The 287892-nt window shown below is 38.5% G+C and overlaps 5 protein-coding genes and 1 long non-coding RNA gene across 11 annotated transcripts; 2 read left to right on the top strand and 4 right to left on the bottom strand.

Annotated features, from left to right (window-relative positions):
- Positions 1 to 64788: 64788 nt before the first annotated feature.
- Positions 64789 to 90232, bottom strand: SMIM43 (small integral membrane protein 43). 2 transcript variants are annotated; one of them, XR_010345386.1, is made up of 4 exons: positions 90143 to 90232; positions 66942 to 67052; positions 65901 to 65972; positions 64789 to 64877 (listed from the first exon to the last, which is right to left on the bottom strand). XR_010345386.1 is itself a non-coding variant. In XM_021666318.2 (4 exons), the coding sequence occupies exon 1, from the start codon at positions 68266 to 68268 to the stop codon at positions 68077 to 68079; it is 192 nt and encodes a 63-aa protein (XP_021521993.2). In that variant the 3' UTR covers positions 64789 to 64877; positions 65901 to 65972; positions 66942 to 67052; positions 67980 to 68076. The 2 variants fall into 2 exon arrangements, 1 of the variants encoding a protein (XP_021521993.2); XM_021666318.2 differs by lacking the exon at positions 90143 to 90232 and adding an exon at positions 67980 to 68268.
- An 18724-nt stretch (positions 90233 to 108956) lies between these two features.
- EXOSC9 (exosome component 9) lies at positions 108957 to 124382 on the top strand. The gene is made up of 12 exons (XM_012473038.3): positions 108957 to 109120; positions 109452 to 109546; positions 110301 to 110420; positions 110554 to 110656; positions 112257 to 112394; positions 114889 to 114971; positions 117272 to 117404; positions 118838 to 118926; positions 120457 to 120603; positions 121398 to 121582; positions 123852 to 123930; positions 124248 to 124382. Exons 1-12 carry the CDS (start codon positions 109055 to 109057, stop codon positions 124330 to 124332), a joined length of 1323 nt encoding a protein of 440 aa, XP_012328461.2. The 5' UTR covers positions 108957 to 109054; the 3' UTR covers positions 124333 to 124382.
- On the bottom strand, positions 122222 to 131715 carry CCNA2 (cyclin A2). Its single transcript, XM_012473039.3, has 8 exons — positions 130800 to 131715; positions 129792 to 130035; positions 128392 to 128504; positions 127968 to 128191; positions 126779 to 126986; positions 126235 to 126348; positions 125477 to 125610; positions 122222 to 125118 (listed from the first exon to the last, which is right to left on the bottom strand). Exons 1-8 carry the CDS (start codon positions 131010 to 131012, stop codon positions 125070 to 125072), a joined length of 1299 nt encoding a protein of 432 aa, XP_012328462.2. The 5' UTR covers positions 131013 to 131715; the 3' UTR covers positions 122222 to 125069.
- Positions 131716 to 131813: 98 nt separating this feature from the next.
- BBS7 (Bardet-Biedl syndrome 7) lies at positions 131814 to 181951 on the bottom strand. The gene is made up of 19 exons (XM_012473064.2): positions 181744 to 181951; positions 179513 to 179578; positions 173007 to 173069; positions 170246 to 170421; positions 167670 to 167856; positions 164271 to 164343; positions 163487 to 163603; positions 161775 to 161905; positions 157959 to 158043; positions 156508 to 156610; positions 154713 to 154905; positions 152888 to 152962; positions 146059 to 146124; positions 141168 to 141307; positions 139248 to 139412; positions 136101 to 136210; positions 135887 to 135990; positions 135630 to 135753; positions 131814 to 133658 (listed from the first exon to the last, which is right to left on the bottom strand). Exons 1-19 carry the CDS (start codon positions 181777 to 181779, stop codon positions 133525 to 133527), a joined length of 2148 nt encoding a protein of 715 aa, XP_012328487.1. The 5' UTR covers positions 181780 to 181951; the 3' UTR covers positions 131814 to 133524.
- Positions 181952 to 182107: 156 nt separating this feature from the next.
- LOC135277794 (uncharacterized) lies at positions 182108 to 227120 on the top strand. The gene is made up of 4 exons (XR_010345385.1): positions 182108 to 182325; positions 200218 to 200353; positions 225644 to 225771; positions 227025 to 227120. It is a non-coding gene; the product is annotated as an uncharacterized LOC135277794 (long non-coding RNA).
- TRPC3 (transient receptor potential cation channel subfamily C member 3) lies at positions 189359 to 262730 on the bottom strand. 5 transcript variants are annotated; one of them, XM_012473068.2, is made up of 13 exons: positions 262676 to 262730; positions 244035 to 244806; positions 236497 to 236685; positions 226923 to 227087; positions 223745 to 223961; positions 221743 to 221976; positions 218912 to 219176; positions 215934 to 216129; positions 214466 to 214675; positions 213152 to 213199; positions 211211 to 211294; positions 193953 to 194028; positions 189359 to 191146 (listed from the first exon to the last, which is right to left on the bottom strand). In XM_012473068.2, the coding sequence occupies exons 2-13, from the start codon at positions 244800 to 244802 to the stop codon at positions 191004 to 191006; spliced, it is 2595 nt and encodes an 864-aa protein (XP_012328491.2). In that variant the 5' UTR covers positions 244803 to 244806; positions 262676 to 262730; the 3' UTR covers positions 189359 to 191003. The 5 variants fall into 5 exon arrangements, with proteins under 5 accessions (XP_012328491.2, XP_064239979.1, XP_012328492.2 ...); XM_012473071.2 differs by lacking the exon at positions 189359 to 191146 and having other exon boundaries at positions 193991 to 194028; positions 211211 to 211247; XM_064383909.1 differs by lacking the exons at positions 211211 to 211294; positions 213152 to 213199.
- Positions 262731 to 287892: the final 25162 nt, after the last annotated feature.

Genomic DNA, 287892 nt, shown 5'->3' with positions numbered 1-287892 from the left:
TTTCTGTTTTCAGAACTAGCCTAGAACTTTAATGACTTAAATTTGAGCCATGCCTCATATTGGTTCAACATAAAATATGAGTATTATGAGAGACAGGGGAGAGGAAGGGAGAATCTACAGCGTATTGTACTAGCATGCTGCTGTGTTCTGTGAAAGGGTCTTATATGCAAAGCAGCCCCCAAATGCGAAGGAACCAAGACACCAAAGAACAAGACAGACAAATCCAGTCTGTGTAGATATTGGAGAATATTGTAGACAGAAGCGTGGCCTTGGGCGGCAGCAAGCAGATAGATTTCTCCGCTGTTACTCCCCAGACCCTGGCCTTGTGCTGTAAGGAAAGAGTATACTGCTCTGTGCAAGACAATTAAAGGCTGCCCTCCAGGACGGGTGAGAATGCTGTATGTGTCATAGCCTATAATGTGTGCAATGCCATCAAGGTTGACATGTTCTTATGCTAAGGACAGTTTTTTAAAAATCCTAGGAATCAGGCGGTATTCATGAGACTGAGGTTCATCAAATGTCGACGTGGCAGATTCACATCCAGGATATAATCACTTTTGTCTCTACATGCTGAGAAAGAAAAAGTAGAAGACACAGTGAACTTCTCAGACTTACTGGTATGGGGAGGGAAGGTGCCAGGGCAGAAGAGGCAAGAGGACAAGTTTCTGACACTAGATGCAGTGTTCTAGACATACGCTAGAATGAGAAGTGCAGAGTGCTTCTCAACATGGAGGTTAAGGGTAAGAGATAAGGAGCTAGTCTTCTTGGAGAATGAGGAAGAATTAAAAAGGACAGCAAGTGTGGTTCTTTGTAAAGAAGTTCACATTTGCTTTCACATGTGAACCACATGCTTATTCCAGCCCTGACAAAGTCACAACAGAGTGGTTGTTCTCTGGAGAAGGAGGCAAAATTGCAAAGTATGTGGAGCTTGGCAACCCCATCACCCCCACTCCACTGGCAGGTTGCCTTTCCCCTGGGAGCCTCCTCTCCACCAGCTCAGCTGTCTACTCAGCCTCAGGCTCTCCCCAAGTCAGCACCTCCCCGGGCTTTCTTTACAGACATTAACATCTGTGAAGGCAGCCCTTTTCTGAGCATCTGTCTCTGTTGCTCCTGCTTTTCTACTTTCTCTCTTCCCGGCACCAAAAAGCGGGTCCTTTAATCTTCCCTAGAGCATTCTTCTTTCCCACCCACATCCACTTGAACTCCGTTTGCTTTGCTTTTCTCACTTTCTACTCTTTTTTTTTTTTTGAAACAGAGTTTCGCTCTTGTTACCCAGGCTGGAGTGCAATGGCGCGATCTCGGCTCACTGCAACCTCCGCCTCCTGGGTTCAGGCAATTCTCCTGCGTCAGCCTCCTGAGTAGCTGGGATTACAGGCATGCGCCACCATGCCCAGCTAATTTTTTGTATTTTTACTAGAGACGGGGTTTCACCATGTTGACCAGGATGGTCTCGATCTCTTGACCTCGTGATCCACCCGCCTCGGCCTCCCAAAGTGTTGGGATTACAGGCCTGAGCCACCGCGCCCGGCCCTCTACTCTTACATTAATGGAATTAAACAGAACCTCAGAGATCCTATACGTAACGATCATTGATTTTATAGGGACATGAGACTCATCATGGGTTAATGACTTGCTCTATGTCCTGCAGCCAAATACTGACAGAATCCATGAGTTATTGGACCCAGAGTCTTGATGTACCCCAGTTAGCCTTTCTTTCACTCCCATTAATATCAGTTTATTCAACTCCTACTCTGGACCAGGCACAGGTTTAGGCGCTGGGGATAACACAGTAAGTGAAACAAAGGCCCTGCCCTCATAGGTCATACATTCTGGTGGAGGAAGCAAACAATAAACAAATATCTAATATGTCCTGCGTGATGTGTGCTATAAAGAAATAAAGTGCTAGGGAATGGAAATAAAGGGAACACTATTTTGCAAAAATGATATGAAACCATTTCTGAGAAGCCTTGAACATAAACTTAAATTGATACAATTTAATTGTACTTGACAGCTATACACTGAGCACCTGTGGAAAAGCCATACCAAGAGTTTGCACGTTAATAGTATAGATAAAGCATGTATACAGACACTACAATGAGAGACAGACTATAAATTGTGAAAGAAATGCGTAGAATACAATCTAAATGTGATTAGTTTCAGAGGAAAGTTTTGTCAAATGTTTGACACGGCATTTGAATTAGGCTTTTGAGAGAGGATATTTTATCAGACTATGAAAGAAAGAAAGGGTGGTATGGTTAAGCGAACTGCAAAACTAAAAGAAGGAAAGGATCTCTTTGTGTCTGTGTGATTTGAACGGTCTAAAATGGCTGGAGTGGAAGGTACATAAAGAGGGATTGCCACATAAAGATTCTGCTTTGAATCATGTATCTAACTGATGGATTTGGAACAACCGATGTTCCTAACTACTGAGTGTTATAGATGACACGCACTCAGGAAATCTCTTTCACTACCTCTTGTCAGCCTAATAACAAACAGAGAGGGAGACTTTCTAAAAGGAAAATGAGATTTATTTGGGAATGGGCATTGCAGTAGGAATATGCATGCCATATTAAACTATTTTGTGTATTCAGGGAGGTAAAGGAAGACAAAGATTTTTCAAGGAAGAAGGAGGAGGATTACATCACTGTTTTAAGATAATTGTCTTTGGCAATAGTAATCAATAACAAGAGTGGCACCAGTCCAACGTTGTACATGCAGTTGCTGGGCAGATGTCTCTGCAGAAGTTCTGTGTGTGTGGGTGTGGGTGCAATGGCCTTTGTCCAAAGTTGTGGTTTTTCAGTATTTTTCGACAGTTCTTGTTATCAGGCATTTATGTATTAGAACTCTCCCTTCATGGCCTTCCCCAGCCATTTGTCAGGAATTTGTCTTGTGTTTTAACACAAGTGACTCCATTTTAATACTGACAGCTTTTACATCTTGAAATCAAGTGTCTGTCATTCATCCCCCAATGTCCTTTATCAGTGTCCCAATGTCCTTTATCAGTGTCCACATGTCATCTTTAGAATCGCTGCCAGATTCTCCAGTTGACTCTGATCTCCTAATTAAACTTTCTCTTCCTAGACATTTAAAATTCAAGTTCTTTCTCAGTGTATTGTCTTTGTGTTGTGTTCATTATAAGTACTACAAAATAATTTTTGCTAGTTTGTTATACTGTTCTTGGATGTAAATAGTGAGTTTCAGCTGTTTTCTATGAGACACTCAGGTCACATTGGTTTTCTTTTTATTAGAGACATATACCAAATGCAGAGTACTAATTTACAAACACGCTTTTGAAACTCAGTTTATTAGTTAAATCAGGATTTTCCCTATTTCTCTCAATTACTTGGATCATTCGGGAACTAGACAATTTATTCTAAATAAGTCACTGAACTTCTTTGTGTTTTAGTTTCTGCATCTCTCAACTCTAATATTTTAATCATATATTCATGGCCCTACTGTTTCCCTTGATTATACTGACACATAAAAAGGAGAAAATGAGTTACAGGCTTTTTATAAATAAGTACAAAATAACTTTAATTTAATTTTAAAAGAGTTGGAATCCTGTTTTTTAGAAAATTATAAAATTTTCAACTAGTCTACTTTAAAAATTGTTTTTGTTTAATAAATACAATTGTTGCAAATTATGGCAAGTTAAGAAGAAACGATGGCAGGAGAATGAATTGCATGAAGCAGAAAAAACAAGAGAGAGTGGCTGAAGAGGAAGGTAAGGGCTAGATACAAAGAGAAAGGAGGAACATCACGTCTTCCAGACAAGATCTGGAAAGACCACACCCTCTGAAGACAGTTGAGTTCAAATCCCTACTCAGCCTGCATACCAGGGATGTGACTTGGACAAGCTATGTGATTTCTCTGATCCTTGGCTTCCTTATCTAGAGTGGAAGTTAGTTTCAAAGAAGCTAATTTGTGAAACTGCCAAACAAATTGTGAAAAAGGGTTGGTTCCATTCCCCCATGGCTCTTCTTTGAGAATCCCTCATCATCATTCTCAGCTCCTGTTCTGATGATTAAGGACCTACCTTCATATTAAAAGCAAAAATAACCTCCTCTGGACCCACTGCTCCACTGCAGCAGGACCTATCCTATTGCCAGCCAGTCTCTCAGAGATAGCAGGCCCAACTGTTAGAGGCCAACCTGATGTTTCTTGGTGCCATTCCCTTTCTGCCCGCCTAGCCTTCCTCATCCAGAGTCTACCATCAATGGCTTCTATCAACATACAGCAACATACAGCTAGCCTAGACCCCCGCCCTCTACTCTTCTTTCCACATGCAGGCCATCTGATGCCCATTTGCTGGTGCCAAGAACTGTAAAAACATCACCTGGAATTTAATTCAAGCCACCTATCTGGCCTCAACTCATTCATATCTTAAAGTCCCAGGGTGAGAACAGACATGGGGCTGCCGTCATCAGTGCACTCTGCGAAGCCTTTTTCCACCATCACCTCTGCATCCCAGCAGTGATACTGGAATGTAGCTTTATTCTAGTGGCTCCCCATTCTTGCCCTTTAGATTTAAAGTGGTTGTAGTGTCCCTGGAGAAAACAGGTCTCTTAGTCTGTCCAGGCTGCCACAACAAAATTGCATGAAGTAAGTAGCTTATAAACAACAGAAATGTATTTATTATACTCTGAAGGCTGGAAAGTCCAAGATCTAAGTTCTACAGATTTGGGGTCAGGTGAGGGGCTTACTTTCTCATAGAGAGTCATCTTTACTATAGCCTCACATGGGAGAAGAGACTAGCCAGGTCTCTGGGGTCTTCTTTTAAATGGCATTCTTAGTCTATTTTCCACTGCAATAACAGAATACCACAGACTGGGTAATTTATAAAGAACAGAAGTTTATTTGGCTCACAGTTCTGGAGATTGGGAAGTCTAAGAGCATGGCACCAGCATTCGGTGAGGGCCTTCATGTGATATCATCCTGTGGAGGAAGGCGGAAAGTGGAAGGGCAAGCACTTGAGACCAAGAGAAAGGGGGCCAAATTCATCCTTTTTATCAGAAACCCACTCCCGAGATAACTAACCCACTCCCATTCATGAGAGCAGAACCTTCATAACCTAGTCACCTCTTAAAGGCCCCACATCTCAACACTGTTGCATTGAGGATTAAGTTTCTGACACATGGTCTTTGGAGGGCACCTTCAAACCATAGCAGGAACTAATCTTAACCATGACGTGGAGTTCCCATGACCTAATCATCTCCCAAAGGCCCTACCCCTAATGCTATAACCTTAGAGGTTAGGATTTCAACATATGAAATTGAGAGGGACACATTCAGACCATAGCAACAGGTGCAGGTATACGTTCAGAAACTCATCCTGAGCTAACAGTACTAACTATCACCTTATTGAGATCCATTTTCTTACCAAGAAATTAAAAGCAGACATTCCTCGGGAGATTTTCAGTTTTAGATGTGTTTCCATTGTTTTTATTCAAAACATTTGTATTTACAGTAACATGTAAATCAACTTTCCTAGCAGGACACTGGAATGTAAGTCTTGGGTAAATAATTAGAATATCTCATAAGAATCTTTCATGCAGAATTTTTAGGTGTGATTGAGATTCTCAGCACTATTAATAAAAGAAGCAGTAAAGGCTGGGCACGGTGGCTCACATCTGTAATCCCAGAACTTTGGGAGGTTGAGTGGGTGGGTCACTTGAGCTCAGTAATTAGAGACCAGCCTGGGCAACATGGCAAAACCCCACCTTTACAAAAAATTCAAAAATTAGGGGGTGTGGAGGCATGTGCCTGTAGTCCCAGCTACCTACTTGGGAGGCTGAGGTAGGAGGATCGCTTGAGCGCAGGAGGTCAGGACTCCAGTGAGCTGAGATCGTGCCACTGCATTCAAGCATAAGAGACAGAGTGAGACGTTTCAAAAAAAGAAAAAGAAAAGAGAGAGCAGAAGCAATAAAAATACTAATCATGCTTATAAAAGGGCAAGTATCCTGTGTCTCTTGCTTATTGCTGAATCCCCAACACCTAGCACAGTGCACATAATAATACATTAACTCATCCATTCAAAACAGTTTATGAGCACTAGGCCAGGCATGGTGGCTCACATCTGTAATCCCAGCAGTTTGGGAGGTTGAGGTGAGCGGATCACCTGAGGTCAGGAGTTCAAAACCAGCCTGACCAACATGATAAAACCCTGTCTCTACTAAAAATATAAAAATTAGCCAGGTGTGGTGGTACATGCCTGTAATCCCAGGTACTTGGGGGGCTGAGGCAGGAGAATTACTTGAACCCAGGAGGCAGAGGTTGTAGTGAGCTGAGATCATGCCAATGCACTCCAGCCTGGGCTATAAGATCGAGAATCTGTCTCCAAAAAAAAAAAGATACCCTCATGAGCACTAAGTAACTGCTTATAAAATGTTTTGAATGGATGAGTGAATGTATATATGAAGGCATTATATAGGGTTATTGGGTTTTTTTAAATGAAGCTTGCTATTAACTGCAAACTACTTATATTAAGAAGGATATGAAAGGAGATATGAAAAAGAGTTAAAAGGAAATTTTGTAAGAGAGAACTTTGCCAGGGGAATAAATGTATTCTCAGAGAGCATTCTGAATTCCAAAAAGAACTCATTCCTGGTTAGGTAAAGTTTCATTTTATGCTCTTACTAGTGTATGACCTTGGACAATGATTTGATTTTTCCTTATTTGGTATGGTGGTTAAGATTAAATGTGCTGACTTGTTTAATGCCTAAAAATAACAAGAAGATGAGTTTAAATTTCTCACCCCTCTTTCTTCTTCCAAAAGCTCTCACCACTGAATCCCACCTTCATTTTCCATGCTGATGATTCAGTCCCCACCCATCCCACTCAAAATCTAAAATTAGCCAGGATCAGTGGCTTGTGCCTGTAATCCTACAAACTCAGGAGGCTAAGGCAAGGAGGGTCACTTGAGCCCAAGAGGTTGAGGCCAGCCTGCACAACATAGTGAGTCCTTGTTCATAAAAAATAAAATAATAAGTTTAAAAATCAGGCAGGCATGGTGGTGGGTGCCTGTAGCCCTAGCTACCTGGAGGCTGAGACAGGAGGATTGCCTGAGCCCAGGATTTCAAGGCTGCAGTGAGCTATGATTGCCACTGCACTTCAGCCTAGGTGATAGAACAAGACCCCATTTAAAAAAAAAAAAATTATAGGCAAGGCGAAGTGGCTGATACCTATAATCCCAGCACTTTGGGTGGCCAAGGAGGGTGGATCACTTAAAGCCAGGAGTTCAAGACCAGCCTGGCCAACATGGAGAAACCTCATCTCGACTAAAAAATACAAAAATTAGCTGGGCATGGTGTCACACGCCTGTAATCCCAGATACTTGGAATTCGTGGGAGGTGGAGTTTGCAGTGAGCTGAGGTCAGCCACTGCACTCTAGCCTGGATGACAGAGCTAGACTCTCTCTCAAAAAAAAAAAAAGAAGGCTGGGCAAGGTGGCTCATGCCTATAATCCCAGCACTTGCACTTTGGGAGGCCAACGTGGGCAGATCATGAAGTCAGGAGTTCAAGACTAGCCTGGCCAATATGGTAAAACCCCATCTCTACTAAAAATACAAAAATTAGCCGGGTCTGATAGTGCGTGCCTGTAATCCGAGAGCCTCGGGAGGCTGAGGCAGAAGAATCGCTTCAACCCAGGAGGTGCAGGTTGCAGTGAGCCAAGATCACGCTACTGCACTCCAACCTGAGTGACAGAGACTCCATCTCAAAAAAGAAAAAAAAATTAAGTCCCTCTAAATCGACTGCTATACTATTGTAGGCCCTACCTATCACCAGCCAATTTCTCAGCACCCACACATACCCCCAGTTCACTGCAACTCCTAGGGCCAGTTTGATGGTCCTCTCAACAGTGGTATCTTTATGTGGGATTTTTGTTCATTCATTTAACAAATTTATTGTGCATCAAGCCCTGTCATTGACACCGAGAATACAGCAATTCAAATATATATATATACAGAATATATATAATATATATATAAATATATACAGTTATGTATATATTTATATGTATATATAGAGAGAACACTCAGTCTAACATGTTAAGGGAGAGACACAGCAGAATTCTGTTAACATAAGAAGTATGAGACAAAGTAGCAGGTGTAAGAAGCCATGTTAGCTCATTTCTGCTTGCCAGCATAATTTTACAAAGCCCCTGCCTCTGTGACAATGCACAGCTCTCCAGAAGGTGCTTTGAAGACAAAACAGGATACAGCATATGGCTCCCACATCTCTTGCCTGAGTCACTGTATTCCTTAAAAGATAAACGACCTCAGTCCTTGCCCTTTCCTATACATAAGATAACATCTGATAGGGAAGATAACATCTGATGGGGTTAGGGATGATGCTTCTGTAATCTATAACCTGGTGCACTTTTACACACAAACCTTGATGTGGTTCTGCTTTAACGTAACTTATGAGAAAGTTTGACCTGACTTTGCAGGTACTGAACCCCCACCACCTGTATATAAGCAGTGGGCTGAAATACGGTGCGGGAGCAGCCTGACAGATCTGATCTCCAGCTGTAGGCCTCAGTCTATCTCTCCAGAGCCACTTCTGAATAAAACTAACTTTAATTCTTCAAAAGCTTGATGTTTTTTCTTTTAGGCAACAGAAGAAAGAGAATAGGAAGTGAATTTCAGGAGGTTCCTGATTGTGATGGTTAATTCTGTATGTCAACTTCACTGGCTCCCCGTACCCCCACCCCCATGCCCAGATATCTGGCTAAAAGTTATTTCCAGGCATACCTGTGAGGGTGTTTCTGAAAGAGAATAGCATTTGAATTTTGAATTGGCAAACTAAGTAAATCAGGTAGCTCTCTCCAAAATCACTGGGCATCATCCACTCGGTTGAGGGCCTGAATAGAACAAAAAAGGCAGAGAAAGGTTGAATTTGATCTCTGCCTGATTACTGAGCTGGGACATCAGTCTTCTCCTACCCTCAGCACTCCTGTTTCTCAGGCCTTCAGGCTTGAACTGGGATCCACACATCCACAGCTCTCAGGCTCTCAGACTCAGGCCTCAGAACTTTACCATCAGCTCACTGGGTCTCCAGCTCACAGATGGTAGATATGGGAATTCTTAGCCTCTGTAATTACGAGAGCAATTCCTTACAATATATCTTATTATGTATATATCTCCATATCCTATTGCTTTGGTTATTCTGGAGAATCCCGACTTTAGCATTCTAAAGAAAGAAAAAAGCTTTTCTACTCATGCAACACTTCTGATACCAAACGTGTGGAGTTTATCCTCACATTTAGCAATTCTCCAACTCTCCAGACACAAACTGGATGTCCTACAGTTCAGCTATGACACTAACTACCTGGAGCTAATGCATACCCAACAAGACTGCTGCCCCACCTTCAGATGCCTGTCACAAGTACCAAGCTGTCACCTGTAGTATAAATTGGGACTTCCCACAAACTACTCTTCAGGTTTGATAATTCGCTATAATGGCTCACAAGACTTTGGAGAGCATTTATTTACTTTTACAGTTTATTATAAAGGATATTGCCAAGGATGCAGATGAACAGTCAGATGAAAATGTACAAAGGGCAAGGCATGGGGGTGAAGCACAGGGCTTCCAGGCCCTCTCCAGGCATGGCACCCTTCCAGCAACTCCATTTGTTCAGCAACCCAGGTCTTCACAGCCTGTTGTTTATGATTGTTGTGGAGGCTTATTATGTAGACATGATTGATTGAATCATTGGCAATTGGTGATTGAGCTCGATCTCTAGCCCCTCTTTCCTCCTCATAGGAGGTGTGAGGGGCTCAAAGTTCCAACCCTTTAATCACGTGGTTGGTTCCTATGACAACCATCCCCCATCCTCTTAGAGCTACCTCTTTGGCATAAACTCAGATATGGTTGGAAGGGGCTTACGAATAACAAAAGATGCTCCTCTCACCCCTACCTACCACCCAGAAAATCCCAAAGGTTTTAGGAGGCCTATGCCAGGAACCAGGAACAAAAACCAAATATACATTTCTTATTCTATCACAATATCACAGACATGCTGATGTAGATGTCAGAAGCTGCAAACACAAGTATCCGAGAAAGGCCTGCACAGATGGGTACATATGTGTGGGGTGTGTGACTGTCCATCCTAGAAGTCGGCCTAACAGGCATCAATGCATGTGATGGAAAGAACTTAGTCTTGAGAGTCAGGAAGTCTGCATTCTAGTCTTGGAACGGCCAAGAATTTGCATGGTGAGCTTGGATACAGCATTTCAACCTCTCCTGACCTGTTTATTCATAACTGAAGAGGTTCAACTATGACCCCAAGATTTTTTCAACGCTAAAGTGTCAGAGATTCTAGGATAGCCTAGGATCACCATTCACATGTATTTTCTGTGCATTAACCACAGTGCTAATTTTTCCCCTTTATGCAAACTTATTATTTGAGTGAGGTGAAATGAGGGCTCAGGGAAGAGGAAAACAGAGAGGAGGCATGTTGTCTGAGGAAGGAGATGAAGACTCCCCTTCTAAAGGTTGGGGATGGGAATTGGGTAATAGTCACTCTCTCACACCCTGGACACTGCCGTTCCCACTTCGATTCCTCCTGTCCTTCATGTTTTCTCACTATCCATCCATATTGGCAGTAATTAATCCTTGACTTCATCCAAACCACCAGCCCCTCTTTTTCCACCCAGCCTACCACTCTTTCTCCTGCTTTCAGTTTCTTCTCTACCCAACCTATGGCCTCAAAACTGAATCCTTTAATTTGCCATCTTGTCACTGTCCTCACCCTCCTCACTCCAGTCAGTTCTCTTCACACCCAGCTGATTCATACTCCACTGTCACCTGCCCAGAAGTGCCAGCTACTGAGTGCCACTGGACACAGCCACATCATACCACAGATTGGCCTTATGACAGATTTGAGGTCACGATCAAGAAAACCAGGGCCAAGCAGAAGTTAAAGTGATGAAAACAAATTTTATTCAGGACTGTTGCAATAGGGAAAGCAGGACCTCAGTATAGAACTGAGCTCCATTCTGAATGCACCAGGGATAAGTGGGAATGTATACAGTCAAGGAGCAGGGCATTGGTGGATAGAAAATTGCTATGAGGAGACATCAAGGCTGGGGGAATTCTGGCTGAACCAATCTAAGAGGATTCCTGCTGAAGGCAGGCCAAGGTGATTAGAGAACAAGAATGGTGAGGGAAGAGTTTTGATTATATATCAAGGATGAGCAGATATCGAGGATGGGGGATTCTTACTAAACTGCCTTGGTGGTGTTGCTTACTAAAACTGGATTTTACCAAGAAGTGCACACGTGGGCCTAGGAGAACGTTCAGAAGCCTAACTAAAGTTTGGCCAAGCAAAGAATCTTTGTCAGTCATCAGCATTTCTTATCCACTCTTTATTCAATATATTTTAACCCTTCGCTGTTCTCCTTCAGATCTCAGCCCTCACCTTTCCCCCAGCAGGTGGTCTTAACTTTAACTCTGACTTAACTAGCATACTTGCCCTTATTTTTCATCTTACACCTACAAATTCATCTTTGTCCACATTCATTCTTACCTCCTTCTTTCTCACTCAAAGGATGAGAGGCCCCTCTTCCTGCCTAAGGTTTAAGGTTTATCCTCCAGGATTATGATTTATTTATTTATCTATCTATTTATTTATTTTTGAGACAGGCTAAGTGCAGTGATTGGAGTGCAGTGGTACCATTTCGGCTCACTGCAACCACAGCCTCCCAGGTTCAAGTGGGCCTCCCTTCTCAGCCTCCCAAGCAGCTGGGACTACCATGTATCACCACACCTGGCTGATATATTTGTATTTTTTGTAGGAACAGGGTTTTTGTCACATTGCCCAGGCTGGTCTCGAACTTCTGAACTGAAGCAATCGGCCTCCCAAAGTGCTCGGATTACAGGTGTGAGCCACCATGCCCGGCCCAGGATTATGATCTTGATCTCACATGTATTTTAAACTTTTCCCTCCAGGAGCTTCTTCCTTTCAGCCCAAATTAGCAAACCTGTTTAAGCCAGGACCCTCTTAGCCACAAGTGTTCTTTCAAATCAAGCTAGCTTAGGTATAAAGTGTGTCTAGCAAGATCCTTAAGTATAAACAGCAGAACCCATTCTAACTATTTCAGCAAAAATTATTAAAGGACTATAGGTAGCTCATACAATTTCTGAAAGGATCAGAAACTCTGGCTTGGTGGCCATGTGGGCTGGACAATGCCCAAATCACACTGCCAACCTCTCCAGTGAAGAAGCCACCACTACTGGCACCACTGATAGGACATTCCCACATTAAGTTCACAGAAATTTTAAAAACCAAAAACAACAGAAATAAAGAAAAATTGTGAAGGGAATTGTGATGACTTGCTCAGAGCTCTCTGTCTCATCTTCCTTTCTCATAGACCAGTGGCCAGCTCTCTCCCTGTGGCAAGAATACAGCCAAAGGGTTAGCTCAGTCTTGCCTTCCTCCAGCTCCACAAAAGCCATCTTTCCAAAGCTCAACTTCAAAAAATCAAATTGAAGCAACAAGATCACAGACTTCAGTGGCAGCCCCCACCCACATGATCTAGTGCAACATTTCCTGGAAGAAAGAAACTGCCTCTGTAAATTAGGGTTTCTCAACCACGGCACTATTGACGTATTAAGCTGGATAATTATTTGTTGGGGAATAGGGAGTAGGGCAAGGGTACCTGTCCTGCCCTTTGTAGGATGTCTAGCAGCATCTTCAGCCTCTACTCACTATTCACCATTAGCACCCTCCCTCTCCAGTTGTGACGAACAAAAGCGTCTCCCACATTGCTCAATGTACTCTGCTAAGCAAAATCACCTGCATCTAAGAAGCATGTTACCCAGCCTGCAATGGCCTGATCATAGCAAACCACATTTCCAAACTCCCATCTCTAGCTCAGATGTCTCTTCTGAGCTCTAGGCTGATATATCTACTTGCCTGCTACTCATATCTCAACTAAGATATCCCATAACTAACTCAAACATGCCCAAACCTAACTCATCATTTTTCCTCCAAGACTAGCCTTTTCCCCACAGTCTCTGTCCTGATTAAAGACAGCACTTTTGATCCATACCAGAATCTTGGCAGTATTTCTGGATCCTTCACCCTCACCACTCCCTCTCCCATCACCACATCTAAAGAAGTAGATTCCAACAACGCCTTTCTTAGCTTGTATTGGCCTCCTTCTACTCATTTGTTTCGCAGGTTTTCCTGCTGGGCTCTTCATTTTTCCTCTCCCTAATTTACTATCCAAAATGCTTTAATATTTACTTTCTTCTAAATGCAAATATGATCATGTCATTTCATACTTAAAACTGACAGATTTTTATAGCAGATCCAGATTGCTTGTCAAAAATAGTCAAGATTCTTTAGCAAGGTGTACAATGACCTTCCTGAACTTTTCCATGTCCCTCTCTCCAATCTTACCTTCTTTGCAACCTCTGCTTTCTTGCTAAGAAATTAACATAAAAATTCCTGGTTTTGCATTTGCTACCTCCCCTGCCTGCTTGAACCCCTTCTCCTACATTCTCAACTTAGTTCACCTGGTAAACTCACTCCTCCTTCAAAACCCACTGCAAGCATCTTCTTTTAATTTTTTTTCTCTTAAGTCTCCTCCTTGACCAAGTGTCTCAGTATCTTAACTGCAAGCTCATGAGAAACCCAGACCACAGCCACCCTGATAGTTTGCTCCTGCGTTCCTGTCCCACAGAAATTATGAGATTAAAAAAAAAAGTTTGCAATTTCAAGCCACCAAATTTGAGATGATTTGTTACAGAACAATAGATGACTAATCCAAAGTTTACTTACAGAGGTCAACATGACTGACATTCTAGACCCAAGTTTCAAGTTTAGGTGCTCAGTCTTCCTAACTCAGGCTTCACCTGGATTTTGAATGTTACCCATGACCATCTTTTATTTCTCCAGTTTCATTTTGAAACACAGTAAAAATTATTACAGTAAGGAATATTTTGAGTGGATTATCTAATCACTATTCACAAAGTAATATGCAAAAGAAGAGTTCTGAAGAAACTATCATTACTTATTATTTAGATACTTAGGATGGGGATTGAAAAAGCACCCTCAAATTTCTATCTTTCCAAAACTCAGAGTCTATGGGATATAAACAGACAATCTAACTCCAATTTTTTAGATAAGCTAAGAATGTAATTTTGATTTCAGAAAGAAAACTCTCCACTATAAAGAAAAGTTCTAAACCTTTCTATACAGTTTACTCATTTTAAAAATTTGTGTGTTGAAACAACTGAAATGTCCATCGAAGGAGAATAAATACATTGTGGTTTATTTATATAATGGAATATGGTGTCCAGCAACAACAACAAAGACCACGACAGTATGGACTAATCTCAAAAACGTGTTCAGCAAAAGAAGCAGGACAGAAGAAAAATCTTTCTGTCTGATTCCATTTACATGAAGTTCAGGAACAGGAAAACTAAGCTATGATAATAGAAATCAGAGTTAGCTGTTTTGGGCGAATGGAAGGCTTTGGAGGGTTTTGAGGGTAAGGTTGACTAAAAGCGGGAGAGAGAGAACTTTCTGAGATAATGGGAAGGTTTTATATCTTGATTTGGATGATGGTTACATGAGTGTATGTATTTGTCAAATTTCATCAATTATAATTGATTATGTTTAAGTAATTTACATTTATTAATTAAATTAAACATATGAATTTATGTTTATTAATTAAAACAAACCTATTGGTTAAAGTATGTTTATTAATTTATTTTCATTAATTATTTGTGGTTTATCAACAATGAATGTATTTATGTTTAATATAAATAAATTTATGTATGTATAATATAAATAAAATATATTATTTCAATAAATATTTATTTATATTATACATAAATACTTATGTTCATTTTACTGCATAGAAATCTTACCTTAATCTAAAAAAGACAACATGAATAAATAGTATGTAATATTAAAATCAAATCACATCTCCCTGTTGAAAGGGCAATCACTCTTTTTGAGAAGACACAAACAGGGCATTCAGAACATCAAATAGAAAGAGCTTCCAACATCACACAAGTGAAACAAAATTAGCGTTTCCAAATATTTTTCAGAAACCGTCTTTGGGAATAGTAAACCTCAGCTGTTGGAGCCATGATAAATACCCTCTGATTCTGAGCACAAGCCCTGTGCTCTCTCCAGCTGGACTTGGTAGGAAAATTATCATCCAGCTCGCCTTGCTCCTGAGCCTTCGCTCTGAAGGGAGCGCACTCACAGGGCGCGGGCTGGGCCTCCCCGCTGCGGGGCGGCCTGCAGGGCGTAGCCCAGGAGATGAGTAAGCGGCAGTGGGCGGGAGTCACAGCGGTCCGCGGGTGACTCAGCGTCCAGGAATCCCAGGGAGCCAGAAAGAAGGTTTTGGCAAAGAAAGGAGGCCAGAGGGGGGAAAAAAAGAAAGAAAGGAAAAAGAAAGAAAGAGAGAGAGAGAGAAAGAAAGAAAGAGAAAGAAAGAAAGAGAAAAGAAAGAAAGAAAGAAAGAAGAAAGAAAGAAAGAAAGAAAGAAAGAAAGAAAGAAAGAAAGAAAGAAAGAAAGAAAGAAAGAAAGAAAGAAAGAAAGAAAGAGAAAGAAAGAAAGAGAAAGAAAGAAAGAAAAACATTGATAAGGCCTCACAGCTGCCGGCGGGACAGATGTGAGCTGCTGCCAGGACAGAAGGGGAGCGATTGGCACCCGTAGCCAAGACTGGGGAAGGCCAGGGGCCTCTGCATGACTACACTGAACCGCAACTGGGAAGGAAGGAATCGCAATCCCGGCCGACGTGGGGAGAATAGAAAAAGCGGGTTTAACTGAGGCAGAAGGCATCAAGCGGGGAGAAAATAATTTTGTAAAGAATTTGAGCATCTACCAATGAAATACAGACACCAGATTCCTCACCTGGTCTCCAGGATCGCTCTTGCCCTGCAGCTCGACATCCCTTATGACTCACCATCTCCTCAGGATGAAGTCCATCATCGCGATCACGGTTCATGGGTCCTTCATCGTTCCACCTACGTCGCAGATAGACACCCTTCAGAGATACTGAGTTTGTTTGGGAATGCGCAGGGGATTTGCAAATCTGGGATATGCGAGCTGTGGGGCCCATAGGTATATCCAAAGAGATTGAGAGAAAGCTTATAAAAGCAAAAGAGAAAAGTACATGTAATTTGTTTTGAGGCAAAGAGAACATTGCTTACAGGTGCTTATGACAGGAGTTGATGCCAGTTCATTAGTGGAGACAGTATCCAGCAAGTGTTCTTGTGCATCTGGCTAGCTAGTTTGAGAAGTCCTTGGCAAATAAAAAAGAATGAGATCGTGTCCTTTTCAGGAACACGGGTGGAGCTGGAGTCCATTATCCTTAGCAAACTAATGCAGGAACAGAAAACCAAATACTGCATGTTCTCACTTAAAAGTGTCAGAGATAAATGATGAGAACTCAGATACAAAGGAGGGAACAATTGACACCGGAGCCTACTTGAGAATAAAGGGCGGGAGGAGGGAGAGGAGCAGAAAAAATAATTATTGGGTACTAGGCTTACTACACGGGTGATGAGAGAATCTGTGCGGCAAACCCCCATGAATGAGTTTACCTATGTAACAAACCTTCACATGCACCCCTGAACTTAAAAAAAAAGTTTAAAAAAAAGTCCTTCACAAAGTTCCTGTTACAGGGATACATGAATGAGAGCCCTTCAGGAAGTCTTTGTCATCATTCTTATCATAGGCATGTGTGCCTGAGAACCTTCCCTTCTCAGACTGTGGCTGTATTTGTTAGAGTTTGGCACAAGTGACTCCATTTTGATTCTGACAACTTTCACACATCAGCTCCCCTTACCTTCTTAGAGAATTACATCTTCACTACACCCTGGCCCACCCCCAGTCCCCATATGCTTCTCTCAGGTTGTAGCTTAAGTTCATTGCCTTGTTCAGAAGCCTTTCCTTACCAGTCCCCCTAATTTGGATTAGGTACTTTTCTATGGATTATCTAGCACCAAGTACCTTCCTCTATGGTACCTTCATCTAAGCTTTGCCATACGGTATTATGGTTGCCTATTAATTTTTTTAACTATGTAATATTTAAAACTATAGAAATATAAAGGTATTTTGCTACCAATTCAACCTTGTTACAATTAAATACCTTGTTAATTAAACCAATTTTAAAATAGAGGAATAAAATATTAAAGACATAGAATGTTAACATTGTTATTCCTGTATATATATTATTTATGTATCTAACCATATACAATATATAGTATTGCTTCATATATTTCAAATTTAATACCATTAAGCATGGCACATGCTCTTTAACTGTTTTTTTCACTCTACATTGTGTTGTGACATACTAATGAAGAAATTTAGACCACAAAGAACAAATCATAAAAGAAAAACTATTAAATCTGACTACATTAAAATGTAAAACTCTGAATGGCAATATGTTACATAAATGAAGTTAAGAGTTGTAAAATGTAATTATTTATCTCAAAAATATATTATTCTATTAAAGATATTCATTTCATAATTTTAAAAATGTACCATGTTAGCAACTAAAAAAAAAAAAAAATCTCTTTTCTTACTCCCACTAACTTCCATTCTCCAGAAGCAAAAATTTTTTAACTCTCTTAACCACTTTTTCTGGAATTGACCTCCACGTTTTTAAATGACATGATTATGTTAAGTTTTCAGGATAGTTATCTATTGACTCCATATCATTGAAGATAATGATTTAGCTTTCCTCAAATGTCTGTCTCTTTCTCTCTCTCCATCATTTCAATAGTTGTAATTTCTGGTTGGAGCAATATTCAGTGCTTACATTACCATGATTACATAAATATAATTCACAGAAGATCCATGTTAATGTCCTCTGCTTTCACTCTCTTTCATCTATAACTTTTTTCCTTATCGTTTCCACTACTCATTGGTTTCATGTCCCAGATGCCTACAACTTATTTGCCTCCAAACACTCCCTTAAAAGAAGTTCTTTAACACATTCGAGCTCAACAGGCGATACACACACATACGTGCATACACACATACACACACACAGAGGTATGTGTATGCATTTTCCTCTAGAGACATCCCTTCTAAAGCACTCTCTGGCCTGGTGCAGTGTCTCACACCTGTTATCCCAGCACTTTGGGAAGCAGAGTGGGGAGAATTGCTTGAGTCCAGGAGTTTGAGACCAGCCTTGGCAACATAGCAAGACCCCAGTCTCTACCAAAAAAAATTTTTTTTTAATTAGCTGGGTATGGTGCCATGCTCTGATAGTCACAGCTACTCGAGAGGCTGATGTGGGAAAATCACTTGAACCTGGTAGGTTAAGGCTGCAGTGAGCCATGATCATGGCACTTCTGCCTGGGCAAAAAAGCAAGATCCTATCTCTAAAAATTAAAAAAAAAAAAAAAAAAATCACTCTCTTAACCTTTCTGGTCAAATTGTATTTTCGACCACCTGCTCTCCAATTGGGACTTCCCATCATTGTTATTGTGGACATAGGATGACAAAGCTATTCCCATTTGCCAGAGACTGTCCCCATTTCATAACATAAAGTCCCATACCTGGCAACCCCCCAGGCTTAGGCAAACTAGAACATTCCATCAATCTATCTGGAGGGTTCCCTGTTTCCTAGATCCTATGTTGTGGATTCTTCCTGGTTTATTTCCTCAGTTTGTGGAATCCATTCTCTAGTAGTTTCCTGAAAAAGAATAAAAAGGAGATGATTTTTTTTTAATAAAAAAAGTGCATGTGAGAAATATTTTCAATATGTCTTCATACTTGTTAGAAAATTTGTCAAGGATTAAGAATCAAAATTTGAAGTAATCTTCCATCTGAATTTTAAAGATATGACTGCACTGGCTTCTAGCTTTTCCATGTAGCAGGTGAAAAGTCTGGTGTCTTTCTGCTTCCAGGTCTTTCGAATCTCTGGGAACTTGTAGGCTCTTTTCTTTATCTCCAAGGTTCTGCAGTTTCACATGGCATGCCTTCTTGTTTCTTTGTTTCTAATGCATTATGCAGGGCACAAAGTGAGCTCGCCAGTCTATAAACTCATGACTTTTGTTCAGGAAAAATGTTTTTGCTTATTTCTGTGAAAATATCCTACCCTTTATTTTTATAATCTCTCTAGAACTCCTGCTTATTAGGGTGCTGAGCTTCTTGAACTCTACAATTTTCCTGTTCTCTTCTATTTTTCATTTCTTTATTTTTGATTGACTTTCTGGAAGATTTTCCCAATTTCCTTTCCAAGCTTTCTTTGGAAATTTTGGTTCATTTGTTCATTAGTTTGCTTTTATGTTTTCTTCTGCTCCATACATAGCTGTTATTTTCCTGAAGAGTTTGTCTGAATTTAGTTCTGTCATGATATAGGCTCTCCTTAAGTGTCTGGTGATCCTTGACTATCTGCTTATATTTAAAACAAGGCAATAAAAAAGTGACTGGAACATATTGACACTTATTCCTGTAAGGTGATCTGGCATGGTTGTTTTATTGTTTATTTGTTTTCTTTTTTTTTTTTTTTTTTTCAGTTAGCTTCCCTTACAGAACTCAACCACAATTCCCACCTGAGAAGTAAGTTTGGCTGCCAATTCATTTCTTTTACTGACTTGCAACTAATCTTCCCATTTTCAGGACTACCTGTACCCCCTACTCTAATATTTCTAAGTATTTCTGAAATTCTGTAAGAGTTCAAAGCATCCTTCACATCAGCTTTCTCTGGTTTGTTGAGGGAGTTTCACCACTACTCCATCTGCTTTCTAGTTTCTAAAATTCCACTGCTTCTATCTCATCTACATAGAAGTATTTTTGTAAGTATTTCAGTTTTGTCTTTATAGCCTTGTGTACTTCATTGTCCCTTTTCCATAATTTGGGGAAGGAGGGTCAGTGAACACGGTCTCACTCAGACATGTTTAGCCAGAAGTTGTGAAATCGCCTCTTGTCTTGTCTGTATGTATTTCTTGTTAAATTTGAAATTAACTGAGGTGAGATGAAGACCATAACTAGGTCATAAGTAGCCTAGCATCTAGTATAATGCCTGGCATATATTAGGACCTCAATAAGTAAGGATTTTTTGAAAGAATACACATATAGCACAATGGTATTTTTTAAATGTTAACCAGTATTTGTCTTTGTTTTTCTATCCAGTATTTTATTTTATCCTTTTCAACTCATCTATTATCATTGTTTCAGGGAAGACATAGAACAATAAAATGCAAATTATTCTTGTATTCTGAGTTTCAAAAGCTTAGGTTTTTAGGAAAACTGAAAGGACTCATGGCATAGAGGGAATACTGAAGCAAAGCACTCTGATAACACTGTGAAGCATACCTGTGCCATTCCTCTAGGACTAGAAGATTGACCTGAAATAGAATCAGAGCTTAGCTCCAGGGAGGCAGCAAAGTCCTGCTGAAAAAAAATGGCTAGCATGCCTAGGCAATTGGGACCAGTTTCTCCCTCTAGAATGGCACAGAAGCAGCAGCAGAAAGTTTCCTTTGAATTTCAGAATAAAAACAAGGTAAACAGAGAAAGCCAGAGGATCTAAAGGAGCTTTGTAGATAAGAATTAATGTCAAGAAATGCCAGAATGGACTGCTCAATGAGGAAATATTGCATTGCCCATGTCAATGGATGCAGCACTGTCTTAGTCCATTTAGGGCTACTTCAACAGGATACCTGAGACTGGGTAATTCATAAGGAACAGAAACTTATTTATTGGCTCATAATTCAGAAGGCTGGGAAGTTCAGGATTAAGGAGCAACATCTGGCGAGGGCCTTCTTGCTGCAGAAGGCACCATGGTGGTAACAGAGAAATCGAGAGAGGGCCAAGTTCACTTTTATAACTAACCCACTACTGCAATAATGACACTAATCCATGCATGAGGGCAGAGCCCTCATGACCTAATCACTTTTTAATGGTCCCATCTCTCACTACTATTGCATTGGGGATTAAGTTTCCAGCATATAAACTTCAGGGGATACATTTAAACTATAGCAAATGTGAACAGGTGACACTGAGCATTAGATCCTTCCCCAGTCCTGATGCCTTGGCACTATGTAAGCCCCTTGGTTCTTTTTCTTTTCTTTTTTTTTTTTTTTTTTTTTTTTGAGACAAAGTCTTGCTCTCTCGCCAGGCTCCAGGTTGGAGTACAGTGGTGCAATCTGGGCTCACTGCAACCTCTGCCTCCCAGGTTCAGGCAATTCTCCTGCCTCAGCCTCCTGAGTAGCTGGGACTACAGATGCATGCCACCACGCCCAGCTAATTTTTGTATCTTTTTAGTAGAGACGGGTTTCATCATGTTGATCAGGATGGTCTCAATCTCTTGACCTCGTGATCCACCTGCCTCGGCCTCCCAAAGTGCTGGCATTACAGGCGTCAGCCACGGTGCCCAGCCAGCCCCTTGGTTCTTAAATGAAATCCTTGGGAAATCCCAAAATTGACTGAGATTAAGTTTCTGTCACCCAAGTTAAGTTAGAGCTCAATACTGAAATTAAATTTCGTTACTAAAATATAAATATAAAATTATATTTCCCCAACATTTCTATTGGTTAGCTGAATTTCATATACACTATACAATATGGTAATTCTGACTACCAGATACTTATTTTAAAATTCATCTCAAAAACTTATAAAACAAGTATTTACACAAGAAATGACCAAATGTTTTTTATGCAGCAACGTGCCATATTAAAGTAGAGATTTATACTTGTAAATGACATATCAAAAAACACCAAAGACGTGGTTAGTAGAACAGGTGGATTTGGAGAATTTTTAAAATAATATTTGTAATCTTACAAAATAAATAAGGAAATACAGAAACATCTGTCAGGAATGTATGTTGGAACCTCCCCTTTCAGCTGAGATGAAGGCCATTGCTCTCACTGAGACAACTAAAAAAGCTGGAGAAAATGCACAAAATAGCATCTGTTTGAAGGCATTGAAGAAACAATGAAGAAACTCGGACTTAGGTAACACGTTCTGGAGAATGAGAAAACTTAGAGAAGAATTTTGACACTTTACAACTGATTTTTTTCCCTTGGGGCATTTGCTAGTTCAGAGTACTTGGCAAGAGGAAAAGAATCCAGACAACTGACTTGAGTAGAATACCACTAACAGGCAGTAAAGACAGCAGAATTTTTGGCAGTTTGGGGGACTGGAAAAATCCAAATCTCATGAGAATGGAAACCCAATGAGAAGGGTTAATGGAAAACTGAGTCTGACACTTGACCTGTTTTCCTATCAAAACATTTGCCAAATTCTGAGCCTGCATGGAACAGAATATTAAGAAACTAAGCAGAAAATGTCTAAATACAGTAGAAGTTTTGCAGTCTCAGAAGGCTCACCAAGAGGAAAGGGCCTCAGTGAACACCCCAGGTTCTCAAGGGGAACTCTAGGAGAGCTACTCTCTAGGAACAGAGATAAACCTGAGATGGAAAAGAGACTCACCAAAACATTAATGTGCAATATGACATTCTGGACAAGGCAGAACTATGGAGACAGTGAAAAGATCAGTAGTTGCCAGTGGATTGGGGTAGGGAGGGTTGAATAGGTGGAACGTGGATAATTTTTAGGGCAGTGAAAATACTCTTTATGATACTATAATGGTGGATACATATCTTCATTTGTCAAAACCTATAAAATGTACAGTACCAAGAATGAACCCTACAGTAAAGTATGGACTTCAGGTAATGATATGTTGATGTAGATTCATCAGTTGTAACAAATACACTTCTTTGGGGTGGGATATTCATAGTAAGGGAGGTTGTGGAGGGTTAAGAGGGAATATATGGGAACTCTACAAGTTCTGCCCAATTTTGCTGTGAATCTAAATCTATAATGCAGTGTGGAATTGGTTCTGTCTCTCACTGGGTTCAGGTGATCAGCTCCCTAGCAGAGGAAAGGGTAGGGCATCTTTGAAGGAATATATTACCCCAAAGATTTCATAATTTAAAAAATACAACGTCTGGCATTGGATCAAAATTTAGTAGGCATTCCAGGAGCTAGAAACAATTTCTAAAAACTAAGAGGAAATATCTAAAAACCAAGGGCATGATCTGATCCAGATATTTCAGTTTTCAAAAACCTTTAAACAAGTATGATTAATATATTCAGAAAAATAGAAAAAATGAATGTATATCATTACTTAAAACTAAATATAGGCATGAACCGTGGAGCATGATATATATCAAAAAGGTAATAATAACAGTATTTCACATTTATTGAATGCTCATTTTGTGCCAGGCATTGCTCTAAGTGACTCTGATTTCTCACAACAGTCCTGTAAAATAAACAGTATTGCGCTGGCCACTTTACAAATGAGGAAACTGAGGTACATGGTGGTTAAATAAATGTTTATAGTTAAATAACTAATGGATGGCAGAGCTAGAATTTGAACTCAGACAGTCTAATCCCAGAGTTCTCATTTTTAATCATGATACTATATAGTACATATATCTTATACAACTACAAGAGCCAGGACACAAACAGATGGAGAAACATTCCATGCTCATGGTTAGGAAGAATCAATATTGTGAAAATGGCCATACTGCCCAAAGTAATTTATAGATTCAATACTATCCCCATCAAGCTACCTATGACCCTCTTCACAGAACTGGAAATAACCACCTTAAACTTCATATGAAGCCAAAAGAGAGCCCACATAGCCAAGTCGATTCTAAGCAAAAAGAACAAAGCTGGAGGCATCGCACCACCTGACTTCAAACTGTACTACAAGGCTACAGTAATCAAAAGCATGGTACTGGTACCAAAACAGAGATATAGACCAATGGAACAGAATAGAGTCCTTGGAGGCAATGCCGCACATCTACAACTATCTGATCTTTGACAAACCTGACAAAAACAAGCAATGGGGAAAGGATTCCCTGTTTAATAAATGGTGTTGGGAAAACTGGCTAGCCATGTGCAGAAAGCAGAAACTGGACCCCTTCCTGACACCTTACACTAAAATTAACTCCAGATGGATTAAAGACTTAAACATAAGACCTAACACCATAAAAACCCTAGAAGAAAACCTAGGCAATACCATTCAGGACATAGGCATAGACAACGACTTCATGATTAAAACACCAAAAGCATTGGCAACAAAAGCCAAAATAGACAAATGGGATCTAATTAAACTTCAGAGCTTCTGCACTACATAAGAAATAATCATTAGAGTTAACTGGCAACCAACAGAATGGGAAAAAATTTTTTGCAATCTGCCCATCTGATAAAGGGCTAATCTCCAGAATCTACAAAGAACTAAAACAGATTTACAAGAAAAAACAAACAAACCCATTCAAAAGTGGTCAAAGGATATGAACAGACACTTTTCAAAAGAAGACATATATGAGGCCAACAAACATATGAAAAAATACCCATCATCACTGGTCATTAGAGAAATGCAAATCAAAACCACATTGAGATACCATCTCATGCCAGTTAGAATGGCGATCATTAAAAAATCCGAAGACAACAGGTGCTGGAGAGGATGTGGAGAAATAGGAATGCTTTTACACTGTTGGTGGGAGTGTAAACTAGTTCAACCATTGTGAAAGACAGTGTGGCGATTCCTCAAGGACCTAGAAATAGAAATTCCATTTGATGCAGCAATTCCATTACTGGGTATATATCCAAAGAGTTATAAATTGTTCTATTATAAAGACACATGCACACATATGTTCATTGCAGCCCTGTGTACAATAGCAAAGACCTGGAACCAACCCAAATGCCCATCAATGATAGACTGGACAGGGAAAATGTGGCACATATACACCATAGAATACTTTGCAGTCATAAAAAATAATGAGTTTGTGTCCTTTGTAGGGACATGGATGAATCTGGAAACCATCATTCTCAGCAAACTGACACAAGAACGGAAAATCAAACACTGCATGTTCTCACTCATAGGCAGGTGTTGAACAATGAGAACACATAGATGCAGGGAGGGGAGCATCACACACTGGGGTCTGTTGAGGGGGACTAGGGGAGGGACAGCAGGGGGTAGGGAGTTGGGGAGGGATGACATGGGGAGAAACGCCAGATATCGGTGATGGGGATGGAGGCAGCAAACCACATTGCCATGTATGCACCTATGCAACAATCCTGCATGTTCTGCACATGTACCTCAGAACCTAAAGTGCAATAAAATAAATATTCAAAAAAAAAAAAAAGAATCAAAGACTGTCAAAAAAAACACTACAAATGCCATAGATTCATAATGTTTTGATTAAAGAGATGTAAAAAGTCTGACAGTTAAAATTTTATTATTATTATTATTATTATTATTATTGGGACAGGGTCTTACTTGTTGCCCAGGCTGGAGTGCAGTGGCATGATCACGGCTCACAGCAGCCTTAACTTCCCTGGTTCAGGTGATCTTCCCGCCTGGGGCCTCCTGAGTAGCTGGGAATACAGTTGCACACCACCATGCCTGGCTCATTTTTCTACTTTTTTGTAGAGACAGGGTATCACTATGTTGCCTTGGCTAGTAAAACTCTTGGGCTCAAGTGATCCTCCTGCTTTGGCCTCCAAAATGCGAGATTACAGGCATGAACCACTGTGCCCAGCCTTAAAATTACTTTGGTCACTAAAATTTTTTCTGTTTTTCTCAGGGCCCCAAACTATGTGAATGTGAAATATTTCCAATTTAGCCAAAATTGTGTAGAAATATGTTTTTATGCAATTTAGGCTATTACTTGCCCAATAATGTTTGTGAGTATGAAAGATTGAAAAGACAGTGTGGCTATTCCTCAAGGACCTAGAAATAGAAATTCCAAAATAGAATACCTAATTTTGAGTAGACTAAAAATAGAAAATAAAAACATGTATGTAAAATTCAACCAAAAACAGTGTTCAATATTAACCACCACCTAAGTTACTTATATAAACTTCTGCCTGGACACTCTCTAATTATTATAATTGCCACCTATGGATTTTTAGCTGCAGAAATACACAGTTAATTTATTTATCCCACCTGTGGGTAGAGAACTTTGACAGAGAATTCCACCCCACAGTAGATCTCTACTCTTCCCAGCAGGGCTCCCTAAATAGTCTTCCTTGTCTGATACACATGGTTCTTGTTGACAGACATGCATACCTCGTTCACCATTTTACTAGGTAAACATTTAAGAAATGAATTTGAAATGACAGTGGACTCAAAGCCAGCAATCGCCTTCCTGCCCCCATTCCCTTCCCCAACATCTTTTTGCTGCTAGAAAAATCTACCATTAGGTTTAATTTCCCAGCGTCTCTTCTATAGAGACATATCAAGCATTTGTCTCCCTAATTAACCTTAGTATGAATTAATGATTGACTCAATCTCATAGGCAGCTAGCTGTGGTCAGGGACATGAGGAAGTTTGAGTTTGGGATGCGGTAAGCACAGTCATGAATTTTTGAACATAAACTACTTAGTTGTGATGTTATGAAGATAAGAATGTATATATTATAAAGACAATCCTCCCTCTCAGGATTGTTGTGAGGATTGCATGAGAATAATGAGCATAAAAATGCTTAAGATAGTGTTAGGGACACAGTAGGTGCTCAATAAAGTATAACATTTTTTTAAATAGGGTCTGGCTCTGTCATCCAGGCTGGAGGACAATGGTACAATCATGGCTCACTGCAGTCTCAACCTCCTGAGCTCAAGCAATCCTCCCACCTCAGCCTCCCAAGTAGTTGGGACTACAAGTGCACTCCACCACACTCAGCTAATTTTTGGATGTTTTAGTAGAAACGGGATTTCACCACATTGTTCAGGCTGGTCTCAAACTCCTAGCCTCAAATGATCCACCCACCTTGGCCTCCCAAAGTGCTGGGATTACAGGAATGAGCCACCTCAGCTGGCCAATGATAACTTTCATAATAAATTATAATGACTTTGAAAATGATTTTTAAAAATTTAAGGAACTAAATAGACTTTAAAAGAACTGGCAAGATGATTGTGATAGTAGTTCTGAATAAAATTTAATGAAAGAAAAAATTAATCCAACTCACAGGGTTAGTTTTTGTTATGGAACATCACTGTTTGCTGCTTTAAATCATGTGTAAAAGACTTAGAAACATCTTGTGATCAATATTTAGCATACATATCTTGTGGAATCAGAATATCAAGTTCGTAGTTAAGATTGTCTCTCCATTTGTTAAATTATCCATAATCTCTTCATATCTCTGTTTATTAGTAAACAAAGTAATCTTATCGCTATGGTTTGAATGTCTGTTCATTCCAGAATTCATGTTGAAATTTAATCCCCAATGCAACAGTATTAAGGGGTGGGGCCTTTAGGAGGTGATTAAATCATGAGTGCAGAGCCTCACAAATGGGATTAGCAATCTTATAAAAGGGCTGTAGGGAGAGAGTGAAGCCGATTTCGCTCTTCTGTCATGTGAGGACACAGCATTTGTCCCTTCTGGAAGACAGAGCGATGAGGCACCATCTTGGAAGAAGAGAGGAGGCCTCAACTAGACACTGTACCCAACAACACGTTGATCTTGGTCTTTCCAGCCTTCAGAACTGTGAAAAATAAATGTCTGTTGTCTATAAATTATCCAGTCTCAGGTATTTTGTTAGAGCAGCGGGAACACACTAAGATAGTTATCATCACCTAACATGATGCCCACCTACACAGGGTTAGGTGCATTACTGCTTTTCTGATGTGAAAATTATCTTGTTGACTCAGTATCAGCAGGATATCTACACTGAGCTATTTTTCCAATAACAACATGGGGCATATATATAACTAGCATTTTCTCACTGAGTTCCTTTTGTGACTTTTGCCAGCTTGTTGAAAGGTTTTATAGCTGCAGTTTGGCTAAAAATAAAAAATAAGCTAATTGTCTCATGGGATGCAAGAACTTAGGAGTTTGCCTCATTAGCACTGTGTTCCAGCCAACCTAGCTTCTCAGAATGATTCCCCTGGGCTAGTTTTCTGCTTAGCCTTGTGTATGATATCAACTTTTACTGTTACCTGAGAAGTATATTTATCTATGGATTAGTGTGCTTAGAGACAGAGAGCTGAAAAGGCAGAAGCCTGTTGGAACCAGGATGTCACGTGGGGTGGAGGACTGGCTGGAGTCCTCTATGAGCTGCTGATTGCTGGTTAGTGGCCCTGTCACTTACCAGCAGTGTGACTTTGAGGAAGTCATTCACTAGCATCTCAGCTTTTCTCACAGGATAAACAATATTGTTAAAGTGAGGGGTCTCTAAATTCCCCCTCTCACCCTAATATTATATTACTCTTACCTCTGAAAGAGGAAAATTAATTTGAAGATCTTTTGTTTGTTATTAAGAGGTGCTACCTTCAAAGGCTAAGATGATAGCTACGTATCTAGAGGGAAAAGTATTTTAATAAATTTAGATTACACAGACTAGTGGAAACAAAATTAAAATCAACTAATTTCTCAAGAGTCACACTGAAGCGTATCTTTAAGATGAAATAAACAGGCCAGGCATGGTGGCTCAGGCCTGTAATCACACCATTTTGAGAGGCTGAGGTGAGTGGATTACTTGAGGTCAGGAGGTCAAGACCAGCCTGGCCAACAGGTGAAACCCCGTCTCTACTAAAAATACAAAAAGCTGTGTGTGGTGGCATGCACCTGTAATTATAGCTACTTGGGAGGCTGACACAGGAGAATCACTTGAATCCAGGAGGTGAAAGTTGCACTCAGACAAGATTGCCCCACTGCACTCCAGCCTGGGTGACAGAGCAAGACTCCATCTCAAAAATAAAAATTTAAAAAATGAAATGAACTGATCCTACAAATACAGTCAACTGATTTTTGACAGAAGCAAAAGTACAGGAGCAATTCAATGGAGAAAGGATATTCTTCCCAACAAATAGTGCTACAACAATTGTCACGTGCAGAAAGAAATGAAACGACATAAACTGTATTCATTTCACAAAAATTAATTGAAAATGGATCATAGGAGGTGAAACAGAACTTTCCACTCCTTAAGTGTGGGCTCCACATAGTGACTTCTTTCCAAATAAAAAGGCAGGAAAAATGGGTCACCTTATGGTAGAGAAACCCGACAGGTACTAATTCAGCCAGGTAATCAAGAGCACCACCAACAGTGATGTCATGTTGATATCATATACTCTTGACACGATTTGATAAAGATTGCCCTTTATCTCTGTGCTCTTTTTTAGAACCCCAAAATCTAGTCTAATCAGGAGAAAAAAAAATTAAACAAGTCCCAATTGAGACACATTCTACAAAATGCCTGACCAATATTTTTCAAAATTTTCAAGGTTATCAAACACAAAGAAAGCCTAAGAAACTGTCTTAACCAAAAGGAACCTAAGGAGACATGATGACAACATAAAATATTATATCCTGGATAAAATCCTGGAAAGAAAAAGTACATTTGATAAAAACTAAGGAAATGTGAACAAAAAAGGACTTTGGTTAATATAATGTGTCAATATTAGTTCATTAATTCTGTTATATATACCATAGTAATGTGAAATGTTAAGGATGGGGGAACTGGGTGTAGGGTACACAGAACCCTCTGTACCATCTTTGCAATGTTTCTGTAAAGCTAAAATTCTTCTAAACATTAAATTTTATTTTTAAAATATCAGAATTTTTATGTATTTCCAGGCAAAATGTTCTCACAATACCATTGTTTTCAATTTTTTTCTGTCCTTTATTTACAGTCAATGATATAGCTGCTGCCATGTAATACAGTCCCACCCTTTATTTGGTTCTCCAAGGATCCTTTGATTTTGGAAATAAGTTGCCTCAATAAAATTACATATTTGAAGGTAAAATACCACCAACCAACACTAAGGAACAAAGCAGCTCACTTTTTATGTGTGAGCATTTCCATCAAAAAAACAGTAACACGTCAGGCACAGTGGCTCATGCCTGTAATCCCAGCACTTTGAGTGGCTGAGGTAGGCGGATCACTTGATGTCAGGAGTTTGAGACCAGCCTGGCCAACATGATGAAACCCTGAATCTACTGAAAATACAAAAAAATATTAGCCGGGTGTGGTGGCAGGCACCTGTAATCCCAGCAACTGGGGAGGCTGAGGCAGGAGAATTGCTTGAATCAGAGAGGCAGAGGTTATAGTGAGCTGAGATGGCACCACTGTGCTCTAGTCTGGGTGGCAGAACGAAACTCTGTCTCAAAAAGCAAAAACAAACAAACCAAACAACAGCAGCAAAAGCAACAACAACAACAAACCACCATCTTAATAATAAGAAACAGACGTACTTAGAAGCACCCCTGGTTTGGAGACTATCTTACCGCATAAAATTAAATTATATAAAGTGTGTTGAAATAGACAAAAGGGCCCAGCAGGCTGGACTCTTTTGTACTGTTAGTTTCTGGTAGGTTACACTTGAACTTACCGCGTATTGAAATTCTCACTGGGAATGTGGCCTGGCACATGCCCTGCTCAATGCTGTGTTCAGAAACTTGCACTCTGGTCCTAACTGACCCACCAACAAATATTAACAAATATGTAATATTAAAGCTCCACTCTTTTCTGTGAGCAAATATGGAATTGGATTGAACAGATTTCTAAGGCTTCTTCCTATTTTGTGATTGCAGACATGAGGGTAACATTACCACTGGCTGATATAATAGGCGTTTGTTTTTCAGATTAGCTGGTCTCACCTAGCACAGAGTGGAGTCCTGAGGTGAGACAGTATAGGATTGGTAAGAAGAGAACAGCTGAAGTTTAATCTAGAAAAGAGAAGCCTTAAAAGAGGCTTGACTCCAAATATTTGGAGTCAGGTCATATGGAAAAAGATAACAGACATGTTCTGGGACATTCCAGAGAACAAGCTTAGGGCTAACCCATATGTAGGAAGGCCTACATCTGAATCAGCATAACTAATCTTTCAGGGACAGTGGCCTCAGTCAGAGACACCCTACAAGAGAGTGGTTCACTGGATTGTGGTGACTCTTCATAGCAGGGAAAGCAGATTCCCACTCACTGTTTTTTTCTGTTTTTAAAATGCGTAAGTTCTTCCTTCTCTTTCCTTCAGCTCTTCCCTTCTTCCAGTAATCCCCATTCACTCCGAGTTTCTGATACCCACTCCTGCAGATGTTTTTAGTACAAATATTTTGTGTCTCTCAGGTGTTTGGGGCAGAAGGAAAAAAGATAAGAAGCACTGATCTAGATCACTTAAAAGCCCTGTGCAATGCTAAGAATGAGTACAATAGAAAGCGTGAGCTCTATGTAACCCCATCCTTCACAATTCTCATGTCCCCTGACAGCCCCTCTCATCTTCACATCCCTATGTGATATCTCCTTTCAGAACACGAGATACAGAGCTGGGTATGGTGGATCATGCCTGTAATCCCAGCTGCTCAGGAAGCTTATGCAGGAGGATTGCTTGAACCCAGGAGTTCGAAATGGGTCTGGACAACATAGCAAGACCCCATCTCAAAAACAACAATAACAGCAACAACAAAAAACAAACAAGACATTGCTTCATAACAAAGGTAATTTCACCAGGCTTGGAGTAAGCCCTTCTTGGTTTCTGGAACAACTCTTTTAAATGCTTCAATCTCCTTCTACACATTTTAACCCAGGTACCTAGGTGATCTATGTAAGACGTCTCCTTTAAATCCACAACCTTTTTTTTGGTGGAGGAAGGCATGCTTTGCCACAGTGCAGTATTGGAATCTAGAGGAGCTCATTTCTTCCTTCAGAGGGAAGCCACAGGCACTAAGTAGATACACCAGTGTTCCATCCCTTAAGTGAGGACTTGGTTGAAAGCCACAGTGCATTACAGATGGACATCCTGGAACAATGGCTTTTTCTCTGAGACCACAGTTCTCTTCCAGACCATCAGAGAATGCGAAAAGAGCACAGACACATGACTGGTGAGCAGGCTGCTGCGAAGACAAGCCATTTCACATTTTCCCTAACAACTCAGAAAATAAGCTGTCAGCCGGGTGCGGTACCTCACGCCTGTAATCCCAGAACTTTGGGAAGCCAAGGCAGGCAGATCACTTGAGGTCAGGAGTTTGTGACCAGCCTGACCAACATGGAAATCCTATCTTCACTAAAAAAATTAGCTGGGTGTGGTGGTGGGCACGTGTAATCCCAGCTACTCAGGAGGCTGAGGCAGGAGAATCACGTGAACCCAGGAGGCAGGGGTTGCAGTGAGCCAAGATTGCACCCACTGCACTCTAGCCTGGGCAACAGAGCGAGATCCCGTCTCAAAAAAAAAAAAAGTCAACATAAAAACAGTCAACATAGAAAGTGGCTTCAAGTGGCTTCAAGGAGGGAGGAAATATCCAGAGCTTTTTTTTTCTTATTTTCCCCTGCTAAGAACAAACCTTGAGATCACCATCTTGAAGTCTTATGCTGATGAAAACACAGTCTTACAGAACATAAACGTCAAACCATGGCACTTTTTTATTTTTGTAGAACAAGTTCAGTATCTGTTTCATATAGTTCATCAGTTTTATTGATAATGAAAACACATAGAGCAACTGCCTAGCTTCTGATTCACATAGTATTTTATTATCTTTCTTTTCTCAAAGAAGGTAACTCAAGTAGTAAAATATTGGGCTGAATGACAAACTAAAGGATCTCTAAGTAGGTTTCACACTAGGTTGATCAGCAGTTACCTGCCTCTGATCAGCCAGAGCAGCTGCTGGGTACTCGTTTCTGTAGCAGGGCCATTCACCGGTTCACCATTCATTCAAGTGGCCCCTTTCTCTCTCCGGAGGAAATTAGCCATAGAATCAAGTCCTGCCGCGCTGGCGCTTCCACTGTACCTAATACTGACCTCTGCTGTTGTTCTAACCACATTACATGGAAGCCATTTATTTACCTGTCTGTCTTTACTAGGTTGTGAACTCTGAGAATTGAAAGTGTGTCTTATTCATCCAGAGAGTTTCAATGATTGGTGTAAAATAACTGCTCGATATGCATTTATTGGGTGAGTAAACAAACAAATAAGCAGCCATCAGACAGTGCGGCCTCATGGTTAAGAAGATGTGCTCTGATGGCAAACATCTGTGTTTTTAAATTCTGATTTCCCGCTTTCCAACTGCGTGCATGACACTGAACAATTACGTCATCCGTTTGCACCTCAGTTAACCTGTTAAGGGGGATTAATAATAGACCTTTTTCATAGTGTTGTTGAGTTAGTATATATGAAGCATGTAAAAAAATGCAAGCACAATAATGTTTAGTATATGTTCACTGCGGTTGCTATTGTTATTAATATGATCATTACTACTAGGCAAAAATAATACCCCAATTAAGAATACTAGAAGAATTTATACATGAGTTCATGGTTCTTTGCATCAGAGCCTCTGATAGTGAAGAGGCAAGCCAGACACATACCACACGGTGGAGAAAGAGCAGAAAGATGTTTAAAATGTGCTTTGTCCTGGCTGAGTGTAGTGGCTTATGCCGGTAATCCCAGCACTTAGGTGGCTGAGGCAGGTGGATCACTTGGGGCACCAAGAGTTCAAAACTAGCCTGGCCAACATGGTGAAACCCCATCTCTACTAAAAATACAAAGAAGTAGCTGAGTGTGGTGGTGGGCTCCTGTAATCCCAGCTACTTGGGAGGCTGAAGCACAAGAAAGCTTAAACCAGCCAAGATCGCACCACTGCACTCCAGCCTGGGTGACAGAGTAAGACTCTGTCTAAAATAAACAAAGAAAAGTGCTTTGTCCTCCATGAATAAAATGCAGCTAATACTGGGCAAGTATTCACTATGGGCCTGGCGTTTGTTAGACCTTTTATACATGTGACCTTATTTCAGTTTCAAAGCAAATACAAGTTATTTTTCTCTTTTTGAATTTTGCTCTGCTGCCCAGGCTGGAGTGCAGTGATGCAGTCTCAGCTTACTGAAGCCTCTACCCATTGAGTTCAAGTGATTCTCCTGCTTCAAACTCTTGAGTAGCTGGGACTACAAGTGCAGGCATGGTCTATCTAATTTCTGTATTTTTAGTAAAGAAGGGGTTTTGCCATGTTGTCCAGGCTGGTCTCAAACTCTTGACTTCAGGTGATCCATCTGCCTCGGTCCCTAAGACACTGAGATTACAGGTGTGAGCCACTGTGCCTGGCCATTTTTCTCATTTTTTAAAAGATGAGGAGGCCGGGTGTGGTGTCTCATGCCTGTAATCCCAGCACTTTGGGAGGCCGAGGAAGGTGGATCACGAAGTCAGGAGTTTGAGACCAGCCTGGCCAAGATGGTGAACCCCATCTCTACTAAAAATACAAAAATTAGCTGGGCATAGTGGTGGGCACCTGTAATCCCAGCTACTCGGGAGGCTGAGGCAGGAGAATCTCTTGAACCCTGTAGGTGGAGATTGCAGTGAGCCAAGATTGTACCACTGCACCCTAGCCTGGGCAACAGAGCAAGACTCCATCTCAAAAAAAAAAAAAAAAAAAAGATGAGGAAAATGAGGCTCAGAAATGTTAAATAGTTTGCTGAACGTGATACACAGGTAGGTGAATCATCTGGCCCGAGAGTCCATGATCTTTCTGTTTCAAGTTGCCTCCAATGCAACAGACAGAGAACAGAAGAATCATGGGAATGTTGTGAAATGTTCCCTGTGGTAGTGCCCAATGAATGAGGACGAAGCCAGTAGCACCAGGCCTCCTCACCCTTCGGTCCCAAGAACAGTAATCCCCAAATAATGGTGGTTCTGAAGGCTCCCTCCAGTCCTGAATAAAGTCCCCTGGATACGTTTCTGGGAATTGACAATTTGTTTAAAAAATATTTTAAGGCAATTAGTTACTAAATATTACAGTCATAATTAAATAATTCATAATACCTCAAATTTCCCCCTGGGAGACTTCTGTCAAAACTATGCTATGCCCAGCTACAAAACTCTAACGATAAATTGTATATATTCGAGTCTAGCTCATTTCCCAAAGAGGCATTAATATCACTGCGGGGTTTTAAATCACGGCACTGCTGTCTAGTTATAAGCATTATCATCTTCATTTTATGGGCAAAGAAACTGAATTTTTGAGGAGTTAAACGACTTGACTAAGGTCATACAGTTAATGAGGAGCAGAGGACTGAAACCCAGATGTTCAGCTTCTACGTTGCCACTGTGGCAATCAAGCCCTGAGCCATTTACTGTGGAAAAGCTTTGTGACAAGCACTGCGCTAAGGGCCAGAAGTGGAAAAGTGAGTAAGACATAGTTCCCAAACTTCTAGGGGAATAAATTCATAACTAATCACAACAAAATATAAACATGGTGATAGACCATATCTGTAAAATGCCACTGGGGCACATGGAATTCTTTAAAAGGGATGTGACAATCGAGCTGCGTGTTGGAGAGTAAGAGTTTGCCCAGGAGGGGAAGTACAGTCTAAGCAGAAGGAGATGCTTGTGCATGGAGTGTGCAGGAAACATGGGGGAGTGGCCCTTTGATTCCTGTGCATTTGGGAAGGTGAGACCTTTTAATTGTCTTATTCATGGTACAACAATAATAAACCAGATAAGAGCACTTTTTTTTTTTAACTTTAAGTACTGGGATACATGTGCAGAACATACAGGTTTGTTACATAGGTATGCATGTGCCATGGTGGTTTGTTGCACCTATCAACCCATCATCTAGGTTTTAATCCCCACATGCATTAGGCATTTGTCCTAATGCTCTCCCTCCCTTTACCCTCCACTCCCCGACAGGCCCTGGTGTGTGTTGTTCCTCTCCCTGTGTCCATGTGTTCTCATTATTCAACTTCCACTTATGAGTGAGAATATGCGGGTGTTTGGCTTTCAGTTCCTGTGTTAGTTTGCTGAGGATGATGGTTTCCAGCTCCATCCAGTTTCCTGCAAAGGACACGATCTTATTCCTTTTTAATGGCTGTATCATATTCCATGCTGTATATGTGCCACATTTTCATTATCCAGTCTATCATTGATGGGCATTTACATTGGTTCCATGTCTTTGCTATTATAAATAGTGCTGTAATAAACATGCGTGTGCACGTGTCTTTATAGTTGAATAGTTTATATTCCTTTGGGTATATACCCAGTAATGGAATTGCTGGGTCAAATGGTACTCCTGGTTCTAGATTCTTGAGGAATTGCCACACTGTCTTCCACAATGGTTGAACAAATTTACATTCCTACCAACAGTGTAAAAACGTTCCTATTTCTGCACAGCCTTGCCAGCATCTATTGTTTCTTGTCTTTTTAATAATCACCATTTTGACTGGCATGAGATAATATCTCATTGCGGTTTTGATTTGCATTTCTCTAATGATCAGTGATGTTGAGCTTTTTTCCATGTTTTTTGGCCACGTAAATGTCTTCTTTTGAGAAGTGTCTGTTCATATTCTTTGCCCAGTTTACAAGAAAAAATCAACCGCATCACTTTTTGATGGGGTTCTTTGTTTTTTTCTTGTAAATTTGTTTAAGTTCCTTGCAGATTCTGGATATTAGACCTTTGTCAGATGAATAGTTTGCAAAAATTTTCTCCCATTCTATAGGCTGCCTGTTCACTCTGATGATAATTTCTTTTGCTGTGCAGAAACTCTTTAGTTTAATTAGATCCCATTTGTCAATTTTGGCTTTGTTGCAATTGCTTTTGGAGTTTTTGTCATAAAATCTTTGCCCATGCCTATGTCCTGAATGGTATTACCTAGGTTTTCTTCTAGGGTTTTTATGGTTTTGGGTTTTACACTTAAGTCTTTAATCCATCTTGAGTTACTTTTTGTATAAGATGTAAGGAAGGGGTCCAGTTTCAGTTTTCTGCATGTGGCTAGCCAGTTTTCTCAGCACCATTTATTAGATAGGGAATCCTCTTTCCCCATTGCTTGTTTTTGTCAGGTTTGTTAAAGATCAGATGGTTGTAGAGGCATGGTGTTATTTTTGAGGTCTCTGTTCTGTTCCATTGGTCTATATGGCAAGAGTACCCTTTAAACTTTATAAGTTTAACATATAATGTGTGTATGTCAACAATACATGTGCATGGAATGTGCAGGAAACACGGAGGAGTGACCCCTTGATTCTTGTTATATGCATATGTATGGATACACATAGTATTTATCTGTATATATTAGTATATGCACAGTAACTATATGAATATATGTATATACACACGTAGTGTATATATATATATATATATATGGCATTTCATTGAAATGTCTTAAAATTGACATATTTTGGGACTATTATCTTGGCTCTTCTCTTTAATCTGTCCCAGTGTTTCTTGATTAGGGACCATTTGTCAATGTCTCTGAACAATTTCGGTTGTCATAACTGGGGATGGGGTGGGAAAAATGTGCTACCGGCATCCTACAATGCACAGAACAGTTCCCGCAACAAAAAAAATTACCCAGTGGGGTGGGGAGTCGGGGAGAGATAGCATGGGGGGAAATGCCACATATAGGTGAAGGGGAGGAAGGCAGCAAATCACACTGCCACGTATGCACCTATGCAACAATCTTGCATGTTTTTCACATGTACCCCAAAACCTAAAATGCAATAAAAAAAAAGAAAGAAAAAGGAAAAAAGAAAAAGAAAAAGAAAAAAAGAAAGAAAAAAAAGAAAAAGAAAAAGAAAAAAATGGAAAAAAAAATTACCCAGTCCAAATAATCATGCTGAGGCTGAGAAACCCCGCTTCTCTGCTTAGAAAGCCAGGCTTCTCCATCAGACTACCACCAAAGCCCAGAGAAAGAGTGCCAGAACCAAACCAGAGGCATAGGCATTTCAATTTCAGAAAAATCAGCAGAGGCTGATGACCTTGTTCTTGCTTCACAACCTGACAAAAGCCTGCTCCGTGTTATGTGGGTAAAGAGACACCATAGAGATTACATAAAAAGCAGGTGGGTCAGGGGCCTAAGACCAGATGGTATCCATTAAAAATCAGTTCACTAGTGGTTTACCTAATAAGCAGAACCACCAGGCTAAGTGTTAAAAGGCCCTGCCTGCTTCTGCAGAGTGAAACAAGGGCAAACAGTTCGTGTATTTTTCTGTGTGCTTCTGTCTGTATTCTGTTTACTTAATAGCAATAACAGCAACCATTGCCATTGCTGAGCACTCACTAGATATCGAGCACCATGCTAAGTGCTCTCTGTGGATTATCTCATGGAATCTTCCCCATTATGATATTATTTCCAGGGCATATATTTTTTCCTGCTGGAGACTCATCCTTATTATGAGAGAAAACACTGAAGCGGTTCCACAAAAGAGGCAGTTACACCACTTATGAAACTACGCAAGGTTATCAAAACCAGAGAAAACTCAGCCATCAGACAAGCAGAGTTCAATAAGCACCAAGGCCTCCATCTGTCAGGTTTGGTGCTATTTTCTAAGAAGGTTCTTACCCTCAAGGAGAATAATAATGTTATTATTTTATAATAATAAAATAAAAAGGCTGGGCTCAGTGGTTCACGCCTGTAATCCCAGAACTTTGGGAGGATGACGCGGGTGGATCATGAGTTCAGGAGTTCGAGACCAGCCTGGCCAACGTGGTAAAACCCCGTCTGCATTAAAAATACAAAAATTAGCTGGATGTGGTGGCAAGCACCTATAATCCCAGCTACTTGGGAGGCTGAAGCAGGAGAGTCACTTGAACCCTGGAGGTGGAGGTTGCAGTGAACCAAGATCACTCCTTTGCACTCCAGCCTGGACAACAGAGTGAGACTCCATCTCAAAATAATAATAATAATAATAAAACAAAAAATAAAACTTAGCTTCTATTTTTCACAAACATTTACCTTTAGATACCTATATGCTTTAGATCCCCTTTAGATCCCCTATCTCCCTTACTGATTGTATATTATATTCCAGACAAGAAAAGTATTATCCTTTAAACAAAGCCACTATGTTTCAGAACTTGGCTTAACCTGGGCTCAGTGCCAGGGGTTCAGGCCAATTAACTGGTGGGACAGGTGGGAGTTTACTTGTGGGAGTTGCCTTGTTTGAAAGATTTGGATGGAAAGAAACCAGAGTGGGAAGAACCGCTGAGGATTAATGGTGCCTGTTCCCAAGCTCCACTTTGCAGTGATTTTCCAGTGCTCTTGTCCTTTCCTCCAGTAAGACTTATTTTTCTTGCCCCCAGGAAAAGTTTCACAAAACACTGCACTTTCTCTGTGTGACACACTGGTATTTTCTGTTCTGATTCTATTTCATTCCATTTCATTTTCTCTAATGCTAGTGTTGAATTAGTTGGTGATCATATGTACTGGTTTGCCTAGTTGATGCCTTTATCCCCTATAATTATTAATGACTCTCCCTTTCAGCCGTTAAATTGATTTCATAATGCATTGCTCAGGTTTGGAAAAATCCTGCTGTGGAAAAAGAAGCTTCAAGCAGCAAGTGAAGTAACTGTTTTCACAAGGAGGGAAGAGGCCCAGGCCCCTGCAGAGCTGCCTCAGGGCCAAAGAAACAGCACTGCAAGGGATTCACGATTTCTTTTTTCTTTTTTCTTTTTTTTTTTTTTTTGAGACGGAGTTTCACTCTTGTTACCCAGGCTGGAGTGCAATGGCGCGATCCCGGCTCACCGCAACCTCCACCTCCTGGGTTCAGGCAATTCTCCTGCCTCAGCCTCCTGAGTAGCTGGGATTACAGGCACGCGCCACCATGCCCAGCTAATTTTTTGTATTTTTAGTAGAGACGGGCTTTCACCATGTTGATCAGGATGGTCTCGAACTCTTGACCTCGTGATCCACCCTCCTCGGCCTCCCAAAGTGCTGGGATTACAGGCGTGAGCCACCACGCCCGGCGGGATTCACGACTTCTGAACCAAGGTCTGTGCCTTGGCAGGGTACACAGGCAGCCGTGAGATGTCCCCCCACAGTGGTTTCTCAGTGGGTTATGGAGCAGGGTCCCTATTCTCCCAGAGACCACAGACCTGAAAGAGGAGGATCTTTGGTTCAATCCAGAGACTCACTGAGACATGTGCAGCTTGTTAAAGAATTTGGGATTCCTATACTGCAATATGCAGGTTAGAGCAATAATCCAGGAAGATCAAATTATTTCTGATAATGTTTAAACTCAACGGTTTAAAGAAATTAATTACAATTGATTTTCATAAACATCTGTGTGACCAGGCAGGGTGCAGTGGCTCACGCCTGTAATCCCAGCACTTTGGTGGACTGATCACTTGAGGTCAGGAGTTCAAGACCAGTCTGGCCAACATGATAAAACCCTGACTTTACTAAAAAAACAAAAATTAGCTGGGCATGGTAGCAACATGCCTGTGGTTGCAGCTACTCAGGAGGCTGAAGCAGGAGGATCACTTGAACCCGGGAGCTGGAGATTGCAGTGAGCCAGGATTGCACCACTGCACTCCAGACTGGGTGACAGAACGAGATTCTGTCCCTAAATAAATAAATAAATCTGTGTAACCAAAATATGCTAGAAATAAATGATAGTTACTTAACAATATTGCTTATTCATAAGTTTTTCAAAAGTAAAAAAAAAAAACAAAAATTTTTGTTTTCCTTAAAAAGAAATTTGTTCAGAGGTACCAAATTTTCAGTAGCTTTTCTGTGAATAACATTTAAATTTGAAGCGAACAGATTAAACATTTTAAAAACTTTTTTTCTATAGAAAAGGAAAATTTTAATTACTTTAAACTGCTTTGGATATTCATTTATTTAAATCTTTCTCCCTCTTTCCCCTATCTTAAAATATGTTTGAGATGAGTAAAATCACATAGAATTTGTTAAAGACACTTCAATTTAGGAGGAAGTATTTGAAAAAAGGACTGACCCATATTCTCTTCAAATATTTTATTCTTACTTAAAAAAAAAGAAGGGTAGTTTTTTGCTACATTTAACAAAAAATAATTGCTATGGTTTGAATGTCCCCTCCAAAACTCATATTGAAACTTAATCCCCAAAGTGGCAATATTGAAAGTTGGGGCCATTAAGAGGTGATTGAATCATAAGGTCTCTGCCCTCATGAATGAATTATTAATCCATTGATAGATTAATGGATTATCAAGGATGGGGGAACTAGTGGCTTTATAAGAAGGGGAAAGACCTGAGTTAGCATGTCAGCATGCTCAGCCCCCTCATCACGTGATGCCCTGTGCTGCCTCAGAACTCTGCAGACAGTCCCCACCAGCAAGAAGGCCCTTACCGGATGCAGCCCCTCAGCCTGGGACTTCTCAGCCTCCAGAACTTCAAGAAATAAATTTTCTTCCTTATAAATTACCCAGCTTCAAGTATTCTAAGCAGCAGAAAACAGACTAACGCAATGATTTTCACATTTCTACTTGAAGTGACTAATAGCAAAATATTTCAATCTTCTCGTCTTTCAAAATTAATTATGTTTTATAATTCCTAGTGACACTTCTCTCTCTACAAGTCTCATTTAAGAAAACTGAAAAGTATTTGGGTTCTCAAAGTCAATTGGTAATAAAAGGAATTTGCAGGGTTTTTTTCTTTGCTGCTGCTTCTGAGCATGGCTTTAGCAGTGCCACATCATGAATCCAGCAATGTATAGCAATGTATATTCACACATTCTTCTCATGTGCTGTGCTAGGCTGTGGGGCTTAAGGCAACAGACAGCGTCTCGCTTTTTTTAGCTTTCCAGGCAAGAGCCCAAAACAACTCGTTAAAATAGGTGTTTTAAGAAAGATAGAAATGGAAGAACGATAGCCATGACAGAATGCTTTGAAATGTCTTCTATCCCAGTAGTCCCTCCTCTAGAATACCAGACTGTCCTTGCGAATGATAAGCTGGATCTTTATTGTCCACGTTCAGGAGGCTACAAGGATGGGTGTTCTTTAATACTCCACTGGCGTCAGCTTAAATGTTGATGAATGTGGATCAGATTCAAACAGCCCAAGAAAGCAACTCTTGTAAAAATTTCTAAGACCTCATGCCAGGCTACTTCATTCCTTCTGCATCTCTTCTTTAAGCATTTCTTTCACTTGGCTTCCAGCACAGCTCTCTGGCCTGCCTTTTTCCCACCTCTCCAGTCTCCTGCCTCATCTCTTTTTCTGGGTCCTTTCCATTTGCTCACCTCTGAACATTGCAGTGCATTAGGATTGGCATCTTTTTTCCCCTTCCCATACTCACTTTTTAGGTGATCTCATTTATTCTCACCACCTTCACTTGCTAAGCAGTCTCATTCATTCTCATGGCTTCGAATGCCATCTGTATGTTAATGACTCCCAAATGTAGAATTCTGAATTCAAGCTTAATGCATCTACAACTGAGTTTCTATTATTGCTTCCACCCCCAGCGGGCTCCTTTTATTGTCTTCTCCATCTCTATTGACGGCAACCTCAACTTGCTAGTTGCTCAGGCCAAAAACCTTGGAGTCATCTTTGACATCTCTCTTCCTTCACATTCTGCATCAGCAAAGGTGGTTGTCTCTGCCTCAAAACGTGCCCGGGGGTCGGGTATAGTGGCTCACGCCTGTAATACCAGCACTTTGGGAGGCTGAGGAGGGCGGATCACTTGAAGTCAGGAGTTTGAGACAGGCTGGCCAACATTGTGAAACTCCATCTCTTCTAAAAATACAAAAATAAGCCTGGCATGGAGGTGGGCACTTGTGGTTTCAGCTACTCACAAGACTAAGGCCGGAGAGTCACTTGAACCCAGAAGGCAGAAGTTGCAGTGAGCTGAGATAGTGCAGTGCACTCCAGGCTGAGTGACAGAGCAAGACTCTATATTAAAAGAAAAAATATGTAACTAGAATTTGACTTACCCAGTACTGCCACATTTTTCAATTCCAAGAAGCTCGTCTAACGTTAAACATATAGTTACTGGTGCCTCTGGAAGCTCTTGATCTGTGAGTCTTACCACCTCCACTACTACCGTCGTGGTTCAACCAACATCATCTTTTGCCTCATTTTGCAACAGCCTTATACTTCCTTCTTCCCCATTCAGTGTATTGTCAATATAATACCACTGAGATTCTGTTAAACCACACGTCTTATCATATCACTTCTCTCCTCGAAATTTTCCAGTGGATTCTAAATTCAGAGTAAAAGCAAACACTTTACAGTGACCTCAAAGAGCTTACCTGATACGGTTGCCTGTCCCCAACCTGATCTCATTTTCTACAAGCACTCTGCCCTTCCCTTACTCCATCCTTGGCATACTGAACATTTTGCTATTCACCAAACATGCCAGGAACCACAGGGCCTTTGCATTTTCTGCTCACCTTGCCTGGAATGATCTTACCCCAGATTTCTTTCATTTTTTAGTCGTCTTCTGAATGAAGCCTTCCCTGGCCACCCTATCTAAAATTTTAATCATTCTGCCCAGTACTCCCCATGCCTTTCCCTGCTTTGTATGTTCCCATTAGCACATTTCACTACCTAAAGCTGTGGGAAGATACGGCATCATCCTCCAGAATGCAATAAGCACTCTCCACCTAATGACTTTGCTATGGTGCTGTGTCCCCAGTAGGCAGAATACACGGGTCCAGGAATCAAGGAGTGGAAGCAAAAATGACCCTGTTTATGATCATTCCTAGTGATCCACTTGTGAAATTTGTGGATATACCCATGATACTGTGATGTCATTAAATAGCTAAGATGTGCTTTTACAAAAGAAGTTTAGCTTTGATTTTGAGAAGCATTTTCACCCATGAAAAGCACAAGTGACCTGTATGGAGGTGGATTTGTTCATAATCACATTGGAAATTTTCTCTGGATAGTTCTTTTCAATCCCAATACTCCCACCTGGTGGTCATAAAAGCTTAGATGCTGAATAAAGAGTTTACATCAGGCCGATAGTGTGTTCCCCAAATTCAGGCTGAGTCCTCTGGTCACAAGTCCTTAGACTTGGACTCAAGGGTCCAAGGCTAGGGGCTAATTAGGAACACCATGTGCTGTGGGTTCAAAGTGTGAAAAGAAAGGGAGTGTAGGGAAAATGATGCCGGCATAATAACACCTTCCTCAGGGCTGTGGTCAGGATTCCGTGAGCTAACCTCACATCAGCATAGGGCCTGCTATGTAGTAGACACCTAATAGATTATACACTTTTATTATCATTAATCCAAGATGAAGACATGTGGTGGGCGTGTCAGTAGACATAATCAAAAGATTACCCAATAACCCATTTTTAAGAACTGTGATTTTTGAATGCAGATCTGAAAGGTGAGATCAATTTCCAAAGATTGATTCCCTCTTCCAGGACAGACGTTTCACGTAAGAAAATAAACATTGAGGCTATGAAGTTAATGCAATTTAACGAATATGGAGAGAAGCTCAAATACTGCTATAAATCATAAAATTTTTACAGGGGAAAGGATCCAGTTTAGATTAGAGGTACAAAAAAATGTATCATAATTCAGAGACTCTCTTCCAGAAGAAAATGTGTAAGTATAATGAATGTGAAAAACACTTCAATTCCAGCTCCCCCTTTACTGTCCATAAGAGAACACATGCTGGAGAGGGCAGATGTGCAGTGACCCCAGGAGCATCCTCACTGCAGCTCTGCTTTGCCTCATGTCAGCAGCCTTGCTGGGCAGAAACCTCACACACATAATGAATGTGGGACCCTCCAGGCCCCACAAACATCAGAGGGCTCGCGCTGGAAATATTTAGATCCCAGCATTGCTTCTCTCTCCTCCCGACTACTCAGATGCTCATTATCTCTGTGTTCATAGATCTTTAGCTCTTGATTATGTTTTAGTTAGGTCAAAAAGTCTGCTGACATTGATCAAATCCTGTTACTACTACTAACTTTTAATGGCTCATCTGAACCTATTGAATATAGTCAGAACTCTCCAAAATGTCTCTGTGTGCATTCTGAAGTTCTGAGCAGGAGGCTGAAGGACCTCAGGGCACAGGATGTGTTTTCATCTTTCCTTCCAGGAGAAGTCTGTGACTTTGCAAGAGTAAAGAGGATGTGAGAAATGACCAATGGCTTTCTTTATGGATAGGGGTGAATATGGATTTCTGGAACAGTGGACTCCTGTGGAGGCTTGACTATTTTTGCATAAGCTAGAAAGAATCCATTCAGCAGAAAAGTGCCAACCTGACATTTGCAAGGGAGAAAAAATGCCCAGATACAACTGTACACATATGAAGAATACCAGCAATCGCATGGGAAGAACAATAGCATCGGAGCAGACTAACAAGTCTGGGCAGAAAACAAGGAAGTAGATTAGGAACAATATCATGACTTCAGATATCTATATAAATTATCTAAGTATTGGGTAATTCATAATAAATCTAGTGAATTTAAAATTTTAGCAAAAGGAGAGGAATACTGTGTCAAACAAAAGAAGATATTGTGAAATGGGACAAAAAAGTAAGAACGCAGCGATGGAAGACTAAACTTTGCCTGGCAGAAACATTAGGCAACATTTATTGCTCAGTAACTATACATCACATATGTTCACATATGTTCAAGGTGCTTCACAAGTATTATTATCTGCATTTTCAGATGTGGAAACTGAGGCACAGAGAGGCAGTCAGGTGATCAATCTAGCATTTAAATGCAACAGCCTGGCTCCAGTGTCTAAGCATACTGCCTCTCTAATAGAGTAGAGCTAGCCAACGGAGAGCGAGAGAAATATGCTGGAGAATGGAATCAGTCATTGTGAGATCATTTCAGTTGCAAATAAAATGAGAGGAAAAAAATGAAATTCATATAAGACAGGCATCCTGGGCAGGCATTAGATAGAATAATGCAGTTTAACTCAGAGAAATAGTTGGCACAGAGACAAAATGTAGTACTGATTGATTATTTCAGCTGTTAGAAAATCTGTTGTCCAAATGTCCTCCCTCCCTCTGTGTGGGTTCTGAGAAGCCACAGCTGGTAGAGGCAGTTGCGCATCAAAGCTGCAAGGAATGAGGAGAAATTGTGGAGAACAGGGTGAGAACCGCAAGTTTAGGAGCTGGCAAATGGTCCTCTCTTCAAAAAGCAGACAGAGTGGGCTAGGGTGAGGAGAGGAGTCTGGAAATTATGAAAGAACAAGTTTAATGTCAATCCATATCAAAATTCTATGTTTAAAAATACAGTCTGTGAGCATCTAGATGTGAAGCCATCTGAAAACCACTAAGCCGTACTTCATATTTTGTAGAAATGAAGATCAAATTCCAAATGTAGGCTGATCATTTACAGTTCCTTCACAGTAGATAAGACTGGCTAAAATCTACTGTGCCCACCAAGTTAGAAGGTACACCAGCTATCTCAGCATGCCTGGTTGTCTTGGCAATAGGGAATCTGGAATCAGTGACCTGCTGTCACTGATCAAACATCCAGTGAGTCCAGAGAAAATTCTGATTTACAGGCTATTTCTACTCATAGCCATGTTGGCCTAGACAGTATGACAAGGCTTCTAAGTCAGATTTTTGCCTAGTTCTCTAATTCCAGTTTGTCCTAGAGGCTTATCCTTTGCTCTAATCCACTAGGTCCAGCTTCCTTTAGCTCCAGCCACTGACCCAATGTAAACGGACTGATTATCCAGATGTACAATGCTACCCATTCCCTGGATACCTATGATCAGGCTTCACCACATAAGTCTGCCTAAAATATATACTAATTCAACACCTGTCTTTGAACACTGCATATGGTGGAGGCAGACCATAACCAACTCAGACTTCCAGGACCTCATCTTAATAAGGATCTAGCTTTCTCTCTCTCCCTGCAAGGCATCATTCATTGTCTTCCTGCATCATAAACTGATTTTCTTGAGCCATAGAAAGAAATGCCATAAGTGGACAGTAAAATAGTTTCCCCTGGTATCTGACAAAACCTCATGATTTTCTATTGACAAGATGGGGAGATGTGGTGTGGTAGATAGAACAGTTAGGTGAATTGATAGCTAGCTGAAAGCTAAACTCAAAGTGTCTTGAGAAATGAATCCATGTCATTCAGTCTAGAGGGAGGTATGGGCATCTTCTAAGCCTATAACTGACCCAAACTTGAACCTAATGATCTCGCCAAAAGCCAGATAAAGACATAAAGGCAAAAAAGTTAGCCAAGTTTCCTGTGACATCAGCCTAGGAGAATTAATCTGTTGGATAACTGTATGAAGAAACTTTTATCATTTCCTTGTCAATTATATGTCATAAAGAAAAAACATAAGCTTAGAAATATGAGATTTTATCATCTCTTCACAAGTTGGAAAGTTGGGGTTTAACTAAAAACAACCAACCAACAACAAAAATAAAAACAACCTGACTATAAAAAAAATAAGGAAAAAGGAAAATACAAGCTAGGACCAGAGCATCTTGTAAGGAAGTAAAAAGTACTCAAAAAAAGAAAGAACGGAATATATCAAAGGAATACAGGAGCCAACCCCAAAGAGCTCACCTCCTGCATCCAAACAACCATCCTCTTTCACCTGGATTGTGTCTGGGGCCTCCTAAACCGGTTTCCCTGTCTCCATGCCTACCCTTTCAAGTCTTCTCAACATAGCAGAGTGATCTAACCCATCAGTCCTCCACTTGAAACTGTCCAATGGCTCCCCATCACACTTAGAATAAAATCCAACGTCTCTAACATGGTCCACAAGGCGCTCCACCTGTGGCTACTTTCTCCTTCAGCACCCCTTCAGGTGCCAGCCCCTGCTGGCTCCCTCCACACTGGCCTGCCCGCTGCAGCTCCAGGAATCAGGCAAGCTCCTGCCTTAGAGCCTCCACGCTCCCTATTCCCTCTGCCTGGAAACGCTTCCCCCGGATGCCCACAGTGCAGCTCCCACACCTCCTTCAATCCCTCGCTCAACTCTCATTTCACTGAGGCCTACTCTGACCACCCATTTGACTACAGCTTTCCAAGGGCCCCTTACGCTGCTTGACTTTCTCCTTTTTCATAGCAGTGTTTCCTTCTAAAGGCACAAGATAATTTATTAATTATGTTTTGTTTCTTTTTTGTCTCCCTGCTCTAGACTGCAAGTTCCTAAAGGCAGAAATCATCTATTTTTTCACCCACGTACTTGATAACCCAGAACAGTACCTGATACATTGTAGGTACTCAATGTACCTACAATATTTGCTGAATAAATTAATGGTTTAGCTGTTAATTAGCCATTAATGAACTAAACAGACGTCCCTTTAGGTTGCTTCTATTCCTTTGCTTTTAACAGTGACATCCTTATACATGTCTCTAGTGTGTATGTTTCTCTATAAAGATGGGAAAAAGTGGAATTACTGCTTTTGTGCAGTTTAAATGTCAACAGATATTGCCAAATTGCCCTTCAATGTATCCTGAATGATTCACATTCCTTCCACAGCGTATGAGGACTTGTTTACCCACACCCGAGCCAACAGCATCACTTTTTAAGTGGAATATAATCTAACTGGAGGGCTTCCAGAGGAGAGAAAACAGAATGGTAAAGTCTGGCACCCTCTAAAAGAAACTTCATCTGTTTAACCTAGAGAAGAGAAAATTCTGAAGCACTCTCGTGAAAAAAGAATTCCAATTATTCTTTGACATCCCTAGTGCTTTTAAAATCCTGCCTTCCCAGACCTACCTACAGGCCAACTTAGGCCAACTTGACGCATACTTGCTTCTGAATTCCATGATGTTCCCTGTTTCTAACGATGCTAATAATTCAAATTATTTGTTTAATGACCAAGGGGCAAAATACCAAATAAATTCTCTATCTTTATTTTATATCATGTTTGCTAAGGAGCTGACTTCATATCATAAAGTAGTTGTAACAATGTAACAATTTCTTCTCTTTTTTTTTTTGTTTGGATCCCAATATTAAGATGACATGTACTAGATAAAAATTTTCTAATTGCCAATTAGCTTGTTCAATCTCACCAGTAACTTTAAACTATAAGAAAAAAATTTTTTTCATCTATTAGATTGGAAAAGATTTAAAAAATCATGTACTGTTATGTAGAGTATAAATGATTATAACCTTTCTGGAATTCAATCTAACAATGACAGAAACATAAAATGTGCACATGCTTTAAGTCAAAAATTCTATCTTTAGGAGTTCTCCTAGAGAAAGAATTATGGACGTGCACAAGGACTTAGCTAATAAGGACTTTCAAGGTCATTCATTTATACTAATGAAAAAATGGAGGCTATCTAAATATCCATCTATACAAGGTTATGCAAATTATGTTACTAAGTTTAATGGAATAAATGCAGCCATTAAAATTTTGAAGTAGCCAAGCACGGTGGCTCACACCTGTAATCCTAGCACTTTGGGAGGCCGAGGCAGGTGGATCACAAGGTCAGGAGATGGAGACCATCCTGGTCAACATGGTGAAACCCTGTCTCTACTAAAAACACAAAAATTAGCTGAGCGTGGTGGCACATGCCTGTAATCTCAGCTACTCAGGAGGCTGAGGCAGGAGAATTGCTTGAACAAGGGAGTCAGACGTTGCAGTGAGCCGATGTCGTGCCATTGCACTCCAGCCTAGCAACAGAGCAAGACTCCGTCTCAAAAAAAAAAAACAAAAATAAAAAAAATTTTTTTTGAAGTAGATCTTTGCACTGGGTATTTCCCCACTGACCCTCCAGATGTCTTTTACCCTTCTCCACCCCGCCTTGTGTTCCAGGTGGGGCATCAATGGGCTCCCTCATCCTCTGGCGTTGTCTGGGTCTGACCACTGGGAAGCACTGGTAGAAAATGAATCCTTGGAAAGAATGAGGGGTCTGAGTATTCATTCCCTTTCTTCCCTCCCTGCTGAGTCACCGAGCGTTGGCTGTGGTTTTCAAAGCCTTGGCTCCTGTCAAGAGGATCTCTCCCACCACTAGTCTCCCGGGTCCTGGCAACTGCCCCTCCTTTCACCTCTCTAGACCCAGAGCTGGTAATGGCTCCAGCTACCCACTGTGGCTGTCCCTAAGGTGCTTGCCCAGTCTTTGCTGGTTCCTTAAACCCTGCCTACATTCTTGTAATGCAGCTTTAATTTCTGCCATCCAGTATTGAAAGTTCAAAGGCAAAGGAGTAAACAATTGGAGAGAAGAGACATACCGCATTTTTGGTTCTGCATTTTCATCCTATTTTGATGTACAAAATTGCACATCAAAACATAGATTGTGTAAGGGACCCAAAAAAATTTGTTATATGCAACATTTAAAATGCACAAAAAGTTGAAGTTTTCTGTATTAGCTATTATATCTTGCTTTGAGAATGTTATTTAAAAAGAAATAAGATCAAGCTAAGAAGCAAAGAATAAAGAGTAATCCATTACAAAACACCATTATGACCAAATGGGAAAGTGTCGTGAAGCGTTAGGGTGAAGAGTAAAGACCCACAGACAACCATGGACTTATATGAAGCAGTAAAAATCCCATTGAGAAGAGAGATACCAGCTATCTAATCAATTACATCGTTACTTTCTCTAATAGACTTAAAAAATAAAATATGTAAGGTAATGAGCCCTAATTTTAAAACCTCAGGAAGACTTTTAAATAATAGGAATAGCATTTTTCTCAATGTTAACACATTTGTTATACATTATCTTACGTTTTCATATAAATTTTCTAAATATGATAAAATATATTGTCAAGATTAACTTTTAAACATTAATTATTTAGATTATAGATGGGATAGGCGCAATCTGCAAGTAGCATTGGGTTTTATTTTCACAGGTAATAGGAGTTTCCTCCAGCTACAAGGCATAAGTTAACTTCCAAATCTGTTTTATAATATGCAAATCAAGGCCATGAGTGGGTCCTGAAATCAATTCATGAATAGAGTGAGAGGGGCAAGTAGTATTTTTTAATGACATAAAATGACTAGAATAGAATTAGAATAAAACAGAAAGAATTAAGAGTGTCTTTCACTTAAGTGTACCATATAATGAAATTTGTATTTCATTTATTTTCATGTATATGTATGTGCACTGGGTCACAAGGCAAAATGCATTTCTTACTGAGTCTTGGTCAAAACCTTTTGAAAGCCTCTGTTCTACTCTGTGCTAACCTCTAACAATTTCACTGCTTTCAGCCAAGGTTACAGTACAACTAATAAAAGCAGCAGGCAGAAGTAAAGGTGAAGATCAAAGCAGAACAAATTTACAGCAATTGTGTTAGGGTAGAGAACATTTTAATGTTATTATTATAAAAGGAATCTTTACACTGATAAAAGCTATGGTATTTAACTGTCATAGCTATAATGGCATTAGTTATAACTTTTGAATCTCAGTGGGAATGGTAGGGGAATAGCTGTGTTGCACAACTAGTCCTTACTTTTTCTGATATTTCTCCAAGAGAGACTGTTCATTCAATTACTTTTAATAAATATCTGGTGTGATTGCAAATAACATGCTTCAAATTAAAAAGTAATGTAAATTAAAACTGTCACACATTATTGAAAAAGGCAATTACAAAAAACAATATATATAATAGTTTCCAACTTACGACTCAAAAAGTAATAAAAATGTGTTATATAAATGAAAAATAGGAAAATCAATTAAGGGCATAGGATTATGAACTATGTCTTTAATAAGTGTCTGAATATTTATACTGAGTACATATTACTTTTACATTTGGAAAAAGAAATAAGGATATATTGGAATATTCTTCAAAAAAGCAAGTGAAAAGTCACATGGAAGGCTCTCCATCTCAAGGATTCCTGGGACCCGGGTTTTCCAGAATCAGGCAAATCCTGCCTTTGAACACTACAGCTGGACCAGGGTGGTGAGGCCTCTTCCCCTGAAGGCATGTCAGATATGCAGATATTAGGTTCAAAAACAATTTTATAGGCCAGGCCTGGTATCTCATGCCTGTAATTCCAGCACTTTGCAGGGCCAAGACGGGCAGATTACTAGAGATCAGGAGTTTGAGACCAGCCTGGCTAACATGGTGAAACCCTGTCTCTACAAAAAATACGTCTGATGTGGTGGCGCATGCCTATACTCCCAGCTACTTGGGAGTCTGACGCAGGAGAATTGCTTGAACCCAGGAGGTGGAGGTTGGAGCGAGCCGAGATCCTGACACTGCACTCCAGCCTGGATGACAAAGTGAGACTCAGGAATTCAAAAAAAAGAAAAGAAAAAAAAATTCACAAGTGGTTTTCTTAAATTTTAATAAATTTACCTTTCCATTATAAAAGCAGTAAAGCAATATATTTAAAGTCTGGAAAACAGATGCAGGGATTCCAAATTACTACTTAACACAGCTATTCTCATTTTATATATTCTCTTACAGCATTTTTCTATGTGTATTTTGCATGGTTACCACCATGGTAAGTATAATATAAAATTTTATGGTCAGACCTTTTTTCACATATTAGTATGCTGTTCTTTTTGATACATAGACTTCATATGTTTTTTTTTAATGACTGTATATTATTGCATTAAGTAAACATGCATTATTTAGTTCATCATTCATCAATTACTGGAATGAATTTCTTAAATATTTATGGAATATTTCTACAGTGCCTACAACCTAGATATAGATTATATCTCTATCTACACTTACATAGATAAGTACAGAGAGGGCATAAAGACTTTATAAAGACTGTCTCCTTTAATTTTTTAAATGAAAATGTCTTTAAAACATATTTTCAGCACTGGACTAGATATTTTCACATATTTTATTTCACCTTATCCTTAAACTAGCACTTCAGTATCAGGCTAACAATCCCTATTATAAGAATAAAAGAAATACCATAAGGAAGACAGAGGAAGTGTACAGGTAACATTTAAGTAGCTAAATCTCAACCCAAATCTGACATCTAACTCTCAGGACAAGCTATCTTTCTAAAATGTACTTTTCAAATTCCTTTTTTATTAGAACTAAAGGATAACTTGACCCTGTACTACTAAGACATTTTAGAGTCTAAGCATAAAAACTTGGATGTTCTGTTTGGCCATTATGGTATTTTATAAGTTTGGGAACAAGAGCATCTAACAGTAAAGCACATATCATGCAGCTCACCACAGTCCTTACCTGTCACCTCATGCACATGTGTGCATGTACACACACACATGTACAAACACAAATACAACCACAGCCACACACAACCACATATGCACAGTCAAACACACACATATAGACACTCAACCACATACGCACACAGACCCAAACATACATACAAATGCACATGGTGTTCTAGGACCTTTAGGTTATCTACCTGGCCTTTGAAGGCATCTGAGTTCGTGTCCCCCTTGTTAGAATTTTGACCAAACAGAGGGGACATCTGTTAAGAAACTGGTAAGCAGCTGCAGTAAATCTATAATCCACACAAAACTAATAAATTTGGGAGATAATGCTGTTCATAGCAGTAGGTAGCTGATTACTGGGATTATTAAATTAACCAAATATATTTACATTTGGGGCATGCAAAATTCCTATTTTTTTGTTCTGCTTTGAAGATTATGCCTGTTATGATATTGCCTCAGACAAAAAACTGGCAGGATAACAATATGGTCATGAAATCAATAACTCACATTTGTCAAGACAATTTTAACTTTTTAAGTATTTTTATATCTGTAGTACAAGGCTCAGAAACAAAAATAAGAGCAATTAAAATGATGTAAAAGAACAACTAAAACTGAAATGGCCACATAACCAAACCATATAGTTTTTAAGAGCTCATACTGAAACATCAAAGAAAAAACATTTTTAAAAGAAGATTTTTATTATATTGCCTAACTTGCATTCTTAGAAACCTCTTCCAGTTACTGTGTAATACTAAAGAATTTCATTGACTGTTTAATTCTTTGTTTCCCTGGTTGATGTCAAAGGGTTTCCTCCCTTGAGGAACTGATACATTTCCCAGAAACTTAGGGACCTGGAGATGCCCCCAAGTTGCCTCACGTTCTAATTATGTTTACCTTGCAATATTTGGAACTCAGTAAATATTCTAGGAAAATCATTTTAGGGCCGGGCGCGGTGGCTCAAGCCTGTAATCCCAGCACTTAGGGAGGCTGAGGAGGGTGGATCACGAGGTCAAGAGATCGAGACCATCCTGGTCAACATGGTGAAAACCCGTCTCTACTAAAAATACAAAAAATTAGCTGGGCATAGTGGCGCATGCCTGTAATCCCAGCTACTCAGGAGGATGAGGCAGGAGAATTGCCTGAACCCAGGAGGCAGAGGTTGCAGTGAGCCAGGATCGCGCCATTGCACTCCAGCCTGGGTAACAAGAGCAAAACTCCGTCTCAAAAAAAAAAAAAAGAAAGAAAATCATTTTAGGACATTGTAATCTGATTTTAGAACATTGTAATCTGATTTTAGACAATTCTTACCATTTTTTATGACTTTTGTAATTATAGATAATTATGAGAGAGCCATTTTTTTAAACCCTATATTTACTTTATGCACTATCTAAAAATTAGCACTGTGATAATCTGATATTAGCAAAAATTCATATCTAATAGCATCCATATTGATTGGATTATAAATTCATCTTTTTTCAAATCTTGAATTAGTAGCACTTAGAAACATCAATTCATAATAGCATGCAGGAGAAATAACTATATTGAGTAATTTGGGCATTTGTCACCTGAGAAATTAGAAGTGATACATAGGTGGACACGAGAAGCATTCTTCTTATATTCATCTTACATGTGCTCTGTACGCACATGCCTCCAGATGCTGGTCCTGGATAACAAAAATCCTGCTTTCTGCTTACTCTAAAGCAATCTTCTGCATGTCAGAATAACTAACCAATTGAGTCTAGGAAGTGATTGGATTCTGTATTAGTTTGCTTGGGCTGGAAAAACAAAGTACTAAAGACTGAGTGGCTTAAAGAACAGAAGTTTATTTCCTCACAGTTCTGGAAGCTGGAAGTCTGAGATCAAAGTGCCAGCAGGGTTAATTTCTTCTGAAGTCTCTCTCCTTGGCTTGCAGATGGCCATTGTGATGGTTAATATTATGTGTCAACTTGACTGGGTGACAGAATGCCCAGATAACCATTATTTCTGTGTGTGTCTGAGTATTTTCAGAAAAGATTAGCACTTGAATTGGTGGACTGAGTAATGCAGATGCGCCTCCTGATGTGGCTGGGTCCCATCTCATCCACTGAGGGCCTGAATAGAACAAAAGGGAGAGGAAGGAGGAATTCGCCCCATTTGTTTCTGAACTGGGATATTTCATCTCATCTTCTGATCTGGAACTACGATTTGTACTATCTGTCCCCTGGTTTTCAAGCCTTTGGACTTGAACTGAATTACACTCCTGGCTTCCATGTGTCTCCAGCTTGTAGACAGCACATCATGGGACTTAGCCTCCATAATCATGTGAAACAATTCCTCATAATAAATCTCCTTCATATATATTTATATACATATAAAAAATATGTGGAAGCCTCAGCACAGGCTTCCATCATCACGGTGGACTAATGTCCAAGGGGCCTGCTGGAGCTGGAATCATCGAGACCATGCTATTTCAGGCAGCAGGAAGGAGGAAGGCAGAAATGGCAATAGGGGATGCCCTACACATCTGCCTCTTCAGGAGTCTTCTTGTGTGAATATGTATGTTATGTATTATAATATACATATGTATATATTTATATGTATATATACATTCATACAGTACCTATACACATCTCTATATATGTATATATACACACTCATAGTTGTTTTCTTTGGAGAACGCTAAAACAGTAATCTTCTTCCTCTATCTTTACACATCATGTCTGTGTTTTAATCGCCTCTTTTTTGGGATATAAGTCATATAGAATTAGGACCCACCCTAACGACTTCATTTAACCTTAATTACCTCTTTAAAGGACCTAGAAGTTACTGCTTCAGGACTTCAGGCTGGGCACAATGGTTCATGCCTGCAAACCTAGCACTTTGCAAGGCTGAGGCAGGAGGATCACTTGAGCTCAGGAGTTCGAGACCTGCCTGAGCAAATAAGGACTTTACCTGTCTCGTTTCCTCTGTGTCCTTAGTATCTAAAACTGTCTGGAGGAAAGTATATGCATAATAAATATGGTTGGATGTTAAATATCTGAAACCCCATTACTACAAAAAATACAAAAATTATCAAGGCATGGTGGCACATGCCTGTAGTCCCAGCTACTCAGTAGGCTAGGGTAGGAGGATGGCTTAAGCCTGGGAGGTGGAGGTTGCTGCGAGCTGAGATAATGCTACTGCACTCCAGCCTGGGCAATAGAGCAGACCTTGTCTCAAACAACAAGAAAAAGAATAAATTAGGACTTCAACATGTGAATTTTGGAGAAATACAGTTTAGCCCATAAAAGGCTTATTTCAATATTTTATAACAGTGAAATAAGTAACTATTACCTTTGCAGAGTTAGGTTGCATCATTTAAAAAAAAGGAAGAAAAAGAAAAATGAAATTAGAAGACATCTAGCTTTTTAAACCATATTCTCCACCAACTCAGCCAGACAAAGGCAGTTTGGTCCATAAAGAGGTGCTTTCCATCTTAAGTAGCAGTGGAAATACCCCTTTGCCAGCCAGTCTGGTCCCCTCTTGCAAAGCTGTATGCACATGCTGGGTGGATAATAAGAACAAAGAAAAACAGAAACAAAAACAGGGTAACTGAATGACTCTCCTCTTCCATTCATGAGCATGTGTATTGTCACCACTGGTCCCCAAAATCCAAAATTATAGACATTAGGATGGTGGTGCTCAAACAACGAGGACAAGTCCACATCAAACTATCTAGGAAACATTTTTTATATGTTCTCAACCTCAAACATATCGGAATATGCGAGTGAAGAGATGAAGCAGATAGGATTAAATTCATCTGTATGCAACATAAAAGTGAAAATAAGGGTGACTTTACACAGAAGTTCAGAGAAAAGTGGTCTAGAGTAGGTATGGTTGCTCCGTGGTCATCAGAGATCCAGCTCTTTCCATCTATCTGGCTGCCATTCTTAGCACAGGCTTCCATCATCACAGTGGACTAATGTCCAAGGTGGCTGCTGGAGCCGGGGCCATCGAGACCAAGCTATTTCGGGCAGCAGGAAGGAGGAAGGCAGAAATGGCAATAGGGGATGCCCTAGCACATCTGCCTCCTCAGGAGTCTTCCTAGAGATCCTGTCTGGTAGCTTCATCTTTTAATTCATCAGCAAGGGAGTCTAGGAAAAGTAATGTCTCAGATGCACCATTCTGAATAAAATCAGTTTGGTTCCATAATGGCTGAGGGATAATGTGTGTTGTAAGTGCTTGCTGAGGGACTCTAATAATTAACACATCTTAACTCCTTGAGAACCACTGTTAAACAGTTTCTTGGAGAATTTTCTTCAGTTTGCCATCCCAAAGAAATTAATTGAAGGACACTTTTTTCATTTGACTCCCTGCATCCATTCTGCCTGTTCTCAACAATAGCCCAGATTTTCATTTGAGCATTGAGCCCTTCCCACTCTTAGTCTATATGGTCCAGGTGCAGGCCCATCTTTAGCCCTAGGGATCAGGCAAATGACCCCAGCCTAAACCTCATCAGCATGCATCCCATTGGCCAAGCAATTGGTTCAAGGGTAAGCATATGACCTAAGCCAATCAAATCAGAGTGTGTCTCAAGACTTTTGCTAGAATGTAAACTCAGTAAAAATGAGGATCTTACCTGTCTCGTTTCCACTACTTCCTCAGCATCTAAAAATGACTGGAACAAAGTGTATGCTTAATAAATATGATTGGATGTTAAATATCTGAAAATGGAACTCAGAGATTAGAGAAAAACTAGATTTTGATTACATGGTTTGAATCTCTGTCACTATGTACCTCAACTAAATCTACCTTTGGTTCATTCAGTTACTAAGTCCATGAATTTTATTTATTTGCTTACAGCAGCTTGAGTTGGAATTTCTCTTACTTGCACCCAAATGGTAATAGGGAAGTAGGCAGGACCAGTTAACTAAGCCAGTAAAGGCTTAACATTTTATTAGGCTCAGAATATATTAATCATTTCTATTGAGCAAAAGAGCTAAAAACATACAGGATGATTTACTAAGTAGGATTTTGAAATATGAAGAGATGAGGAGTCGCCCTCTGATGCACATCTTATTTTGTTTTTAACAGTCAGTGAGTCACCCCACAGAAATACAAACTACCATCAGAGAATACTATAAACACCTCTTCACAAACAAACTGAGATCTAGAAGAAATGGATAAATTCCTAGAAACGAACACCCTCCCAAGACTAAACCCAGAAGAAGTCGAATCCCTACACAGATCAATGACAAGTTCTGAAATTGAGGCAGTAATTAATAGCCTACCAATCTAAAAAACCTCAAGACCAGACAGATTCACAGCTGAATTCTACCGGAGGTACAAACAGGAGCTGATACCATTCCTTCTGAAACTATTCCAAACAATTCAAAAAAAGGGACTCCCCCTTAACTCATTTTATGAGGCCAGCATCATCCTGATACCAAAATCTGGCAAAGACACCACAAAAGAAGAAAACTTCAGGCCAATACCCCTGATGAACACTGATGTGAAAATCCTCAATAAAATATGGGCAGACCAAATCCAGCAGCACATCAAAAAGCTTATCCACCACGATCAAGTCAGCTTCATCCCTGGGATGCAAGGCTGATTCAACTACGCAAATCAGTAACTGTAATCCATCACATAAACAGAACCAATGACAAAAACCACATGATTATCTCAATAGATTTGGAAAAGGCCTTTGATAAAATTCAACATCTCTTCATGTTAAAAACTCTCAATAAACAAGGTATTAATGGAACATATCTCAAAATAATGAGAGCTATTTATGACAAACCCACAGCCAATATCATACTGAACGGGCAAAAGCTGGAAGCATTCCCTTTAAAAACGAGCACAAGACAAGGATGCCTTCTCTTGCCACTCCTATTCAACACAGTATTGGAAGTTCTGGCCAGGACAATCAGACAAGAGAAAGAAATAAAGGGTATTCAAATAGGAAGAAAGGAAGTCAAATTGTCTCTGTTTGCAGATGACATGATTCTATATTTACAAAACCCTATTGTCTCAGCCCAAAAGCTCCTTAAGCTGATAAGCAAGTTCAGCATAGTCTCAGCATACAAAATCCATGAGCAAAAATCACAAACATTCCTAATATACCAACAAATAGACGAGCAGATAGCCAAATCATGAATGAACTCCCATTCACAATTGCTGCAAAGAGAATAAAATACTTAGAAATACAGCTAACAAGGGATGCAAATTACCTCTTCCAGGAGAACTACAAATTACTGCTCAAGGAAATAAGAAAGGACACAAACAAATAGAAAAACATTCCATCTTAATGAAGAATCAATACTGTGAAAATGGCCATACTGTCCAAAGTAATTTATAGATTCATTGCTATTCCCATCAAACTACCATTAACATTCTTCACAGAATTAGAAAAAACTACTCTAAATTTCCTATGGAACCAAAAATGAGCCCACATAGCCAAGACAATCCTAAGCAAAAAGAATAAAGCTGTAGGCATCACACTACCTGACTTCAAACTATACTACAAGGCTACAGCATGGTAGTGGTACCAAAACATCATGGTACTGGTACCAAAACAGACATATAGACCGCTGAAACAGAAGAGAGGCCTCAGAAATAACACCACACATCTACAACCATCTGATCTTTGGCAAACCTGACAAAAACAAGCAATGGGATTCGCTATGTAATAAATGGTGCTGAGAAAACTGGCTAGCCATATGCAGAAAACTGAAACTAGACCACTTTCTTACACCTTATACAAAAATTAACTCAAGATGGATTAAAGACTTACGTGTAAAACCCAAAACCATAAAAACTCTAGAAGAAAACCTAGGCAATATCATTCGGGACATAGGCATGAGCAAAGACTTCATGACAAAAATGCCAAAAGCAATTGCAACAAAAGCCAAAATTGACAAATTGAATCTAATTAAACTAAAGAGCTTCTACACAGCAAAAGAAACTATCATCAGAGTGAACAGGCAACCTACATAACAGGAAAAAAAGTTTGCAATCTACCCATCTGACAAAGGTCTAATATCCAGAATCTGCAAGGAACTTAAACAAATTTACAAGAAAAAAAAATAACCCCATCAAAAAGTAGGCAAAGTATATGAACAGACACCTCTTAAAAGAAGACATTTATGCAGCAAAAAAACATGAAAGAAAACTCAACATCACTGATCATTAGAGAAATGAGAAACAAAACCACAATGAGATACCATCTCATGCCAGTCAAAATGGTGTTAATTAAAAAGTCAAGAAACAATAGAGGCTGGCGAGGCTGTGCAGAAAAAGGAACGTTTTTACACTGTTGGTGGGAAGGTAAATTAGTTCAACCATTGTGGAAGACAGTGTGGTGATTCCTCAAGGATCTAGAACCAGAAGTACCATTTGGCCCAATAATCCCATTAGTGGGTATATATCCAAAGGAATACAAATCATTCTACTATAAAGACAGATGCAAGCATATGTTTATTGCAGCAGTATTTACAATAGCAAAGACATGGTACCGATCCAAATACCCATCAATGATAGACTGGATGAAGACAATGTGGTACATATACACTGTGGAATTCTATGCAACCATAAAAAGGAATGAAATCATGTCCTTCGTGGGAGCATGGATGAAGTTGGAAGCCATCATCCTCAGCAAACTAACACAGCAACCAAAAACCAAACACCGCATATTCTCACTCATAAGTGGGAGTTGAACAATGAGAACACATGGACACAGGGAGAGGAACAACACACACTGGAGCCAGTCGGGGAGTGGAGGATGAGGGGAGGGAGAGCATAAGGATAAAGAGCTAATGTATGTGGGTCTTAAAACCTAGGTGACAGGTTGATAGGTGCAGCAAACCACCATGGTACATTATACCTATGTAACAAACCTATACATTCTGTACTAGTATCCTGGAAATTAAAGTAAAATTTTAAAAAAGAAAAGAAAATCAGTGAGTCTTTTCAACAAATGGTACTGGAAAAACTGGACATCTACATGCAAAGAAACAAATCTGGACAAGATTTACACTTTACACAAAAATTAATTTAAAACAGGCCACAGGCCTAAATGTATAATGCACAAGTATACAACCCCTGAAAAATACCTTAGGAAAAAAATCAAGGTGACCTTGGGTTTAGTGATGACTTTTAGCTATAACATCAAAAGCATGATCCATGAGAGAACAAATTGTTAAGTTGAACTTCATTAAAATTAAAAACGTCTTCTCTGCAAAAGGCACTGTTAAGAGAATAAAAAGACAAACCACAGACAGAGATAGTATTTGCAAAATACCTATCTGACAAAGAACTGATATCCAAGTTATACAAAGAACTCTTAAAACTCACAATAAAAAAAAAAAATAACAACCCAATTATACAATGGGCAAAGGTCTAAAGAGACACCTCAGCAAAAAAGATACACAGATGACAAATAAGCATATGAAATAAGCATATGTTCAGCATCATACATCATTAGAGAAATGCAAATTAAAACAAGAAACCACTAGACACGTATTAGAATGGCTAAAATACAAAACACTGATAATATCAAATGCTGACAAGGATGTAGAGCAACCAGAACTCATTCATTGCTAGTGGAAATGCAAAATGGTAAGCCACTTTTGAAGACAGTGTGGCAGTTTCTTACAAACTGAGCATTGTCTTACCACACAATCCAGCAATCCTATTCCTTGGTATTTACTCAAATGAGTTGAAAACGTCCACACAAAAACCTGCATGAGAAAGTTTATAGTAACTTTATTTGTAATTGCCAAAACCTGAAAACAACCAAGATATCCTTTAATACACATCTGTGCAATGGACTATTACTTAGTGATAAAAAGAAATGAGCTATCAAGCCACAAAAACACATGGAGGAAACTTAAATGCATATCGCTAATTGAGAGAAGCCAATCTGAATGGCTACCTTACTGTATGATTCCAATTTTATGACATTCTAGAAAAGGCAAAACTATAGAGACAGTAAAAAGATCAGTGGTTGGCTGCCAGGGACTCAGAGGCAGGGAGGGACAAATAGGTAGAGCACAGGTGATTTTTAGGGCAGTGAAACAATTCTATGTGATACAGTAATGGTGGATGCATGTCATGGTACATTTGCTAAAACCTACAGAACATACATCAAGAGGGAACATTAATGTAAACTCTGTAAACTTTAGTTTATAACGTATTAATATTCAAGCGATTCTTTTGCCTCCCAAGTAGCTAGAATTACAGGTATACCCCATCACGCCCAGCTACTTTTTTGTATTTTTAGTCGAGACAGGGTTTCACCATGTTGGCCAGAATGGTCTCAATGTCTTGACCTCCTGATCCACCCGCCTCAGGCTCCCAAAGAGCTGAGATTACAGGCGTGAGCCACAGCGCCTGGCAAAATAAATATTTTTATCTATGAATCTCATTCTAATTAACCGTTAACAAAGTTTGGTAATAATAACTCACCAATAAAAAGCCACATTAAAAACTGTGTTAACATATAGTTTATTTTTATTTCATAGCATTTTAAAAAATATAAGCCACCTAATATTTTGAAAAACATACACAGAATAATCATTTAGCTGCCACAATATTACAAAAATAAAATGACACAGAATAAATTGCACAAGAGAACAAAATAATCTCTGCTGAGTCACTCTGACTAGGAGCACATAATAGTCACTAGGAAGGTGAAGTGGAGGAGTATGGCCATTTCTTCATGACCATTTATCACTAAAATCAATCACAGAACCTATTCCCAGGAGACCATTCCATTCACTATACAAGAATATGTGCAATATATAGATGTTAAGTTAACATCTTGAATTTAATTCCAAATACCATTCTTTCTTTTCCTCTGGGAGACAAGTTCAATGTCAAGGTAGAACAGTGGAGACCACGGGACATCAAGCCCATGACTGGCCCACACGTCTCCCAGCTGGTTCTACAACACAAGAAAGAGAATCAAGTGTACTGTGCTATCTAATATCATAGTCAGTAGCCCCATTTGGCTTTTTGAATTTAAATTAATTACAATTAAACAAAATTTAAATTTTACTTCCTCAGTCACAATAGCCGCATTTCAAGTGTTCACTCGCCACACGTGGCTAGTGGTTACCATATTGGACGCTGCAGATATAGAACATTTCTGTCATCACAGAAAGTTCTTTTAGGCAGCCCTGGATGTGGGAAGTGTTTCTTCTTTGCTTAGCTAGGATGTAGGCTGCTTATGGAAGCAGTTTTGAGAGGCAATTCTTCTCCCAGGATATTCCTAGATTGGTGGTGGAGTCACAGAAGGGAGTAAGGTAGACACTCTTTGCAAAGATTTCCCTCCTCCATGCATGAAAGTGATGGTCTTTTTATACAACTACACAAACCCAGACTCCACCAAAATATAACTGACAGGAAAATTAGGGAGGAGAGAAATGATGCAGATGAGGGAGCAGCACAGTAGAACATTATTTATCTTTTACTAACTCTCCATTAAGAGGTTATGGTCACCAAGGAAGTGTGCAGGTACCCAGAGCCCTCTAGAAAATCCTGATGTGTGACAAGGTTATTGACTGAGAGAGAATGTCAGTCCCGTCAAGTGTTTTGTGAGAAAACCAGATATGCCTTCACTCTGCTCACTCTTTCAGAGGGAAGCAGTGCTGCTTGGAGCTTTGCCAGTTGTGAAGGAACTACATTTTGATATTTTTCAACTTTATGCTCCTCTGCAATTGTATTTTGTAACCAGGGCATAAACTGTTAGTTGTCTTCCCAAGATCCACCACCATCTTCTTCCTTATCAAGAGAAACTGGATTTTTGTGAAAGGCAGTTATATATCCAGCAACAAAACCTACATTTCTCAGACAATCTTGCAGACAGCAGTAGCCAATGGGATGAAGGCAAAAGTTACTGGGGTGCTGAGGAAGCTCTTTAAAAGGAAGTGGATTTGAACTGGCATGGCTTGTTTTCTCTGTGGGCTCCCTCCTTCTTGTGGGGAGCTGCAGGGACCATCTTGGAACCTGGAGGAAGAAGCCAAGGGAACCTCAGCAGCCACCTTAATTAAGCCTGACACCCGTGAGCTGCTGAATCCAACACCAGCAGCTGCCTGCCTCTAACCTCCTTGTTCTGTGAGAAAAGAACAAAACCTCTAGTTTATTTAAGCCACTGTTCAGTCCAAAACTTCCTATTCGATTATCAAGATAACAATTCATCTTGATTCCCAATAGGAAAGTGTGATTTTCATCTGAAAGGAAAAGACATCTTGCTTGTAGAATCTGTACCTATTCAATAAATTCAAGTAACTTCAGAGTCACATTAATAAAACAAGAGACACATACAAAGGTTTTAACTCGAACCCACCCACGTCTTCAGGATCTGTCTATACAGACCAAGAATGGCAGAAATGTTCAGGCTCATTATATAAAGTGGCTACTATTAAGGAAAATAAGGCAGATTTTTTAACCTTAATCCATCAGAAAGCTTTTCTGCATGCCTATTAGGTTCTGATTACTGGGTTTAAATGCCCTTCTGATAATCCAGCTTCCTATATGGGAAGATGCTTGTGACTCAGACACTTAATCAGATCATTATTAACCCATAACATTATTTATTTTGTGTAGATAAAATAAAAAATGGAGGACTGAGAAATTTATTTCACTGATTCAAACAAGAAAAGAACTACATCAAAGATTTACAACTCAATTCTTAACCTTCCATTGTATGTGACACAGACACCTGACAGTGACATTCTAGTGATCCTAAAGTTTTAATTGTGGATTTAGCTTAAATATGCACAAATACCTCAGAGTAGCTGTCAAAATTAAAAGCAAACTACAGCACGGTGTAGATACCTTATGTATTACATTAATATCTTCAGTATTCTCAAAGTCTCTAGATTAGTAAGTGTGACTTACAAAAAAACAAATATTTCCCACTATTCTAAATGGTTTAACCATTTACAATCTTCAACATTTTGGCCATTTAAAATTTAACTCTATTGCACTAATTTTGAAACTATAGACAAATTGGAAATATGGAATGTCAAACTAAAAATAGAGTATTTCATATTTTGTACTCACCTAGTTCCAAGCTTCCACCCCTGCAAGTGAACCAAAAACAAATCCTGGCACCTTGCCATTCCCAGAAAAGCCAGTGCATGGCACACTCTGGGTAAATTTTCTCTCTTATTCTGTAGAATCACACCAGATGGCATCAGTTCTGCATCTACAGCTGTGCCCTAAAATTGAAGTTCAGACATAGGAATCTACTTTATTAGACATTTTAGATTTTGCAGGTGTGAATGTGATGTCATTCTCATTCAACTTAAAATGGTTGTCTTGCCAAGTAGAACTGTAGATCCATTGCACTTATAAGTTTGGAAATTAGTGCAACAACCAAGATTGTCCCGATAAGATCTGAAGTCATTTTGAACAGCTGAAATTTAGAAACGATGAAATAATAACATTTGAAATAGAATACAAATATTACATAACAGAATTATGGCTCATTTCCTTATAATGTAAGAAATTCAGGTCAGTTTCTAACATTGCTGAAGAATCACTAAAAACCTTTTTATTGAAAATAAAACATAGGAATCTTCTATAATCAAGTTGCACTTATATAATAAGCAGTTACTTTAAATGTTCTTGACTTTTCAAGTGCTTTAATGTCTAGCTCATAGTTAAACAGTCTTTAAAAACAGACATGGTACATAGCGATTGTCAGAACAGGGGGTAGTCAGGGGATGGAGTAGCCAACATGTAGAAGCCTGGAACCTAGACCATTGTGGGTGTCAGAGTACTTGACCTAAGCCAAGAAGGCATAAAGGTAGCCAAAAATGTGAGTTTGAAAGTAGTTCTAATTTGGGAGATTGGTCTATGTCAGATCTTGGGGAAATGATGATTGAATAAGTAAATAGCAAAAGATAGCTCATCTACAGGTGTCAAAGTTTCAAAAGCAGAGTCTCCAACAAAGCAAGGGCAGGACAGGAGATCAACAGCAGCAAGATCTAAGAGCAAATGTGAGTTACCTTAATTCCCAGAGCTTAGAGTCAGTTCCAAGCAGAGGTTGAGTAATAGGAATAAATATTCATTGTGGGCTAGATAAATGGGAACTTAGTCATTAATGAATTTGATTACAAGGAGGTTATAAAATGGCGTTGGACACAAGTTAGAAAGGCACCCCTCCTTTCTTAGAAACCTAAGTCAGTAGAACCAGCTGAGAGACTGGATTAATACTGAGATGGCAGCAAACTACTCACCCTGACTTCTCGATAGTCTCCTGTCTAGGAAGAATCATGGGCAGGTTAAACTTCTGGATACCAGTGGTGCTGCTAGGAAGATTAAAGGATTACAAACTCAAGAAGCCAAGCATGTAGTTAAAATAATTTGCATTCTGGTTATTCTGAAGTGTGAAATGATTGTTTTCAATCCTTACAAACAACTATAATTGCTAATTAATTACTCCCACGCTCATCTTCAATGTCCATATTAACCATACAACCCTTTAACTAAATGCCCCTGCAGAGATACCAACCAATTAGAGAACTATTGTTCAAAGCACAATACAGAATCACTGCAGTTGATTCGGGGAATTCAAACTGGGAATTCAAATCGAGTCTTGCCATAACTCTGAAAAAGAGGTGAGAGTTTGTTCATACTATAATAACTAAAGTAAACCACTTATTTCATTAAGAACAGGTCTATCTGGGGAAAGTGAAATAGAAAATGTAGGAAATTATTGATGTCTTGAGCCAAAATTATTCACCTGAGACTGTTTTTCCTTTGAAGCATTAAAATAATTGTCTTACACTTCACTTTAATATTACTAACTTAGGGAAAGTTTACTATTTCATGGTTTTTAGCCTCTCTATGGTCTGTCTTTGTGTCTAAAATTAGTATTTACAATACTACAGTTATGACTTAGCTTATCCCACACTAACATGACTAAACCCAAATCTTCCCTTACTGAAGACCATGTATATCTGCATCACATATTTCACCCCAAGAATCCTTGCACTGTCTTTCAAAAGAGCAGAATGATTATTAAAATTGCCAACACTCCTGACATGTCATTTAAATTTCTACAATCCTCTACTGAGACACTGATTCTTGCAATGAGTTAGGAGTCAGTTTGGTTTTGTGGTTCTGGTAGAAGCTCACCAGTTTTGAGTGGGAGAGAGTCCTTTCATTCCTTGTCCCCATTTCCCCCGTCCTGAACCTACACTTTTTTAGGCCCAGGATCTTTAGAAGTTTAGTCATAACTAAGGCCAACGTGAAGCCATGTGTCATTCCCAACTTACCATTTGCAGAAAGCTTCCCTCTCCTGCTGTTCCAGCCTTCTCTTGGCAGGCCCAAACTGTCATTGAAGCTGTGGTCCTCTATGCACCAGTCAAGGGCAGAGGCTCTAGGCTCTAGAAAGAGAGACAACATAAATCTAGGGAAAAGCTTCTGAAGGACGAAGTTATTATTTCCCAAACTAACATTACCAAGAGGGTACTTAGGGCATACTGGTACTCGAGTTTGCTCCTGCCCGCCCATCTTTTACAAAAGCTCTAGTAATTTAACCGGAAACCACAGACCCGCTTCCTCGTCCTTTTCCCTGTTTCCCTACACTATGCAAACAGTACCTCTCTTAGCCGGCCCTCCATGCCATCACCCAAAAGTTCACATACCGGCTAACCCTAAGGCATCTGCCAAATAACTCTCACTGTAGCGTTCATCCTCCGCTGTCCCAGATTCAAAACCCACCCTGCACAGCAATCCGCAGGCACTAACAGTGGTTGGTGGCTAGAATATGAGTAAGGATCACTAGGAGGAAGGGATTCCTCCCTCCAAATGGACCACTAAACCTTCTCTCCCCCGCCCCCAACCCCAGCACCACCAGATGAACTCCATTTACCATCTCCCAAAGAGCAAAAATATGTAAAGTAATATTTAAAATACTTCAAGGGCGCCCTGTTTCCTCATGCCAGCCGTCCCAAATCCCACACACTCTTTCTCAAAAATGTGGATATTCAGGTTAACCTTCAATTTTGTTCGAAAGTGGCTGAACTGAATTGTCTGAATAATTTAGTTTTCCACTCTTTGGGTATAACTAAAATGCAGTTGGATTGAGAAGAGCTTGCAGATGTCCAAACTCATTCAGGCTCCAAAGGGCGAATTCTCTTTTCGCCATTTCTCCCAGCCCTGGAACAGCTTGGGGTCCTTCCCGAAGAGCTCAGCCCAGAAATACATACATCCACCGCCCCTGCCACCCTAACGCCCTGGCAGCCCCGGGCCTCCCACAGGAGCGGAGACTCACGCCGGAACGGACCCTTCAGAGCCGCCGAGACCCGCACCTGGAAGCTGGGAGGCCGCGAGGACGGAGAATCCAGGCGGAGACCCAGCCCAGCGCCCGCGCAGCTCGGTGCCCTCCCGCCAGTGCCCGCACTCGGGTCACACCGCTTGCTCTCGAGAGAAGCCCCAAGGCTCGCGGTGCACCGAGAGGCGCCCGGGCTGGAGCGCTCCGGCCGTGTTGGCCACGGAGTTCTTCAGCTGCTTGATGACCACGAAGAGCAGGAGGAAAAGTAAGAAGAGCAGGAAGAAGAAGAGCGCCAGGTAGAGCAGCAAGTTGAGTTCCCACTCCATGCTGGAGACGCCGGCGCTCGCTGGCAGTGCGCGCTCCGCGCGGGCTGCAGCTGGAGGGCGAGCGCGCCGCCCGCACACCCACCTCCCCGCACTCCCGCCCCGAGCGAGGGCGCCCCGCTTTGGGCGCCGACTCCGGGGTCCGTGTTCGGCCTCCCCCGCCTCCGAGGAAACGCGCCAAGGAGCTGAGGAAATCCGGCGCCGACTCTCCCAGCTGGCACCAGAGCCTTCCGCTTCGCCGAGATCCTCTCCCCTGCTCTTGAGGACGCGAGCGACTTCCCCAGGAGCGAACTTCCGCGGGCAGGGACGCCGGGAGCAGAGGTAACAGCAGCTCAGTCTCCCGGAGGAGATCGGGACTGGTGTTTTGTAAATGATTTAAAAGTTCCACCACCAACATCCAGTAGGGTCCCTAGCCCAGTCCCTTCCCAAATAATTTATTTCGTTGTATCCCTCCGTTCCTGCTTTCCGAAACGGCAGGGGATGCCGTGGCCCAGAGACCCAAAAGATTGAAAGGTGACAGTGAAGATAGGGTCTGAAAGGCTATGAGATGATTTCGTGCTATGAAATGCCTGAGTGAATTCCACTACGAGCTGTCTTGCTCTTCAGAGTAACAGAAACATTCAGTGTTGAGTGTACTTTTCTATGGACAACAGGTCATTTGGAAAGGCATTAAGAATAAAATGTATTTCAGAAGTTATATAGTACAAAGCTTTCAAATATTGGCCTCAAATTCAATGTCGTTGGTGAAAAGGGGAAAACAAATTTACTCAAAGTGTTTCTTGAGTCCCTCATGCCTTATCTCTCTGGTTGACGTGACCCAAAACCCATATTGTACAGCTTTGAAAGCAATTCAGTGTATCTATTACTGCTTAACAAATTACCCCCAAATTTAGTGGCTTCAAACAACATAAACATTGATCATCTCTCACAGTTTCTGTGGGTCTGAAATGTGGGAGCACCGGCTGGGTGATTCACATGCAGCTCCGTTCAGGTGTCAGCCAGGTCTGCCCTCAGCTGAAGGCTTGCCTGGAGGTGGAAGATTCATTTCCAGAGAGGCTCACTCACTGGCTGCCAGGTAGGGCTGGTTGTTGGTGGAAGGCCTCAGTTCCCTTCCATGGGTGTTTCCAACACAGCTGCCAGCTTCCCCGAGAACAGGTGATAAAGGAAAACAAAGCAGAGGCTGCAGTGCTCTTTACCACTAGCTTCAGAAGTCACATGCCATCACTTCTGCTTTATCCTACTGGTCACACACGTCAGCCCTATTCAGTGTAGGAGTCCAAGGACATGAATATCAAGGAGTAAGAATCACTGGGGCCCATCTTGGAGTCGGCTATGACAGCTGCTAATACAGCCAGTTACCATTGCCCATTTGTGGGCCCAACTTAATTTTATTCTTTATTTATGAAGATACGGAACTGCCTCCTGGACTGAATTCTGGGGAGGAGGCCTTACAGCATCCTGTCATCCCTGGAGGATCCACTTATTACAACCCCTGTCATCCGCTTACAACCCCTGTCATCCATGGAGCATCCACTTATTACAATCTGTAATTACACTTATTACAATCAGCTCCTGTCATCCCTGGAGCAGCCACTTATTACAATTACAGATTGTAATAAGTGGCTGCTCCAGGGATGACAGGGGTTCAAAGAGACAGGGTGGTATGAAAACAGTCTGAACTGGAAGTCTCATGGACCTGATTCTAGTGTCAGCTCCACCTGTCAGGGGTCACTTTTGCTCGGTGATTCTCAGTCCCCTCATCTGTAACATGTCTTGCTTCTCTTTCCCTTGAATTTGTTTTGAGGCTCAAAAATGAGTAAATGTTAAATAAAACGTGTTTTGCTATATAAATGTCAGATACTGTTGTTACTTTATTACCAAGGGTCCCCAGTGTTACAAGCTACTGTACGAAATTTCCAGGGCCTGGGCCTCTCCATCCAAACATCTTCCTGCATAAGCATAAATAATCTTTCTTTCATTTTCTCTTTGTCTCTCTCTGTCAATAACATTATATTGATCCACTTCATAGGCAATGGTATGCTGGAGCTGGCTCGTAATGACTCACAGGAGCTGATTGTTAAATTTTGTAAACCAATTGTTAAATTCCAGCTATTATTAAAAATTAAATTATAGAAATTACATTTCTGTTAACAACAAAGGTAATTAATACCTTTTAAATTGACATTAAAAGCAAAAACCATGATTGCCTTTGCACCAACCTCAGTACTACATTTCACTATTGTCTGTGCACTTGAGGTTGTTTGCATCCGTTGTTAGCTGTGTGGTAAAGATGCTGCATAGTGGTATGTTACTGCATATCTCTTCCCAGCTGTGTTAAGTGCTGTCATGTTGGTAGCTTGAAATTAGCCATGATGAGTGGGTTCTCCCTGAGAAAATGGACAAATGCTACAAATCAGGACCAGGGAGGCAGTTGTTAGATTAACCAGCACAACACTGCTCGTGGGGCTATTGAGAGAAATTTGAAGTCACAAATTTAGCAAAGATTTGTGATTTTTTTTTTGACTGCCCAGAATCCACACACCTCCACTCTAAGCACCACATGTTCCTACGGATGGAATTCTCCATTTTATGTAATCTTGGCAAGAAGACAGATCCCAGTGCCTACTTTCCCTTGCCACCTCCTGTTATGGAAACCAAGGGGATCAGATATATCTTTTACCCACTCCTGATACAGTGTGGGGAGGAGGGCAGGAAGAGCTATGCCTGAAACTTAGCCAAATATCCTTGCCTCCAGGACTCTGAATCTTGGGAGCTGTCAGAACAGGAGGAATGTTTGGAAGTCAGATGCATCCCAGTTGCACAGGCACTCTGAGCGCCAGAACAGTCCCAAGAGTGACCTAGGCGTGCCTTCTGCTACCTGCTGCCACAGCATCCTCAACTCCCAGCCCAGACTGGGCACTCCTGCTTTCTTTCCATTCTGTAATCTTCCACTGGCTTTCCAGGAAATCTTATTGCTGCGAGGCAGAGTGGTTAGCGCCAGTTTGCAAGGGAGAATGCTGAAATCTTATTGCTGCAAAGCAGAGTGGTTAGCACCAGTTTGCAAGGGAGAATGCTGAAATCTTATTGCTGTGAGGCACAGTGGTTAGCGCCAGTTTGCAAGGGAGAATGCTGAAATCTTATTGCTGTGAGGCACAGTGGTTAGCGCCAGTTTGCAAGGGAGAATGCTGACTAATTAAGAAAGCATTGCTTAAGTATTTTGCACATGTTAAGCACTCTTAATTAACAAGTTGTTTGGTAGGAAAGGCATATGATTTGGCACATTACCATCCAGATATCCAAGCTATCAAAGGATGAAAATTGAAGCATGGAGAGGTTAAGTGACCTGCTGAAGACCACACAGCTGGCACTGGCAAGTGGCAGGAGAGGGATGTAAACCCAGGAAGTTTGGCTCCAGAGCGTGCACTCCCAACCCTCATGATTGTACTGCCTCACAGCGAAAAGTATTCTTACTTTTTTTTTTTTCTTTTGAGGCAGAGTCTCACTCTGTCACCCAGGCTAGAGGGCAGTGGTGCGATCTCAGTTCACTGCAGCCTCGACTTCTTGGGTTCAGGCAATTCTCCCACCTCAGCCTCCTGAGTAGAAGGGATTACAGGTGCATATCACCATGCCCGGCTAGTTTTTGTATTTTTAGTAGAGATGAGGTTTCACCTTGTTGGCCAGGCTGGTCTCAAACTCCTGATCTCGGGTGATCCACCCACCTCAGCCACCCAAAGTGCAGGGATTACAGGTGTGAGCCACTGCGCCCTGCTGGGGAAAATATACTTTCATGTGCATGACCATCAAATTAATCACCATATTTTTTTCTTTTGAGCGTCAGACTAAAAAGAAACACGTTTCAAGAGACATATGCCTTCTGCATCTCAGCTCCTACTTTTGAAATCTTGAAGGTCAGAACTTCAAATGAGCCAGTGTTTGTCTGCAGAATGCTGGGGAAAAGGCCAAGGGATGAAGGTTTTATTTTGCAAAGTTCAAACCCATGTCAGCCTTTCTAACCATAACTATTTAGATGATCCATTTATCTGAGCAGCTTAAATGGATTTACAAGTATTAATTAATAAACTCTTATATTCACTCTCCATATAATTTGTACTTAAAAAATATTGCTGCTATGAAAAATAGCATACTACATTTAGCAGATGCTCCCAATGGTTTTCAGCCTCTGGTCATATTTATGTACCTCACGAGGCTCTGGACTTCAGTTTATATTGTATAAATGACTCCATATGAATAAAGCAGAATCTTTCTCTTCCTAAAGATGCACATTACTGGAAATTCATAGAAAGAAAACCCAAGCATTTTAAAAAGCAGAAAGGATACTCATTATAGATAAGAGCATAGCTGCTTCCAGCAACTAAAAGATGCACAAATGGGTAGGTGGAAGGAGCTGTCACTACAATCACATACCACTGCCCACAGTGTGGACCCCACATACGCTCCCACGTACAGCATGCCTCGTCCCCCACTCAGAGTTAGACTTCATGCATGTTTCATCTTCTCGGTCTCCTTTCCGTGGGTCTCAAAACAACTAGATGTTATCCCAGGGCTGCCCAAGGTCTTAGTCTATGGACCTCTATGGCACGTGGCAAGATGAGGGTTCCCCTTCCCCATTTCCTGCCTTGTTCCTCTTCGCTCTTGCCACTTACAGGAAGCAGGTCTTTGATCATAACAAGCATCAGAGGTATTTATGAGAAACGATTAATACCAAGAACAGAAGGGTTTATGTGTCTTGTAAATGTGTTTCTCTAAATTGTCTAAACTCCTAAGAAGACACCCAGAAAGGGCTGTAAAAATCTACTGACACAATCCTACCTGGACTTGCCTGTTGTGGGCACCTGGAGGATGGAAGCAGCTTCCCCAGAAGGGTAGGAGAAGAGTGAGAGACAAGAGAAAAAGATTTCCAGACACCTTTCTAAGGTTGACTCAACTTGACCTGACATGAACCCCTCCAGAAAACAAAGAAATGTTTTGTAACATGTTCTGGACTTGAAACGTGTTGTTAACCTAACCAGTAAGTCAGGTTCTTAAGTAACAGCACACCTTCCCACGTGCTGCAGGCCATAAAAATTGAGTGATCCATAGATGATTTTTGCTTAGATGGGATCTCCTTAGAGCATATGCTGGAGATGACGTCCATACTCCAGGGAAACTTCCAGGCCCTAGGACACTGTCCTGGCTAGTTAGGACCTGAATCAGCCCCAGTGATCTTGGTGACTCCAATGGCCCAGAAATATCCAGCCACACCATCCATGCCTCTGTGACACTCCACCTCCCTTCCTTCTACCCCCATATGCAAAAATGCCACCATGTTCATTTCTGTGAAGGAGATAGATACAAACTGGGCCTCCCTGAAATTGCTCCTGTTTACACTCTTTATCACCCCTACAACCCTCTAGATCAGAATTAGAAAGGCTAAGAGAATGTTCACTGCTGTAGGAGAACAGAAAAGTGAATTGTTGTACCTGAGGGAGTGGTGTGAAGTGAATCAGCCTTTGCTGTAATACCCCATGATAGGATTTACTCTTTATACCTTCACCTCTTCCCAGATCCGATCCTCAAATGAATGACTTCAGTAGTTATACACTGCATATAAAATGAGATGCTCTTCAGGAAATAAGTAAAATTTATATGATAAGCTATTTAAATTTCACATAGCCATTTAGGAATTCCAGCGAGAAGGAAGTAAGGAAGTGTGGGAGGATGGGAGGGAGGGAGGAAAGACAAAGAGAAGAAATCTAATGAAGAAATTTATTTGAGGGGTATGTGAGAAATTGTCCTATGTGGGTATGCCTTGAAATCCAGAATTCACCACTAAGAATAGTTCTATGAAAAATACTCTGGATTCTGTCCTTGATTTAGAATGTCTTTAAACACAACAGGAGATACACTGAGTCTATTCAATATTGGAAAAGAAAAATATTAAGTGACAGATTATAATTGCAGCCAAATGTTCTACCTTCAATTTGAATTCTGCAGTAAATTATCAGGAACCTTGAAAACAGTCGATGTGACTGTGGCCGACCCTGGACTCGATCAATACTATGTTATGTAGCAAAATAAAGAATCTGAGAATTATCGAGCAATGTATCTTTTGTTCAGCATAACTTTGATGGCAGTGAAGAAACTGTTGCTGATGACGACAGGTCTGCAAGCTCCTGCATGAGTTGATGATGACCAGGAGCAATGAGTTTGCACACACACACAACACAAAAATTGGACAGTACCGAGGGGGAAAAGAATCAATCAAAGTAGATTTTGTCCGTAACTCCTACATCCTTAGCGAAACACCAGCTTGTGAGATTTAACCACCTTAACACCTAGGGCTTGCACTCCCAGACCTGGTGACCCAAGCTGCCTTCCAGACATGTGCAGGTAGACACTGTTTCACAGACTGGCAGCAAACACAGCCCTAGGTACTCTACCTTATACTACACCATATATTGTTGTGCTGCAAGTGGCAACAAGGTATTTTGAAACCTATGGACTTGGACATGTATTCTGACTTCATCTCTTGCTCTCTGAGTGACGTTGGATATCTTTGGTCACCTATCAAGTGCCTCATCCCTCTTTCTTCTTTATTAATAGAATCCTGACTTTATTTAGGTATCTACCTCTTCCCCATGCATCCCATGTGACTTAAAGGAAACTGTCCCAGGGAAGTGGGTCCAGATAGGATATCTACCTCTTCCCCATGCATCCCATGTGACTTAAAGGAAACTGTCCCAGGGAAGTGGGTCCAGAATGGTCTAAAATTCATTCAGGGAATATGAAAACTATTTTTTGTCCAGAAGGGCACACATGATGTAAATTGATCTAATCTAATTGAAGTATCTCAGTCAGTGTCCAACAAAGAAAACAAAACCACTGTAAGTATCTAAAGTAGGGGAATTTAATACTGGTTAAACTAGCAAAATTAGTTACAAGGCTGTTGAATGGTAAGAGGGGTAAAAAGGAGACAGTAAGTTTACCACAAGATTGTAGCTCTCCTGGACTAGAGGAGTAAAGAGGAAAATGGGATTACACAGAGTCCGTGAGCACTGTGTCAGGAAAGCCCCTGCAGTGTCCATGGCTGCCACTGCCAGTGGAGAAGTCAAATCTCCCAGCTAGATCCAAGGACTGGGCTCACCAGCTACCTCCCAAGACACCACCAGAAGCCAGGAAACAAAGAAATCTTCTCCCTTCCTCTCATCTTCCAACCTCCTGGCAGTGCCTCCCATTATGACGTTATCTAATAGGAAGCTGGGTAGCAAGATAGTCTAGGCTCTCAGCAAGATGGTCGAGAGGAGAGAAGGGTAAGAACGAAGCTGAAATACAGCAGGCACTACCCAGCACAGGAAGTACACGTGATCCACACACTGGGGAGAGGGTCCTCTCTCATGCATGTCAAAGATAAATAAATAAGAATGGCAGCCCAGTTTCTGGTGGCACCCACCTTATGTCCATGGGGAGAACCAGTCACAGGATGCAGCTGACTTGAGAAATGGCACAGCAGAGAGCACCTGCTTCCCTGATGGCACTAATGGGCCAGTAAATCCATCATCTTGAAGGCTTGCCTCCCTCTGGGCATTCTATTTTGTACAAAAACACATTTCATTTTTGTTTAGGCTGGCTTGAGTTTATTATGAACTGCTAGAGGTACCCTAAGATACATTCAAAAACCTCAGTTTCCTTATCTGTCAAATGGGGCTAATAGCATAATAATGACATTTGCTTGAATAACAGTGTTGTAACTGTTAAATGGAATAATGCATGTAAAGCACCTGGCATTTAGTAGGCACCTAACAAATGGTGGTTTGTATTATTATTATTGTTACTATCATTGTTAATGGAGTTAACAATATTTCTGTGTTGCCATGTAAATATAGCTTAATAATAAATGTGGTCAGCCACAGACTGCCAGCCCTCCATCCCTGCCACATACAGCTTGCCATGCTGAGGCCTACACACCACCATCCACCACGCAGCCTCCACCTCCCTTTGGTCTTCCTTGTAAGAACACTGGAGCCACCACCAAGACCTGGAGACTGGATCAGTCTGGAGTTCTTCACCTCCCACGGCTCTACTTTCCATACCTCGCTATGGAAGCGGTAGGATGATGTGGAATGGAACCATGCTGAGAAACTGGTAAAACAGTAGAACCAGTAAGGTGGCCTAATCTTCAGATCATCAGGAAACCAGACCATAAGAATTAGGAGAGTAAGCTGAGTACAAAGGAATACGTTTACATGTTTTAAAAAGTGTTGAGTCTTTACTGAAATTATCTAAATAGGCCACTGAAATTACCCAAATTACAACAACCCTGGGTTGTGTGACTTTCTTGAGAATCATTACCTGAATAAGCAGGTGTGAGCAGCTTGCACAAAGTGGTGGCCATGGAATCTGGCATGTGGAGCATCTCTTTGACAAGGCTTGAGTTGCCATCCTAGGCTTGAGGCTGGCAACTCATGTCCATGGGGTTGACTTTCTGTGGTCACCAATATACTACACACATCTTTGGGTTATCTTCACTCTTCCCATAGACCGTACCAAACCATCTACCTGTTTTTCCCTTCAATATTTGTATCATTCTTTTCAATAAAGTAAGTTGCTAGCAGAAAAATAAGGAAGGAATGAAACCCTAGCCCCAAACTCTTTGAGGGGATGGATTTGAAGTTTCCTCTTGTCTCCACCTTGGACCAGCCCAATGATTAAACCTCGTTTGACCAAGAGGGGTGGCTCATACCTGTAATCCCAGCACATAGGGAGGCTGAGGCAGGTGGATCCCTTGAGATCAGGAGTTCAAACCCAGCCTGGCCAACATGGTGAAACTTTGTCTCTACTAAAAATACAAAAAATTAGCCAGGCGCGGTGGCGCATGCCTGTAATCCCAGTTACTTGGAGGCTGAGGCACGTTAATCGCTTGAACCCGGGAGGCGGAGGCTGCAGTAAACTGAGATCACGTCACTACACTCCAGCCTGGGTGACAGAGCAAGACTTCGTTTCCAAAAAAAAAAAGGACAAAGGAAGGAAGTTAGTTCCCAAATGATTCTGATAATCAATCAATGTGGGAATCACTATTCTAGTTCAACTTCTTTACACTGCAGATAAAGACCTTGAAACCTAATGAGAATAAGTGACATACCCAAAGTAGACACAGAGGAAGTACAAAAGTGAAAACTGCAAGTCGGGTTGACTGTCGGGTAGTTTTGTTCTTTCCACCAGACTATATTGAGAATTTCTTTCTTCTCTCTTTTTTTTTTTTTTGAGATGGAGTCTTGCTGTGTTGCCCAGGCTGAAGTGGAGTACAGTAGTGCAATCTTGGCTCACTGCACCCTCTGCCTCCTGGGTTCAAGCAATTATCATGCCTCAGCCTCCCTAGTAGCTGAGATTACAGGCATGCACCACCACGCCCAGCTAACTTTTGTCTTTTCTTTTGCTTTTGCTTTCTTTTTAAAAGACTGAGTCTCACTCTTGTCCACCAGGCTGGAGTGCAATGGTGTGATCTTGGCTCACTGCAACCTCCGCCTCCCAGGTTCAAGTGATTCTCCTGCCTCAGACTCCCAAGTAGCTGGGATTACAGGTGCCTGCCACCACACTTGGCTAATTTTTAGTAGAGACGGGGTATCACCATGTTGGCCAGGCTGGTCTCAAACTTCTGACCTCAGGTGATCCGCCCGCCTTGGCCTCCCAAAGTGCTGGGATTACAGGCATGAGCCTCTGCACCAGGCCCTTTCTTCTCTTTTTAACTATGCAGCAGTTTTCCTAGAGTTAGATTTGTTTTCAAAATGGTAATTTTGTCTCTGGATTAGAATTAATTAAAACCCACATCGAACTTTTTAAAAATTATCAATTCACAATATAATAGACTACAATGTTTTATCTAAGAGAGCTCAAAGAAAAAATTCTTCAAAAAAGGCAATTATAATTTTTCAATAAAAAATAATACATATTTTTTTAATTTAATGTAAATAATGTGTCTTACCACAGTACCTGGAAGTTCTGCAAATGAATCACTCACTTGAAAGGTTTTGAATATGAAGATAACCTTCTCCTCTCTGTGTTAGATTCTCTCCATGTGCCTTTCTGGTACACCCTCCACCATGCTGTGTGTTCCATTAGCTCATATTGATCACCCCTTGCCCTGTACCTTCTGTTAGGCTTTCTCCAAGGGAGGCACCATTGGAAAATGGACAGAGAGAGAGATTGTGGTATTTATTCCCTGGCCCTCCCTGCTAAGCTGGAGGTTAATCATAGCTGACTCCCTCCACTAGAATCCTCAGTATCCAGTAGCTGCTGATCTCACCAGGTTTCAGGACCCACCTTCTCCCTTTGCCTCTTTGAGATTATGGATGGTAACAGTTTCCCACTGTTGCTGTCATCCCTTCATTACCAACTGCTGTGGACTAATTGTTTACTATAGTCTGAATGTGTCTCCTCCAAAATTCAAATATTGACAATGTGAGAGTATTAAGGGGTGAGGACTTTAAGAAGTGATTAGGTCATGAAGCCTCTTCCCCCATGAATGGAATTAAGGCTCTTACAAAAGAGGCTTCTTGCAGCATTCATTTGGCTAGCTTGCCCTTCCACCTTCCATCCTGTGAGGGTACCGCGTGCCTCCGCATAGTAGGATGCAGCCCTCACCAGGCAACCAAAGCTGCAGCACCTTGATCTTGGACTTTCCAGCCTCCAAGTGAGAAATAAATTTATCTTCTTTATAAATTATCAGTCTCAGATATGTTGTGCTAGCAGCACAAAACAAACTAAGATAATATTTGTGTCCCCCTGCCCCAGTTCATATGTTAAATCCTAATTCTGGAAGCGTAGGAGGTGGAACATTTGATAAGTGATTAGGTCATGAGGGCAGCACCCTCGTGAATGGGATGAGTGCTCTTAAAAAGAGACCAGAGAGAGCTCCCTCACTCCTTCTGACATGTGAGGACACAGTGAGAAGACTGCCATCTAGGAACCAGGAAGTGGGCTCTCGCCAGACATGTAATCTGAGGGCACCTTGACCTTGTACTCCCCAGCCTCCAGGACTGTGAGAAGTAAGTTCTTGTTTAAGCCACCCAGTCTATGCAACTTTTGGTACAGAAGCCCAAACAGAGTAAGACACCATCTCTTTGATCATCCCTTTAGAGGATGCCTGTCTCTTGGCAGGCCCCTGAGTGATACTCCACCCAGGTATTTCTCTTCTGCCTCTGCATCCCTTGAGGGATGGCATTCTAGATGGCTCCACTGTGGATTAGCTGTGTGTCTTCAGGAAAATTGTTTAACCTTTCTGACACTAAAGTTCATCAATAGTAAAAATAAAACATTGCAGGATTGTTTTAAGAATCAAATGAGATACTTATGTGAAAGCATTTTATAATGATAATCTACTACATTAGAGGTAAAACAAATGATTGATGTTTGTTTTTAATTTTATTAATTTTTACATATAGAAGTACATTGTTGAAACTCCCTATTTCAAAAAAAATCAATATATCAGGGGACTGAAAGAGAAGCTATTTTATGTACAAATGCCTGTGCAGTAAACTGACGAACTAATATGACTCCATCCCTACTGTCTGGTAAAACAACCTCACAGCTTTTTCTGTGGAAATTGTGAATCTGCTTGTGTGATGACCTTGATAGAGGGAGTGTTTACATCATCCAGGAACTCTGCTGAAATATTTGGAAACATTATAATCCTTTTGATTTGCATCTAGATAAATGTTTCTTGTAGATAGCATTTTTTTCTTTTCTTTTTCTTTCTGAACATGATAAAATACACTTAACATAAAATTTACCTTCCTACTTCCTTTTAAGTCTATAGACAGTGGTATTACATATAATCTCATTCTCATGCAACTGTCACCACCATCCATAGCCAGAATTTTTTCATCTTGCAAAACTGACTCAATACCCATTAAACAACTGCCCATTTCCTCCTTCCTCCAGCCCTGGCAACAGCCATTCTACTTTCTGTCTTTATGAATTTTACTACTCTAGGTACCTCATATAAGTGGAATCAGTCATTTTCTTTTCTGTGACTGGCTTATTTCACTTAGCATAATGTCCTCAAGGTTCATTCATGTTGTAGCATATGTCTGAATCTCTTTCCTTTTTAAGGCCGAATAATATTCTGTGATGGTTAATTTTATGTGTCAATTGGACTAGGCCATAGGGTGCCCAGACATTAAGTCAAACATTATTCCAGGTGTGTCAGTGAGAGTGTTTCAGGAGGACATTCACATTCTCCTATTGGTTCTGTTTCTCTGGAGAGCTCTGACTAATACATATTCCATTATATGCATATATCACTTCTGTAGATGTATTTTATTTTGATTAAAACTGTAGTTTCACCATAGGATCTAAAACATTAATCTGTTTTAGTCATAAGTTATAGGAAAGCATACACATATCCTCCTGGACTATTTCCTGTAGAGTTTAAGTATGCTTAACATAAAAAGCCACAATGCTGTTTTGCATATATGAATAATATTTCGACTTGGTTTTCTATATTTAGAGAGGCCAGTTCCACAGTGGCTAGAGTATAGGCTTGGTATGATTGCCTTTGTAATATGTCATATTAGAAGGCCCATTGTTAGGAATATCAATTGTAATTTACAGCAGAAATACTTGGTGAGAGATTCTAAGGCCTCTAGTTGAAAATATATCTGGAAATTCATTTTGTTATCCCCATAATAACCCAGCTGTCAAATGACTGCCTACCCAAGCCTCCCTCTGGCTTTTGTGTCAGCCATCTGGAAGCCACTGTGAATCTATCCAAGGAACCTTCTAACCCTCCCCTCTGAAATCATTCCCGACTAGAAGCTGCTGGCTTGGAGAGAGAGATCTTTTCATCACTTTATTCTTATATGCTGTGTTGTAGCTTAGTGGCTCTGAACACCTAAACACCAAGATGATCAGCATCATAGAGATGGCCAACTTGAAGGCATTTTTTTTCAAGAATTCAAAAGCTATGTTTATAAATTCAGCAACAGGAAATTGTCTTATCTTTTTTATATATATAACCTGTGAATTATTATAAAGAGTATGTTCTGGGTGTTTGTGAAACTCACGTTATTTGAACACTAATACTGTCTTGAGGCTTTCTTCTGCTCCATCACAGATAGTGTTGGTTGAACTAAGTGATGCTATTATAGTCATTACTCAACAATGAAAAAGAGGCCTTGTGACATCCAAAGAAAATACATATTCCTTGTCACTGATACACATCTGGCTCTTGTGTGTGGCCCCTCATAATCATGACCTCTTCAGGTTCTGTATGGCGGAGCTGGTGGGCTATGATTTTCACTATACATCACCAAGAATTACGTGTCTCCACCCACCCCAGCTGTGGTTGAACCGTTTCTCACCTACAAGAAGAAATGAACACACAACTCATTATAAAAGCTCAGCACCTGCTACTTACATATTTTCCACATTTAATGTTTTCATCTATCTGTGGATCTTGTCAGATGAAAAAGTCTTTTGCAAGAGGAAAACAGCTATATATCAGTTTCATCATTTTGCTGATGCCTTACTTATATTTACTGGTATGACTTTTCCTCCTACTCGAAATTTCTTCAGATTGTCTGGTTTGTGGAAAGAGTATCAGTTGAAAGCCTCAGAGGCCTGGATTCTCACCATCCCCTGCCAGCGTAAGCCATACAACATCGCACATCTCTTTAACTTCTCTGTGCTTCTGTTCTTCAAATTGGGGGATTAAACATAATTATCTCCATATCCCTTCTAGTTCCAAAATTTAAGTGGCTTATCATTTTTACTGCCAAAACCAGGGATGGTGGAAGAGAGAGATTATTGGAGTGAGCTGCTGCCAGCTGCCAGGATGACAGAGTAGGCGGGGAACCCAGAGTGCCTTCTTTCAGGGGAGTCATTGGCTCCAGGAAGGGCCTCTGACACATTTGCAGAAGACGTTCCTTCACCACTACGGCTCACTGCTCCTTCCAGCCACGACATTGTTCCTTTTATTAATACATTAAGTAAGTTGGGGATTCACGTGTCACCTACATATCAGCCACCTTTTCACTATGTGCAAACCACAAAGCAGGACTCAGCACATGTTGTTTCCCTCCGGGAGAAAAATCACTGCACAAAGCTCGACTGAACAATGTAGAGAGCACCTGGAATTGCCTCCTTTTAATAACCTTTCTTTCCCAGCAAATTGCCACGTCTCCCTCCTTTCCTTTCCTTGTTATGCAGGAAACCTGGGTGCCAACCTGAGCTAACTTCCACCTGTAGGTTTATCCAATTGCCTTCTCAATAAAATTGTCTCTGCTCCCGAGGAATTCTCCTACTAGCTGAGAAGAAGATATTTTTCCCCTGAGTATTAAATATACCTCTTCAACTTCTCTGATCCAGCCCAAACCATTTGCAAGTAGAAAAGGATGTGAAAGAAAGAAAGCTATGTTGATAAGACCTCCCAGTTATGCTTCTGAGGACAGGGCTTCATGCGCTGTGGCATGCAGTTTTCAGTCTCTTTCAGATTATTTATTATGATAAATAAAAATTCATTTGTACAGGCTGAAGAATGAAACTGTCACCATCTCTACCACCCTAAGAAAAAGGCTTCTCTTAGTCTTGATTTAATTTTGAACAAAAATTGGTCTTATCTTACAAATTCCTTATTAAATACTAAAGAGTATTAGGCCGGGCTCGGTGGCTCATGCCTGTAATCCCAGCACTTTGGGAAGCTGAGGTGGGCAGATCAGGAGGTCAGGAGTTTGAGACCAACCTGGCCAACATAGCGAAACCTTGTCTCTACTAAAAATACAAAACAATTAGTTGAGTGTGGTGGTGGGCGCCTGTAATTCCAGCTACTCAGGAGGCTGAGGCAGGAGAATCTCTTGAACCTGGGAGGTGGAGGTTGCAGTGAGCTGAGATCGCGCCATTGCACTCCAGCCCGGGTGGCAGTGCGAGACTCTGTCTCAAAAAATAAATAAATAAATACTAAGGCGTGCTAATAGAACTTTTGTTATCAAGCAGCTGACAATCCATTATTTTATATCTTCTTTAACATAATAATAATTATTTCACAACAGTCTTTTTTTTTTTCTCTTGAGACCAAGTTTCACTCTTGTTGCCCAGGCTGGAGTGCAGTGGCAAGATCTCGGCTCACTGCAACCTCCATCTCCTGGGTTTAAGTGAGTCTCCTGCCTCAGCTTCCCAAGTAGCTGGGATTATAGGCACCCGCCACCACACTAAGCTAATTTTTGTATTTTTGGTAGGGACGGGGTTTCACCATTTTGGCCAGGCTGGTCTCGAACTCCTGACCTCAGGTAATCCGCCCATCTTGGCCTCCCAAAGTGCTGGGGTTACAGGTATTAGCCATGGCCCCTGGCCTCACTACAGTCTTATAAAGCTATTATATTTGGTATGCTATTTGATATTTATGCATTTCTATAGAGATTTGCAGATTTACTCTGCCAATGTGACATTTGCTTCCAGCTTCAACACAAGCAGAAAGCTAATGTAAGGAATGACTATTTTGTCTACCATCCTTTGATAAACTATTGATGGTAAGAATTGCCAAATAATTCATACATAATAGTAATGTGTTTCTGTTCTATGAGCTGTGATTTTTTTAATACTATAAAATTAAATTGTGAAATAAGCTTTGTAGAGATGTCAAAATTATACTCTCTTAGTGAAATATATAAGGGATGAAATAATATTATGTCCTTTCACTGAACTGTTAAATAAAGACAGTCATCTTTTTCTAAAGGAAATATACAGATTGTTTAAATCTATTACTGCAGATTCAACTTTGTCAAAATTTAACAGTTATTAATCTGGTATGTCTAGCCTTTTTAAAAGGTGCATTGTGAAAAACATTGTTTCACAGTCAAGTGTGGTGACTTAGTCCCTGGGCTCTGGAGCGAGCTGCCTAAATTAATCAGTCTTGGCTTTCCTCCTAACTAGTATGTGAGTTCAACACTTGGTGACTCAGTTGCCTCATCTATAAAATAGAGGTAATAATATGAGAGCATCATTGGGTTGTTGTGAAGATTAAATAGTTTAATACATGTAAAATGCTTAGAACATTGTCAAGAACGTAATAAGCACTCAATAAAGGTTAACTATTATTCTTATTGTTAACATGTAACAAATCAGGATATTAACACACCAATGTCAGTGCCAATCTGTGAGCACTCTTGTGACGACAGAAACCAGCTGTATGCTTCATTGCCCTCCTCACTAATCACTTTCACCATTCTCCAGCTATTGCTTCTGCTGGTAGGTGGTATGCTTATAGGGTTTTTTTAGCTTTTTTTTTTTTTTTTTTTTTTTGAGACAAGAGTTTCACTCTTGTTGCCCAGGCTGGAGTGCAATGGCATGACCTTGGCTCACTGAAACCTCCACCTCCCAAGTTAAGGTGATTCATCTGCCTCAACTTCCTGAGTAGCCGGGATTACAGATGTCTAACACCACACTTGGCTAATTTTTGTATTTTTAGTAGAGACCGAGTTTCACCATGTTGGCCAGGCTGGTCTCAAACTCCTAAACCTCAGCCTCCCAAAGTGCTGGGATTACAGGCGTGAGCTACCACACCTGGCCTAAACTTTTATATATACATCTATCTATAGGGAAATATGGGCATATATTTTTAGAGACAGGGTCTCATTACATTGCCTAGGCTAGCCTCTAACTCCTGGGTTCAAGCGATTTTCCTGTCTCAGCCTCCTGAATAGCTGGGACTATAGGCATGCACCAGGGTCCCTGGTTATTTTTTATGTTTAAATTTTTGATGCATCCAGAATTTAATTTTTGATAAGGTGTAGAGATCCATCTTTTTTTTCCCATTTGACTACCCAGTTCTCCAATAATCACTTATTTGTGAATAATCCGTCTATTCTACCACATTTTCCTTGTTCATTCACTCTCTACAACCTTAGACCAAAAGTCTTCAAACTAGATTTCAGATATACCTGAGGGTATATGAAGACTTTCTAAAGGGCACATGAAGGTCGGACACAATGGCTCGTGCCTGTAATCCCAGCACTTTGGGAGGATAAGCTAGGAGGATTTCTTGAGCCCAGGAGTTCAAGAGCAGCTGGAGCAGTACAGTGAGACTCCTCTCTTCTGTACAAACAAATCAAAATAAATGAATAAATAAAAGCACATGAACATAGTTAATTTTATGACTGTGTCTAGATACTCAACTTCCACATACATACTTTTTGCTAAAATCATTTGTCTAAGAAGATATCTGTCACCAAGGATACCCCTGCCTCTCTTTTTTCCTCTCTCTCACCTTTATTTCTCAGAACAGTTTTAGGTATACAACAAAAATGAGCAGAAAGTACAGGGTTTTCTCATATACCGTCCCCTCTCTGCACACACAGCCTACCTGTCAACAGATCACTATCACTGTCCCCAACCAGAGCTGCACAATTGTCTCCACCAGTGAACCTGCATGGGTACGTCATCACCCAGAGTTCATAGTTCACATCAGGGTTCATTCCTGGTGTTGTATACTCTATGGGTTTGGACAAGTGTATAATAACAGGTATCCACCATTACAGGGTCACACAGAATAGTTTCACTGCTCTAAAAATCCTCTGTGCTCCACCTATTCATTCCTGCCTCTCTCCCAATGTCTGACAACCAGTGATCTTTTCACTGTTTCAATAGTTTTGCCTTTTCCAGGATGTCATATAATTGGAGTTATACAGTATGCAGTCTTTGTAGATTGGCTTCTTTCACTTAGCAATAGGTCAAGGATCTGTTTTCATAGTCTGCTTTCCAGATTTTTTTTTCCCACCTTAACAATCTCTTACTGACTCCTAACTTATCCTAACTACTATCACACATTGCCAAATCAAGAGGAAATCCAGCAATTCCTTTGATCAAGGCACCATAATACATCCTCTCCTATACCCCCATTAAGAGATAGGTTTCCAATAAATTTTACTTTTTAGATGACCAGAAACAAGCTCTTTCTCACTGCACAGCTTCAGTGGCTCTCTCCCTACTCCATCAGCTTCTAGTCAATGTCAGCCTCATTGAGCTCCAACTACTTTCTTTTTCTAAGACAGTCATCCCACCTCTAGGAAACCTCTAGGAAGGTGCTCCCTGTCTCCTCTCTGTGCCCCGGGCTTCCATAAGTAGGATCCTGAGCCTACATAGCCCTCTCGATGACAGTTCGAGCGATTCTGTGTGCTTTGCTGCTGTCTCTTTGATATAAGAATTCCCAATAAACCTTGCTTACTGCTCCCTCTGTGTATCATCCAGGGGGATTGTACCAACTAATAGTCATGTAAGAATGGTTTACCAAAATTTATAATGTATGCTGTTTTAATCAAATGTATGTTACTAGTATTTAGAATGACAAGTAAATCCAAAATAAATGGTTTTATACATAGGGTCACAGGACATATATTTTATATGAAGAATAGTAAAATTACCAATTGAAAATGTTCAATATAAATATATTACTTTAGGTTAAATGTCTACAAGAGATGTAGAATAGAAATGGAAGTTGAGAGAGAAAAAGGATGATGTGAAGTTTCTGACTGTTGGAGAGGAGCTTGTTTATTAATGTTTTAAATGGATGGCGGTGATGGGTTCCAAATTACTGTGGTATTTGTATTTCCACTGGAGAGTGATAGAAACGTTTCATTTTAAACTATAAATATTTGCAATGTGCCATAAACAACATCCTTTGCTACTGTTTAAATTTATGATGAAATATTTTCAATGTCAATTTTAAATATTTGAGAGGATATCCCATTTTTCAGGAAGCTTTTAGAAGGACTGATTTTTAAAGAATCCTAAAACATATCCTAGGCTGTATTGTTTCCTAGATTCCAATTCCAGTACTTTGAGAGGGCAAGGGAGGAGGATTGTTTGAGGTCAGGAGTTAGAGACCAACCTAGGCAATATAATGAGATCCCATTTCTATCGGAAAAAAAAACAACAAAAAACTTAGCCGAATGTGGTAATGTGCCTATAGTCTCAGCTACTCAGGAGGCTAAGATGAGAGGATCACTTAAGTCCAGGAGTTCGAGGCTGCATTTAGCTATGAGCATACCACTGCACTCTAAGCTGGGCAACAAAGTGAGATCCTGTTTCTAAAAATAAATAAATAATAATAATAACACTTATTTGTAGACCAATTAACAGGGCACTTTTACATACATTATCTAATTTGATCCCAACTACAATCTTCAATTCAGAACAAGGTGGTTTCTGCAAAGTACACAAATTCAATTCCAACTATGTGAAGAGACATGGGTAGAACTTCCTGAATTGTTTCCAAAGATGAGCATAGTCTAAGCCCAAAGAGTTATTTGGCATTATTTTCCAATTCAATAATGTCAGTATTCTTCATTCAAATATATTTGGTTCTTATGGTACAAAAGGTTTTTTTAAAATATAAGAGTGATAGGGGATTGGTTTTATTGTTACATCATTAAAAATTTAGATCTGGAAAGCATGTTAATAAAACTATGTCAAGAAAAGTCAAATCACTTGTCCAAGGTAGTGGCAGAACACAAGCTGGAAACTGGGAAACTCTGATTCTCTGTTAAAAAATCTATCATTTCAGAAAGAATTGGCTGGGCGAGTTGGCTCATGCCTATAATTCCAGCACTTTGGGAGGCCGAGTTGGGCAGATAACCTAAGGTCAGGAGTTTGAGACCAGCCTGACCAACATGGTGAAACCCCGTCTTTAAAAAATAAAAATAAGAAAGCATTTATTTTAACTTGGACACATGGATGGACACTTTCTCTTTTTAAAAACAGATTTATTGAAATATAATTTACATACACTTCTTCAATTATATATATTATTATATACTAATATATAATTTAAGTATGCACCTTTAAAGTATACAATTCAGTGGTTTTTGATATATTACAGACTTGTGCAACCATCATCATAATCTAATTTTAGAACATTTCATCATTCCCCAAAGAAACCTTGGAACCACTGTCAGCCACTTTCCATTTCCCTTTCTCCTTACCATCTCCTTCCTTCCTCAGTTCTATGATACCACTAATCTACTTTCCATCTCTAGATTCTTCTTTTTCGGATGTTTTATATCAATGAGAGCATACACTATGTGGTTTTTCTTGACTGGCTTCTTTCACTTAGCATAACGTTTCTGAGGTTCATCCATATTGTGGCATGTAACATGTATCAATAAAAAATTCCTCTTTATTGTTAAATAACATACCATTTAATGGTTATAGTACATTTTGTCTATTTTTTCTCTAGCTGATGGACATTTAGATCATTTCTACTTTTTGGCCATTGTGAATATTTCTTTGAACATTTGTGTACAAGTGTTTATGTAAGCATGTTTTCATTTCTCTTGGGTAGATATGTAGGAGCAGACTTGCTGGATCATACGTTTAACTCTGTTAATGCATGTAACTCTATGTTTAACATTATGAGGAACTGCCAAACTGTCTTCCAAAGTGGTTGTACCATTTCACCTTCCCACCAGCAATGAGCAGGGGTCCCAATTTCTCCACATCCTCACCAACAGTTTTTATGTCTGTCTTTGATATTATAGCCAACCTAGTGGGTTTGAAGAGTAGATTAACTTAATCCAGATTCACCAAATAGTTGTGGAACTCCCCACTTTATGTCACCTAATAGATTCAAAACAAAAACCACAAACTTTCATTAACATACAGAGTTACCTAGTAAATCAACAAAAGGTTTCTAAAATCTGATTGCAAGTGTACTGTGTTAGGCACTAAAGAAATAAAAAACACTTAACATTAACTCTGTATTGTTGACAGTTAACTCTATATTGTCCATATTAACTCTGTATTGTCCAGAGTTCACCCTTTATGCCTTAGATAGAATGCCAATTAATAAAAGATGAATCCTGTTATAGATTGAATATGTTCCCCCCAAAGCTCATATGTTAAAACCCTATACTCTAATGTGATGGCATTTGCAGGTGGGACCTTTGGGAAGGTAATTAGGTTTAGATAATGTCATGAGGGTGGGGACCCCATCTTTCTCTCTCTGCCATGTGAGGACACATCAAGAAGGCAGCCATCTGCAAGCAAGAAGTGAGCCCTCGCCAGAACTCGACCATGCCAGCACCCTGATCGCAGACTCCCAGCCTCCAGAACTGCGAGAAATAAACGTTCATCATCGAAGCCATTCAGTCTATGGTATTTTGTTATAGCAGCCCCAGCTAACTAATGCGTAATGCACATCGTCATCTTTAAGGAATCCTTAAGGAATTTTTATTTTCTGATTGGGAAGAGACTAAATGTAATAAAACAGAGCACAATATGGAAATTAGCTACAGAATTTGATATCATATGTATCAAAGTGATACAAATAAGCAGAAGGAGGTGAGATTTGTAGCAAGAGCTGAGATCAACATTTATTAGGTATTTTCCTAGCTAGGAAACTGTTTGGCTTTTGGGGGACCCATTGCTTGTTTTTAGGCTGCTAGAAAAGGATGATAAGTGGGTGGATGGGTAGAATAAAAGGGCAAAAGGAAGAAACAATGCCCACAAATATGGAGGCAATAGACCGAATATCAGTATTTCCTGTCTCCAGGAGGTCATTCATTCATATTTAGATTCTTATTTTCACAGGATCATGTCTGGTAAATTGGACTATTACTCTGCTTTGGCAAGCCTGGTGCATTCCAGGGATGCCACAAACATGCCTTCCTGATAGTCGTGGAGCGCTTTTCTGGTCCAGAAATCACAGGAGAGCCTTGTGGCTCTAGCAAGTCGTTTCCCTATTGTTCCAAGACTGTGCTGTTGCAGAGATGCTGGCAGCCCTGCATCCCTCTCTGACCCTGTGTAGAGTCATAGCAAGCCCACAAAGCCCATCATGGCATTTTAAGAACTGTGTCTCACACACAGCTCCTCAAGCAAGCCCTCAACTTACCTTATTTGTAGGTAGCTCACTTAATACAGATGGTGTCACCCCCAGAACAGCCACTGACACATCACATATCTTAGGGCATCTTCTTTGTTGCTTATTTCTCACCCCTCCTTGGAAATGGGCTTGCCTTGTTCCCTTTGCCTTTTTGTTCTACCCACCCACCCACAAGCATTCTCTCTTGCACAGCTTGAAAAGCCCTGGCACTCTCAATGTAACTACGGATGGCACTCTTTGCCAAGTGGGTTCTGACATCACGTTCTGCTGCCAACAGCTCTGCCTCACTCCAGCTGTTCTGCCTACTTCTTTCTGAGCAGTTTGACACCCACAGAGAAGGGTGGGGTAGAGCTCAACCTAAGGGAGCCTCTCTATTTCTGCCCCTGGGCTCTGCTGGAGGCTGTTAAATACTGGACACGCACAACCAAATATGTACATATGACTGTGCACTGGGCACAGGGCTTTTGCAGAGTGTGGGCTAATCAAATGATCAGTTTGCTTTGTAGCTTGGGACAGAATGAGATCTTGTTAACTGGTGTCACAACAAGCCAAAATAAACATCAAAACCTGAGGGGTGTGGCCACGGGGTGAAGCTACCTACTCTAGTCCACAGGGCTGCTTTTGCAGAGTTCACCTGGACATAAGCCAGATGCTTGAGCCTGCCCCTTGCACATGGTGCTAGGCAACCTTGTATTTCTTCCCAACTTTTGTCTATGAACATATAACATCTCCACAAAATTAAGGGGGAAAAATTCCACCACTCTAATATCTTCACTGGTTTAAATTTCATGTAATTACTTTGAGTTCTAACTGCTATGAATTTATTTTTACACAATGTTAATCAACAGCATGTATTTCCTTCAGGGCAAAGCTCAAAGTGTTGCCATCTAAAGCCACTCCATCAACAAATATGCACTGATCACCTTCTCTGTGAAAAGCAGAGTTTTAAATTGGCTTCCCAAAGCCTGATTACCAAAACATTGACTAATCTCCTAAAGAAAAATTGAGTGCACTGAGAAGCTTGTGAAATATATTTTGGATGGCTAGATATGTTGTGAGGTTTTTTTGGATCCTGTAAAATTTTCCAATTCTGAACAAATGTCTTTATGCATCTTAAATCACTAGCCTGGCTCTATCGTACTTGGTTCTTTGCCTCACCTCACCTGACTTTGGTGTCCTTCACATTATTGTAGATGATTGAAACACCATCTATCCTTCTCAAGGAGACTTTGAAACTATTTTAAAGGAAATAAGGCAGTTTTATTGAAATGTTTCACATTTCCATTATACAATATCAACTAAAGGTTCTGGAGAGTAATTAATTCTGTTTAACAGTTTTCTCTAGCCAGGTGCCATGGCTCACACCTGAGTAATCCCAGCCCTTGGTTGGCCAAGGCAGAAGGATCACTTGAGCTCAGGAGACCAGGCTGGACAACACAGGAACACTTTGTCTCTACAAAAAAATTTAAAAATTAGTGGGGCATGGTGATGCACCCCTGTAGTCCAAGCTACTCAGGAGGCTGAAGTGGGAAGATCACTGGAGCCCAGGAGGTCAAGGCTGCATGCAGTGAGTCGTGATTGCGCTACTGCACTCCAGCCTGGGTGACCGAGTGAGACTCCATCTGGAAAAAAAATTTGAAAACTATTTTCTCATATCAAAGATGTATGTTTATTTTAAATATATTTTTTTAAATAAAATATTTTCTAATGTAATGATTTAATGTATTTATTTGTTAGTTTCAGAGCATCTGAAGCCTCACACTGGAAGTCTGTTATAATCATGTTAGTCTTACCTATATGCAAAATATGACTAGTAGTCTATGTTGTTAGACCGTCCTGAACATGCACAGCTTCCCCACTAAAGAAGAGAAAGCATCAGACTAATAAATGTCTGACTTTGGCAAGGTACCTTATTTATCTAAGCATCAGAATCCTCATCTAGTCCAGGTTGTTGGGAGTTGCTTTGAACAGTGCCTGGAATATGGAAGGAATGCAAAGGTGGCTATGAAGATTACTTTTGCGAGGCAGTACCATTTAGGCTTGTGGCTCCAGGTAAACATGTTTCCATCTTCATCCTCTTCCCACTCTTATCTCATTAATTAATTCATTCATTCACTCATTCAGTATTTACTAAGCTCCTTCCATATTCCAGGCCCAGGCAGTGTGGACTGAAAAGTGAATACAGCAGAGCTTAAAGGGAAATACAGCCAGGCAAACATGCCACTTTAATCCACACCATAAATGTGAAGATGGAGGAAGTATCAAATCCTCAGGAGCACAGTGGGGGCTTAACCAGGTCTGGGGTTTCAGGAAAGGCTTTTTGCTGTCTCTGAGATGTAACCTCAAGAATGCTTAGGAGTTGGCCAAGCATAAAATGTGGGGGGAAGTCTTTCAGGCAGGTAACCCTAATGCAAATGGCTGAAGTTAAGAGAGAACTTGGTACCTCTGAGTAACTTAAAATAATTCCGTAAAGTTGAAGATTAGATAAATAGGAAAGTTTTTACAGATGGTTCTGAGGAAATAGAAACTAGATCATAAAAAGCATCGTAAGCCATGGCATAGAATTTGGAATGTATCATAAAACCAATGGGAAGCCATAGGAGGGCTATATATAAAGCAGCATTGTTAGATTCGTGTTTTGTTTTCTTTCGGGGGTATGAGGTCTCACTCTGTTGCCGAGGCTGGAGTGTAGTGGTGCAGTCATAGCTCACTACAGCCTTGGACTCTGTGCTCAAGTGATTCTCCCACCTGTCTCCTCAGTCTGTGGGACTACGGACACAAGCCACCATGCCTTGTGTTTTAGAAGCATCATACAAGATGTGGAAAATGAACTATTAGAAGGTAACACTGGAGACTAGGAGGTTAAGTTGGAGGCTGATAGAATAATTTAGGCAAAAGACGACAGTGACTTGAATTATGGTAGTGAGAATAAAATTGGATAAAACGCATAGGTTAAGTGTTTAGTAGGTGGCCTCAACTGGACTTAGTGATTTATAAGGAGTGGGTGTGGTGAGGGAGGAATCAAGAATGATACTGTGGTTTACTAGCTACTGGGGTGTTGCCATTCACTCAAGGGAACACAAGGAAGAACAAGTTTAGAAGAAAGATGAGTACAGTTGTGGACACAGTGAATTTGAAATGTCCCTGGAACATCTGGAGACATTCAGAGCCCAGAGAAAAGGTCTAGGCTGGTAAAATAGATTTGGATGTCATCAGTATATTGCTGGCAGTTGAAACCATGGAAGTGGAAAGCTAAAGAAAATATATAAAAGGAGACATTTTTCTAGGACAGAATCCCATGAAACACTGGCACTTATGAGATGAACTGGGGAAGAGGAATCCCCAAAAGGAACTGAAAAGGAATATCCAAAGAGGTAGAAAAAACAGAAGTATAACAAGTCACTAAAGTCAAGAGAAAAAGGTACTTTGAGAAGATCACTAAAGCCAACAGAAAAAAGTATTTCAAGAAGACAGATGATATTAAATGATACAGAAAATTAAGAGACTCAATATTTATCAGTTTTCACAAGGAGATATAAGTCTATCTAGATTCCACAAACATACACAGAGACACTTACATATGTAAGGCCGGCTGCCTCACCGGGAGTTAAATGGACACACTTATCTCTCCCCATGCTGGCCTCTCTATGCTGGCTCCCCACACCCACTCCTATCTGTTCTCTCTATGCAGGCTCCACACACCCACTCCTGCATTCCTCACTCGACCCCTTCAAAATTTAAAAAGCCCACCAAAGATTTGTCCAACGGCAGCTTAACATTGACCTCCCCAGCCGGTCAGCCCACCAGTAGTCCCGCCTGGCAACCAATGGCAGCTCACCCTATCAGCACCTTGACTTCCCCTCACCAATGAAACTCTCTGCTCTTTGTTTCCCTAGTAATCAATCAAACCCCCTCACCAATGAAACTCACCAATGAAACTGTCTTCTCTTTGTTTCCATAATAATCAATCAATCCTCCTCACCAATGAAACTGTCTGCTCTTTGTTTCCCTAAAGACCAATCAATTACCTCCACTCCCTATAAAACCCCACACCCTGAGAAGCCCAGTGCGACTTCTCTGGCCCCTTCCCGGACCACAGAACCTCGCCCAGGAGCTGAATAAATTTTCTCACACTGGCCTCAGTTTCCTCACTTTAACTCGGCAATATACCTTACAACATACACATACTCACAGACTTTAAACCCTCAGATAAGAGACTAAGTTCCCCTAAGAGCAAACAAGGGCTGCTCTCTCTTGTTTTTTTTCTCCTACCACCTCCATCTTTTGCAGTTGCTCTGTGACTCATCTGTAGCCCTCAGCATACGAAAAGCAAAAACAGAAAAGAAACATGGGGTAGGGTACAGCCTGAAAGTTCTGTGACTAAAACTGAATCCATATCAGTGGTACCCTGATACTAGCTGGGTTTTGGGAGTTTGTTTTTTTGTTTTTTTGTGTTTTTTTTTTTCAATCATGGCTTACTGCAACCTAACTTCTGGGCTCAAAGGATACCCCTGCCTCAGCCTCTCAAATAGATGGGACCACAGGTGCATGCCACACCTGGCTAGCCTTTTTTTTTTTTTTTTTTTGGGAGCAACAAGGTCTTACTATGTTGTCCAGGCTGGTTTCCAATTCCTTGGCTCAAACCATCCTCCCCCATGGACCTCCCACTGTGCTGAGATTACAGGCGTGAGCCACTGCATTTGGACAATTCTAGCTATTAAGCAGAAACTCCCCAACAGAAGCAAATTATCATTATTTTAAAAGTAAACTGCAGAGATAAAATTCTAACTTGACCACTGAAGTCATGAAGTTTAATTCTCATCTCCTAACAATGCAATTGACTCCTAGAAATTTTAAGAAGGGAGATCATGAACTATACATTTTAACATTTCAGAACTTCTACTACTAACTTTTGATTCAGGCAATACCATCTAGACAAAACAACAAAAACAACAAAAGTACATATAGCTCAATTTCTTTGCTATGTTTAAATAATCACAAATTATTTAATTAAAAAAATGCAGTGGGAAAAGCTTGCCACAAAGAAAATGACTGACTTATTCCCAAAATCCAATTATAACTCTGAGAAATTCCAATGTATGAAAGATATAATTGGTCAAGGGGTTAGATATATGAAAACTTTTACATTTTCATTTTTTAAACTCCTTTAAAACATATGGTTTAGTTAAATCGGATTTATTTACAGGGCAGAAGAATGTCATATTATATGACTCACATGCTACCTAAATTTTCCCGTTGGAGCTTTTCCTCTGACAGATGAGTAATCTCATTTTATGTTGGATCAGACCCACAATTTGATACAGAGTTATGGCCTGAAATAGGAGCCAGTTGCTAGCTGTACAATTCAAACACTCTTCAAGTACAATATAGTTATCTCATTGCTTTAATAAGAAATTAACATTATGTAGGAAATTTTTAATGGTCTTCATCACTAATGAAGTACACCCAATTTTCATCCTAAAGAGAATCAGAATTTCCTCTAAATTCCAAAAAATGCAAATACTGTACACTAAATACTGAATTCAGCGAAACAGCTGACACTAATCAGATTAAAGACCTGCACAGAGGAATGGAATCAGCATGAGAATACAGCTGCTTTATCTCCCTGTCCCAGGTTCCACCTGAACTCTTCAACCAATCAATGATCTCTGCACTTCGGCCCACTCTCAAACCCTTAAAAACCTTTGCCCAAAATCATTGAGGGGATAGATTTGAGGTTTCCTCCCGTCTCCTAGTTGGGCCGGCTTAATGATTAAACCTCTTTCTTTGCAAAGAAAAACAAAAACAAAAAATGGTCAAGTGAGGCTGTTAAAGAAAGAAAGAAAAAGAATGAAGAGCTTTATACTGATTGTTGACAAAATTCTAAAACAGGTGATTGGATAGTCTGTAATCATTTAGAAATGTAAGAGGTGCTGATTAGGCCTCAGCATGGGCTCAGCACAGTTGAATTTTACTAGATAATATAATGTCCTATCAAAAGAGGGTATCTTCTGGAAATATTTGCAAAGCTGCGATCGTACACATCAAAGAACCTAAAAAAAATGACAATTTGAATTATTTAGTCATAACAGAGTATACAAATATTCTATTTACTATGTTATAATTTACTATGACTTAGCAAAGTCACTCATTCAACAAATATTTATTGAGCACTTGCTTCATGTCTCACACTGTGCTGAGTGCTTATCTACAAGGTAGAAACTGTTATCATCGAGAGGCAGCAGTGTGTGACTTAAGCACACAGACTTGAACCAGATAACCCGCATTCAGATCCTGACCTTACCACTTAAATGTCCATGTGACCTTGAAAAGTAACTTAATCTCTGCCTCATTTTGCTCATCTGTAAAGTGGAGTGTAAAGGGATTGTGAAGATTAAACAAATTAGTAAATGAAAACATCTTAGAACAGTGTCTGGCATATAACAAATGCTCTGAGCATCAGCTGTGACAACTCCATTTTAGAGAAATGCTATTGACAATGTTTGTATTTCTCTCAAAATAATCCCCTAATAATCCCCAATGTGATGGTGTTTGGAGGTAGTGCTTTTAGGAGTAATTAGGTCAGAGGGGTACCCTTCTAAGAAGAGACACAAGAGCAAGCCTCTCTCTCCACCATCTGAGAATACAGCAAGAAGGTGGCCCACCGCAAACCAGTGCCTTGATCTTGGATTTTCCAGCTTCCACAACTGTGGGAAATAAATTTCTGTTGCTTAAGCCACCCATTTTGTGGTATTTTATTACATAGCAGCATGAGTTACCTAAGACAAGAGGTAAGATTCCATGTCGAAGACATCACAGTTTTCCCAGCCAAGATCTATGCCCAAGGCTGTCTGATGCCAAAGCCTATGCCCTGAACCACACCAGAAATGACATTTAAAAATGTGTGACATTTTTGGCTGATTTCAAAAAAAAAACCTTTGACATCCACTTCTGCATACTTTTACTTTAATAATGTATCCAGATGTGTAAAAGACCTAATGTGTCTGGGAAGCTATTTCTGGGTCTCTGGGCTGAAACTTTCCTAGAGGCCAGGAAAGTTACTTAGAACATTGGACTTGCAATTTTGAAGGCTATACCCTTCCTATTTTAAAAGGTACGTCATGGCTGGGCATGGTGGTTCTTGCCTGTAATCCCAGCACTTTGGGAGGCTGAGGCCGGTGGATCACCTGAGGTTGGGAGCTCAAGACTAGCCTGACCAAAATGAAGAAACCCTGTCTCTACTAAAAATACAAAATTAGTTGGGCTTGGTGGCACATGCCTGTAATCCCAGCTACTCGGGAGGCTGAGGCAGGAGAATCGCTGGAACCTGGTGGGTGGAGGTTGTGGTGAGCCAAGATCATGCTGTGGCACTCCAGCCTGGGCAACAAAGCAAAACCCCATCTCAAAAAAAAAAAAGGTGGCCGGGTGCAGTGGCTCACGCCTGTAATCCCAGCACTTTGGGAGGCCGAGGCGGGTGGATCACGAGGTCAAGAGATCGAGACCATCCTGATCAACATGGTGAAACCCCGTCTCTACTAAAAATACAAAAAATTAGCTGGGCACGGTGGCACGTGCCTGTAATCCCAGCTACTCAGGAGGTTGAGGCAGGAGAATTGCCTGAACCCAGGAGGCGGAGGTCGCGGTGAGCCGAGATCGCGCCATTGTACTCCAGCCTGGGGGGTAACAAGAGCGAAACTCCCTCTCAAAAAAAAAAAGGTACATGATTATACCTGTGGAGAGCAGCCTGTGTTGATGTCCTCTAATAAATAATAAATATTGGCATGGAGGAAACTCATTAACAATAGTAGTTAAATATTTGTTGTTGCTAAATATGGGACCAGGTCTGTTCTAAGTGCTTACTACACATTGACTCATTTAATCTTCAGGACCACTTTGTGACAGAAGGTATTATAATTAGCCCTGCTTTTTGTTTTTTGAAGAGGTTTACAACTTGCCCAAGGTCGCCCAGCTAGTAAGTCGCAGAATTGGAGTTTAAACCAGACAGGTTAGCTCTGAAGGCTGAACTCTTAATCCACTAAACTCCTTCCCATGAGACCACTTCTAGATATGCTAAAGACTCATCCAAGAACCTCAAAGAAGTCACTAACCTCATCAAAACTCAGTTGCCCTATGTTTCCAGGAAACTTTCTCACAGCCCTCTCATTTTAAATACTAAAGTCCACTTACTTTATTATTATTATTATTATTTTGAGACAGAGTCTCACTCTGCAGCCCAGAATGGAGTGCGGTGGCACAATCTCGGCTCACTACAACCTCCACCTTCCAGGTGCAAGCGATTCTCCTGCCTCAGCCTCCTGAGTAGCTGAGACTACAGGCGCTTGCCACCACACCTGGCTAATTTTTGTAGTTTTAGTAGATACAGGGTTTCACCATGTTGGCCAGGCTGGTCTTGAACTCCTGACCTCAGGTGATCTACCCACCTCGGCCTCCCAAAGTTCTGGGGTTACAGGTGTGAGCCACTGTGCCCGGGCCATTTACTTAATTATTGACTCCTCACGTTTTCAGGTTTCCTCAAATGCCCCCTCATCAAAGATGCCTCTCTCCTGATTACATTACTGCACAGTAACTTCTTGGCCGCCCTCTCTTACCCAGCTTTATTTTTCTTTGTATCACCTCTTATTACCAGGCATTATTGATTGTTTTTTGATTACTTTATTGTCTACCTGTCTCTATAATATAGGCTCCAAGTGACCTGTTCTATTTTGTTTACATTATCCCAGTGCCTAAGATAGAGCCTGGCACATAGTAGATTCGCAAATAATACTTATATAAATGACTGAATTCTTATAAATTTTTACTTGTTACAAATCTAATTTTTATTAGTAATACTAGAAACAAAAATTAAAGGAAATGCCCACTATCAAACTTTTTTTTTTTGAGACAGGGTCTCATGCTGTCACCCAGGCTGGAGTGTGGTAGCATGATCATGGCTCACTGCAGCCTCAACCTCCCCAGGCTCAGGTAATCCTCCTACCTCAGCCTCCCAAGTAGCTGGGACTATAGATGTGTGCCACCACACCTGGCCAATTTTGGTATTTTTGGTGGGGATGGGGTTTTGCCATGTTACCCAAGCTGGTCTTGAATTCCTGGGCTCAAGCAATTCTCTTGCCTCAGCCTCCTGAGTATCTGGGATTACAGGTGCACACCAACATACTTGGTGTTAGCAACATCTTGATAACCTCAAATATCGAAAAAATGGCAAGTAGGAATTTTATTTATACTATCATCAGGATGAGAATAGTCTAGTGAATTATGAGATTTATAAGTAATGCCCACCTGAGAAGAGTTTGTGCTCAAAGTTGCATTAGTCATGTTTTGCTTCTTAGTAGCTTAAAGCAGCACGTGCTTGTTATCTCATGGTTTCTGTGAGTCTGGAATCCAGGCACAGCTTAATGGGGTTTGCTTAAGGGTCTCGCTTAAAGCTACAATCAAGATGTCATGTCAGTGAGGGCTAAAGTCTCATCTAAAAGTTCAACATAGGAAACTCAACAAGCTCACTTCTGTGATTGTTGCCAGGCTTCAATTCCCTTTGAGGTGTATATTGAGGTCCTAAATATTTACCTGGCAACTGGCTGCAGAACACCCTCAGTTCCTTGCCATGTGGGCCCCCCACAACATAGAAACTTGCTTTATGAAATCCAACAAGAGAGGGAGTCTGCTAGTGTGATCAAAGTTATATTTTCTCATAATCCAATAACAGAAGTGCCATCCCCTTAATGTTGAGGTATTCTGTTCATTACAAGTAAGTCATTCAAGTGGAAGGGATTACATAAGGCCCTAAATACCAGGAGGTATGAATCATTGGGGGCCATCTTAGCGGTCTCTTACCACTGAAATACTATCTCAAAATAACATCATATTACTTGCTAGAGAACTGTACCCTTGAGCCAGGCACTGTGACTCACACCTGTAATCCCAGTGACTCAGGAGGCCAAGCTGAGATGATCACTTGAGGCCAGGGGTTTGAGACCAACCTGGATGACATAGTGAGATCCATCTCTAAAAAAATAAGATAAAGAAAAGAAACATACCTACCTAATGCCACCTTCCAGCCTAGGCTGTCTATGGTCACCTCACAGGAAAGTCAGCATTGTCTGGTGTTCTCCTACTTCTGCTGAAGCTGCTGCCCCTGAAACAGCCAAAGCCTTCCTTGTTAGACAACTTTAGGAAGAAGCAAGAGAGTGAGAACAAATATATAGAAAATAGAAACTTTTTCTCTTAAGTCATTTATTTGAGTAAAGAGTTGATCAGTGTATGGGTACAGCATCCCTGGGAGGTGGGCTAATGGAGAGTGGCTAAGGTTGTACAAATGGCATATTCTGTAAGAGCCTCTCCATTAAGAACCACGGCCACTTCTGCACGTATGACTCCTCTTATTGCTTGTGATAAAAGCTCAATATCAACTTCACTCTTGCCTGCATGCTAGCTTTGGAATTGTAGTCAGACTTCATATGTCTCTTTGCATTAATGAGCCCTACTTCATCATTATACTTCTAATTGTGTGTCAAGTTAAAGCATAAGAAATTGAGTTTGGATAATCTAATAATAGCAGCTTTATTCTCTACATAGATGTCAGATGGCAAAGTAATCAAATGAGGAAAGTTAAGATCCTCATAGAGAGGTAGGCAATAACCTGGTTCGGTGTTAAGAATGAAGAGAATACACTTGCCATAGAAATGGATTCCCACTTACAAGAAGCAGCACATTGTGGCAGAGTACAGTCTCTGGAGTCAGGTTGTGTGGGTATGAATCCTGGTTCTATGGCCTACTAGCTGTGCAGACTTGGACAATTTTTACTCAGTCTGTCCAAACCTTGTGACACGGGCATCTGTAAAAGAGATCCTGGTTCACTGTAACAAATGTACCACACTGGTGAGGGCTGTTGATGGTGGAGGAGATTGTGTAGGGGGGAAAGGAATATGGAGACTTTGTGTACTTTCTACTCAACTTTTCTCTTAACCTAAAATTGTTCTTAAAATTGTCTATGAGTTTGTAAAATCATGATGTTAAAATACGCCTCAAGATTGGATTGTCACTGAAAGCGCTCATTCTGCAAAATGAGTGAAGAGCAAGTTAGCAAACATTGTAGGGAAGTACATTCTATTGAACTTTGCTAGCACCAATCACACTGCATGTAGCAGGAATTCCACCTAACTCAGGAAATCTGTAAGCATGCAGTTAGCACTGTCCTATAGGAACAGGGAAGTGGAGGACACCTGCCAGCACATTTTACACAAAACAGACAGGGAATCCTAGAGCTGGATAAGATTGAATATCTCTCTTTTTCCTAGAAATTTAGATCAGGACTTCTCTAACTTTAATGTGTATACGAATCACCTGGAGGGGGCTGGGAGCAGTGGCTCACATCCGTAATCCCAACACTTTGGGAGGCTGTGGTGGGCGGATCATTTGAGTTGGAGACCAGCCTAACCAACATGACAAAATCCCAACTCTACCAAAAATACAATGAATTAGCTGGGCTTGGTGGCACATGCCTGTAGTCCCAGCTACTCAGGAGCCAGAAGCAGGAGAATCGCTTGAACCAGGAGATGGAGGTTGCAGTGAGCCTAGATAGTACCACTGCACTCCAGCCTGGGTGACAGAGTAAGATCCTGTCTTAAAAACAAAAAACAAAACAAAACAAAAAACCTGGAGGTGTTGCTGGAGGGGTTGTAAAACAGTTTCTGATTCAGATTCAGTTTGTTTGGGAAAGGACCTGGGAGCTTACATTTTAACTGGTTCTCTGGTGATGCTGATGCTGCTGGTCAGTGGGTCACATTTAAAAGTTGAAAGAGTTTGGATAAAGATGAATTCTACTAGGTAGATGTTCTGGAATTTATAAATAGGAAGAGTTTGAAATCAATAATCTGACCGAAAGGGACTAAAGAACTGAGAAGGCTGCATTTGCTTGGTAATCATACTGTGTGTACTCAGAATGAGTCTATTTGGATGGACTGAGGGTGATAGAGGTTATGAGGGAAGAACTAAACAGGGTAGCAAGCTCTGTTTTGTTTTTCTCTCAGAGTTTTAACAATATTTGAATCCTTTAGGTGGTGCATGTGTTATATGAGTCACCACAGTCTTCCCAACTTTCTAAGGTCCTATAACTGACCAGCTTCACTCACTTATAATCAGTCTGGACCCTGAAAACATTTGGCTTTGCAGACCCTCACTCCTTTCTTTCTCTCTTGCCTCTTATACTAGAAAATATTTCAGAGCCCATAAAGCTTTAAAATTAAGAGATGTTATCTACAGACTTTCCCTTTTGCATCAGAGAGCAAGTTCCTATAAGCACAGAAAAGAGCCATTGTCACCCACTATTTCCAATGACATATCCTTATGCTGCAATGAGGATTTCTCAGGTAAAAATCTCTTTATAAATACTCCCCAAAACAACATAATTTATGTTGAACACAAGCACCCTTTTAAAAGAAAACTTGACATATAAAACTGGAGTTCAAAATTAATACATAAATGAATATACAGGGTGCATTATAATAGTTTATGGTTGCCAGATTTGTTTTTTTTTAAAAAAGATGTCTAGTTACATTTGAATTTCAGATAAATAACAAATGACTTTTTACTATGTCTCATGCTTCTGAAGGCCAATTCAAGTAAAAAGAAGAAGAAAAACGTATGTCCCATGCAATATTTGGAACAAATTGGGCATACTTATACTAAAAAAGTATTGTTTATCTGAAATTCAATTTTAGCTGAGCATCTTGTATTCGATCTGGCAATCTATATTAGTTTTCTATTTTTTGCATATTATAGACTGAATATTTGTGTCTCCCAAAAATTCGTATGTTGAAATCCTAACTCCCAATATAATAGTATGAGGTGGGACCTTTGGGAGGCGATTAGGTCATGGGAACAGAGCCCTCATGAATGGGAATCTGAGGTTCCTTATTAACGAGACCTCAGAGAACTCCCTTTCCCCCCATCATGTGAGGGCACAGCAAGGAGATGGTCATCTGTGAACCAGGAAGTTGGTACTCACCAGATACTAAATCTGCTTGTGCATTGATCTTGCACTTCCCAGCTTGTAGGACTGTGAGAATAAGTGTTGTTTATAAACCACTCAATCTATGGTATTTTGTTACAGCAGTCCAGACCAAGGCATTGCTAAATTACTACAAATCTACTTGCTCTAAACAACATGAATTTATTATCTTATAGTTCTAGAGGTCAGAAGTCTAAAATGTGTCTATAAGGTGACATTCTTTTTGGAGGCTATAGGAGAAAATGCATTTCCTTGCCTTTTCCATCTTCTAGGGGCCCCCTAAATTCCTTGACTTGGGGCCACCTACCGCTACCTTCAAAGCTAGCAGTATAGCATCTTCTCTCTTTTTTTTCCCCCCCTTCTTTTAAATTAAGATGGAGTCTTGATCTGTTGCCCAGATTGGAGTGCAGTGGCATGATCTTGGCTCACTGCAACCTCCATCTCCCGAGGTCAAGCAATTCTCTGCCTCAGCCTCCCAAGTAGCTGGTATTACAGGTGCCCACCACTACATCCAGCTAATTTTTGTATTTTTAGTAGAGACGGGTTTTCACCATGTTGGCCAGGCTGGTCTCAAACTGCTGACCTCAGGTGATCTGCACGTCTCAGCCTCTCAAAGTGCTGGGATTACGGGCATGAGCCGCTGCAACTGGCCATCTTCTCTTTTTCGACCTCTGCTTCTGTCATCCTCACTTCTCTCTCTCTACTGCCTCCTTCTTGGGCTCATCCAGCTAATCCAAGATAACCTCCCTGTCTCAAAATCCATAATTTAATCACTGCTGCAAAATAACTTTTGCCACATAAGGCAACATATTCAGTTTCCAGAGATTGGAACAGGGACATCTTTAAAAGAGGTCATTATTTTGCCTACTAAACAACCCTGTAATAGTTGTTGTTTACATTACAATTAATTTAAGTCACAATAGCAAATTCTACTTATTTGTAGAAAACTAATTGACAAGTAACTTTTCCAGATCATATTTATGGCTTAGATATTTAACAACATAATTTCCTACAGATTTCTATCAATAAACATGAATCTTCTTTTAATAGATGAGAATAGATCCAATAGCATCAGTGATGTGTCCAAGACAGAGCGATATGCATAATCTGAGTAAAGTGAAATGAACATGTTCCTTTGCTGCCTTCCCCTCTAATTTGCTGTATTTTTGATAAGCTGAAAACTGATAATTTTTTATTCCTCTAAATACATTGGCAAGGCTTAAAATCATGATAATATGAGAGATCACATATAGCTTTCTGGATATAATAAATGATACAATAAGAGTGAAAGGAAAAGCTCTTTTCAATATCCAAGGAAGCTAGAAATGGAGTAGATAATTTAATGGACTCAAAAATCTATAATTCCAGTATAACATGTGTGAGGCAAATTTGCACTACATTTGACATATTAGTGTTCAGCTGTCAATACATAAAATCTTTTCAACATATTAACTGATAAGTAGTTTCCGGTTTGAACCTTGAAAAACAATAAAACAAATGTCTTTGTTAAAAGGTAGTTGAAAGTCAAAATTCCCTTAAATAAACAAATAGCCAAGTATGGCAGAACAATAAAAAAAGACATAATACTTTTTAACTTTTTCTGATAATAAAAGCTATTCACATGCTTTACAGAAGATTTAGAAAGTTCATAAAGAAAAAAATCAACATGAAAAAAACATCTTTTCCCAGAATCTTACCATTCAGAGATAACCATTCTTAACATTCCATATTATTTCTTTCCAGGATAATTTTTGGTACACCAAATTCTATACAGAAAAATTGTACAGCAGACTTATGGTAAATAAAATGGTAAGCTTTCATTTGTTCATTCATCCACTTATTTTTTATTTTTTTTGTTTTTGGGATGGAGTCTCACTCTGCCTCCCGAGTAGCTGGGATTACAGATGTGTGCACCATGCCCGGCTAATTTTTGTATTTTTAGTAAAGACAGGGTTTCACCACGTTGGTCAAGCTGGTCTCGAACTCCTGACCTCAAGTGATCTGCCTGCCTTGGCCTCCCAAAGTGTGCAGTGGTGCAATCTCAGTTCACTGCAACCTCCACCTTTTGGGTTCAAGCAATTCTCCTGCCTCAGCCTCCTGAAAATCTGGGACTACCAGCACACACCACCATGCCTGGCTAATTTTTGTATTTTTAGTGGAGATAGGGTTTCATCATGTTAGCCAGGCTGGTTTCAAACTCCTGACCTCAAGTGATCTGGCCACCTTGGCCTCCCAAAGTGCTGGGATTACACGCATGAGCCACCGCGACCAGCCTCCACCCATTAATTCTTTCACCAGATGTGCTGTAATAGGTCATTCATCCTCTTATTCACAAGGTTCACTACCAGTCTTAGTGGATGCCATAAAAGTTAAGAAGACATGGACTTAGACCGGGCAGCGGTCGTTCACGCCTGTAATCCCAGCACTTTGACAGGCTGAGGCGGGCGGATCAAGAGGTCCGGAGCTTGAGACCAGCCTGACCATTTGGTGAAACCCTATCTCTACTAAAAATACAAAAATTAGCCAGTCGTGGTGGCATGTGCCTGTAATCCCAGCTACTTGGGAGGCTGAGGCAGAAGAATTGCTTGAACCCGGGAAGTGGAGGTTGCAGTGAGCTGAGATTGTGCCACTGCACTCCAGCCTGGGCAACAGAGCGAGACTGTGTCTCAAAAAAAATAAAAATAAAAAAAAGAAGACATGGACTTTACACTCTAGTAGAAATGTATTAGAATTCCTTTGGACGCACTTTTACAAAGACCAACTCAAATGTATTGGCTCGCCTAACTGGGAATTCCAAGTGGAGCAAACTAATAATTTTAAATAAAGACTCCACTTCTCTCTCTTCTCAGTTCTGCTGCCCTGTCTCTCACTTTTTATCTTCAAATAAGTTCTCTCCATGTGGTGGTAAAATGGCTCCTGCCAGTTCCAGACTTGCATGGTCTTTAGAGTGTATAAACCAAGAGAAAGGAAGACCTTCTCCCTCCCAGGGTTCACATGTCAAGACTGAGAAACTCTGCTGGATCCTACCTGGGTGAACAGTTAATGGGGAGACCAGGATAGGGTTCCATAACTAGTAGAACCTGGTCATAGACATGTTGGCTATTAACACTAACACTAGAATCACATGGGGTCAGGCAAGGGCATTTCTCCAAGAAACAGAAGAATGCTGGTCAGACAAAGCAACTGCTGTTTAATAAAGAGAACACACACTCAAATAGTTTGTTGAGAACTAGGTTATTTTTAGACAGATCATTCAGATTAATATACTGATTCCAAATTACTCTTTTTTTATGAACAGAAGGTAAGGCCAGATGCTGTGGCTCACGCCTATAGTCCCAACATTTTGGGAGGCCAAAGTGGGCAGATCACCTGATGTCAGGAGTTCGAAACCAGCCTGGCCAACATGGTGAAACCCTGTCTCTACTAAAAATACAAAAATTAGCCAGGTATGGTGGTGCATGCCTATAGTCCCAGCTACTCGGGAGGTTGAGGCAGGAGAATTACTTGAACCCGGGAGGTTGAGGTTGCAGTGAGCCAAGATCACACCACTGCACTCCAGCCTGGGTGACAAAATGAGACTCCATCAAAAAAAAAAAAAAAAAGAACAGAATGTATTACATTATCTGAACCTCTTCTTAAACTTCCAAATCTATTTTTCATGAAACAAATTTTCCTTTGGCATTCAAAACTTTCTTATAAACACAAGGTTGTAAAGTAGATATGTTTTACAATGGTATGTAGATTAAGTAGAGGCAAGGTCATACATCTTTGGATTAACTCGAAAATAAAATGGCAAAAGCAAGAGTGTTAAAATTACAATATAAAAGTGAAAGTAGAAAAAGAACAGTGGAAATTCAACAAAAGTGGAAGGAAAGCAAAGTAATTAAGCAGCAATCTCAGAAAAGCAATCTGTCATGTTGAGTTTGGGCAGTTTCATGGGAACCTTTGCCAAACCAACAAGGAAAGAGGAAATTAACATCTGAATAGCTATCATGTCCAAAATGTTTCATTAGATGCTTTCACTCAGACCACTTAACACAAAATAATTATCTCCAACCTGAAGATACAGAACCCCCAAATCAGAAAGATTATTTAGCTCACTCCAAGTCCATTTGAGCTGAAGTTTATCTGAAGTTAAAGTCCATTCTCTTTCCACTACCAAGCTGCCTTGCAGGAAATAACAGACTATTTCAATAAAGTTCTATTTCATCACTGAAGGGAAAATTCATCAAACTGCCACTGAAAGAACCCAAGAATTTAAATGAAGAATTTATCAACCAGGAGTTTTGGTGTGAAACTGCACTATAAAAATGAACTTACGTTGTTAAAGAACTTAAGTGGTTTGTACCCTGTAATCTTGATGATTCTGAAAATTAATCATTTCTGTCTATTTCCTCCTTCTTTACAATTTCTATCTCCAGACCATGTGGAGCTCGCATCCCATCTCATTTTTGCATGTGTTACTCTTTCTGCTTGAAACACTTTTCCTCTCCTCCAGATGGCATCAAGACTGCTCCTGCTTAACATCAAGGATTTATTTTACTTAAATATCACCCCTACAAAGTCACCTGTTCCTGCAACTACTCCTATTAAGATAACATTCCTATTCTCAGATAGCACTTACCACTGTATGAAATTGTTCTATTTGGTTTAGGGTTTTTTGTCTCTTCCAAAAAGAATGTAAATTCCTTGACAGAAAGGATCTTGTCTACCCCATTTCTCCAGCACTTAAATTATTCTTGGACACAGTAGGCCCTCTTCAAGTATTTATTGAGTACATGGATTGCAAGTGATACAAAGTGAGACTAAAATGTATCACTGGTTAAAAAAAAAAAAAAAGTGTGAGAAGCTACCAAAGAAGCCTAAGAGTCTGTGTAGGAGTTACAGTGCCTACCACCCTCTAAAGCAAAAGGAAACAAAATAATAATACGCAAACACTTAAATAGTGCTTACTCTATGCCAGGCACTGTTCTAAGCATTATATGTATATATAGAAACTCATTTTTATCCCTCATAATACATAGGTTTCTCATTCGCATTCCCCCCGCTTTTTGTTTTTTTGCAGGTGAGTAATGTGAAGCACATAGGTCAACTTGCCCAGGGTTGTAGTAGTTAACAATAGACTTACAATTTGAACCCTGGCAGTGAACACTTTTTAAAACTATTATTTGATACTGCCTCTCCAAAAAAGCTGAGTGGTTGGCAGCATGGTCCCGCTAAGGTTTCTCTGTGACCGTAAAAATAAGTCTATCGACTTCAAATAGCTGGAGAGCGGATAATAAACGTATACTTAGTTTTGTCCACAGTAGCAGTAACGCCATGAGTTATTACGTGCCAACGTTCTCTATTCTCGTCAGCTTTTCAGATCCCACAAGATTTCACCTTTGGCCGCAATAACATCCCATATCACCATGTCAACTTTCTCCCCTATCCCGTATATCCCCTCATTCCAGTGTTTGTTCATTTAATCTGCTCCGAACCCTGCAACTGCGGCTCTCTAGGGGCCAACCTTAACTCATCTGTGAAATAGCAATAGTATCTGTCTAGTCTCTACCCCGAGAGAGGACTGAGCGAAGGGTGGAGTGTGAGAGCGGTCTACTGATATTAATTTCTATCACTCTGATGGTTATTGTAAGTATCCTTTTCTCCTCCGCACTTTATGAGAAAAGAAACGAAACTTCACGTTCAGAAACAGCCACCATAAGCCGCATTGGCTTGCCCTATTCACTCTTAGAGTCTGCGCAGTAGCGAAGGCTAGAGCCCTTGCTTTCTCATTTTCCGCCGCCGCGCTTCGATGACGTAAATTTCCTGCGCCGCGGGACTAGCAGCGGCGCTTCGGGAGTCAGGTTCCGTTTCCCCGCGGATTTTGGTGCCGGTGGGGCTCGTGACCCAACACCATGAAGGAAACGCCACTCTCAAACTGCGAGCGCCGCTTCCTACTCCGTGCCATCGAAGAGAAGAAGGTATGGTTTGGTCCTTGCGGAATTGCGCGCTGCTTGGGCGCTCGAGTCCTAAGGTGTGAACTCATAATCTGGCCCGCCTGGGCCGGGGGAGCAACTAGGGGAGCTATTGGCGCGTGCACCCCGTACCTCAGGCTTTATTATTATTTTTTCGACAGGTTCTTTTCAAGGCTTCAGTCACCCCAGCAGTTGTCTATGCTGTAGTTTCCGCTTTCCTATATGGGCGGGGTGGTTAGGATTCCACTTTCCTCCAAGTGCTTAGCCCAGGGCCCGAAAAAGTAGTTGCTTAAGAAATATTTGTTGAAGGAATAAATGAATGAATTTGTGCTTACAGCGGCTGGATGGCAGACAAACCTATGATTATAGGAACATCAGGATCTCATTTGGAACCGATTACGGATGTTGCATTGTGGAACTTGGAAAAACAAGGTAACAGGATTTAAATAAGATATACATTCAAAAGGGAAAAGTTTGAAAAAAGACCTATTGACTCGGTTGTTTATAAACCAGCTAAGAAGTCTAGACGGTATTCGTTGTTCAGCTGACAAAAATAAGTATTTTTTTATGCAAGATTTTTTGGTTTTGTGATCACTATTGAAATTTTTAATCATAAACATGTTTTCTGTCACGTATCACATAGTTATTTCTGACTTCTACAAATCGTATAGACAACCAGTAGTGGTCACACTGAATTTGTTTCTCATATTAGTATAGAGATCTTGAGCGTCTTGTCATTAAGTATACATCCTGCTTTCCTCTTTTTCCTGAGTGACATGAAAATTAGGTTTTCTGATATTCATTTTAAAGTTGTGGGACTATTTGGTCAGTTAATAGTGGTGAACCATGCCATGTGAAAACCCTTAAGAAATCTCAAGTTTTCATGCCATCTTGTATCAATAAATACTTGCTTTGGAGGTAAAGGTCATTGATTTTTAAAATAATCTGTGGAAGAGTAAACATTGTAATAAAATTTTTTTTCTCTTGTGTTTTTAGGTGTACCAATTTATGTTTTATTTCTGTGTATATTATACTTTATATATAATTTTTATCTCCTATGATATATTTGGCTGAGTATGATATTACTCAGAGTAAGATTGAAACCCGTTATCGGTTTCAGTTTTTTTTTTTTTTTTTTTGGAAGGAAGATCTATTTAGTTAATACTTTGTACCTTTATCTTTTCAGAGTTCTTGGACAGGTTTCCTGTGAACTTGTGGCTCCAAAACTTAATAGGGCAACAGAAGGTATTCTTTTTTTTAACCTTGAACTCTCTCAGATGGCCGCTCCCGCTTTTGAACCTGGCAGGTATTTAAATCTTTTTCTTAAGCTACTTTAGTCATAGGAGAACCTCACAGCAGTGAGCTTTTTTTTTTTTTTTTTTTTTAATACCTGGTGTTGTATTTGATGACATTAACTCATTCCTATTTTCCTGTTATAGGCAGTCTGATCTCTTGGTGAAGTTGAATCGACTCTTGGAAAGATGTCTAAGAAATTCGAAGTGTATAGACACTGAATCTCTCTGTGTTGTTGCTGGCGAAAAGGTGGGGAATATGCCCAAAGTTCTTTTTTTTTTTTTTTTTACCCCAAACCACATGGAATGGAGAATATGCCCCAAATTCTTAATCTTAGGATGAATATTATTGATTCATGGATCCCAGTATCTGTGCTTTTATTCTCAGAACTTTAGTTAAGTCAGTTTTGTACTGATTCACTTCACTTCAGATGTGATACCCTTAGAACTTTGTGCCATCTCTCTCTCTCTGAAGGGACAAAAAGCATTATCTTTAAAGGGTGAAAATAGTAACTTAGATTTATGTGTAAAATATTTTATTTAAAGAACTTGTGGCTTTTTCATATAATCTCTCATTTATTTTCTTATGTTACCTACATGAGTTCATAGAAGCAGGTAGTTTTCTTCTTTCATGCAGAACTCAAAAACAGATGAAATCCTTCATTTTGATAGGTTTATCGATTTACACAGGGCCACACCATGTCAGTAGCAGGGATAACTTTGGAAATCTTAATCCCAGTAAATTGTGCTGCATTAGGATATTAGAATTGTATTATTATTATTATTATTATTATTATTTTTGAGACAGAGTCTCCCTCTGTTGCCCAGGCTGGACTGCAGTGGTGCAATCTCAGCTCACTGCAACCTCTGCCTCCCCTGTTCAAGCCCTCCGAGCAGCTGGAACCACAGGCACCTGCCACCACGTTCAGCTAATTTTCGTATTTTTAGTGGAGACAGGGTTTCACCATGTTGGTCAGGCTGGTCTTGAACTCCAGACCTCAAGTGATCCACCTGCCTCAGCCTCCCAAAGTGCTGGGATTACAGGGGTGAGCCACTGTGCCTGGCCAGAATTTGATTCTTAAGGTATTTTGACAAGCTTTTGATTCCACAGAAATCATTTAGCTTTCCATATTCCATACCTAAGTATAATACTTGCTATTTGCATTACTTGTAAGCTTATTAAAAATATCACAAAACCTAAAAGTTTAACTTTTAAAAATTTTTAAAAATTTTTTATTTATTATTTTCTCTTAGGGATAGGGTGACACTCTTGTCCATGCAGGAGTGCAGTGGTGTCATCATAGCTCAATGTAACCTTTAAACTCCTGGGCTTAAGGGATCCTCTTGCCTTAGCCTCTCAAATAGCTAGGACTACAGGTGCATGCCATTCCACCTGGCTAATTAAAAAACATTTTTTTCTTTTTGTAGAAATAAGGTCTTGCTTTGTTTCCCAGGCAGGTCTCGAACTCCTAGGCTCAAGCAGTTCTCCCACCTTGGCCTCCTGAAGTGCTGGGATTATAGGTGTAAGCCACTGTGCCTGGCCTAGGGTTTGTGGTTTTTAAGTTAACAAACATGATAAAAGTATCATTAGATTTGAGGTTAGGAAAATCTTAGTATTAAATGTTAGAGTGGTTCTGTTTATTTAAAGTATGTATTTTACTGTTGTTAAATGACTCACACACTATTTTAGATGTTTGGCTTAAAATTTCTAAAATGTATTTTTTGTTGACAAACTAGAAGGAATAACTGCCTGTTTTAACAGCAAGAAAAAATTTGTACACGATGTTACTTTTCCTGATAAATAGCCACTGATTGTAATCAGGATTCATTTTTTTAAAATTCACTTTCAGGTTTGGCAAATACGTGTAGACCTACATTTATTAAATCATGATGGAAATATTATTGATGCTGCCAGCATTGCTGCAATCGTGGCCTTATGTCACTTCCGAAGACCTGATGTCTCTGTCCAAGGAGATGAAGTAACACTGGTAAGCTCTTATGTGACCAGGATCCTTGATATGAATGAATGAGGAGTGTCCTAAATGTGCAGACAACTTACTTTTAGTGAAGTTATGTTGCAGATGGCAACTTGGTTGGTTCTAAAATTTGTTCATAAGATTAAAACTGCACATGGTCAAAATTGCCCTCGAAATCTCTTACATTTCCTCTATTGAAACATCTGTCAGTAAGAACCTACCCTAGCCTGGTTTTCCAGAATAGAATTGATGACTCTTTTGGATTGAGCATTAGATGAAGTGGTTGACTTGTGTTTAGGGGCCATATGTGTGAAAAATACATGACTCTCAGCCCAGTGAGTTGCTTACCCTCCAAGAGGCATGCAGTAGCTAAAAAGGACTGAGGAATCAGCAGATTTATATTTGTCTCCAGGACTTTTGTTCATTAAGCAAAGAGATGACAAAAGCCCATCAGAAATACGTGGAAGGCTTGTTAAAACATACTGCCAGACTCTACTCCTAAAGTAAAACAGGGCTAGGACTTAAGAATTTGTGCTTCTAACGTTGAATTCTTAGGTAATACTGATGTTGCTGGTCCAGGGAGCACATTCTGAAAACCATTGACCTACGTTTTCTTTATCTTTTGTGCTGAGTATGTCAGTTTTGATTTATATAAATTACATGCTAGAGGCCAGGTGCAGTTGGCTCATGCCTGTAATCCTAGCACTTTGTGAGGCCGAGGCAGGCTGACTGCCTTAGCTCAGGAGTTTGAGACCAGCCTGGGCAACATGGTGAAACCCTCGTTCCTACTAAAATACAAAAAAAATTAGCTAGGTGTGGCAGTGTGCACCTGTAGTCCCAGCTACATGAGAGGCAGGAGAATTGCTTGAACCCTGGAGGCAGAGGTTGCAGTGAGCCGAGATCGCATCACTGCACTCCAGCCTGGGGGACAGAGCAACACTCCATCTCTAAAAAAAAAAAAAAATTACATGCTAGAGTAATGAAAGTACACAAGTGCACCGTAGTTATAGTTTGAGTCCTGAACTTGCAAAAGAAAACATCAGATGCCCAAATTTTTTAAGCAATGATTCATAATTTTGTTTTTGGGCAGTAGACTGGAGCAGAACCATTAAAAACTGAGAAGTAGGGACAAAGGTTTATTAACAGTAGTGGTAATATTCTTTTAGAGGAGGGAATTTATATAAGGAAGTAAAAAAAAAGTAGCGATTACTAGACTTGAAAAATCAAATAAAGAATACTGTGGTGTTTTTGCTAGTGGGAATGTAAAATGGTACAGCCATGTTGGAAAAGTTTGGCAGTTTTCTTAAGTTTTAAGTGTAGACGACATTCTATGTTCAGAAAAATAACAATAGAAGAAGAAAATACTCCCCTTTTTTTTTTTTTTTTTTTGAGACAGGGTCTCACTCTTGTCCAGGCTAGGGTGCAGTAATGTGATCTTAGCTCACTGTAACCTTTGCCTGTTAGACTTAAGCAGTCTTCTTGCCTCAGTCTCCTGAGTAGCAGGGACTACAGGCATGTGCCACCCACCTGGCTAATTTTTGTATTTTTTGTAGAGCTACAGTTTCACCAAATTGCCCAGGCTGGTCTTGAACTCCTGGGCTCAAGGGATTCTCCAACCTTGGCCTCTCAAAGTGTTGGAATTTCGAGCATGAGCCACCATGTCCAGCTGGAAATACACTTTCTTATATGTACATCTTTCAGCAGATTTGACCTTGTAATAGTAAAACAAATTGCAATGACTTAAAATTAGGGGAAAAAAATATTCCAGTAATTTCATTCCTAAGAATCTACAGGAGGAATAAGAGCTTATTATGTTCATTCAAAGACTTGAATGCAAATGTTTATAGCATCATTTATTAGCCAGAAACTAGAAACAATCCAAATGTCCAGCTGGTGAATAGACAAAATTCCAATAATGGAATACTGTTCAGTGATGAAAAGAACTGAACTACTGATAAATGCTCCAAGGTGCATGAAACATGCTAAGTTGAAAGAAGCCAGGCGTAAAACATCACAGTTTTTTTCCCCCATTTATATAGAATGCTCAGAAAGTCAGATTTATAGATACAGAAAGAAGATAAATCAGTGGTCGCTTAGGGCTAGGGTGGGAGTACACCAAACTCCTATGGACTACAGACAGATTCAGAGGAATTTTGGGGAGTAATGGAAATGTTAAAAAAACTAGATTGTGGCGATGGGTCTGTAAATGTATCCGTAAGTATGCATTTACTAAAAATTGAATCACATACTTAAAATGAGTGAATTTTATGGGATGTAAATTATATGTCAGTATATTTTTGAAAAAGCTTTTTGAAAAAGTTGCACAGTTTGAGGAACATGAGTGGCAAAATCAAACAGGTAATTATTAATATAAAAGTTATTTGGGTACTCAAAGGATTAAAGGAACTTCATGTTTTATTTTAGTATTTAATGTGCAAGGTGATTTTTTTTTTTTTGCATGTTCATAAATTAGTGACTATAATTTAAACATTTTCTTTTGAAACAGTATACACCTGAAGAGCGTGATCCTGTACCATTAAGTATCCACCACATGCCCATTTGTGTCAGTTTTGCCTTTTTCCAGCAAGGGTAAGCCTCACCTTGTCATGGGCCAAAATTACAAATGCAGCTAGGAATTTTATTGCTCTATTCAAATGTCCTGTTAATATTAATATTCTTTCTTTGTAAGCGCATTAGTTGGCAAAGAGCTTTCTCAATAGAAGTAACAAAACTCATACTATGATGAAGATACTTCCTAACATTTTTGTTTTCATGGTGTACTTAAAAACTTAGGCATTTACTATGGCATGGTAGTGTCTTATGTTTCCTAAGGATGTGCAGGGGTTACGAGAATTATATGCTAGGCTCTGACTTGGGAAAGTGGGGTAAGAATTACTCTGGGTTATTGGAAGATAGGGGCCTTTGGAGCATATTAGATGGAATAGTTCTAGAAGCGAGTTACAAGGGGGGATGATTCACAAACTGGCAGAAAAAAATCTAGTGTTCTTCAGTTTTCCAGCGGTTTCTTTACTTACTGCTAAATCCTCCTGTGGCAGAACACTTGGAGTTTTTCAGGTCCATTTAATCGTGCTTTCAAATGAAAACCTGAGCCTTAAATTTCTTTAGAAACAGGGGATATAAAAATAAGATGTTTCACACAGTGTTGTGCATAAGGACTAGAGAAAAACTTTCAAGTTTTAGTCATTGTAGTGTAGAGTTTCATCAGAGGAAAATAGGCCAGCATTGTCGAGTAGAAATAAAGTGTGAACCACATATGTAATTTTCTTTTTTCTTTTTCTTTTTTTTTTTGTTTTGAGATCAAGGTCTGGCTGTGTCACCCAGGCTGGAGCACAGCAGCATGATTTTTGCTCACTGCAGCCTCTGCTTTCTGGGCCCAAGCAATTCTTTAGCATCAGCCTTTGGAGTAGTTGGGACTACAGGCATGCACCACCATGCCCAGCTAATTTTTGTATTTTCTGTAAAAAAAAAAAAAGAGGTTTTGCCGCATTGCCCAAACTGGTCTGGAACTCCTGAGCTCAAAAGTTATCTGGCTCAAAAGTTATCAGCCTCCCAAAGTGCTGGGATTACAGGGATGAGCCACCATGCCTAGGTGTTTAAGACAGTCTCCCTCTGTCACCCCGGCTGAGTCCAGTGGCATGATCATGGCTCATTGCAGCCTCAACCTTCCAGGCTCAAGTGATTCTCCTGCCTCAGCCTCCTGAGTAGCTGGGACCACAGTTGCACACCATGCACATCTAATTTCTTTATTTTCTGTAGAGATGGGATCTCACCATATTGCCCAGGACGATCTCAAACTCCTGGGTTCAAATGACCAGCCCATCTCCACCTCCCAAAGTACTGGGATTATAGGCTTGAGCCACCATGCCCATGCCCCAGCCTTTGTTACTTTTTAAACAGTTTATTTTTTGTGACAAGGTTTCACTCTCACCCAGGCTGGAGTACAGTGATCTGATCATAGCTCACTGCAGCCTCCAACTTCTGAGCTCAACTGATCCTCCCACCTCAGCCTTCCAAGTAGCTGGGACTACAGGTGTGTGCCATACCTGGCTAATCAAAAAAATATTTTTTATAGAGATAGGGTCTCACTTTGTTTCCCCGGCTGGTCTTGAACTCCTGGGCTCAAGTGATCCTGCAGTCTTGGCCTCTCAAAGTGCTGGGATTACAAGTGTGAGCCACCATGCGTGGCCTCATATATGTAATTAAAAATTTTCCAGTAGTCACATTAAAAAGTTAATGTTTATATATTTTAATTAATATATACAAAATATTTTCATTTTAATGAAATAAATTAATAATCAGTATTTTAATAATTACTCATGAGACACTCTACATTCTTTTATTTCCACTAAGTCTCTGAAATCCAATATTTTACATACTCAGTTTGGGCTGGTTACATTTCAGGGGCTCAGTAAACACAGATGACTATTGGCTAATGTACTGGAAAGTGCAGAAATAGACTATTTTTTTTATGAGCCATTAGCAGAACACAGTAGAACTTTGGAGTACAGGACATTAGGGCAACTTTAAAGTTAAGCAAATTAATATTATCTTAGTTTTTATTAATAAGCCAGAAGTCATTTAATCAAAGAAATAGCATTAGGTTTAGATTATATATGATTTAAGTAAATCCAATCTGAACTTAATGTGATTTCATTGTAATAACAAGAGATATCTACTTAGCATTCATTTGTGTTCATAAACAGAATAATTTTCTTGTCTCTTTCCCCATTTCAGTGACCCAAATCCATAGGCTCAGACCTTTATTCTCTGTTGACTTTATTGATGCCATCTTTTAAAAAATTCGTTACCCAAGAAATGGTAAGCATTTGGTCTCAGATTTGTTCAGGTCCATTTAACATTCATTTCAGAACATATTTATTGGTGGATCCCAATGAACGAGAAGAACGTGTGATGGATGGCTTGCTGGTGATTGCCATGAACAAACATCGAGAGATTTGTACCATCCAATCCAGTGGTGGGATAATGCTACTAAAAGATCAAGTTAGTGCTTTGATTAATGTCCCATTAAGAATAGGTTGCTTCTCTTTAGATGCTTTATCTTGTCTTTTAACAAAAATCCAATGTGAATACTTCCAATGATTGATTCTAGGATATGTTAGAATCTGGTTTCAGTACTGCCACTGTTAAATACATTGTGTAGACTGGTGGCTATGAGGTATCCTCCTCTTTCCTCCCTTGCTGCTCCCATGTCTGTCCTGGTAGAGTCTGACCCTTCCAACTAGAAGCAGGGTCTAGGGAAGAATAAGATTTATATACCTATTAAAAAAAAAAAAAAAACGGCCGAGCATGGTGGCTCACGCCTGTAATCCCAGCAGTTTGGAAGGCCAAGCGGATGGATTACTTGAGTTCAGAAGTTCAAGACCACCTTGACCAACAATGGTAAAACCCCATCACTACTAAAAATACAAAATTAACTGGGGCAGGAGAATCACTTGAACCCAGGAGGTGGAGGTTGCAGTGAGTCAGGATTGCACCATTACACTCCAATCTGGGCAACAAGAGCGAAATTCTTTTTGAATAAAAAAAATTAGCCGAGCTTGATGGCGCATGTCTGTGATCCTGGCCACAAGGGGAGCTAAGGTCGGAGGATTGCTTGAGTCCAAAAGGTGGAGGTTGAGTGAGCTGAGATCATGCCACTGCATTCCAGCCCAGGCTATGGAATGAGATCTGTCTCAAAAATAAACATTTTTTAAAAATACATGCAGTAGTAGAAATTATGTAAAAAGACAGTTTTACTTTTAGAATTTGGGTATAATTGGCAGTAGTTCTCAAACCCAGCTACATATCAGATTCACATGGAAACTTTTAGAAAATAGAGCTCCATATAGCATATAGTATAGGTGATTAAAAGCTGCTTTAGTTTGAATTCTAGCTCTGCCCTCATACTAGCTGATCTTGGGCAAATGATTTTATATCTTTGAGTCTCAGTTTCTTTATCTGTAAAATAGGGAATGATGTCATTGTCAACACTTTGTTGTTATAAGGATATAAAGATATTGCAGTGTCTAGCATATATTGTGTGCAATTAATGTTAGTTTCTGTTATCATCATCATTTCTTTACCAGCATCACAACTACTACCCAGATTCCTATTTCTGTAGATTACCCAAAAAGAAAGTAAGTTATTGCATCCCTAAGCATATATGTATCTGTGGCCTCTTTCATGGTATCTTTTATACTGTTGTGTAAGAAAATTTTCATGTCTGTTCCCTTAATGTGATAGTCCTTTACATAACTTAAAACAACTTTCACATCTTGCCTTAATCTGTGTTTACACTGTATTATTTTCATGTTTAGAAAAGTCAGGTTTAAATTATAAAGGTAGAAAATTTAATTTCATAGTTTTAGTTTCTTTAGAGAAAACCATTTGGTTTATTGTCTTTAAATACAGAATTCACTTTTATAAATAAATAGGTTTTGAGATGCAGTAAAATTGCTGGTGTGAAAGTAGCAGAAATTACAGAACTAATACAGAAAGCTTTGGAAAATGACCAAAAAGTTAGGTAAGTAACTTTTCCAGAACTACATGGTCTTTTATTTTTAGTTTTAAAATTTTTATTTATTTATTTTTTTCTTAGTATAGGCAAGCTTTATTATACATGAACTTGAGTTAGAATGGCAATTTCACTTAAAATTAATTCATCAAAAAGTGTAAATACTACAGTATAGATATGTTATCCTAAACTCCAAAAGGTAGTGAAACTCGTAACAGATATTGCTACTCATCTTTGAACAGATACAATAAAAGTATTAATGAAACTGGTTCCCAGACAAGTATGTACCACTTGCTCCTGTGCCTTAGGAAGGAGAGGGTTTTATAACATAGGCATTATTGATTCAGTGACTTGTGGATAGTAGCTCCTTATTACACAGCTAAAATTAGGTACATGTTTTTTACTTTGTGTGGGAGCTGGTGACTCTTGTCCTTTTGTTTTTTGAGAGGTATCTTTCAAGGTGTTGGCATCAAACCCACTTATTGCAAAATGCATCACAGATGGAAATTTAAGCCTGAGTTGAGTACAGAATTCCAAAACAAAGAGGAAGGACCCTTCTAAGAGCACAGAGGTCTTCATTGCTCCAGACTCCCAAGACACAACACAGGGAACAGGAAATGGCCCTAAATGGTCTTTTAATATATTTTTTTGTCTTAAGGATCTTCCTTGAACAAGGGCAACCATATAAATTTCACACTTGATCTTTTCTTATTTGTTAATCTCAAGTATACTACTTGTTTTTTGAAAGTTGATTGGACTTGTTTATTACATTTTCTGCAATTTAAATATAACCTATATTGAAAAGTCACATAAGATTTTGTTTTTCTTTTGAGACAGAGTCTCACTCTTTTGCCTAGGCTATAGTGCAGTTGTGCAATCTTGGCTCACTGCAGCCTCCACCTCATGGCCTCAAGTGATTCTCTTGCCTCAGCCTCCTGAATAGCTCAGACTACAGATGCATACCACCATGCCTGGCTAATTTTGTGTTTTTAGTAGAGATGGGGTTTCACCATGTTGGCCAGGCTGGTCTCAAACTCTTGACCTCAGGTGATCCACCTGCCTGGGCCTCCCTCCCAAAGTACTAGGATGACAGGTGTGAGCCCCTTTGCCTGAAGACATAAGATTTTTCTTTAAAAGTTAACATTTTCTTAGGATAAAAGGAATCTAGTAACCCAAATTAATGGAAGGAAACAGATTCCCATGTCTACTTCTTATTGTGCTATCTTGAGCAAAATATATAACCCAGCATTTCAGTGTCCTCTTCTATAATATGGGATATTAACATTATCTGGTAGGGCTGATTTGATGGTTAGAGAATAGAGTATTTTAAGCACCTAGCACATGGTCTGGCACATGGTTTAATAAATGATTATAGTAACTATTTCTCTTGTTAGGCATAGTAAATTGGTGAGGTTAAGTTAGTCAGATAAACTCTCTTCCAGTATTTTTCACCAAATGATAAAATAATAGTCCCTTCCTGTCTTCTATCCAATCTTCCTCCTCCTTGCTTCCCACTAAACCCCCCCACCCCCCACACAGGAAAGAAGGTGGAAAGTTTGGTTTTGCAGAGTCTATAGCAAATCAAAGAATCACAGCATTTAAAATGGAAAAGGCCTCTATTGATACTTCGGATGTAGAAGAAAAAGCAGAAGAAATCATTGCTGAAGCAGAACCTCCTTCAGAAGTGTATCTTTATTTGGTGGTTTTTGCAGTAACAAGATTCATAACACTTGGCATTATAATATTAGGCTATATGAAGGGTGTGCATACTGAAATTAAGTTTTTGTAAACACTACTTTGTTAGAAAAACACTTAAAATACAAGATAGTGATGTGAGTAATATTATGTTGATGGTATAACATTCACCTTTTTTTCAGGTATCCTGCAAAAACCAGATTTTAAGGACAAATTTTAATTTAGTATTGTAACTAAAATGTTGAGAACCTGTCTCTTCACATTTCTTTTTTTGTTTTGTTTTGAGACAGAGTTTCGCTCTCGTTACCCAGGCTGGAGTGCAGTGGTGTGATCTCTGCTCACTGCAACCTCCACCTCCTGTGTTCAGGCAATTCTCCTGCCTCAGCCTTCTGAGTAGCTGGGATTACAGGCATGCACCACCATGCCCAGCTAATTTTTTTTGTATTTTTAGTAGAGACGGGGTTTCACCATGTTGACCAGGATGGTCTCGATCTCTTGACCTCGTGATCCACCCGCCTTGGCCTCCCAAAGCGCTGGGATTACAGGCGTGAGCCACCGCGCCCGGCCCCACATTTCTTACTATTAACTGCATCCATAAAATCTTGCCTGAGTTATTTTTTCTTCTTCATTGTTCAGCCATCCATAGTGTAGGCTCTAAGTTTTTTTTCCCCTAGGAACTTGAGGCACACTTGAATCAGTCTTACAGGAAGAAAACTTTCATTACCATCTTTTTCAACAGTCCATCAAACAGCAGTTTTGTTACTCAGTTTTCTTAACTTGTTAAGTGTTTCTAAACCTGTGCTATGGACTCCTGGAACTGCCCAAATTGGAGAAGGAGTAGAAAACTCCTGGGGTGATCTTGAAGAGTCTGAGAAGGAAGATGATGATGAAGGTGGCAGTGATGAAGCTATCATTCTTGATAGTATAAAGATGGACACTGGAATAGAAGTCTCTGATATTGGAAGCCAAGGTAGGTGACACTATGGCACACTTACTACTATTTATTATAGTTTATATAGAGTATTACCATATATAGTTATATATAATGCACAAAATAAGTGTGTATATATCACTATAGTATTAGCATATTAACTATATATAGAGATGTATACTAGATATATAACATAGGATACTATATGGAGAATACAGTTATATATAGGGATATAAGTATTGCTTTTTTAGAGGGGCTAAATATTGTGATTTAAATTTCAACTAAATTATTGTGGCTAAGTGCAATTCTAATGATACTAGTAGTGGTACACTTTGGCATAAAATGTTAGTGACATTTTTAATTTAAAAAAATGGCCGGGCGCGGTGGCTCAAGCCTGTAATCCCAGCACTTTGGGAGGCCGAGGCGGGTGGATCACGAGGTCAAGAGATCGAGACCATCTTGGTCAACATGGTGAAACCCCGTCTCTACTAATACAAAAAATTAGCTGGGCACGGTGGCGCGTGCCTGTAATCCCAGCTACTCAGGAGGCTGAGACAGGAGAATTGCCTGAACCCAGGAGGCGGAGATTGCGGTGAGCCGAGATCGCGCCATTGCGCTCCAGCCTGAGTATCAAGAGCGAAACTCCGTCTAAAAAAAAAAAAAAAAAAAAAAAAAAAAAAAAAAATTTTGTATATGTATTTGAGTCAATTTTAAGGGAATGAGTTTCTTGAAGATCTTATTCTTGCATGCTGCCTTTTTTTGTACATTCTAGACGAAATAAAAAGCCCACCCCATATTATAACATAATACTGTCTAAATAAAACTTTCTGTGATGATAGAAACATTAAGTATCTACACTGGTATTGCAGCCACTAGCCACACGTGGCTGTTGAATGCTTGAAATGTGGCTGGTGTTACTGAGAACCGAATTTTAAACTTTAGTTAATATAAAATTAAGCAGCCACATGTGGCTAGTGGCTACTATACCAGACATTGCAGTATTAGAACATAAATTGTACAAGTGACTAGAATACTGGTAGTCCTAGATGTTTCTTGCATTCTGAAAGCTATATCAAACTGAAGAACCTGTTTTTATGTATGGTTATATTTACTTTTTAAAAAAGCAAATTCTTGCCAGTATATGTAGTAAGAACAGAAATCCTCTAAGGAACTGTGAACTAGGCTGGCAGGGAAAACTGAAGGCAATATGCTTAGTAGGAATGTAATGCAAATACTTCTGTTCTCAAGGAGATAAATTATTGCTTATGAACATTACTAGAGCCTGAGCTTTTTGTTTAATTACTCAAGTAAATAGGTAAGGAAAGAAATTCCCATTGATTGGGACCCTCATTCAACTTTCCCAGTGGTTACTTCTATCTGGTATTATTCTTCCAGAACTTGTTCCAGATATTTATTTACTCTCTGTGCAGTGATGTAAGCTAATGCTGCATAGACTTGTATAGCACTGAATATAACAATTCCCTTATTGTTGAAGATGTAAGTTGTTTCCATTTTTTCACTGTTATATTTTCAACTGAAAATAATGAAGGTGGACCTAAGAATTGGAGAAATGGAGAAAAGAACAGGAGAAACCAATTGAAAACTAAAAATACAAAGAATTGATGTGGGTTAATTCACATATCATTACAATGATCAAGAGAAAAATGGGCAAAAGATGTGGAGCAGTTCTCAAAGAAAATACAAATGGCCAGTAATATTTTTCATGGTCAGTTTTGGTAGAAATACAAATAAAAAATTTTTTTTAATGACATGGCATTTTTTGTTACTATATTTTGGGCAATGTTAAAAAATACCAGCAATGCCAAAGGTATGTGGGAAATGGGTTCTTCTTTTATCTCTTGGAGTGTCAATTGGAACTATTTCTGGAGGAATAAAGTAGGGCAAACAATTCAGTTGGCTCCACAAAAGATGATATATAGATTTCCCCCTAACTTTCCTATGATGACATATACTAAATTGTCAAACCATTTAAGAAGCTATAGGAAGTAAGAGTTTAAAGGAACAAGTGTTACAGATGAGTTCTCGAGAGCCCTAAGAAGCTGATTTAAAGAGAAAAGAAAGCCTCCACCTAAAGAGTAGCATGGGCTGGCTCTCTATTATAGGCAAATAAGTTACTCCTGACCTCAGGTGATCCACCCGCCTCAGCCTCCCAAAGTGCTGGGATTACAAGTGTGAGCCACCCCATGCCCAGCCCTGGAAATAAATAAGTTTTAGAACATCTGACAGAAATAAACTCATGTGGAAATAAATTTTCCAAGATTAACTTTTTTTTTTTTTTTAAACAAAGATGCTCCCATAATACTCTCAGATAGTGAAGAAGAAGAAATGATAATTTTAGAACCAGACAAGAATCCAAAGAAAATAAGGTAACAAATTTCTGGTTTATTTCAAATGTATACATATACTGAAAACTTCTAGAGGTTTGCTCTCTGGTTTTACTCTCATCTTGCCACATGACTATAAACAAAAAGACTTCCCTTTTTCATCAGATATCCATCTGTTCTGTGAATTACCTTGTGACTTATAAAAATTAGGATCTAATTCTGAAAAACTCTTTGGATACCAGTTTTACTCATAGCTGACACATTTTATATCCTATTGGAAAAATAAGAAATGCCTCTTATTTCAATAATCCAAAACTTAACAAGCATACTCTTAGTAAATTCTTACTTTATATTCACAGAACACAGACCACCAGTGTAAAACAGGAGAAAGCACCAAATAAAAAGCCAGTGAAAAGAAGAAAAAAGAAGAGAGCTGCCAATTAAAGCTAACAGTTGTATATTTGTACATAACTATTAAAAGGATATTTATTCCATTCTAACAATCCTGGGTATTTTTTATTCACAAATCCATTATAAAATCTAGCAGGATTTTTAAAATAGTTTTTTGTTTTTAATGGTATGCTTCAATAAACCTTCTGGAGCATTTCTTGTCTGTTAAATTTGCACATAAGCTTCCCACCTCTCTCCTGCTCCCAGCCTCTGTTGAGTTTATTTTACAAAAAGCCAAAGTCTAGGGATCTCCACTCTACTGGTAAGTACAGATTTATTCCACATATGCTTAGATTATGCTCAAGTCAGCAAATTAATCCAGTTGCTTAGGAAAATGAATGTCAGAATTTGAGAGTCTGTTTTCCTAAAACTAATTTTAGAGGAAGGCTTTTCACTTTCCATTACAGTAAACCAAATTAACTTTTATAAGTGAAATCCTGAAGAAGTTAAATTTGGCTTGCAAAGTTTTCCAAATCAATTTATTGTTATAATCCTGAGAGCTGGCATCATTAATATTTTAAGAAAACCACTTAAAATTAGCCAAATATCTAAGAGAGATACATATACAAAAGATATACAAATTAAAACCATTTAAAAAGTAATGGATACCATAATTTGTACTTTGCCATAACTTCTGTATTCAGAAATGATTGTAAAAACCTAAGTTAAAAACTATACACCATATACTTTGAGTGATTTACATCTTAGAAAGCAAAGGCAGTCTTTCATTGTTAGAGATTTAGTGTCTCTGGTGGGTTGAGGAGAGAAACACCATGATACCTATAAGTAGGGGGAAAAAAACATTTTTAGTAAACATTCACTGGGTAAAGAAGATCATGGAATAATGTATGTGTTCATATGTTGGGAACTAAAAAATGCTATTTCTGTCTGACCTAGTTGATAGTTTTAGAAACATTGTCTAATCCCTGAAATACACATCCATGCCCCTTCCTTTTTCCTTCTCCCTTCTCCCCTAAACCCAGGGCAGAAAGCATTAACTACAGCCTTCGAACACATAACCAGTTAAGAGAACAGATTCTCAAGGAGGCTATGGCAGATTCATGAATAAAGTTAGAATGTCAAAGATCTCTGACTTATAGTCTAGAAAAGTAGCTTCAATATCCAAGTTAATTCTTACTTTGAATGTTTGTACTTTTCTCTTATTGACTGTTGTGCATGCTGTGGTGCTTTGAGGTAGGTCTGATGAAGGTCCATGAGACAAGGCTTAAGACTTTCCAGGGTATATCCAGTCTTCTGTACTAATGATTCAGGCTACAGAGAAGGGAATAGAGAACCCGTGAGTTTTGCTTTTAGTAACGGACACCAAATAGAGTTAACAGTTGGCATTAAGTTTATGTTATATTCCAGTACTAAGCTTTAACTCTTCCAACTAGTTTTCTCAGGCCACTATTCCATCTCTGAATCCATTTGTTGCTGCTTTCCCTGCCAGCAACAGATCAGAGGCTTTTAAAAAAGCTCACTTTTCAATCCAAGTTACAACTAAGCTTTCCACCTAACAAACAGATGCTGTACAACAGGTAACATGCCTTAAACAGTATATAACCATCCCTCAGTATACAGGAGGGATTGCTTCTGGGACCCTCCCCAAATATACCCAAATCTGTACATACTCAAGTCCTGTAGTCACCCTTCCATATATATGGGTTTTGAAGCCCCTGAATACTGTATTCTCAATCCACATTTGACTGGAAAAAGGCTCGTGTTTAAGTGGACTCACACAGTTCAAACCTGTGTTTTTCAAGGGTCAACTGTATATGTATTTGAAGTTTTTCCGAGTAAGAACATCTAGGCAACCCTCAGTTTTGTAGGACAATTATTTGATCTGGCACAGGCATTTGAATTACAAGGTAGGTGTGTGAAGACTGTAATACATACCCAGCTTTGTCCCGTGACTGTATAGAGTGCTAAATGAAAGGCGGCTCCAGCAATAACTGATGGCAAATACTTCAGGTATGGGTCAGCATCTATCAAACTTAATTCTCCCAAAAACTGGAATAAAAAATACTTTATGATCACAAGAGCGTCTAGAATTCAAATCTCAAGTCCCTGCCTTGTAATTTTTTCCTACCTTTGATAATGGCTCTGTAGCAACCCTAGAAAAAATATTTCACAGCCTCATCTTTAAACAGATTCACCATTTTAGTGTTTTGCTCCATCCTCATTCTGTATATTCCCTCCTTTATTAACTTTTAAAACAAACACTATTCTGACTACCCATTCCCAAGACTTCATCCTTATACCTCTAGTTCTAGTGCTTTCCTGATATAGATTATCTTTTGCCAGCAGTAGGCTTTCTTCCATACTGCAGTATCAATCTCCCTCTGAAAACTAAATCTCTTCCCCACTACTGTACAAAGGAACTAGGACCTGCCCCTAATTATTACCTAAGAATCGCCATTCAAAATGAAAGTTAACTCACCATTGCTAAACTTTCAACTTTGCAGTTTGCAGGCTGCTGATGCAGAAAGTATTGGGTAAGAAACTGATTTACTGTTGGAGCAGCTAAGTCAAAAGTAAGGACTTTCAAAACTAGATGCTCCATTCTCAGAACTTGTTTCTTGGTGTAGGTATCATCTGTAATGTACACAAACTCTGCTACTTCTGGGGGGTATATTTCTTCAAACTTTCTACAATGAAAAAAGTTTTAAGTAATCAGTCCTAAAAGAGAAGCAAGCTTCCTTATCCCAATTCTGAAATCCCATTAGCAGAATATATGGAATGAATCCAAAACCCACACCAACTGCATTTCCAGACACTTGATCATCATTTCTAGCAGAGACTGGATAGCTAAATGCTAATTAAAAGGCCCAAATCAATGAGGCACTTTTGAGATACTTTCCCAGTTCAGTCAAAGGAAGTAAATGAAAGGCATGAGACTTCTCAAGATGGGAACAATGCCAGAGTTCACCAAGTAGCTGAAAATTTAGGAAATACAAGTCCTAAGAAAACATATTTTATGTTTTCATTTTTAAATTTAGTTTTCCTTTTTTTCTTTTTTTTGAGACAGAGTCTTCCTGTCACCCAGGGTAGAGTACAGTGGCGTGATCTTAGCTTACCGCAACCTCCACCTCCCAGGTTGAAGTGATTCTCCTGCCTCAGCCTCCCTAATAGCTCAGATTACGGGCTTGTGCTACCATGCCCGGCTAATTTTTTGTATTTTCAGTAGAAATGGGGTTTTGCCACGTTGGCCAGGCTGGTCTCAAACTCCTAACCTCAAGTGATCCGCCCGTCTCATCCTCCTAAAGTGCTAGGATTACAGGCGTGAACTACCATGCCTGGTCTTTACTTCTTAATGAAAGAGACACTGTTTATATGCCAGAAAGTACTCTAATATTGGAAGGAAAATGTTTTAAAATTTGTAATCTAGTGTACTATATATAATGTAGACAGTCTGTGTTCATTCAAGGAATCCAGATAGGGGAAAATTAGGGTTCTAGATTAGAACAGTTTCACCCTACTCCACTCCAAGGCCTACCACACTGCCATCCCTAAAGTAGTCACTGACTCTCTGCCTGGTATAATATTAAAAGGTCACCATTAAAAATCAGTTTCTTCCCTAAACAAAAGATAGTGGTAACTTTTAATCAAACAAACCTAGGTAGACTTACGAGGCTAACAGCATAGCAGCAGTGCCCACAAGCTGAAGCTTTCCTCTCAGCACGGACATGGAAGAAAGGAACCTGTCAATGTAGTTCACAGCCAAATGCAGGGTCTCATTCTGTAGTTTATATTCTTCTCCTACTTCAACTAACCAGTCCACGAGGATAGCTCTCATACTGTTAGTGATGTCTGGCTGTTTCTTCATGTAACCCACTTTAGGTTTACATTTAACCTATTGAGAAAATTATTTAGTAGTGTTAAAATTGCAATTAGATTCTTTTACCATGAATTAAGAGAGGCTACATGCTATAAACTTAAGTGTATCATTAAAATAATTCATTAGCAGTTTAAAAACTTAAACATTATCCTCTTAATTTCATTTAGCCACATTTAACAAATATATTATACAAACTGGATTCAGAGAACTTTTACCTCCATTTCCCTAAGGTATGTGTGAATATCCTCATGGTAGTCTGGTACTTCATTAACACTCACTGGCTTTTCATCTTCTAATACAATTGACATGTCCATAGTATGTGGTGACTCTGGGACAATTCAAAAGATATGATTAAATTGTTTGATTTGTCTATTTAGTTTAATAGCTAAAAATGACTGCCCTTGTAAGGAATCTTGTATTAGCAAAGCACTTATTTCATCAAACTAAAAAGAGCTTCTCATGATGAAATATGTAGAATATTTTACCCTAGTCTTAGTATCTCTGTACATATATCTTTGGACTGATGTTAGTTAATGAGGAAAAAAAAATACATTGGTAGGCCCCAACAGGAAAATGAGAATCATATATTATCTTAAAGTATTCATCTTCCATTAGAGAAAGGAGCAGATGGCATGGTGGTTCTGTTAGGATAGAGCACTTAAAATCCAAGTTTTGAGATAATATCTAAGATTTGCCCTAATGCAAATCCCAGAGTCTGACATATACAAAGCCCAATTAGGCAATAGCTAGAATCAGTTAAATGTTCTCCATTAACAAGTTATTAAGAAATTAGGTTTGTTGCCGGGTGCTGTGGCTCATGCCTGTAATCCCAGCACTTTGGGAGGCTGAGGCAGGGGGATCACCTGATGTCAGGAGACCAGCCTGACTAATATGGTGAAACTCCGTCTTTAAAAAAAAAAAAAAAAAGAAATTAGGTTTGTTATGGACAAACAGAACTTTTGCAAAATTTTAATAAAAACACACAAAATATTTCCAAAGGACTTTTTCTGCTCACTCATCCTCCCCCACAATCAATACAACTAAAACTATAATGAAATTTGATTTAGTGAGCTGTCCAGTGACTCAATATCCCTAGGGCAAAGAAATAATACAAACTTCGAAGAGCTGTTTACAGCAGCTACTTTAATACATGAGTAAGGGCAAATAGCCATGGTACAACTGTTGACCTGCAGTAGGAAAAGTGTCACTTTCTGTTATCAGATGATAAACCAGACTGGTTTTATATAAACAAAATTATAACACTGCAAGAGATATTATGTAATCACAATATTTAAAACTGCATCTTCAAATAGCACACTCTAAGTGATATATAAGTGAGTTAAATAAAACAAATTCATTCTCCAAACCAAGGACACATTTATGGGATCAGATTAAAATAAGCATTTAAGATCTAATTATAATTAGATTGATATGATGGCAGTGAACCTGAAAGAGTACTGGATTAGGATCCTTTTGTAGGACACCAGGTCAGGTGTTAGCTGTGAGATCCAAGATAAGTCACACCCTTTCTATGCCTTGTTACATTAAACCTAACTCACTGTAGTCAAAATGACTACATGAGACATCACTCATTAACAATTTCCTTAAAACTTACCAAAACTACCATCCATTGGATAATCAAGAGGTACCAATGGTTTTCTGGGTCCAGGTAAACTAACGGCTGAATTAAAAGCCATGACATCTTCACGGTCTGCTTTCTGGGATTCAGCTGGCTTCTTATGAGTCTCCTCTTCTGCTTCATCCACATGAATGGTGAATGCAGGCTGTTTACTGTTTGCTTTCCAAGAAGGAACGGTGACATGCTCATCATTTACAGGAAGATCTTTAAGGGGTGCAACCTAAAAAAAAATTAATAACTGGCTTTGAGCCTACTAGAGTTTTGCATTCTTTCTCTTATGGGTGTCGGCCTTTGCTTTTTCTCCTAAATACTCTACCAGGAATTAAACTTTCTGGAACAAAGAATAGTTTGAGTATTCAAAAAGAGAACAGATGTTCCCATTTGTCACAGGCATTCCCACAAAGGCTAACAACAGTTAACACTAGGTGGAATTATACGAAACTAATCAAGGCCACAAGAAGGGTCGGGTGGCAGGCCAATACATGACAAGTTTAGGAAAGACATGGCAAAAAAGTGTTGGTTCACCACTGTCGCCCGAGGGTGGAGCAGCAGAGCAAATCTAGCTAAAATGGCGGAATTTGCCAAAAGCAAAGTATTTCGTACACCGTTTTCTAAAGTAGAGGTCATCTCTTAAGCATGAGAAGGAAGAGGGGCAAAGTCCTACAGCAGTGCCTGGGGTTTAAAAGTGGAGAGAAAGGCGAGGAGCTGAGCAAGGACTACACGTTATAGAGCTTGGGTTTGACCCTATTATGTAAAGCAGATGCCCCTTATAGAGAGCAGAAAAGGCAGCATACATACAGTGTTGGCGGGATCGTGATGCTAAGAATTCCTATTGTGGCATCCCACACCAGCACCAAGTGGACTCCAGACCCTGGCCTCCTTCCAAAAGCCTAGGAGATGCCTTCTCGCCACTCTCCTCTGCCTGCTAAGCCAATGCTGAACCTGCTCGACCCACCCTCCTGCAGATATCCCGCATCCTTTTACCCGTCGCGTCTTCGGCCTCTGCTGCTGCGATGCACCCCGCGGGTTCCTGGCCTTCAGTACCGCCAGTGCGGCCCGGGTCCGCGGTGGCTGGATAGGCGCTGCCTTTTCCGGGTTGATGTTCTCCTGGTCCTCTTGGAGCGCCGTCTGCTGCAATGCTAGCAGCGCCGAGCCCGCCTCGCGGGCTGCAGGCTCCGGCGCGGAGTTGCCCAACATCACTGTTCCCGGGGGCCGACGGCGGGATCAGCTTGCGGCGCCAAGCAGCGTGCACTCCGCCCAGCCGACCGGTCGCACCGACCCGGCCAAAGAACAGTCGTAGGCGCCGCTCACAGCCCAGGCCAGCCTACCTGCCCGCCCACTCACCCAGCTCGAGACCACGCAGGGCCGAGGAGGTTGTGAAAGGTGCAGGCAGGCACTGCCGGGCGTGGCGGGCCAAAGACGCCCGGAGATATAGCTAGCAGCCCGCCGGAGCGGCGGCTGTTCTTGCAGTTCAAGTATCCCGCGACTATTGAAATGGACCAATGAAAGCGCCCGGGCCTTGACGTCATTCGAGGCGACAGGGTCGCAGGCAAGTGAAGGAAGCACAAAGGTAACCGAGCAGGGGCGGGGCAGGACAGAGAAACGAACTGGCGCTGGGGCGGGAGGAAGAACGCCTGCGCGGGGAGTGGGGCTCAGGGCCCGAGCTTCCGATTACTTTAAACTGAGCCACCTAGGGAGCGAGGCGGTCCAGAGGCTGACCCTAAGCCTTTTAGGGAATTAAACGGAATTAAACTTTAGCGCCTATGATTTGGGCTGCCCTAGATTTTAGCTCTGGGATCTCTAGTTAGCTTAACTGACTTTTTCCCAAGGTTTAAAATCTGGGCCACGTTTTTCAGTATCTCCAATTCTCTGTTTTTTTAATCTGTTAATAGGGAGTAATATCTACAGTCATATGGTTGTTAGAATTAAATAATGTCCATAAATCATTTAACACGGGGCTCACATAGTAATATAGTACTCAATTAGCAGACTATAATGTCATCTTAACATTTAGGTGTTTATTCACAGTAACCAGAAATTGTTTTTTTTTTCTATTTTTCCTAATGAAGATGCAATTAATTTAAGATGCTACCTTGAACTACATAATTATATATATATATATAATAAATAGCAATGCATTACAAAATATTCAAATAGTCATTAATTTTTATCTATTTTTCCCCAAGCTGTGGCAGCCAACAACAATGAAATTCTAGTGACCTAGATACAGTTATGTTCCTTTCAGACGTAAAGTTTCTCTAAATATAGCAAAAATAATATGACCTTGTTAAAATAAAACTCGTCTTAACTATATGTTCCTTTAACAAATTTTTATATTTATATAAAAAGCTTGCACATAACTAATAAGTATAATAGCATATCATTAAGAAGCACTGTTTTCTAAAAAATTTGTTTTTTTAAAAAAAAGCATATTTTCCATTATCTTTTTGCTAGTTTAAAACCTTTCAATACAATATTCCCTTGAAATTAATAAATATGAATTAAGATTAATGTACAAAACTTCTGTAGCCTTAATGCCATATATGATAAAAAGAGATCTAGAAGATACTAGTGTAGGAAAATCTAAGATGGCATCACTATTTCTGCACTCTTCACCTGTAGCACGTTTGTATAGCTTGTCTGGTTACAGCATGTCTAGTTAAGATCCCTCCACTCTGTGTAAGCTCTCCTTATTTCTCTGGCTACAATCTATAGCACTGAGCTAGGTCGAGCATTTCACAAACTGCAGCAGAGTCCTAAAACATTCCTAAGCAAAAGGGAAATCAGTTGCAAATTAATCCTATCTCCTAGAAAAAATAATTGGTAGGTTTTTCCATTAGCTGACAACATACATAGTAACCAGGATACCACAAAGCAAGTACCAGCATTTGGTTCTGGTTCCAGCTTTATAAAATACTAGCATGTACTCTTAATCACAAGATTTCAATGAGAATCAGTTTTCTTACATGATTTGACAAACTTATGCAACAGTTGTGAAGATCAAATAAGGTAATATATAAAAATACATTCTGAAACCTACAAAGCAGTTTATACATTTATGTGTTTCTGTACCTTATAATACATTTGAATATATTTTCATTTTCCACATATTAGTTCTCAATTTAAAAATTAAAATAGCCACTTGCCAAAAATTCATTAAAATCCTATTTAAATCATTCCACTCGTGTTTTAAAAATAAAAATACTCTTTTAGTTTTAAAAAGTTCCATTTGTCAGCCGGGTGCGGTGGCTCACACCTATAATCCCAGCACTTTGGGAGGCCGAAGCGGGTGGATCACGAGGTCAAGAGATCGAGACAATCCTGGTCAACAAGGTGAAACCCCGTCTCTACTAAAAATACAAAAATTAACTGGGCATGGTGGCACGTGCCTGTAGTCCCAGCTACTCGGGAGGCTGAGGCAGGAGAATTGCTTGAACCCAGGAGGCGGAGGTTGCAGTGAGCCGAGATTGCGCCGTTGTACTCCAGCCTGGGTAACAAGAGCGAAACTCCATCTCAAAAAAAAAAAAAAAAAGAGTTCCATTTGTCAAAAGAAATAGAAGCATTACTTTAAAAAGCCATTATATCTCAAATATTTTTAGATATAAAAAAGCATTTGAAATTAAAGTATGTACAGAGTTAACTTCTAATTCTGTTTTAACATTTTTCATTTAAACAGACCACTTCTTTGGGACTTTACCTTATTTGTATTTCATGCTGCATCAAAGAATGAAATCAATGCATTTTGGTCATAACTGTCCAGAATTTCCAATAGAAGAGGTACTTTAGTTTTCACATTGGTGCCTTTGAACTTAAATTTATCTATGAAAAGATCAGTGATCATGCCTATAAAAGAAAAGGGTAAATTTCCCATCACTGATTAGTTCTATTTAATGACACAGTATTTCATTAAAGTAACTGCTTGATAATCTATTTTTGAGCACCTGTAATTCTATTACTTACCGTACACAATCTAAAAGGCATGATGTTTTAAAAAATATTCATTTGGGGGGACTTTAAAACAAGTTTCAAGATATAAATCATTAGCCTAATAACCCTCTTAAAATTGATTACAACCTATTAAATCAGACAACTGCTGGCCATTTTTGAACTGCTATCAGTATATATAACATCATAATTAGTGGTATCTTTTTTCCACCAGCCGACCATTTTGACATAGTGTAGGCAGATTCTATTTTTAACAGCTTTATCTGAATTAAAACATTCCACCTATATGTTGACCATTCTTGGGATTTGACTTGAAGGCAAATAGTCCTAGGTTCAAAGATCTGGGCAAGTCATTTCACCTTGAGTTTTCTCTTATGTAAAATAGGAATAACTCAAGCTGTCAATCCTTTATCCAAAAAGCTTGATGCAAGATGTATTTTAGAATTTTTCCTATTTTAAGAAGATAATGGAAGGATTATACTATAGTATTAACCCCAAGAGGACTGAGTGGCAGCATCCAATAGCAAAACATAGCACTATTTCTGTCACAAAATATATGAATGAATATTTGCACTAAGTGGAATAAAAAAGATATAACCTCATGTCAGGTTAAGTCAGGTTTTGTTATTAAATTAATTCAGATTAAGTCAAGATTTTTTTGTCAAATTATGAAAAAAATTTCGGTTTACAAAGCTGTCTGGATTTTGCAATCAGTGATAAGAGATGGTGGTTATGTACCACCAATCTCATAAGTTATTATAACGATAAAAGAGATCATGTGCATGCCATATAATAAAGGTTAAGACATTAAACACAGCTACAGTTTGTGAGAAAGTCTCTGGATATGTAATAAGAAATTCAGTAGACAGGCTTAAGGATCAGCGTGCACTAATGATACCAGTTGGCTCTACAGTGACTATGGAAGACTTGGCATAGTATAAAAGGCATGCATTTTAGGGTGAGAAGATTCTAATGCAGGCATTATCATTAACTTGCTAGGTGACAACAAATTCCTTAAATTCAGATTTCAGTTAAAGTATATGAAAAATAGGCTGGGTGTGGTGGCTCACACCTGTAATCCTAACACTTTGGGAGGCCAAGGTGGGCGGCTCACCTAAGGTCAGGAGTTTGAGACCAGCCTGGCCAACATGGTGAAACCCCATCTTAAAAACAAATAAAAAGTATATGAAAAATAAAGATAATACCACCTACCTTGCAGAGCTATTGTAAGAATTAAATATCTCACCTGATTATGAAGACAGTATAAACAGTGTGCTATATAACAGGTCTTATGTAAGGATTGCTAACAAAATTTTTTTTAAGCTGTTCCTTCCTTCCTCACTCCTTCTTTTTTCCCTCCCTTCACCTCCCTTACTCTCTGTTTCAATACAGTTTGTGAAGCATTCAACTTCTCACCACCAAAGTAGGTTTTGAATTGTAAACTGACATAGCACGAATACGCTAATCCCTTATTAAATTTTGCTTTACAAATTTTGAATGCTGCACTTTTATATTTCACGATAGCAACAAAACATGATAATTATTTGTGTGAAATATAGTCTAAGTGCTAAAGGTTCATAGATTACATTCATTTTATACCAAGTTTGTTCATATATATAAATTCATCACAGTATACTTATTTCTTAATATACTTGCATTTTATCAAGTAAAAGAATAAAATATTTAAAGTAGCTTGACAAAATACAGAAATAGTCTGCAATAAATTGGTTGCTGACTGATTCATGACTGGTTCATGAATCATGACTGATGTAATCTTTGTATCTTTCTGCCCAGCTTCTCTTACATGATCCTTGGGAAATAGCCAGTTGAAAAGAAATATGGCAAGGTATTCTAGGATGGTCCACTAACCATAGAGTCTTTCAAGATGTGCAGGTTGCTTTTTGTATTCTTCCTGTAGGTGATCTGCCTCTTCTAGAATGCAGCGATATTCTGGTATCAGAAAGTTCGTATTTCCCTCGTGAACCTGCAATTCCTTATTTAAAATTAAAAACAGAAGCACCTTAATATTCAAAATTCAATCTAATATAATGTTAAAGTATTGATAATTTTAGAAATCCTATGACTTAAAATAATAACCACCAGTCCATGATGACACATATACTTACTTTTAAAGCATCAATTAATTGCACTTTCTTAGCCAAAAGCAACTGATACTCCAGCTTTGGGTGGATTAGCTTTAAAGTGTGTTTGACTGATATTTCATTTATCTCTAGAAGGAGTACAGTTAGATAAATCACTTTGATCAGAAACATTAATAATGTAACAACACCACAAAATAAAAATTAGAAGGAATAATTAATATTTTTTTTATTTGTTTACCGTATGATATGTTGAGGTTGATTTTCCTTTTTGTAGCTTCTTTAGAAAGCACATCTTTTAGGATGGAGATAGTAGAAATGTTGTCAGATTTAAAAACGCCCTCTCCTTTTCTATAAAATGGATATATTTTTTAAAAGAGTAAGCTGTAGAAGGAAGTAGTCCAGTACATATATATTTTATGATTAGTACTTTGTATTTAGATTTCATTTGACTGTAATTTCTTTTGTGTATATATATCATAATATAAAGAAAATTCAAACATGAATCCTTTACTAATATATTAATTCAGCTTCTGAATATACTTGTAAAACTAAAGATCTATGCCTCCTAAAGATGTGACAATTTATATAAAAACTTCATTTAAAACAACTTTTATCTTCATTTTTTTACTAATATTTCCAATAGCCAACCTTATATATATATGTGTGTATATATATATATATAAAATGCACTTAGAATTGCTTACTTACATAAGTATGTTTTTCTTTGATGTAATCACACAAATTACAATGTGACTATATGCTTTATTCTTAAAAGAAATCTGGTATCAAATATGAAAGAGTGAAATCTGCTGTTTTTCATGCTCAGCATCCACTGCCACTGCTTATGGCCAGAGGACCGTTATTTTTCTGTAGGGAACCACTCCTCTTTCTTTTGCCCTCTTAAGCCCATATAGTTTCAGTGGCATTGGTCTCAATCTATTTCTGGGACTTCAGGAGGAAGCATTGAGTAGTACCTTCCATACCCTTGACTACAGTGGTTCATAGCTTGACAATGATACTCAATTCTGGGACTTTTACTGGAGCTAGTGGGCAAGAAAAGCCCAAAGGCAGCTGAAAATATGTAAGACTGGATTCTAGGAACTGCTGGTGGCCATAACACTGGATGGTAAAGCCAAGAAAAGATAAAAGCAGAATTGAACAAGGGATTAAAATCTTGATGACATCAGTTAAGCCACTGATCCAGTTGTGCCTGAGGCAGATTACTGCTAGACTTTTAAGTTATGTGAGCTGATAAATTCCTTTTATTTGGTTAAGCTGCTTGCATCTGGTTCCTTTTTATGATGACCAAGTTTCCTAATTAACATGTATCATCTTTCATATACTTAATGTTGCTTTTTCATTTGTTTTTCACACACACACAAATCATGCATACCAACTAGCTATATGCAAATGATAATTGCTTTGGCTAGGTGTGGTGGCTCATGCCTGTAATGACAGCATTTGTGAGGCTGAGATGGTGGATCACTTGAGGTCAGGAGTTTGAGACCAACCTGGCCAACATGGTGAGACCCGTCTCTACTGAAAATGCAAAAATTAGCCAGGTGTGGTGGCGCACTCCTAAAATTCCAGCTACTCAGGAGGCTGAGGCATGAGAGTAGCTTAAGCCTGGGCGGAGGAGGTTGCAGTGAGAACATGACACTGCACTCCAACCTGTGAAACCCTGTCTCAAAACAAACAAACAAAAAAGATAATTGGGTTTTTTCTAGAAAGATGAATAATACACCCTTACTACATTGATCTTAATTATGTTTTAGAAATCATGACATTTCTACTAGTCTTTAATCTTGACAGATGATATTTAGTAAACACACAGTGCCAGGTACTATAGAATGACTGAAATGGTTATCTTCTTTTAATCATCATAACAATTAATAAAGTAAGTGCTATTATTTTCATTCCTCAGAAAAGAAAACTGAAGCTCAGAGAGTTAAGTAACCAGCTAAGGTCACAGAGCTGGTAAGTCACAGGCCAGGATTCAAACCTAATTATGTCTACCTCCAAAGCACATGCTTCTGTATAACCTCCCTAGTAGTTCTACTTCTTGTTCCCTAGTTGAGACTTTACCATGCTAAGTTTTTAGAAGTTAGGAGAATATGTCAATTATCTGCTTAGGGAAAGAACCTTAAGAAGTTTCTCTCTCCCAGATAAACACCACAAAGCAAAACAAACAAACCCCACAGAAAAAAAAAAATCACAAACAAAACAACCTATAGGCCTGGTGTGGTGGCTCACACCTATAATCCCAGCACTTTGGGAGGCTAAGGCAGGAGTATTGCTTGAGCTCAGGAGTTTCAGATCAGCTTGATCAACATGGGGAAACCTTGTCTCTACAGAAAATAAAAAAATTAGCTGGGCATGGTGGTGCATGGCTGTGGTCTCAGCTACTCAGGAGGGAGGTGGGAGGATCCCTTGAGCCTGGGAGGTTGCAGTAAGCTGAGATCCAGCCACTGCACTCTAACTGGGTGACAGAATGAGATCCTGTCTCAAAACAAAACAAACAAATAAAAAACAACCTACAGATGTGAGAAAGAATGAGAATGCAAAAACCTTGAAGAAGCAGGAGGATTCAAGCTCAAAGGTAGATGTAGAGAAATCAGCCTTGCCCAAGAAGTAGGCCATTTCACATTCAGACAGGTTAAAAAAAAAGAAGGAAAAGTTTAGCTTCTATTATATTGAGAAGTTAAGAAAGAAATTATTGGAGCTTATAGGAGATGAGTTAGAAGTGACAGTGGAGGAATAATGGGTGCAACTAGAAGCTTGAGAAGAGTATAAAACAATATCATGACCTCCATACCATATCAGAATAGCTGCGAAAAGCCTGCACGTTCTAAGCCCTAAAGTTTTAAGCCATGGTCTATTTTATGCATAAAGAAATTCAACTAGAGTTTTTATTAGAATTAGGATAAATCTTCAAATCAATTTGGGTAGGACTGTCATCTTTTACAATGTCTTCATATTGATGACTATAGAATATATTACTCCATTTAATCATGTCAAATTTTATGTCAATAAAATTTTACAGTTTTTTCATGCAAGTTCTACATATTTCTAATTAAGAACATTCCTACAGATTTTATGTGGCTATTTTGTTATTGTTATTGCTACTCTGAAAATGTCTTTTTAAATACTTTATTTTCTCACTAGTTATAGTTATTGTTGGGAATTTAGGAAATATACTGATCTCTGCATATACATCTTTATTCAATCACTTTTCTAAACTTACTAATTTGACTTGTTTTTCAATAGATTCTCTTGAACAGTATAGATTTTCAATCAGATTACTCACAACTCCTAACTTAAAGGAAAACTTAGAAGCTACAGTTATATAAAAAACATTTGTGAACCAGTAATAAGTTTGATTTACCTGTAGATACTTTCAAGTTGTGTATCTAGAAAGGTGTTCTGAAAGTAAAATGTCACACATTCTCCTGCTGGAGGTTTTTCTGGAACTTCAGGCAGACAAAAAACCACCCAGGAGTGAACTTCAGCAAAACTGAACTGGCCTGTTAGAGTCAGTGTATTCATGGGTCTGTAATTTAATAGTAGAGGCACACATTTATATGTGGGAATACATGGAAGTACCATATGTACACATTAACAGGCAGAATTTTGCAGTAAACAAATATAAAAGAACCCATTCAATTTTCCAAGATTAATCTTATACATCAAATAAATGAACACTTCAATTTTATGAAAAAAAATTGAACACTTATCTATATCTGCACTTGTGCTAAGTATCAGTTAAGTGATATATGTAAAGAGGTTTTATTCATTATAACATGCTTTTCAATAAAATTCCATTTATTTGGGCATATTTCTTTTTTTTAAGTTTATTTATTTATTTTTATTTTATAGAGATGAGATCTTACTATGTTGCCCAGGCTGGTCTTGAACTCCAGGGCTCAAGCAGTCCACCTGCCTTGGCTTCTCAAATTGCTGGGATTACAGGTGTGAGCCACCATGCCCAGCCCTAATTTTAAAAAAGCTTATCTAGTATTTATACTAAATAAACTACAAAATACACTTATATAAGGATCTCCTTAGGGAAATAATCAGCAGAGTGTGAAAGCAAAGAATTGGGATTTCGAGTAAGACAGATGTAGGTTGTTCCATTATTTACTAGCTCTGTGCCATTGGACAACTTAGAGAATAGTATCTTCTATCTTGCAGAAATATGGTATCATACTTTCTGTCTTGTAAAAACATGGTATCATACACACTAAAGTAACATGAAAAAAAAACTGTAAAATAAATCAAATTTAAAATAAATCAGATGGATAATTATATATAAAGAGTTAAGAAAATGCAGTTTATAAAATGAAAAGTTCAGACCAATCCTCTCATTTGCAGATGAAAAAACTAAAACCTAGAGACTAAATTATTTACCCAAAGTCAGACAGGAACAGATTGTAATCCAAGTCTCTTGATTCCCAATTTACTATTCTTTCTAGCATACCATGCCACCTCCATTAATACCAACCTTGACTTTTAAGCAAGACAGAAAGAGTCTATTCTCTTTAATGTTTTCCAAAAATCTTTAGGAATAGTCTGCCTTACATCCTATTCAAATTACATATTTTAAATTACAGGCAGCAATACAAAGAACATGGGTTTTGGCTTCAATTCATAGCTTTAGTCCTCTTGTCAGCAAGTTACTTACTTTTCTAAGCCTCCATTTCTCATTTGTAAAATGGAGACATTATTACCTGTCTTGTTTTAAGAATTAAATACTACATAAGCACCTAGTTTAATACATGGCACAAAGAAAGTAATCAGTAATTGTTCATCTCTTTCTCTTCTCTTTCATTTAAGCCTATGTTCTCTAACCTCAAAAAACTACAAAGAGATAGATGCCTAAGGTGAATGGAAATAAAAGGCACTATCACAACCAATTGCTTTATCAGCATTCCCTGAGAAGAAATATAAAAGAAATATAATATTTGAGGCTAATATAATGAGGCCTTATTCACAGAGAACTATTACACTACCTAAAGGTTAAACAGCATTTGCTCTCACATTAGGTATCTGAGAGAGAGAACTGCTATTCTAATAATCCCTGGATAGTAATATATGAGAAAGATGGGAAAGTCCAACACAAATCAGTCTCTAAAATAAGACAAAGAATCTTATATTTCTTAGAAATATTAAATCCATAGTATTTAAAATATTTAAAGTAAAAAGTAAAGTAAAAATTGCTACCAGAATTCACACTATAAAAATAAAAAACAGGTCTATTTGAATTGTGTAATATCCTAAAAAGAAACTGCTCTTTCCTTTGTCCTACCTGTCATGATCAATAAAGTGAGTTCTTTGATGAAGTGAAAGAGGTTTGATGTGGTACTGGCGAACCTGGCAGGCTTTGGGTTGAATTCTTGGAGTCACATATGCTTGTAGTGTGCCATACTGGCCTTCAATTGAGCGAATCTGATTCAACACAAAAGAGGAAAGAAAATAAGAATATTTAGCAACAAAATATATCTTTAAAATGTTCAACACAAGTTATCAAGACTTATAATGCACTAAGATGCAAAGGCCTAATTTAAGAGGAAAAGCTGGAAAGCTGGAAAAGTTGGAAAGCTGTCCAGCTTCTTTTTCCTTTCCTACTGTGTTCCAGTTCACGGGATGGATTGTAGTACCTCTTGAACTATGCAAAAGTAACTTCTCTAATCTAATTGATCCTTTAACTCATACTTTTCATAGCATAAGGGGGAAAATATCAACATTTGATTTAAGTGGGAAATATTTTAAAAGTTTAAGCAAGATTTTGTGCAAATGTTGCACTACAAATATTGCTAACTAGGAAGATGATAAGAAAAGAAGTAAAAATATAGAAAGAAAATAAAAAATAGATATGATAAACCTACATTTTGCAGTTTATTTTTAGAGAGTAATAAGCTCATATTGGCAGGGATTTTTTTCCACAAGAAAAAGAGCTTTAATAATGAACATAACAATATGAAAAAATTAATTTATAATAATCAGTACAACAATTAATATTCCTTATTTACAAATTCAAACAATAAAGAAAAATCTGGACAAACATGTAAGTCACCTGAAATCCTCCCCCATATGTCTCTCTATGTACATGTATGAAAAAAAGTATTTAGCATATAGCTGTTGTTATAAAAATCTATTGACAGAAAAAGCGTTTCAAATAACTTAATTATCGACATTCTGTGAAAATAGAGATGTATTAGCATGATGACTTATGGTGGAGAAAAGAAAAAAAAAGAAAATAGAGATGCATATCTATAATCTAATTATGGCATATTTGGACTGGAAATTCTTTTGGGCTATTTTGAATATGACTGACTGGATATCCTGAGAATTCAACATATTTAACAGGAAATAATAATTCACTAAGATATGAAGATCTAATTTAAGAGAAAGACCTAATTTAATGTATTTCACATGGCTAAGTTCTATTGAGATCATAGATATCTTTGCTTTCAATTCCAGTATTCGCATTTTGCCCCTTATCTCTACCTCTCCTATTACCAACATCACCTCCCTGCTCCTCCCATCCCACTTATGGCTTCCCCATATTGTATAACTGGATGTATCAGACAGGTATGTTTCTTTTCTTTTTTTTTTGTTTTTTTTGGAGACAGAGTTTCGCTCTTGTTACCCAGGCTGGAGTGCAATGGCGCGATCTCGGCTCACTGCAACCTCCGCCTCCTGGGTTCGAGCAATTCTCCTGCCTCAGCCTCCCGAGTAGCTGGGACTACAGGCCTGCGCCACCATGCCCAGCTAATTTTTGTATTTTTTAGTAGAGACGGGGTTTCACCTTGTTGACCAGGATGATCTCGATCTCTTGACCTCGTGATCCACCCGCTTCGGCCTCCCAAAGTGCTGGGATTATAGGCGTGAGCCACCGTGCCCGGCGGTATGTTTCTTTCCATACCTTTCTTCATATTTATATCATTATAGATTAAAATATATACAAATTATATAGGGAGATTTTATCAGCATTTTGTTTGTTTTATGAAATTCCCTCCATGTTAACAGGTATGGATGATCAACTAATTCTTTTATCATAGTTGTATAATATTCCAAGATACGAATAAATTGCTATTTATTCAACCATTTAATCACTGAGTATTCACCTTGGTTCCACTTTTCTGCTTCTAGAAGCAATGCTGCAATTAATTATACTCACATCTATATGTATATGACTGCTATTTTACTGCTATTAATAGATTCCACCAGCCAGGCGTGGTGGCACACACCTGTAATCACAGCACTTTGGGAGGCCAAGGTGGGTGGATCACCTGAGGTCACGAATTCAAGACCAGCCTGACCAACATGGAGAAACCCCATCTCAACTAAAAATACAAAACTAGTTGGGTGTGGTCATGGACGCCTATAATCCCAGCTACTCAGGAGGCTGAGGCAGGAGAATTACTTGAACCCCAGAGGCAGAGGTTGCAGTGAGCCAAGATCACACCACTGCACCCTGAGCAACAGAGCAAAACTCCACCTCAAAAAAAAAAAAAAAAAAAAAGATTCCCCCATATCTATTTTCCAAAGTGGCTGTAACAACTTATATATTCACCAGCTATGACTGACAGTGTCATTTTCCTCATCCCTGTCCCCTAGCATGTTGTTCTTTAACATTTTTTGCCAATCTGCTTTTTGTTATTTTAATTTGAATTTCTCTGGCTAAAGATAAGATAGAACTTTTTTGTTTGTTAGCTATTTTGATTCCCTCTTCTGTGTTTTGAGTTTTTTTGTTTGAAATAGAGTCTCACTCCATTGCCCAGGCTGGAGTACAGTGGCACAATCTCGGCTTACTGCAACCTCCATCTCCTGGGTTCAAGCGATTCTCGTGTCTCAGCCTCCCAAGTAGCTGGGATTATAGGTGTGCGCCACCATGCCCAGCTAATATTTTTTCCTTTTTTTTCAGTAGAGACAGGGTTTCACCATGTTGGCCAGGCTGGTCTTGAACTCCTGACTTCAAATGATCCACCTGCCTTGGCTTCCCAAAGTGCTGGGATTACAGGGGTGAGCCACTGTGCCCAATCCTCTCTTCTGTGACTTGCCTATCCATATCCTTTGCCTATTTTCCTTACTCGGTGGTTTTTATTGTAACAATTATAGGCTGTATTTATATTTTATTGACAATTATTATCTGTTAGACAATTGAGTCTTCTTTTTTTAAATAAGTAGGTACTTAATTCATCTGAATTTATTTTTGATATATGGCATAAGATACTTCATTTAATTTTCTCCCAGATGGATGCCAGTTGTGCCAACAGCAATTTTTAAATAGAAATACTGATTTAACAGAAGTGTTCCCTTCTATTAAAATAGAAATGTCATGCCCTAAATTCCCATAAATGTGAAATATAATCTGGGTTCTATTTCTAGGTTATTCTGTTGCATGGCCTATTTATTTAGGCTTAGAAATATCCTCCATTATTTTATGGTAGTTATATGGTATGTTTTATCATATGGCAAAGCAAGTTCCACCTTTTCTTCTTTTTCATAATTTTCTTGGCTCTTTTCAGGCATTTTGTCATTCTTCTATACTTTAAAATTATTATATCCAATTAAAAAAAGAGAAATATGGTGGGGCATGGTGGCTCATGCCTGTAATCCCAGCACTTTGGAGCCAGGCAGATCAACTGAGGTCAGGAGTTTGAGACCAACCTGTCCAACATGGTGAAACCCTGTCTCTACTAAAATACAAAAATTAGCCAGGCATGGTAGCACATGCCAGTAATCCCAACTACTTAGGAGGCCGAGGCATGAAAACCGCTTGAACCTGAAAGGTGGAGGTTGCAGTGAGCCAGGATTGCCTCACTGCACTCCAGCCTGGGCTACAGAGCAAGACTCCATCTCAAAAACTAAAAAATAAAAAAAAAGAGAACACTGCTTTTAAACAATTTTTAGACTACTTTCAAATTTATTGGCAGAAACTTGCTCAATGTAAAATGTTTAATTAGGTCACTTACTGATAAAATATATTTTTTTTTTTAGAAATAAATTTATCTCAGTTTTTCATTTCTCTTTCAAAGTATATAAAAGGGAATATATGCAGACCAAAATGAATTGTTTAGGGGAAAAATCATATTTACCTGAAACTTCCTTAACCAGATGTGAAAAAAATATTGTGTAACAGCATCTCTCTTGAAAAGTTTTATAAAAAAACCTTTGAGTTTCAAAACATCAAAACACCAGGATAAATGTTAGAGTCCTTAATTTTTAGATCATAGGTCTATCAAAATGAATCCCACTACAAATCACTAAAACTGATTTGTGTGCTATGCTAAGTATCTAATTATAAAAATGACTAAGTCATTAAATTGCTAAAGAAAACTTTAAAAGGTTTTCTCTAGAATGTATGGTAATAAATGATATCACTGGAATGTAATCAGCAAAATTCAGAAGGTAGAAAAATATATGGTGAATGCCCAGATGCTTAAATAACTAAGTTAATTTAGAAGATGACTGGCTTAAGCTATAAAATAAAAATCAGTAAAACCTGAACATTAAATATTTTATAATATTAAAAAATTATTATTGATTTTTCTTAGGTGTGATAATAGTGTTGTTATGTTAAAAAAAGAGAGTACCTATCTTTTAGACATACTAAATGAAATTATGAATATCCTGTATTTGCTTCAAAATATTTTAGGGTAGTGAATGATAGCATAAACAAGATGGCCATGAGTTGATCATTGCTGAAGCTGTGTGATTAATACATGGGGATTTATTACTTTTATAAATGTTTGAAACTTTCTATAATAGAAAACTTGAAAAAAATGTTTCAGTTAGAGGAAATTTTAAGACCAGTAATTTTAGGCTGGGCATGGTGGCACACCCCTGTAATCCCATGCATTGTAATCTCAGCACTTTGGGAGGCCAAGGTATGTGGACTGCTTAAGCCCAAGAGTTTGAGACCAACCTGAGAAACACGGCAAAACCCAGTTTCTATTAAAAAAAAAAAAAAATCAATGATTTTAGAGAAGGTGATTGAGAAGTAATAGCAGAGATTATGGTTTGGCCTAAATTACAACCTGACTGACTAGTCACTCAAAATTCATTACTCCAAAACAATTCATTTCAGGGAGAAATTAAATGCAAACAAATAACATCATATGTTGTAAGATATACCAGCAGGAAAAAGGAAATCCAAACATTCAAGTAAAGGTAAATTCTAATATTTTTACCTTTAGTTCCAGCCTTGTGGTATTTGCCTGGCACCGATAAGTGGCAAGAAGGAAGTTGTCATTTAACTGGGAAGAATACAAAGTGGAAGAAAAGAATGAACTCCTGTTTTTAGCAACAACAACAAAGCATCAATAATAATAATGGTTAACATTAACTTAAGTACCTGTCATCGGTGCTAAGTGCTTTTCAAACATGTTCTAACTTATACTTACAAAAACCCTATGCACTAATTAAATTTTAACATATGAAGAAACTAGATTATGAGGAGTTAAATAATTTCCCCAAAGCCAGTAAGTAATGAAACTAGAATTCAAATTTCTATCTAAAGCACATGCTCTTTCCATCTTGTCTTTACAATAAGATTTTTAAACATTAACAGTTTTTCTAAAAATCTGACAATGCAAACAACAAATGTAATACGGTTTGGCTGTGCCTCCACCCACATCTCATTTTGAATTGTACTCCCATAATTTCCATGTGTTGTGGGAGGGACCTGGTGGGAGATAATTGAATCATGGGGCCAGTTTCTCCCATACTGTTCTCATGGTAGTGAATAAGTCTCACAAGATCTGATAGTTTTATGAGAAAACCTCTTTCTCTTTGCTCTCAGTCTCTCTTCTCTTGTCTGCCACCATGTGAGATGTGCCTTTCACCTTCTACCACAATTGTGAGGCCTCTCCAGTCTTGTGGAACTATGAGTCCAATAAAACTCTTTCTTTTGTAAATTGCCCAGTCTACTGTATGTCTTTATCAGCAGTGTAAAAATTGACTAACACAGTAAATTGGTACTGGCAGAGTACGGTGCTGCTATAGAGATACCCGAAAATGTGGAAGTGACATTGGAACTGGGTAACAAGCAGGGGCTGGAACAGTTTGGAGGGCTCAGAAGACAGGAAAATGTGGGAAAGTGTGAAACTTCCTAGAGACTTGTTGAATGGCTGTGTCCAACATGCTGATGGTGATGTGGACAATGAAATCCAGGCTGAGGTGATCTCTGATGAAGATGAGGAACTTGTTGGTAACTGGAGCAAAGGTGACTCTTATTATGTTTTAGCAAAGAGCTGGCAGCATTATGCTCCTGCCCTAGAGATGTGTGGAACTTTGAACATGAGGGAGATAATTTAGGGTAACCGGCAGAAGAAATTTCTAAGCAGCAAAGCGTTCAAGAGGTGACTTGAGTGCTGTTAAAAGCATTCAGTTTTATAAGGGAAGGAGAGCATAAAAGTTCAGAAAATTTGCTGCCTGACAATGCAATAGAAAAAAAAATCCCATTTTCTGAGAAATTCAAGTTGACTGTAGAAATTTGCATAAGTAATGAGAAGTCAAACATTAATCATCAAGACAATGGGGAAAATGTCTTCAGAGCATGTCAGAGGTCTTAAAGGCAGCCCCTCCCACCACAGGCCCTGAGGCCTAGGAGGAAAAAGTGTTTTTGTGGGCCAAGCCCAGGTCTCTGTGCTATGTGCAGCCTAGGGATTTGGTGCTCTGTGTCCCAGCTGCTCCAACCATGGCTGAAAGGCGCCAATGCAGAGCTTGGCCTGTGGCTTCAGAGGGTGCAAGCTTCAAGCTTTGGCAGCTTCCATGTTATGTTCAGCCTGTCAGTGCACATAAGTCAATAATTAGGGTTTGGGAACCTCCGCCTAGATTTCAGAAGATGTATGGAAATGCCTGGATGTTCAGGCAGAAGTTTGTTGCAGGGGCAAGGCTCTCACGGAAAACCTCCATTAGGGCAGTGTGGAAGGAAAATGTGGGGTTGGTGCCCTCACACAGAGTCCTTACTGTGGCACTGCCTAGTGAGAAGAGAGCCACTGTCCTCCAGACCACAGAATGGTAGATCCACTGACAGCTTGCACTGTGCACCTGGAAAAGCCAAAGATACTCAAAGCCAGCCAGTAAAAGAGTCAAGATTGGGGGTATACCCCACAAAGCCACAGGGGTGGAGCTTCCCAAGGCCATGGGAGCCCACGTCTTGCATCAGCATGACCTGGATGTGAGACATGAAATCAAAGGAGATCATTTTGGATCTTTATGATTTGACTGCTCTGCTGGATTTTGGACTTGCATGGGGCCTATAGCCCCTTTGTTTTAGCCAATTTCTCCCATTTGGAACAGCTGTATTTGCCCAATGCCAGTACCCCCATTGTATCTAGGAAGTAACTAACTTGCTTTTGATTTTACAGGCTCATAAGCAGAAGGAACTAGCCTTGTCCCAGATGAGACTTTGGACTGTGGACCTTTGAGTAAATGCTGAAATTAGTTAAGATTTGGGGGACTCTTGGGAAGGCATGATTGGTTTTGAAATGTGAGAACATGAAATTTGGGAGGTGCAGAGATGGAATGATATGGTTTGGCTGTATCCCCACCCAAATCTCATCTTGAATTGTACTTCCATAATTCCCATGTGTTGTGGGAGGGACCCAGTGGGAGATAATTGAATCATGGGGGTAGTTTCTGCCATACTGTTTCTCATGGTAGTGAATAAGTCTCATGAGGTCTGATGGTTTTATAATGGGAAACCCCATTCTCTTGGCTCTCATTCTCTCTTCTCTTGTCTGCCGCCATGTAAGATGTGCCTTTCACCTTCTGCCATGATTTTGAGGCCTCCCCAGCCTCATGGAACTGTGAGTCCAACAAACCTTTTTTTTTTGTAAATTGTCCCATCTCGGGTATGTCTTTATCTGTAGTGTGAAAATGGACTAATACAAAATGTTTATACTATAAAGGCACATACATCAGAGTTAGGGACTAATACAAAATGTTTATACTATAAAGGCACATACATCAGAGTTTGATATTGAATCTCTTTGATTTTCACAAATACTTATAGAGGAAAAAGAAACATCTTATCTCTGTATTCCCAGCAAATAGCATAGTGCCTGGCATACTGTAAGTGCTTAATACATGTTTGTTGAACTAACCTAGAGGAGTTCCTTCAAATATTTTAACTTCTTGAAATTGAGTATTAAACTACTAGAAATAGAAAAACGTAGCTTGGTACATGGATTACAAAAACACAGAGCAACGTAAGATAATTTATATGCAATTTTCGTGACTGCTATTTCTCTATTTTTATTAAATAATCAAAGAAAAAGGATGGTAATATAAAAAATAAAATTCAAACATTTTAATTTCAAATCATTTAAACTCAACAGAGAGGACCAATCAATTTAAAAGTAAATATATATATATATTTTTTTTGAGACAGAGTCTTGCTGTGTCACCCAGGCCAAAGTGTAGTGGTGCAATCTCAGCTCACTATAACCTCTGCCTCCTGGGTTCAAGCGACTCTCGTATGTCAGCCTCCTAAATAGCTGGGACTATAGGCTTGTACCACCAAACCCAGCTACTTTTTTGTATTTTTAGTAGAGATGGGGTTTTGCCATGTTGGCTAGGCTGGTCTTGAACTCCTGGCCTCAAGTGATCCACCTGCCTTGGGCTAGCAAAGTGCTGGGATTACAGGCGTGAGCCACCATGCCCAGCTGTAAATATATTCTTGTTTGATTAAAAACAAACATTTTATACCACAGTGTTTATCGACAAATAATACAGATAACAGGTTTGGAATTAGGTTTGGGAATGGAGAAGGAGAGGGTGAAGAGCATAAACAAATAAGACTGGGCTGGGCACAATGGCTCACACCTGTAATCCCAGCACTTTGGGAGGCTGGGAAGTGGGAGGACAGCTTGAAGCTAGTTCATCAAGACCAGCCTGGGCAACAAAGTGAGGCCCCATCTCTACAAAAAATAAAAAATAAAAAAAATGAGCCAGGCATCATGGCACATCCCTATGGTCCTACGTACTCAGGAGACTGAGGCAAGAAGACAGCTTGAGCCCAGAAGCTTGAGGCTGCAGTAAGTTATGATCACGCCACTGGACTCCAGCCTCAATGACACAGTAAGATCCCCCAATCTCTTAAAAAAAAAAGACTAACCATATGTTGAAAATTAGTGATGGATACATGAAAGTTATTATACTAGTCTTTCTACTTTTGTGTATACTTGAAATCTCCATAAGTTTTTTTTTAAGGCCATTGTCCTAGAAAATATATTTTAAATTAGTATGAAACACTCATTTCAGAGAATCCTTCAGTGATATAATTAAAACAGATTAATCTTTCATAGTAATTTAAGAATCAAAGATTTTAAGTTTAGGTTAACTTGACTTTCTAAATAATCATAAAAATGTAGGCCATATCTTTTATGCTTTGTTCTCAAACAGGGATGACAAACCATATATTGATAATATAATGCAACTGTTATAAAATCTCTTATTAAAAATAAAATTTTTACTGTGAAATTATATTGAAAAATAGGCTGGGTACAGTGATTCACACCTGTAATCTCAGCACTTTGGGAGGCCGAGGCAGGTGGATCACCTGAGATCAGGAGTTCAAGACCGGCCTGGCCAACATGGCAAAACTCCATCTCTACTAAAAATACAAAAATTAGCCGGGCATGGTGTTGTGCGTGTGTAGTCCCAGCTACCTGGGAGTCGGAGACAGGAGAATTGTTTGAACCTGGGAGGCGGAGATTGTAGTGAGCTGAGATCATGCCACTGCATTCCAGCCTGGACGATGGAGGGAGACTCCATGGGAAAAAAAAAAAAAAAAGAAAATTTTTCTTATATCTATCAACTTTTTACTTTATCTACTCTTTACTTTATCTACTTTATCTAGTAGCTGGGATTACAGGCACCCACCACCACACCCAGCTAATTTTTTGTATTTTTAGTAGAGACAGGGTTTTACTCTGTTAGACAGGCTGGTCACAAACTCCTGACCTCAGGCAATCCACCCGCCCCAGTCTCCCAAAGTGTTGGAATTACAGGTGTGAGCCACCGCACCCAGCTGAGGCAGGGAAACCTATAAAGTAGTTTAAGCAACACATGATAAGGGCCTGGACTAAGTTCACAGGAGTAGGAATGAACCCAAGTAGAACCTCCTTTATAAAAAATATATAAGGCCAGAAGCGGTGGCTCATGCCTATAATCCCAGCACTTTGGGAGGGTGAGGTGGGAGGATCACTTGAGCCCAGGAGTTTGAGACCACCCTGGGCAACATAGGGAGACCCTGTCTCTACAAAAAATTTAAAAATCAGCCATGCATGGTGGCTTGTGTCTATAGTACTAGCTACTTCGAAGGCTAAGATGGGAGGATCTGCTTGAGTGCAGGAGGTTGAGGCTGCTGTGAGCCATGATCACGCCACTGCACTCCAGCCTGTGAAACAGAGTGAGACCATGTCTGAAGAAAATAAATAACAAAAAATAAAATATATTCTGCAGCAGTGCCAGTGCATATAAATTTAAAAAGTAAAATATATATTAATATAACTACCCACCAACTCCAGTTACCATCTCCTCCTGCTCTGGCTTGCCTTCTCCAATGCAATTAATCCAAACCTTATCTATACCCTAACTTCTCTTCAGAAGTCACACCTCGCTCTGAGACTGCTTATCGGCTAGTACTAAGCAGAAAGAAGAATGTCCAAAAGCACTGACATGATCTCATCTCAGGTACTGTGCACATGTTAAGTGCTCAATAAAAGTCTGTTGAAAGAAGTTTAGTACGCTTTCAACAAGCCTAGAAAAAGTAGGGCAGGGCAGGAAGAGCGGGGGAAGCAACAGATCATACTCCAATGCAGGAATGTGTGAAACTGTATAGCATTTTCAGGAATTTTAAGCACTTCAGTTTGGCAGAAATAATGTGCATGGGAGGGATGGTAGCAGCTGGTGAGAGAGAAGTTAGAAATGTAATCAAGAGCTGAATCATGGAAAGTTTTCTATGCCACAATAAAGAATCTAGATTTATATCTAGCAGGAAATCAGGAATATTTAAAAGGTTTTGAGAAAAGAAAGATACGGTGATATTTGTGTTTTAGGAAGGAAGACCTCTCTTGTGGCAATGTACATACAGCATAGCCTAGAAGTCAGCAGCAAGACTAGAGGCAAAGAAACTTTTTTTTTTGAGATTGAGTTTCTCTCTTATTGCTCAGGCTAGAGTACAATGGCGTGATCTCAGCTCACTGCAACCTCCGCCTCCCGGGTTCAAGTGATTCTCCTGCCTCAGCCCCCCTAGTAGCTGGGATTACAGGCACCCACCACCACACCCAGCTAATTTTTTGTATTTTTAGTAGAGACAGGGTTTTACTCTGTTAGCCAGGCTGGTCTCAAACTCCTGACCTCAGGCAATCCACCCACCTCAGCCTCCCAAAGTGTTGGAATTACAGGTGTGAGCCACTGCACCCAGCTGAGGCAGCAAAACCTATAAAGTAGTTTAAGTAACACATGATAAGGGCCTGGACTAAGTTCACAGGAGTAAGAGTGAACCCAAGTAGAAGTATGAAAGCCATGGAGGTAGAACTGACAGAAACTAGTGACTAATTGGATATATAGGTTGAACATCCCCAAACCGAATATCTAAAATACTCCAAAATCCTAAATTTGTTGAGTGCCAAGGTAATACTTGAAAGAAATGCTCATTGGAACATTTCAGATTTTAGATATTCAAATCTGGGGTGTTGAACAAGTAAGTATAATACAAGTATTCCCAAATCTGAAAAAAATCTAAAGTCCAAAATACTTCTTGGTCCTAAGCATTTCACATAAGGGATATTAACCTGTAACAGATCACAGAAAAGAAGGAATCTAGGACAACACCAGGTTTCTTGACTGAAGATAGGGAAAGAGAATCAACACAGATTTTTGAAGGAAAGGTTATGTAAGAAACGATTGAAAAAGAAATATAAAACCTAGCAGCATTTATAGACTTTAATCAAAATGGCATATTAGGAAGGAAAGCATGTGAAGAATTCTTTTGTATTTTTTACTCACCTCAGAATCACAGCTGCTAAAGCTAACAACAGCGGAATTTTTATCCACATCAAGTAAATCTATAGGAACATCACTCTACAGTCAATATTAAAAAAAAAAAAAAGAAGGTTGAGATGGAAAATCTAAAAATGTTCAGAAATTATGTTTTCTCTAAGAGTTCTCCTTAGTTCTAGTTTATACTCATCTTTAATTTGAGAGTATGAATTCTCTTAATTTATACTTGATAGTATATACTTCTAGAAAATAAATATTATAAAGAATAAATATTATTATTTTACAATCACCTGTTTTTTTCTAACTTGGATTACAAAAATTACAGAATATCATCTCTCACCACTCCCTTAAAAGTCCAGTTGTCCCACCTATTTTTGTAAAGTGCTAAAAATGTTAACATGAGTTATAAATAATCATATAGCCATTCTGATTGTATCAGTTCATTTTTATCAATTTCAATTTCCCCTGTAACACAAAAAGAAGATAATTTTTGGTATCTTCTGGAGAGGCAGTTTGTAGGACAAAGCTGTTGCACTATGTTCTATGTGAATGGCGTTCCTAGAGTTGTTCAATGCAGCAGCCCGGGAGCTAGCATTACTTAAGAGAGTTTTCTGCCTTTAAGTGTTAATTAATAATCTGTTCTCTCCATTATATCTCTTTAAACCTTTTCTTCCTCCAATTTATTATGTTCTCATTTTGTGATTGGTTTACTACCTTTTGTTTGTTTTCTATTCATCCTATCATTCTTTTCTACTTCCTTAATACCTTCCAATTTAAATAAGTAAATATATACATTGATGAATGGAATCTACATTATTATCCCTAAATTTCACACTTTAGGATTTTCTACTTTGCCTGTTGACCTACTAGAAACTACTGGGTTAATGAGCAAGCTGTACTTTAATGTTTGGGGCTTAAAAAAAAAAGTTTGGGAGGTCGAGGCAGGTGGATCAAGAGGTCTGGAGTTTGAGATCAGCCTGGCCAACATTGTAAAACCCCATCTCTACTAAAAATACAAAAAGTAGCCGGGCGTGGTGGCAGGCACCTGTAATCCCAGCTACTTGGGAGGCTGAGGCAGGAGAATCACTTGAACCCAGGAGGTGGAGGTTGCAGTGAGCCGAGACCACGCCATTGCACTCCAGCCTGGGGGACAGAGTGAGACTCTGTCTCAAAAAAAAAAAAAAAAAATTTCTAGCAAGGGCATTAAATATGGTAGTTTTCTAAGTCATCTCTCTTTTAAGTTTCTCCCAGAGGGTAGCCAAAGGAAAAAAACCTGTCTTTTCTATCTCTTCCTAAAACTTAAGTCCATCTTTTGTTTATTAAGTACATGATAAATAAAAAGTAAAAATATAATTCAAATAATCGATGAGCAAACTAATTATCTAAAGGAAGATAAAAAAGGCATAAACATTTAAAATTACTGTCTATGGCTGGGTGGGGTGCTCACGCCTGTAATCCCAGCACTTTGGGAGGCTGAGGTGGGTGGATCACCTGAGGTCAGCAGTTCGAGACCAGCCTGGCCAACATGGTGAAACCCTGTGTCTACTAAAAATACAAAATTAACCAGGTGTGGTGGCACACACCTGTATTCCCAGCTACTCGAGAGGTTGACGCAGGAGAATCACTTCAATCTGGGAGGTGGAGGTTGCAGTGAGCTGAGATTGCACCTCTATACTCCAGCCTAGGTGACAGAGCAAGATTCTGTCTCAAAAAAATAAATAAAAATAAAAGTACTGTCTAAAACTAAAAATTTTCAATAATAATTAGTACATACGACTGGTTTGCAAAACAGATCCAGTCATAAAACTAAGAAATTAGACGTTTTGCTTACCTGTATTAAGACATTATCTATTGCAGTCTGTACCTCTAAGATAAGGCTGTAACTGGCATCATCTTTATTTAGTGTAAATTTATCATTTATACTAAAGGAAGGTACTGCTGATTTTGCTTTGCTTGATTGAGAAGACCGTTGATAATTCTCTCTTTCCTGCAATACCTTATACTGCAGATGTTCCAACTCATTCCTGGAGTAAAACATACACAAATTTGGCAAATATAAGTATAAACATTTGAGGTCCTTAGAATGTTTATGAAAATTTGAGACATTTGCTTTTGCAAAATGTGTTTTTATTGGCTGAGCTAATAAAATAAAAATAAAGGGAACAAAAATTTTGCTTCTATGACTGACCAAATGATTCCACATTATTTATCCTTAATCTAAAAATTAAAACATCTACTCAGTCCCATACTAGCAATCAAACACAGGAATCTAGTTATAGTTACATAAAGTACTAATCAGAAGAGAAGCTTATACTGAGAAGAGAAACTAATACTGCAGAACATATTAGATTTAATGAAAAGAGACAAAATGTGTGAAGCCAGTAAACAAGTAACTTTCAGTAAGACATTAGGGGAGACATAAAAAATAAAAGGAAGCTGCAGAGCATTAACATTTTGGGGACCACAAGGATGTTCATAAGCCAGTGGTACAGCTTAACTACCAAGTGTTGGAGAGGATTCTGCTGAGACTGAACTACACAGGTATTGCTTAGATCTCCAGTTAAGGGGAAATGCCACATGCAAATGAAGTAAACAGTCATTGGGACAGAACAACATGAGGCTTAACTAGCCACAATTTAGGAGGAAAAGTCTGGGGAGGAGCTTGGAAGGGATCTGGGCAAAGAACAAAGGAAAAGATTCATTCATCAAAGAAATATTTACTGCTAAATATTACATATTTACTCCCATGTGTTTGGGTACCAAATGAACAAATCAGACATAAGCTTTTCATAAAGTTTACATTCCAGTGGAATCAAGAGACAGTAGAGTTGGTTTTAAATAAAAGGTACTGTATTCAGGATGTGAGAGAGTAGTCATTAACCATACTTAGTATCCTTGTTTGCATGAACATTATAGCTTGCTCTCTGGTGGCTTTGGTGAAACAGCTTGTGCTACTAGTACTTGTGGCATTTGCTGCCTTAAAAGTTTCATAGCCTTCACCTACCACCAAAACAAGATCATCCCTCACTCCACGAAAGGTCAGCATGGGTTGAAACGGGGAGAGCGGTCATTAAAAGTTTCAGCAACTCCTACTACTTCATTGCATGAAGCATCTTTCTTTGAGTCTGGGGTCCCTTTTCACAGCACACATCAAGTTGAGCAGACCATAAAAGCAATTCCTGTGTCTAGGGGAGTCAACATTACTCAGTTCCAGTTAAGAAAATTTATAAGCCAACATTACAGATTCAGAAGGGTCCACAGGAACAGTAAACATCAGCTTTAATGAGAAACAATACAGCCATCTGTGTTGATTTATTTCTAATGTCTGTGAAAAACAAAAAATAAAACACTACAAGAGTCTATGACCACAAAAATGAAAAGTACAATCCTGACCTAAGAAAAAGTCTATATAGAATAAAGCATACAAAAAAGTATATTTCTATCTCTAAAATATTAATCAGCACTACTGCTAATTTTCTCAAAACCATAAACTTTCATTTTAAAAGGTGATTAATTAATTATATAATTCCTTCCAATAAAATATACTGCAACTATAAGTAATAAAAAGCAACAACCACACACTTCAGAAAATTTTTAAAAAAAGGAAATAAAAAACTCAAAGTTACCGTAAGGAAGAAATTTTATTCTGCATCTCCTGATTAATTTTCAGTTCTTCTCCGGGTCCACTTTCCTTATGAATGGGCTCTGTTGTCAGACCTGTAACCCAGCCTGTAGAGATGAATTATAATCAGGCACCACTTAGTACTGCTAGTGTTAAAAAAGAAAAATTATGCATTGTGTAGCAGAAACTCCCATGTACATGCCCTTCCATCCACTAATATCAACCAGACTTAACCCTAGGACTTCATTCAAAAACAAAACATAAAGTCAAGCTGGAAAATATTCAGACTACAGAGAAATTACTTAAGCATTTGGTGATATCATTTTTTTTTTTTTTGCCTGAAATACTATAATAGTATAATAAAGGGAATCTTTTATTTCTTAACAGATTTAAAGTATGGAATAAGTCAACATATTCTAGCAATTGCAAAAACAGCTGAAAAATAAGAATTGCCTTTAAAAAATTACTTTCACAGAAATTTAAACTCTCACATGACTACTATGAGAATGCAAAAATTACCAACTCAAAAGCAAGTCTGGGCAAGTTTTTTGAGACCCTGTCTGAAGTAAAAAAAAAAAAAAAAAGAAGTTTTTATAAGATACATACATAGTCCAAAACATGAAGTAAATCTCAATAAGTACTTCTCTTTAAATCAAAGAATATCATTTAATATTTAAAGGTAATAGTGACATGCTAAACACTCTAAAAAGTATCATTCAAGTATCAACTATTTTTAAATCGAGGCCTACACTTTCTCCTTATTTTTTAACTAATAAAGTTTTTAATGCTGTAAGTAAGAGTCACCGACCAATACAGTAACCTCCCCTTAACCACAATTCCACTTTCTACATTTTAGTAACCCATAGGCAATGGTAGTCTGAATATATTAAATGGAAAATTCCATAAATAATTCCTAAGTTTTAAATTGTACAACATTCTGAATAGGGTGGTATAATCTCATGCCATCCTGCTCCATTCTGCCCAGGATGTGAATCATCCCTTTGTCCAACATATCGCCTGCTGTATAAGATACCTGCTACCAGCCTGTTGGTCACTTAGAGGCCAAACCAGTTATCAGATCAACTGTTGTAGTAGCACAGTGCTTGTGATCAAGTAACCTTGCTTTATTTAATAAGGGCCCAAGCACAAGAGTAGTGATGTGAGCATATTGTTATAATCGCTCTATTTTATTATTGGTTATTATTGTTAATCTTTATTATGCCTAACTTATAAGTTAAACTTTGTCATAGGCATGTAGGTACATAAAAAAGCATAATATATAGGGTTCAGCACTATCTGAGGTTTCAGGCATCCACTGGGGGTCTTGAAACGGATTCCCAATGAATAAGGCGGGACTACTATAACTCTTTCTTAAAAAGGAAAAGCAGTCTATTAAATTTAGATTTTTTTTTGTTGCTGATTCTTTCTTCAATTACCTACTATCATTTACTTTACCTGAATATGTGGACACCACGATTTCATCATAGCTGTCCTTCCCTACACAACCACCCTGGATAGATGTGATACTTTCTGACAACATCTAAAAAAATTTAAGATCAAGCACTTCATTAGTAACAAAAAATTTCACAGATATGTTTGTAAAAAAAGCCACACATTTTCCCTGGCTCCAGACATTCAACACATATTTACTGAATCCTTATGTGCAAACACTGAGATTAGAAAGACAAAATATCTAGAACAAGTGGCTGGAAACTTCAGTGTTTTTTAATGTGAGAAAGAAGATTCAAAATGACCCTAGTATATTTCTGGGTACCACTCAACTAATGAAATACTCATCTAATGAGCAAAAATAGTTTATTTATTTAGAGACAAAGTCTCCCTCCATCACCAAGGCTGAAGTGCGGTGGTTCAATCACAGTTCACTGTGATTTGACCTCACTGCAGTCTTGACCTCCTGGGCTCAAACAATCCTCCCACTTCAGACCCCAGAGTAGCTGGGACCAGAAGTGCATGCCACAATGCTGGGCTAATTTTTGTATTTTTTTGTAGAGATGAGGCTTTGCCATGTCGCCTGGCTGGTCTTCAAATCATGGGCTCAAATAATCTGCCCACTTTGGCTTCACAAACTGCTGGGATTATAGGCGTGAACCACAGCGCCCGACCAGTTTATTTATATAAAGAAAAGTTTCGTTGTTGTTGTTGTTTAATTACATAAGCAAAATACTCTGTAAGTTTAATCTATTATCTGAATTCCAAAGACCATCTCTCATGTGTTTTCTCAAAATAGTTTTTTAGGTAAAGAAAAAAGATGGTAGCCTATATGGAACCTTTAGGAAATCTGCTATTATGGAGAGAAACCAAGTTTTTTCAGATAACTCAGAGTTTATAATAACCGTCTTTTAAGCACCCAGACTTGTCTGATAACCACTTAGGTAAGTCAACTAGGAATCTGTAATTTTTTCTTTACTTTTTTTTTTTCCAGATAAAAGAATTCAGAAGGAATCTGTATTTTTTTTCTTTCTTTCTTTCTTTTTTTTAAAATAATTGTAGGGAGCTGTTTATTTGTTTTTTTTGACAGCACATTTATCTGTTGCCCAGGCTGGAATGTAGTACACTGATCATGGCTCACTGCAGCCTTGACCTCTCAGGCTCAAGTGACCCTCCCACCTTGGCCTTCCAAATAGCTGGGACTACAGGCATACATCACCATGCCCAGCTAATTTTTTAAATTTTTTTGCAGAGATGGAGTCTACCTATGTTGCCCAGGCTGGTCTTGAACTCCTGGGCTCAAGTAATCCTCCCACTTCAGCCTCCCAAATTGCTAGGATTACAGGTGTGAGCCGCTGTGCCAAGCTAGACACTGTATTTTAACAAACACTCTAGGTCATGGCTTTCAAGCTATTTGGAAAGCAAGCAATAAATTTTATATTATGTTATGGTATATATTCACACAAAAACATATACAGCAAAGTATATAAAAGGTTTGTGTCATACTCTGATATATTCTAATCTATTCTATTTTGTTTTTTTTAAAACTGCACTGGCAACACACTAATTGGTTTTGACTAGCAGTTTGAAAAACTCTGGTAGGTAATTCTTAGCAGGAAAGGCTGAGAACCATTGTTTAAAACGAAAGGGTGGAAGGAAGGGACACTAGCATTAAACCAATCAACAAAATGCTAGTTCTCTTCACCTACCCTATGGGGGCAAATATCTGAGCTATCCTGCAAATTAGGCTATAATAGTTGTTCCTGAGTCTAATTACCTGAGAAATTCAAGTAACAAAGGTTTGATTACAAATCACATAAAGTTACATTTACAGGTAGGTTCAAATATCTACTTTTTTTTTTTTTTTTTTTTTTAAGATACGATGTTTCTCCACGTTGGTCAGGCTGGTCTTGAACTCCTGACCTCAGGTAAATAAAAAAAACTGTTTTTTATTTATCTGACAATTTGATTAGATCCTCCTTTAATGTACTGAACACAAAACACTGGAAATCACCTGACGTGCAGAAGGATGTTTTATTCAACCAATAGAAACACGCACATTCTCACTTTCTGAGTGGTTTATTAGGTAACTGTTAATTACAACTTTAAAGAGTGTATATAATACAATATACTTGGAAAACATTACGAAAAATTTTTAAAAACTGTTCATTTCCTTTTTTAACTGTTCATTTCTATACATCTTTTGCCAATAGAATATTTTAATGACATTCATTTATCTTATGTACTTATAAAAAAGAAATCGGGGCTACTGTGCACACTGCCTATGGGATAGCCCTGTTCTGAAAGGAAGAGGAAAAAAGAGGCAGGACAGGCAGGAAGGCAGGAAGAGAAGGTGAGGGGAAGAAAGGAAGAAAAGAAAGAAAGGAAGAAAGAAAGAAAAAAATTGATTCTATAACCATAAAATCAGAGATCCTGGGCAATATAGTATGGGTAAGGTTTATGTAAGAAAACAAGAAACTAAACTTACAGAAAAAGACCTTGGTCCCTCCTCGAAATATTGGCAAATTAATATATAAGTTTAAGTTAAAATGCAATGTTTAAGGTGTACATATTTTCTCTCTTTATGATTCACCCCTTAACGATCTTTTTTGATTAATCAACCAACTACCAGTCCAGACTGTGTCAGACAGTAGGAATTCTCCTGATTAGGAAAGCAACATAGAGAGTGGTAATGTGAATCCACGATGAGGTAGAGTATTCCCAGCCTAAGCATAACCTGAAAGCAGCACCTCTCTCATTAGACAAACGGAAGAAATAGGAGGAAGATAAAATTTCTTAGTGCTAGACCTGGCAGAGCAGATAAATGCTATGACATTTCTGGGGTTTAGAATACAAGTTAAAGAGGAGACTTTGGGTCTGAATAGGAAAAGTTTCTCAAAGGGCTAATGAGAAAAAGCAGGAGATAGTCAACAATGGATTAGTATTTCTAAGCCTAAACTATTACTTGCATCATTAGCAAATGACTTTTTACACCAAAATAAGATGAACAAATTTGAAACAAATCTATAAAATAACCTAAACTGTGTAACATTTTTATCCCTATATTTTCTATATGGTATACTTTACCGAGGCTTCAAACCACTTGTATTTCCTGAACTGCAGTTGAAGTTAGGATTGGGAGATACCACTGGTAGAGAAATTAGACAAAAGAAAAAAAAAAGAGTTCATGTGTCTTACATGAGGCAGGATAGGGAAGCCCTGGATTGGAGAAGACCAGTTTATGAAAACTAAAGATTCAATTTATGCCAGAATGCTTCTCTATGTAACTTTATAACTTAGCATAAATGAGCTTAATTACATTTAAAATTTGTAAATTAAAATTACTTTTATCTAGTATTTCTTCTTATACAGCCGGCCCTTGAGTGGGTAGGAGTGAAACTACTACTTTTTTCTTTTTGCTTAAGGATATTTCTGATACTATCCTAACAATATAAAGTTTATTTCTAAAATCTTATTATTTTAAAACAACAGACTCATTTATATTAACCAAACATAAAAATATTACTCTCACAAAGTTTCATTATACGTTATAAACTAAGGCAAAACATTTAATACTTTAGAATTTATAATAATATTTTAAAGTATAATGAAAAAATAATTTATTATCCTGCTTAAAGGCAAGAGTCTATTATTCAAACACAAGAGAAGTCTAGAGAAGATTCTGGTAACATCAAAATAGCAATATTTTAAACCAAACACAAGATTTTAATATATTTTCACATAATAAAATTCAAACCATCTGTCATCTCTATAATAATTTGACAAATAATAAGCATATGTAGTCTTTTTAAATGAACTTACCTGATCAAACCGTAGAGCAGGTTCATTTGTATTATCAAAACTATACACTTCCACCATTCCATCATCTCTCCCAACGAGTAAATCTTTAACCCCATCACCCACAATGTCAAAGCTGTCAATACACAAAATACCTTTAAAAAGAAATATGTGATAAGTTATTAAGAAAAATAATAGTTATAGTCAAGTACATGCCAAGTAAGAATGAAAAAAACACATACACCTACTTAGAATTGTGAGCAAAGAAAACTTTGAGCAAAATCAAGTGCTCTTTTCTTGTCCATCCACATTCATCTATTTCCAGGTCTTTAAATATAATCTATGTGAGAATGGCCCCTACATTTATATCTCCCTTCAGCTCTGGCCAAAGTTCCAGACTTATATATCCAATATGGTATTGTCTCACAAACGTCTGCTTCTTAAACTTTCCATACCCCAAACAAAACTCTTTATTGCCTCTTTACCGAATCTCCTCAATACTGCTCCTCCCTCTACCTTCCCCCATCTCAATAAATTATACTACCTAGCTGCCCAGACAAAAATTCTGGGCTACCATCTCTGATTTCTTTCTTTTCTCACCACCCCTCATATCAAAAACACTAGCAAATTCCATCTGCTCTACCTCCACAATATATACTGAAATTGTCTCCTTTGCATTTGCAGCTACTGTTGGCCTAGACTAAGCTAGCCTAGACTGGAATAAATTATAATAACTCTTCTCACTGGTCTCCATGCTTCCAATTTTGATCTGCTTCCCCCAACCCCCTCCAATCCATTCTCTAAGCAGTGTCCTTTGTTTTGTTTAGGCTTAGTAAATTAAATGTCACACTCCCACTGACAGTTTTCTAATGACTTCCTATGGCACCTAGATTAAAATTCAAACTCTTTTCCAAGGCTTACACAATTTGGCTCTACTTTACCTCTCTGACTCCATCTCCTGAACATGTTAACACATTTAGCCACACTGATCTTCCTACTGTTCCTCAAATGAATCAAGTTTACCTCTACCTCAAATCTTTCACACTTCCTTTTTCTTCTTTCTGAAACATTTTTTACCCAAATCTTCATATTGCTAACTCTTTTTCTTATCAATCAGATCTCAGTTCATATTTTACCTCTTCTAAAAGGCTCTCTTTGACCACCTGGTCTAAAAGTGGCCCTCGTCCTTCCACCATCACTCTCTAATACGCTGCCCTGTTTTATTTTCCACAAGTGACTAGGTGAAGCTGTCTTATGTATTCATTTGCTTTTACTCTGTCTCTCCTAATAAGTATTTGTTGAAGGAATAAATGAATATATGAATATCCCAAACATATAAATAGGCATCTCACTATCTACCAAATCAATTATAAATTCTCCTTTGAAAGGTATACATTCCTTAGAAAACAGGAATATTCTCTGACCCACTGCACTTCTTTGCCTCATAACAAAGACCCCTAGATTTCAATTAATTCTCTAAAATTGGATTTTAGCATAAAATGACATTAGCCTATGAAAACCTATCAATACCAAATTACTATAAGTATTTCTTACTTTAAAAAAAATCGTGCCAATAGTATAATAGACCTGACAAATAAACAAATTAGTAGATTAATCAAGGTGTGAATTGCTAAGTCTGCTATGTAGTATAAATGGATAAAATAGAATGATTTATATAATTTAAGATACTTAAAAATCATTGACACCTTAGAATCTGAACTACATAAAAAGCATACCTCCCCTCTTTTTCTCATTTTGAATTTCCCACTTGTGTACTGGTTTGGATGTAGTAATCTGAATAAGCCCAAGTTTTCCATCTGATGTTCCAAACAAAAGGTCTTCTCCAGAGTCACCTAGTTATAATTAAAGTCAGCATATTATATTTATCCTACAATTCACAAGCTCTTTAAAATTGAAATATTTTTATATAAAAATCTCATTTAAAAAATATTATAAAAAAAGACATAAAACTTAATTTAGGAGAATGGTTATATATTCACAGAATTTTATAGCTATAAGAGATAAGACCTTTCCCCATTATCTAATTTTAAGATGAAGAAACTGGTTTGGGTGCCGTGGCTCATGCCTGTAATCCCAGCACTTTGGGACGCTGAGGTGGGAGATCACTTGAGCCCAGGAGTTCCAGACCAGCCTGGGCAACACAGTGAAACCCTGTCTCTATAAAAAAAATACCAAAAAGCTAGGTGGGATGGTAGTTTTCGCCTGTAGTACTAGGGAGGCTGAGGCAGGAGGATCCCTTGAGCCTGGGGAGGTCGAGACTACAGTAAGCCAAGATTGTACCACTGCACTCCAGCATGGGAGATAGAGTGAGACACTGCCCCCATTCACCCCCAAAAAAGAAAAACAGAGAATTAAAGTTAAATAAATTGTGCTGTTAATTACTGGCAAGTTACCAGAAAGATAACTGTCTCAATTCTAGTTTATGCCCTTTCTACAATTTCCCATTTTCACTTAATATTAAAACACATAGTTGATTGTGAAAAATAAAATCCTGATTACCGCCATTTCCATTGTGTAGTGCTAAGACAGTAGGGGGGCCAGGAACTTCAATTTCATACATCACATCAGATCCCTGAAGGAAGAGAAGTATTTATAAACTGAAAATAATACAGGCATTCATGAATAACATCAATATTCAAATATAGTACTCTTAGTAACATCTAGAATAAAATTGCTTTAAAAATTAGGTTATGAATACAACTTGCATTTCTTAGTGATTTTGCATATATCAACAGATTTGAAAACTATATATATAATTCTCTATATATAAAACTTGGTCATTATATATATCTTATAAAACTTATATACACACACACACACACACACACACATACATAATGTAAAGACCAAGGAGAAAACATTTAAAATAATCTCTACCTTCAATACATTTTAAACACACTGTTTGCCTGAAAACTTGGCACTGGTAGATTTTCCTATCAAGTCTCTAGGAACATATTATGCCCTCTGTCCTCTCTAGGTTAACTGGAGGGCTTTAACTTAGAATACATCCAAACTTTTTTTTTTTTTTTTTTTTTTTTTTTTTGAGACGGAGTTTCGCTCTTGATACCCAGGCTGGAGTGCAATGGCGCGATCTCGGCTCACCGCAACCTCCGCCTCCTGGGTTCAGGCAATTCTCCTGCCTCAGCCTCCTGAGTAGCTGGGATTACAGACACGCGCCACCGTGCCCAGCTAATTTTTTGTATTAGTAGAGACGGGGTTTCACCATGTTGACCAGGATGGTCTCGATCTCTTGACCTCGTGATCCACCCGCCTCGGCCTCCCAAAGTGCTGGGATTACAACATCCAAACATTTTAACAGACACAAAGTTACTTCCTAAGGACAATTTTGGTCTGGCCTTTGGGTATTCCCAAAATCTGCTCCAGTTAGAGGCAGAATGACCAGCTACTTAGATAAGAAAACAAGCTAGGTTCTTTTATTTCTGTTTTTCAATTTTGCTACTTGTAATGCTTGTCATTTGGGCACAGTATTTGTGATGCTGTTAAAGAATGAGGTAGAAGTACTTATACTCACATGGAAAAAATATCCATGATATTTAATTCAATGAAAACGAAATTTTAAAAATTATAGTAAATATATTTTTAATTTTTTTTTTTTGAGATGGAGTCTCACTCTGTTGCCCAGGCTGAAGTGCAATGGTGTGATCTCAGCTTGCTGCAACCTCCACCTTCTGGATTCAAGCAATTCTCCTGTCTCAGCTGCCTGTGTAGCTGGACTACAGGTGCAGTCCACCATGCCCAGCTTAGTTTTGTATTTTTAGTAGAGACAAGGTTTCACCATGCTGGCCAGGCTGGTCTTGAACTCCTGATCAGGTGATCCATCTGCCTCATCCTCCCACAATGCTGGGATTATAGGTGTGAGCCACCACACCAGGCCTAAAAAATTTTAATGTTTATTTAGAACACATAAGAGGGCCATATGCTTTATCTTTTTTTTTTTTTTAGCTAGGGTCTGGCTCTGTCACCCAGGCTGGAGTATATGCAGTGTGTAATGGTGTGGTCATAGCTGACTGCAGTCTCAACCTCCTGGGCCCAAGTGATCTTCCCATCTCAGCCTCCTGAGTAGCTGGGACTACTGGCATACACCACCATGCCCAGCTAAATTTTTTTTTTTAAGAGGTGGGGGTCTCACTACGTTACCCAGGCTAGTCTTGAATTCCTGGACTCAAGCCATCCTCCAACTTCGGCCTCCCAAAGTGCTGGGGTAATAGGACTGAGCCACTGCGCCCAGCCTGCTTTATCTTTTATTTAAAATATCATTTTCAAATTTATATATATCTACACATAACTATATAAACACAAAAGAATATATACAAAACTATTAAAAAGAAGCAACCTCTGGAGTAATGGATTACTTACAAAGATAGATAGGGAGTGAGAAAGACCTATGCAGTGCAGAGGGAAATACTTTAACTGTTTATTTTCTAAAAATCTTTAGTAATTTTTTTTGAAATAATAAGCATATGGATCTCTTGTCAAACAAAGCAGAATCCTAAAATTCAGTCAAGTTCTAATTGAATACTAAACAGCTCCTGTTAAAAGCCTGTTCAAAACAGTTCATATTTAAAAGCATGGGCTACAGGGGAAATTAATCATTCATAACTCTAAAATGAACCTTTTGTTTGTTTGTTTGTTTTTCCCCCCGCTTGTTTTTCTTGAGACGGAGTCTCCCTCTGTTGCCCAGGCTGGACTACAGTGGCATGATTTCAGCTCACTGCAACCTCCACCTCCTGGATTTGAGCAGTTCTCGTGCTTCAACCTCCCAAGTGGCTGGGATTACAGGGGTGCATTACCACACCTGGCTAATTTTTTTAGTAGAGACGAGGTTTCACCATGTTGGCCAGGCTAGTCTCAAACTCTTGGCTTCAGGTGATCTTCCTGTCTCAGCCTCCCATAATGCTGGGATTACAGGTGTGAACCACCATGCCCAGCCTAAAATCAATCTTTAACGTTACTTTGTCTCTGGGTTGGTGGGGGGGGTAAAAACCTCATAGAATCACCGGATCTTTTCTTCTACAAAAGGGCTGATGCCAAGAAATGGCCATTTGACTACGGAATTCCAAAGAGTGAGATAGCCTGTGGTGGCATGAACTTCACAGCTAAAATTTTTGATCAATTGCACCATTATCAGCCTCTTTCTGATCCAATTCATCTACCTGTTACATGCTATTTACATTTAAACATTATTTTAAGCATCCTATAGAGTGTGTGTGTGTATGTGTGTGCATTTTATTGAAAGCCACTCTCAAAAAGATATAGTGGTAACTATTATTACTCATAACAATGACCTGAAGCAGTTGTTTTAGCCAATCGTGGTTTTTACCAGAAATAAAAGGACATCAAAATGATTTTTCCTTCTATCACTCATTCCCTTATCCAACAAATATTTACTAAGCACTTATTCCATATACTGCCATACATGCTGGATAAACTCAAATTATATAACACCCTCTCCCCAACCCAATTTCTTCTTTTAATTTAATTTTTTGGGGAAGGGGAAGGTGATGGAAGAAAAAAACAAAACAAAAAGGCAGGTAAAGGTACTCTGTAGTCAAAGTACTCCATTCTGATAATAGCTCATAAATTGTGCATAGTGAAGCAAAAAATATCCTTTTTCTTCCAAATATCCTTCTCTAAAAATGCAAAAGATCCACCTGACAGGCTTACTAAAAAAAAAAAAAAAAAAAGAAAGAAAAAAAAAAACCCACATTTGACTCAAGTTAAAAAAAAATTGTCAAGTTATTTAAAAATTGTTTCCAGATATTTTATATAAGCACTTAAAACAGTAACCACTACAGTAATTTATCTCAAGTACATAATGTTCACCAATATTCTTTCACGTAAATTATAAAAAATTAGAAAAATACAAATAACAGCAACCTGTAAAACTCTGAGAACTCTGTCCTGGCAGGCCAATACAGGTGTGATTCGAGATAATCTTTCCACTGGAAGGCAGATGACGTCATTGATTTTATCCCCAGAGAGGTAATAATGTTGGTCTTTGCAGTCACAATAATGGTTATAGATGTAACTTGCACTGAGAAAGAGGTCTGAGCCAGATATGTGCCTGAGAACATTAAAATAGTAATTTTAAAAAATAAGCACAGGTACTGAATTTTTTTCAGAGATAAAATCAAAACAATCTATACAGTTTACTAACATTTTATTACAGAATTAGAGAACACAGTTTTTAAAACTTTCTCCTACCTAATTTCTAGTCTTTTTGGTACAACACTGTTTTCTATTTTGAACGCTGAAAATGAGGATGTTAAGGCCTCAGGCTTCTCAATAAAAACTGAGCTCAGAAAAATGGAAAACAAAGACAAGATAATGATAATTTAATTGCCTATGTCCAAAGACAATTAATATGTCAAAAAATGACTTCTTTGTGTACTATGTGCCAAGCACTATCTTAAGTGATTTTTATGTATTAGATCAATTAATCATAACTCTATAAAACAGGGACCATTATTATTCCTTTTTACAGGTGAATAATAAAATGTTGAATAACTTGCTGAATGGCACCTAATTATTAAATAGTAGATTAGATTGCAACTCAGTTTTTTTGCTCTAGAGTTAGCTTTCTTACTACCACACTAAATTGCCTGAAAAAGTCTGTTTTAAGTGACTTTACTCAAACAAAATGATAAACAGCTGAGAAAAAAAATTTCCTTAGAACTTTATCTTGAAAGAAGAAATGAAAATAAGTTCATTTCAAATTACACTGAAGAAAATTTAGATAACAGTCATAACTATGTTCTAATTCTTAGACTGAATCAAGTTTTCACTTAGGTGAGCTAAAATTTTTTGACAAAAATTATATATGTGTGATATATTTTTCACTTCTAGATTGCTATTACCATATTTATCATAAAGAGGGTAATTTCATTTGAATGTTTCACATATTCCTCTACCTCCAAGTTCTATTTAAAATTTTTTATATTAAAATTATTCTCTGAAGAGCTTATCCTATAACAATCTTCACTTATTTTCTCTTCTTCAGTTATTAAGTGGCCTCACTTTGTGGCTCTGCATATGATTGAATAGTCCTCTAATATTTTTATTAACTTCATGATATTCTCTATGTTTTTCAAAATTTTTAATTCCATTTTGAAACCAATCTGTATTACATTTGCATTATATTGGCCAAAGTACTATTTAACAATCACTATTGTTGACATGAGTGGTGACACATGGCAGCATTAAGCAGGAAAGGATGCATGGTGACTAATGTTAAGTGGTCAGTTTCCTTACTGAATATCTTCAAGTTATAACTTTTGTTTTCCCATAAAATATTATAAATGTGAGGATTCAGACAATCAATTTCCAAAAATTGAGTGAAGAACTTTTTTTTAATTTTTTTCTTTTTTTTTTTCACCCAAATTAAAAGGATTTTCCCAGCACAGAGTAAAGAACCTTTCTATCCCATCTTTGCTACTCTAGTCAAAACATTTAAGAAACCACTTAAAGAGACTATTGCTGGGTAATTCCTTATCCTTCTCACACTACTATCTATATACCTGTCTGAATGTAGAGTTATGCTACTAACATATTACTTTTAGTATTTCACAATTATCATTGGCCATGTCTATCTACAAGTGTATTTTAAAAGTGTTACTATTTTTGTTAAATCACTTGAAATTACATATTTCCCCTTATCATTGTTTACTTGTTACCTAATTTCACCAAGCCAACGTTTTACATCGCAAACATCAGGAGATGTGCTGTGCATTATACAGAACTCTGGACTGAATAGTAGTTTCCAACTTAAGAGTCTGGCTAATTATATAACTTGACTGTACTAGATTCAAATAAAGAACTTAAAAAATAAAAATAAAACCTACTCCTGGTTACTCTGATTTAGCAGGTATGAGGTAGGACAAGGAATTGTTTAATGTCCCACGGGATTCTCCTAAGCAGCAAATTTAAGAAACAGTGAATTAGATGAATTTTAAAGCCCTTTTCAGCTCCCTGTGATTCAAAAACTAATATATGAATTGCAAAATTTCACATATCAGGAAGCCATTAAGGGAGTTATATTTCACTTACCTAATACAACTTAAATTATACCCTATTGATAGTCACTGACTTTGAAAGCCAGCCTTTTAACATAATAATGCTACCTGAAAACCAGATCTACCAAAAATAGATAAGGAACATAAAGCTAAATAGCTAGAGATTTCTTTTCAATTTTTTTTCCATACCTTGATCATGAATCAAAACTGAACAAGTAGTCAAAATGATTGTATAAATAGTATAAAGTTCTTAAAAAAAAAAAATTCAACCCATTGAATACTGGTTGTACGTCAAATTTAGTTTCTGACTAATAAAATATCTTTAGTTAATTTTATTTTCCAGAAAGCCTATTAAGACATGATGCTCAATCAGTTGCCTTACCTCTATCCAAAATATTATAAATAAGTATGTAAAAATACAAAAGAGAACAATAGACATACATAGCTTTAATGCTTTCAGTGAGGTTTGTTTCAAAAGAGAGAAACTGTTTTCCTCTTTTTGTGAAGCCTCTAATCTCAGATGCTGCAGCAATAAAAATTTTTTCCTGAGGTGTGTTGAGAACTCCTCCCAGTTCCAGCCTTGCAATCTTCTGTCCAGGTAGAGTCTTGAACACTGCCTGAAAAAAGTCGTTCAGGAAAAAAGTACACAAATTATTTTATTGTGAGCACTTTCCTTTACCATAGAAAATGTTATGATTTTAAATTTGCAAAATATTATAGTTCCACTATATAGAAATAATTTTAGATAGTAATCTATTTACTTTAGTAGGTCTTCAGGTTTTTTGCTATACTTAACTTTTAAATATATATTCCCACACATATTTGAATGATGTCATTGAAATCTAAATCCTTGCAATTCAAAGTACAGTTCACTAAGCAGCAATGTTAGCATCACTAAATTTATTTAAAATGCAGACTCTAAGGCCCAACTCCAGATCAACTGAATGAACCTCTGTATTTTAACAAGATTCCCCAGCTGGTTCCTGTGCATATTGAAGTTTGAGAAGCACTGGCTTACACAATACTCCTAATGAACAGGGAAGTCCCATTTGGCAAATTCTTTTTTTTTTTTTTTTTTTTTTTTTTGAGACGGAGTCTCGCTCTTGTTACCCAGGCTGGAGTGCAATGGCGCGATCTCGGCTCACCGCAACCTCCGCCTCCTGGGTTCAGGCAATTCTCCTGCCTCAGCCTCCTGAGTAGCTGGGATTACAGGCACGCGCCACCGTGCCCAGCTAATTTTTTTGTATTAATAGAGACGGGGTTTCACAATGTTGACCAGGATGGTCTCGATCTCTCGACCTCGTGATCCACCCGCCTCGGCCTCCCAAAGTGCTGGGATTACAGGCTTGAGCCACCGCGCCCGGCCTTGGCAAATTCTTTTTTTAATTTTTTTAAATTTTACTTTAGGTTCTGGGGTACATGTGCAGGTCATGCAGGGTTGTTGCATAGGTGCATACTATGTCCTGCATTTCTCCCCATGTTAATCTTTCCCACCCTTCCTACCCCTGACTGTCCCTCCCCAGCACCCCCCAACTGCCCCCAGTGTGTGCTGCTCCTCTCCCTGAGTCCACGTGTTCTCATTGTTCAATACCTGCCTATGAGTGAGAACACGCGGTGTTTGGTTTTCTGTTCTTGTGTCAGTTTGCTGAGAATGAAGGTTTCCACATTCATCCAAGTCCCTACAAAGGACACGAACTCATTGTTTTTATGGCTGCATAGTATTCCATGGTGTATATGTGCTACATTTTCTTTGTCCAATCTATCATCAATGGGCATTTGGGTTGGTTCCAGGTCTTTGCTATTGTAAATAGGGCTGCAATGAACATGTGTGTGTGTGTGTCTTTATAGTAGAATTCTTTAATGAGGTTCAATGAACATGTTTAACACTTCAATAATTCTCTTTTAAAACTAATCTTTCCTGACTTCTTTACAATTTTTATACAATGGCGCTATCTCAGCTCACCGCAACCTCTGCCTCCTGGGTTCAAGCAATTGTCCTGCCTCAGTCTCCTGAGTAGCTGGGATTACAGGCACGCGCCACCATGCCCATCTAATTTTTTGTATTTTTAGTAGAGACGGGGTTTCATCATGTTGACCAGGATGGTCTTGATCTCTTGACCTTGTGATCCACCCGCCTTGGCCTCCCAAAGTGCTGGGATTACAGGCGTGAGCTACCGCGCCCGGCCTACAATTTTTGTAAATTTTCATAGTAAAGGACTATAGAAATTACTGAAAATGTTAATGTATGACTTAATACCTATAATCACATATCTATTTAACTGAAAACAATATTCATTTCATTAATTTTTTCATGGTTATTTTCCATTTTATTATTTGCACCTCCACTTCCGCCCCATGACTTTATACACAGAGAATAAGTTATCTGGGAGAATATAAATAATGGAAACACTGGGTTTCTGGTGGTTGTTACTCTCTTCATCTTTTTGCTAATTCCATGTAATATATAACAAATACCAGAATTCACACTTAAGACTTATTCCTAAATTATGACCTGTAAATATGATAATGCAATAATAATAACTTCCTTGATTAGGTTAAATTAAGTGGAAAAGGTTGTGGGTTAGTTGCTTCCATGATTACATTATGCTATATAAGATTCTTTTCTAGCAGACTAGAGAAATTTCCTGATGGCTTTGAAGAATTAGATTACCATGTTGTGAGAATGACTGTGAGGACCACACAGCAAGAAACTGTAGAGGCCCCAAGGAACTGAGAGCAGCCCCTGTCTTACAGATGGCAGAAGTGAGGACCTCAGTCCTATAATAGCAAAGAACTGAGTTCTGCAAACAACCACATGAGCTTGGAATAAGACCTCACACTCTAGAAAGAAACACAGTTCAGCTGACACCTAAATTGCAGCCAAGTGAAACCTTGAGCACAAACCTCTGTGCCACAGAAACTGTTAAATAATAAATGTGTGTTGTGTTAAGCACCTAAATTTGAGGTCATATATTACACAGCATAGAAAAGTAATCCACCACCACAGGATGCTGAAGGTGCCTTACAACTAGCTAGCAAGTAATTTTTGTGCTGCCTGCAGACTCATACCTCATATAACTACTTCCCTCAGAACCCATTTTCCATTATCTGTATTTTAGGAAATGTTTAACCTAGTATTATTCAATAAGTAGTGCAATCTCTCTTAGTAAACCACTGTTCCTCTTCAAAAAGCTATACTTACCACTGCTTCTCCTTTCTTCATGCCAAAGCACATAATTACCCCATCATGATCTCCAATAACCACCTGTAACAGATTGAAGAGAATCTAAAATTACTATTATTAATATTATGGCCTAATAATTATGTACAGGGAAAGCAAGAGTCTTAAAATACAAATATTGACTTAACAGAGATCAGAAAATCTAGGAAAGAAACCGCCACACAAAAAAAAAATCCTCAAAAGAACAAGAAAGAGCCCAAAGAGAAGGATATGGAGTCACTGGAAAAGTAACTGGCCATATATTTTGTTCCTACAATGTTAATAGGACAACACAATATGTTTTGTTTTGTTTTAACTTTTATTGTAGGTTCTGGGAGTCCACATGCAGGCTGTTAACAAAGGTATGCTGTTGAACAACAGAATTATGGACAGAAATGCCCACAAAGTAATTTTTCTTTGTAATTGAAACATAAGAACATTTTTTTTTTTTTTTTTTTTTATTGCATTTTAGGTTTTGGGGTACATGTGAAAAACATGCAAGGTTGTTGCTTAGGTGCATACGTGGCAGTGTGATTTGCTGCCTTCCTCCCCTTCACCCATATCTGGCATTTCTCCCCATGCTATCCCTCCCCAATTCCCCACCCCCCCGCTGTCCCCCCCACTCCCCCACAACAGACCCCCATGTATAGTGCTCCCCTCCCTGTGTCCATGTGTTCTCCTTGTTCAACACCCGCCTATGAGTGAGAACATGTGGTGTTTGATTTTGTGTTCTTGTGTCAGTTTGCTGAGAATGATGGTTTCCAGGTTCATCCATGTCCCTACAAAGGACGCGAACTCCTCGTTTTTAATGGCTGCATAATATTCCATGGTGTATATGTGCCACATTTTTCCTGTCCAGTCTATCATCGATGGGCATTTGGGTTGGTTCCAGGTCTTTGCTATTGTAAACTGTGCTGCAATGAACATTCGTGTGCATGTGTCCTTATAGTAGAACGATTTATAATCCTTTGGATATATGCCCAGTAATGGGATTGCTGGGTCAAATGGAATTTCTATTTCTAGGTCCTTGAGGAATCGCCACACTGTTTTCCACAATGGTTGAACTAATTTACACTCCCACCAACAGTGTAAAAGTGTTCCTATTTCTCCACATCCTCTCCAGCATCTGTTGTCTCCAGATTTTTTAATGATTGCCATTCTAACTGGTGTGAGATGGTATCTCAATGTAGTTTTGATTTGCATTTCTCTAATGGCCAGTGATGATGAGCATTTTTTCATATGCTTGTTGGCCTCATGTATGTCTTCTTTTGTAAAGTATCTGTTCATGTCCTTCGCCCACTTTTGAATGGGCTTGTTTGTTTTTTTCTTGTAAATCTTTTTTAGCTCGTTGTAAATTCTGGATATCAGCCCTTTGTCAGATGGGTAGGCTGCAAAAATTTTTTCCCATTCTGTTGGTTGCCGATTCACTCTATTGACTGTTTCTTTTGCTGTGCAGAAGCTGTGGAGTTTGATTAGGTCCCATTTGTCTATTTTGGCTTTTGTTGCCAATGCTTTTGGTGTTTTGGTCATGAAGTCCTTGCCTACTCCTATGTCCTGAATGGTTTTGCCTAGGTTTCCTTCTAGTGTTTTTATGGTGTTAGGTCTTACGTTTAAGTCTTTAATCCATCTGGAGTCAATTTTAGTGTAAGGTGTCAGGAAGGGGTCCATTTTCTGCTTTCTGCATATGGCTAGCCAGTTTTCCCAACACCACTTACTGAACAGGGAATCCTTTCCCCATTGCTTGTTTTTATCAGGTTTGTCAAAGATCAGGTGGTTGTAGATATGTTGTGTTGCCTCCGATGCCTCTGTTCTGTTCCATTGGTCTATATCTCTGTTTTGGTACCAGTACCATGCTGTTTTGATTACTGTAGCCTTGTAGTAGAGTTTGAGAACATTTTAAGATTAACTTTAAAAACAGATTATCAAATAAGGTTATGACTGACATTTTAAATAATTTTTAAAACCTTTTTAAAAGAAAAATTTTATTTTATTTTTTTCAGAGGCAGGGTTTCACCATGTTGGCCAGGCTGGTTTCAAACTCCTGACCTCAAGTGATCTACCTGCCTCAACCTCCCAAAGTGCTGGGATTACAGGCGTGAACCACTGCACCTGGCCGAAAAATTTTAATGTATGAAAATGTACAAAATATTATAATGAATTATCATGTGCCCATCACCTAGTTTCAACAATTATCAACATGTAGACAATGAATTATTTTGAAATAAATATAGAGGGACATTTTAACACTTCCTCAAAAGTAGATATCAAACAACCTTGGACCAGTACTTGTTCATGGCCTGTTGGGTACCTGGCCATACAGCAGGAGGTCGGCAGTGGGCCAGGGATCATTTACAGACTGAGCTCCACCTCCTAACAGATCAGCAACGTCATTAGATTCTCGTAGGAGCACAAACCCTACTGTGAACTGCATGTGGTTGCATACTCCTTATGAGAATCTAACTAATGCTTGATTATCTGAGATGGAACACAGTTTCATCCCAAAACAATCCCAGCCCCACTTGTGGAAAAAGTGTCCCACAAAACTGGTCCCTGGTGCCAAAAATGTTTGGGACCACTGGTTTAAAAAACTACTTAACACGTTTAGGCATAGTATCAAAGAGAAAGAGTCACAATCAACTGGAAAAGTTATTTAAATATCCCTCCTTATTTTCAACTATGTATCTGTGTAAGTTAGATCTTCAAATATTTCAACCAAAACAACATATCACAACAGATTGCAGTAAACAAATATAAAAATCTATATGTGTTTGCTTATGCCAGACATTAAACGAGTTGCAAAAAGTGTAACATAACGACACTACACTCGCTATATTCTTTTCTGTTTTGAAAACAATAGTTACATTTCATAAAGATGTGTTATTTATGTAAACATGTAATAAGTTTATTCTTTTTTAAATGAAATAAATAGTTTAAGCATTTCTCAGTTTTCACTTTAATAAAGTATTGATACATACAACTTACATAAACAAATGTTCTTTGGGATCCCCAATCATTTAATTGTGTAAAGGGGTGCTGAGAACAAATAATCTAGTAGAATTAATAAAATAAATGACAATCAGAAATCTATTGGTTTATCTTTTTTATTCATTTAATTTTATTTTTTAATTGACAAATAACAATTGTACATATTCAAGGAGTACATAGCAATGTTTCAATACATATATACCGATCACTTTGGTATAATTAGCATATCCATCATCTAAAATATTGATCATTTCTTCTGTTGGGATCACTCAATATCTTCTTTTTAGCTATTTGAAACTATATACTGTTAACTATAGTCATCCTATAGTGGAATAGACTACTTGAGCTTATTCTTCCTATCTAGCTATAATTTTATATACTTTAATAAATATCACCCTATCCCTCCCTTCCCTCTACTCTTTGCAGACTGTAGTATCCTCTGTCCTACTTTTTACTTCCCTCTACTCTTTGCAGACTGTAGTATCCTCTGTCCTACTTTTTACTTTAATGTGACCAACATTTTTTTTAGCCTCCAGATATGAATGAGAACATGTGGTGTTCAACTTTCTGCTCCTGGCTTATTTCACTTAACATAATGTCTTCCAGTTCCATCCATGTTACTGCAAATGACAGGATTTCATTCTTCTTTTTTCTTTTTTTTTTTTTTTAGATGGAGTTTCAAAACCTGTTGCCCAGGCTGTGGCAACGATGTAATATTGGCTCACTACAACCTCAGCCTCGCGGGTTCAAGCGATTCTCCTGCCTCAGCCCCTCAAGTGGCTGGAATTACAGATGTCTGCCACCATGCCCACTTAAATTTTATATTTTTAGTACAGATGGGGTTTCGCCATGTTGGCCAGGCTGGTCTCAAACTGCTGACCTCAGATGATCGGCCCGCCTCAGCCTCCCAAACGGTTGGGATTACAGGTGTGATCCCTGGCCAGGATTTCACTCTTATTTATTGCTGAATAGTATTTCATTGTGTGTGTGTGTGTGTGTGTGTGTGTATACATATATATGTATATATATACACATACACACCACTTTTTTTATACATTCATCTGTTGTTAAACATCCGCATTGATTCTGTATCTTGGCAATTATGAACAGTGCTGCAATAAAACATGGGGGCAAAGTTGTCTTTTTGACATGATGATTTCCTTTCCTTTTGGTAAATTCTCAGTGGTGGGGTTGCTGGATCATATTGTAGCCCTATTTGTAGTTTTTGAAAAATCCTACATACTGTTCTCTATAGTGGCTGTACTAGTTTACATTTCCACCAACGGCATATAAGAGTTTCCTTTCTCCACATTCTTGCCATTATTTTTTTTGTTTGTTTTCTTGTCTTTTTTATAATAGCCATTCTAACTGGGGTAAGATGATACCTCATTGTGGTTTGATTTACATTTTCCTGATTAATGATGTTAAGTATTTTTTCATATTTTTTGTCCATTTGTATGTATTCTTTTGAGAAATGTCTGTTTAGATCATTTGCCCACTTTTTAATCAGATTGCTTGTTTGTTTGCTATTGGTATGTTTGAGTTCCTTGTATATTCTGGATATTAATTCCTTGTTGGATGAGTAGTTCGCAAATATTTAAAATCCCATTCTATAGGTTGTCTTTTCATTCTTGTTGATTGTTTCCTTTCCTGTGTAGAAGCTTTTTGGTTTGATATGATCCCATTTGTTTATTTTTGCTTTTGATGTCTCACTCATTAAATATTTTCCCAGACCAATGTCCTAAAGCAATTCCTTTTTGTTTTCTTCTAGTAATTTTATCACTTCAGGTCTAACATTTAGGTCTTTTTTTTGATACGACGTCTCACTCTGCCACCCAGGCTGGAGTGCAGTGGCGTGATCTCAGCTCCCTGGAACCTCTGCCTCCCAGGTTCAAGTGATTCTCCTGCCTCAGCCTCCTGAGTAGCTGGGATTACAGGTGCCTGCCACCATGACCAGCTAATTTTTTGTACTTTTAGTAGAGATGGGGTTTCACCATGTTGGCCAGGCTGGTCTTAAACTCGTGACCTCTAGTGATCCACTTGCCTCGGCCTCCCAAAGTGCAGGGATTATAGGCATGAGTCACCACGTCTGGCCACATTTAGGTTTTTGATCCATTTTGTGTTCATTTTTATACAAGGTGAGAGGTGGGAGTCTTGGTTTCATCCTTCTGCATATGAATATCCAGTTTATCCAAAACCATTTATTGAAGATTCTGTCCTTTCCCCATGGGTGTTCTTGGCTCTTTTGTCAAAAATCAGTTGGTTGTAGATATGTGGATTAATTTCTGAGTTCTCTATTCTGCTTCATGTTCTATGTGTCTGTTTTTATGCCAATATCAAGCTGTTTGGGTTACTACAGCTTTGTAGTATATTTTGAACTCTGGTAGTGTAATACCCCAGCTTTGTTCTTTTTGCTCAGGATTGCTTTGGCCATTTGGGGTCTTTGTGGTTCCATACAAATTTCAAGATTGTTTTTTCTTTCTGTGAAGAATGTCATTGGTATTTTGAAAGAGATTGCATTAAATCTGTAGATTGCTTTGGGTGGTACTCTCATTTTAACAATATTAATTCTTCTAATCCATGAACATGGGATGATGTTTTTCCATTTGTTTGTATCCTCTTTAATTTCTTTCATAAGTGTTTTATAGTTTTCCTTGTAGAGGTCTTTTATTTCCTTGGTTAATTTATTCCTAAGTATTTTATCTTTTACCTATTATGATTGGGATTGTGTTCTTGGTTTCTTTTTCAGCGATTTTGTTGTGTATAGAAACACTACTAATTTTTATACATTAATTTTGCATCCTGCAACTTTACTGGATTCGTCAGTTCTAGGAATTTTTTGATAAAGTCTTTAGGTTTTTACATATATAGGATTATGTCATCTGCAAACAGAGATATTTTCACTTTCCTTTCCAATCTGGGTAATTTATTTCTTTTTTTTATATAATTGCTCTGGCTAGGACTTCTAGTACTATGTGGAATTGCTGATTCATCTTGCTAAAATGTTGATATATCAGAATAAAATATTTTTTCCAGCTATTAAAATACTTGGCTAGTCTACTAAGAAACCATATGGTTTTGTGAAAATCACAGGATCGATATTTATATAAACATAATCAATACTGTTAATTAAATATAAAGTTCAACATCAAAATATTTAATGACTTTAAAATAGAGAACATTTAAAGAGAGCACTTTCTTGATATCTTATTCTGCTTTATATTTCTTTGTTCATATACACATCTAATACACAGAAAAAAATGGAGTATGGTTTTTAAGTCTGCTTACACTATTTACTAATGGTATATAATAATTTTAATGTCCAAGAAAATTATTGTCTATAAATATCCCTTGGTATTCCAATCTCTGTTCAAATTTTAAAAAACAATCATTTCCATTTTAAAATTAGCATTTTTAAGAGAATAACTTAATAATAAAGGAAATAGGAGCCTCTCCTCTGTCAGTGCTAGGGAATAGTAGAGAAATCAGAATCTGTACAGTACCTTTTGTGTAGCTCTGTGTCTGGAGGCAGGAAGTAGCTTCATAGTCTTCTGAGATGTTACTCCCACCTAAAGAAAAACACCAGCCACCTAATGAATTTAATTTGAAGTTATTACAGAGATTAAAATGATCAGCAGATTTAGGTTACAGTGAACCTTTTTGTTAAACTGAAATTAGTGATATAACTATTATTATCAGTAATTAACTTATTTTCTAATGAAATATGTCACATTGGTCAGAATACATATAGGAAACAACCAAAATAGTAAAATTTATCCTATAAAGTTGTCAAGCCAAAAATAGTTGTGTAAGATGACTGGCAAGATGCTTTATTAAAAAATATCTCTAGAAGCCTCTTTTCCAACTGCATACAGTTGTTCTGCAAAGTGATTCAAGATCTTTGAAAATAGATTATAGTTATTAAAAATGCAACATAAGACCACATGCAGTGGCTCATGCCTATAATCTCAGCACTTTGGGAGGCCAAGGTGGGAGGATCACTTGAGCCCAGGGTTTCAATACCATCTAGGCAACACAGGGAGACTCTGTCTCTACAAAAAATAATAAACTGGCTAGGCACGGTGGTACATGCCTGTAGGCCTAGCTACTTGGAAGGCTGAGGCAGGAGGATAACTTGAATCCAGGAATTTGAGGCTGTAGTGAGTCGTGATCATGCCACGGTACTCCAGACTGGCTGGGTGACAGTGCAAGACCCTGTCTCAAAAAAAAAAAAAAAAAGCAACATAGAAGATTTCTGCTAAAATACCAAACATGATGATGTCCATGATATCCAATCTAACGGGTGAAAAAGATTATTTTGCAAAAAAATACAAAAGATGAAAACAGCAAGGAACTGTTACGCTGGTGTATTGTTAGGAGAGGAGGATGGGACCAATGGAAGAGAAATTGGTGAAAACAACAGATCATGATAAAACGTTCATATAGTATAAATGACTTTATTCTGCATTCCAGAAAATTGTATTAAAGTAATCTGCTTAGATTTGTATTTTTGAAGCATCAGTCTAGCAAATGATGTGAAGAATGGCTTGGAGGGAGATGAAGCTGGAGTTCAGAAGCCCAATCTGGAGGCTACTTCAATTATTCAAGCAAGAGAAGATGAGAACCCAAATGAGGGTCACAGAGATAGAAGATATGGGGCAGATTCAAGAGATATTTGGGAGTTAAAAGCAGCAAGATGTGGTGACCAGTTGGATATAGAAGATATTAAGGTGGGAAGTACTTAGCATAAACCCCTAGAAAATTGACTCAGCAAACATTTGTACCATTAGCTAAAATGAGATGATCAAAAAAAGATGAGGAGGAATTGGGGTAAGAAAGAATTTTAGGGCTGAAAGAAATTCTGAAAGGCAATGTGGTGTAACAAAAATAACACCAGTTCTGGAGTCCGAGACTTTGATTCAAACAGCAACTCCCTAGTATGCTAAATTCTTAGAATAAACTGGATGCACATTAAACTGTTGTCATTGTTTTTTGTTTGTTTTTTCCTTTCGAGACTGTCTCACTCTGTTGCCCAGGCTGGAGTGCAGTGGCGTGATCTCGGCTCACTGCAGCCTCCGCCTCCTGAGTTCAAGCGATTCTCCTGCCTCAGCCTCCAGAATAGCTGGGATTACAGGCACACACCACCACGCCCGGCTAATCTTTGTATTTTTTATGGAGACGAGGTTTAACCATGTTGGCCAGGCTGGTCTCGAAATGCTGACCTCTTGTGATCCGCCCGCCTACGCCTCCCAAAGTGCTGGGATTACAGGCGTGAGCCACTGCCCCGGGCCTGGTTTTCATTGCTTTTATTATGATCTGCCTGGTGCGGTCCAGCTCACAGTAAGAAACAAACAAGTGCCACGTGCTCGGGAAAAGGGGCCGGGAGATGGAGATTCAGGAGATAGAGGCCTTCAGGCAGCCGCGGCTGAGGAGAAGGAGAAGGGTCCCGGGGGAATCCGGGATCAGACTGTGTCAGCACATTCAGAGTATCTCAGGTACCGGCAGGAGCCGCACTGCGGATGCCTGCGCCGCTTTTTCCCAGTCTCCGCGGACCGTCACAGACAAACGGGAGCTGCCCAAAGGCGGGGCGCTGGGAGGGCAGCACCCAACCCGGCTCCTTAGACTCCGCACCCGCTCCTGGCGACCCAGACTTTCCTCGGTGGAAGGAAGGAATCCTCTCTGGGAGGGAGCTGGGCTTGTCCAGCGCGGCGCCCGCCCCATCCCTTGGGTTTACCTGTAAATAATCCACTCGGTTTAAAATCAGATCCATGATGACTACGTGGAAGGGACAGGCAGCGCCGGACAAGAACAGGAGGGACAGAGGCTTTGGGCCCGCAGGCCTCCGACCTAGTCAGAAAGTCGCCGGCACCCACTCAGAGGCCAACCCAAGCAACCGCGCCCACGTCCTGGGCAGCACAGGCTGGACTACAGGGTAGCGGCCTCCGGCGTGACGTCAGTACGCTGCTGCGAGAGGCTCCTGGACGAAGATGAAGGCTCGCCCCTTTCCAGAAGCACCGCCCACTGACTGCGTGTTCCAATCAGAGGCGGGGAGGAACCAAGGACGCGGGGTACCGTAGATCCAGGGCGGTTTCCACAGAGACCTCAGACGCAGGCTTGGCTCCAGCCTCACGGTTGCTCAGAGCTAATCCGCGGCTTCTTTACTCATCGCTGTAGAAGAAACTAGTTAAGCCTCGGTAGATTCTGACCGATTTCACTCCGACCCTGGAAAGGGCAGCAGTTCTCAAACTTTTGGCCTTAGGACTCCTTTACAAAACTCTTAAAAACCATTGAGGACCACAAAGACCATTTGCTTTTGGTGGGTTTTCTCTCATTTTTAATTTTTTAAAATTTCAGTAGTTTTGGGGGTACAGGTAGGTTTTGGTTACATGGATGAGTTCTTGAGTGGCAAATTCCGAGATATTAGTGCACCCGTCGTCACCCAGCAGTGTACACTGTACACAACATGTAGTCTTGTATCCCTCATGCGCCTCCCAATCTCCTTCCCACCTGGAGTCCCTAGAGCCCATTACATCACTCTGTAAGTTTTTGCATCCTCATAACTTAGCCCTCACTTATAAGTGAGAACATGCAGTATTGGGTTTTCTATTCCTGAGTTATTTCACTTAGAAGAATGGCCTCTAGCTCCATCCAAGTTGCTGCCAAAAGACATTATTTCTTTACTTTTTATGGCTGAGTATTATTCCATGGTGTATATATACTACATTTTCTTTATCTACTCGTTAGTCAATGGTCAATGGGCGCTTAGGTTGGTTCCATATCTTCGCAATTGCGAATTGTGCTGCTATAAATATGCGTCTTTTTTCATATGACTTCTTTTTCTTTGGGTAGATACCCAATAGTGGAATCGCTGGATTGAATGGTATCTCCCCCTTCATTTATTTATAATAATAATTTATAATAATTTATAATTTATACTGTTTTCCAGAATGGTGGTATTAATTTACATCTCCCAGCAGTGTAAAAGTGTTCCCTTTTCACCATATCCGTGCCAACATCTATTTTTTCTGACTTTTTAATAATGGCCATTCTTGCAGGAGTAAGGTGGTATCTCATTGTGGTTTTAATTTGCATTTCCCTAGTGATGTAGTGATGTTGAGTATTTTTTCATATTTGTTAGTTATTTGTGTATCTTCTTTTGAGAAATGTCCTTTGACCACTTTTTGATGGGATTATTTGGTTTTTCCTCACTGAGTTGTTTGAGTTCCTTGTAGATTCTGGATACAAGTCCTTTATCAGATGCATAGTTTGCAAATATTTTCTCGTACTCTGTGGGCTATTTACTCTGCTGATGATTTTTTTTGCCTTGGCACAAGCTTTTTAATTTAATTAGGTCTCATTTATTTATTTCTGTTTTTGTTGCATTTAGCTAATGTCCAAAAGAGTTTTTCCAATGTTATCTTCTAAAATCTTTATGGTTTCAGGTCTTAGATTTAAGTCTTTGATTCATCTTGAGTTGATTTTTGTATAAAGTGAGAGATGGGAATCCAGTTTCATTCTTCTACATGTGGCTAACCAGTTTTCCCAGCACCATTTATTGAATAGGGTGCCTTTTTCCCGGTTTATGTTTTCGTATGCTTTGTCGAGGATTAGTTGACTGTAAGTACTTGGCTTTATTTCTGGGTTCTCTATTCTGTTTAATTGGCCTATGTGTCTACTTTTTTACCAGTACCATGCTATTTTGGTAACTAGCTTTGCAATATAATTTGAAGTCTGGTAATGTGATGCCTCCAGATTTGTTCTTTTTGCTTAGTATTTCTTTGGCTATTCAGACTCTTTTTTGGTTCCATATGAATTTTAGAATTTCTTTTTTTTTTTGGTTCTGTGAAAAATAGTAATGGTATTTTGATGGGAATTGCACTTAATCTGTGGATTGCTTTGGAAAATATGAAGACAATTTGTTTATATGAGTTATCTATTAGTTTTTACCATATTAGACATTAGAACTGAAAATTAGTGTAGTTTAAAAAACCTGACAAATACCTTAATGAAAAAAAAAATTTCCAAAATAAAAAAATAAAATGAAACTGGCACTGTACACAAATCTATTTTCTGTCCATTTTAATAGTAGACAGGAGGAGCTTCAAATCTGCTACTGCAGTCAATATATTGTTATATGTTGTTTTTTTTTTCATGTATATGAAGAAAATTTGGTCCAAACTCAACAAGTGGCAGTTTTTTGAAAGGTTAGTTGCAATGTGGAATGTGACTTCGTTACATAACAAATAATCCCCATCTGTTAATATCACCATGGATCTCATCACAAAAGTCCTGAGTATGGGAGATCTGTCAAACTTCAGTGGTGAATACATATTTTCCAAAATTCGAATTTGTGCTTGAAAGTTTGAAATTTATGGCTGGGCGCGGTGGCTCACGCCTGTAATCCTAGCACTTTGGGAGGCCGAGGTGGGTGGATCACCTGAGGTCAGAAGTTCAAGACCAGCCTGGCCATCATGGTGAAACACCATCTTAAAAAAAAAAGAAAGAAAGAAAGAAATTTACACATTGGCAATTAATACCGGTTGTTTTCCTTGAACTGATAGGTTCCTTTCTTGAATTCACAAAAAAGTAAATGCCAAATATCTAAGTCTGAAAAATCATAATTTGTCAGTAATTTCTTCAAATAAAAATAGTGTTCCATGAGAAAAGCAGCAAGTTCAGCTAGCAGCTCAATCCCACAAGTGCTTTTCCTTGAGACAACTAATGTATTTCAGTATTCAGCAGAAGCATTTTATACATACTTCTTATGTCATCACATAGAATATTTAAAAAGATGTATTCAAGAGTTAAGATGTAATAAATGAGGGCTGAATCAGAAGAAAGAGAAGAAAAGACAATGTTAACAATTTTGCTGCTTTGTAAAAGACATTTTTATATGAAATGGTTTTTGTTTCCTATCAGTGCATGGCATGTATAATATAGTGTCTACTAGTACAGTTTGGAGCCACTATTTTGATTTATGCTTGAGCACTAGCAGTATTAACCACCATTGTTTTGGTACCATCAGCGCAAATGTCAGCACAGTGAAATGGCAAAAAACATCTTAGTGTTATGAAAATAGTTTGAAAGTTGCAGACAGCTGTGACAAGGCCTCAGGAACCACCCCTGCCCCTCAGGGCCCCACAGACTGCTGCTGACCCATAGTGACCCAGGACCTGACTAAGAGCTGACATTCTTTGACTCTCTTTCATCAGTCCTTTCTTAATGAGCATAGAGATCTTCCTGGGGAAATACAGATGAGTTCAGATACAGCTACTTTCCTGCTTTTTGTGGTTTCTTTCTTTCTTTTCTGTTTTTTTGTAGAGATAGAGTTTTGCCATATTGTCCAGGCTGATCTTGAACTCCTGAGCTCAAGCAATCCACCCACCTCAGCCTCCCAAAGTTCTGGGATTACAGACATGAGCCACTGTGGTTTTCCAGGAAAGAGTTCACAAATAATTGTGAAACAAAAAGAATTAAACCCCTGAAAACAGGTGCTTCTTGTGAATAGAAGTTATTTACTGCAGCAGTATTTGAAAAAGTTTTCCCCAGGTCTCAGGTCCAGACAATTATTTCATTGAGGCTAAAATAACTCCACATTAAAATAGACAATACATGAAGATGGGTTAGCTGTTTAGCAATTTTGGAGAAATATATATCAATTTAGATTCAAGAAAAAAATACAGATAAATTTTAGAAGTCTACTGAAAAATAAAGCCATAGAAGAGATAGAAGAAAATAGAATTGTATAGCATTTTATGGCATTTTGGAGGTTAGAAGGTATATTATTAGTTTGCCAGGGCTGCCATAGCAAAGTACCATACACTGGAAGGCATTTAAACAACAGCAATGTATTTTCTCACACTCCTGGAGTCTAAAAGTCATAGATCAAGGTGTCAGCAGGGAACCAAACCAATCCTCAGCGGCCTCTCTTCTTGGATTGTAGATTGCTGTCTTCTTGTGTCTTCACATGATCCTCCCTCTATGTCTGTCTGTGTCTTATCTTGTCTTTTTATAAGGACACCAGTCATATTGAATGAAGGCCCAATGAGATTATCTCATTTTAAATTAATTGCCTCTTTAAAGACCGTATCTCCAACTATAGTTATAGTCTGAGATACTGAGGGTAAGGATTTTAACATGAGTTTTGAGGGGACACAATTCAGCCAATAACAGAAGGAAACTGATCTCAAAAGGAATAAAAGAAACCACAAAGAAAAAAACAGATATGGTGGCGCATGCCTGTAGTCTCTGCTATTTGAAGACTGAGGCAAGAAGATTGCTTGAGCCCAAGAATCCAGCCTGGGCAAAATAGCAAGGCCCCATCTCTTAAAAAGAAAAAAAAAAAATACTAACTTAAAAAATATGAAAAGTAAAGATAAACATTTCAATGTTTCACAAAAATGTTTAAACATCAACAAAAATAAAGGAGAAAAGAGTTAGTATCTTAAAACTAGTTCATACAAATTAATAATGAAGAAATACTATGATTCCAATAAATAGATAAAAAACAAAAACAGACAATGCCAGTAGTGCTTATTTTCCGTTTAACAAGTGATGTCCACTGTTTAATGAATTGTGTAGAAAAAAAGTAAGAGTTTATTTTGAAGCTCTAATTTATTTTAAAACAGTGAAATGAGGCTATGATACAGCATCAGAACAAGACAAAAAGTTTGCATAATATGATAGCTGAAATTCTTTGATTTTGCATCTAAAAATGCAATTTATTATTTATTAAAGTACATACTATGGTTTTGAAATGATTACCAAAGGTTTCAAACTACTAATTTTAAAATTGTGAAATTTTAAGTATTTCTCAAATAACTAATTAGCAGGGTGAGGAATTTTTATTCACTATAAAGAAAATGTCAAGTTAGATTAAATTACCACTGTATTTCCTCTTTTTAAAGATGTTTTAAGGTACCAGAGACATCTTGGTGGTGTTTATAAAAATCAACAGAAGATGATTACCTCTCAGATGTGATTAAAGACCACTTTGAGACAAATTTGCAGAATTATCATGCACCTCAGTAATTTATAATCTTATGTTATGGTGCTAAAGCAACCATTATGGGTATAAGTCAAACAACTTATGGCTAAAAATAAAAGCAATTTAAATTGCATTAAAGTTAAAATCATCAACACTCTAGTGGTGGTCAGCTGAGTGACTGAGTTGTGAGCAAAAACATTAGTTTCCCCTAACGCATTGTATAAATTTAAAAATTTTTCAAACTCTTTTTAAAAAAGGAACAAAGTTATAGATACCCATTTTAGATTTTTTTGTTTTTGTTTTTGTTTTTTGGTGGGGTTTCACTTTGTCACCCAGGCTGGAGTGCGGTGGTGTGAACACAACTCACTGCAACCTCAACTTCCCAGGCTCAGGTTATCCTCTCACACTAGCCTCCTGAGTAGCTGGGACCACAGGCATGTGCCACCACATGTGGCCAATTTTTTGTATTTTTTGTAGAGACAGTTTTGTCATGTTGCCCTGCTGGTCTCAAACTCCTGAACTGAAGCCATTGACCTGCTTCAGCCTCCGAAAGTGCTGGGATTACAGGTGTGCACCATTGTGCCCAGTCTGATCTTGGGAGGCTGAGGCAGGAGAATTGCTTGAGGCCAGGAGTTCAATACTAACCTGGACAACACAGTGAGAACCCTGTCTCTAAGAATATATTTTTTAAAATTTATTTAAAAATAAAAAAAGAAAGACACAGAAAGAGAGATTAATTACCACCTTGGATAATGACTAGCCTGCTGAAACACCTCTATGAGCCCCAGGGACTAGGAACCCCTGATGTAGCATAACCCTGTTTGCTTAAATGATTTATGGAGACCAGAGAAGTTAAACAATTTGTCCCACACCACAATAATTAGTGTGGCTTCAGTTCTCTTTAGACATTGTCCATAAGACAATTTATCTTCCCATTTACAAAAGCTGCTTTCATTTGGATTGCACATTTGAAACATAAATATATTGACATATTGGGTAAGATAGTTATCCTAAATTATACTAAATTTGCTTTTAATTATCACAATGTATCATTTAAAAATTTTTATTGTGCTTGAACTCTTTGATGATACTGTGTACCATTTTCAAAGTTTTCTAATTATTTCAAGTCTATGAACCCAAGCTTTTGAAGATTGTGACTTCCATAAAGTCACAGGTGCTCTATAAATTCAATATAGCAGGTACTTACAAAGTACCCAACTTTTTAAATAGTAAGTCTAAGAAGTAGTTTGAATGTTGCTTTCTTTTCTTTATTTTATCTGTAACTGAGAAACAAAATAAGAATAGCAAAGAGGTCAAAAAATTAGAGATGTCACAAGGAAAGAAGAGTCCTGGGGCTTTGACAATCCTTTAATTTCTTTTTTCTAGAAAGTTGTTTTTGGTCCTGTTTAAATGCTCCCTTCTCTGAGTTGCCCCAACAACTTCTTTGAGCTTTGTTTTCCCAAAGGTGCCTGTTAACAAGTGAGTAGGGAAAGGACTTGCTGACCCAGAGCTATCTTTATCCTCAAGTAAAGGACTAATCCTGACAGCAATCCACTCAACTAATCCTCATGTCAACTGTATGCTACCACATTAATACCTTATGTCTTAGTGTGAGTTCCCTAAAAGCAAAACCTAACAAGATTTGGATGTGGTGACTCATTGAAGGGATGCTCGCTGGAGAAAGGGAGGGAAGGAAACAGAAAAAGGCAGAGGAAGAAGCTAAACAAAGATTCCAGCTCAGCTTGAGTCTGGCATCAGCCTGATTCTTTCAAGAGTTCTGGAGCATGAACTGCACCAAATAGTTGGCCCCACCTTGAGACAGGAGACCAGCCCTCGTGTGCGTCCCCACCCATCAGTCACTGGCCATGCGGAGGTGGAAGCATCACATCCAGGGTAATGCTGCTTCTTTTTAGCTGAGGGCAATTCTCTGACAGAAGTGATTAGCTGGGAACTGGACAGGAGTATCTGGGAGTTGGGTACACTGGCCCAATAGAGGGCATCTGGGCAGGGCATCAAAAACATCAACCACACTCACTATACCCTGTCATCATACCTTCTTCTGAAATAACACCTTGAAATTATGAATAAGGAAAAAGATGAATATTAAAATTATACCAGTTTAAACAAACATAGTAAATAAAGAAAAAATGCCTGTTAGGAGCTCTGTCCCCAGCTGAATCTGCCACTTTTTCATTCAGCATTTTTTCCAACCCCAAAGAAGAAAATTACAAAATATTCAGGTCCATAGCTATAAGCAAAAACTTTCACGCTTGGAATCCTGGACCATATTATAAAACTATCAGTATCATCTATTATAGAAACTTTGCATCTTTACTATCTTAATACAACATACGGTAACATATAACAATGGAAAAATTCAATATTTATTCAGTTCTGAGACACAACATAGAATACATAAAGTTTGAAAAATAAGACATACTATTAGCATGGCACAAAAGTTAATGAAATGTTCTACAATGGTAGCAAAAAATTTATAAAGTTCCTTTCTTAAATTTAACTCCCCAAAAGTAGAAATTAAGAAATAATCTTTAAAGAGCTTTATGTAGTTCCATTTAGCACTTATTTCTGTCTTCATATCTAGAAAGATTTTCTGTGTGATAGCAATGATTTTAAAGTAGCATGTATTTAGTTGGTTTTAAGGATCTCTGAAACTCTTTGAGCTATGATCATAATTCATATTCCTATAAGACTTGACAGCAACTGACTGAAGAGACTCAGGATGCTAAACATAACTCTATGAGAGATTTAAACCTAGCTGGTTAAAAAAATGCTTTGAGTGTTTTGTAGTCTGTGAAGTAACTGGGGAACTTATTGGCCTTTATGCCTTTTCCCATTAAAGTCAAGAGGCATTTCGGATATTACCAGCACTCAGCTCAATTATGTAATAAGGCATATATAGATATATCACAATCTATTTTATATAGAAAGTAGAACTGAAATCCTTTGATAAGAAAAAAGATGTCAACCACTGTAAGCAATGATGGCAAGAAATGCCTCGAAAAGAACTGAAACACACCTGGGGATGCTTGGCCATGTCTTTCCAGGTATGCCTAGAGTCGTTGCTCTTTCCTATTTCTTCTCATGAGCAGACCCTCCAAAACTCAGAAGGGAGCTCATGGGTGAGATATGAAGTCAGCTGTTGATATCTCATTTAGCATTAAAGCAGCAGAGGCAGAAATTAGACAGTTATAACAAAATGACAAACCTGCGTAACCCCCAACTTAAAAGAAAGTCACATTACTGAAAAACAACAAACGTTAAGTCTAAGACAGAAAACAGTCTATATTTTAGAAAATTCTTTAATGTGTTGTTTTAAATAATTCTATGAAACTTAAATATATAATGTAATTATATTTTCCATTAACCCATTTTGCTGTTAAATTCTTCACTCGGGGCTCAATTGTTCTAGAATTATCAGTAACACCTAAAATTCTAAGAATGTCTTACCAAGTCATAGCTGGTTGTAAAATTTCTTCGGTTTCTATTTTTAAAAAAAGATTTCTTCAGAACTTGGACAAGGGAAGGTGTGCTACATAGTGAGGACTTTTTATTTTTATTTTGTTGGCAGTTCAATTAGGTTGGTTTCAACATTTATTGAGCACCTACTATGTACCAGGCACTGTACTAGATGCTGGAGACACAAAGATTGATAAGACAGAGTCCCTGTTCCCAAGGAACTGATAGCCTCTTGGCAGCAAACAGGTAGTGCAAAGATGTGGCATTTACTCTAAAGTGAATAAAAATTTCAATAATATAGTAATACTGGGCTTTTCAACACAATGGTATGTCATTGTAATGTCAAGGCAGACAAAATGCATTTTCATGTGATAAAACAATAAAATCATTAAGAGCTAACTTTTAAAGATTCATATAATAAAGGTAGTTAATACTAAAAATTTACACCACAGTTTTTCAAGTATTTCATACTTAGAAATATTATTGCCCACATTTGTGCTATAGTCAAAGCCAAATTCCAGGTTGCTGCATCATTCACATCTCAGAACGCTGGGATTCAGTTTCTCACTAAGTTTATGAATTAGAATGGCTAATTCCTCAGTTGCTTGGCTCTTGTCCTCCAGAAGTTCGTAACGAAGGCTGGAGATATCTTGCTTGATTTCTTTTAATTCACCTGTAGCATTGATATTAAAAAGTCATCAGTAAGTTGCTCTTTGGATTTAGAAAAGAACAAAGAGTGAAATTCTTACAATATCAATGTATTTGCTTCATAAGTTTTCCAAGGTAGCTACTTCAGTTTTTTCTTTAAAATATTTCAGAAACATCTGTCTTTAAAAGTATACTGATCTTTGAAAAAAATCTATAAAAATAGCCCAGCTATATTTTTTAATAGTAACACTCAGCTTAAAGTGTTGTCCTTTTGTTCACCCACCTTTTAACATAAGGTGATTCTCTGTTAACTGATCTACAGCCAGGATATCTCCTTTCTGACTACAAGGGAGTCCCTTTGTTTCTTTCAAGTATAAAGGTTGACACCTGCATCAAATATCTCCCATTGCTAGTATCAAAGGGAATCCTAGAAAAACTAAACTTTACTAAAAATGAATCAATCTGTCTGACAGGCAAATAATTTTGAGGCAAATTTGAAGTAAAGGAAAAAAAGGAAAAAGAGCAGGAAGCGTTTATTAGGGAAGGCAGTGGCAATGGACATGAAGACATTAGTTTGTCCAGCACAAAGGATCAATGCATAAGGAAGTAACAAGCAACAGTACAATTGAGGAGTTTAGATATGATACCACTGGCAATGTGTAGACTCTATACTCTTGAAGAGAATAGGAGAGTTTGGGCTGTAAAAATCAATTGCTCCCATAATTCAGTTTCACAGTATTTTAAGCTTATATATATTGCAATTAAAAACTGGATTCTCTTCAAGGAGAGGCGGTATTTGGTTAAGGAAGAAAGTAAAAGAAACGCTGGATTCTCTTGAAAGTGACTGTAATGTAGATAAACCGCCGACTTTCAAAAGCGAATGTTGGAGCAAGAATCTATCTTGAATCTAAGAAATAATTCTTCAAACCATTGACTTAGCCTTTTATAGTAAAATGGCATTTAAAGCACAACCTTTGATAATAGTTCCTGGTATCTTTAATATGCTTTAAAGTAAAATTTCAATATTCTTCTATTATATAAAAGTCAGAACCTTTTTATTTGAAAAAATTCTAACTCTCAGGAATATACAGAAGTCATTTGAGGAATCCTTTGTTGCAAACAAGTGCTTTCTTTGGCATATGGCAACATATATATATATATTTTTTTTCTACCATTATCTTGATCTTGAGGCATATGGCAATATAAAAGGAATAAACTGATCTCATTTGAAATCACGAGGCAGACTTCTCAGACCATTCAGTACCATGGTGGACCCCCTGCCCCACTCCACCTTCTACTATCCTTTCTTCCTTGTTCCCAACTCATGGGGAGACTACGACCTATGTGTTGTATTAACTATTTAGTTTACCAATTCAGGAAACACAAGTTACTCAACCTTTTCAGACTTTAGTTTCCTCATTAATTAAATGAGGAGGTTATATGCTACACGTTTATAGTAAGAACTTTGTTCAAAACTCCAAATTCTCATTGATTTTCCTCTTTTGTGCAAGGGCTTTGGAAATACTTCTTGTTTTTTTATGCTGTTTTGGTCATACAATTCTTCTCACTTTGTTCCTCCCTCCCTGCCCCCCATGGAGGTCAGGGTACAACTGATGAGACTTCTGCTTTCTAAACTACAGCCGAATTCCAGTCCTTTCTCCTGAGATAGTTTCTAGGTCACCATGATTAGATTTTTGTTAGTTATGAATTATAAATTTATAGGTTTCTTTTTTATATACATATAGTATTGGATTGATTTAAATTTACAAGGAATTCCTTGTATTCAAGTAATGGCTTCTAAGCCCATTAAAAATTTTATTAAGTTTAGCCCTTTCTTATCAGTGTAGATAGATCTAGTGGCATCTCATTGGTGTTGGAAGGTACAGTTTCCATTTTTAGGACAACTTATTTCTCCCTGATTGATTTCTTTCCAACTCTGGGCCTATGTTTAGCTCTATCCCCTAGTCTCTGGTAAAAAAATGTTTAGTCCAGATAGATGCCCTGCCTCAAATATGCCTTTAAAAATAAGCTTGCTTAAAGTAAGGAGGCAGGGAGGAAAGTAAAATTCAAAAGAGAAGCACCAGACAAGAAAAACAGGTTAAAAATGTGTTTCTGGACAGCAAAATAGAGGTTTCCCTGAAGACATGAATTCTGTAGTCACTGTTTTATCTGCATAACTGGAAAAATGTTAACACTAATGTGAACTCATTGAAAACGTAACCGATACTACTGACTACCTTATGTCGGAAGCATTAAAAAACTCCTAGAGAGATGTCAGTCTTTACATTCTAAGAATCAGGGCACTCTGAGTAGACATAAATTGTCTCTGATCAATATTTTAAGTAACTGTTCATTTTAAAAGATGTTTTAGAAATGTAACATAAGGGCCGGGCGCAGTGGCTCATGCCTGTAATCCTAGCACTTTGGGAGGCTGAGGCGGGTGGATCACAAGGTCAAGAGATCAAGACCATCCTGGCCAACCTGGTGAAACCCCATCTCTACTAAAATAAAAAAATTAGCTGGGCATGTTGGCACGCGCCTGTAGTCCCAGCTACTTGGGAGGCTGAGTCAGAAGAATTGCTTGAACCCAGGAGGCGGAGGTTGCAGTGAGCCGAGATTGTGCCACTGCACTCCAGCCTGGTGCCTGGCGACAAAGCAAGACTGTCTCAAAAAAAGAAAAGAAAAGAAATGTAACGTAAGATCTTCTTCCCATCTTGGAGCCATCCAAACTGTAATCTGGGATTGGATTTTTAAAGTATGCCTCAACTTGAAGTTTTCCTGGTTCATTAAGTTAGTTATAAAAGGATGTTTCTCAAGTTGGAGATGCTTACCTTCATTAACTTCATCATTTTCTTTGTCTACTTGTGCTTTCAAAACATACCGCTTTATAAGTCTTTTCATTATCTGCTGTTGGGCAAAAATAAATGATTAACTCTTCAGTGATACACATAAGTGCCCCAAATCCTATTTTCCAAAGAACCTTACATACCTGTAAAGCAAACAACTCAGGGAGGAAAATTTTATACAACTATGTATAGAATAATTACATAGGTTTCAGAACTTAACTCTTTTACACCTTCTACTGAGACTTACTGCATAATCCACCAATACTTTTTTTTTTTTTGTCTCAGAAATGGAAGAAGCTTTTAAAAAGCAGTTAAGCTAGAATATTTGAATTCATGGCTTCTCTTTCAATGAATAGTTTCTAATTTACACTGACACTACATTATCACCTGTAGGTACTACCTTATTTCCCAGTATTTAGAAAAATATATGAATGTATACTCTATATAGAGAATTTGGAAAACATAGAGAAGAACAAAATAAATAAATGAAATCACTGACAACCTCACCATCCAAAGATAATCACTGTTGTCATTTTGGTGTATGTCCTTATAATATCTTTTCTTTAAATTTTGTATATATACTAATTACTGTATGTATTATATTTTATGTTTTCTAAATACCATATATTTTGTTATATTGCATGTTTTTCTCTAATAGCAATATACAGTGACTATTTTCAGTCTAAATAAATGCTCTTCTAGGATAACTGTTTATCCATATGGAAAAAATTAAATTGGAGCCCTACTTCATACCATGAATACAAAAATTAGTCCCATGTGCACCTTAAATGTGAAAGACAAAGCTTTTGAATCCTTAAAAGAAAGTATTATATAAGATAGCATATTTATAAAATTTAGGGTAGAACTCGATTTTTAAAAAACAAGATTAAAACTTCTGATTACAATAGAAAAGATTGATAAACTCAACTTCATTACAATTTAAAACTTCTGTTTATAAAGATACCATAAAGAAAGTGAAAAGGCAAGCCATAGACTGGGAGAAAATATTAGTAATACTTGTAAGTAACAAATAATTTATAATTTGCATCCAAATATATAAAGAACTTTAATTCAATAAGAAAAACTCAAATAACCCAATTTTAAAATGGGCAAAAGATAAATGTTTCACAGAAATGTAAATGTGAAGGGTCAACAAGCTTAAGAAACAATTTCAAACTCTGTTGCAGGGAAATACAAATTTTAACTAAAGAAGACACAATTTTACATCTAATAAAGAGAACGATTAATAAATCTGGTCATGCCAACTGTTGGAAAGGATAGAGATCAATGGGGACTTTTATACTTTACTGGCATGACTTTAAATAGACAACTTTGAAGACAATTTAGCATTATCTTTTTAGTTTTTAAATTAATTTCTATTAAAAAAAAATTTTTTAAGTGGAGTCTCACTGTATTGCACAGGCTTGCCTCAAACTCCTGGGCTCAATGCTGTCCTGCCTCAGCCTCTCCAACAGCTGGGGTATAGGCATGAGCCACTGCATCCAGGTGGTATTCTCTTCTAAAGTTGAACATTTGCAAACCCTTTTACCTAGAAAGTCTACATCTTGGTATAAGGCCTAGAGAAACTTTGCAGGTGTGAACCAAGAGACATACAACAATGTTTGTAGCAACCCTGTCGGAAATAGCAAAACCCTGGAAACAATCTAAACAAATATTAAGAACAATAGACAAATTGTAGTATGTTACAATGTAATGTTATTATGTTCATTAATGAAATTAATGCACCATAGCCACACACAACAGTGTGGATGAATCTTAGAAGCATAATGTTGAATGAAAAATTCGAGAAGACCACAAAGTATCAAAGTATTCTTATGAAGCTCAATAACAAGTAAATCTATAGAATATATATTTATGAATATTGATACATGTAATAAATTGTATTAGAAAAGAACATTAAAGCAAGAAGAGGAGAAACCCAACTTCAAGACAGGGATTAACTCTTAGGTGGAGGCAGAGGAGCGGGTAGGGAGGTGCATATAAGTAGAGGCAGTGGACGGATGATGTTATCATTATCAGGTCGGTGGTGGTTTCATTAGTGTAAATGTAATTATGCTTCATAATTTATTTTGCATTACATATATTCTTATGCATGTAACAAACACCACATATAAAATATAACAAAGGAAAGGAAAAAATACTTGAACTAAAATGCAAGCATAGCGAGAGCAGAAAATATATACTCCAATTTTTAAGAAAGTAGAAAGTATGCCAAGGTCAGATAAGAGAGGAATCTAGGAAGACTCAAAATGTTATGCAGAGAATAACAATAGACTGAGAGAGCCCATGCTACTGAAAAGGAAAAGCTCATTTTACCAGTCACTGTAAAACATAAAACCTGTTGAATTTTGTAGAATCTAGATCCCAGGACAGACTCACAGCTAGATGGATCTTAAATTGGGCTCATTCATTCATTCAGAAAATATTTATTGAGACCCAATTCTGTGGCAGGCACTGCACCAGGTGCTGGGAATACAACAGTGAACACAGTCCCCAGTCCAGTGAAACTTCATATCAATATGGAACAGTTCACTATAATGGGTGAACATATCAGGGATCTAGTTAAGTTTAGGGGACAGTAAAGACAGATTCCTATAAAATGAAAATACAAAGTTATGTATATCAGTTAAAAGCAGCTTGAAAGGCAATAATACAAATTGGTGGAAAAGAAAAGACTATTTAACAAGTAGTGCTGAGACAAGTTGAGCCTCTGTACAAGGCAAGAAGGTACCTGAGGTTAGACAGAAATCAGTTTCCCCACACATGACACTACCTGGTAATAGTCCATCCCTTTGTTCATGCTGGAAAGATAATTCATGAGAATTCTAAAATTATCTGCAGCTCAGAGAAGGAGACAAAAATTGGCCATCCTCATTCTATTAGGAAGCTTGTTTAGTAAACCCAGGGCAGTCTTGTGTAATAGGCGACAAAGACTCTCTCCTTGAGGTCTCTTTCCCCCTATTGCAATAGTTCCTGAATAAAACCTGTTTTTACCACTTTATCTACTGACTGGCTCTGGTTTTCCTTAACACAGTTGAAATTGTGAGCTGTAAGAGCAAATCATATAGATTTGACTTGTGACTCCATCATTAACAAGCTCTGGAACCTTGGTATCTTAATCTGTATAATAGAAATGCTAGACTGTGTCTTGTTAAAGAGATAGTACATGTAAATTACATAGTAGGTGCTCAAATAATATAACTGTTATTCTCTCATTATTATCTATGCTTCTGTGAAGCAAATCTTGATAAATCCATCTTAATGATGGTACTGTAAACAAGGACCATGAAACTCATATGTAACAAGTAAAAATACAATTTTAAATATTAGATTTAACTAAATTTCCAACTGATTCTTTAATTAAAGCCAGTACCAAAAATTAAACTGACCAATAACAGATTCATCTTTTTTCCCTCTTGCTCAAATTGCTAACTAATGAACACAATAGAAGTCTATAGATTAACTCCCACTTTCCACGAACCTCCAGAAATTATACAGCTTTCCTGGTACAAGCCTGTGAATCATTCTTTAAGGAAGACATTATAACTCTATAAAAACTATTGATTTTCTCTGTCCAGGGTATGGGAATTCTAGAGAGAGTTTCCAAAACTGAAACTGAGTGGTAACCAGGTAAAGAGCCCAGGTAGTACTTACTTCAAACAGTCCTTCCTGCAAACAAACCCAAGTTCATTTTTCAACCCTCCATTAAGACTGGGAGAAGAAATAAGATGTGGGTGGTTGGGTAGCTGCAGGGTGGTTGGGTAGCTGCAGGATGGTTAGATATCTTCCTTCCCAAAAGGAGTGAAAGCTTTTCTTCTCACTTGCCTGTTTTTTTACTGATTCAAATTCAACTAATAATTGTCAAGCACTCTATCAGTACTTTTACATTCATTCTCTCATTTAATTCTACAGAGAAGCCAAATTTGACTGTCCTTAGTAGGTTTTGTACTATGAATTTTAACAATCTAAAAATTGTGAATGAAGGTAATAAGACTGATTTAGACAAATAGAGAAAACCCAGAGGCATAAAGTAAAATTTTAGACAGGAAGGAAAAGGACCTTGGGAATCATTGTCTTTTATGTTTTTATACCACTCATGAAACTTTCTGAAAGATTACTATTACATAGCTTCGTATGAACTTCTGTGATTGATGGCCTGCTATTTTTCCAGACAGCTGGTTTAATCTATTTTTTGGACAGCTGTAGCTGTTAGAAAACAATTCTTTTGTATTGAAGCCAAAATAACTATCAGTCCAAGTTCTTTTCTTTGGGGCAACAACAAATTTGTTTTTTCTTCTACTTGATTGACTTTTACCTGTTACTTTTTTCTGCCTCTTTTTTTGAAGAGGGACCTGCAAACCTATTGATTGACTTTAAAATATCCTCTCTTCTAGGTTTCCCAGTTCTATCAACCTAAAGAAAAATCTGAGGCAAACTAAATATAAATTTATTTGGGCCAAGTTTAAGGACTGCAACCTGGGGAGCACAGATTCAGTTGTGCTCCCCAGTTGCCCTGAATATGTGCTCCAATTAGCAGCAGTTACTAGTGGGTTTTTAGAGGGAAAAAAAGAGGCAGTTCCTACGTTGTTTAACAAAGATTTACATTGAAATAACATAAGCTTTTGACTGGTTATACATTGTTCTTTGTATCACAAGTTCCAGGAACATGAAGATAACAGGTGAGGCTGCAAGTCTGGAACAAATGCCTTTAGACTACTGTCCTCAGGCATAGGTAGAGGTAGGCAGCTGTAACTGAAAGTCCCATACTCATGTTCTCTGGACCTGATAAATTTTTCATACCTCACATAGTTCAGACTGCTCTGAGCTATTTTTCTTTTCTCTATTCCCATACCATTTTATTTATATTTTATTATATTTATATTTATTTCTATTTCATATATAGGCATAACTATACCACATAGCCATGTAGTGTTATGTGAATATTTGTCTACTTATTCTTTCCTTTCCTTCCTCCTCACCTCAACACTGCCATTTTACTCCAATGGAGAGATTCTTGAAGTCATGGACTATATCTTTGTATTTGTATAACCTAACATCATGTATAACGGGTTATCCTGAATGTGCCTGGAAGCTCACTGTGAGTAGAGTTCAGGAACATCTCATTTTGCCCCATTTAGAGAAACTTGTCATGTGCTTCCAGTATAACCAAGCCATCAATGATATCCTTCATGAACTGGACCAGAGTCCACCACCTGGGCCAAAGACCATCCAACACTGTATTTGTTTGGGCCAAAGGTGTTACCAAAGTGAAGTCAGCTATGAAAGCAGATCTGCCAGCAAGAGACAACAGAGAGAATAAAACTCAAGAACCCATAGTCCAGCTTCTGTGGAGGCTCACAATAAATTCCTATTTCTTAACATATCTTAGCGTATCTGTAACTTGAAATAAGTTAAGATATAAGCCTTTAACTTGAAATAACCAAACACAAATATCGTTATAATAAATAAAATAAATCATTAAAATTAGCAGAACTTAATCATAGCCATCTTCCTGAATATGTTCTTGAGAAAAATCACACCCAGTTAAAAAAAATTCTTTACACACATAATAGAATTACTTCAACATGCTATTAATAATTAATTTTAATATAAATACCACCACTGATAAAAACATTTTTGGTATTTTTGTCTTTTTTTGAGAGAAACGGTCTTGCTCTGTCACCCGGGCTGGAGTTCAGTAATGTGATCATAGTTCATTGCAGACTCAAACTCCTGGACTCAAACAGCCCTCCCACATCAGCCTCCCAAAGCACTGGGATTGTAGAATTGCGTCACCATGTCTGGCCCTGATCAAAACATTTTTGAAAATCTTCCTCTGTGGCCCCTTGGGGCATATTTGAATCTCTGTCTTTGAAGAAATTGTTTTGGAGGAAAAAAAACCCTCATTGGATAGAAACCATGTAAGGTGATAACCCTATTCGTGATGGCTACATGTTTGTTGAAGTTGGATGTGATCGTTTTTGAAAAAAATGCAAAGTGATGGCACTAAGTCTTCTTAATAGGAATAATTAGCTAAGTTCAGTAACTAGAAAAAAATGAAACATTTTTGGGTCTTATGGACTAATTATAAAAATAATTCTTTAAAGATGTTCTAAAAATATTCTTAGTTGTGATAGCCCCATTAGTATATTCCAAGGGTTATCACTTTGAAAGAAAATTCCTATTTAACAGACCAAGTTCTGACTTTTTTTTTTTTTTTTTTGTAAAGACAGGTTTCATCATGTTAACCAGGCTAGTCTCAAACTCTTGACCTCAGATGATCTACCCACCTCAGCCTCCCAAAATGCTGGGATTACAGGCATGAGCCACCACGCCCACCCCCAAGCTCTGAAATTTTTTTAAAGGTAAGTCTTATCTATTGTAATCAGGCTGCATGAAAAAAAATCTCTAACAACTAAACAATTGTTGTTATCTCTCATTCTTATGAACTGAATGTTTTGTTCATCCCAGATTCATGTGTTCAAATCCTAAGCCCCCCACAATGTGATGGTATTAGGAGTTGATTAGGTTCCACCCTTACTAATGGGATTAGTGCTCTTACAAAAGAGACCCCACAAAACTTCCTTGTCCCTTTTCTGCCATATGAGGACAAAGTGAGAAGTCAGTTGTCTATGAACCAAGAAGCACTTACAGCTACCTGATTTTCAACAAATGCACCAAGAACATACATTGGAGAAGGGGCAGTCTCTTCAATGAATGGTGCTGGGAAAACTGGACATCCACATGCAGAAGGATAAAACTAGACCTCTATCTCTCACCATATATAAAAATCATTTCAAAATAAAGTCTCAGATGTAATACTCAAAATGATAAAACTACTGGAAGAAAACATGGGGGAAATGATTCAAGACACTGGTCTGGGCAAGGAGTTTTTGGATGAGACCTCAAAAACACAGTTAACAAAAGCAAAAATAGACAAATGAGATTATATCAAGCATATTTTCAAAATATGCATCTGGCAAGGGGTTAATATCCATAATATCTAAGGAACTTAAACAACTCAACAGCAAAAAAAAAGTAATCCAATTAAAAACTGGGCAAAAGACCTGAAGAGACATTTGTCAAAAGAAGACATACAAATAGACAACAGGCATATGAAAAAATGTTCAACATCACTAATCATCAGAGAAATGAAAATCAAAACCACAATTAAGATTTCACCTCATGCCAGTTAGGATGGCTATTACCAAACAGACAAAAAGTAACAAATGCTTGTATGGATGTGAAGAAAGAGAAACTCATACACTATTAATAGAAATGTAAATTAGTACAGCCATCACAGAAAACATTATGGAAGTACTCTTAAAAAATTAAAAATAGAACTACTATAGGATCCAAAAATCCCAATACTACGTATATATCCAAAGGAAATTAAATTAATATATTGAAGACATACTTAAAAAGCTAAAAACAGAACAATCCCAGCTATCCCAGCAATCCCACTACTGGGTATATACCCAAAGGAAATGAAATCAGTATGTTGGAGAGATATCTTTACTCACATGTTTGTTGCAGCACTATTCACAATAGCCAAAATATGTAATCAACCTAACTGTCCATCAACAGATGAACAGATAAAGAAAATATGGTTGTATATATACATACAATGGAATTCTATCAGCCACAATAACATTTTGTCTTTGTGGCAACACAGATGGACCTAGAGGACATAATCTTAAGTGAAATAAGCCAAGTACAGAAAGACAAATATCACATGATCTCACTCATATATGACATCTTAAGTTTATCTCATAGAAGTAGAGAGTAGAATAGTGGTTACCAGAAGTTGGAGAGGGCAGGGGGAATGGGAGGTGGGGAGAAGTTGGTCACCAGGGTTATAGTTAGAAAGAAGAAATAAGTTAAGGTGTTATAGTGCATGATAAGGTGACTATAGTTAACAACATTGTATGTTTTAAAATAGCTAGAAGAGAGGATTTTGAATTGTCTTACCACAAAGAAATGATAAATGAACAAGGTGATGAACATGCCAAATACACTGCTTTGATCCTTACACAATACATACATGTATTGAAATATCACACTGTATGCTATAAGTATGTATAATTATAATGTGTTAATTAAAAATAAAATTTAAAAATAAGATAATATTTGAGAAAAAAAGAAGTCAAAAGTAGAAGTGGATGAAAAATTCAAAATGAATAGACAAAAAATGGTAGACTCTCTCCCTCGAGTCAAGAAGAATACAGTAGACATCAAATTGGTGTCTTTGAAGAAGAAATCCAAACTAATGGAGCAGAAAAAATATTTCAAGAAAATTACTCAGAAATTAAAAGAAGACCTAATGTACACATTGAAAGGTCATAGTGTGTATCAGGAAAAACTGATACAGATCCACCTATAGAACAATCAATATCAAGTTATTGGATTTAAAAGATACAGATATTTGGGGCATTCAAACTAAAACCTCAGGTCAACTAAATGAGGAAAACAATCAGGCTGGCCTCAAATTCTTCCACATCAACATTCCATTCCAGGAGGCTCTGGAGCAATGTCTAAACATACATTAAAAATAAATTATCACCTAACAATATCACTAGTTAATATAAATATATAGAAATAGAAACTAATTTAAAACATAAAATAACTCAGAGAATGTAGTTCCTATAAACTCTTCTTGAAGGAACTACATATAGACAAACTTAAGCTAACAAAGAGATAAATGGAAAATTATGGCAAAAAAAGACTGGTGGTAAATACTGACTGTTTAACTCTCAGACTAAAACTAAACCAAGTGTAGGCTATAGTCATGACAAGGTAGTGAAGTGGATCAGAATATACCACCCCAAAAATGCCATTTTGGCCTAAGGATTATTTTGAGCTGAAGGCAATTAAAAAGTCACAAACAAAGAAATAGTTCTCTGTCCTAACCCATCTTCCTAAAACCAGGACATAAATTTCCCTTTGTGAAGGTCTTTCCCCTCCCCACTCCCAGACTAGGAGGAGGAAAAACAATCAACACTGGGGACAGAAAGTCAGCACCAAGGTTGTTCTACACAAGCCAACCTTGTTAAAATAACCTTTATCTTCTATCAATTTCTCCCATATATTTACCTTCCCACAATTTGCTACCTTTAGCAACCCAAACCCCTTCCTTTGTCATATCCCTTCTCCACAAACTTCTTGTCCTTTGTTAAGTTGGTATATAAGCCCCAAATTCTAAGTACCCCTTTGAGTCACTCATCACTGAGTTTTTTTCTACATGTATATGCACTGCATGCATAAATAAACCTTTTTCCCCTCCTGTTTATCCGTCATTTGTCAGTTTAATTCATAGCCCCCAGGTACTGAAACTAAAGGGACTGAAAAAAAAAATTATTATTCCCCCAACAAACACAGTTCTAATAATTTCACAAGCAAGAGCTGGGAGAGGAAGGGGGAAAATGATGTAAATAAAATACACACATTGATTTTCTTCATAGTTTAGATTTGAAGGATCAAAAGATAAAACTTGAAACATACCAATCAAGTAACAGAGACCTAAGTATGTTAAAAAACATTAAGATAAACACCAAAACATGTAGTATGATCCACTTCAGCAGAGACGGCCACTTCTCTTCCCCAGTTTTTCAGCTTAGCACAAGGCCACTTAAAATTAGGACTTTATTTCTTAGGCTCCATTGCAGATAAGTGGTTTGTGCAACTTTACAGAAGTTCCTTATAGGAAGGAACTTTCTTCTCTATCACCTTCTAACTGTATTTTTGAATGTAGAAATAATAAGGTAGAGCTCCAGGAGCTTTGTAGGAACATGAGATAATGTTAGACTGAAAGCCATTCATGATAGAGTAATATGATGGAAAAAGCCTGGGTCCCTGAAGAGAAATAAATTTCTACTTTCTTTTAGCCATTTAAAGGTTGGTATTTGGTGGTTTTATGTGAACTGCACCAAATTAATCATAATTAATATAAACAATATGAGGTATACTTTAAAAATGTCACTGAAAACACAAAAAAGACCTAAAAAATCAGAAAACACAACATCATAAAGTGTCAGTTTGCCTTAACACGATCAAAATAAAAATACCAGCAGACAAGCCTACCTTAAAATTCAAATAGAAAAATAAGGGAGATGTTGGGTGCCGGTGGCTCATACCTGTAATCCCAGCAATTTGGGAGGCTGTGGTAGGTGTATCACTTGAGGTCAGGAGTTCAGGACCAGCCTGGCCAACGTGATGAAACCCCATTTCTACTAAAAATACAAAAATTAGCTGGGCATGGTGGTGGGCGCCTATAGTCACAGCTACTTGGGAGGCTGAGGCAGAAGAATTGCTTGAATCCAGGAGGTGGAGGTTGTCGTGAGCTGAGATCCCACCACTGCACTCCAGCCTGGGTAAGAGCAATGTTCTGTCTCAAAAAAAAGAAAAAAAAAAAATAAAACTAATAAGAAATTCTATAAAATAAGAACCCTGAAGTAAGGATATGTGTGTGCGTGTGTGTGTGTACACATGTGCAAGCAGTGTACGCATACACTTGTATGTGTGTTTTGTTTGTTTCATTTTTGTCTTAAACTATAATAATTATGATAATGTGGTTCTACAGCATAAATAGATTAGTGGAACAGAATGAAAAGCCTAGAAATAAATTTATACAGGAATTTAGTAAATTATTAAAATGGTATTTCAAATTAATAAAAAAGATAGATCGTTGAACACACCCAGCTGTATAATAATCCGGAAAAACAACATATTTGGATTCTCATTCCACAGGTTAAATGAAAATATAGTCTATGTAGATCAAATATTCTCAGAGTCCAAAAAGTGAAAGAACTAAAGAAATATGAGTTAAAAATATTAAATAATCTTCTATGGAAGAAAATCTTTCCAAGTAGGACACAAAACCTGGAGCCATAAACAATTTGTAAAGTTAACTACACAAAACTAAAAAAGTTGTGGATGGGAAAAAATACTTTAAATATTAAAAAGACACACAATAAACTGGTGAAAACATTCTTAAGTCTTAACACAAAGGTTGATATTGTTAAAATATGAAGAATTCCTCTTCATTGGTAACAAAAATGCTATCAAGAAAAACAAATATATATGGAATCATAAGTATATATAACATTAAACATAAAAAGAAGGTAAAACTCATTCATGATAAAGAAATGCAAAGCAGCACATTTTAAGCTATCTGGTGAAGATGAAAACCTTTGGTAACACACTGTTGGTAAATTAAGGAGGAAATAGGTGCTCTCATATATTAATTGTAAGAATGTAAATTAGTGCAAGCTCCATCAAAGTCAGTTTGACAATAGCTAAAAGATTAAAATTCAAATATACTTTAACTAGACAATTCCATATATTTGTTCGTGTTTGAAATGTTATATATACAAAATGACTTACTATAGCATTGCTTGTAATAGCTAAATATTAGCAATAGCCTCTATTTCCATCAATAAAAGAATGATTAAATAAGTACAACCATATGATGGAATACAATGTAACTATTAAAAGTAAAGCTTTGACTTTAAAAAAGACAAAGAAGGACATTATATAATAACAAGGGGATCAGTTCAGCAAGAGAATATACCAGTTGTAAATATATATGCACCCAATACCAGAGCACTCAGATATATAAAGTAAATATTATTAAGACTAAAGAGAGAAATATATCCTAATATAATAATAGTTGGGAACTTCAACCTCACTCTTAGCATTAGACAGATCATTTAGACAGAAAATCAACAACAAAATCAGATTTAAACTATACCACAGACCACTGGATCAAAACAACATTTACAGAACATCTTACCCAACATCTGGAAAGTAAAGTACACATTCTGTTTTTGTTTTTCTTTTTCTTTTTTGAGACAGTGTCTCACTCTATCCCCCAGGCTGGAGTGCAGTTGTGCAATCATGGCTCAATGCAGCCTCAACTTCCTGGGCTCAAGCCATCTTCCTACCTCAGCCTCTCAAGTAGCTAGGATTACAGGCATGTGCAACTATGCCTGGCTAATTTTTTTCACTTTTTGCTGAGATGGGGGTCTCATCATGTTGCCCAGGATTGTCTCAAACTCCTGAACTTAAGCAATCCTGCCTTGGCCTCCCAAAGTGCTAGGACTACAGGCACGAGCCACCAAACCCAGCCCCAAAACATATATTCTTTTAATCAGCACGTAGTACCTTCTGTGAGATTGACCATATGTTAGGACACAAAACAAGTCCCAGGAAACTTAATAAAATCAAAATTATACTAAGTATTTTATCTGACCACAATGGAATAAAATTAGACATCATAACAAATGGCACATTTGAAACTATGCAAACACATAAAAATTAAACAACATGTTCTTGAATGACCAATGGGTGAAGGAAAAAATTAAGAATAAATTTTTAATATTTCTTGAAATGAATGAAAGTAGAAATACAGCATACCAACACCCATGTGACACAGCAAAAGCAGCATTAAGAGGCAAGTTTACAGCAATAAATGCCTGCATTGATCAAAAAACTAGAAAGATTTCAAATAAACAATCTAATGATGGATATAAAGGAAAAAATAGCATAAAAATGCTTGAAAAAAAGCATGAAAGAAAAGCATGAACAAATCAAACTCCAAATTGGTAGAAGAAATAATAAAGATCAGAGCAGAAATTAACAAAATTGAGACTAAAATAAATACAAAAAATCAACAAAACAATTTTTTTTTCTTTGAGACAGAGTTTCACTCTTGTTGCCCAGGCTGGAGTGCAATGGTGTGATCTTGGCTCACTGTAACCTCTGCTTCATGGGTTCAAGGGATTCTCCAGTTCAGCTTCCTGAGTAGCTGGGATTACAGGCATGCACCACCACACCCGGCTATTTTTCTATTTTTAGTAGAGAGAGTGTTTCTCCATGTCTCAAACTCCCAACTTCAGGTGATCTGCCCACCTCAGCCTCTCAAATTGCTGGGATTACAGGTGTGAGCCACCACACCTGGCCTGTTTTTTTTAAAGATAAACAAAATTGGCAAACCATTAGCTAGACTAACTTTTAAAAAGAGAGAGAGAGAGAGAGATGACCCAAATAAATAAAATCAGAAAATGAAAAAGGAGACATCACAATGGATAGTACAGAAATATGAAAGATCATTAGAGACTACTATGAATAACCATATGCCAATAAATTTGAAAACCAGAGGAAAATAGATAATTCACAGACACAGTCGATCTACCAAAATTAAACCAAGAAGAAACAGAAAACCTGAACAGACTAAAACAGGTAACAAGATTAAATGAGTGGATAAAACATCTTCTAAAAAATAATGATAATAATAATAAAATAAAGCCCAGAACCAAATGGCTTTACTGCTGAATTCTACTGAGCCTTTAAAGAAGAATTAATACCAATTATTCTCAAACTATTTGGAAAAATTAAAGCAGAGGGAATTCTTCTTAACTCATTTTATGAGACCAGTATAACCCCAATATCAAAATAAAGGCACAATAAAAGAAAACTACAGGCAAATATCCCTGATGAACATAAATGTAAACATCCTCAATAAAATACTAATAAACCAAATCCAAAGTTACATCAAAAAGATAATACACTGAACAAGTGGGATTTATCCCAGGAATGCAAAGATGTTTCAACATACAAAAATCAATAAACATCATACATCACATTAACAGAATGAAGGACAAAAAAGTATGATCATCTCAATAGATGGAAAAGCTTTTCATAAAATGCAATACTCCTTTATAATAAAAACTCTTAATAAATTAGGTATGGAAAGAAAGTACCTCAATATAATAAATGCATATAACAAACCCACAGCTAACATCTTACTGAACTGGGAAAAGCTGAAAGCTTTTTTAGAACTGGAACAAGACAAGGATGCCCACTATCACCACTCTTATTCAACATAGTGCTGCATATTCTAGCCAGAACGATTAGGCAAGAGAAAGAAAGAAAGGGTATCCAAATTGGAAAGGAGGAAGTCAAATTGTCCCTGTTTGCAGACAACATGACCGTGTACATGGAAAAACCTATAGACTCTACCAAAAGACTTTCAGAACTGATAAATTCAGTGAAGTTGCAGAATACAAAATTAACATACAAAAATCAGTCGCATTTCTATACATGAGCAACAAACTATTTGAAAAAGAAAATAAAAAGGTAATGCCATTTACAATATCCAGGAATAAATTAACCAAGGAGATGAAAGACCTCTTCAAGGAAAACTACAAAACACTGATTAAAGAAACTGAAGAAGATACAAACAAATGGAAATGTATCCCATGCTCATGGATCAGAAGAATTACTATTGTTAAAATGACAACAGTACTTAAATCAATCTACAGATTCAATGCAACTCCTATCACAATACCAATGACATTCTTCACAGAAATAGAAAAGAAATTCTAAAATTTGTAGGGAATCACAAAAGACTCCAAATAGCCAAAGCAATCCTGAGCAAAAAGAACAAATCTGGAAGTATCACACAATCAGACCTCAAAATATATTACAAGGCTGTAGTAACCAAAACCACATGATACTGGCATAAAATCAGACACATAAATCTATGGAACAGAATTAAGAACTCAGAAGTTAATCCATGTATCTATAACCAACTAATTTTTCACAAGGATGCCAAAACACTCACGGGGAAAAGGACAGTCTCTTCAATAACCAGTATTGGGAAAACTGGATATCCATATGCAGAAGAACGAAACTAGACTCCCACTTCTTACCTTGTATAAAAATCAGCACAAAATGGATCAAAGACCTAAATGTAAGACCTGAAATGATAAAACTAGTAGAAAAAAACATAGGGGAAATGCTTCAGGACATTGGTCTCGGAAAAGATTTTATGAATAAGACCTGAAAAGCACAAGTAACAAAAGCAAAAATAAACATATGGGGTCATACCAAACCAAAGGCTTCTGCACAACAAAGGGAACAACAATAGTGAAAAGGCAACCTAGCAGGACGGTAGCCATGGAAGTCGGAATCCGCTAAAGAGTGTGTAACAACTCACCTGCCAAATTAAAAAAAGTAATAAAATAAAAATAAAATAAAATTTAAAAAAAATTAAACAAAGAAAAGACAACATACAAAATGGGAGAAAATATTTGCAAATTGCTCATCCAATAGATTTATATCCAGAATACACAAGGAACTCAAACATCTCAACAGAAAAAAAAAATCCAATTAAAAATAGGCAAATAATCTGAACAGAGATTTCTCAAAAGAATACATATAAATGGTCAACAAAATATGAAGAAATGTTTGACATCACTAACCAAACCACAATGAGGTATCATCTCACTCCAGTTAGAATGGCTATTATCAAAAAATGCTGGCAAGAATGCAGAGGAAGGGAACTCTAATATGTTGTTGGTGGGAATGTAAACTAGTAAAACCACTATGGAGAACAGTATAAAGGACTTTCCAAAAACTACAAATAGAGCTACCATAAGATCCAGCAACCCCATACTCGGAATTTATCTAAAGAAAAGAAATTATTATATTAAAGAGACAACCGCACTCACATGTTTTATTGTAGCACTCTTCACAATATTCGAAATAGGAAATCAACCTAGGTGTCTAACAGCAGATGAATGTATGAAAAATGTGGTATGTATATACAACGGAATACTGTTCAGCCATAAAAAGGATTGAAATTCTGTCATTTGCAGCAACATGGATGGAACTGGAGGACATTATGTTAAGTGAAATAAGCCAGGAACATAAAGTTAAAGCACTGCATGTGCTCACTCATATGTGGAAGCTAAAATAGTTGATCTCATAGAGGTAAAATGTAGGACAGAGGATACTGGAAGGTGGGAAAAGTAGAGGGTAGGGAGGGATATGAAGAGATTTGTTAAAGGAAATTACTGCTAGATAGGAGGAATAAGTTCTACACCAGGAGTCCCCAACCACCAGGCTGAGGACTGGAACCTGTCCATGGTCTCTTGGGAACCAGGCTGCAGAGCAGGAGGTGAGTGGCAGGCAAGCGAGCATTACCGCCTGAGCTCCACCTCCTGTCAGATCAGCAGTGGCATTAGATACTTCTATTATTGTGAACCCTATTGTGAACTGCACATGTGAGGGATCTAGGTTGTGCACTCCTTATAAGAATCTAATGCCTGATGATCTGAGATGGAACACTTTCATCCTGAAACCAACCATCCGTGAAAAAATTGTTGTCCACAAAACCGGTCCCTGGTTCCAAAAAGGTTGGGGACCACTGTTCTACACCACTATAGGATGACCATAGTTAACAATGATATGTTAATATTACATAGTTTCATAGAGCTAGAAGGAGGATATTGAATATTCCCAACACAATATTGATAGATGTCTGAGATGATGGATGTTACCTAATTACCCTGATCTGATCCTTAGGTATGTATCAAAACATCACTATGTACACAATGAATATGTACAATATAGTTTATCAATGAAAAAATAAAATTAGACAAAACCAATAAAACAAAAATAAAAATAAAATTTATAAAAATTTTCTAAAAAGAAAAAAGACTTTGACAATCAATGTGCTGAGCCATTTTGTAGTTTTCTGCTTCTAAAATAATTGGATAAGGAATAGAACAATATGCAGTAATTGACATCACCAATATATTATACATTCCTTGATCTTCACTCTTGTGAACTTACACACATCAGAAAGTCAACGACTTCATAATCAAAACAATCAACTAGATGAAAAATAAAGAACTATAACCTCCTCTGAGTTGGAGGATAGTGTTCAAATGTCACATCCAGTATCAAAATGCAAAAGTTATTTTAAGGTAGTACTCATGAAACAGTATAGCCAAACAATCCACTTAAAAAATGGATCACCTGAAAGAAAAACCTAGAGAAATGAATCAAGTTTTCCTACTGTGACAGCACTATTCATTCTAACATACCCTGTCTTCTGCTTTCTTCAGTTTAAGTTATACATTATTTGGTAATTGTAGCAACACTTTGCTTTCAGTATTGGAAGAGGAACTCTTAGTTAAAAGAATGAAGGACTTGGACTCTGATTTCTAAAGTCTCCTCCAACTAACCTACTATTTTCTCTTATTTTAAATTTTTTTTAAAAAAATTTCATAGGTGTTGAATCATTTTCTCTGTTCTGAACTAATCATGGTATATCTCAAGAATATAATTCAACTCACGACACACACATATACAAACACACACAGACATATATGGAATCACATACAGATCAAGAGATATGTCTAATGTATGCTTACCTGATAACGTGTTGGCTGATTGAGAATGCTGTTAAAACTGTGTGATTCAAAAACTCTTGAGTTAGACTGAGTGAAGAGGTTTAACTAGGAAAAAATACAATTAACCTAGTAAATTAGAATACATTCATTTGGAATAAAAAATATAATCCATTTATCCTCCTTGATAACATTTCTGGAGTCAACATTCCCAAGAAACATTTTGTGGAAGTTGAGCTTTATAAGTGATGTAATATATTCCCAAAGGTTAAAATTGCTGTGAACAATACGCTCACATTTGTTAAAATGCTGGCAAGATGTACTACTGTAATAGAACGATTTAATTGAATATATATGTTAAACATTGGTTCACAATAAACATAATTTTTCCTGGGGACCTTGTATACTTTATCTAAATGTATTCATAGCATCTAGAAGGCCAAGTTCCATAGAAGTTCCATCTGCTCCTGAGACTAAGTTCCTCTCCTAGACTTGAATAGAAACACATTACGGGTTCAGATGGCACCATTTCCTATTTTGTAGCCCTAAAATATTGGGCAAAATAACACATCTTCCAAAGCATCTTGGCCTTATACTGAGCCACATTCACCATTTTGGGGAGAACTGGGATGAAGAATTTTGGTTTCCTTTTCTTTTCTTTTTCTTTTTAAGGTTTAGCTTTTGAGTGGGTAGGAACGGGAAGCAAGAGGAACACACAGGTACTACTGTCTAGTCTTCATTTATATGAGCAAGGCCTGCCTCTTATTTGCAAACAAGCTCTGCCACTGTAAGGTGTGATTCAAAGGCATGGCCCTCTATCCAAAGAGATGATTGGCCTCACTACCTACTTCCCACCGTTATAACTCAGGAAGGTGTGGGATGCTAAGGAGGAGGGAAGTGGCACTGATAGGCAAGGACCTTCCTTTGTTTTCTTACAATTGTGCCTGGAGAAAACCTTGGCTAACAAAGTTAATTCTCCAATCGGCCACTGGAGGCCAGTATCTGACTACTGACTGAGGTTAGCTGTCTAGGTTAGCGGGAAATATTTCTTGAGGCTCCTTCCTCTCTTCCAAAAACAGAAATAGAAAAATATAATTTCTCCAAATATCTGCTACATTCAATACATGAAGAGTATCTATGAATATAAGTAATATTAAAGAGATGTAAACAACTGTATGCACAATTTAAAACATAAAATAAAAATTTTATTTTTGGCAGTTTTTAACCAGATATGGGAAGAGTGGAAAGTTGAGGAGCAAGCCTCCTGAGAGATCAGTGTCCGACTTTCTATTTCCAGCATCTTCTCTGAGAAAAGCTATTCTTTCCTGTCAATGGTGCGATACAGGCAGGAGAGGACAGCCTAAATGCAATGCTTTCTTCCCGTTGCTGTGAACAGGCTGTGTTTTTTTTTTTTTTTACAGGGGTCTAGGTAGCCACAAGCATACTGTGTGACTTCTCAACTTGACACTTAGTATTTCCCCTTTTACATTATGATACTGTCAGGAATGAAGTCAGTGAAACCTGTTGCCTACAGAAAGAAAACTCAAGATGTGTACTCTGAAGTGCAAGAGTTGTGAGCTCCCACACTTGAGAGACTACCTTTTTTGTAATAAAGCCTCAGTTAATAAATCCCCAGAAAAATAAAGGTCCCTCAAAGCAAAGTCAATTTCAGTAGCAGCAGGAGCTGCCCAGGATGACAACTAGAGCCTGGCTCCTTTAAGAGACCAGCTACCACACAGCTGAAGGTACAGCTTGCTGAGAGGAAGTGGGCCGGTAACCAAAGATGGACTCAGGTGCTAAGCATGAGTCATCCAGGTGCCACAGGGAGAGCTAGGCATCTGATGCTAAAACACTTGAATTCTGCACCTACCCCACACTGGTCAGTTTATATGACCTTGTATAAGCGAATTATTCAAATAGCTTCAATTGTCTTATCTATAAAATGGGAATAATGATAATACCTACCTCACAGCGTTGCATGAGGTTCAAATGTACAGCAAAGCACTTTGTAAACTGTGAATGAGGAAGGGCACTGATATTTGTTGAGGCTGGAACTTTGTAGATCTTATATAATCCTCACAACAACTCTACAGAGTTAGACAATTGTCTACAATTGGTGAATAATTAAGGCTCAGAGTAGTGAAGTGATTTATCCATGTTCCTTGCTAATAAGCCATAAGTGCCACAATTCAAATCCAGGTCTAATGCTGAAGCTCTCTAATTTGCGTTATGCTGCTTCTCACTACATAAATGAGGTATCATTTTAAATCATGGGCTGTCACAACCAATCGCTGATTTGTAACCCAGTAGCCTTAAGAGCCCATAACCAGGTCTAACAAAAGAAGATTTAAAAGGTCACTTTCTTAAAGAGTACAGTTCTTGAAAATTCACACCAATTTTAAAAAGCAATAAATGAAATTGCATTAATCTTAACTTTTTCTCCCTATTTCAACTGAGAAAAAATATCTAATATATCTACCTTTGCTCAGGAAGGCCTATGCTTTATGGAGATGGGCTTTTAGGATGTTATAGCTACAGACCATTTTCACAATTTTAGAAAAAGTTACATTTTAATTCTATACATTTGTTCCTATCTGCCTCATTCCCTATTATTTAGGTTCACTCACATCCTTCTATCTATACAAATTTTATCTCTGAAAGTTAGTTCATGATAACAAAGTACCATCACAAAACTTATCTTCTTTGTTAAAACTAAACTATGACTCAACTATAAATCAAGGGTTTCTTGCTTATTTATAAAATGAGTATTTATGGTTATTTGCAGATGCTCTTGGGCCTGTATCTATTTTGTGGGAAAAGAATGGGAAAAAGATTATTTAGCCCAGTAAAAAGTTTCTACAAAACTTTTTTGTAGAAAAAGGAGAATATGGTGGTGGTGAAATACACATACACCAAAAGGAAGGCTGGAAGTTTAAACTATTTAACTTCAGAATAACAGTTGAAAAGCATGGAACACACAAACACAAAGTGTTTTCTAACAGTAACTTTTCTGGTTACTTTCAACCAGTTAAAGACTTTTTTGTTTGTTTTTAATCTGGTAGTTTATATGATGTTCTGATCAAAAGCAGGGCCTCGACTCAGTGACTTCTTGAAATACCATGAAAATATTTAGTATTAGTCTGCGAAAGACTATGGACTGGACAGTTACTTTTAACATCTTCTAAGTTCACACACAAAAATTATTGAACAAACATCAAAAGACAAGGAAAAAAAGACAGAACATTCATTTTAAGGTCTTGATAAGTTTTTGATACCTACCCTGGACTTTGAGTTACCCATTCCCATTTCTATATCCTTCTGAAGCCTTCTCCTTCTGCATTTGGGAAAGTTAACAATTCGCATGATGAAATAAACAAATGATTTTGGACTAGGAACTAGACTGAAGGGTGGAGGTAATGTTTTTCCATCATCAAAATAGGATAACCAAAGTTTTGAACGAGCAAACTTCCATTCTACATCACTGTCATCCTGTGTCACAAAAATAGAAAAAAGATAACTAATTTTAAAAGCTAATTATTCTACTAACTGATGCTAATAGGTTTTTTACAATGAATCTGTTTTTGAAACAGGTGACTTATACACATTTATCTACATATACTCTGTAGACCTACATAATATTCTCATTTTTCAAATAAAATATACTCATTCTCTTTCATATGCCTCTACCTGTACTCATTGAAATTTAACCAGAACTTCCCGTCTACTCTCTAAAAACAAGGCAAAAAAGACAAGAAAAAGTGAGTGCCAAGGAAGGATAAAAAGATTAATTCTTCCCTCTGTCCCCCAACCCAATCAATTCTGCATGTTCAACAATAGTTGCCTATCTCCCATCCTCCTTCCTCACCTATACCTATCCAAGCCAGGTTGTAGTCACAGCATATTATATTTCAAGGGCAAGGGGAAAAAATGGTTCTCAGATGAATTGCTTTTCGGTGTTTCTGCATCTACCATATATCCCCGAATGTCACGTAAGTCCCTAAGTAGCCTAGACCTGTCTTACATCTCCTTCCATTCTCTGTGCTGCCCACAATGATAGGAGAAACCACCCTAACTGACAGAGGAAATGAAGGGAAGTGGGGCCTTATGAGGAAGAAGCTGGCTCTCTCAGTTCACACAGGCTAGAAGGCCATTAGGACCAAAACTTCTGCTTTGAGAATACTATATTATGAATTTCTAAAACATACATAGAGATTTGGTGGAGTTAACAAATAGCAAAGCACTAAAGAGATACTGAACACTAAACTGAAGGACATAAGAAAACATATATACAACAGTGAAGAGAGGTACCAAACCCAGCCAAATCCAAAACTAAGAATCAAGGGTTTTCTAGAATACTCAAAATTTTGACTGGATAAAGAACATCATTAGTGTTTGCCAAGCATCTGGTCATTCTACCAGGTAGAATGGTGGGCTGGCTACTGAACAGAGGGTAATTTCCTTAGGGCCAATACTTCTTCTAGCCACTAATTTCAAAACTTTTGAAATATACTCCAAGAGAAGGCAGAGCAGCAGTAAATTCATGGGGACCCCTGCTGTGCACCTAGAAGACACTAGAATGTGTATAGCTACCTATCCAGGTAGAAAACACAGGAAAAAGTCCAAGTTCTGTGTGGATATAAGCCTCTTTGTTGTATGAGCTGGAGCTCAGCCATAGGCTACAGAAGCAGATGTATACTATCAGAACAGGATGACAAGGATAAACACTATGGATAGAAAACAGATTTACCTCAATTTCTTGATATGAGCTATTAATCATAGCAATTAGCATGTTGAGTAAAACGACCACCATAGTTACATTGTATATTCCATAAAGAACGTATCCAATATTTTCTATGAATTTGTGATCATATTTGAGCACAACAGAAGTCACTTCAGACAACCCAAATATTGACCAAAACAAAGTCTTGAAACTTTCTTCTACACTGTTGAAAAAATAAGGTACAAAGTAAGTTAACAGTTTTCAATATGCAAGAGTGAAAACTAAAAACAAGTTAGGCTCTCTTGTACAGATTAAAATGCCACCATAATATACTCCAAGAGTATAATTACTTTGTTATGACATTTTATAGAAAAATTATACTCTCAGGTTTTCAGGAACTGGTGATTACATAGTGCCAATGCCCAGCTTTTCTGAAGTTATCATTAAGTGAAAATTCTCTGAACTCCACAGGAGAAAGCTGAAGTCAAGTCACAATAACCATTCCTTTCTCCTTAAAAAATGGGAATTTGGTGTTTGATTTTGTAGGTGATTTAGAAATTTAAAGCAAGTTTTCTGTAGTAGAACAGGGTTGGGATTAAAATTATATACCCAATTTTTTAAAAGTATGTAAAAACATATTCCTTGCAGCATCATTTGCAGTGGAGAAGAATGAAAGTAATCTAAATATCCATCAGTAGGGGACAGGCCAAATAATACTGGTATATACATACAAGGGAATGCTATGCAGCCACTGCGGGAAAAATGAGACAGACCGAGCTTCATGTGTTTATATAAAATTATATCAAAGATATAATAAATGAAAAAAATGAGCTATAGCAAGTATGAAATATTCTATCACTTAAATAAAAAAGAGGGGCATATAAATACTTATATTCTTTTTTATATTAAAAAAATGCCTCCGAAAATATTGAAAAGAAACCATTGCCTCTGGGAACTAAGGAGAAGTAAGAGACTGGGCCAAGGTTACGGAAAAGGACAGGCATTTCCCTGTAGATGCCTCTCTATTTAAGTTTTTTCTCACAAGAATGTATCACCTACCTAGAAATATTTAACTGAAAATGAAGAGAAGGCAGCAGAATGAAAGGTTCCTGTTCTTTTCCTTAAATTTATAGAATCTACTTCCTGATTCCTCCATCACAACAATTAGCACTTAGGCCCTCACCAGACTAATTACCTACTTTTGTCCCTTAAATGACCTTCAGCAACACATATTTGGCTGGTTTTGTCATAGAACCAAATTGTAATCACTGGTGAACTAAATTAACAATCCTTAAATTAAAGATTTACACACATAGAATTCCATTACACCTTCAAAAGTAAGTTTTATTCCAGAAAAAGATTCGTAAAAATAGTACTTTTTAAATGTGTTATAACAGATCCTAAATAACAATGAATTTTATAGATTGTAGGCTTCAATACTAGTTTATTCATTCATTCATAAAACAAATATTGACGGAGCACCTGTTATGTTCTAGAAATTTTGCTACACTCTGAGGATGGATGGTTGAATAGAACTCTGTTTCTATAGAGTTACTCTCAATTATGAAACATTTGGCTGTGTGATGTTATGGCATAGATGCTGACAGGAGAGTAAGAAAAACTATAACCTCTTTATTCCTGCCATTTATTTAACTGCATCACAAAAATTATCCTGCTCCTTCCTCTTGCTCCTTTGCAAACCTTGCTGTCCCTACCTTCTCTTCGAATCTATATGGAGTGCCTGTGTGGGAAGAGGGTGATGGTAAAAAAGGAAAGGACACTGGCAGTTCTGAGCTCCTACTGTGGGCAAGAGGCTTTATATAACTCACCTTACATAATCATCACAACGACCTTATTTAAACTTTATTGTGCTTATTTTAAAAATAAGGAAACTAACACTGAGAAATGTTCAGGAACTTAACCAAAAGCCACAGCTAGAAAACAGCAGAGATTGCATTCAAATCCAGGTCTGCATGATTTTCAGCCTATGTCCTTTCTACTACATTGTATGACCACATCCCTAGACAAAACAGTGAAGAAAATAGAATGTATAAAATGAGTTACCATAGAGTTAAAAGGAAAAAGGGGGCAGGAGTTACAATATGTGCAGGATCTCTTTGTCATTTCCCTGCTGAGTTAAAAAAGATTTTCTTTCTTCTTCTTCATTACGATACAGTGAGTTTCAAGTCTCACCTCTAAGACCTGTCTATAGTAACTATTAAAAAAATTCATTTTAGAACAATTGAGATGTCTACAAGGACTTGATATTCTACTTCAGTCTATAGAGTAGTTATTGAGTGTATAGTTTGTTTCCAGCTGTGGCATTATTGGGAACAAAGGGAAAGTAGGGAGGGTTTATAACCTCCCCATCTGGAAGAACTGCAGTACGGGGCGGGGGCGGGGGCTACCTCCATGACATTCAAACACCATTGAGTGCGAAAAGATCTCACAATCTGAGTGTCTCCATGCTGAAGGAACTTAAAGGGAAAATGACTAAGGAAGCTTGATCAAGGAAGACTTCATGGAAGTGGTGAGTCTCCAGTACAGAAACCAGTATGGCCAAAGGAAGAAACTGGTATTACCATGATAGTGGGCTATAAAACGTTTAGCTATAATTTCCTCTTACTCGACTCCCTGTACTGATTATGAATACATTACAATAAAAGATGATGCTTCCTTTTTGAAAGAAGAGTACTGGCTACAAAATGATGAAACTAATTTTAATGTTATATGTAATATAAGAGACATCCAGTATTAGAAATTTATTATCCTGTTTTCTTCAAATAGCCAGTTTTGTCTAAGGTTTTTCCAAATTCTGATCCATTCTATGGTCAAATGCTCACTAAGCTCAGAGCAATGTAATCACACACAAGCACTGTTTTTAATGGATTCTTTTCTGCACTTAAAAACATCTGTATTACAATCAGAGAAATTTTTCCTTTGCTTCCTCTAGATTTGTTAAAATTTCTGCTTATTGTACCTTTATAATAAGATGTTTTACTTACGTGGTAAAAGCAGCATTTACTTTAGCCCCAAGGTAGTAAGAATAAAGTATGAACATGCCAATCATAAAGGCAAAAAACACCATAATAAAAAGGACCATGAACTTGAAGATGTCCTTTACAGTCCTTCCAAGAGAGATCTGCAGGGGGCCAAAGCTCTCATTTGCAGGGAGGATGTATGCAATCCGAGAGAAGCTGAGCACAACAGCTATGGCATAAAGACCTTCAGATATAATCTGAGGGTCAGAAGGGAGCCATTTATCTCTAGCTAGAAAAAAAGAGAGAAAGAGATTAAAAATGGAGCTTTCTATTCATTTCCAACTACACAAAGCAAATACCTTAAATAGGATCTATCTTGTAGGTAGGTGGTTACCATCTCAGTTGAAGCTACTCTAGATTTAATTAACTGTCCAGGTACTATTTTCATCTTAAACCAGAAACGTAAATTCTACATTACTTTCGATGGATTACTTACTATTATAAAGATGCTAAGCTGACTTCACATTGAGCAGAAATAGAATAACATACAAAACATGAAGCAGTTAAAACACTTCGTTAGACACAGACTGTATACTGGATGACAAAAAAACTGACTTGACTGATTTGTCCCTTCAGTTATTAGATTTACTGACTAGTGATTTTATCATCCTGTAGGCACAGTTGGAATGTAACTTCTTTTCCATATTTTGTGGAAAAATTAGTTCAACCAACAGTTTATGCAAATAAAATATTTCGAGGAGTGAAAATGTTACTGAATCACAATGATGCTGATGATGTGATATCTAAGCAATATAACTTGTCCCTAAAAAATGTAAAATGCCACTGAAGTAAAAAAATTTTGGATATAGAGTCAGAATGAGGACCCCTAACAACCCTTTCAAGGTCACTATTAAGTCTGCAGCAGATCTGGCAGGTCAGTGAAATATGTGGTTAATTTTGTGTAAACTGAGTCACTCCCAAAAGAATGGCTGTATTGTAGACACCTGCAATAACAACAAAAATTAACATTTATTGATCAGTTCAGCCATTGTGGAAAGCACTTTGGAGATTTCTCAAAGAACTTAAAACAGAACTACCATTCAATTCAGCAACTCCATTAGTGGGTATATGTCCAAAATAAAACACACATGTACTTGCATCTTCATTGCAGCACTATTCACAATAGCCAAGATATGGAATCAACCTAGGTACTCATCAACAGTGGATTGGATACAGAAAATGTGGTATATCTATACCGTGGAATACTATGCAGCCACAAAAAGGAACAACAATCATGGATGCAGCTGGAGGCTATTATCCTAAGTGAATTAATGCAGGAATAGAAAACCAAATATGGCAGGTTCTCACTTATAAGTGGAAGCTAAATATTGGGTACTCGTGGACATAAACATTGCAACAATGAAATTGGAAACTACTAGAGGGAAGAGGAAAGGGGTAAAAAACTATCTATTGTGTATATGCTCAGTAACCGGGTAATGGGGTCATTCTTACCTCTGAACCTCAGAATCATGCAATATACTAAGGTAACAAATCTGACATGTACCCTCTGAATCCAAAATAAAAGTTTAAGAAATTAACATTTATTGAATGTTTAATATGTGTCAGACACTGCTTTCAATGACCCTATGGATGTGATACTATTATCCTCTTTTTAGAGATGCAGAAACCAGACTTAGAAAGGTTAAAAACTTGATCAAAACAATACATATAGGAGATAGGGAAGCCTGAATCCACAAATTCCCTTCCAGACAACAGTCACTAAATATATGTGAATGAATTTAAATAAATAGGTTATGAAATAGTCAAGATATATTACATAAAATACAATCTAAAATTAATTAATTACAAATGGTGCTCATTTGAACAAGTCTCCTTGGTATATAAACATCTTTGCTTGCTAACAATAACAGAGGTGCTTAATTACATCGTATACATTGGAGCTGAAGTCCAGCCTTCAATAACGTTAACATGCTGCCTGTACTCATCACAGTGTGCCCTAATTACACCCATAAAAAATAATTCTTCACAACCAGAAAACATTTAAACTCTGTGCCTGAGTTCCCTTACTTGTAAGATGAAAATTATACAATACTTTCATGAAATCTGAAGTCTTTTCCAGATTTCAGATTTTACAACTATATACAAATTTGCTAACTATGGCTCCTCAATTTGGCCTCAAGGGAAAGGAGGCTAACATTACTTACCATTGGTTTGTATGGGGCAAGGAAGGCATCAAGTCCTTTCACATCGGATGTCAGCTGAGGTCTTACTGACATAATATAGAGAAGTTTGGCATGAACTCCATTCCATGCCATGTGAACAGAACAACATCCTCCCCCCATATTTCTGCTGTTTCTCCAGGGCTTACATTCTCATGGTCACTTTAGAAGCTACTTCCTGCCTCTGTTGAATTACTGTTCACTTTGCCTGCAGAGCAGTCTAACACCTTTTATTATCTTATCTCCTTGAATCCATGCTCTCAGGGACTTATCTTCCACATTCAAGCAGTTTATCAAACTATTTTTTCCCTAATTAAGACAGTCCCAATAGTAATTATCTTATAGGGTTAAAGATAATTTTCTTCCATCTTGCAACATTGTCTTTTTATAGTTATGGAAACTGACACACAGAGAAGCAAATTGACCTGAACAAGGTTACACAACAAGGGGGAGTCATAGTCTTGAAATGAATCCAGTTGTGTAGAGTTCCAAAGTTCATGCTTTCTTCACTGTCCATAGTAAATATTCAATACACCTCTCATTGGCATTTCCTTCCAAAATGTGGTTCTGATACCTTTCCCAAAACATAAGGGTACCCTGAAGCTAACAACTTACCATAAGTGAAATACTGTATCTCTGGTGGGAGTGTCACTTCGCTGAGGTCACTCTCTTGGACATAACTGTCCACATACTGTTGTGCCTTTGTTGCCTGAAGGAAAGCTAGGAATCTGGCTGTGAAAGCAGCAATGAAGATGGAGAGCATCCCAAAGTCGAGCACATTCCACAACTGCAAAATGTATTCCCTAGGTCCTTCCAGCCAGAGCTCCTTACACTCAGACCACATCATTCCTGTCACAACAAATACAGAAGGTACAGGTCAGATTTTACAGGCTACAGCGAGAAGCCATTATTCTGTCCATCATCAGTCACTTCTCTGGAATACCCTACACATCAAGCACTGTACTAGGCATCACAAAGCATTGACTGTATGGTCACTGAGGCCCTGGGCAGAGTTAAATGGAAGAAGCTCCTGCTAAGAAAATAATTTACTCCACCACATTAGAATTTGGAGAAGTACAGTCTACATGTGGCACCAAAAATGTCTCTATTCATGTAGGGGAGGTGGTGGAGGGGGTTGGGGAGAAGGAAGAAGGAAAGGAAATAAGCAAGGAAGACTCTTCAAGTTATCCCATAAGACTTTTGGAGAAGAAAATATGTTCTTATAAAATCACAATGGTTAGTTATCAAACCATAGTGATTAGTGGAGAAATAAGTCCCCAAGATTTTTTTTTTTTTTTTTTTTTTTTTTTTTGAGACGGAGTTTCGCTCTTGTTACCCAGGCTGGAGTGCAATGGCGCTATCTCAGCTCACTGCAACCTCCGCCTCCTGGGTTCAGGCAATTCTCCTGCCTCAGCCTCCTGAGTAGCTGGGATTACAGGCACGCGCCACCATGCCCAGCTAATTTTTTGTATTAGTAGAGACGGGGTTTCACCATGTTGACCAGGATGGTCTCGATCTCTTGACCTCATGATCCACCCGCCTCGGCCTCCCAAAGTGCTGGGATTACAGGCTTGAGCCACCGCGCCCGGCCAGATTTTTAACAAGAAGAACAGTTTCCCAATAATCCTCTTATCCTCTTTCCTCATTTCCCTGTCATGCTGGGAAATAAGCAACATCATTTGAAAAAGATGAAACCCTTAAGTGGGAGGCCCTAGGACATTCTGAAGGAACTGAAAGCAGAAAATGCCATTCTGGGAAAAGAGGACAAAATAGTCCAACTTAACAAATTGTCCTGACTACAAAAAGGGAAAATATTGTGGAATTAAAATAATATATAATGGCTTAAAAGAAAATTTATAAAATAATTATATGACCTAGGCTGAGGCCACAGGAGTGAATGAGGGGAAGAACGAACCTACTAACTCAGAAAATGAGAAGATACCAAGAATTACCCTGGATAAAAGAGAATGTGCAAAAATGACTTCGGATTAATCAGCAATAAACAACCTTGTTCCAGTTTCCATTTCTTAGCACGGAGCACAACAAATTATTTTCCTCACATTACGTCAAATTCTTATTTTAACCTAGCTATTCAAAATGGGTTATTGTAAGGTGAAATCGGTTGGTGCAAAAGTAATTGCAGTTTTTGCCATTTTAAAAATAGTAAAAACCACAATTACTTTAGTACCCAACCTAATAACAAATATTCTGAAAATGAAAAGTCTCTTAAAATCTCTGGAACTAAAGCAACAGAGAAATTCTCTGTCATCAATTGATAACCACTGGGTTATTTCATAAGTATTTCAGTTAAATAATTGATCACAGTAAGTCACGATTTAAAACTTACATCTTGTTCAATAATTGAAGTTAGATTTCTGAAACACAGTATATTTGTAATTAGGCTCATGTTACTCATGAAAAAATTTATTTAGTATTAAGGGACACCTTTTAGTATTATCTAGCTAGAAATTATTTAATTATTTTGCTATTTAGCTTATCTTACAACAGTGATGTTGTCACCATATAAGATATAATAACATTTTTTTAATAGAAAATGACAATTATTTATATAATTACTTTTAGGTAGAAATTAGGGTACTTAAAATAAAAGGCTTACCAAGAACCCAGACCATAATTAGCATTTCAGTCCATGTAAACTGGGTGGTTTTCACCCTGAAGATCTGTTTGGGATAGTCAATAACCGTGATATTGGGCAATGTGGTGATGCCTTCGAATCTGTCTGAGGCGTTGAACACAAGCAGGCCCAGGAAGATGATGAAAGAAGCTGCGTGTGCTACAAACTTCATAAAAGGGCTTCGCAGAATTTTCCCTAGCTGTAACAAAACATAAAGGAAAAGTGTGCTTCAGAAAATCTGGCTTTCACTTGTGGCAATTACAATACAGGATTTAAAAAAAAAAAAATAGATGAAAGGAGAACATTCAAAATTCTGCTTCTGTTTCCAAAAAGCTCTACATCATGAAAAATATTCTTTTTTTTAGGGGGATGCTTCCTCCAAAAATTCATGGTTTCTAAACGTTCAATTTGTCTTAGGGTAGACTGCATTCACAGATGCACTTCTGGAAATCACAGAGCCCATACTGGTACTTGCTCTTATTTTTACAGAAAATAATATGCAAAGTCCAGATTTTTAAGGTCTAGGAAAAGAAATTTCAACTTTGTACTGTATAATTCTTTATCGCTTTGCAATTGAGATGTTATGATGAGCTTATAATTCATATAAGACATTAAAGACCCTTTGAAGATTAAAAAAATTACTGCTACAGAAGTAAATTTTAGTTCTCATTTCTAAATATTAAAAAATCAAGTTATACCTGGTACGCTATAAAAAAGGCAGAAAATATTAGAACCAAGATCAATATTGTATCTGTTACTACCCCTAATAAGAAGAGGGAGATACACAATAATTAAAACCTCTAAGTAGGTTAACTTAATTGAAAGTGATCTCTGAGTTGGATAATCATGTAAATGGTATGAAAGGATTTCTAAAGTTCAGTTTATAATTATTTTAAGGTGACTCCTTTAAAATCCCCTATGATATAATGTCCTTAAAAGTCCCACGTTCTTGTGAAAATGAAAAACAATTCCTCCTGTCCCAAGGGCTTCCACAGTCCAAGAATTAGGTACATTTGGTAGATTTATCAAGTATGTTCTCTATTCTACACTCTCAGACCCTGATTTTTAACTCAGTCTATGACCTTATAAAGTACTGAAGTTCACATTTAAAGGACTGTAACTCCAAACAAAAGTTTTTGCAGGTCTAGAACCTTAATGTGATGTCAATAAATGATGAAAGAAATGTCTCGTATTTTCAGGATTATAAATGCACACAGACAAATGTCACATTTTCTATGTGAGACACAGAAAAACAACACATTTACACATCACCTTGTTGTTATACAGCTGCAAAAAAGGGCACATTTGGGGTAGCTTATCCCTAGCACATAGAAATTTCTTGGGAATTGCCAAGTCTGTTTCTCCTAAAGGTCAATCTTTTAAAACTTTAAATAACATGAAAAGAAAGCAGAATGCCAATCTCAAAAATGGGACCTACATGGAAAATTCTTGCTATGTTGCCATTTTGCTGTAAGATAGGTGGTATATGGCAGCTATAAACATGAGCTCCGGGAATGGCTCAACCTCCATGTTTCCCTTCTCTGCAGAGCATGCCACACTTTAGTTGTACTTGTAAAAGTGTAGGAAAAAAAGAAGTGAACCCCAAGATGTCAACTTCAAACCTGATGGAATGTTATAACTGATTAAGCTCCCCTAAGAGACTTCTAAACCTGAACTTTGCAACTCATTTCCTTCAGAAAGGAAAATTATTTGGGTAGGATGTGGTTTTTGTTTTATTGCATGCCCTCTCATATTATTTATAGTTTTTCATCTTTAGTGTTTATATATTTGAAGAATCTTAAAGTAATTTTCCATGATACATAACAAAAGAACTTAGTTGAGCTATCAAACATGATCAAAATGACAAATTTTCTGCCTTAGATTGCATGGGCAACTCAATGATGAAGTGAGATGGATGAATGTTCTCACACATATATGGTGTTTGCAGAGCAGAACTCTGCCGGGGGAGACTGCTGAGCCAGAGAGATGGCAGATTTCCAGGATCATTTGTAAGTGCCCTTTACTCATTTTGCCTTGAAACTACCTCTGATTTAAACAAAACCAAATTTCAGAATATAAAAACAGGATTAAAGGATCTCAGCACAGCTCCTTCTCTCTGGCAGTGCCCTTAATAACTGGTATGACTAGTATTCCTTCCACATCTTGCTAGGGGATCTCTTGGGCACAACTAAACTGATTCTACATTGGCAAGTTGAGAGGACAATGAAGGTACTAACCAAAATGATCCAAGCAAAACCAAATAAACAATCTAAGAAAACCTAAAACCCCAGAAACTAAATTCTACATTTTTTTTTAAGACAGAGTCTTGCTCTGTCGCCCAGGCTGGAGTGCAGTGGCACAATCTTGGCTCACTGCAACCTCTGCCTCCTGGGTTCAAGTGATTCTCCTGTCTCAGCCTCCCAAGTAGGCGGGACTATAGGCGCGTGCCACCACGTCTGGCTAATTTTTTGTATTTTTAGTAGAGACGGGGTTTCACTGTGTTAGCCAGAATGGTCTTGATATCTTGACCTCGTGATCTACAAGCCTTGGCCTCACAAAGTGCTGGGATTACAGGCATGAACCACCATGCCCAGCCTAAATTCTACATTTTTAAGAACTGTCTGAATGAACAAAGGGCTAGGGGAACCTGACATGCATTTTCTTGAAGACTTTGAATACCACCATTGTTCTCAACTGTGCTTCACACAATCAACCTTAGATTTCTTCTGACAGGTCCAAATGGGCTGCCCTTCTAGTTCCCAGCATAACTGTTTCTTGGTACTACTGCAGTAGTGCTCTCCATTCCCGGGTCTGGCCACAGGCCAGCCCAGCTGACACTGTTAATAAGCTGTCAATAAAATCAGTACAAGTGCTACTTTGCTCAAGCAGCTTTTCCTTCTCTGTCTACCATGAGGATTTTTATCTTAAAAGCCTAAGTATTTTATGCCTGCAAATGTGATCTATCCCACTAGTACCAAATCCTTTTTCATCCTTTATTTGAATTGATCCAGTAATTAAAAAGCAGAATATGTGTTCTTGAGTCAGTTAACATTCAGTGTAAAATTGATAAGACTCTTAAGCATGAAGCTTTTACTTTTTTTTAATCCCAAAGAGACATGGTACACCAACCATAGAGGAAAGAGATGTAGAAAGTCAGTACCCTGCTACAAGGTGCGATCCAGTAGCCGATGGCCAGGAATGGAAGGCCCAGGGCTACAACCAGCACAACGAGACACTTGATTGCTATGGTCTGCTCCCTTAGGCCTGAGAGGTTTTCATACCAGATCGTCAAGAGCTGCTGCTGGCAGTTGGGATGAGCCACAAACTGTTGGGAGAGAGAGAGTTTGAGAAGGGAAGAGAAAGGTAAGTTTCCATACCATTGTCAATAGTTCAACTGTTAAATGCACGTGCATCCTAAAGATATTAAAGCATAGGTACAGGAAGGTTCTGGTAATATTCTTTGCCTTCCCTCCATTTTTCAAAATTGTCTCAGAACTAACAGAAGAACTAGAATGGAAACAAGAAGGTAAAATTGGTGTTGCGCTTATCATAGTTCTTTTGGATAGAAACCCTCCATGATTCACAGATTTCTCTGTGGAAACTGGGTGACATCTGGCTTCTTTTGTAAAAATGTGTCCCATCTTGCTGTTGGCCAGCTTACTTGCATTCAGTTCAAAATGGAAAAGAAAAAAAGTTACTTGGTTTATTGCAGACTATAGCTAAAAGAGAAATGTGTGAAGTTTTGTGAGCAACCCCTAAAATGCTGCATGTATAAAAAATATGTGCATGATGCACGCTTTTGTAATTATGTACTATTACTGCAAATCTGTAAAAGGTCTGAAAAATAATCAATGGACTTGCAAGTAGTATGCTGGGTCCACACATGCACTGCTTCCAGGAACTGGCATCAAATGCCACTTCCCTCCTGCTCTCTTTTTGATTGCTTCCTTTATCAAAAGGTCAAAAGAACATGACTATCTTCAGCAGTTCTTTAATAACTACAATTCTAATCAGGAAAAATGAGCAACTTTTGCTTATTTCAGCCCAGCCATTTGATTTTGCTAATGCCTGCATCATTTAGAAGGACTGGAATTTCTTTAAAACCCTGTCCTTAATCAAGAAGCAGAATGTTATTTGTAGTCAGGCCCATGTAAAGGTCCCTATGCCAAAAGCTGCCCATTTGTAGCTAGATACGCCTTTTTTTGAATGGCCATATGCACTTTGTCCAAGCTCAGGAATTCAGACATCAACTATGAGTGACAACATATTTTTTAAAGGAGTTTTCAACAACACAAAAATCAAGGTGTCACTGTCTTCTAAAAAACAGAATAAACAATAACAATGAGCCTGTTAAGAAATACCCATGAAATGTTTTGGGGAACTCTAAGAAACACAGTAGCTGCAGTTCCTACTGGTCAGAGGTTCCTCTTTAATCAAGTTCTAGTTAATGATCCTGATGATTCTTAGTAACTCCAGGCAATTCCTAGAGTTACTAATATTTGGCTATTTATCAAAGCCCACTTACAAGGAAACGCACAGGGTTCCACTGACTGGTACACAGTTTCCTATCAACAATTTTAATTAAAAAAGAAAGTCTCATCTCCCAGGGCAGGCAATGGAGGTGCAATTTCCTCAAATCCCTGCTTTTGACCCCGGAGTGCACCCAGTGGAGAAGTCCACTGATGACTGCACTGGCGGCTGCCTCTGCCCCACCGTACTTGGGAACTCAACTACCCACAGACAGAAGTGGGGAGACAAAATTTACAAATATTAGATTAGAAATACTTAACTGAGTTCTTTCCCATAGTACTAATTAGTAGTGTTTGGGGGATCTAAAGTACTACAAAGAAGATGCTACTTTTTCTTGTTTGATGATTCAATGTGAAAACATATTATTATAGACAAAATGTCTGTGTCCCCCAAAATTCATATGTTGAAATGCTAAGCCTCCCCCAAAATTCGTATGTTGAAATTCTAAGCCTCAATGTGATGAGTATTAAGAAGCCAGGCTTTGGGGAGGTAATTATATCATGAGGGAGTAGCCTTCATGAATGGGATTTGTGCCCTGATAGGAAGAGGCCAGAGAGCTCACTCTCTTTCTGCCATGTGAGGATACAATGAGAAGTCAGCAGTCTGCAACCCTAAGGAGAGCCCTCACCAGATCTTCACCATGCTGATTTTAGATTTCCAGCCTCCAGAACTGTGAGAAATAAATTTCTGTTGTTTATAAACTACCCAGCCTATGGTACTTAGTTACAGCAGCCTGAACTAAGAAGCATATTTTATCACGCGAATTCCTTTCCATTCAGTTTTCACAATCCCAGGTCCTGATTTTCAGTAGCTGCTAGTTGCTAAAGATATATTAGATCTTCTCTCCAAATCCAAGATTTTGTCATTTTTCCAAGGTTCTAATTTTTGAAAACAGCATTTCACAGACCAATGCTGTCATTATTCGAACTCATGAATATAATCAAGGTTGAAGGCTTCCTGGGTATACGTAACAACTTCCTAGGATTCTTGTTGAGAACTTCTCCAAAATTCCACTTCTGCCCCTGTACTATATTTAGATCATTTCCTTCCTGCTTCACCTCTCCCTCTATGGTCCCTAAATGTCCTTTATTCATTCATTCATTCATTTATTCACTCATCAAAATGCCTTAAGCCCCTTCTATGATCCTGGAAGTATATTGGGCAAGTATATTGGTACAAGAAGATGAAAATGGAAATATCAGAGTTGAATTAATTAATAAGTAGTCATTGTTCTAGGGTACACAGTAAGCTTTCAATAGATACAAAATAAGGTATTATAACTGAGACTTCAACTCATATGCTTGTGAAGATGCCTAATCAGAATTTAAAAGTCTTAATTTGAATGTTGGTACAAGCATCTTGATATTTGGAGGATCTGCATTTGTGGGAAGTTAGACAGAGATAAATAAAAGGTATCCCTGGTGACCGCAGCCAGGCTAAGCTTAAGACAGGTAATGGTGCATTCAGGGTAAACTACAGGTGGAGCATATAATGTCACCAAATCAGATTACCACTTAGGAAATCAACAATGCAGTTTTTAGACCGAGGGTTTCTATAGGAAACAAAATCCCCATGAAGTTAAGAGACAGGTGGGCATGTGTCTATATGGAACTGATGGACAAATTTCCCTTTTGTGAGTGTTCGGTAGCTATCGTTTGAATGTGTCTCCTCCAAAAATCAGGTACTGTCAATGTGGCAGAGTTAACAGGTGGGGTCTTCAAGAGGTGATTAGGCCATGAGGACTTAATGGTATTAAGACCCTTATAAAAGAGGCTTCATGCAGCATCCAGCTGTCTTGCTCTTCTACTCTTCTGCCATGTGAGGACACAGTGTTTCTCCCCTCTGGAGGATGCAGCCTTCACCAGACTATCAAACTTGTCAGTGCCTTGATCTTGGACGTCCCAGACTCCAGAACTATGAAGAATAAAGTTTTGTTCTTATAAATTTCTCCACCTCAGGCATTCTGTTATAACAACGCAAATAGACTGAGGCACACTGGTCGTTCTTAGGTTTTAAACTCTTGAGGAGAGAAATACTAATGTTATAGTATATCTCCCTTTCCTACTCCTCCTTCTCCTTGGACTAATCTATAAATTTGAAGATGTGCTTTATGGCATTAATTACATATTTATTAAGATTGCATAGCTTCAAAGACTTGATGGAATCAATCCTTTCCATATGGCATATATATGATCATCAATCTTTGACTTGATGTAACTTGTACAACAGTGCAAACACTTACTCTACATTAAGTAGTGACCAAAATTGTGGTGTTTGCATTTTGCCTGTTACACTTTAAAATTCAGCTTACCAGGTCTATTTCCTGTAAGTCTAATTCTACTCTTTTTTTTTTGAGATAATTATACACCAGCTCATGGACTCGTTGATTCTGTTTCATCCACACCAACAATTTTCCTCCAGTGAGTTAAAATCCTAATGCAAGTTCACAAGGAGCATTTCAAAAAAGAAAGTGAAGCCAGTACAGTAATAGTAAGTGAAGGCAAAAAAGCTAATCCCTTTAGGAGATAAGTTTCGCTCTTTTCAATGCCTTCAAAATAAGGCAATGACCTTTATACCTTAAAACTGTTTTACCTCCTGAAAAATCTCCTTATGTTACTACACCAGTTATGCCCAGCTGGATAAAATTTGTATGCTGTTTCCTAACTTCAGTGCACCAACAAATTGAAGTCATCACAAAACTAATACCCTTATTTGGAGTTTTCTGATTTAAAAAGAGAATGACACAGAAAATCTTAATCTTTCAATTGAGCAAAAAGCATGTAGAACAAAACCTTTTTCTTGCCAAATGACTAATAGACTATAAACTGAACCACTGATCAGGACAGGTTAGGGAAAACAATCACATTTTTAACTTAAAAATTAATTCATGTTACACCATTTTTCATCAAATCAGCCTTCACAAGATCTGTTTTCATGGGAATACGGTATGTGTAAAAACATGGTAGGAACTCTGATAGGAACTCCGGATTTGTTTTAAATGACACTGTGAGAGCCATAACTCATACAATTTAAAGGAAAATATTCTTGTAAATAAAAACTAGGCAATTCGACTTCTTTTTAAAACTCACTGAATTGTGAAATATAAACCCAAAACTTATATTGCACAGATTTTCTGGATTTTCAAACTTGCTGAGTACAAAATGCTTTGTTATCTCTTGGTGCCTGGGGACAGAGAAGGACAAGAGGCCACACAGTGCAGGACCCAGGACTGTGCCGGCCAGCACACCACCCCAAAGTCTCGGTGGTATATTTACCAATCTCTCATTACCTTTCTTTAATTCTGGGCTTTCCCTTTGCACTTTTTGCACAGAAAGTAGATACACAATGGATAATTTTATCCTGTTTATACTGCTGTATGTTTCTTTTTAGAATGCCTTTTCTATATTTAAATCTAATCCTACTATGGAGGAAATATTAATAGGAGAGCAGAAAGGAAGAACTCAGGAAATGTTCTCCTTCTCTTTCTGAGAGCCCAGTTTTCCAGATTCAGCGGTCTACCAAGCTCTAGTATCTTTTGTCAAAAACTTTCTCACAATAGACATAGCTCATGGTGAAGTAGGTAGAATTTTGGTTATTTCTATGGTGGGGAGTGGATTAATGTTCAGCTGCACATCTATTGGGGATTCTGTGAGCTTCCCCAATATCACTTACTAAATTCCTTCCTGCTTAAATGGCTATGGTCTCTTACTAAGGACTTGATCCAGTATAAGGGGCATGAAATCTGTCTTTGATGACTGAGGACTAACTTGCTTCAGAGTCATCACTCTGGGTATGAATTTTCATAATGTAGAAATGGCATTATTAGTAGCTAATACTTATTGAGCAATCACCATGTACTACTCTGTGCTAATTACTCCTACCTCACAGAAATAGAGGTAGAGTCAGAAATAGAACTCAAGACTTTTGCGGGGAGAGGCAAATAGTCCATTATTCTAATTAAACAAAATTCGTGTTTTTGCCTAAAAATTAATTTTCTTGTACCCATTTTCAGAAAATCAAATTTCATCTTCCAATCTATTCCATTCTCTTTCCAAAGAATAATATAGGTATTTCTGTAAATAGTGTTTACTATCCTTCCAGTTTTATAATTTACCTTAGAGACCCCTTAAAAATGATTTTAGGCTGGGCCCAGTGGCTCACACCTGTAATCCCAGTACTCTGAGAGGCCAAGGCAGGTGGATCACTTGAGGTCAGGAGTTGACAGCAGCCTGGCCAACATGGTAAAACCCCATCTCTATTAAAAATACAAAAATTAGCCAGGCATGGTGATGGGTGCCTGTAATCCCAGCTACTCAGGAGGCTGAGGCAGGAGAATTGCTTGAACCCAGTAGGCAGAGGTTGCAGTGAGCCGAGATCTCGCCACTGCATTCCAGCCTGGGCAACAGAATAAGACTCCATCTCAAAAAAAGAAAAAAAAATTTTAGGATGAATAATCTTCAAAATCCATTCCATGTTAGTAAAGATGCAGGCATATGGTTGCTGTTTTACTGTAATCATTGAGCACTGTAAATTTTTATTCTTTGTTAGTTTGAGAGAGGGAAAATGGTATTTGTACATTAGTGTATGTTTATCACTAGAAGGTCTGAAAATTTTAAATATGCTTTCAGCCATCTGAATTTTCTCTTCTGTGACATGCCTATTCAAACCTTTTGCTGATTTTTCTACGGGGCTCTAGATGTTTTCCCTACAAATTTATTTGAGTTCTTGGGATATTAAGAAGATCAATCTTTTGTGAGTTATAAGCAAAAAGAACATTTTTCCCAGTTTGCCTTTCACTTTTTTGTTTACAATCTTTCTGATGTCATACAGAGGTTTTACATTATATGTGGCCAGATTATTTATATTTTTGCTTTGTTATTTCTTCATTTTTATATTAGAAAGTCCTTTGTGACATAAACACTAAATTCATGGCCATATATCTCCTATTCTGGTGTTTTATGTTTTCATTTTCTGGATTAACTGTCATTGAGTTCTGTAAGGCCTGGGTTGAACTCACGCTTTGATTTCTAGGGAAGACCAGAGCTCTGGGAATCCTGAGCCCAGTTAGAAGCCAACACACTCAGAACCAGAGTTGGGAGTAGATCTTAAACAAAGGGTAGAAAAAGGACTTCCTGAGTCTCATATGTGGCTATATGGCTTACCATTAGATAAGAATGGTTTCCTTGGTGAAATTAAGGGTTGATTTGAATAAATCTGAGTTTATTATGTTATCAGTCCATAACATATAAAATTATCTTGAAATCCCAATGACTTACATATGGCTGTAGACTACCTCTGTGACAGAATGGGCAGGGTTTGTGTATCATTATAACCCAAGATGTGGTTTTGCTTGGAGACTAGAAATGAGATGGTGGGAAAAGGAAGCAGCAGGAGTGGGTGGGGTGATATTTTTTTCTCCTTGTGAGAATGAAGATGGGTGGGTATTGAGTGAAAATGAAGGAAGTCTTTGAAAGGAAGAAAGAAAGGAGGAATTGGGGCTTTGGGGTATTCTAGAATAGAATTCTTAACACACATTTATTATTCTAGAATAGAATTCTTACACACATTTATTGAGTGAAGATTCCAAATCAAAGACTTTACTCTAATTAATATTCCTTTTATAGCATAAAACAAACAAAACAAGAAAGGTTTGCAAAGTCCTAAATCTCCTTACAGTTCTAAACATTACTTTTTGTTTCCTGGTGGTTGACTGATATCAATTTATTATTAATGACATCTCATACATTGTAATCTACATGTCAATTTATTTAAAATTAACATGCAGGAAGACATAAAATCTGCAAGGCAGTTTAGTTGACAGAAGCACAAGTGTAGATAAGCTGTCTCTGCTCATACAACACTTTCAAAGCAATGATTAAAAACCAGTGACAACTGAAATCAATTCTCTCAGGTGCCAAAGAAAAGAGATACATATTGCAGGATGTGTGAATATGTGTCCAGACAGTTTTCTAAAAAACAGTTTACTATTGATCTTGTTCAAAATTATCCCTGTCCCTCAATATATTAACAAAACCTCAATTAGCAAGATCACTCTAAGAGGTCAATCTAGCCAATTTAATTATCTTGTAACATACTTTCCTTGAAAAGTTGTTTTATTTCAATCTTTACTGAGAATCTTCACATTTGATTGTCTTATGAAGTAATGGAGAGATTTGCCATTAAATGGTTGACTGAAATCTTGCAAATACTATGGGTAGAATTTTTCTACATTGTGGTAGTAGAATTGTTTGTGTCAGAAGAGAGAGAGATGGAGAGGAGGGGAGAGAGAAAGAGGAGAAAGAGACAGAAACAGACAGTGCGAGTGAGATTTTCTTATCCTCACTGGCTGCTAGGGTGCAAACACTGGCTTAGGCTCCACTGATCAGAGGCATTTTGGCCAGTGGAAGGGGCCATGTGAAAACAGGCAGGATTCAGAGCATCCTCTCTGCTGATACGGGAGCAGCACAGGCAGAATTGTTCCGTTTGGGTCATAGAAACTCCCTTAACAGGTCAATGCTGAGTCTGGTTCTGGGTGAGGTTTTTGGAAGCACAACTTAGATAAACTTGTTCTTCTGCCTCTTCTTAGGATTCTGTGAGCTTCCCCAATATCACTTATTAAATTCCTTCCTGCTTAAATGGCTATGATCTCTTACTAAGGACTTGATCCAGTACAAGGGGCATGAAATCTGTCTTTGATGACTGAAGACTAACTTGCTTAAGTGTCATCCCTCTGGGTATGAATTTTCATAATGTAGAAATGGTATTATTAGTAGCTAATACTTATTGAGCAATCACCATGTACTACTCTGTGCTAATTACTTTACATGCATTATCTCATACAATCCTTAAACAAATGAATAAGTAGGTACAACTATTGTCTTCACTTTACTAGTGAGCAGATGGAGGTGTGATGGTTAGGTGACTTGCCCATGGTCACATAGGGAGCACATGGGGATGTCAGGACCTCAATCCTTACAGGTTGGCTCTAGTGCCTGACCTCTTAAGCACCATGTCACACTGCAGAAAAGACAGAACACTTGGCTCTTTGTAAATTGACCAGTTTCATAAATCCAGAGCTGATCACAGTTTATTTTTTTGTGATTTATGAGTTTCCTTAAAGTACAAAAAAATCTGTTATATAACATGTATAAATTGTTAGATTCTGGACAACTGAGATATTTATTATTGTGAAACATTATAACTACAATTTTTATGAATTACCTAAAAGCCCCATACAAATTAGAAATAGATACACATAATAGTTTTTCTGCAGTAATCAGAGTAAAAAAATCATAATTTTTATTTCTGGCACCTAGATGACCAACTTCATAGTTGTGTGACCTTAGACATGTCATTGAAGCTTGGCAATCCTCAGTTTCCTTGTAGAATAGAAACCCCGTCATCTATCTGACCTAATTAAATAGATAAAATGAATAATAACATAGGCTTACTGCAAGGATTCACATAAGAATGTAAAAGTGCCTTACAACAATGTATACAAGTAACAGATCGTATTATTAATTGTATTGTAATTAAGTTTACAGAATGCTTTTGCCTATCTTAACCCATTTAAATTCTACCAAAACCCTTAGATAAGAGATATTATCCTCCTTGTGTATGAGGAACTGAAATTTAAAAATTTATGAAGTATTCAAGGTCTCACCATGGGTAAAAAGTAGAAAGGATCAGAAGCTAGACATTTAACTTGCAACTTTACCCCCCACAAAAAAATCTTTTATCAATAGTATTTTTTTTTTTTTTTGGGACAAGGTCTTGCTTGCTCTGTCACCCAGGCTGGAGTGTAGTGGTGCTATCAGTGCTCACTGCACCTTCAAATCTCCTGGGCTCAAGTGATCCTCCAGTCTCACTCTACCAAGTAGCTGAGACTACAGACACATGCCACAATGCCTGGCTAATTTTTAAATTTTTAGTAGAGACAGGGTCTTGCTATGTTGCCCTGGCTGGTCTTAAACTCCTGGCCTCAAGTGATCCTCCTGCTTCAGCCTCCCAAAGTGCTGGGATTACAGGCACACGCCATCATGCCCAGCTAATTCTGTTTATTTTTTGTAGAGACACAGTCTCACTATGTTGCCCAGACTGCTAGCATATATTCTTATTTTTATAATTTTCCCAGGATCATGGCATACTTTGTATTACATGTTTATTCTAATATGGCACCAGATGAAAGTAGTAGGCCCACTCACCTTTTTGACTTCATACTTAATGGCAAGTTTGACACGACTTAATGAAGCTTTGTGCCTGTGCACCTCCAGAGGCTCTGCTGATTCCAGATCTCCATTCAGAATGGCTTCTACCTCTTCTGAGTCTCGGCAGAGATCCAGCACACCCACTACAAAGTCTTTGCATTGCATGGAGAGCTTCCGATAGTCATTCTAAGAACAAGAGGTTTAGTGTTTTAACACAAAGAATTTTCTCTTGTTTAATGGAAAGTGTTTAGGACTTGTGTGAATTAGAAAAACGTATCCCTTCTTTTGGGGGTAGAAAGCTGCATTCCTACCTGGATACAAGGCTTGTTGAGCTGAATACAGGCTGGATTTGTGCCCACCCAACCCTTTAGCCAGGTTTCCTTCTGCTGCAACCAGCCCAACCTTATGAGATAGTTCTGAAAATGGCGTGTACATAATCTCACTTATATGTGGAATCTAAAAAAGTCAAACTCAGAATAGAACAGTGGCTACCATAGGCAGGGGGCAGGGGTAGGAGGTAGGGTGAAGTGGAGATGGAATGAGGAGATATTGGTCAAAGTGAACAAAGTTTCAGTGAGACAGGAGAAATAAGTTTTTGAGATCTATTTGCATAGCACAGTGACTAAAGCTTTAATACTGTATTATATACTTCAAAATTGATGAGTAAATTTCAAATGACTCATTACCACAAAAAGTAATGTGAGGTGATGGATATATTAATTAGCTTGATTTAATCATTTCACATTGTATCCATATATCAAAGCATCCCATAGTACCCCATAGATATATACAATAATTGTCAATTAAAATTTTTAAAAAATATTTACTAAAAAACAGTTGTATGCCGACAGACCAAAGGATCAAAGAGTTTTCTCTCTTTTGTACAAACAATAGTTCTTTTAAAGCCAAAACAAGAACATTTCTACAACAAATTTTTCTTTAATGACAATTTTTCTAAAATGGCAATTTGATGTAGAAGATCAACTATATGTGATATGAAAATTGTCAGAATCAAAACTAAGTCCACTGTGTTAAAAACAACACAAAACAAAAAAATCTTGACTAATAGAGTCAGAGAAGGCCATGAAGGGAGGGTTCTCACACACAAAAACTATGACAAAAGACTGCAAAAACCATTACCTTGCATAAAGGTCATCGCAACCTTATACAAAAAATACCTCTGTGAGGACGTCTGCCCAGCAACTGCTGGTACAATTTTGGACTGGCTCCACCTTTGTTATATTGTTCCTTGAGTGTAGCCCTCCTCACTTTCCTTTAAAAACCTTGACTTTCTTTACCTCCCTGAATACACACAGAGTTTACCATGTCTCTTGTATTCCCACTGCAGTGTTGTTATATTCCTAAATAAATATCATTTTCTACTTCTTTAATTTTTTTTTTTTTTTGAGACAGAATCTTGCTCTGTCACCCAGGCTGGAGTGCAGTGGCAGGATCTCAGCTCACTGCAACCTCCGCCTCCTGGGTTCAAGGAATTCTCCTGCCTCATCCTACCAAACAGCTGGGGTTACAGGCATGTGCCACCACACCCAGCTATTTCTTCTATTTTCAGTAGAGATAGGGTTTCACCATTTTGGCCAGGTTGGTCTTGAACTCCTGACCTCAAATGATCTGCCCACCTTGGCCTCCCAAAGTGCTGGGATTACAGGCATGAGTCACTGCACCCGGCCTCATTTTCTTTTAGATAACTTCTCTCTTGGTTATATAGGTTGACAGTGAAAAATAACTAGTCCAGTTCATTACCCTTGCCTTACTGGAGACATTGCTTCTCAATGTTCAGTCCTCAGACCAGCAGCATCAGAAGCACCTGGGCATGTGTTAGAAATGCAGATTCTCAGACCCCAGCCCACATGTCCTGATTTAGAAACTGAGGAAGGGCCCAGCAATCTGTGCTTTAACACACCCTCCAGATGATTCTGACCCATCTTATGTTTGAGAATAACTGGTTTATAGTGAATGTAGAGAGGTAGATGAATACCCAACTGCATACAGAAGGTTTTTTGTTTGTTTGTTTGTCTGAAGGGCATATGATTGTGCCCTGCAGAACTAGAAGAAAAGTATATCATTGTATGTAGTTGAATTCTCAAGGGTTACAGAATTCAGTACCTGAGAGAAAAATTTCCAGGCCACTGGAACTAACACCTTGCTAAAAATAATCTGTGAATCTTTAATTTCATTTGCATATTTACATACTGCCATGGAATGCTATAAGGAAGTCAGTTGGTAGCATTCTTTGTTACTTTCTGAATGGATCTTTATTTCTAATCCATTGGTTCTAATGAAGGTGTCAACGACCATCTCCTGAGAAAGTCATTTTTGGAAATCCCAGTTCTACTTTTATGACTTTCACTAAAACTCTAGCCTACTAGGAAAGTTAACCAGATGATAATTTAATGTGGAACACTTGAGAAAAACAGGATTCCCCATTGCAACATGTCCTGAGATACTGTGTGTGTCTATATAACCAAGTAATATTTAGCAGAGCAGAATTACTGGGCTTTCAAAAAAAAATCATACTTAAAAAAGAGATGTGAAGAATTCCAATTTTTTTTCCTTTAAATAATTAATTTGATTTGATGGGCAAAACCACGTCATCAGCTAAAATAAACAAGAAGAAGAGAGACTGTTTAAAGGCTACACAGATTAGAATAGTTTCCATTTCAGATATCAGAAATTCAGATAAAGAACAGTTACAGTTAATCCTTTTCCCCTCATAAGGGAACAGATAAAATGAATAAAACTTCAATCTTTAGTTTCCATTCAAGTTGGTACCATGCAACTGATAAAATTAATAAAATGTTCAGTCTCTGGTTTCTGTGTAGAGTGTCAGTGAAATATCCATCTGCTTTCCATTCCTGAAAGACTAATGAAATATTTTATTACAGCATCCAGAAGAAGTATTAAATCCATGCCCGTTTCCATATAAAGCTTCCCTTTTAATACAGTTTTTTTAGATGAAATTTCCTCATGTTATTCTTCAGTTCAGACCGTTCTGTAAGATTTGGTACGACATAGGGTGGTCATTTCTCCACTGAGCAGAAATAAAAAGAGGCTACTTTCCATGCTTTGAAGAAAACTTAGTACCCACATCTGCAGTGATACCTAAATAATGATTCATTACCTGTAAAATTATAGTCTATAAACTGTTAAATTTTAAGGAAAGCTTTTTTGCACATCTACTGAAAGATCAGTAAAGAAACAACAAAAAAAAAATGGTAATCAAACATGTTGCAAGGACGGCACTTTTTATTGTTTTTTGTTTGTTTGTTTTTGTTTTTGTTTTTGAGACGGAGTTTCGCTCTTGTTACCCAGGCTGGAGTGCAATGGCGCGATTTCGGCTCACCGCAACCTCCGCCTCCTGGGTTCAGGCAATTCTCCTGCCTCAGCCTCCTGAGTAGCTGGGATTACAGGCACACGCCACCATGCCCAGCTAATTTTTTTTGTATTTTTAGTAGAGACGGGGTTTCACCATGTTGACCAGAATGGTCTCAATCTCTTGACCTCATGATCCACCCGCCTCGGCCTCCGAAAGTGCTGGGATTACAGGCGTGAGCCACTGCACCCAGCCTGGCACTTTTTATTTTTATAACAATTTAAACATTCCCCAGTTGAAGAAGTCTGTTGCCAGAGTGCAGAAAATAATCAGAGCTGGAGACAATGGTGATTTCTTTTGTTATAGTCATTGGATACCATTTTTTAAACATATTCAGAGCTCCCAGGTAAAGACAGAGAACTCCAGCTAAGAACAGCCTCTCTTCGGCTGCAAAAGCAACCATCTATGTATAGTCTGCATCGACTGTTAGTTTCACCATGAGGCCCTGCCTCATGTTACTTCACAGATCAGACCATTTGTCCGGTCTATATTTTCTAATAATTTTCTCTTAAGTTAGTTTTGCTTAATGGTCTTTAATGTACCACTCATCCATTACCACAGCCCTCCACAGTTAGCAGGTGGACCTAATGCATACCCTATAAAGCAGAACTCAAAACGCTAAGAATCTGCTCAAGCCAGAGGAAGAACAATGAAGTTCAGTCTTCATCACAATCTATCTACAGGCTTCTGCACACTCCTTTAATATATATGGTTTAATTATCATTCAAATCCCTTTTTGTCCTGAAGAGGAAAGCTGAAATTCAACTCTTAACAGGCTTGGTTCTGTCAGGCCCTTTCATAGTGATTAAAAGCATAGATTCTGAAGCCAGACTTCCTGGGCTCAAATACTGCCTTACCACCTACCAGTTGTGTGATCTTGTGGAATTCACTTTACCCTTGTGACATGAATAATCCTACCCAATATTGGTACTATGAGGATTAAATGCTTAGAATGTGTTTGGTACAAATTAGGTGCTAAGAAGTGCTTCAATATTACTAGGTACATTGTATTAGATATAATACCTAGGACTGGGACTAAAGACATTCAAATCTAGGCTTAACATATAAAATGTTGCCTATAGCCTTTGTTTTATCTTTTATAAAATGAAAGATGATTCTTAGAGTATTTTCCTGCTATAAAATATTATCTCGTGTTTGGATTATATTCATTTCTTTTCTTCCTTACAGCTGATACTAGGTGAAATTGCTTTTTTACTTTAAGGAGAGGAAAAACTGAGGCACAGGGAAGCAAATGCCTCTCTCCACTTCTTTATTTTTACAAAAAAAGTGCGTCACTGACTCAGTCAGAACTAGAAAATTTCAATTTGCGTTCTCACAGCTTAATAATGACTGGCTTCCTTGCTGCTGACATTTTGGAGGATTAGACCTAGAGTCTATCCTGTCCAATATTCTGTTTCTCAGAATAGCTTCAAACAGCATTTGCACATCCAAAATATTTTTTAATAACCTGTCACCAAGCTATCCTACATTAATTTATCTAAATCTGTATCCTAGAATGTTTGACCTCTTAGGGTATTGACCTTCATATGTTTTCAGCACCATGCCTACTGTATTCCTCAAAGAAATGTGAAAACTGCAGAGTGGCTAAGAATCTTCTCTGAAGCATCTAAATGATGGCAATTTCAGGGGTGAGATACTAGATATTAAAGACCATTGATGAGATAAAATATAGGTATCTTAAAAGGAAAAAAAGTCACCTCTTTTTCACTAGGGAAATACATTATCTATTTTTTTATTCCAAGGCTAGTGCTTTGAGCTTAAAGTCCTCATGGGAAGAATGTAGCGAACACCATGGAATAGGGCAAATTAGGTTACCTGCTTGCCTCAGAAATGAGCTTCACTTTCACTGCCCTTTCAGAGCTCAGAGTCTCTGGGTCAGTGCTATGAAAGCACTATTTTCTCTGTCTGTCTAAAGCCCTGACAGATGGACATGAACATGGGATAACAGGGGAAAAAGGTGAAAGAAAGGCAGATAAGAAAAAAATAACAAGGACAGGTAAGAATGAGAAAGAAAAGGCATATTCAGTTAGGGGAGAGAGGCACAAAATCCTTGGAGACTATAACTTCTAAAGAACTGTCCTAATTTTGACTCAGAGAGGGTTGTCTTGCTACATAAGTGCTTTCCATATAATCTAGAAAAAAAGAACTGGGATATTTAGATGATTTTTGCATATCCTTGTAGATATTTGGCAGCTTTACAGATGTCCTCTAGAACCCAATTATGTTTTCTCCCCTTTTTGCCTCTTTATTTATGATATTTCCTCACCCTTGAAAGGTTATCAGAGGTGACTCTGTAAGTCAAAATAAAAGAGATTGTAAGCATTACCAATATGGATTTAGCCAGCTTCAGGGTAAAACTATGCATAACAAATTCTCTTACCATGGCTGCACTGAGATGACATCTCTGGGTAGAATTGCAAATATCACTATCTTTAGTAAATTATTAAAACATGATCTTAGAAAATATTCCCTTTTATAGAATCTCTTGCAGACTTTCAGTATATATGAAGAAAAATGTGTATAAACAAGGTTTGCATGCCATTTGAAATAGTGGCAAATAAATATGTTTAGAATTATGTTTTTATTACTGTTTAAAAATAACAAAGTGATATTTACAAGTGCTTTACCTAAATGCTTTTCTACTCTCTCGAAACAGAATTAAGACTTTTCAACTGGATCTGAGTTCTATCTTAAAAAAAAATTCATTTTGGGTTCAAGTAAATAAATCTTTTCAAATACCATATAATGAATCTCTTCAAAGGGATTAGACATAAGGTAATATTTTCTTCTTTGTATTTTCTCTTTATTGGAAAAATTTTACAATAAATGTATGTAGCTTTTACATCAGAAAATATTTTTAATGGATTAACAAAATTATAGTAGGTCCAGACCTCTACTGGGACAAAACAAGGGTTGATGAATATCCAGAGAATTTTTTGTGTATTAAAAAGGGACGGGACAACTTTCCCACCATTTTCTTGCAACACCAGGGCAAAGTATATTTCCTGTAACCTGAATTATATTGCTAGTTGCATTTGTGTAAATCTCACTAACTATAAAAACCATATTCAGCTGTGAAAGTATAATTACTACTTCTGGATTATGACAACACAACACTAAACTAAAAAGATCAACTTAGCATGAAGAAAATAATTCAAGGAACTGATGTCTACAATCATCTTCTTAGATGGGAAATGGGAGATAAGAACCTGCCAAAAACAGTCTAAATCATTTTGATCAGAACTAAAAAATACCCAGATTTAGTAGTTAGAACCAATCAAAACGCCAAGGAGGATGTAGCAACTGACCAAAAAATAAAAATGATCTGTCATTAATATATAATTTTTATAAAAATAAATAATACTACTTGATTGAAGATAATGTCCTGAAAAAAAAAGTTCACTTATTAAAAAAAATCCATTAAAGCAAATCACTTTGCTGTCCTCATATTTCTAGATTGAACTGATATCCACGGCTCACCACTCTGAATGTACATTCGTGGAATTCAGGGAGAGGCACTTTGTCATATCAGTGAAATAACTTTAATAGCATTTTTTACTGATCTTTTGACTTTTGATTCTAAAGGGATATATAAATGCTTGGGCCAATGAACAGCGCATTCAAAACTAACACTATTGCGGAGATGGAATGTGAGTTTGCTCAGTCTGGTCCCCCACAGACCTGGTATTGCAGGACCTCCAGAAACGGTACGCTCCCTCGGGGGAATAAAACAAACTAATATTACTTATGTGTTGGGTGCCACCATACCACTAACTACAAAACAGGAGGAAGGATTTGGAATACAAAAAGTCACACCAAAACCCTCCTTTGAGCAAAAAAGGGAGAATTCTTGAGTTTTATTTAATGCTTAACCAGAACACAGAGCGGCAACATAATTATAGCTCTCTGAGCCAGAATACTGGATCCCCAAAGCGAATTTGTCACAGCACCATCATTGAGAGGGAGAAAGAAAACATCAGCTGAGGTCTGAATGATGCGCTCAGTCCCTCGTGAAATTCACTGGGCAAAACCGAATGTGGAGCGAAGGGTGGCTGAGCGGGCCAGGCAGACGCCGGGAAGCGGGTGAGCCTGCAGAGCAGCCGGGGTAGAACGCAAAGCTTACCTTGAACTCCTTCTCTATGTTGGCCAACTTGGCCAGCTCGTTGCTGAGCTCTAGGGCCGTGAGCACCGGGTCCTCGCTGGACAAGGAGAGGTATGCCGGGCTGGCCAGCCCCTTGTAGGCATTGATCCTCGAGCGCGAGTGGCTGAAGGAGTCATGCCTCTGCTTCTCCGTGCAGTCTCCGCACTTGCAGAAATAGTCGTGCGGCCGCTCGATCCTGGCGCCCTTCATCAGCAGCATGTGCACCACTTCGTACTTCTGGCAGTGCGCCGCCAGGATGATGGGGGTGATGTCTGGCGAGAAGCGCGTGCCGTCCTCGTCGTAAGCGTAGAAGTCGTCATCCTGCAGCTCCTGCTCGCAGGGGCTCAGGGTGAGGCGCTTGCTGGCCGCGAAGCCAGGGTGGTTGAGGATGGCCTCTACAATGCGCACGTAGCCTTTGCTGATGGCGAGCAGCAGGGCGTCGCCAATGCGTGCCAGGTTCTCCTTCTTGAGCAGCAGCTCGGTCACCTCCAGGTGCTCATTGCCCACGGCCAGCTGCAGCGCGTTCTGGCCCATGTAGTCCACGCAGTTGACGTTCAGCGTCTTGGACTCCTCCAGCATCTTGCGCACCACTGGGATGTTGCCGTACTCCGCGGCATCGAGGAAGCGCTCCTCCTCGGCGGTGAGGCTGGTACCTCGGTCGTTGAACATGAAGGCTGGGCCCCTGACAGCCTGGCGCCGGCCCTTCTCTCGCATCACCGTCATGCGTCTCAAGGATGGGCTTCCCTCCATGGACCTAATCAGTAGCAACGATAAAACAACTGTAGAATATTAGGGCATATTCCTTCCTTTCACACGTCAGGGCCCTTTCTGGAATACACAGTACCTACTGCAAACCTCTGGCTGCGCGGGGCGGGCTCAGTTGCTAGCGATACCGTTGCCAACTACTTGCCTGAAAGTGATACCTCTAGCTAATACTAGCTGCTAGATCCCAGAGAGGGGCTGGTAGCCCTTCAGAACAAATGCTCCTGTTCTCTAGAAAATGATACTCAGATGGAATAATAAAAAAAAAATTCTATATACCCATGCCTTTCTTGTGACCCTAGTAAAAATGGAACTCATCGTACCTTCCGCTCTTAAAAGCCTGGACGTTGAAACTAGCAGGTACTTGACATTAAAGCACTAGGCTTGAAGGTTAATGGAAGTCAATTTTTTCAAGAATGAGGCCAAGTCATTGCATCCTTTTAACTAAATAAAATCATTGACTCTCAGCCCCCTAAAAACGTGCAGGATTTAGGCCGAGTATCATCTTGCAGGATCTGAGTTTTATGATCCTTTTATTTTTATTTTAAAATTTTTGTTTGTTTAAATATTTTTTTAGAGACAGGGTCTCTGTGGCCCAAGCTAGAGTGCAGTGGCAAGATCACAGCTGCAGCCCTGAACTCTTAGGCTCAAGCAATCCTCCATCTCAGCCCCCCAAGTAGCTAGAACTACAGGCACATGCCACCGGCCCCCATACCCTCCACCTCATGCTTTTCTCTTAAGGGAATTCACCATCCCCAGTTACAGGATTTATCTTTTCAAAGATGCAGACAAGATTTAGCAGTTATAAAATCTAAGCATCAACCTAGATTTATTTTATTGAAAACAAGTGTGCCTTTGTAATGAGAAATATTTAATTATCAGTATTATATATTTGCCTCTTGGAATGAAAAGGATTAGGTTTGATTATGGTTTGAAAATCACTAGAATTACTTTATGAGTAAAGCAACTAGGCGCTAATCGTATATCCAGATCAATGCACACTGAAATCCTAACACCAACCACATTAGTTGAGATTTCTTTAGCGGCATTATAAGAGTTGTATCAATTGATGTGTACAGTGATTTTAGTTTACATCTTAATTTCTATGATGTTAGGTAAATAATTTCATTTCCTTGTGTATCCTTATGCCAGGTACAAAATGGAAATTTATAAAGTTCTCCAGATTTTCCTCATAAATAAAAAGCTTTTTTAGAAATTCAGCCTCTGAAAAACAATGCTAAATACTTTTAACATTGTGACTGTGTATAATCTTTCAATAATCTGTATAATATTTTGGTGGCTATTAAAATATTACATAAATATTGTATAAATCTATATCTTTACCTTACCCAGTTCCAACATTCAATATAACTTCCTTTTAAAGCTGTGATTTTTTTGATGGGATGAATTGTACCAAAAGGTACCAAATAAAGCTTTTTCCACATTACTGACTTTTGAAGCAAATAAATCAAAGTTAAAAGTGAATAGCTAGAAAAGAAAGTGCTTTATTTCTAGAATATATATTGCAGAAATACCTCCTACCATTGAAAAAACTATATTCATGGAGTTAGGAGTTGAAAATTAACTAGAGAGGACACTGGTCTCCCCGGATACCTGGAGGTGGACAACTAAATTGGGAAGCTTCCCTGGCAAGGAGAATCAGAGGCAGCTACCAGTGCCCACTCCGTTTTCAGCTCTGAGGGCCCCAAACAGAGAGAGAAGCACAGAAGCCACTGGCAGAAGGTCTCCCAGATAGGAACTAAGGCAAATGTGACCAGGCAAGCCTCACTCTATAGAGGTATGGCAACTAAAGAGGTCCCCAGAGAGGCCTGTTGACTTATTCAAGGACACAGTGCTGTGACTGGCACCCAATTCTAATGGCTCAACTAGTGTCAAGTGATCGACTTTTAAAAATTAAATAAACATTTGTTTTATATACATATATGTATTTCTAGCAATTTCTAGAAATCAACACATGAAGCTTTTAAAGTTTTATCTGGACTAAGACTAAGAAGTCACAGAGGAAGGGGGACTTTCACTTTTCATTATACCCTCTTGCACATTTTGAATAGTTTTAACCACAGTTTGAATCTCTTTATTAAACATAAAATCAATGTTTTAAATTTTTATTAATTTTATTTTTTAATTCCTTAGTTGACAAAAATGTTAAAATATACGTACTTATTGGAAACCATTACATTATAATCTTTCTGAAGTAAAATAAATGTCCTGTGTTTGGCTGTTATGAGTAGGTTATGATGTGTAGCAGAGAGCATGGAGTGGAGTGTATGATGTGTGGTATGTGTGGGAGACAAGAGTGAGGTGCAAGTCTCACTTGGGGGACATATGAGGGGTGTGTGTGTGTGTGTATGTGTATGTGTGTGTTGGTATAATAACTACTTTTAGGTGGACAAGAACTACAAAGAAGAGAACCGTGTTTCAAGACCAAACTCTATGACAAGGATTTTAAACAAATCTTACAAATATTATGGTAATAAATATGTTTTATGACTCTTAGTGGTACTGACTTCATTGGGTTAATGTTTTTATTATTAGTCTATGAACTGATATTCTTCAAATGGCTAGAAATTCCATGTTGTATAAAATATCATACATTGATGAGAAGATATATATGCAGAGTATAGATGTCAGAATTTAAATACTCAGAGGGGTTATCTTTGGGAAAATAAACTTTTATTAAAGCGTCAGATCTTGGTGGAAAGGCTTTTAATTTAATGATTGCCACCTACAAGGAAAATCACTTATAAAAATCCTACTATTTATCGCAAAAGAGACCAGTTTGAGAATATTAGGACATGATTCTTTCATGAATATTTTCTTTATTTTCCAAGTATTTTAAGTTTTTTCTTTATACTTTTTATTCCTTCAGAACCTATACCTCCATACTATATATTTGAACTGAAATATGTGATTTTAGTACAAGTCACATGTCATTTTTATTTTATCTTTAAAAAATTCTAACACTGAGTTAAGTGAGAAGTCAGATATCTCAATTAGAACAAATTATACTGTTATTTCAAAATAAAAGAGCTGACTTAATGTCACTCCTAGTAAATTCACAAATGGAAGGACTTTTTTTTAACTTTCCTTATAGTACCAAGATAAATTTCATTAATCTGAACTGATGGAATGAGTCAACATTTGCATCAACCACAATGCATAAACAATCTCAGCTGGCTTTGACAATGTATCTCTTCTAGCATGAAAAATAAGGAAGGAATGGGGATGAATGGGAGAGAACGTTTAATAATGTTTACACTAAAATTATTTTGCCAGGAATTTCCTACCCTTAGATCTTCATCCAATGGGTCATTCAACACTGTGAGAGTACATTCTGCAGGGACTTCTTTCTGGTAAAAGCACTGGAGCACCACTGACTGCAAATCAGGAGATCTATGAGGGCCATGTTTAAGCTCCTTTTGGCTAACACAGAGAGCTAGTAATAACTAACTGCTATAGACCAAATTGCGTCCTTACAAAACTACTATGTTGAAATCCTAACCCTTAATGTGATAGAATTTGGAGACAGAACCTTTGGGAGATTAATTATGAAATCATAGGATCATAAAGATGAGGCTCTGATGATGGGATTAGTGCCTTTATAGGACAAGAGGGCCTGCTTCCCTCACCTTGCTACCTCCTATGTGAAAAAACATTGAGAAGGTGGCCACCTTTAAGGTACCTCTCCAGAAACCGAACATGCTGGCACTCTGATCTCAGACTCCCAGCCTCCAGAACTGGAAGAAAATACATTTCTGTGTTGTTGTTGTTGTTGTTGTTCTTTTTAAGCCACCCATTCTATGATATTTTGTCATGGCAGCCTGAATGAAGACACTGACAATACATTTTAAGGCAAAACATATTTTTTTATGCGTTTTGGGATCCTATAATTTGTCCAAACACTTAAGCAGATGAAAGGCTCTTCTGAGAAATATTGTGGTGGAGCCACAGGGAAGCCTCTGCTATACTCTATTCAGAAGCAAAAATACAAGTAACACTCATCAGTTTTTATAACTTTGTCATCAACTCATCTGACCTCTAACGGGGTTTCTCTCAGTGTGACCCGAGTACCGCCCGCCTCGAGGTCACTTGGACTGCTTGTTGAAATCAGATTTCTAGGCCCAATTCCAGATGAACTAAATCAGAATCTCTCATGGTTGGACCCTGAAATATGCACTTTAAATGAAAGTCCTTTACAATTCCTGGGAAACTCCAATATAAAAACAATGGAGCATCCTGAATCAATGACCCCAGACTATGAGGCCTTCAAGCAATTGTCCCTCTGATCCTGCCAAAAATCAAGTTGAAATAACATGTTTGAGCAGCACAGGCTAAAAGACAAGTAGCCTCACATTCATTTAGTTTCCCTAAACTTTATTAACTATTTCAAATTTGGTCTCCAGGAAGCTATGTACCTAAACCACAGCACAGCAAGTAGGTAGCCTACAGAAATGCCTTCAGCAGGGACCATTTAATGTCAAGACCTTGCTTTATGAAGGAGTGGTATTTTTAAAATGTTATTGTATCTTTTCAAAAACTACAATTAAAGAGTCAAAAAGAGATTGTTTACTATAGTATTCATTGTACATTTTATGAGGATTAAAGTGCCAAAATCAACCTAGAATTGTAAATCAAGAAGCCTCTCTCTTCAGATGAGATTTTGTCCCTTAATCTAATAATATAAACTATCTAACCCTCACTTCCCCGCACCCCTCTTAGGGTATCCAGGAATACAGCTAGAAACTAAAACTGCTCAATTATTGTTACTTATTCCAAATTTCTGGCACAGTCTTTATCTTTTTTTAAATGATTTCTCACATAGATTTAAAACCAAATATCCTATAGTCCATGTGTTTTAAGCCTATTTTCAGTTATCTGAGTTTTTTTTTTTTTTTTTTTTTTTTTTTTAAAACAGAGTCTTACTCTGTCACCCAGGCTGGAATGTAGTGGCAGGATCTTGGCTCACTGCAACCTCCACCTCCCGGGCTCAAGTGTCTGAATTGATTTAAAAAAAAAACAAACAGAGTTTTAATAAATACCCTGTCATATATGCCATTACTGTACACATTTATATAGTAGTGTCATGTTTTATTTATCATTATCCACAGAGTTTTACACAGTGCCCCATAGAAAGTAAATATCGATAATATCTCTTTAGTTGAGTTTCCAAATCTCTTCCTAGGTCCCATCCTCTGACCTCAGGTCCCACATGTACTGTGGTCTGTCCCCTGGTCACTCTAAAATGTCCCAAGTCACCTTCTCCCTTAAAGCATCTCCCATTCCTAACATTTGTATCTCTGATTATTTAGGTTTAGAAATTTCAAGGTCATCTATGACTCAGTGTTTTGACCATGTCAGTCACAAAGTTCTGAAGCTTCTGCTTTGGAATATTTCTTGTAGTGAATGCTTCCTTCGAATGTTCATTGCCAGCACCAGCCTCCAGATCTTTATCAAGTCATAGCCGGGTTGTTGTAACAGCTTCCCAGTAGAGATGGCATGAGGGAAGGCAACTAAACTTTTCTGAGTACCTCATATGTATGTAGTGTTTTCAATGCACTATCATATTTAATTCTCATAACAATACTATGAAGCAGGTATAATTTTCTGTTTCATAGATAACAAAACTGAGCTCAAATGAAATTGCCCAAGGTGACACAAATGGTAAAATAACAAAGAACTGGGATTCAATCTGGAATCTGTCTGACTCTTATTTTCCATTGCCTCTGGCTGTACCTGATTCTCCTCTTTATACATGACAACCGTGCCTAGCATCTTGGTGTTCATAAATTCTGCTTTCACCATATCACACTTCTCTTTAAAACAACGAAAAAAATTAGTAACCCCCTACCGTTCTTTCCATCAGTTGAGACTCTTCTGTATGACTTTCAGGGATGGTCATAGCCCACCCTACCCTGCCTAGCCAACCTTCCTTCCCTTGTTCTGCAGATTCATTCTTCACTGTCCTGTAAATATATTATTCTACTATTCCTATACTGTCGAGGGTATTCCTATACTATTAAGGGTATTTGTTGAAAATATATTAAAGTATTCTTTTTTATCTTTTCAAATACAAACTCTTTGCCCTGGTTGACTCAAGACATCTCTGCCTGGAGGGTGGTGATGCAGTATAGAATTGGGTAGGTGTGTTCAAGAGGAGGTTGAGAAGATACACTTTAGGGGAGGAGTACAAAGAAAAGGATCATGGAGATGATATTCAGATTCTCACAAGCAAAATGGGATTTTGCAAGCAGAATTTGAGAAAAGGGAAATTGTCTAATGAAAAGATTTGCTCAATTCCTTTATTCTTGTAATTCATCCTGATGGAGACTGATCATAAAGTGCTCTCATTGTACAGACAAGATAGCTCTCTCACTTTTGACAGCAAAGCCGTGATGCTTACTGTTCTGGGAGGACAAATAAGTAACAGAAGGGAAATAAAAGTCAAGATGTGGATTCAATAAGGTGAGGAAGTACTTAAGAAACAGATAAATAATGGAATGGTGTGGGAAAAGCAAAGAGCTTTCTCAAGCCACCCTCAACTCCCCTGTGGTATGGACCCTGCTATGAGAGCCAAATAGCCTTCACTAAGCCCAGGAATAGACTGCTAGTTCTGTATGCTGGAAGGAGGATGTTGCAGGTGCTGGGCTTTGTAGCAGTGGAAGCTGAGCTGAAACCAAGTACCTGAGGGAGCATATCTGGGTTTCTAACAAAAGAAAGTCAGCCAAGATCCAGTTACTTCTACTGACAAGCAGCACCCAAGCAGACATAGAACAGTGCCCAGAGACCAGAAGAGTTAGAGGATACCAACTCTTTCCCCCTCCAGAGACATATAAGCTCCCCTCCCTCAAGGGCCAGATGTGACAGAGAAGAGCAGAAAAAAAGGGTAGTTCCCAAGAGCCTGAGCAAGTTTATCCAAATGAGAGAGTATTTCTTTAAAAGAACATTTACTTTATAGTATCAAACTAAGACAAATGAGGTTGGCCTCCCAGCCTCTTTCTGCAGTGTGCTGAACGCTGGTAGACAGGCCACTGAGACGCTGAGCCCTTTTGAAGATTGGGGGACAAGAATCAGGAAGCAAAACCCCTTTCACACGAGCTCAAAACATGGGGAGACACTGTCCTAACTGACCAAATCCTTACAAAAATGCAGAACAAGCCTTCCCTCCTTGTCAATTCACATAACTGCTTAATTGCTTAACTGACTTAATTGCTTAATTTATTGATTGCACTATTCACTTGTTGAGTGTCTGTGTAGTAAGCAAAAACAAAACAAAATTTAAAACACTAATGTGAACCACAGATTGGGCATTTAATTTTTTCTCTCCTACTCAGTAGGTGGGAGGCTCAGGAGACAGACTTTTGTTAAAGGCAGATTACAGGAGCTACACGTGGCTGCCCATCCAAGTTGTGAAGCATTTCTTGACCTTTTTACACCTGCCTCCGGGATGTTCCCCTTACATTTCCCTCCCTGGACATACTCTTATTTCTGCTCTTATTTTTCAATTCAAATCCTTCCTACTATCAGTGGTCCAGTTTACATCACACCTCTGTGCACAAAGGGTCATGTTTCACAGGGCAGTACCACACATTTCTGTATACAGAGGGTCACATTTCACAGGGCAATGCCGATATGACCCACAAGATTCTGTTCAGTGTAAAATGTCGAGTCTTTTGATCCTTTTTGAAACCATTTGTAACCACTTCAGCCTGAGCTTTTGTAATATAGGCAGTCTACTCATAAATACAGACAATTAATTTTATTTCATCTCCTTGATTTTTGTCTCGATTACTGTCTCCTGTCACACTCATGTCCTCAAGTTCAATTGAGGATAAATGTTTTATGCTTCTATCTTATGTTTTGTTCTTGATATATTATCTTCACTGTACCTAATATAGTATATGTTCAGAAATACTTGCCAATTAATAATAATTGTGCAGATTCAAAGACTTCATCAGAATGGTACCTCCTTAAGGTCACTGAGGAGTACAGAACTAGAAGATTAGAGCTCAGAGGTCTTCTTCCTGGCTACTTTATCATGATGCTGCTAGGGAATAAGAAAATGAGCAAGGGGTTATAAATCCAAGTATCATTGTTAAAATGCATGCTGAGCTTATGTGTTGGAACATTTTGGTTCTACAAAGAACAGCTTCTAATATGGCTCTTTGGATTGAATCACAAGCTCCTTAGCATGCTGCAACACATGAACGTTATTAAGGAAGTCACCTCAAATCCTTTATTGAATGAGGTAAAGATTAACCAACCATTCAACCTGTGTAGCAAGCAAGCAAAGTAAGAACACCATCAATGTGAGATGAATTAATGAGAATGACATCCAAAATGTTTGGATGGAGCAGTTCACCACAATGAAGAAAGTGACTGTGATAACTAGCCAGGATCCTGTCCCTCAGTTTATGAAGGGCAAGAAGAACAGACGGAACCACAGTAGATAAGTAGTGAGAAAAGCACAGAGGTGGGGGAAAGTATTAGAGAACAACCACCATGTTAGTTACACTATGGAGATGGTGATAATTGGAAATGGTAATGAGGGTGCGAAGCAGCAGGGACTGACAAAGGACAAGAAAGTCAGGGATGAAAAGTCAAAAAATAGAAAAATCCCATAATCTCCCTGGCAAGCAGGCACCTGTCAGTCAATGTGGCTACCTCTGGAGACATCTGACATCTACACACTAGGCTTATGTGTATGTGGTTGGAAGGAGGAGGCAGAATCTGACAAATAGTATTAATAATATCATCAAAAACACACATTTTGAACATCTCTTACTATATATTTTTTGGAGGGGAAGAAGTGGAGACACTCTGAACCCCAGTAGCCGTTAAGTGCACCAGCGTGCAAGGCTAGAGAAAGGTAGCCCATCAGTTCAACTGTCTAGTTAGAGGGTACATGGCCAGAGATGGTCCACAGTTATCTCATACCACCTGTCTTTCAGCCTGCATTTACCTACACATCATAGAGCTCAATAATACATTGTCACAGTAACAACCAAACCAGCAAGATAAGGTGCTTCACTAAAGAAAGAGGAAAGCACAGATTTCATTTCTAAAGATTCGCATCCTTCCTGCTGCCCTTCCTGATACACACACATGAAAACTTTAAACATAAACATTCCAGCACTTATGAACCCAGAGAGGTATTTAGGTCTCCACAGTAATGAATTCCCTGATAGTTTCTGTTGCCCTGAATTATACTCAGAATTCTTCATGTACAATTTTAATAAATCTTCGCCAGGCATGGTGGCTCATGCCTGTAATCCCAGCACTTTGGGAGGCAGAGGCAGATAAATCAGTCGAGGCCAGAAGTTCTAGACCAACCAGGGCAACATAGTGAAAGCCCATCTCTACTAAAAATACAAAAATTAGCTGGGCATGGTGGTGTATGCCTGTAGTCCCAGCTACTCAGGAGGCTGAGGCACGAGAATCGAGAATGACTTGAACCTAGGAGTCGGAAGTTGCAGTGAGCCAAGATTGTGTCTCTCCACCCTGGGTGACAGAACGAGACCTTGTCTCAAGAAAAAAAACTTAAAAAAAAATTATATTAGATATATGCTAATTTTGGCATTTTCCCAGATGACTTTTAGAAGCAAGAAGCTGTTTTATATTTAAGGAGAGGAACTCTGGTCTATCTCCATTGCTTTATCTCTCATTCTTTTCATGAAAGCATGAGTAGCTCTTAGCCAGATTCCTCGGCAGCTAAAACTAGAAAAGCAAACAGATATCTAACAGTGCATTGCTCCCTCTAAAAGTACACTAGAACAGAAGTGAGGACCCTTAGCCATTGTCTGCATGACTTCTTGGTAATACTTCTTAAATGAACGTGCCCAAGAAAGTATTCTAGCAAATGCCTTCTAGAACTTAGATGTTTATGCTTCTAGCAACTGTGTTTTGTGTATAACTCCATTAAACTAACTACTGTATTGCTTTGCAATTGTCTGTCTTCATGGCTATCTCCTTAATGATACTAAAATGTCCTTAAAGGCAAAGACTGCTTCATTTCATCTCTATATACTTGGCTTTTATTATATGGTGATGAATATCTGTTGGAGGGATGGGTGCACAGATGCACACATATATAAACCACATGACTGAAGACCTGAGAAACAGACAATTTTCCCCTCTGGATTACAGAACACCCTGGCCACATATGATTATGTGTGGAAGAAGCAGTGGTGGCGGGGAATTGAAGTGATTCTTCTATAAAAAAGAATGTCACAAATAATATAAATTAATAATCAGAAATACAAGCAATGTCAACAACCATTCTTTCAAAGCAAATTTCTGCTTAATAACATTTAATTCTTGGTTACACCATAAAAGTATTTGATGCATTCTGTACCTCTTGATTTTGATTTTACATAGTTATATTTTATCAGGATAATCTAGAGGCAAACAGGAGATATATCTTAAAATTAACAACCTTTAATAATTAATTAGTAATTCAATCTTCTCAAACTCATCTTCAGAATGCTTTTAAAAACTAATGTTTATTATTTCAGGGGGATTAGTGACAATGAAATTAAAAGTTATATAAATTCAGTCTATACTTGAACAAGAATTCAGACAAAATGACCTCAGATAATAAAATTAAGGAACTTCTACTGACCTAAGAGACGTTCATATTTGTCTATTTAAATACATTAGTCACTATCAATTACATATATATATATACACACACACATATATATAGTTATTTATAGTCACTATCAATTATATATATATGGTTATTAGAATAAAGGGATCTGGTTTTCTATCATTATCATCCATATCTAAAGTCAAAAGTCTGAGGCTTTTAGATGTTCACTCCTACCTCATAACCCTGCAACCTACTTTTCAATAGAGAATCCATATGCATCAGTCCTATTTGATAAAATGTATTTAAAGATGCAAAACTGGCATAGAATATTAGCACTATTAAGCTCTTTCCTTAACAAGTCACGTATTTGTGGACGTTTAATTCTCATTTTTTAAAAAGACCTAGGACCAAATCCATATTACCACCTATTATTTGAACAGAGCAAAGAAAATAGTATTTTTAATAGAGTTTTTTTTAACTAGATAATTGAAGACAAATATTCCTGACCTAAATGCTAAATTAAACACAAAATGTTATAACCATCCTAATTATTCTCATAAAGTCGCTGCTGAGCCCCTTGTGTGTAAGTGTGAAGTCAGCCATCCCACAGTCTACATCTGCAGACCCTCTATATCAGGCCAGACTCCTATGTGTTCACCCAGCACAGGCCACTAATACGGTGCCCCTTCTGAGCGGATGTTATGCAACGTTGAGGGCAGTATAGGGGAGAGGATTGAGAAGCAAGACTTCTGGCCAAGCAAAGAGTCTCCCCTCCTTAGAAGAATGCCCAGCAGCCATTCATCATTACTTAAGCATCCTCCCTGAAACAGGAAATCTCAACCCTGAGCTAGGATGTTTAAACGATTCCTTCCTACCAATGACACAGCAACTCTGTAAAGTTTTCTTCCTCCTGTTACATTTCCCATGGTGTTTGATTGCCTATTATAAACTGGGGGGGTGAGGGGGTGTGGGGGAGTAAAGGTTTATGGGATATTGTAGGCAAAGGAAAAGCTCAATGTTGGAGAAAATTTTAAGAGAGAAACAGAAACACAGACACATTTTCTTTTTTTTCGAGACACAGTCTTGCTTTGTCACCAGGCTGGAGTACAGTGGCACGATCTCGGCTCACTGCAACCTCTGCCCCCTGGGTTCAAGTGATTCCCCTGCCTCAGCCTCCTGAGTAGCTGAGACGGCGCGTACCACTATGCCTGGCTAATTTTTCACAAACACATTTTCTACCCCAGCACAGTAATAGAAAATCCTTAAAATTCGAACTCAGTCCTCAGAAGATGGTCTAGCGCTGAACTGGGATCCTCTCATCTCTTTGATATTAATAAAAGAGATAATCATAAATAATATTGACAGGGGGTCCACTGTGCTTTGACATAAACTTTTTCTCCTCTTTCCCCTTATTCTTACTCCTCCTACTTAGCTTACCAACTTTCTCAAGTTGATCTGCCATCAGCAGCCAAATTAAAATCATGAATTAATTGGATTTCATAAATAAATTAATACTAATTAATAGTTTCCTGTGTTGCTCCTCCCAGGAGTAAATGCATTTTAAAAGTTCTTTGAAGAAGAGAGAAATGCTTAACCAAAAGAGGCCACAGTGTGAACAGCACAGTCCCAGAAAGCTGGAGATTTCAGATGGCCTGGGGCTGCTGTGAATTATATGTCAACCGGCAGCTTCAGTTTCTTAATTTGTAAAATAAGAGACTGGACTAGATGAAATCCTTTCAAATTCAAACATTCTATTATTCTTCAAAGTATTCTATATTGTTAAATGTCAGAAGTGTGGTACTAAGACAATTTTAGTTGGGGAATTCATCTTTTGTAGCATTCTTATTACACAGTGTAAGTTACTATCTACTTCTTGTGCCTAGTAAGATCAGTTACAGGTAGGAATGGTCTTCCTTCTGCCATTTGTGGTTATGTTAAATAATATTGTCAACATTAGGGCTTAAATAAACACAAGACACAATCATAGGGATGTTTAGTCTCAAGATAGTGGAATAAAGGCCTTTCTTACCCCTTCTCCTTTTCAAAACTACCTCCCTAAACAAGCACAGGGAACTGCAACACAAATGTCATCTTCCGTAAAACCAAGAGACATCTGTAACTCCAAGCCACAATATATAAAGGTGGAAAGGAGATGAGTTGTTACAACAGAAAATCATATAGTGGAGAGAATGAAGTTCCAACTAGAGTTCCTGTTACAGAAAACGAGCTGATCCACCCAGGTCAATGCCAGAGAATGCCTAGAAATTGAAGGCAAAAGAAATTCCAGAAAGTAGAGATAAGGCTAGAACCTAAAATGAGGGAACTGGCTGTATAACAAGTGCATAGATACCCTCCCCCTACATCCCCACCTGCCAATTGATATAGTTAAGAGACAACCCTCCTGCACCCCTTTGAAAGATATAGGATATGGAATCTCTGGAGATGTGGAAACAGAAATGCTCTAGATGTGGGGATACCAGGCCCAGGGGAGGGCAGGAACTAGGAATAGGGGGACTCTTGCCCAGTTCATCAATACCAACACCAGGTTTATTATTTCCCAATCTCTTCTTCCCTGAGATGCAGGAGTTTTTCAGGAAAAAAACTGCATCTCTGAAATAAAGAATGCTATAAAAAAAGAACACTCATTTTTAAGACAAGAAAGAGCTCTTAGAAATTAAAAATATAACACTAAAATGGAAATAAGTTTAGTGGAAGAGTTGGGAGATACAGACAAGGAAATATCTCAGAAATATTTCAGAAAGAATATGAAAAGCAAACATTGGAAAACAGAAGAGAAGAGATACAAAAAGTAGGGGATCGGTCAGGAGGTCCAACATCTAGACAATAGAAGTTCCAGAAAAAGCAAAGAATAAAAATAGTGGGTAGGAAAACTTCCCAGAACTAAAACTTCCCAGAACTAGAAGACATAATGTCCAGATGGAAAGTGTTAACCAAGTGTCCAGCTCAGGTGATGAAGAAAGCATACATACCAAGGCACATCTTCAGAAGAGAGCTAATAAGAGACGAGAGCTCTAAGAGCTTCCTGAAGCGGGGAAAAGAAAGACCTCATAGAGAGAAAGTTAGACAGCTCTAGAAGGGATAACTTCAGGAAAACACACACAGTTAGACAGTAGAAGACTCAGCTAAAGAAACGAGGGCACAATGTGACAAACATTTACTCCAAGAAAAACAATCAATTATCAAAGAAAATAAATGTAGTCATACTATACTACTTGACTTAGCAGTGAACAATGATTACATGTCATATTAATGAAGAACTTAAATAAGATATTAACAGAAAAGAGACACATGTGAACATAAATTCTCACCTGAGACTATTGATAACATTTAAAATATGAATAAAAAGATAGCTGTATATGTAAGAGTTGAAAGTGGAGTGAAACAGAGAAGATGGAAAGAAAAGGAGAGGGGACCAGGGAATTGCTGGGGGCTTGCTGTTGTTCAAAGAAGTCTTTTAGCACTATCTAACTTTTAAAGCTATATTCATATAATACTTTGAAATTACATCAAAATAATTTAAAACAAACCAACAAAAATGACAACTCATTGTACATAGTGAAATTGCTACTCTAGGTTATACAACTGATAATATAAAGAAAAGTTTCAGAGTATCAAAGACCTCAAGGCTGGGTGGCATGGTGGTTCAGGCCTATAATCACAGCAACTTGGGAGGCAGAGGCAGGAGGATTGCTTGAGCTCAGGAGTTCGAGACCAGGTTGAGCAACATAGTGAGACCTCATCTGTACAAAAAATTTTAAAAGTAGCTAGTCATGGTAGTGTGTGCCTGTAGTCCCAGCCACTTGGGAGGCTAAAATTTGAGGATCACCTGAGCCTGGGAGTTTGAGGCTGCAATGAGCTATGATCACACAGCTGCACTCTAGCCTAGGCGACGGAGTGGGACTCTGTCTCAAAAAAAAGAATTAAAAAAATAAAGTCCTTAAGTCTAATGCCATGCTGTGCTGTTCTTAAAAATTAAACTGTAACTGTAAAGAAAGTTGCCCTTCTTAATAACACTAGTCAGTCTAATTTCAGTCCTCAAAATCCAGACTCCTGTCCCTAAAATTCAACAATCACTTGGAGAATCTGATTTCTACTCCAGAGTTGGGAGGGAGGGAAGTGCTGCATCCAATCTGATGCCTGAGCCAACACACACACGAAGCCAAGACTGGAACATGTGTACAAGGCCAGTGCCACAGAAACTAACATACAAGGTACTTTAGATAATCTGAGCTACAAGGCACTGTGGACTCACCTTTGGTTCCTTGATCATATAAAGGTGGGTGTCAGAAAATCTATTACTGATTTGCCAGGGAGTGTTAGAAAATTACTTTACTTCTCTGTGTACCAATTTCCTCATTTGCTAAGTGATGACAATGATTTTTAAAAAGCCGCTTTAAAGAGGAGTGATTCAAATGAATGAGTATAAATGACAACATGAAGTAGTATATAAACACAAATTAACTGCTTTCATTATGGCTATTTTTTGGTAGCACTTCCTCTGAAGAAAAACTAAACAGATTTTTTTCTAGAAATCTTCCTCTGTTAAAGATAACATTGCTGAAAAATCTAATGATTTTGCACATGTATGTTAACACATACAAGGACTGATTCTTCTTACTAACAGTAGACTCATTCGTTTTTCTCTTGATCTTTTCCGTTTTTGCTGAGTGTGCAGTGATGTTTTTCTTTTCTTGCTGCTTTTTCTCCCTGCCTTCTAAACATAAAAATTTTCCCCTCAAAATCTAGGTTGGTCTCCCTTTGTTTCTCTCTTCACACTCCTTTGAGTAATCTCATGTAGTCACACAACTGTGTAACAATTCCCATCAGACAGCAGCCTCTCACATTCTCCTGAGCTTTAAACTTGTATTTCCCTTTCCCTGCTTAACACCTCTGTCAGAAATATCTGATCATTCACTATTCCTCTAAATAAAAAAGAAAAAAAAAAGAACTATCTGAAAAAATCAGATCTTCACCTTTGCTTTTTTCTTGTCAACAACAGTATCAACAATCTTAGTTATCTGGGTCAAAAATTACTAAGTTGTCTCTGATCCTGCTTTCTCTTTAAACCCCTCATGGATAGTGAGTTGCAAAATTCCATAGATTCTGGTTGGGTTTTTTTTTTTTTTTTTTCCCTCCAATTTCTCCCCTTTCCATTCCACCAACACTATACTATTACAGAGCCTAAAATCTCAGCCTGGACACTTACAGTAGTCTCCTAATTTGTTTCTTCACTTTCAATTAATTGCGACTGCAATTCAGAGTGGGTTTGCTCAAATTACTGCTACTTTAAAATAATCAGTGGTTCCCTAGTGCCTCATCCTGGCATACAAGATCCTCCACGTTAATGCCTCAAACCAACATGTCCAGCTAAATTTCACCACTTGCCTACACATACTCTATGTTCCAACCAAACTCAACAAATATTCCTTAAACACACCTGGAATTTTGAGGGGAGAGAGGGCTTGAATTAAGTATTTACCCTGTCTCTGCTTCTGGTCCTAACTATCCTTCAAGGCCTATAAAGGTTTCCTTGATTTCTCCACAACCTAATGTTGTCCTTCTCTTCTTTGCACTTGACCCTTTACAACTCTTTGTTTTTTTTGAAGAATGGAACTGATTTAACTCTAACTTATAGCAAAAATGCTCATGCCCAGTCTCATTACCACCTCTCCCTCATGAGATTTTAAACTTCTTGAGCACAGGAAAGTTGTCATGGTCGTCTTTGTGGCTTGCTGTACCTAGCCCACACTTTGCACATATGCATGCTTGAGAAATGCTTAAATTGAGACTCATGAAAACTGCCTTCCAATGCCTTTTTTGGAGTTCATCAGATATACTGAATAACTGAAACATTTCAAGGATGAGGACATCACTACAATGACATATTACTTGATCCTAGGTTTGCAAACAATTGGGATAAAGAAATCTTGGCTTGAATCAGTGGTTGAATCAAGAGTTCTATCAACAGCTGTTAGTAATACAGCAGGTGACACTTTTCCTCCCAAGTCAGTCTATTTAAAATTTCCACATGGAAAATCAGAACATGGAGCAGTGAAATGAGCAACAGAACTACCCTGAGGAATTACCTTGGTAAAAGTGGGATTGTATCCTCAGCATCTTGCTGAATTTTAAATTCAGCTATGCTGTTCTGCCTACTGAAATGACCCTGTGTATCCTCTGAGCCTATCCTAGGGCTGTCGTGTTCACTTTTAAACAACAATAAGTAAACACTGTTTATTAAACAGTGGTCATATTCTCCTCAAAGGGAGAATAAAGAGCTAATCTCTGTTACAGAGATCAAGCTAATCTCTGATGTTACCAAGTAACAGACCTGAAACAAACATGAAGAGCTTGCTGCTCTTCCGCTAGAAGAAATATTTATTAATGTATATCTCCTTAAAACTGACTGGGCCTTCTCGACCTCTACAAAATAAGTACACCACCACATTTGCTTGTTGAATTATAGTTAGCAAACCTATACGAAAGATGTTCTATTAGCAGTGAAATAGCAAGCTTGCAATAGAATTTGCCCCAGGGCTTTGTGTAATAGACCTCAAATTTCAGAAAGCAAAGTGAGTAATCTCTCCTCCGCCCTACTTTCTCAGATAAGAGTTCAGGTGTCTCCTGTAGTCAGGATTTAAGGTTTTTTAAAAAGAAGAATTTAAAAGGAATCAAGAAATAGCTAGGTTATAAAAAAAACAGTTTTGCAAAAGGAAAAATGGACAATGTTTTAAAACCTTAGGGAGACAGGGAAGTGAGCTGGCGGCTCTTTAATCCCAAAGGATATACCTTCCCTCCATTTCCTGGGCCGTTTCCATTCCACGCTAATCTTCAGCAATAACTGAACCACATTGCGATGCGTCGCTCATTTTATCAGAATTCTTCCCTACGGGATCTACTCCCAGCCACTCATTGTGTTCCTGTGTCCTACGGGCAGGTGCAGCCAGGCCAGGCGCAGACTCTGCGCGAGCGGAGCAGCGCATGATCCTGGGGTCCAGGGGTTCCCCCTAAGTATCGGCCCCGGGCGGTGGGCCGCTCCCCGGCGGCAGGGGGTGCTGCAGAACCTCGGTCTCCGCCCTGGAGAACCACCTCCCTCGCTCCGCCAGTCCGCGCCGCCAGCCACCGTTGGACCCCAAGTTCTCTACCTAGTTCCGAGCGTCCTTCCTAAAAAAGACAGTAAGCTCTGCGGTACTCCCAGTGTACGTGACAGGAAAAATACAGAGCATCTCACCCTGTAAAACCGATCACCCTCTTTTAATCTTCTCTGCGTCTCGCACTGATTAAAGGCTGTCTCCAAGATTGGAAATTAAGAAAAGTTGCTCCTTCCTAGGCACTAGCGCGCCGACCGCTCCTTCGTTTAGAAAGAGAGGAAGAGAGAGAAAGAGGAGAGAGAGAGACCCCGCGCCGCCTGGGAACCGCAGGCAAAGTTACCAAAAAAAAAGCGGTTCCTCGGCTGCCGGGTGCCCACTCCCTCCCTCAGGGGACCCTATAGGGCTTTGGTTCCCGCTTTACCCCAATAGTAACTAAACCCCTGGGAGACCAGGCGTCTGGGCAAACCTTCATCCCACACCCTGTATCGCATTGTCCCCTCCCTACTCCCCACTTCTCTGCCCCCGCCCTCGACGTCCCAAGCGTCGGAGGGGACCCAAGTTCCCAGAGTGGCTACACGCTGGGACGACTCGGAGGAGTTCGGGGTTCAAGTGCGCGCCTGGGTCTGCGCACTTCTCCCCTTCCTCGGTCTCCCGGAGTAAGCTCGGGACCCCGGGATCCGACTTCCAAGGGGTGCCCAGCCCTGGAGGAAGTCGTGCACGCTCCTCGGCTCTAGGACAGGGAGTGGCTGCTCGCTAGGATGCTTGTCTGGCGTCCGTGTGCCCGCCCGTCTGAGGGCTGTTCCGTGCGCTTGAGCCCCCGCAACGCACTCTGCGGCCCCTGAGTCCCTCCACCACGCGGGACCGAGGGGGCGAGCCTCCAGCCGAGGTCTGTCCCTTCCAAATCACCCCGAATCGAACTGCCCGGCCGTTCCAAGTGGGTCTCGGAGGTCCCGGGCACGTCGTGGAGCCTCCGGGAGCGCGCCTTCCCGCCCCCCTCCCGGCACCGCCCTCCGAGGCGCGGGCCGCGGCCGGGCCCGGTACTCACAGGTCCGGCCCGTGGGAGAAGGGCGGCGGGCTGTAGCCGTGGGGCTCCCGTTGCGAGGGCGCAGAGCGCGGCTCCAGCCCCCCGTTGACGCCCCTCCAACCCCGGCGGCGGCGCTGCGGCTCCGCGCCCCCGTCCTCGCCCTCGTCTTCCTCCTCCTCCGGCGCTGGGAAGGTCACCCTTGCTTGTTCCTTGCACTTCCTGACCTTGGTGGACATCGCGTCGGCTGCGGTCCGAGTATGGGGGTGCCGGTCGTCGGCCTCCTCTGCCTTCGCGGCCGTGCGGTCTCTCCGCGGCGCCCCTTCCCCACCTCCCGCGGCTTCCGCAGCCCCAGGCGACCCAGGGCGGGAAGGCAGGAGCGGAGAGCCGCGCGGCCCGCGATCAAGCAGTTAGAGGCGGACGCCGAAGCCGGGCCGCCGCCGCCCACCATCAAACCGTGGGAGCAGCCGCGGCGGCCGTGTCTGCGACGAGGAAGCCCGGGGCCGAGCTGGAGCGCTGGTGCTGGGAGAGGCTCTCCAGTCCTGCGGCGGCAGCTTTGCCTCCTCGGCGCCGGTCTCCTGTCTCCGACAGCATCACTTGCTAGGACAGCCTCGTTACTCAGGGAGAAGGAGAGGGAGGGTGGGAGGGGGAAGAGGAGGGGGAGAATCAATTCCTTATCAGACAGAGCTGGAGAGGAAATCAGATAGACCGCAGGTGGGGAGTAGAGAAAGCGGAGAAACTTCCCCTCCCCACTCTCCTCTTTCTCTTCCAGAGGATCTAGGGCCCTTTTTGCACCTACAGAAACAAGTTTCCTAAGGAAGGGAAAAGTAAATCCACCGCCTTGTTAATTTTCCTGCAGCCAACTCTCCAAATTTGTCTCAAAAAGCATCACTTGTTCGTCGTGTTACTCTCAGTGAGACTTGGTTGAGCCTACGATGTTTAAGTACGTTCCCCTGAGTGCCTTCGTACTCCAGCCTGGTAATGTTTTAAACGTGCACGATGCTTCAGTTCTGTGAATGAATCTCAAAGGCATCTAATAAGATTTATATACTGTCCAAGAAACATTTTTCAGCAAAATGTAGTCTTACTTTTAAAACACATGAACAAAAATTGCATTTTAGAATTCAAGACCAGTAGTTCTTTTGGGAGGAAAGAGTTACAGAATTTTAGTCAGCAGGAATCTTAGGGATCAAGGAATCTATTGCTCCTTTTAGAAATAAGAAACCCTTGGCCTAGAGAGACTGAAAAAAGTACCCAAGATAGGTGGGTAGTGAGAAAACTTAGCTTAGATCCAGAAGAGTGTATTCTCCCAGACTTTCTCTTGTTTCAAATAGTTTTCCAGCAAGTCCAACTTGGAAAAATCACAAAAATACCAGAAGCGCTCTGATGAGATAAAATTTATTTAACTGTATCCAATTATACTGTACTTTTTAGAGGAACAGTTGTTCCCAAATTTAAGCGTATCACAAGAAAATGTAGCTCCTTTGAATCTAATTCTTAAAAAGTAAATTAAAAACTGTGTATTAAATCAGAAAGTCTATATGTTGAAAGAAACAATGATACTTATTTATACATCTAATACAGGGAGAACAAAAACAAGTAAATATTGTATACTGTGTTATGTTTGGAAGTGCTTTCCACTTGCTAGTATATATGAAAGTGTTAACATTTTCATAATGTAGGTTAGCAGACCCATTCAATTTCACCTCTGAAATATCTCTAAAGCAGGACTGCCCTTCTCCACATGAGTACCACCGCCTCAGTTCAGGCTCCCCTGCTTCTCTCTGCCATCCAGCCTTTCTGTAGCCCATGTCTCTCTCCCTATACTGTTTCATGTACTACTAAAAAGAATATGCTCAAAGCGAAGTCCAATCACGATTTTTCTCTATAAAAATCTCTGGTGGCTTTCCACTATCAGGTTAAAATCCAGCTTTTCAATCTCTCCTCCCACTCTCTTTCATACACATTCTAACTGCAGTTACCCTGAACTCTCAGTTATCAACTGACATACTAGTTACTTTCCCATTTCTCTGCCTTTGTCTATGGCATTCCTGTCACTGAAATGTCTGTCTTCATCCATCTGCCACAGTTTTCCTTAAAGAACTAGGTTAGCTGTGGCCTCCAGTCTGACAGCCCTCTTGAGGTCCCGGTGGATTTCCCACAGGATCTGGTCCTTACCCACACTGAGCATACCACAGTCTTATCAGTGATCACATCATATTGAAATTCACTCTGTATGTGCCTGTTTCCTCTAAACTATTAATCCCTTGAGGGTGATGTGGGATCTTATTTATTTTGAGCTACTAAGGGGCTCATCTTTTTGTATTTGCCATTTAGCTCAGTACCTGATGTGCAGTACTAGCTCAATAAATGTTGGATGAATTCATAAAGTTTATAGTTTCTTTATAATTACATTAATATGTTTATAAACTGCCTTTGTAGGACTTTGGATAGAAGCTCTATAGCAGTGCTGAAGTCACCAGGGCTTACTCTTACACGGTGTCTTAGTCTCCTAGGGCTGCCATAACAAAGTATCAAAGATTGTGACTTTAACAACAGATACTTAATTTCTCACAATTCTGGAGACTAGAAGTCTGAGTTCAAAGTCTGAGGGTTGGTTTCTTTTGAGGCCTCTCTTTGTGGTTTGTAGACGACCAACATCTCCCTGTCTTCACATGGTCTTCCTTCTGTGCCTGTGTATTGATCTCCTCTTCTTATAAGAACACCACTCATACATAATTAGGGCCACCCTCATCACCTCATTTTACTTAATTACCTCTTTGAAGACTCCATCTCCAAATACTGGCACATTCTGAGGTACTGGGGTTAGGACTGCAACATGTGAATTCTGGCAGTATACAATTCAGCCCATAACAGAAGATAACTTTCTGATAGCAAAAGGAATAGAAGAAACCACAAAGAAAAAAAAAAGCAGATATGAAAAACAAAGATTAAACACTTCAATGTATCACAAAAATTTTAAAATAAGATTGTAAGAATTACTGCTCAACAATGTCTTCTTATTAGATACGGCATAGAAGTTAGACTTAGCAATCTTCTAAAGGGAGCAAGAGCACAGAAACAGGTAAAGTGCTCCTGACAGTGTACATTTATTCCTCCTCCTTAAGAGCAGAAGTTCTTGGCCCCGTGTGAAGGCTCACACCTGTAATCCTTGCACTTTGGGAGGCTGAAGCAGGCAGATCACCTGAGGTCAGGAGTTTGAGATCAGCCTGCCCAACATGGCAAAACCCCATCTCCACTAAAAAAAAAAAAGTACACAAATTAGCCAGGTATGGTGGCAGGTGCCTGTAATCCCAGCTACTCAGGAGGCTGAGGCAGGAGAATGGTTTAAACCCAGAAGGAGAAGGTTGCCGTGAGCTGAGATCTTGCCACTGCTCTCCAGCCAGGGCAACAAGAGCGAGACTCCGTCTCAAAAAAAAAAAAAAAAAAAAAAAAGCAGAAGTTCTCCTATAAATGCATTTGCTTGCTTTTTAAAGTAATCTTAACTGATTAATTTTGTTAGCAGTATAAGAAGATAAGAAAAGCTATGTATCAATCAATCCCCCAAAATTAGGATTCCCGAACTTAAGATGTGGCAATTAACCTTCTAGTGCCTTTTACATAGAACTTATATAGTGTCCCATAAACTGTCTTTCACTAAAGCCTGCAGTTCTCTTACAGTCTCAGGAGGTCCCACGCAGTTTCCTCACTTAAAACATGCGTTTTGAAAATTTCCTCTAATCATAAATTTGGAACTTATATTGGTCTGTTCTCATGCTGCTAATAAAGGCATACCCAAGACTGGGTAATTTATGAAGGAAGAGGTTTCACAGACTCACACTTCCACATACCTGGGGAGGCCTCACAATCAAGGCAGAAGGCAAAGTAGAAGCAAAGGCATGGTTTACATGGAGCCAGGCAAGAGAGCTTCTGCAGTTCCATTTATAAATGGAACTTCCCCAATGATTCAGTTATCTCCTCCTGGCCCCACCCTTGACACATGGAGATCATTACAACTCAAGGTGAGACTTGGATGGGGACACAGCCCAACCATATCATAACTCAAAATTCACTTTAACATAGAAATAAGTTATAAATTATGACTATGTTTTCTGGAAGGTTAGCTTAAACTTGTTTCAATAACAATATAGGGAGGTACTTAAGAACATAAGATCAGAGGCCTGGAATCAAATCCCATCTCTACTGCTCACAGGTTCTGTGTGACCTTGAGAAAGCTGCTTAACCTCTCCGAGCCTCAGTTTTTTTTTCCTCAGTAAAATGAAGATATAGTCATTGTATCTACTTCATAGGGCTGTTATAAGGACTCTGTGTTAATGGCACTTAAAACTGTACCTGGCGTATAGTAGGCACTAGTAAGTATTAGCTACTACTAATTCACTATGTGAATTATAGAACTAACAATAGAAATCTGAAGGCTATTTCCTAAAGCAAGAATCTATCCTATCTTATTTAGATGTCATTCTATAATAGTATTTACTAAGTTGTACAACTGGGCTGTCAGTTCTTCTAGGGCCAGGCATAGTGTCTTATTTGACATTGTCACACCAGTGTAATCATAAAGCTGGCAACATAGAGAGTGTTCAATAAATGGTAAGTAGTAATAACAGCAGTGGCCGTTGGAACAGCAGTGGCCGTTGGAACAGCAGCCATTCAATAACTATTTGTGAAATGAAGAGATCCCGTAGTGAGGAGGAGGAGGAAGAGACTTTTCTTCCGCTGCTTTGGGTACAGTGCCAACCCCATGTAAAATCTGAGAATGGGCAAAACCTTTCTTTGGTATCTCTCTACTCTTTCTCTGCATCTTTGTCTACCTTATCATGCCATCTTTCCTGGCACTTATGAGCTCAGTGACATTGTATTGTTTTAATCCTTCCAGGATCTTATCTCTGGCCTGCCATTACCCTAGAAGAGCTCCAGGCTTCTCAATGACCTTTCTATTCCCTGCCAGTCAAAACTGCTATTCCTTCAGGGCAGTCAGTCTCAATTAGCTGCTAAAAAGAAAGTATCTTACACAAATTCGTGCTAATGTGTGTGAGCCCCTGTTGTGTATTAAAGTGAAGTGAAAGGAAGATGCTTTTGGGGAAGAGCTGCCTACAACTCACTCCCCTGTAGGGTCTCTGACTTTCGTCTTTTTTTTTTTTAAGATGGAGTCTGGTTCTGTCACACACAGTGGCATGATCTCGGCTCACTGCAACTTCCACCTCCCTGGTTCAAGTGATTCTCCTGCCTCAGCCTCTTGAGTAGCTTGGACTACAGGCGGGTGCCCCCACACGTGGCTAATTTTTTTTATATTTTTAGTAGAGATGGGATTTTGCCATGTTAGCCAGGATGGTCTCAATCTCCTGACCTTATGATCTGCCCACTTCAGCCTCCCAAAGTGCTGGGTTACAGGCATGAGCCACCATGCCCAGCTGACTTTCATTTTACCACTACTAAAAGTTATAATTTTCTACCATTTTGAATTTGCCCCATTCCCACCCCATTAACATCTACCAATAGCATTGTCAAGATGGGCTCCCAATTTGTGAAGGGAGTGGAAAATGGGCTAAGGGGCAAAGCTAGAGGATTTATGTATAGTTTCAGTCTTAAGCAAATAGAGACAGAAATTTATTATTTTTGGGAGACAATTCTCCATGAGTGCCTTATGTTTCTAGACACCTTGAAAGCAGAGGCAATGGTTACCTTTGTTCTGGAATATCTTTTCAAGGATGTTTGTATGGCAAGCAGCAAAGAGGTAATATGTTTACTGTCCTGTGTAACAAAGATAATGCTTTCCTTGAGGCAAAGGTCAGGCATGCCTACTGACTGTTAGAAAAGATTCAGGTTACCTAAGCTCCAGGTTCTTACTCTTGCAATGCAACCTACTGCATGTGCAGATGTCATCTGCCCCTCTCCATGTCACTCTGTTGGAACTGAGACTCAGGAAACTGGCACAAATACTGGCAACCTAGCTACTGCTATTGCTGTGGGTAATAAATCTTCCTTTGTATCTGGCCCGGGAGTTTTGTGCCTTCTGCCAGCATTTGTGGAACTGTGGCTATCCTGTTAGTTTGCAAGTAGGGTAAAATTTCAGATCATTCATAGTTCTTCAAAGTTATATTTGTTTTTCCTTCAGGGAGAAAAAAAATACCAATCACTTATAATATGGAAGCTGGTGGAAATGGGTCATATAAGTCACCTGTCAGAAAGAGAAATTGGGAAAATAGAGTAGGTCAGTCTTTCCAGTCATGGTACTTTCACCTTCAGTTGAATGAGATACAGTAGTTTCTTATTTATATTAATCCTTCCCAGGCTGAATTCTTAAGACATATTAAAAATGTTAATTAAAAATGTAACCGTAATTCTCTTTACTTTTCCTTTTCGCAGAGCTCTTTTATGTCAAATTTATTCTGTGCTACATGCACACCTCTTACAGGTTCCAAATGCAACCCCATTCTAAGTTCTGAATTACTAATAATGGAATTAGGATAAGGTTGTTAGTGTCCATATTACCAGGTTAGTGGCTAACCACTTTGTTTTGTTTCAAAGCAGAAATATCTACTCACGACCATTGATTGCAGAAAGACCTGACTTGCTGATGCCCTAAGTCAAACCAGATATGAATTTCAAGAAGTGAGGGGGAAACTCACTTAAACACTCCGGATATATAAAGGACACTGTTTCCCTATTGCCATAGCCATGCCCTTCCTACCTCCCATTAGCCAGCTTTAATCTTCAAATGTAGCTTTTTTATCCTGTAACTCTTAACTTTAGGCAAAAGTGTTAAGATAAAGCAAGAGGAAAGAGAAATAGAGAAGACAAAAAAAATTAAAAAGTTATTTTTTCTCCCTATATTCACTTCGAGTGCCACTGATATAGTGGTATCATGCAAGATTCCCCAAAATTATCTGGAGTAAATTATCTTGCAAATGGAAGAAGTACTCATACGAGACACTCAGTGGCCTCATTTTAATGCAAATTTTGGTTAAATAACTAAAATTATAAGATATTCACATAGCAACATAGAAATATGTAACTCAACTGTTAGTCCTTTTGATATGACATTACAATTATGTCTTTAAAGATTTGAGGGATAAAGGAAAGGGAGGAGATTGTACTGTCCAGAAAACCATGAACTATGTGGGGTTGAAACAATTTTAAAGGACATCTAGTCTGATCACCTTATAATGTTTGAATTCCTTTGCACAGTCCTGACTAAATGTTCATACATATACATTAATATTTTCATTACCTAAACAGTTTTAAGAGCATGATTCATTTGCCTCTATAGATTATTTTTAATGTAATATGTTCTATTTTTTCTCTTTTATTTCTTTTTTTTTTCCTTGTTTATAAGTCCTTTCTTAAAAGAGATTTGGATGCCAGCAAAAAAATTTCATAGTGTGGCTTATATCTTAATCAATGAGTCAAGTCTGTGAGTAAATGCCCTTATAAAAAAGGTTGTTGTATATCTTAGTGATGAGATAAGCACTCGAAAGGGAACTTTAAGTGAGGTCTATGAGAGTTCCTGGAAGGCACTGATGTACAACACCATGTATATCTTCGAGAAGTAGAAAAAGTCCAAGCGGAAATGTGTATAAGGCTGTTCTTTCATTGTTATAAGGAAATACCCGAGACTGGGTAGTGTATTAAAAAAAAGAGAGAGATTTAATTGGCTCACAGTTCTGCAGGCTTACAGGAAGCATGGTGCTGGTATTTGCTTAACTTTTAAGGAGGCCTCAGGAAGCTCACAATCATGGTAAAAAGTGAAGGGGGAGCAGACAGGTCACATGGAGAAAGCAGGAGCAACAAAGAGGGAGAGAAGAAGGGAGGGTGGTGGGAGGTGCCATACACGTTTAAACCACCAGATCTTGTGTGAACTCAGAATGGGAGCTCACTTATCATCAAAGGGATGGTCCAAGCCATTTATGAGGGACCCATGGTCCAAACATCTCCCACTGGGCCCTACTTCCAAGATTGGAATTACATTTCAAAGTGAGATTTGAGCAGGGACATACATTCACATTATATCAATGTGAAAAAATAAAAATTCAGTAAACAATAGGGTTCTTACTGAAAATGTGTGCCTTTTAAGTTCAAGTCTTGGATATAACCAGTCAGAACTTCTGTTATAATTATGAGCTGGGGATGGAGATAGAAGGCAATGAATAAAGATCTATATTGTTGTAAGCCAAAAATGAGTCAGGTTATACCTTTTTGCGTTCAATAGATTTAGGCTTGACTACCAAACAGGAGAATGCTCTAAAATATAATGGAGAGTGGAAGCTTTGAATCTTGGCTTAAAGGCGATTTATTCTGCAAAAGGAGCTCTGTCCAATGGACATTTCTGGCACCCTCTGAAGGCTGACACTTTCTGTAGAGCCTGACAAAAATAATAAAAGAATTTATCTACATCAAACAATTCCTGCACAAAAAAGTATTTATTCTAAAAGTTATACATTAGTCTTGGCTACTGAACAACAAAAGGAGTTGTTAGGATGTTTTGTTTGTTTTATGAGGACTTTTCCCTCACTCAGCTGTTTACCTAGCAGCTTAAAATTCTGAAATCCCAAAGGAAAGAGAGGCTTCTCACACATCAGAAAGAAGATGGCAGGCTACCAAACCATAAATGGCTCCAATTTTCATGTAAAGTCAGCTTAGTGAATCACAGGTGGACTTTTACCAAAAATGCATTGAAGGGCCTATGCCACCAATAATACCTTATTTAAAAATAATCAGCTCATCCTTGGCTAGAAATATCATGCATACTGTAGCCAAATACATTAAAATATCAATGAAGTCACCTCTGGAGATAGTTCAGCAAAAACCCAACATCCAGAAATGAATTGATTTAGGAGGAATAGTAAAAGCTCGTAACAGGCAGCAAGAGTGCAGTAAGGATTTATGGATTAGAATTATTACGGGGGAAAATAGAATTGCTTAGCTAGAATGACTTTCTGGGAACACAGAAGATTTTATTCATAACTTTAGATCTTTCAGAATATACATTTATATAAATGCAAAATTTACAATTGAGTCAAAAGCCAGAAAAATACTACCAGTACCTAAGGATATAAAAAAATTTCAAGATAGGGCTGGGCATGGTGGCTCACACCTGTAATCTCAGCACATTGGGAGGCTGAAGAGAGGGTTGCTTGAGGCCAGGAGTTCGAGACCAGCCTGGCAACAGAGCAAAACCTTGTCTCTACAAAACAAAACAAAACAAAAGAAAAGAAAAAACACAAAACATCAAGATAATAATGTGGCCATGAATGAGGTGATCTTAAATACAGAAAATTCAGTAAATGGTTTGCGACAGTCATAATTACAGTCCACATACTTTGTTTCCCAGAATCTCAAAGCATCATCATCTTCGTTAGCAGCAATAGTGATTATTCTCTTCTAATATCCCTTAACACTTAATGTGCAGTAAGCACCTGTAAGATGATACCCTAGAAACATAAAATAAACTCAAATATATTTGATCTTCCCCACTTACACCCTTCGATGTCTCCTCATTGCTTCCAGAAAATGTCCTTTACTTAACACATAAGGCCTTTGGTGATCTGGCACTTGCCTACCGCTCCAGCTTTGTCTCCTGCTACCTTTCCTTTGAGACTTTGTATATGTGTTCCTTCTATCTAGAATCCATTCATTCAAAAAACTTGTTGAACACCAACTGTAGACCAGGTGCTATGGATCAAGCCTGTAATCCCAGCACTTTGGGAGGCCGAGACTGGCAGATCAACTTAGGTCAGGAGTTCATGACCAGACTGGCTAACATGGCGAAATCCCGTCTCTACTAAAAAAAAGTACAAAAATTAGCCAGAGGTGGTGGCACATGCCAGTTGGGGAGGCTGAGGCAGGCGAATCGCTTGAACCCGGGAGGTGGAGGTTGTAGTCAGCCAAGATTGCACCACTGCACTCCAGCCTAGGTGACAGAGTGGGACTCTGTCAAAATAATAATAATCATAATAATAAAGAACACCAACCGTGTGCCCGTCCATGAATGTCCACCTGGTGAACTCTTCATCCATTAAGACTCAAAAATCTCCTCCTTAAAGTTTCCTTCCCCAAGGCAAGTTCACCCCTACCCTTTTCACTCTTTAGATAATTCCACCATTGTGCCTTGAACACAAACCTGGTTCAGACTGGAACCACACTGAATGTTTCGGGTTTTTTTTTTTTTTTGAGATGGAGACTTACTCTGTCACCCAGGCTGGAGTGCAGTGGTGCGATCTCGGCTTACTGCAACCTCTGCCTCCCAGGTTCAAGCGATTCTCCTGCCTCAGCCTCCTGAGCAGCTGGGATTACAGGAGTGTGCCACCACGCCTGGCTAATTTTTATATTTTTAGTTGAGACAAGGTTTCACCATGTTGGTCAGGCTGGTCTCAAACTCCTGACCTCATGATCCACCCACCTCAGCCTCCCACATTGCTAGAATTACAGGTATGAGCCACCGTGCCCAGCCCACTGAACGTTTTTTTAAGGGAGTAAAACCAAAACTATACAAGTGAATATATTCTAATTATCAAAAGTTTAAATAAGCATGAAGTAGTAAAAGTAAACACTAACAATATTCTTCACCTTTTACCTCCTTTGATCCTACTCCCCACCCCCACCCCTCAGAAATATTTGTAGTTAAGAGTTTGGGGCAGAATTTTTTCAGGACTTTTTCAATATGTGTTTATAATAGGCAATTTTGCATGTTTAAAAGCAGAGTCCCTGGAGCCTGGCTGCCAAGAACAAAATTTGAGTCTGCTTTTCAATATAATTGGGGTTTGGGGTGAATTATTTATCCTTGCTGGGTCTGTTTCCTTATCTATAAAACAGCAATGATAATAGCTGATTAAGTGAATTAGTATATAAAGCAACTACAATGCCTAGCATGTAGTAAGTTTTTAAGAAGTGTTTGTTAGATATCCTATGCAAGTATAGGATTTTATGTTGCTTTTAAAAATACATAAATGAAATTATACTGTACTTACTGTTCTACAACTTGTTTTTATTTTCACTTAACAATATATCTACCTCATTTTCTAATATGGATATACTACACTGTATTTAACTATTCATTATTTAATTTGTTTGTAAGTTGATTGGCACATGAGAATCTTTTCCAGAATATCCCTACAAATTTTGAGTCACAGTATGTATATAATCTGTTTATTTATGCATTAACAAATTGCTGTATGAGGAGGATATTTTAAAATTCCCATCAGCAGCCTTAACCAGCAGGAGTGAATCAAGTACACATTGGGCAAGACACATCCAGCTGGTCACATAACCTCATGAATAAGTGTCAAGAAACCTTGGAGATAGCTTTTGTCACAGCTTCCTTGTTTCTAGCTGCTGAGGTCATGAAGGAGTGTGAATACCCTTAGCATCTCCTTTCCCTGCCCCCAGCAGTTCCAGCCTTCCTATGATCCCATTGTCTGCCTTGAGTCTACCAGGACTATTTTTGTTAGGCCCTCCATTTTCACACTGCTGATAAAAACATTCCCAAGACTGGGCAATATATAAAGAAAAAGATGTTTAATGGACTCATAGTTTCACGTGACTGAGGAGGCCTCACAATCATGGCAGAAGGGGAAAGGCATGTCTTACATGTGGTAGACAAGAGAGAATGAGAGCCAAGTGAAAGGAGTTTCCCCTTAAAAAACTATCAGATCTCATGAGACTTGTTTACTACCTTGAGAACAGTATGTGGGGAACTGCCCTCACAATTCAATTATCTCCCACTGGCTGCCTCACACAACACATGGGAATTATGTGAGCTACAGTTCAAGATGAGATTGAATGGGGGCACAGCCAAACCTATGAGGCCCTTTACCTTCACGTTTATAAGACTCACTGTAAACGCTCCAGACTCCAAGCCACCTCTCCTCTCCCATCAGCTCTGTCCATTTCTACTTCTAGCCCCATCTCTCACATATTCTTTACCAAATTCTTGAACCCCTTTCGTTTCTTCTGGAACTCAAGATCCATCCTCAGCAAAATCTACTATATGTTCAACCTCTTTTCTGAAGGTTTCCTTTACCTTCTTGCTCTGCAGAAAACCTGATTGTTTGAGGATGCTTCTTCTATTACAGTCTTCTCAAGTCAGGGCTGCTTTTTCTACTATACCTTTCTATATTTAAGGACCCGGAATGACTGTAGCTCTCTTTAATCTTTTTTCTTTCTTTTTTTTTTTTCTGCTTCAGACCATTCTCCCTCCTTTCTCTCCAGCTTTTAATGTAATGTCATCAAATGATATTACCAGCTAACCTTATTGTTGCAATTATCTATCTGTCTCTGAGCCCCTCCTAATTTCTCTGACTTTAGCTCCTGGCTCATTATCACTCTCTTCAGCACGTTTTCTGTGTTAATTTTTGAAGATTCGGTATATACACAGATGATCTTTCTAACACCCTGGCCTCTCAGTTTCTTGAATTCCTTTCTGTCTTGTCCTACACCCTACCTGAGCTATTATTGCATGATCACACCCTAGAAGCTGTCACAATGACCAACTAAAACCCTTCCATAGTCTAAATTTCATGCACCTTACTCTCTGAACTTACCACCCCCTGTAATGGCAGGTCACTCCCTCTATTAGCACAACTCTACCAATACTTCCATCTTTTCAGACCCTCTAATTCACTGATCTACCCTTTTTTGTTTATTCTGCATGCCCTCTTACCCAGCTTAAAACCCGTGACCATCATCATAAAGAATCCCTGCATAATGTGCTCAGCACCCTTGCTCCCTCTCCCTTCCTCACAATTACTTGGCAAAACCAACTGTACTCAGCCATGCCTCTACTTGTGCAGCTGGATGAGCTGCAGGAAAACACCCAATGGCACTGCCTTGCCCCACATTAAATCAGGACCGAGAATGTCAAGCGGGTTCTTACGCTGCCTGGCCATTGAAACACAGAAGGCAGTAGGGGATGGGGGTGAGTAGAAATATATGAAGGGTTATACCTTCTTTGGAGAAAGGGTAACAATATGACTTTATGAGGTGGCAGAAAAATATACACTGAAGCATATGTTATTTATGAGCAACCACTATTGTTATTGTAAATTATTTTCCTTCAGAATGTTACTCTTGGGGATAGGGACTAGCACTCAATAGATTCTTGGAGAATTTAATTTTGACTAGAATTTTTTTGTTATAGGTAATGGTGTAAACCGATAAAGATGGTAGTAGGGGTGGGAGTGATGGTGATGGTATGGATCTAGGTACTTCCTAAATGCATTTTATCTATATGCCATTCTTCTTAACTTTGATAGGCTTTATGTTCTTGGTAAGCAATAACTGGATGTGCTTACAGGGCTAGACTGAAGTTTTTAGTTCTGAGAACATTGTGGCTTCTTCAGAGCAGAAGTCGTATATTCATTGTGAATCTCCATCCCATGGCCTAAATCCATTTTGTTTCTTTTCCTGTTGCTACTTTCTTTTATTACTGATATTTTTGGCCCATATTTAAGGTATGAACTACTTTGGGAGCAAAGGATTAAATTGGCTAAGATGTAAATAATCTTAGTAATCATCCTTTCCTTAAAACCCTTTTTTAAATGAATAATCTGGCCTGTAATCCCAGCATTTTGGGAGGCCAAGGTGGGTGGATCACCTGAGGTCAGGAGTTTTAGATCAGCCTGGCCAACATGGTGAAGCCTCATCTTTACTAAAATTGCGAAAAAAAATTAGTTGGATGTGGTGGCAGGTGCCTGTAATCCCAGCTACTTGGGAGGCTGAGACAGGAGAATCACTTGAACCTGGGAAGTGGAGGTTGCAATGAGCCAAGATCGCATCATTGCACCATGACAAGAGTGAAATTCTCTCTCAAAAAAAATTAACAATCTGATGTTTATAATCCTATAAAAGTTTTTGGATTAAAAAAATAAAGGTTACTAGGATGCCTAACCAATGAAAAGGAGTACCAATAAGTAGTCCATAAATTGATTCCTTTAAATGGCATATTCTGAGATTTTTTTTTAGTTTTTGTCATCATTTGTCTTGGTAATAGAATTATTTAAAAAACTGATTCAGGCAAGGGACAGATTGTCACGGTCTCATGTTTTATAATTAAGTAAATATGTAAACATAATTTAGAATTTTAGAGTCTTTTAAAAAGCCACATAGGCTTTTGCATCTGATGCAAGTCAAGATTGAGACTGATCGATGATCATTATCAGTGTACTGAGCATGTATTTTTATCATTTATCTAGCACGCACTGCCCTCAAACTTTCCTGAATTAGTAAAAATTCTTCCCCATATTTCTTTATAGTAACTTATATAATAAATGATGAAGAAAATAAATGTTAAGCCTTTTATTTTAGCCATTGTTAAATAGTTTAAGGCTTTGATTTTCTATAATTATTTCGTATTCTAAGAAAAAAGACAAGCATTTTTTTTCTATAAAATCTCAGTATCTTATTTCTTAGTCACACTTTAAAACTGAAGAGATCAGTATTTTTTTCTATGTAAAAATGTAAAATATGCAATATATAATTGTACAAACCCACTTAATTCCATTTTTTTTTTGTCAAACACCTCCTTTATCAGAACTCAGCCAATTATTTGATTAATTATGAATTGCTATGTGTATTTGATATGATATTCACAGTAGAATGATTTATAATAGACAAAATTAGAAGCAGTAAGATTTTGGTGTTCAATAGCATTTATTGGTGTTTTTATGCAACGGAATACCGAACTGGCACAAAAGTCATGTTGGAGAAGAATATTTATTGATGTGGGGAAAAGTTCATGATATCCATTACACAAAAAATGTGAGCTAACCTTATGTATAGCTGTATGCTGTATTTTTTCATCAAATCAACATAGCAAAAAGGCTACAAAAACTTTATCTTCCTTGGGGCAGGAAGCAGGAGAAGGCATTTAGGATTTTTTTATGACTCTTAAATTTTTCTTCAGTTTTTCTATGCTTTTCAAAGTTTCTGCACTTGACCATCTGTTACCTCAGTAAGTAGAAAAAAACCTTTTTAATCTAATTGCTCAAATTAAAATGGTTTTGTTTAATTTTGCTACAAAATCAGCTAATATTTATTGAATGCCAGCCTAGTATAAGACTGTAGGACGACATTTTTAAAACAATTTTTCCTGCATTCAAAGAACTTCCAGATTCCAGTTTTAGAAGAATTGGATGTAAAAAATGTAAAATGTTAAAAAAATCAATAAAGTTTAAAAAAATAAATCCAGGAATGGGAAGATGATAAGTGACATATGATTGATTATAGGGACACTTATTACTAGGGGATCACTTACTCTCTGTTTAACATTCTTGTGTTAAATCTGATACAATATGAATCTATCCAACCCATGATTTTTTCTTTCCTATTTGTGCAAAAATCTGTTTGTATTTCACTGGTAACCTCATCATTAGTGAATAATCCTCCTCCTGAGTTTAATTTCAGTGGCATTTAGTAAAGGAAGCACAGGTTTGGAACCTACTACTTCCTTGAGTGCAAGCCACTTTAGTAACATGTAAGAACTTTACACCTATTATTTCAATCCCTATCCTTTGTCTGAGATTTTTATTTAGATACAGGCTATAAAACTTTCTTCCTTCCTTAATTCTTGATATGGGTTAAAAGATGAAGGAGGGGAAAGAAAGACACATCTTTTTACTGTGGAGCTCTTAATATCTTTTCTAAGTGATAGAAGGGAGAGTATAATAAGCTAATCAGTCATTCAGTCAATGGCTATTTCTTGAGACATACATAGAAATGTACTAGCACCAAAGCCCCATGCTGCATGCCAGACAGTGAAGTAGCAAAATAAAGAGGGTGGAGCTGAAGCTACCTAAATATGTTTCAAATAAGGTTCCTAACTTTATTTTTCCCTCTTAGTACTTAACCATGTTTGTTAATTTCTCCCATGGGAAAGACTGGGAATGAATTCTTGCCATTCAATGTGGCTAATTCTACTGTAAAGCAATACGCTACTTATCACCATTAAGAAAAATAGTATTTTTCTAACTTATAATAACAGAAACTGGTGGTTTAAGTTTCCCTGAATGTTATCTATGAGTGGGTAACACAAATAATTGTCAAATCATATTCTTCTGTCACACCATATAGATTTTCCCAGGTTTCCTTCCAGAGTGATTTTCAAATCCTTGTGTGAGAATATGTATTTTCCCCCAGAGGGGACGTAAACACAGGATAAATTTTTAAAGTGGTACAATAACAGTGATAAAAGTGTATTAACGACATTTCCTCATGCCTGATAAGTGAAAATGATGCAGGGATAATTACTTCTCCATGGCACTTGTGAATTATATTTATCTAATGAAAATTTTAATTTTTTTCTCTTTATTATTGATCCCTCCCTCCTTTCTTCCCTCCTTCTTTTTCTTTCATTGTAAAAAGATGTGTCTTTTTTCCCTCCCCTGTTGTTTTCCCTCCCTCCCTCTCTCCTTCTGTCCCTCCCTGTCTCCCTCCCTCCCTCCTTCTCTCCCTCTCTCCCTCCCTCCATCCCTTCCTTCCTTTTCTTCTAATAATTTGCATAGATATGTTTGAAATTAGATTTCTACAGCTACTGCTGAAGAATGAGGGGGTCTTTTCTCATCAATTTAACAAATAAAAAGGTTTATAAGCCATGTTCTTTGGGGAAAAACAAATATTGCCAGCCTCCTTATTGAAACAGAACTCTTCAACACCTCCTTTAAAAACTAAAAATAATTTCTTTAAAATAAAATAAGTATATTCTAACAAATGAATACTTTATTCAAGTAATATATTTGGTATAAAAAATTTACATGGTATTTTCCCATAATATTGTAAAATTATTTATCTGAAATAAAAACCTTTATTAAAGGATAACTTTACAACACAATATTCACTCTTACATAGTTATAAGCCTGTTAAAACATACACATTTCTCATTTAAGTGAATTTACCATTTACAGTAAGTAATATTTATCGAGCACCTTTCTCTACCTGAAGCTAGAAATTCTTCTAATCAAATTAATCACAGAATAAATATAAATATTCCCCTAAAAGTAATTTCCCCCACCTCTCCAGGAGTCACTGGTCACCGTTTATATTATTCATTAGTCAGTAAATTCTGAAGTAAATTTAGGATTTCTTAAAAGATATGGCAATTGTTTTTTCTTTACTACATTTAGCCAACTGAATATTCTCTTTTTTCTTTCTTTTTTTCATATGCCCGCTGTGTCAAATGAATATTCTTGATGTTATATTTTTACCCGAAAATTTTAATCCCTGAATGACTTCCTGTTATCCATGAATATAAAAAAGTTGTTTTTTTCTCTTTCATTTTTAACACTTCAATTCAAATGAGGATGTGATTCAGTGTGTATCATAGATACATAATAATATAAACAGTCTCTTTTCTCAAGAGCTTACAGCTCTATTAGGAAAAATATCTATATATTAAACAAGCATAAATATCTTTATGATGCTTGAAATGATAACATGTGTATCATCTAACTTGAACTTTAGATATGATTCTGTATATCCAATATTTGCAAAAATTAAAGCAAGGAACTTTTTTCTTTTATGTAATATTTAACATAAAAAGTAGATACATGTAATGTATATGTAAATTATGAAGCTTCATTAAAAAATGAACCCTTACGTACTTGCTAGTATTAGTCAGGGTTCTCCAGAGAAATAGAACCAGTAAAAGATACATGAGTTCATAACATCAAACTCACTCTTACCTACCTATAAGTCTGTTAAAACATACAAATTTATCATTTAAGTGAATTTATTCTTTACATTAAATATTTGTTGAGCACCTGCACCTTTCTCTACCTAAGCTAGAAATTCCCCTTTATGCAATTATACACACACACACACACACACACACGTGTGTACACACACAAGTATAAAGGAGATCTATTATGAAGAGATGTCTAACACGCTTATGAGGGCTGAGAATCCCACTATTTGCTTTCTACAAACCAGAAACCTGGAAAACCCAGTGGTGTAATTCAATTTGACCTTTAATCAAGACTACATCAATCGTCAGTGTCTTTTCCCATCTTATACTATTTCTTTTCATATCAAAGCATTTGGCTTAACTTGGATGTCCTAAATTCATCAACTTAAGGTGACAGGGGATGAAGACAAGTTCCATTTAATAACCCTGGCTTCTTTATTCCCTGACAATCTCCAAAGAGTACTTTACTCCTAAAGACAGTCTTGTGAGAGCAAAACAAGTAAATATCCTTATATTTGTGTCTTTCTGTCTTGCATCAGTGATGAAAAATTATTAGCCATTTCTCTTGGAGAAGAGTCTGTCCATTCTTTCGTTTTTCTTTATCCGAAATTCCAGTTAGATGTTTGTTAAACTTTCTCATTTCATTCTCTCAGCCCCTTAATACCTCCTTAATATTTTTCATGTCCTAACACCTACTTGCTACATTCTGGACAGTTCCATTCATTTATTCAGCAAATATTTATTTAGCACTCACTAGATGGTAAACGCTGTTTTGGGCAGTTGAGTACCTCAGGCAACAAATTAAATGTATCCCTGCCCAGGAGGAGCTTACATTTGAAGAGATGAAATTAGGAAACAGACAATAAATGATAAATATAGTAAGTAAATTATGTAGAATGTAGAAGGTGATAAGTGCCATGAAAAAAAGGCAAGTAAATGCCCTGAAAAAGAAGAATAAGGTAATTCCCTCTCTGTTTTATTGGTCATTTAACATTCAATTAAGTTTTCATTTTAAAAAATTGTTTTTTTTATTTCTAAATATTCTACTTGAATGTTTTTCCAACCTGTCTGGTCATTTTTGAAAGTATATGGTTTTTGCTCATTTAAGAAAATTTCAACCTTTGCTGCTAAGATTATCTAAGGAACAGTTATTTTATATAATTACTAATTATAATATTAAAAGTTTTAAATATCTCCATATTTGTTACTTATTTATATTTACCATTTGGTAGTTTATTAAAAATTATTTTTATTGTGAGTTTGTTTCAGATTGAATGTAGTCTGTGAAAATTCTAAGGGCCTAAAGTGAAATTACTTCAGAGAAGATTTGGATTTTCTTCTGCTTGGAACCAGGAGGCTGTGCTGATCTGGAATGACATTAGGCCTTCTGAGAATCCAGTTTTAAATGCTGAAATCTCAGATTAAATTCTTACCTAGGGATTGAGATTGGCGTGGGAAATAGGTATAGTAATTCTTGGCCCAATGCTGGCACAGGTGATGCTCCATTAGTAACCTGAGATTAGTGAAGGCTTACTTCTTACCATTTCCATTTCAACTCAGTGATTTTGTTTTGGTTTGGAGGCAAAAGCTAGTCTTAAGTTATTTCTCTTGATTGTTTTGGAACTCAGCAATTCTTTAGAAAGCATCATTTGAAAAATAATTATTAAGGAATTGAGGGTATTACAGTAGAGAACCATTAAGGGTATCTAGTCTGCCATGCTGCTAGAATTGAACTCAACTCTAAGTTATCTTTCCTATTTCTATCCTGCAGCTTCTCACTAATTCAGCCTCCTTCCCTCACCGCACTCCCAATTCAATCTGGTACCTCATATTGCCACACCTAGTGTCTACATGCCTTTGTTTATGCAGTAGCCTTTATATCTATCTTTCCCTACTCCCAATAAATGAACTTACACACTTTTTTTTCTGCCCATAGATATTCTGTCCACTTTTGAAGCCTACTAGAAAGTCAGCTTTTCTGGAAACTTTCCCTAATCACCATGCCTCACCTCTCCAAGGCAGAATTAATTACTTTCTCATTATTACACTAATATCATTACCCTTTATAGTAGAGTAGAGCATTGAGATTACTTGAGTAGAGATCAGCCTGCCAGTCTTAGTCACGTCTTAGTCATCTGTGTTTCCCTAATGCATTAATGTGGCCATTTGATAAATCTTCTGAAAATTTAATCTAATGGTGGGATTCATGACTGCAGTTTTGGTTGCACAACTCCCAATTTACTCTCCTTAGGCATTCATTACTCTTGGACATTGCTACTATTACCCAGGAAAATGTTCTCGGCTTTAGATGTGGGAGCTTTGTGTATATCATTTGTCCTTCACACACAGAGAATATTCTCATGGAGTTGTTTCTTTAATCATACTCCCTTCTGTCAATAGAGTTTAATTTTTTTAAAAAAAATAGGATTCTCAGCATAAAACATTATTATAATTGTTAAAAATGGTGGTAAGACATATAGCTTTGTTTACTTAATTACAAGATTTCATTAGATATGGTCATTATTGGGTTGTATAAATTTTCAGAATGATTTAATTCTTAAGAATTTTGAAAGCTGGGAAAGTGGTATTCTTTACTTTTTAAAATTACACTTGTAGTATATGAAGACATTTTAACTGTTAAAGGATTACTCTAACAATATCAAAGTATTCTGAATAAAAGTGAAAGTCCCTTTTCCCACAGTAGAAGTGCCACATCTACTTCATGGGTACTACTACTAACAATTTAGTGTATATCTTTCAAACACTGATATAGATGTTGATATAGAATATAGCCATTAGGTTACAATGCTATTTCCTTTACTAGAGAGTAAAAGATCAAATTACAATGATTTTTCTGTCACTGAGTATTCATTTGATGTCAGGAATAGCAAAACAAACAAATATATATCAAACTCAATACCAATCACATTGGATGCTAGGACACTAGCAATGACATTTTTATCTTGCATTGGACAGCTCATGATGGAATGAGTTTGTGAAGTTCATAGGAATTAGGAAAAAAATGGGATAATTAAAAGCAAGTCTAATGACACAAAAAGCAATACATCAAATTTAAGTAGTTATATAAAGCCATTATTCCGTCAAGTGGGGGTAATTTTTTTCCTTTCATTTCTCAGCTTGTGGAAATTAGTTATATTATGGCTTTTTAACATATAGAGACCTGGTTTTAAAAAACTTCTAGATCCCTAGTTACTATTAAAGTAATATTTTATTTCCTGTGAAATTTACAAAGAAGCCTCTGAAAGCCTACTCTTCTTTTATTTATAAAAAATAATAAAATGGAAACATAATTTATGACTAAGAATTTTCAAATGAAGTGTGTTAAGAACACACTTATTTTATCTCTCAGTGAAGGATTCGCATCCTAATTATAGCATAGAATCGTGGAAGGAACTGAAAGGACCTTGTAAGTAACCAAGGGCAAATTCTTCCCTTTGCAGGCAAAGATGTGGGAATTTTGATCCTCCCCAGAATACTGCAGGAAGAGCACCAGGATCCCAGAAGTCCTGGGTTTGAATCTCAGCTCTGTCATTCTAAGGCTGAGTTCCCTTCTTAAATTGGGATGAGAATAGCTACGGCATGGGGATGTAGTCAATGAGATTAGTAAATGACATGAAAAGAGTCCACAGTGTTTTTCTCTTCCCCATTCCACCTTGTCTAAGGGTACAGAGCAAGTTTGTAGGAAAAAGGGTGGCAATAGTCTAAATCATCTGACTTACAGGCCAGTTAGCTTCCCATGAATTTCTTTGAGCCAAGCCCTGATGCCTGTCACCCTCTTCATGAAGATTATTTCCAATCCTGAGACACACAGATGCCCCTTCACTATGAATGGCACCTGTGTTCTTGTCTGATGACAGATCATAGCAGTCCCTTCCTTCCCCTTCTATGACTTTCCTTTGCCTTCAGGATAAAGTCCACCTCCTTAACATAACCTAAAAGGCCCCTGTTGACCTCTCTACCCTCTACATTTCCTTTTATTTTTAGATACTCAGACCCAGCCACACTGAAATATTCTCAGGTACTTTGTTATCTCCGTGCATTTGCACAGTCCTCTCACTCTTCACTAAGCAAATTCATACCCACACATTTTGTTTTTTCCAACTTATATGTGATCCTTTCCGGGAAGTCTTAGTCAACCTTGGATCTGATGCTCCTCATGATAGAACGTATCTCAACACTATATAGTAATGGATGACTGACTTATGTGACTCCTCTGCTCAACTACAACATCCTTGAATTTTGAAGAGACTGAGTTATTAATCTTAATATCTGTCACAGATTGCACATATTTTGCACTATAATTCCATTGTTTATTTTTAGCTTTTTAGTTGAAGTAGACCATACATTCCAAAAGTAGATAAATCATGTATGTACAGCTTAATGAATGTTCACAAATAAAACTTCTGCAATAACTAGCATCAATCAAGGAACAGAACATTAGCCCAGTATCCCTCTTCATGCCCATTTTCAGTCATTACTCCTCTTATTTCTGATACAATACAGTGTTTTTGAACTTTGTATCAATGAAATCATACAGTACATATCTTCTTTTGTGTCTGTCTTCTTTTGCTCAATATTATGATTGTAGGATTCTAAAAGCTTTTTAAAAACATAGGTAATATTGCTGTATCTAAGATTTTAATCAAAGTATATGAGAGGTTTTCTGTATCACCAGTTCAGAAAGAAGGCAGCTATTATGAGGTGCAGATGAAATCCCTCTCAGTGGATGTGGTGAGAGCCTGCTCAGCATTCTTTTTTGTTGTTTCTATCAAGCCAATTTTGTTCAGGTGTGCACCCCCTGTGGCAAGCCCAAGTGATTCCCAGTGGGTGGGCCTGGTTGGTAAGCTTGCTTCCCCTTGCCAGGGATTGACTCAGGAGTCTCCCAGTGAAATGGGAGTCTCCATTTCAGCCACTGAGGAAATGTTGCTGGGGTTTCTGGGTATCTTTTTGCCTCCTACTGCAGGAATGCATGCAGAAGCAACCCTCTCTTGGATGTGTCATGTGTGGGCAGGAGGCTCTAACACTAAGACTACCCTGTCCCCTTTGTCCTTGAGAATGAAGTTGATACAAAGAGGAAGACAGACCCAAGAATCACAAAGAAATAGGGCTTCCTACTGCATTAAGTCATCCTCCAGCCTGTGCTCCCTCTAAGTTTCTAGTTACATCATGTCATCCAGCAAATTGCATTACTGCTTAATCTAGTTTGAGGGTATTTTTTTCCAACTAAAGGCACTTTAACTGGTATGTCTCCTAAGGACTCAGTGATTACTTGGAAGCCACATTTAACGGAATTGATGGTGATGTGAAGCTTTGGTCTTGGGAAGGGGATGTGAGTCAGACAGTGAGAGATGGAGTGACATGCGATGGAGGGCTCCACTTACAACATAGGCCGAGAGGAAATGCCTTAAGAGGGAACTATTTGCACACTGCTCACAATGCCTTGGGTTGCCAAGGCTCTGTGGTTATGCTGGAGAGTTGAAGAACCTTTTAAGTGAAGAACGGCAACATTGGGTGTAGTGGGGATGAGGACAGCTGCATGTGCCAGCAGGTAGAGAGGCTTCTCCTTTGCCCCTCCCATGGAGGAAAGAATGACCAGTGCAGCAGCAGTGGTAACCTCTGTGTGACCCAAGGGCATTTCCTCAGAGCACAGGGAGTACCCTGGCTGGCAAGTTGCCAGATTTTGGTAGTACACATGCAGAAAGACAAGGCTCTCAAGTACTGGACATGAGGCAAAGCACAGGGACGTCAGATCCCCAGTGTTTTCCCAACACTATAGTGTGAAAATGAGAGTGATGAAAGTGACAGGGAAAGGCCCCTGGGTAGATGGAGCTAGCCCCTCTCTCTCTCAATCTCTCTCTCTCTCTCTCCTCCTGGAGATAAGAGTAATTATATTGTCCACTAAGACTGAGCAAGCATGCCTGAGGGTACGGAGTTACCATGGAGAGCGGACTCTCCAGTAGGAAGGCCATTCGGCGGTTATGTGAAGTAGACCTCCAAGTGATTCAAGCTGAATTTACAGAGAAAATAGTTCTTTCTGCCACCCAAGCTGGGGAAGTGGCATAGACCAGTTTCGTGGATATCAAAGTGATTGTAGATGAAGGTGGCATCTGATCTGACTTGTAAGAGATAGAATTTATACTTGCAGTTGGGAGGATGTTTTCATTGAAGGGAACTGAAAGTGCAGAGGCAGAGGGGCAGGAAGTGCAGAGTGGCTACACAAGGTATGTGAGGGTAGAAGGGGTGAGGACAGTGGGAAAGAGACATGTCTAGGTGGAAAAGAGCTGTGATTGCCTCAGAAGAGGTTCAAATCTTACACTGTAGGTAAAGGTGAACAATTAAAGGATTTTACCCTCTCCATGATAAGATATAGTCAGATGCGGTGGCTCACGCCTGTAATCCCAGCATTTAGGGAGGCTGAGGCAGGTGGATCACGAGGTCAGGAGTTCAAGACCAGGCTGGACAAGATGTTGAAACCCCTTCTCTATTAAAAATACAAAAATTAGCCAGAAGTGGTGGCGGGCATCTCTAATCCCAGCTACTAGGGAGGCTGAGGCAGATAATTGCTTGAACCCAGGAGGCGGAGTTTCCAGTGAACCGAGATTGCACCACTGAACTCCAGT

The sequence above is a fragment of the Aotus nancymaae genome, unplaced genomic scaffold, assembly GCF_030222135.1.
Source record: "Aotus nancymaae isolate 86718 unplaced genomic scaffold, 86718_ANA_hifiasm-v0.15.2.pri h1tg000033l, whole genome shotgun sequence".
NCBI lineage: Eukaryota > Metazoa > Chordata > Mammalia > Primates > Aotidae > Aotus > Aotus nancymaae.
This window is presented reverse-complemented; position numbering and strand designations above follow the sequence as displayed.

Bases quoted from the DNA above. Each gene is read 5' to 3' on its own strand.
- CCNA2 (XM_012473039.3), bottom strand. From the start codon at position 131,012: ATGTTGGGCAACTCCGCGCCGGAGCCTGCAGCCCGCGAGGCGGGCTCG. The intron at 128,192-128,391 runs GTAAAAGTTCTC...TTTTCTCAATAG, and splicing joins CATACCTTAGGGAAATGGAG to GTTAAATGTAAACCTAAAGT. The intron at 126,987-127,967 runs GTAAGTCTACCT...TTTTCATTGTAG, and splicing joins GCTGCTATGCTGTTAGCCTC to AAAGTTTGAAGAAATATACC.
- BBS7 (XM_012473064.2), bottom strand. From the start codon at position 181,779: ATGGATCTGATTTTAAACCGAGTGGATTATTTACAG. The intron at 141,308-146,058 runs GTAAAAATATTA...GTGTTGAATCAG, and splicing joins CCACAAGGCTGGAACTAAAG to ATTCGCTCAATTGAAGGCCA. The intron at 135,991-136,100 runs GTAAACAAATAA...TACTCCTTCTAG, and splicing joins CAACCTCAACATATCATACG to AGATAAATGAAATATCAGTC.
- EXOSC9 (XM_012473038.3), top strand. From the start codon at position 109,055: ATGAAGGAAACGCCACTCTCAAACTGCGAGCGCCGCTTCCTACTCCGT. The intron at 110,657-112,256 runs GTGGGGAATATG...ATTCACTTTCAG, and splicing joins GTGTTGTTGCTGGCGAAAAG to GTTTGGCAAATACGTGTAGA. The intron at 118,927-120,456 runs GTAAGTAACTTT...CCCCCCACACAG, and splicing joins GAAAATGACCAAAAAGTTAG to GAAAGAAGGTGGAAAGTTTG.
- SMIM43 (XM_021666318.2), bottom strand. From the start codon at position 68,268: ATGGAGTGGGAACTCAACTTGCTGCTCTACCTGGCGCTCTTCTTCTTC.
- TRPC3 (XM_012473068.2), bottom strand. From the start codon at position 244,802: ATGGAGGGAAGCCCATCCTTGAGACGCATGACGGTGATGCGAGAGAAG. The intron at 216,130-218,911 runs GTAAGTAAAACA...TTTTTTCAACAG, and splicing joins GTAAATGCTGCTTTTACCAC to TGTAGAAGAAAGTTTCAAGA. The intron at 211,295-213,151 runs GTAGGTATTATC...ATTTTTTCCTAG, and splicing joins ACCTCATGCAACGCTGTGAG to TTAAACCTCTTCACTCAGTC.